This window comes from Peromyscus leucopus, chromosome 15 (genome assembly GCF_004664715.2).
Source record: "Peromyscus leucopus breed LL Stock chromosome 15, UCI_PerLeu_2.1, whole genome shotgun sequence".
In the NCBI taxonomy this organism is placed as follows: Eukaryota; Metazoa; Chordata; class Mammalia; order Rodentia; family Cricetidae; genus Peromyscus; species Peromyscus leucopus.
In genome coordinates, this window is record NC_051076.1 from 8,172,793 (window position 1) to 8,461,150 (window position 288,358).

General features: G+C 46.4%; 1 protein-coding gene and 1 long non-coding RNA gene across 6 annotated transcripts; one reads left to right on the forward strand and one right to left on the reverse strand.

Moving 5' to 3' along the window:
- Positions 1–85,514: 85,514 nt before the first annotated feature.
- On the reverse strand, positions 85,515–126,871 carry LOC114698224. Its single transcript, XR_003735322.2, has 3 exons — positions 126,794–126,871; positions 92,054–92,169; positions 85,515–85,743 (listed from the first exon to the last, which is right to left on the reverse strand). It is a non-coding gene; the product is annotated as an uncharacterized LOC114698224 (long non-coding RNA).
- Positions 126,872–126,887: 16 nt separating this feature from the next.
- Prox1 (prospero homeobox 1) lies at positions 126,888–179,346 on the forward strand. Of its 5 annotated transcripts, none has more exons than XM_028876769.2 (5): positions 126,888–126,970; positions 134,826–136,617; positions 143,514–143,621; positions 149,880–150,074; positions 173,958–179,346. In XM_028876769.2, exons 2-5 carry the CDS (start codon positions 134,893–134,895, stop codon positions 174,144–174,146), a joined length of 2,217 nt encoding a protein of 738 aa, XP_028732602.1. In that variant the 5' UTR covers positions 126,888–126,970; positions 134,826–134,892; the 3' UTR covers positions 174,147–179,346. The 5 variants fall into 5 exon arrangements, with proteins under 5 accessions (XP_028732602.1, XP_028732601.1, XP_028732607.1 ...); XM_028876768.2 differs by lacking the exon at positions 126,888–126,970 and adding an exon at positions 127,123–127,209; XM_028876774.2 differs by lacking the exon at positions 126,888–126,970 and adding an exon at positions 127,123–127,209 and having other exon boundaries at positions 173,961–179,346.
- The last annotated feature ends 109,012 nt before the right edge of the window (positions 179,347–288,358 follow it).

The window sequence follows — 288,358 nt, forward strand, 5'->3', positions numbered from 1 at the left end:
TCTATAATAAATCCACTCCTACGGGAGAGCTGGGAGGGACTAAATTCTGCAACAATCTTGAAAAAGTCCAGTCCTACAGGTGGATCAAGGACTTGGGCAAAAATCAGCTGAAGGATTGGGGTTGAGGCTTCTTAGAGGATGGAGAGATGGTCCAGGCAGTAAAGCACTTGCCTCACAAGCATGAGGACCCGAGTCTGGATCCCCAGAACCCACATCGTAATCTCAGCAGTGGTGAGATGGGAGGTGGAGACAGGTGGAAAGCTACAGAGTGCTGGCCATCTGGACTAGGCCACTGGGTGAAGTTTCAGGCCAGTTAAGGACCTTGACTCAAACAAAGATGGTAAAAGGCACCTGATGAACTACCCTCAAGGTTGTCTTCTGACCTCACATGCATACACATATTTGTTTGTGTGTGTACCTATACACAAACGTGAACACACATATTTGCACACACAGAGAGGGAGGAGAGAGAGAGGGAGGAGAGAGAGGGAGAGAGGGAGGGAGAGAAATCAGTGGCATAACACAGGGATCTTTACTAAAATCTCCGTTGAATTCAGTACCAGAGAGCCAGGGTCATCCAGCAATAAGGTACAGACCCTTGAAAAGACTGATATCGGAATCCTGGCTGTGATCATGAGACAGGGAGTGAGATATGACCACTCTCAGGTCCAGGGCACATCTCAGAAGTGAGGATTGTCAACCACCCTGCTTTCCTGCCCTTGGCCTGAGGAAGTCCAAGTTCCAGAGAATGGTACTATAGCTCTTTAGACTGCCCATGGTAAGCTGGAGGTTTGTCCTGGTTTTGTCCGGACAGGGGTGCATTTACGAGGTAGTCAAGGACTTTTGGAATGAGGCCTTGAGGCTGGGATCTGAGCTCAATAAAGAAATTTCACAATGAGGTACACTTCACTTAGAATGCCTAGCAAAGAGTGGAGTGGCATTTTCTACAGTGGAACTCCTTCTAAGTAGCAACTAATAATTCATGATCTTGCACAAACACTGACAAGTTTCTCAAAGCAGAGAGCATTTCTGATCAGTGACTAGAGTGCTGAGCATGAGTTTCAGCATATCTTGACCTCCTTGCATACACCAGGGTAATGCTGCTACTCCAGATTATTCTGGCCAGGGAAGTACCACTGTCAACTATCCTCATCAGCCAGTGTCCAGTGGGAACTCACTGGGTGTTCAGCATGAATACAAGGACTGGGATTTTTCTTAAGGAGTCATTATTTTTAGTGCAAAAGGTGAATACAAGCCATGTCAAAGCCTTATTAATCAGTGGGTACTTTTGTGTCCAGGTGTCTCCAGAGGCCACAGAGCTGCAGAGGAGAGAGGTGGATATCAGGAGAAAGTCAGAAAAGCAGCCAATACATGCACACAAACTCACACACATGCCTATGTATGCGCAGGCACACAGACAATCAATTTTATGTAAGATTAGTTAGAGCTACTGAAAGGTATATATATATATATGGTACCCTGAGCAACATCCTCAAAATAAAGTGTGCTAGGCAAGAAGGCTCAGCAGGGTGAGAGAAGACACAGGTCAGAGCAGGTGGGCCATGTAGAATGTAGCAAACCTTCCAGGTGGAGTGTCCCAAACTTGATATGGGTAGACAATGTAAAGTCACATGACAATTTACATGGCTGCCAGTATGATATAAACAGAAAGGAAGCAGCTGTGACCAGCACCTGAGACCTGCGTCTAAGTCGGGCTGTCGATCTTGAGAAAGTTAGCGACTGCTCCAAGCATACACCAAGGAGACTCTGGTGTTTGGCATTAACCCTCCAGGACGCTGTAATACGGATCTGCAACATCTTCCAAAGGCACACAAGTTAAAATTTTGGCTCCCAGCTTGGCATTACAGGAGGTATTAGAGGCTGAGACAGGGTCTAACAGGAGGTTACCTAGTCACTGGGGTGTGTAAAGGCAAAAAACTCAGTAGAGCTATGGAGAGAGAGGAGCCTGCTCTGTAGAGCTGGGACAGTGAGGGAATGCTGGGGGGGGGGATGCCCAGTTTTCCTCATGACGCCATCCTGCTGCCAGGAGTGTAGATCACTAGGCAGTTCCTTGACGCTTTCCCTCGTCCCCATGTTTGGTGTGTATCCAATGACTATTCCGTACCTCTGCACCCTGTCTCAGGTTGGAATAACTATTAAGGTACATCCTATTCCGGGGCATCTCATGCATGGCCTGCAACCACTGCAGCAAAAGGCATCACCCTTGTTCCCCATTGCCTTCCCTCCTTCACAGGCGTTGACTCTAGAAGCAGTATCCCAAGAAGACACTCCAATCTATCTCCATCTCTGAAAGGATTTTCTTGGGAACTTGACTCCAGGAGATTGATGCTGGGGGCAGTCTAAGAAATGACATTCCAAGAGAGCTTGGAAGTTGGGCACCTGCTGGTCTGCTGGCAACAACGAACCCGGTAAGGTGATAAATGCCATCAGACAAGCTCCAGGGTGCTCTAGTGTCCAACTGCTAAGATGTTCGCTGGTGGTGAGTAGGGGTGTGGTGCCAGGCACGTGAGATGAACTGGAGGTAGAAAATCTCCAGTGTCTGAGAGCCCTGGGGAGCGTAGAAACTGTAAGAATGATGGAGCTGGGTGGTTGCTCCTCAGTGCTTCGGCTGCATTAAAGAGAGTCGTTGGGAGCCTGAGGTGGCTAACCACCAGTTAGGTAGAGTGCCCAGTGACCTGCCTGGAATTTTTTTTAAAAGTTTCATTCCTTGCATCAAAGACCAGAAAAATCTAAGGATCAGGCCCTGTTGTTGAGTCTAAAGATTGAAGATTTCAGAGAAGATTGGTCCATCCTAGCAAGTCGTCTGTGCCAGAAGCAGAGGTCTGGTTTAGAAGGACTTGGGTGCTGAGCCTTGAGGTGATCACGTTACATTTGCTTGGTAACAGCACAGACCCTGATTTGGGTACCCTCCCCTTTCTCTACATAGCTACCAAACCAAAATCTAGTCAGGTACCAATCTAGCCCAGCTGTGTCCGCAGAGGGACTGGTGACCAGGATAGAGTAAAGGAGCTTCAGGATATAGTCCATGGTACTAGCAGGAACCACTGGGAATTATATAGAATTTGATTCCAGGGGCACAGGAGAGCTGGGGTATCATTACACACTGTTCGATGATGAAGGATCTGGTGCCCTAGCTGGACTGGGAGACAGAGAGAACCCCCTGCTGGAAGGCTCTTGGAGGCTTAGAGATGACCCACACTAAGTGAAGGGATGATACTCAAACACTGTCGAATTGACAGATGATTAAATTAAACAGCTCTGAGGTGTGTGTGTGTGTGTGTGTGTGTGTGTGTGTGTGTGTGTGTGTGTGTGTTACAGAGGCTGTGCCAGGTATAGTGAGTCCTGGGACACACCACCATTGCCCACTTCAAGAACGCATTCACTTCCCCAGCTGTCTGGCATACTGCCAGCTGACAAAGCTCAGCCAGCTGTTCTCTGTGGAAATTGTCCTTGGTCAGACAGAGGTGCCCTCCCCTTAGCCCTATTCTCTTTCCTAGGTATACAACCAAGTAGGAAAATGAAGGTTGTAGGAAATCAGGTGACTCCTTTAAAGATCGTATTTGGGGGGCAAAGAGATGGCTCCGTGATCAAAGGTATGTAATGTTTCTTTAGAAGACCTAAGACCTGTTCTTAACATCCCAAACACGCAGTTCATAACTACCTGTGACTCCAGCTCCAGGAGATCCAACACCTTCTTCTGGCTTCTTTGAGCACCTACACTCACATGCAAATACCCCTACACACACACACACACACACACACACACACACACACACACACACACACACCTTCAAAAGATCTTATTTCAATGTCTGTTAAATTACACATATCCTACTATATGGTATTGAATCATGAATGCTCTAGATTTCTGTCCTTTTTCTTAAATAATTCTCTACAGAGCTTTGCTATTTATCTATCCTGTGGCCTCAGGGGTCAATTAAATTGGCCATCACATCTTATTATATATAAAAAAAAATGTTCCCTGAAAAAGAGTTGCTAGGATAAGCATTTACCCTTGAACAGGAAGTGCTAAGTGGATTCAGAGCTGGAGTTCTAAGCTCAGGCAGGCATTCACTCTTCCCAGGGTGAAGGCTGTTTACATACTGTCCAAGATGCAAGAAAACATCTCTTTGCTGCTTGTCCTTGAAGACGCCGCCAGTGTGCTTCTGCGTCTCTCTCCCCAGCCTGCTCAAAGGTACCATATGAAATGAGTGTTGTCTTCTCTGTTCCCTTTATTCACCACAGGGCAGTGTCAGCCAGTGCTGTCTATCCTGGTAGAGATTCAAGGAAACATGGAGGGCAGCCATTCTCTGCAGCAGGAAGCCATGCTTACCAGGTTCTCTGTGAACACTGGCCCTCCATCATTAGGCCAGGATACTTGAACTGGATGCTGAGGGATTCAGCTTGGAAATGTATAAGTACTGGTTACTTAGGGTGAGTCCTTGGGACACTCTAAGATAAAAGAAGCCCTGTTTCATTTCCAGATGTTATAATACACCCTGTCAAAAGTCACACATAGTCCCAGATAGAGTCCATCATTGTAGGGAAATCAAGGAAGGAACTTGAAGCAGCTAATCTCATTCCATCTACAGTCAAGAGCAGAAAGCAATGAATATATGCATGTTTCTTAGTCAAGAGCAGAAAGCAATGAACATATGCATGTTTCTCAGTGCTTAGCTGGCGTTCTCCATTCTTATACAATCCATATTCCCCTGCCTAGGGGATGGTGACACCCACAGTGGGCAGTCTGCCCACTGATCAAGACACTCTTCCATAGACATGCCTGCCGCCAACATAATCTAAATAAATCTTTGCTAAGACTCACTTTGCAGATGATTCTAGGATGCAGTTGGCAATTAACACCAACTATCACATCCTGAAATTACCAGGGTAGTCATGCAACACTCACACCAAGCAACCACAGCTTGCTTTTGGCAGGACGTCTCTCAGTTCTTTTGAGGGAGTGTTCCTCTGTAGAAAGCAAACTCAAGCTCAAGTGCATTCTCACATTGGCTCTTCCAGGCTCAGCTCAGAAGCAGCAGCCACGCCAGGTGCAGAGCAGTGAACACTCTAGATTTTCACCTCAACAGCCGCGCCCACCGGGTGTCTTCCCACGGCAGGGTGGGGATTGACACCAAGCAGGCTGCTGAAGGGCTCTTCTTGTGAAAGCAGTGCACATTGTCTCCCAGTTACTGAACTCATGCAGATCAGGCTAGGGGCTCTTCACTTCTGTCTTTCCTTCCTCTGCCGCAGCAAACAGATTCTCCTGAGACTGGGAACATTTGTTTTCTCAGCCCACTAACTCCAACTACAGCACATTTCCTTCTTATCATCGTTATTTAGTCTGTAATTATTCCAGTCTACTAACTCCAGCAGAGGTTGGGGAGAACCGTGTCTACAGTGCATAAATCACTGACTTTGGGTCCTTCGTTGTCATTAATAAGCTCAGGACATGGAAGTCTCCAAAGGATCAGCTCCCTCAAATTCCATGTACATTGATTTTATAACCCAGAGAGAAAAGGGAGGCTAGGCTGCGGGCAAGGACTTTGCCATGAAGATCAGAAGTTTCATTTAAACCCATGGTGATTGCAGCTTCAATTTATTTGCTTGTCCTAACAGGGCTCAGAGCAGGCTAATCTGGCTAAGTAACATAAGACAGGCATCTTCAACGCTGAAGAAATGAAACTCTAATTGGGCACAAACCGAGTACTCTTTATACTGATACTTACCTCTGTCGGAAATTACAGGGACTCCACCTTCAAGGCAGACTCTGGAAACATCCCATCCCCAAACACTTTCTTTTCTCTTCACATTCTAGGACTGTCTTCCATTGACCACTGTACAGCAATGGTCAGTGGCACATACAGGGGAGGGGTGAAGGGATGCAGCGGTTAGCAGAGCACATTGATTGACACTGCCAGCTACACTCTGTCCAGTTTTATGTGTATGTGCCCTAAAGAGTCACTGGACTACAGAACACTGGTCCCTACTATCAGGGAGTCAAGACATAAAGTTTCAACAATGCCCCGGCCGACCACCCAGAAAACAGGACAAGAGCTGTGTAATCATAACATTCAAAATATTTGCTCTGCAGAAAACTCTGCATTTCTCCTTGGTGTCATAGGAAACCCTGTGCCATGGAAATCAGGCTGTTGTGGGTGTGAGGACTCTGGCATGGAGACCCTCTGAAGGCTGGGCTGTGACTTAGCTTTGAGTTGGCAGCTCACATTAGGGGAAGGCAGGATGCAGTGGCCCCGCCGGGCTCCATGAAAGTCATTTACATGCGCTCTTTAGAAGTGTCCCTCTTCACCAGCCCTTGGGGATGTCACAGATGGCAAACAGGGAAGGTCCCTGAACCCCAACATCTGGTCAAATGGTTCCACATAAGGAAGGAGAATTAAATCTCTTACTGGGGTCTGTTAAATACCCGTCCTAGATCTTCCATTCCCTTTTCTTTAGGAACAATTATCTTGACATTTTAGACAGATCTGGAAAATATTCAATATCTAAGAATAGCTGGCTCAGGGTCACATGCTAACACAGATAGCTACATATGTGAAGCTACTGAGCAAGAAGAGAGATGCTGGGAGGAGACGAACGGATTCAACAGGGAGAGGAGGGGGGCGACAAAACAGCCGAGTCACTGTTTTATTTTATTCCCCATTTTATATCCTTCTTAAATGAAGATTTTTTAATTCATTGGGTCTATTGGTAAGAACAGTTAAAAAAAGAGAAAGACTCCCAGCATAGCCTCAAATAAGCGGCGCAGCTAACCGAGGCCCAGGGACAGCCTTCTCAGAATCGCACAGCTTGCTGCTCCACATATAGTATCTTGAAAAATCTTTACTGCCTTCAAAGATACAGCCCTTGGCACTCAGCACCATGCCTCCAAGTTTAGAATGTGGACCTCCATATTTATGTTCCCCAGATGGTGGGATTTATAAACGCACCGTGGGGTGCTATTGAAATTAATAATTTAATTCATTTCAGTGATGGCACCGTGATTGCTAGTCGCTATGGTGGTAGCAGTTAGTGGAGCCTCTTGGTCCTGCGATGTAGCTGAAGGGTAGTATCAGCTGGAGTAATTCTCTGTCATCTGATTTCAAATGCTGTCGATCCCTCCTGAATGGGGAATCGCCAAAAGTTTTTGGAAGGAAAATGAAGCCGGCATCCACATTAGTTAGATGAAGGTGGCTTCGATTTATGTGATTTCAAAAGTTTAAAATCCGCTCTCTGAGGAACAGTGGAGCGATATAGGGTTGTTTTGCTTGGAGAGGGAAAAGATAAGAAAAGCGCTCCAGCGCCAGCATCAGCAAGAGCACATCTCTCACTCTCTGTCTCTGAAGATCCCATGTCCAAATAATGGAGAATTAACCACGCTGTTATCTTATATCCCCACTTGTCTGCTCACCAAGGGAATATCCTGGCAGTTGGGCTAAATGACTTCTAAGGCCCTTCCAAGAGATGCTCAGAGATTCCTGGAGTCTGGTTGTGAGTGGGAGAGGGAGGGGAGTGACGAAATTTCCTCCAGGGAAGTGCATGTTTCCCTCAGCCTAATGACCTGAAGCCTAACCGTGCAGGAGGGAAAATGACTGGGCAACTGGCACACACAAGCATGGCCAACGCAAAGGAGCCCCTGGAAGCCCTCCCCCAGGAGGCCATAACTGCCTTAGATTTATACAGCTCCATTTCTTCCCTGGGAAGTCTGGACCCTTTTCCATAGTTCCATCATAATCCTCTAACTTTTCCTTAATCACAGAAGGCAGGCAGGCCTGGTGCACAGACTCCCGCCCAATAGCTGAAGAAGCCTTGGTGAGTAAGTGAGTCCAAAGGGGCTGGAAGTGGATTCGGTCCTGCCCAGCTTTTGTTCCGAGTGTCAGGGTCCCCCAAGGGGCTGTACCACATCTGTCCAACCCCTAAAGTCCGAATGAGAACACAAGGAATCAGAATGATTTACTGAAATGTTAGGGACATTGTTTGTGTGTGTTTCCTGTACACACCCCCCCCCCAGATATGTTGATATCACCTCATGGTAGAGGACGGTGATGGAAACATGAAGCTGACATCACCTCATGGTAGAGGATGGCGATGGAAACAAGAAGCTGACAAGTGACAATGTAGCACAGGAGGCCAAAGGGACCGTGTGAAGCCAGCCTCAGGGTCTCACGGCAGGCAACCATCTCTGAAGACCACTCTAGGCTCTGTGAGATGGCAGCTAGAAAGTAGGAGCATTTAACCAGCCAGGACTAAAGGTTAGAGAGTGGAAAAAAAAAAAAAACTTAACTGGAATGCAAGAAGAGTGCTCCACCTGAGATCATGTGCAAGATGCACCGTTGCTTGGGGCTGAAAGCATTCATCATTCAAGAAGAGGGAAGTTTACCAATGGGAATTTAGAAGCTGGGGAGCCTACCTCTGCCCACAGGGGCTCAGTGGGGTAGCTTTTCCTTAGGGAGGCTAGGATGCCAATGTCTTGGGGTCAAGGTTAAGGTCCAGTGCTGTGGGAACGGTGTACCAGTATGGAACAGGAGAAGGGCCACCCCATGGCTGCATCAAGTGCTGCTGTCACAGGGAGTGGGAAGAGCCTCAAACCAAGGACCAGGGTGGGACCAGACAAAGAATGCTGTCTATCTGTTTGTTCCACCCTAGTTCCAAAGAGAACGCTTTCAAGAGCCATGGATCTGAGGAAATGATAAGGAGAATGCACCCAGTTGTGCTTTAGGGACAACAGTAAATACCCTGGATGGACTCGGTGCAGATGGCTGAGTGGGTGTGCTGTGGCCGTTGTTATCAGTGACTGAGGTGAACATTACATACAAGAAGCCAGGGCTCTCCTTTCATCCCTCAGGTCAGGGGTCAGTTACCTCATTTCCGGCCCTCCAGACATCTGGTACCCATTCAGTGATGCTTCTCAGTGAATTCAAGCCCCTAGGCTACGTGCCCAGCTCAGCCCCGGTACCCACAGGAAATGCTTATACGAAAGTGTAACTAAATTGTCTCATCTGATGTAGAGCAGTATAGAAGTAGTGTCAAAAGAGCTGGCACTCTGGAGGCTGAGACAGGAGGATTGCACCTTCCAGGCCAGACTTTCCTAGGCTATATTGAGAAACTCTGTCTCAGAAAACAAAAGAAAGGTGTTGGGGAGATAACCTAGCTGCTGTGCAAACATGAAGGCCCATCTTTGGATCCTCAGCACACACTTCCAAACAAAACAAACAGAAAACAGCTTCTGAATGGCAGCGTGCACCTGCAGTCCCAGTGCTAGGGATGCAGAGGCAGGATGGTCCCTGGGGCTTGATGACCAGCTAGTCCAGGGGAATCGGTGAGCTTCAGGATCAGTGAGAGACCCTACCTTGAAAAAAATAAGATGGAGAGCTCTGGGCTCAATACACATATGTGTGTGTATACACCCATGAACACACACACACACACACACACACACACAACACACACAAACACGAGATGTGTGTCTCTGGGGGTGGGTAGGGCCCTTGGAGCCACTAACTGCCCCTTCTTTCCACTGCTCACATCAGCCATTGCTGTCAGGGACACTTTTCAGACCAGGGCCGACCCTTGACGGTACTGAGTGGCCACCACTCAGTGGAAGAGGGAGCCTGGGACTGCAGTCCAGGAGGCAGGCCCTAACACCCATACTTGACAGTCTCAGAACAGAATGCCTACCTGCCTCTGGTCTCAGATGCCTCCTTAAGAAGGCTCAGAGGAAGGAACATGGATTTTTATGGTAGAACGGCAGAGGTTTTAACACCAGATCCAACTTTTATAAAGTAAAGGCCCTGGGCAAGCTGTTTACTCTCTAATTTTTCAGCTCTAATATGAGGATAATACATCCCACCGTAGAGACTTGAGGCAAGCTCTCAATTGGTTCAAGTGCCTCACCTCACAGAATACCTGGTTCAGAGTAGGGAGCCAGATACTGTTACTTTCCTCTAGAAGAACCCTGAGCAACTCCTCTGTACTGGCTGTTTGAAGGAGCAAAGGAGAGTGCCGCCCACAAAGATCACTGGCTGCTCAAGCATGAGGACCCAAGTTCAGATCCCCACAACCCACGTAAAATGCCAGGTGGGAACGGCAGCCGCCTGTAATTCCAGCCTCAGAAGGTAGAGGCAAGGGATCCCCATGGAGAACTGACTAGTAGACAAACCACATGGGTAAGCTCTGGGTTCGATTGACAGACCCTGCCTCAATGAATAAAGTGGGAGAATAGAAGGATGGTTTCCAGCATCAATCTCTGGCCTTCACCTGCATGTGCATACACGTGTGCACACACATACATAAATATGAATATATACATGAGCACACACACGCACACACACACACACACACACACACACACACACACACACAAAATGAGAGAGAAAAGCTCTCTTTGAAAACTGCAAAGTGCTATAGATTAGTAAAGTGGCCTGATGGGAACAAGAAGGGTGGAGCCTCCAGGGTGACAGGAAGGTGACAAAGTGGCTCTGATCTATTATTCTGTCCTGGTTCAGTAGAAGACTTGAATTTTAGAACCCAAATGAGAGGGAAATGAGGAGACTGGTCCGGTTACTAGGGCGGTCTGGCTCTGGTGGCAGATGCTCACTGGTGACTGTGAAGATGGATGCTGGCTGGTCCTTTCTTGTGGCCTCCTGCTGAGCATGCCAGGCACAGGAAAGAACGCTGATGTGCGTTCCTTCCCAGCTGTGCCTCGTGGGCTGCCTTTCCACACAGGCTGCATGGGGCTCTGGAGACAAGCGTGTTCATGGCAGTCTCTGCTTCCTCCTCAGTCTCTGGCCACAGTTATGGGGAAAAGGACTCAGAATTCATCCAGACTGAAGAATATTTGTACAACCCAGAATTTCTAAACTGAATTAAACAGTAAGACCTTCCCAGTTCTCTCATTCTGTGAGCTCACAGTTAACAGGTAGAACAATGTCTGGAGAGAGGAGTCGAGGAAAAGATTGGTCCACCTACCCTTGTCCCTGACATGTTGTTCTGGGACGACAGCTGATCCACAGCAGAACACGGTTGGTGGGAACCAGGGACATCATGGCCTCTTCTGGATCATTTTGTTTATCCCTCTATCAGTGTGGTGGCACCAGGATGCCACTCTGGGGAGGCAGAGATCATTTGTGTCCTTTTGATATACCACCACATATCCCTGAAGAGGGTCCAGCCTAAAGATGTCTACACTGCCCCACGTGTGGGCTGTGAGCAGGGAGAAAACAGGGGCACTGCCTTTGTTCAGGATGGTACAGTGAGTGCCCTAAAAGTCAGCCCACACCACTTGCTCCCTCCCTCCTTCTCAGGCCATTCCAGATCAATCCAGTTGGTGAGCATGCCATTGAGAGAGCTGGCATCTGCAAGGTGGGTAGAGTTTTCTAAATTCACTCTCTGAGCGTGAATCTGGCTCTCAGAGTAAAGCATAAACGGTGCCGTAGAAACCACACCGGCTGACAGGGCACAAGGCTCACATCCTTTCCAGCCCCCCGCACACCCGCACATGCGCGCACACATGCTTATTCTTCTATTTATTTCCCTCCACTATTCATATTCATTGGCATCATCCTTTCCTCCCAGTGATCATCCACCCCATTGTCTTCTCGCCACACCATTCAATTCAAGACAATCGCGTCTTATCCACTGTGTGCCAGGCACTGAGCTTAGAGTCATCTGTTCTCGGAGTCATCTTGGAGCCGAGTCATCTTGGATTCTGCCCTCTCGTGTGCAGCATCTAACTGAACACAAAGCCCTCTCCACTCTGCCTCTGAAATAGCACCTAAATATCACCCCATCTCTTTCCTGATTGCCTTTCTTGTTGTTTCTCATCCAGAGAACTGTGGCAGCCTTAAGTCTGCCAGCCTCCAGCATTGATTCAGATCCAAACCAGGTCACACACAGGTTTGGTCAAAAACCAGTAATGCAAAATCCTTCATCATTCAGTACCATCTACAGGTCAGAGCCCTAACATTACACACCAGAAGGAAGGGTCCCATGTACCCCAGCCTCTGACTTCCTTTGTAATTCTTAGTTTCTAGGACCCTTGCCTTCTCCTTCCTCAACAACAAAGCCAGCTCAAGCTTACTATGGTAACATAGATCTGTCACAGAACAACAGTCCACCATGGACATCAGACATGTACACAGATACATGGATGAGTAGATGGAAGAGTGGATGCATTAGAATGGTTACCCCAATGGGCACTTTTGCCTTCCATGGGGTCAGTCACATGGTCAACCACAACCTCAGAAAAGAAAAGGAGAAAATTCCAGAAGTAAATAATCTGAAGTTGTAATTGTATCCTATCCCGAGTAGCATGGTAGAATTTTAGACTGTCAATCATCCTTTGTCCTGTGTATCCACTCTATGTATGCTACCCTCTCCCTAGTCACTCAGTAGCTGGCTCAACCCTCAGATCAACTGCTGCTGTATCACAATCCTTTTAGCCTGGTAACTCTTGTTTTACTTAATCATGGTCCCAAAGTACAAAAGCAATGACACTGGGCATTCAGACATCACGAGGGGAAGCCATAAAGGAAAAATTCTTACAATTGGGTTGCTAAGACCATGGAGTTATCACTGTCTATCTCTTAATATGCCTAGTTTGTAAGTTGAATGTTATATATTTATACCAATGTAGGAGAGTAGTGTATCTGTAGGGTTTGGCTTTACATGTACTTGACACATCCAATGTGGGTCTCAGAATATGTGTAAGATCCAGCTTGGGAGGGACAGCGAAGTCATTGTGCTATATCCCTGCAAGTTTGAAACCCATCAGCAGAGCTGAGCTGCTTCCAGGAACTCGGTGGAGGGAATCTGCTTCTCTCTTTTCTGCTTCTCAGGGATGCCTGATTTCTATTCCTCTCCATCTCCAGGTGCTCCATGCTAACCTCAGCCTCCATCATCGCATATGTCTCATGTTGATCCTCCTGACTCTCTCTCCTAAGGACACTTGCAATGACTTCTTTGGGCCCCTCGGTGTCATCCAAGTGGTCCTTTCCACCTCATAATCTTCAATCACATCTATAAAGTCCCTATTGCCATGGAAGATACATGTGCCCAGAGGTGGAAACTGTGATGTGGCATCTTTGGGCAGCCATTATTCAACTTTCTACTGTGAATGAATACATTGCTTTACACGAGCAAATGACAAGTGTCCTAAAAGCAAAAAATGCTGGATGAGATCTTAAACAAGTGAGCTCAGACTCTGGCTAGAAAAGCCAAGAGAAGGTTCACAATGGAGCGATACTGGGTAAAGCAAGACACTCTACAGGAATTCTAAGGGAATAGAAGGATGAGGGAGGGGACACCACCTTTGTGAGTGGAGGGCAGAGCATCACTGAATTCAAAGAGATGGGATGGCAAGGTCATGGATGTGATGTGGTCATGCTCTGAACAACACTGCCCACAAATGTCCTGTGATGATGAAAATGTCTTTTCTCTGCAGTGTTCAGGAGAGACTACTAGTCACGCAGGCAATTAGTTATAATGTGGCTGGGGAGTATGTGATTGTGTGTGTGTGTGTGTGTGTGTGTGTGTGATGTGTGTGTGTGTGTGTGTGTGTGTGATGTGTGTGCCTGCATGTGTGCATACATGTGATATGCACGAGTGTGGGTTCACACTTGCTATGGCACACCAGTGTCGACCCTCACCTTCCCCCTTGGTTAAACCCAGGCCCCCCCTCTGGTTATTCACTACTGCACACACCACAGCAGCTAGCCCCTGTGTTTGTGGATTTCCCTGTTTCTGCCTCCCACCTCCCTGTAGGAACATATGGGTTACACACATGCAATATCCAGCCTGGCTCTGCATGTGGGTTCTGGGGATTTGAACACAAATCCTCACGCTTGCACAGCAGACACTCGATCCACTGAAACACTGCCTCAGCTTCTAAGAAACTCTCTGTCAGTGTAGCTAGAGTTTTCCTGCCTTGCCCACTGTCAGGACAAATCTGTCACCTGCCAGTCCCACAGCCGCTCAGACCCAACCAAGTAACACAGAGACTTCTATTGCTTACAAACTGTATGGCTGTGGCAGTCTTCTTGCTAACTGTTCTTATAGCTTAAATTAATCCATTTCTATGAATCTATACCTTGCCACATGGCTCGTGGCTTACCAGTGTCTTCACATGCTGCTTGTCATGGCGGTGGCTGGCAGTGACTCCTTCCACCTTCCTGTTCTTTCTTTTCTCCTCTGTTAGTCCCGTCTATACTTCCTGCCTAGCCACTGGCCAATCAGTGTTTTATTTATCGACCAATCAAAGTAATTTGACATACAGACCATCCACAGCACTTCCCCTTTTCTTTCTTCTTCTTCTTCTTTTGTTTTTTTTTTTTTTTAAGAGGAAGGTTTTAACTTTTATGCATCTCCAAAGCCAGCTTGGTATATTTGGGAATTTGGGCATAGCTTCTCTTACTACTTCCTGCTCGAGGGGATGCTGTATCTTATGGGGATACAAAGAAAATTTTAGGATTATGGAGTAGTCCATGAGGGTGTATCGTCTGAGCCAGTTGCCTTGAAACCATTCTGGATGTTGGATCATCTGGACCATGGTGTCATCAGAGACCTTTCAGGGGGTCTTGGCTGATCAAACCTGATATATCTTAATCTGGAACAAATCCACAGCCTTTGGCTTTCTGTGGAAACAAAAGCAGAGCCTCCTTTCCAAAGCAACATATCCTTACATCCAAATTTTGAAGTCAAGGTACCTTTAAAATATACATTTTGGCATAACTCAACAGCTTTTGCAATCAAATGTTTTTCTTCAGTTATGAATATCAAAGAGAACATAATCCAGATTCTCTGTGTGGTAGCCATCTTTACATGGCTTATTTTTTATATTACCTTGAGCCTATTGCTTTAAACTGCAGCATTCTAAGCCTGAAACAGCGCTGTGGCTGCTGGCTCCACCCACTTCAGCTTCCCAACATGGAGGTGGTACGTTTTCTACCAGCTGTGGGAGCCATCAACTCTCAGAAATAGTGGGTCTATGCTTCTATCAAAGCAGCGTGTAGCCCAGAAACCTCTCTTTTTTTGTTTGTTTTGTACTAGCAAAGACTAGATCCACCATACAGCTTAATGTGCCACTTGCAGAGGCCTCATTTCTGCCATACTGAAGGTCGAGCACGTATACCAGGAACCCGCCATAGTAGCTCAAACATGCAGGCTGTCGCTAACTTGAGAGAGACAACTAGGAACTGTTTTTAGCTCCATTTTAGAATCTTTTTTTCTCAGGTTTTAGGTGGAAACTCTTGCCAACATGTTGGGCGCCATTTGTAGCTAGAGTTTTCTTGCCTTGCCCACAGTCAGGACAAATCTCTGTCACCCGGCAGTCCCACAGCCGCTCAGACCCAACCAAGTAAACACAGAGACTTATATTGCTTACAAACTGTATGGCCATGGCAGGCTTCTTGCTAACTGTTCTTATTGCTTAATTTAATCCATTTCCATAAATCTATACCTTGCCACGTGGCTCGCGGCTTACCGGCATCTTCACATGCTGCGTGTCCTGGCGGTGGCTGGCAGTGTCTCCTTCTGCCTTCCTATTCTTTCTTTTCTCCTCTCTGTTAGTCCCGCCTATACTTCCTGCCTAGCCACTGGCCAATCAGTGTTTTATTTATTGACCAATGAGAGTAATTTGACATACAGGCCATCCCACAGCAGTCAGTGAATTTAATTCCAAATTTCTCTGTGCAGTTTGAGTGGTAGAAGGTCCAAAAGAAATCGTGAGCTTGGCAGTCTCACTCTGGAAAGACCGTCTGTCTGGCAGTCCCACTCTGGAAAGACCGTCTGTCTGGCAGTCCCACTCTGGAAAGACCGTCTGTCTGGACAGTGGACCTAAGGTGACACAGAAGTGTTGGAGATGAAGCAAGGACCCCGAGGGCATCAGCCCGGATGACCCATTGTCATGAATCTGAACAAACACATGGACAGATGTAGTCATGGATGGGCTAGCAGGAAAAGTTAGAGTTGGTGTCAGGGATAACAGCTTGGCTGAGTTAGTCAGTCTTGATGAACTCTAGGGTAAGTGTCAGCTTCTCACTTGGATGGTAGAATGATGCTGTCCACCAAATAGAAGGTCCAGAGTTTAACAACAGCATTTTGACTTAACATCTTATTTTGAGGTACCTGTAAAATGGACCCATTCCAAAGTACAAGTGGACCCCAGTAGAAAAGTAGCAGACACTGGTGACGTGGGTTTGGAAACCCCTCAAATCCAGGTGGGTTCATGGCAGGCATGATTTTGCCCAAGACTTCCTGAGCAAGTAGCACAGAGAAGCAGAGTCACAGAAGACAGCAGTGTGGGTGACTGGGAAGGACAAAGTACAAGACACCAAAAAAAGTAGGAGAGATGAAGGTGTGCAGTCCCAGGGAGAAACCACCCCCAGGAGACAAGCCACTCTCCCTGAGGGGTGTCAAATGTGTCAACAATCAGTGACAGTTGAGTGGCCATGAACCTGAGATGGCATCTCAGCAAAACATGTTTTGTGGCATGGGGTTAGTGAAAGGTAAACAGAACAGAGGCCATGGGGTCCTCAGTAAGTGTGAGGAAGAACGTGGATGATGCTGGGCCCTGAGGGTTAACTCTTGTCTCCATGTGCCTGATGGCTGAGGGCAAAAGAGAAGATGAGCATACGCTAAGGGAGCACACAGCTAAGACAGGCAGGAGGCACATTCACTTGCACACTGAGGGACAGGAGCCTGGACCACAGGGACAGGAGCCTGGACCACAGCACAGAGTAGAAAGATGTGGAGAAGGTACTTTGGGATCCCATAATATAAGAGCAACAAAACATATAAAGGTTCAATGTTTTAATTGCATTTGAAAAATTATTATACATGCACAGCAGTTGAGTCTAATGCAAGATATAAGCTACTGCAAAGATTGTTATCAATACATTCTCCATACAGGCCATTTGGGGTGTGCAGGTTTAATTAAAGCATGTCTGAGACTTCTATCAGAACCTCTGATGTACCAGGGCCTGACTTAGAGAGCACCCACCAGCGGCCACCTCTGGGTTACTGAGAACCAGCCTTTTTGCTGAACTGACTCTGAGATCAGAACTGATTCCTGTCCACGGCTTTGTAGGGGTCACACATGAAGGAGGTTACCAGAGATTAAGGCAAAGTCCACTTTGCCACAGCAGCCTCCCACCCCATTTCTCCAACCCTGCTCCCAACACACACCACACACACACACACACACACACACACACACACACACATGCATACACACACATACATACACACAGACATGCATACTCATGCCTCTCCCATACATGCACCCCTACAAAGCATTCCAGGCACACAGGTACACACATACCTGTGTATTCTGTCTCTCTGTGTGTCTCTGTCTCTCTCTCTTTCTGTCACACATGCACACACACACACACACACACACACACACACACACACACACACGGCATCTTCACTATCACATAAGACCTCAAAGCATGGATCCCATCTCCCCCCCACCCCCGACCTGAACTCTCACAGTCACCAGCTAGGCAGCCAGCTTAGAGTTCTTCCAAGAAGAGACCTCAGGCAGGGACAGGGGGGTCCACTTGGAGAGGAGGCAGCAGGAAGGCACAAGAGAAGACTGTAGGGAAAGAGAGCATGGGCTTTGCAGAGATGCCCATGGGAGAGCGAGTAAAAAGCAGTACCAGGGAGCCTGGGTTGCTACTCCTCTTGCGGCCAGAGCACTGGGTCTAGCGCATACCGAGCACACACAGTTAAGATGATCCACGGGAAGAGCCACTCCAGACCATCCCTTTGTAGGCCATCACAAGGGGAGAAGAGGAGGTAAAAGGGGGGAGTAAAGGGTGGAGGAGGGGAGGAGAGACAGAAAGCCAGCATTTCACTGTTCTTCACATACCCTCAGAGCACCAGCCTGTGTTCCCAGTCAAATGCTGGGACCGACAATCTGTTAGCTGTTACTGTCCCGGAAGCTTTATTTTCTTTATTGGCACCCTGAATGGTGGCAGACTGGCCCTGATTGTTAAGTCAGCACCCAAGCGGGAAGACAGAGGACCAGCAAGTGGCAAAGGCAACATCTAGTCCTGTGTCCCAAGGAAGGGATAAATTCAGAGACAGCCTGGATTCTATCTCTCTCTCTCTCTCTCTCTCTCTCTCTCTCTCTCTCTCTTCTCTCTCTGTCTGTCTCTCTCTTTCTCTCTCTCTCTGTCTCTCTCTCTCTCTCCACATATATATGGGGAAAAATTAATCCCCACTCAGAAAAGTGCACTAATCACTTCATATTTCCATTGGGGAATCTAACACAGCCCAAAGATGCTCCAAGTTCTCAGAGGCTGGAGGCCAAGTCCAGCTGTCCCTCTAGACCCCTTCCCATGGCAGCAGAGGGCACCCAGCTCCTCCTTGGAGGTGTCCTGGAAAGGGGTTGAGTGGAAGGAAGCCGAGTAGAATGGGGTCTTTCCCACCCATTCAGCCACATTGGACACACACACACACACACACACACACACACACACACACACACACACTACTGACTAATATTTCATTTAAAGAAAGTTTCTATTATAGAAACTCAATTTTTAGCACCATTTATTTCTGCTGTTCTTAGATTTCGTGCACAGCAGGCTGTAGCCTACAGACACATTGTTGAGTACAGAGGGCTTTTTTCAATATGAAAATTATTTGGGAATGATAAGAGGCCTGCATGAGTAATCAGCACAGGTAGAGAAGAGACTCCATAGCAGGTGGACTTCCCTGAAATGTGAATGATGCTGTTCTTCGCCCGAGGACCTTGTTAAATCAAAGATTGCTAGATCCTACATCAAAGTCTCTCATTCAGAAAGAGTGGATGAAGCCCAAGAATTCACATTTTTTCTTTTCTTTTACGTGTGTGTGTGTGTGTGTGTGTGTGTGTGTGTGTGTGTGTGTACTGTGTGGAGGTCACAGAGCAGCTTGTGGGAGTTGGCCGTCTCCTACCATGAGGGACGTGGGGACTTAGCTCAGGTCATCAAACTTTGCTGATCGCAGGCATCTTTACCTGCTGTGCGCTCTCTCTGGACCAGGAATTTGCATTTCTAATGATCTCCCTGGTAATATCATTGCTACCGGTCCAGGGTCCACACTTCAAAAACTGCAGCGTGGAGTCTAGACTGCCGAACAGGGTTTAAGCTCTGTATGAGGCCCCCAGGATCCTTCACGCTAGATTGCTGCTGTCAACCAAGAAAGGCTCCTCTGAAGCAACATTATCTAGCCAGAGAACAGAACATCCAAACTTTTTTAGGACATGGAAAAGCACCTAGAATGCTGAACAATAAGCCTGACCTCAGTGGGAGAAAATGATAGCAGAAAAGTGCAATGTCCTTATGGCTGTCTTTGCTGTATAAAACGTGCTGCCTGAAGTCTCAATGTCATGCAGATGTGATGGCCGGTGATGGGGAGGGACTGAGTTTACAGAGGTTTCACAGCCACTCATCCATTTCAAAGTAGTTTATAAACATCGGGATTTGAGGGAGAACAAACTCTGTGTTCTCTTTCATTGTACAAGTATTTATAAATGCCCACCATATGCCAGGCACCATGCCAGGCACTAGGGGAAAGGCACATGTTTGTCACCTTCAGCCAGAAAGGAAACAGCAAGTGAGATAAGAGCTAATGGAAATATATGGAAAATTCTATGGAGGAGGAATGCTTTGTATGGACAGATAGGAGCTCTGTTGTGGATGATGGGATTTGGGTCTGTTGGTAGGACATCCAGGGAGAGAAATCGGGATGTTACAAGTGTGCAGAAACCTGGCTTGGGTCTGTAGCCTGGGCCTCCTTAGCTATCATGGCTGTGAACAAGTTCTCCAGGAATACGGGTGAAATGGGAGACAGGGAGCCCGGATGGTTGGGGGATATAAAGAGGAAGGGGCAAGAAGGAAGATCAAGGCCAACTTTGGACCAATAGAAATGCAGATAAGATATTGAATGAGATTAAAGACACTTGGATATTTCTGTCCTAAATAATACTTTATTTACGTGAACCAAGATCTATTGTGTGATTTAGTCAGTATGCCCTGTGGGAAAGAGACAATATGCTGGATGACTCGCCACAGACCCGCGCATGCTTCCCGGTTAGAATCCAGCCTCCCCCTGGGATTTTCACGTATCAAAGCATCTTACAGCAAAGAGAAGGTTGTTCTTCACGAACAGCCCCAAACTCTGATTCATAATGTCCCTAAGCGTTTTCTCTCGAGACTGTTAGTTCTCAGTCACTTAGCGGGATACTGCATGTGAAGCAGGAAGCCAGTTCCCATCATTCAGCTGGTGGCTAAAAGAACTGGTAGAGACTCACCCACACCCATGTGTACACACCCATGTACATATTCATGCACACATGTCTACACGCTCATTCACATGTGTACCCTGGTGTACATACATGTACAGTCACAAGCATATGCACACACTCACATGCACACACTTGTGTTCTCAAGAACTCATGTATACCTGGACATACTCACATACCCATGACATTCACACTCACGTGTACACACTTGCACACACACAGATATCCTCACACACGCATGCACACACACTCATGTGTACACACACATTCACTCTCCACTTCATATTTTTTCCCCTCTCTTTCTGTAGGTTACAGTCTCAAATATGGCTATCATGAGCTTTTACAGTCTTGAGTCAAAACCACTGCTTAGCTCCTCAGTTAATGCCTTTCCTCACACCAATACCTCAGAGTGTGGTCCCTACACTCTGTGACCTCACTCTATAGTGAGATCCTGTCTCAAAACAAACTCAGTAATTCCCATGGGGGTACAGGTAGTGGTCAAAGCATCCATCTGTACATTTAAGAAGGATACATTTATTTTACATAAAATATATATCCAAGTTGGGGAACAAATGTCTCTTGAAGCACCCCTGAGAATCACGAAGATAAATGACCACAGTGGAGCTGAGTAAACTTGAGGCGCTGTGCCCTGGACTGATATCAAATGTGCTTGCTAAATGAGAAAAGCCTGGGAGAATCAGGCACATGCCCTGAGATTCCATTCCACGACATTCTGGAAAAGGCAAAACATAAAAGGACAAAGGGCAGGTCAGTCTTTCTCAGGGCTCAGGTGGAAGGTTTGACCCAGGAAGCACACCAAGGGATTGTGGGGTTTAATGAAATTATACCTCCTGACTGACTGGCCCCAACGAAGTGCCTTTTACTATATGCAAATTTAAAACTAAACTAAATATTTAATGTTGATCTCTACTAGGTATTATTTAGAAGGATACCATTGGAAAAAAAACAATTCAACTTGTACTTTATGGCTGCATACACATACACACTATACACTTCTTTTGAAATTACTTCCATGTGGCTATTTATTTGCCTGTAATCTTACTCCAGGGGAGCTTGGCTGGTTTTCCCAAGGCACAGTAGACAGTGGCTGACATACACTTTTTTCTGAGGTGCCTCAAATTTCTACTTGTTCATTGAGAGAATCCTCCTGAGACCGATGCATCACGGTGCTCTCAGAACCATATTCACACCCACTGCAGAAGAGCAAAGAGATAATGCACACTCCACTCAGTGGAGCTATTCAGTGGCTAATGTGTGACTTAGGAAATCAATCCAGGCAGGTGCTTGGACAAATGCAATACAAAAATGAGAGAGAGAGAGAGAGAGAGAGAGAGAGAGAGAGAGAGAGAGAATGGCAAATGCCTCCTAGAATCCATGGGATTGAGACGTTTGCTGGAGTCTTCCATCCCTGTTTCAATGTCCATGATCAACTTCAAGGATGCACACTCCATTGCCTCACAACCATTGCTCCTGGGCAGTGAACGCCCCTGCTCACAGAACAGCGTGCTGATGTATTTTTCTCTTCCATTGTACGTCACATATTTGCTAATTCTTTCCCTCTATTCAGCATCCGACCCCAGCGATGGGGGATTATGGTATTAACTCTCTCCCCAGCACACACTCTTTACAGCCTCCCACTAAATACTGTAAGCCTGCTACAGAGAGGAATAAAAGTGAAAGCACGCCGTCTGGCCTTAAGCTCAACACACAGAGGGTCATGATCCAATTGGAAGAGAAGCAGAATTTTTAAAAAGAAAGAGGTTTGACCAAATTTTAATCCATGTCATTTTCATTTCTCGTTCCCTGTGGATTTGGGTGATTTTATTTACACTGTCAGCTTGAGCCTAGGGATTGGAAATCAGGCTTTTATGGAGATTATTAAAAGTACCTACAGTACACTAAAGGTTGGGCTAACTGAGAGATGCTTCTAAAAATACGAAGCATGAGTGCTCTGGTATCAGACAGCCCCGGCAAACATCTCATCCCACTAACATCTCATCCTCTTCAGAAGGTTGCTCTTGAAAGCTGGGCGTGTGGAAGCCCGTCACAGGCTGTTCGGGTATTTCTAATAGGTAGCAAATGACTGGGGATGGAGGTAAATTAGCATTACTCTGATGAGAAGGCAGCTCTTTATAGCATTAATGCCAATGCAGAGTAATCCCACGGCCCTTCTTCCCAAAGTGAGGGTCCTGTGAAAGGGATGGGCAGAGCGAGAGCTCCTAGGATTTACTCGTGGGTGGGATGGCTGTGGCATCCCAACAGCCTCCGGCCCATGTTTCATTTGGTCTAAGCTTCTCAAGAGCACTATGGGACACTCAGTTGCACACTGTCCTCTAGGGACTTGGGAAGATAAAACGCTCTGCCTCTGTCACATCCTTAAAGAGCTCAGTAGATAAAACTGAAGTGGTTTGCCACATCTCAAACACCAGGTTCACACATGCTCTGATGAGGTGGCCCATTCAGAAACTTAGATTCCCAGAAGTCCAATCTTACAGAGCGTCTGATGATGAGGGACTTGCAACCTTGCAAACATACACACTGTGACTTCACAGGCTGGCCCCATGGCTCAGTGGTTGCACACTTTCTTAGCACACATAGGACCTGGGCACAAGACAGTAATTGGGTAACCCTGTGTGTTCCCTGGGAGTTTAGAGGGAATTGATTATAGTTACATCATGAAGACTTTTTATGGGACCCAAAGACACCCTTGTATCCAGATTCAGGGCCTCCATAAGGGCTACTTGTCGGTAGAGGGACTGATATGTGGAGACTCTGAGATGAATCCCGCATCTGAAAATGAAAAGGAAGGAGGATGACATGGAAACACCCAACCAAAGGTTCATTTCACTCACCATCCTCAGGTCTGGAGGTTTGGACAAGAATACCTGGTTGACAGTTGAGGTCCCCATCTCTCTGTCACAGCCTGGACCTCTCGCTGTAGAAGTGCCATATCTTGCTGTGTGCCAGGGCCTGAAGGATGGCTCACACTGGCTGGTACACACTGGCTGCCTTTACTGTGTGAACCTCAGAGCTGAGCCTCTTGTTCTCACACACCCCACATTCTCACTTGGTTCTCGTCTCCTTTTCTTTAGGTCTCATGATTTATTTTCCCTGACGGCTTTCCCCACTCACCTGCAGAACCAGCCACTCTGGAGAAGTCATCCAGTGTCCTCGAGCTCCAATCCCGCCTCCTGCTCTAGGTGTCCATCCTGGAAGCACACTGGTGTACTCTGTGCCTCCCAGCCTTCTGCATGTCGGCATGCCCTCACCTCTAAGACCGGCTGTCACTGGGTGTGCCAGCTCAGGCACATCTGCCTAAGGACACAAGTCCACTGCCACCAGAAGTGAAATGTGTCCTTCAGGGTGATGACGTGCACACTGCTGTAACGCCGGGTCACAACGCTGTTAGCTCTCTGAAAAGCACAGAGTCGTGTGTCATTCTGTATCAGGTTTCATGTGTTTTTCTTACTGGATTTGCCCAACAATTCCATGAATCTGATACAATAAGTATGAGTTCCCTCCGTAGCACAATGGTACTAATGAAATAAAGATGAGTGGTGTGGCCCATATGGCAGGAGAAACTCAGTTTAACTCACCTGGACAGTGCACAGTCCACAGCCTGTCCCCACAGACCAGGCTAACCTCCTCTAATATAGAAATGGGTACGGGAAGTAGGACCTGCACATAATCAAATCCTATCACATCACTTGACTGTTAACTTATCCTAAATATGTAAATCGATTTTTTAGTCCAGATACAAATGAAACTCTTTCCAGAGAATGAAAAGATGGAAATCGATGTTTTACAGTGTTCAATGTTGTTTACGAACATTCCTGCTAGTTTGGAGTTACTTCATATACCTGGTATGTAGCCTTAGGGAGAAAGGTGAGACAGCAAATTTTAGCAATATTATTACATATTAGGGACTTCAGTCCCTACCTCAACTTTCTCACCATGGTAACCACTGCATTAGAGTAAAAAATACCAACTGTTATGGAAACAATCTCGTGACTTCATTCAAGGCTTTGTTTCTTCTTTGTGTCACTGATTAATGCAACCATGGAAGATCTCTTTTGGAGACTTTCATTGGAGGCCCTTTTACAGGCTCTTCTTGGAGGCTCAAGTCTTACTTCAGTAAGCTGAACTCTGCCCGTCTTCTGAGTCTGGAATGAACTCAGCAGAGAAGGAGAAGGCAGGCAGTGGATGCGGAAGGTGTGAGTGGATGAGATCAGGGTTTCAGTGAAAGGGCCTTCGAGTCATCCATCAACTGTGAATCCTTGAGCAATTAGTTTGAGCTTCCCTGAAACGCAGTTTGTTTATCCTCCTAACTATTATCCACCCACATGGAACGTAACAAACATGTAAAGAATGGCAATATGGATGGGTAGGTGAAGACTCCATCAGCAGTCAGCATCCATGCTTGCTGGCAATGTTTGCAGGAAGTTCATATGAATTCACAGGAAAGGAACTGAAAGATGATCAGATGATGAAATAAGAACCGGAAACCCAGACAGTCCATTGGAACACCTGAAGTTTCACTGTAGGCATTGTCCATGTACTGCCAGACTCAACACAAGGGTCTGCTGTCCCTACACTTTATACAAGCAGGTGAGTGACAGCAGGCAATCAGTCTGGCACAGTCTCCAACCCATACCTAACAGATGTGGGTGTGCTTATACCATTGTACGCTGCTGCATACATCATATTAAAGTGATATGTGTTCCTCCTTTCTCCTAAACATATGACTCTTTGTGGGCTTTATTCATGGGATCAACGTTTCTCCATCTGTGGGTAGTGGATAATATCAGTCAGAAAAGGAGACATTATTTAATATTTACCATCAAAATAAGACTTTTTAAAATGCCGAAGTAAATGGTATTCTTGAAAGCTAAGTTCTGAAGGAAAGTAAGCCTCTATTTTGAAAGCCTCCTTTACTCAGGGCCTGAGCAAAGCAGCACATTGGGTGATGTGGGTGCTATCCAGGCGAGAGGACTCGGCCATCATAAAAAGCACCTTCCCTGTTGGGAAGAAAAAAAGAAGATTTGCTGTAGAGCTGAGGAAAGAAGAGAAAGCCAAGGCAAGAAGAGTAGAACTGAGTTGATGGCCCATGGTCCTGTCCCTCCTGCATACTCTGACTCTCCCAGAGAAGCAGGCTTTCCTTTCTCCCTAATGGACACACAGATAGAATTCTATAGACTACCCAACTTCTATAGTAGCCCATGTTTACATTGACATGTTAGCAATGCGGCACTTTTGCAGGTAAGGTTTTTAGTCAAAGGTCCATTGGAGGTGGATGCAGCGGAGAATGCACTGGCTTCCCAACACCTATGTGTGATCCACATGGAATACAGCAGTCCAGAATGCTCCTACAGCAGGAGGCATGGTAGAGAAAAGAGGCCGTGGGAGCGGGAGGCAGAAGAAAATGCCTACAGAACACAAGGCTTCCACAGAGGCAAAGGGCCAGAACCATGCACAGGAGTATGCACAAATCTCAAAAGCCAACATGAAGAAGCCACTCTGTAACTAGTGGTGCAGAGAAAGACCTATTGAGTAGCCAAGGCCAAAAAGGATTCAGAGAGGACAAAAAATCCAATGTTCCCTTCAGAACCACAGTGAGGGTCCACAGCCCACCTGACTGACAGCTGGGAAGAGAGAAGAGCAGTTGTGGAAGAATGAACATTCATCTCTCAAAGCCTGCTGTCAAGAAGGGCAGGATCTGGCTTGGGCATTGTGTGTGAGTCCTGACTGACACCCCTGTGAGAGACGGTGTGGAGGAAGACACCCCCTGTGAGAGACGGGTATGAAGGAAGACACCCCTGTGAGAGACAGGTGTGGAGGAAGACACCCCCTGCAAGAGGCGGGTGTGGAGGAAGACACCCCTGCAAGAGACAGGTGTGGAGGAAGACACCCCTGCAAGAGACGGGTGTGGAGGAAGACACCCCCTGTGAGAGACGGGTATGAAGGAAGACACGTGAGGCAGTGTGGAGGAAGACACCCCTGCAGGAGACAGGTGTGGAGGAAGACACCCCTGCAGGAGACGGGTGTGGAGATACAGCAAGAGGAGAAGTAACATCGACAAATAAAATGGCAGCACACAGAAGGCTGAGGTGGGCAGATGGCTGAGAGTTCCAAGCCACCTGGGCTACAGAACATGACTCTGGTAACTCTGCCTCAGATAATCAGATGGGTGGGAGGATGGATGGATGGATGGATGGATGGATGGATGGATGGATGGATGGATGGATGGATGGGTGGGTGGGTGGGTGGACGGGTGGACGGATGGATGGATGGGTGGGTGGGTGGGTGGACGATAGATGGACGGATGGATGGACAGACAGGTGGGTGGATGGATGGGTGGGTGGGTGGGTGGGTGGGTGGGTGGATCGATGGATGGATGGATGGATGGATGGATGGATGGATGGATGGATGGATGGACGGACAGGTGGATGGATGGATGGATGGATGGGTGGGTGGATGGATGGATGGATGAATAGATAGACAAACAGATAGACAGAAATAGAGATAAGAAAATAAAATGTTCTGCAGTTCTTGTGCATCTCAATACAGCGCATCATTTTTAACTCCAGGATGTATTTATGATGCAAAGTCACTAGTCAAACCCCCAGAGGCCCTGCCATTGCTTTAGACTCTGGGCATCGGTTGGGAAGGAATACATGTAATGTGTTCTACCCATGTAGAATGTCATGTAAATGCTATAGGTTTATCTTTTCCCCTCTTATTAAATTACACGATGATTTTTCTTCTCAAGTCATAGACCCAATTGAGGGGAAGCAATAAAGCCATGCATGTCTCTAAATGGTATTTTTCTCACCATCAGCAGAGGAAAAATAGAAAGTGTAAAGCCTTGTGCATAGTTTCCCTAGGGAATGTATATGTGGCATTTATCAAGGTATTCATGGGAAAAGAACCACTTGCTAGGGCTGGTCACTTTGTTCACACTACTTGACAACCCAGAATGCCATGGCATTATTTCTGCTTTACAGATACAGGCAGTAAAACTCTGGTGTGTAGCTAGAATTTTCCTGCCTTGCCCACAGTCAGGACAAATCTTCGTCACCCGCCAGTCCCACAGCCACTCAGACCCAAACAAGTAAACACAGACACTTATATTGCTTACAAACTGTATGGCAGTGGCAGGTTTCTTGCTAACTGTTCTTATAGCTTAAATTAATCCATTTCCATAAATCTATACCTTGCCACGTGGCTGGTGGCTTACCGGTGTCTTCACATGCTGCTGGTCATGGCGGCGGCTGCAGTGTCTCTCTCTGCCTCAGCCTTCCGCTTCCCAGAATTCTCCTCTTTCCTTGCCCCACCTACTTCCTGCCTGGCCACTGGCCAATCAGTGTTTTATTTATTGACCAATCATAGCAATACAGACATACAGACCATCCCACAGCACTGGTGAATGTCAAAGTCGGCTCATCCAAGATCGCTAAGGGCTTGAGGGTGTGTAGCTGGAGGTACACACAGCTGTGTGGCCCGAGTCTGGCCTTTGCTTCTTCCCCTCTGCCTCAGCACATCCTGTATACTCTATAATGGCTGCATGCTCCAAGGACACACCAGGTAGCTATCAACTGTCCCTGGAAGTGGACCTCGAAACACTTCTTCAGAACATCAACCTCTGGTTGACCCCAGGGAGAATCACCAGTCCATGCATCTCCTCTCCAAGACAAGAGCCTCGATCTTTCTCATGATAGTTCACAGCTTCAGTGCTTTGCCATTCTAGGGACACCGATTCTTTCCAATCAGCAGCTCCATCACTGAAGACAAGCCCCCGGTTCCTCTTGGGTGGTTCAGCCTCTTGGATTCTTGGTCTGAAGGGGCCATGTCTTGACAAATCAAGATCTTTCCAGATCTTCCTATTAGCTGAGTGGCAGAGTAGCATTCAGGCATCACTCTGTCCCCTTGGATACAGAATGCTTGACAAGATTTACACGCTGGCCAGAAGGCAGGATTCCCTGACCACTTGGAATATGACAGCCAGCCACAGCATCCTGGGAGAAAGTGCTGGTCTTTGCAAGACACTCTTTAAGATGCTTTCATGGTCTCACTTCTTCGCAGAGTCTTAAAGAAACTGCTTTCACAGAAGTGAAAGGAGAAGAGAACTACGCTGGCCAGAGGCTGGGATTGCTTGGGGTGGGGCAGGGGTGGGGTGAAGGGGGTCACCTGGCAACAATGTTTACAGTTAAATGGGAGAAGTAGAGGGCTGGGGAGGTGGCTCTGTGGATGATGGCACATGCTCTTCAGTGAGACCTTGTTTCAAGGCTCTAAGGCTGAAAGCAATAGAGAAAGACACTTGACATTAGATATGGTAAGACTATATCAAAGTAGTAAAAGAGAGAATTTTAACATGCAAGTGTGTTACATGGCCCATTTGATCATTTAAAAAGGAATCCCTATACCAAAATATCACACTGTAACCTTATAAATATACAAACTTACTGTGTGTCATTAAAAACAAAATTGCTTTCTGATATTCAGGCATCACATCCCATAGAGCATGAAACATGTGGTGGCCAATAATGATGGGTTTTCTGGAGTCATAGAAAAGGCTAAAAATGGACCAATTTTTTGGACATAAGGAAAAGCAGGCATGGGGCCAATGGAAACCGAGAAGTAAGCCAGAAAGAAACGGAAGCTCTCCGTTCTTCCTTACTGCCTCCTTCCTACACACAGAGCCAACACTGCCAGCATTTTGTCAGCCAGCATCCTTTGTAATCCTCCAAATTCTCAGGCCAGAGAAAATGGAGACTCATAAAGACGCAGCAAGGACAACACCCTGGAATGGCCTTGTGAGTCATTATCGTGAATTAAATGGCATCGGCCTATTTTTCTCACTGTTGAGTAATGACACTTGGTTGACAAAAACCAGTACTTCATCTTTAGAACGCTCAGAATATCTCCTTACCCAGCCTGTTTGTCTTGTGGGTGGATTTAGCCCCCGAATAACCTAAGAATTCACCAGCTGCTCGCATGAGCATCCTGCCCTTCAGAATCAGGAGTGGATTCAGCCAGTCTGCTTTCCTGTTAGACGTGCATTCGCCACCAGGTCCTTTAAATGCTCTGTGCTCTGCTCCCTTTTTCCTTTTTTCCTTTTTTCCCCCTCTCATTTATAAATGAGGATAATAGCACCTATCAAGCTGGGCTACTAAGCTTAAATGAGGTTGGTGTGCACATTCAAACAGCCCATGTCAGCACCCAGGAGATATTCCCAGTGCAGCTGTGACTGAAGTGGTGACAAGATCGTTCTCCTACAGTGGCCACTCCTGGCATAGGCTTACTCAGGGAAGTGCTGCCCACCCTCACCCCTGGCCTTGAAGACCTCCCATGGAGGACAAAGTTTTTCCAAGTTCCGCCACCAGTCCCTCTTCTCCTCATGTAAGAACACGGAGAGCAGTCGGGAGCAACTGCAGCCTGCCTGGGAGTTTCCCCTTGGTGGAGACTCTGCCTCTGCCTTCCACTCAGTTCTTCCCCCAGTTTCCTTTATTTCTGGGCCAGACCTGGATAAACTGGCCGCTTCCTTCCTTCAGGCTCTCGGGAGAGCTGAGTGCTCCACACTTGAAAGCTTGAAACCTTGTCATTTCCACCTTGAACCTGTGGCTGACCTCGCCAGACAGCCTGAGAAATGAATTAGTGTCCGAGAGCAGAGGCAGAATGTGAGCGCTGACCTGGTTCTCCTGAGCAACGTTGCAAACTGTCAAACGGTACTTAAAGTTCCCTTTGCTCAACCCCTTTAATTATGTTGAAAACTATGTCATATTGTTTTTGAAAAAAGTTAATGAAGCAGTAGGTAAAGGTGAGTGGAGGAACATCATTCACTTGGATTCTTTTGCAAGCTTTTGATAAGGTCCCTCATAAAAGGCTATTAAGGAAAACAGATGACCACAGGGCTCTGGCAGAAGTCTTTCAGCTTTATTAAAAACTGGTTACATTGTTCTAAAAGGAAGAATCATTTGTGCTGGCCGCTTCTTGGAGGGGAGAGAGGTTAATCACAAGCTGTCTCCACTGTTGGTATTTAGACTGGAGATGCTCAGATGATTTACAAAGCAAGGTTGGTCAGAAACACAAAATCATTCTCATAGTTCAAGCCTTGTAGAGTGCTCCAAGGGTGATCATCTATCAGTAGGGAGTCAATTCCCTGGAGGATGAGCTGGGCCTACACAAAGGGTCAGTCTCCAAAGATGGGAAGAAAGCTCCGAGGAGATTCCTGAGTAAGAATTGTTTCTTGTGGCCCCGGGTGGCAGGCCTGAGGCCAGAGGCTACACGGGAGCTTGCAATGCCCTTCCCAGCCCTGCACCAGATGGTGGCCTTAAGGCCATGGAAAATCAGAAATGAGTGGCATGGTAGAAAGCATCTCAGCAATACAAAGACACATTCCAAAACACCACAGCAATCTTGTTCATAGGGACAGCCTGAGAAATGCCATGGGCACTCGATGCTAAGTACATGCTCTGGTAATTTGTGTGTTTGACCTCACGACAGGAAATGAGTGAGCCGGGCTGTGCTGAGAGAGTGGCTGGTTCAGACAGATGTGAGCTGCATCTTAGCCCACAGAAGAAGACAGAGCTTTCTATCAAGGAACTCTGCTCAGGAGATGGTGAGGTTCTCGCCTTGTAAGCAGCAGCATCTAAGTCTGATCCCCAGAACTCACATGGAAATGCTGGGGGTGATGGCACATATGGGTGACCCCGAAACTGGGAGGACGAGTGGGAGGATCTACTTGGCCTGCTTGAAGATGGATAATACCTGAGGGAGGAAAGCGGAGACTGTCCTCTGGCCTCCACATCCATGTTATTTACACATGCACATGCATTCCCACATGCATGTGCACACACACACACACACACACACACACACACACACACCACAAAATTCATTGTCTACTAACATGCTTATTCTCCTAACCACCTCCACTCGCCTGGCCCGTATTCACTGTGAAGTAAAAGAGAAGGTACTGTATGAATACCGAGGTGCTGATGAGGCCAACCCCCAGCCCTCCCCCAGACAGGGCCCTCATTAATCTTTGTGGCACTGCGCAGAGACCCCCACCTGCATTTCTTCAAGATCAAGATTTCCTAGACACGGAAGTTGCCCTACAACCAACAGCAATGCTAGTCCCCATCTTGGTTGGATAAAACTGCTTTTCTTTTGCCCAGTCAGGCGGGGAGCAGCTCTGTCCAGACATGGGTGTCCCCCCCACACCCTGTAGAAAGACGCACTATGAAAGACAGCATGTGAGAGAAATGGTAGGTTAGAAGCAGCCCTCTCAAAGAGCCCCAGGCTAGACCACGCAAGGTGATCTACTCACTTGATCCAAGTGTGGAACCTTCCATAGAGAAGGGTTGCCTTGTCACAAACGGTGCCCACACAATGGAATGTTTATACGGAGGGAGGGGGAGGAAAGGGAAAGGCTGAGGCTGGAGGTCAGAGTTGGGGCACTTTGCCCGTATGAACCGTTTCTCAGTGACGAGGGGGCGTGGTAGAAGAGGCAGAGGACCCGGTATATACTACAACCAAAGATAGATTCAAAAGGGTCATAGACCTGAATGTAAATAAAAATTATTAAGTTATGAGCTTAATTCTTCTGGAAAGTAGTGCAGAAGCAAAGCTTTGCATCATTGATCCAGGCAAAAGGTTTGAATGGACAATGTCCACGGGGGAGAAGGCCAGTATCTGTGATCCTTCAGAAAACACAAAGCTAAAAAGACCTCCATGGCACCTTTGGAATTGTTAAAAATATTTCTCAAAATTTGGCCACAATGAATACAAGTGTGTGGGAGAGATGAAATTCTCACAAATTTCCAGTTGGAAGGCAGCTTTCTGGTAATGTCAAGAGAACATGGAACCCAGGACTCAACAATCCCATGTCTAGATATTTACCTAAAGTAGATAAAAAAAAAAAAAAACCATTCCACATGAATGTTGCACACAAATGTTTACTATGGTTTTCCTGACCAAAAGTAACCACATGCCTACCAACAAGTGAACAGTGGAGTATCGCTCAGCAATGAAAACAGCAAGCTCCACACATTCAACAGCAAGGATGGGTCCCAATACATACTGCTGGGTGAAAGAAATCAGATCTGACAGGCTCTGTGATCTATGATTCTATCTATAGGACATTCTGAAAAAGACCTGAAAAACAGATCCAGAGTTGCCAGGCTTTGGGAGAAGAAGAAGAATTTGTATACAAAGGGTCACATAGGAAATGGGCTGGAGTGTGATCAGGGCTCCGCATCATGACTGCTAGTGCACACATGACTGCATTCCTGAAAACCCTCAGATCCCCACATCCAGGGACTGAATTTCATTATATTATTTTTAATTAAGTCAATAAAACAAAGAAACCAAAAACACACTAGCAACCAAACAGAAATGAGGCTACCGTGACGAAAGCTTGAGTAAATGTGTGTGTGTTCCTGTGAGCAAGCCTCTCCTATGAGTCACACAATAGTGGCAAGTTCCTTTTCAAGAAACTCGGCTCTGCTCAGGGTGCAGTCTACAGTTGGTCTCCTTCTCTAATTTATCTCAAGTGACACTGGACCCCTGACCTTCTCATTAGCTCCAACACACAGAGTGGTTAGGCTGTCCCCTTCTGAGCGGAGTCTCCTGCTGGCCTCCAGCTGTGAGGATCAGCTGGTGTTCTTAAAGACATCCCTTCACCTTGAACTGTTCATGCTAATCACATTACCACGGGTGACACTAATGACCAAGATGTGTCTTCAGCCCTTCCTAAGTTCCCAGATGAGACACCTATGTTTCAAGACACAAGATGCCTTGTGGAGCCGAACACCTCAGCGGTGGGGGTGGCCCCTGGGGCAGGCAGCATGGAGACTGTGTCTGGACCCACAGACGCTTTCAGCTTCAAAGGGAAATTTTTGAACCACACCAAAAACTGCTGGGGAGAATTCCATGGTTAGGTATTGATTTCTCTGGCTGGGGAGGGGACATGGACATGGAGGAAATGTCTCCAGGGAATGGCACTGAAAGGAGGGAGCCCACTGCACCAAGAGCACGATCGTCCCCTGAGTAAAAGCGCCCTTGCAGAAGGCATTTGAGCAGACACACTGCCTGCAATGTTCCCGAAGGTATCCAGCCTGGGCCATGACAAGGAGATGGCAGAATCGAAAGACGTGTGACCTGGAGGAAGAAAGTGGAGCCTATGAAATGTGTCCTTCTCCTTGCTCTCTGGGCTTCCTGCTGCCATGAGCTGAGAAGTCGGCCCCACCACAGGACCCTCACCAGCATGCCTTGCTTCTCCACAGGCCCAGGGGCAATGGGTTTAACTGACTGGACCAAAACAAACCATTATCTTTATATGTAAATTAGCTTAGGTATTTTATCACAGTGACAGAGAGCTAACTAACATACCAAGCTCTCCTTTCTCTCTCCCTCTCCCTCCTTCCCTCTCTCCTTCCCTCCTTCCCTCCTCTTCACAGATATGCACTATAGCACCTGAGTCTGAAACTACCTGCAGAGTCAGAGTAGGTCCTTAGCTCGGGGCTAAGGAACCTTGTGATTCGAGTCAGAAACAAACACTGACTCCAAAAGCCAGCTTCCCATTTTCCAGCAGACCTACACATTAAATCTTTCCCCGGGTGCATAAATGCACAATAAAATGTATTTAAACACACACACACACACACACACACACACACACACACACACACACACACACACACACACACACACACACATACTGTGGGCCTAGGTCCAGTTCTAGTGAGGGGTGTGTGCATGTGGGTCTGGGTGTCTGGGTGTCTGGGTGTCTGGGTGTCTGTGTCTGTGTAGCTCACACACCATAACCATCAATGGCCACAAAACAATCCCAGTGCAAGGCACCCTTGCTGAACATGGAGCTGAACTGGGTGAGGAATACAGAAGAGAAGAGAGGCAGGGAAGCAGGGGAAAGGCATCATGGGAGGAGAGGAAGGAGAAGTGAGAGAGAAAGAAGGCGGAGAGAAGGGAAGCGGGGAGAGAAGATGGAAGGAGGCGAGAGGGAGGGGAGAGAGGAGGAGGAGAAGGACAGGGAGAAGAGGGTGAGAGAAGAGAAGAAAATGAATTACGAGAAGAAGAAAAAGGAGGGAGACAGATAGACAGACAGACAGGACAAAGCACCGAGGGTGGGAACAGTGAGGTCGCATAGGCTCACTAAAGGCAGAGGTCTCCGAGTGGGACGGGGCAGCTACAGGCTGGCCTGATCCTCTGGAGGCTCACGGTTTCAAGGCCAGGCTGCTCTCTGGAATCACCACTACCCTTTGTCCCTCCTGCCATAGCCCCAGCTACATGAGACACCATGGTGCCAAGCCAGCAGCTGAGGCAGGAAGAGGGAGGCCAGGGCTGCTGGCTGGGTGGCCGGGCCTGCTCTCCCTGCTCCCCCCTGGGTGCCAGAGCCAGAGCAGCCAGGTCAGGGTGGTGGGGAGCGGCTGGCAGGGGGGCCTCTCACGTGCTCTCTTTCCTATGGCCAGGCCTGCTTTGCTGGGGCTGGGAGGGGCCAGGCAGCCAGCAGTAGAGAGTGAGAACTTCCCATTGCCAGAGCCAGCTGCTGGCTGCCATCTGGGCAGGGGCAGTGCCAGTTTTCCAAATCTGCCTTCCCTTTGGAGAGCCGGGGAACTCTGTGCTGGGGAGATATCTTCCCCTCATCCCGAGGCTCTCTGTTGAAAACTCAACCCAACCAGCCTCAGAAAGAGGGAGGGCTGAGAAATGCCACGGGCTGGGCTCTTTCCAGGGGGATTTACTTTGGGCCTTTCCATCCAAGCAAAATCTTTATTCTCACTCTGCATCCTTTGGTTCTTTCATTCTACTTGGTGATGACTTCTTATTATTTTTTAAACACATGTACACATAAAATGATGAAATGCCAACAGCTTGTGTGTCCATCCTACATGCCATCTAGAGATGGATCCTCCACTGTGAACTGGAAATTCCCCAAGAACAACAAAGCAGCCTTTATAATTTGCCATCCACCGTGGACAACCTGAACCTCACTAATGAAGGGGCTGTCCCTCACTCCTTCATTAGATGCTCAGCCTTCCTCTTCTATACTGTATGTGCTTGTGTGTATATGTGTGTGTACTCACATGCACACGTGTGTGTAGTGTATGTGTTTGTGTGTGATCATGGATGGGTGTTTGGGTATGTATATGCATGTGTGTGTGCACGCATATGTGTGTGATCACGTATGTCTGTTTATGTATGTACATGTATGTGTGCATAAATGTGTATGCTGGAGGTCAACACTGGGTGTCTTCATCATTCTCTACCTTATGCTTTGAGACAGGGTCTCTCACAGAACCTGGAGTTTGCTACTTGGTTAGACTGATTGGCCAGGAAACCCCAAGGACCCTCCTGCCTCCTCCATCTCCTTAGCAACAGGATTATAAACCCACACACTGTGCCCAGCAATTTCTGTGGGTGCTCAGGATTCAAACTCAGATCCTCACGTGTGTGGCAAGCACGTTACCAGCTGATCATCTCCCCAGCCCCACACTAAGCACATTCTAAGCCTGAGCATAAGGTTTGGAAAGGGTGAAGAACTGAAGAGTTGGAACTGTCTTCAGAGTTCAGCTGCAGGGTGAACGGATGCCTGTCCATGTGGGAGCCATGCCTGTCCATGTGGGAGCCGTAAGCAAGTACCTCTGCTGTCTGCCATCAGCCATGTGTGTGCCCTTAGCTAAGCTGGCCTGAGATAACATGATCTCTACTCTGCTCCCACTATGGTCCCAGGAGGCAGTGCCAAGAAGAGTTGGCTCATGGAATTAAGGAGACCCTGGACCAACCCAAAACTCAGGAAGCCATATCTATGGTGAGTGATATGCGCCACAAGTGGGTCCCGCTGGTGTACATTAAAACACCTGGATTTGAGTTCTTTCTCTATCCAAAGTGCCTGCTGAATGGCATGCCAAGCCAACCCAGAGTCTCACAATTATAAAGTCTTTCTAAAACCTTCCCTGGGTGTGTAGGCAGGGACCCCAACATCACAGAGATGTTTGGTGGGTGGGTGAGGCTTCATCATGGCCTTCTCACCTTAGCTGGCATTTCCATCCTGAATCAACCCCACACATGGCTGAAACCTAGGTGACAGTTGGAAGAGGTCAGAGCTGGGAGCTAGGCAGGACATTGAGGCTGAGGTCTTCTCTCTGAAATACACACTTTGGTGTCTGAGCTCTGGAAGTCTAATGGTTGCTCTGCTTTGGGACAAGCAAGCCCTAAAAAAGTCTGGTTCATATTGGCCAAGCTCACAGGAACAACTCCTTGCTGTTTAACCGTGTCTCTTGCATTATTCTATAAAGAAAACTGCAGAGCACCCATAGCTGATGAAGGCCAGTGTAATGGCCTTATTAGACCCTCCCTGTTTGCCTGGAGCTGGGTAGGGAAAACACACTCAGCTCTATTTTAATATCCTAGCCATGGTCAAGAGCTTGTTCAAGCCGGCCCAGTATGTGGTACAGATTGACCAGGATTCTGGATATCAAGACACCTCAGTCAGGGCTGAGTCCATACATCAAGTTCCTAAGTGACAATAGGAACTCACAGGAGAAGGGACAAAAGGGAAAGACCAGAAGATGCCTCAGTGGTCACACCCATGACACAGAGGATCTGCTGGGAGAACACGGGCTTCGCGTCCTGGCCCCATCACATGGTTTCATCCCATTACAAGTCTCTCCAAGCCTCTAGTTCCTCAACTGTAGAAACCACCGAGAATCCTTCACACCGCGTTCCTGTCGGGACAGACCCAGACAATACAAGTCTTCTCAGAGTCCAGCCTGCTTAGGTGTCCAGCATGGCATGGTCATCTGTGAACCTCACTTGTTTCTAAAGTGGTCACGTCTGCCCTCAAGTCACAAGTGCCTCCTGGAGCTGCTGTTGGCTGGGTCCTGCCCCCAGGAGCCTCTGCTCTGTGCTCAAGGTCATCTGAGGGGGACAGAAGGAAGTCATGACTCAGGCACTGGCACTCTTCAGTGTCTATGTTGTCATGCCCTTTCTAGGGACATTTGTTTCCAACACTTGTTCATTTCATTCCCACAGTAACCCTGCAAGATACAAACATCATTAGCCCCATTTTTTACATAGGAAAGATAAGGCACACACTGATATCAAGGATATGGCAGAACCAAGGTTCATATTACACAGTGGGCACCAGAGCCCAGGCATTCACCTGCTAAACCAGGTGCTCTCTACATGTTAATGATGCCCCGTGAAAGGCTTTGCAGGAACACAGCAGAGGGTCCTGTTCTTTCTATTCCTCTAACAAACTCTCGAGCCTTGAGATTGGATGACCTCAGCCGCTATTGTTGCTGACTTTCCTAAAAGTTCTCAGTCACAGATCCATCGCCCAAACCCACATCCTCCATGCTCACTAAGGCATGGCTCCAGGCAGACCTGGGCTGACATGAAGGTGCTTCCTGGCCCTAGAACTAGCATGTATGAGATGAGGTGTACCATATGTAATACAGAGGGACGAGACCATTGCCCGTGACTTGCTGAAATGTCAGAGTCCGGATGATTCTGACAGAGCCTCAGATGACCACGGGAATGGAAACATCTTTTGTGTCACAGCCTGGAGGGTGGACACTCACACCTGCTGCAAAGCCAAATCCCAAGTGACAACAGAGGAACCTGGGCAGCTGTGACACTGACAGGCGGAGTGGAAACGGGTCTACTCGGAGAGCCTGGAGCTCATACCCTACAGACTCTGCACCACAGAGACACTTGCTCAGCCGTGTTTATTGCTGCTCTATTCATAATAGCTAGCCAGGAAATGGAACCAGCCTAGATGTCCATCAACAGGAGAATGGATAAGGAAAATGTGACTCAGTGGAATTTTACTTGGCTGTCAAGAAAAATGAAGTTATGAAAATTTCAGGAAAATAGAATTTACTATACATAATACTAGAAAGTATTATACTGTGAGGTGACCTCCTCTCAGAAAGACAATTGCCAAGTGTCCTCTCCTGCACATGTGTGTGTGTGTGTGTGTGTGTGTGTGTGTGTGTGTGTGTGTAGAGTGTTCTAAGAGTGGGACTAGATTATGAAACTGGATAGGATACCACAAGAGAGCAACAAGAGGTGGGAGGGGGTGCGGTGTGACACGAGGGTGGGGAGGGGACTTGTAGGAGTGGCAGGACACAAGGGAGGGACAGGGAAGACAAGGGGGAGAGAAGCAGCAAGAACAAACCTTCACTGGGAAAATGCCATCATGAAACCTCATTCTTAATAAAAAGTAAAATGAAATAATGAGGAAAAGAGGAGACCTTAGGCCTGAGGCAGCTCCCTGTTGGAAGCGGAGAAATTGTAGACAAAGAAAAATTCAAGATATGAGCGGCCTCAAGAGGCAGCATGGGTCAGAGTCGATGACCTCAGGACGGGTCTTCACGAGGGCACACAGCACTTCTCTTCTGGTCACTGTGACCAAAGACCTGGCAAGGAGCAGCCAATAGGGGAAGGGCGATCTTTGGTCCAAGGTTCTGAAGACACAGTCCATCAAGCAGGGAAGGTACAATCGTGGGGTGTCCTCTGACCCTGTCCGGGCAGGCCAAAGAAAGGGGGATGGCCATGCTTATTCTCCATCCCCCTTTTCACTTCCTGTTTGTCTCAGACCCAACGCCCGTGGGGTGGTGCCTCTTGCCGTCAGGGCACCTCCTTCCCGTTAGTCCCCCCTGGAAATGCCCCACAGACATACCCCAGGCTTCTCGTAACCCACACAAGCTGATCATGGAAATAAGTCTTCATGGGTGGGGATGCTGCAGGCACTTACACCCCAAGGGGAGCAGGGTACCCCAGTAGCACTGAAACCAAGGCCCCCTAGCACCTTAACTTTTCTGGGCTTTGGTCTCAGAACCTCTGCGTTAGAACTGAAGGGGCAAATACACAAATGTGACACTGAAAGGCAAAAGAAGGAAGATGGGCAGAGCTCAAAGAGACAGTGAGCACCCAGAGGGGACACAGGAGCAGAAATGAAGAGAGCCGGAAGCCAGGGACCCGTGCTGGTACCAGCTGGTGGTCTACTTGCCACTGTCCAGATTTGGTCTCTCCATGGATCTTGAATTTCCATTGCCATCTACTCCCAAGACAAACCCCCAAGACTGGTCACTCTGCAGACCTCGCTGGCGCTCTGACAACTGTGCCGTAAGCCGTCTCTCCTGCTGCAGCTAAGGGATTAGAAAAAGAAACCACGGAGCACAATGCTTTGCCCGTGACTAGAGCTGGAAGCTTCTCCTATGGCCTTCCCAAAGGGTCATCAGCGCCTGGGAGAACAGCACGGTAGGTATCAGTTGCGTGGCTTTAGGAGGCTGGGGACTGACACTCTAAGAACATGCCTGACCCATCACTGCAGCCCCGGGGCCTCCTCAGCTGCACACTGAGGCCGCCCTCATATCTTGGGCCAGAGAAGATACTCACGGAGAGCACAGTCTACACCACCACATCCCATCAGTGAAGACATCCAGGGAAAGCGCAGGTGTCCACCCTCAAAATTTTCCATTTTCATATGAACTCCCAGGATTCCAGACAGTTCCAAACTGGAGCTTTTTTAGAACAGACCAGAACCAGTCACTGTAGGTCACAAACCTCTCCACTCACAAGCCCGCCGGCCTCCTCCCATCAGGCTCTGTGAATAACAGGCTCGTATGAGGACCCCTCCCCACCAGAAGACTACACTGTTGACTTTTTCAGAAAATAAAACAACCTATGAGATTTATCTCTTTATCTCCTCAGCCCAGAGTGGGGAAAAAGGACACAATCTGTCCTCCCAGTGGGATGTCCCCCTGATTAGATGTCATGAAACAGAGTCGTCCTTTAGTTAAGAATTGCTGGAATACCTCCGACCCATAGTTACTGGAAAGAAGAAAAAAAAGAAACCCTAACTACAGATAAACTCCCCAGGGTTTCAGATCCGTTTAGCAATCAGCTGTGTTGTGAAGGAAACCTGGCCCCAAAAGATAGTTTGAATGCAAAATAAAGATAGTTCCCAGGCTTTGAAGCAAGTGCCGGACTCCTGGGGAAGCACCAGAACCAGAGTTTTGGAGGGTCATTATATTTCCTGCTTCAGACATCATCTGGGTCTCACCGTTCTTTTATACAATACCTATTTTTAGTCATTACAGGTGCCATGTCCTGCCAGGCAGGGGCCCCAACAGGGCAGGACTGGACAGGAGGGGTGAGGGTTGACTGCCTAGAGAGGCAGGAAGCTGGACAGGCTGAAGGAAGGCAAGCTGGATGCCAGAGGCGGAGGTGGGGCTATCTCTGGGCTGGATGTGGGAGCATACCTGTTTAGGGAACAAGACTCTGGGGACTAGGAGGCCGGGGCATTGTTGGGAGAGGGCTGGAACACAAACAGCATAAGTGAGTAAAGACTCTGAGCTCTTCCATCTAACCTGCCACATGGGAATGGACTTCAGTGTAGGCAGAGTTAAAGGATGTGTGATCAAGGCGCAGACTGAGACTAAGATGGAGGTGGAGATGGGGATGGATATGGAGATAGAGGTGGAGATGGAGGTGGAGGTGGAGGTGGAGATGGAGGTGGAGGTGGAGGTGGAGGTGGAGGTGGAAGTGGAGATGGAGGTGGAGGTGGAGGTGGAAGTCTCCCCACAAAATCAACTAATTCTGTCAGTCACTAGCACCTTGTAGCTTGGGCCTTTTTTGAGGGCATTCGATAGAGTACAGATTCCAGCTTTGAGAAGGTCAGAGGCCGAGGCAGAGGGTTCTCGTATGAGGAAAACGTCTGAGTCACATGGAAGACACAGTTTAGCAACGCTTCAGCCCATTTAGAAATCCATCTTCTAAGAAGGGGATGAGGGATGACAGGGTGACGGGGGGCTGTTCTCAACCCAGCTCTCTCTGCCTAGCTCAGGCTGGCCTTGAACTCCCAAACTTTCTGTTTCAGCCTTTCAGGTGCTAAGATAGTGGGCGTGAACTGCCATGACCAGTTTAAGAAGCAAATGTTGAACTAAGTGCCCCTCAAGAGGTATGTATGTTTGGGGTACTGAAATATATCAGTATTTGTTTCATTTCACAAAATTACACAAAATCCACACTCTGCTTTCTGAGCTCCACTGATAAGGCATGCGTATGTGCAGACACACATGGACACAGCCACACCAGGGCCTCCCACGGAGGCAAACACAGACATGCACCCAACTTCGATCCATACACTGGGCAACACACTTCAGTCCGTGAGAATGCGGCCACTGCTGTCACTGAGAGGCTGTGCGGACTGTTCATTAGTATTAAAATCATGTCACTGCTGAAGCACAGAAAAGTCAAATTTATAACATGCCAGACACTTTGAGTAGAAAATGCAAATACACGGCCAAGAAAGTTGGGCCTTTGGAACCATCATCTCACAAAATGTCCATGTCTTTCTCAGAGAAATTCTGTGTGAACCAAAGCAATATCTAAGATCATCTTAGCAAAGTCAAAACAGAAGTGACAAGGGACAGACACTCCAACTCACACAATGAGGGACACCAATGGCCAGTGAAACACACATATGAGAAATTCACCACGGCAGGCAGGGTGGCCCCCATTACACAACCCGGGACTTCACCCCAAGGTAACTGAGGCTCTTCCTTGGGACGGACACGATTGGCCAGGAGTGGATGCCCTCTGGCAGGGCCACCATTTGGATAGCTATTTGGTGCCATTGAGGGCAGCTGTCTTTTGAGCTCCCACTCTGGGCTGCGCCTTTGTTAGCACCAGGAATTCAATCTTGAACAAGAGACAGTCCTTGTCCTCAAGAAACCCAAGGCTGCTGGGAAGACAATCTGAAGACACAGTTAAAAATTGCAGTTTTCAGGACACTGGGGGGGTGGCAGGTGTGGGAGGGGCCTCATGCCCCTGCCTCACCACAAAGCTCATTTCATTCTCTACAAACTGGGGCTTTCTTGTGTCTCTGGCTGACCACCCAACCCTTTAGGGACCAGACCTGCGCCATGCCCAGCCCGTTATGGAGTAGGCTGTTTAGTCAGCACCTTTCGCCAAATGCTCACTGAGAAGACTCTGGAAGCAGCTTCAACATTGGGAATATTGAGGATAAGGACAAGGCCGGAGACATCAGCCTAGAGCCCTGTCTGGCTTGGACGGTGCAAACCTGGAGGAAGTCAGGACAAAGAAGCAGACTCTGGGCTAAAGATCTGCTTTGGGAGACTGAATTCAAGGCATAGCTGGCAGGGCTAGGAGATGGCTCCATGCGTCACATGCTTGCTGTACAAATGAGACAACTCAGTTTGGATCCCCAGAACCTAGATGCCAGGGGTGTGCGGAGACCTACCTGTAGCCTCAGTGCTCAGGAGGTGGGGATATGGAATCTAAGCTATGTTAGCTGGCTGAACTAGCTGAATTGGGGAACTCTGGATTCAAACGAGACTCTGCCTTAATATACAGATAGAGTGGTCAAGGAGACACCTGACGTCAACCTCTAGCCCTCACACAAGCGTGCACACACCTGCACCTGCACATACATGTGTCTATATGTACATACATGTACACACAGACATGCATCACATGCACTCACAGGAAAGAAAAAAAAACCATCAAAGACAGGCTCAGAGCAGCTGGATTTCATCACTCACAATGGGAGAGGTTGAAGCAGAGGTGGAAAGGTAAGTCCTGTCCAATCACGGGGACGTTTCCTTTCAGGATTGTCCTCACCAGCAACAAGGATTACAAGAAGAGCAGGAACACTGCCAGGCTTGGTTATGAGAAAATCACCAGGATAGGGCTGTGGAAAGGAGAAGAGGCAAGTTGGAGGCAAAGAGGCCAGTTAAATTAGGAGACAGCTGCAAGGAAGAGCCCCGCCAAGATGGCCCCGGACGGAGGCAAGCTGCCCAAGACGGGAAGGGATGACACAGTAGGACACTGCCTGCCGCAGGTCAGCCTGAAAGACTTCCAGGCACACAAAATAGTTAAAAAACCGACCCTAAATGGAAAAAAAAAAAAAAAAAAAAAAAAACCCAAGGCAAAGAGGATCGTAGGCACGCAGCCATCCTGCCTGCTCAGCAGTGCCTGTCCCCAGAGGCTTCACACCACGCTCACACCTCGGAGTGCGCCCCTCCCCTCAGCAGGGACGAAGACATCTAGGCAGCCAGAGACACACTCAGAAGCATCAGGCCAGGGAGGGAAGTACATTACACAGCCCCGCATCTGTGACAAGCAGCTGCCAAGCACTCTCCATGTGTTCCCGCAGCTGTCGGCAGGAGAGCGAGGGAAGATGGGACAGAAGGGAGAACGGATCTGAACTGCAAAGCACGGCGGCGGGTGCCAGGCAGGTAGGTGGGCTCTGCAGTGAGCGGCGCGGACCCTCTGGGGCACGGAGAGCCGCACGTTTCCTTAGAGGAAAAAAGCGGCCTCACGGAGCCCTTGGTTAGCTGGGCCAGTCCTCCTGCCGTGAAGAGCGGAACATAATGCCCATCGCCTCACCAGAGCCAGTAGTCCAGGGAAGCCGTCTGGCTGCTTCACCAGCACCCCTTAGCCAGACTGTGAGACCCGAGTCTCCATGTCTCTCGAGGTGCGGTATGAAACCTCATCTTGGCCTCCAAGGACATAAGCCCTACCTGCACAGTGCGCAGGAGTGGGGGTGACCCCGTCACCCCTGTGCCTTGGGGGGGGGGCTCCTGTTGGAGGATCTGCAGTTCCAGCCCTGCTTGGGCTATACCTCTCACAAAACAAAAGCTGGTGCAAAGTGGGAGAATGACCTGAGAACTTTGTGAGTCCTTTACTGACAAACAGAGACATGACCCAGGGTGAGGTCATTCAACCAAAATACAGAATTATTGTTTCTGATGTTCACCGGCCGAAAGCTGTGAGACAAGACCCGGTCGTTGTTCTCCGGTAGCTGAGAAGCTCACCGAGTGTCTACACAGCACACAGGAGGAAGATAGGCTGTCTGAAGTTTTACTTACTCATTTTCATTTTGTGTGTATGTCACACACCAGAAGAGGGCGCTACAGACAGGTGTGTGTGGCCCGGTGGGTGCTGAGAACCAAACCCAGGTGCTCTGCAAGAGTAAAAAGTCCATTTGACTGCTGAGCCGTCTCTCCGGCACCAACACTGGTTTTGGAGCAGCTGAAAGTGACGCAGAGAGCAAACATGAACGCGTGCCACGCCATCTAGCCCAGGGGGCATTTTGGCAGCCGTCACTGGGTACAAGCATCTGCACGGGACAGGCATTTCAGACAGGCACAGCTCGCGACTCTTCCAATTGGCCGGTTCTCTTGGAACCAGGTGCTTAAACTGAACACTTTGGAGATCACACCTGTCCACACCAAACCGGCAAGGTCAGTGTCTGGCCCCTGGGTGTGGCCTCATGAGGATGGACCCAGGATTAGAACTCCCGAGTGCTGACACTGTATGTGAAGAGGAAGAAGCTCCCAGGGACCTGAGTTCAAATTCCCAGAACTAACATACAGCACAGTACAGTAGCACGTATCTGCAATCCCAGCACAGACATGACAGACAGAGGGGAGAGTCTCTGGAAATCTTGGGCACCAGTACACAGGTGAACAAGAAAAATATATACCCTACCTCAAACAAGACAACAGCAAAGACTGACACCCGACATTTTTCTCTGACCTCCATGCATGCACTGTGGCATACATGTGCTCTGACACACAGAAACACACACACACACACACACACAGAGAGAGAGAGAGAGAGAGAGAGACAGAGACAGAGACAGAGAGACAGAGAGACAGAGAGACAGAGAGACAGACAGAGAGAGAGACACAGAGAGACAGACAGAGAGAGAAAAACACACACACAATTTAAGTAAATAAGGGTGAGAGCAAGGTAAAGGATGGTTCGTTTCTTGGTGGTGTGAGGCTTTTAATCTCAAAGCCCTCCCAATGATGTACTTTCTCCAGCAAGGATGCACCTCCTAAACCTCTCCAAACAGTGCCTCCAACTGGGGACCAAATGTTCAAATGCCCGAGACTATGGGGGACATTCTTATTCAAACCATCACACAGCCTTAAAGGAAGTCTGGTTCTGACTGGTTTTCATGCTTGGTTGTGGTAGGAACAGATTCTGGAGACAGATCTCTGTGTTCAAAGTGAGAAGACCAACCCTGGCCTCCACTCTATGGTTATCCAGGAATGATGATCCAGGTAGAGCACCTGAGCTAGAATGCACTCAGTGTGCAGCCAGTGACAGACACCTTCCCTGGGGCCACCTTGCCTACCACATGGAATATCTGCTTTCTCAGTTGTAAGTAACAGAACTTGCCCTAGCTGGATATGACCTGGGTAGCTAAGTATGCAGAATTACCAGAATGACCGAGCTACTGGGTAGGAAAAGTAATGGGAACCCAGGGACTCTGTTCCATCCATGGGCATTGCACTAGCTGCTGAAAGGAATGTAAGCCAGCCATGCTTGCCTGGAGGAGGCTGCTGCCCCTTTAAATGGCTGTCAGTAATCCTTCAAGGTTTTGTTTGTTTCACTTGAGGCTCTCTAGAGAAACACTCAAGGAACCAGCCAAAATCACAGTCATTCTTCTAGGTGACCTTTGCTCATTACAATCTCATTATAATGCTAAATTTTCAACCCTGGAGATGTTCCTGTCCACCATTTTTGAACATGTGGCATATGAAGCCTGTTCTCAAACTGAGCATGCTCAATAAATGTGTCTGCCTCTACATATGATGGTGGAACTTTCCAAAATGAATATGCATGAGTTTCCACGATAAAAAGCCCCTGGCTTTCTTTGCTTTGGGAGTTATCCCCAATGACCTCCTTATTTGTACAGCAACACAACCCTCACTGTCTGCTGGTTCTACATATTGACTTTGTACTCACCAAGAGGCAAAGCCATGTGTCACGCGGCAAGGTCGTGATGAAGAGGTACCCTGGCTTGAAGAAACAGCCCAGTCACTGTATGTTACTGGAGATTTGTCTTCCTTGGGACAAAACTCATCCTAACACCATCAGCATCACTTGCCTCTTTTTCCCATCACCAGCTTGCATTCCTCCCTCAACCCCATCCCAGGAAGCTGGGAGAATATCTCCAGGTGGTATTAGTTCTTCAGCACATTTTAAGAGAACTGTCTCACCTTACTCAGCCCCCCACTGCCAACTGCCCCGTAAGTCTTAAAAGACTCTGTCCCTATTAAAGTGTGAGCTGTACTGGCTACATTTTTTTTTTTCATTTTTACACAGCTAGCCATTACCAAAATATCCACATGAACAACCCAGAAGAGGAAAGGTTACAGCTTCAGAGGTTTGTGTTCACTGTTAGCTGCACTGGGTCTCTCTCCTCCCATGGTGAGGTGGGATATTGTGGTGGGGGGAAGAGACTATTCACCTCATGACAGACAGGAAAGAGACCAGGGCAAGATAAACTCAAGGCCTCATTCCCCAGATCCACTCACTCTGTCTAGGTCCTACTGCCCAAAGTTTCCTAAGTCTCCCCACTGTATGACTTTTCCTAGAGAGATGTGGACAAATGTCTATTCACCAAAGACAGACACTAATGGCGACAAAAAGGGGGGGGGAGGAAGGAAGGAAGAAAGGAAGGAAGGAAGGAAGGAAGGAAGGAAGGAAGGAAGGAAGGAAGGAAGGAAGAAAGGAAGGAAGGAAAATCCTACCCAAGCTTAACTCAATGAACCAGTGAGCTTCTTGCTGTTGCTTCTAGAATATGACTGGTGGGAAAGGGCTGCCTATAAGAACAGGGATGACTCAAAAGCAGGTGTGTCACCAAAAATCCCCCCCCCAGAATGGTAACAACTCACCTCGCTGCACCCTTGGAGCTCCCTACAGGACTTGTAGACAGCCCTGCTGAGAGGAGAGCCTTCAGTCCGCAATCATTGTGCCTGCTTGTTTAACTTTGAGTCAGACCTTTGTGAATCCTGTATGTTTCAAGAGCTTCCTCAGACTTGTCAGGTGTGTTTACATTCCAAGTCTGAACAAGCCTCCCTGCTGGGGGAAAAAGTTTCAATTTAGAGAAGACACAAAATAGGACCAGCTAGGGACCAAGTCCCCAACACACAAGGGAAGGCTTGTCTCATCTGTTCTTGTCTTTTCTTTTCTGACACTTCTTGTCTAAAACTTAAGTACTTAAGCTGGTGTAGTGGTTCACATCCAAGCACTCAGGAAACAGAGGCAGGAGGATCTCTATGAGTTCAAGGCCAGCCTGGTCTATGTAGTGAATTCCAGGACAGCCAGAGTTACATAGTGAGACCCCTGTCCTGAAAAACAACAACAGCAACAAAAATAAACCTTATGAACTCCAAGGAGGAACAGCATTTTATGTCCTGAACAGTTTTTGAACCTGTGATAGAACAGATAATGTTCTTTTCAGAACACAAATAAGGCTTAGCATCAAAGATGAATAAGCCTCATCAATCGTTTAAAATTGACCTAAATGAGGCTGGACCATGAGTAATTACTGCTAGTGCCCTCCTTCAGTGAGTGGCTTCCTAAATCCTTACAAAAATAGCTTTACTACTTTTTTGAGAATTTCATACAATGTATTTTGATAAAATGCATCCTCACTCCCTCAACTCCTCCCACATACAGTCCCACTTCCCCACCTACCTTCCCGCTCTTTCTACAGTTTTTAAACCTATGTAGTCCAATCAGTGTTACCTAAATACTCTTGGGAGTGGGGGCTGCGCTGGAATGTGGCGGACCTACTGGTGACCACACCTTCAAACAAAACTAACTCTCCTTTTCCAGAAGCTCTGGGCGGCAATGAACACAGAGACCCACAACTGTCCAAAGTGCAGAGAATAAGAGATTCCAGAGTACTCAGTTTATCACACTTATCACACCCCAACCCGCAAGGTTCAGGGAATCTTCCAGAAAGGCTGTAAGTACCAGAGGTTACAGTGTTCTCCAGACACAGCAGGACAGCTGCATGTATGAACTCAGCTGTGAACAGGAGCTGCATAAGCTCCAGCCAGACAAAATCCCAGCATGGAGGAGGGGACGCAGACAGACATGAAGTCCCTCCCTGTCTTACTAAATCTTAATGCACTTACTAGTCACATCCAGGGAGGTCTGGCCACCTTTGATCCCAGATAGAGCCCTGCTCTCTAAGAGGAAAGTGTCGTCATATAAACATCATGAGGTTCCTGGGTACCATTCATCCAAAGAGTTCAGAAGACACGTATCCTTGCACAAGGTAGGTCATCTTCTTCCTCCTTATCAACACAGGTCCCTGGCTTGGACAGACACTACAGAGCCTTTTGCCCTGTCCTTGACTCTAATCGGTTTTGTGGTCCTTTCTCTTTTATCTTTAAGATCTAGATGGCTTTACAACGTGCCTTGGCATCCTCTAAAGTAAAGTAGCTACATTCTGTCAATATCCATGGTGCTTGGGAAAAGCTTTAAGTGGCATTTGGTGACAGAAAGCAAGAGCCCACAACCCTATGTCAAAGAACGAGGTGGTAACACCTCTTCCATCTTTATTTTACTGCTGAGTTACACACTCCACTTTTTATGTCGCGGAAATGAGACATAAGTCAAATGACAAGCCACTGTCCATCAATGACTTGTTTTAAACGCCATGTTTCTGTTTTTTAAATTAAGAACAGCTGAGGACAGGAAAGGAGGAGCCTTTGTTGACTCTCCATGGAGTCTCTCCAGCTTGTGTTTCTCTCTGTGCTGCTTTGGAGAGCCTGGAGGGTCACGGGTGCTTTCCAGACATTCCCACCATCTGTAGGTCTGTGGAGGTGATTTCCAAACATGTTTTTGTTCTGTCTTTTCATCTGGAGTCCCATTGTCAAGGTACCTTGAATTATGGGTCTGGCAGGGCTGGAGAGGACACAAGAAGGTGGCCAGGACACCACAGCTCTAGGAACAGGGCTATATCAGTCCATTCTGCAGCAAGCCCCACCAGAGGGAGTCTGGCTGGCCTCTGTACCACAGCCAAGCATCCACGGGGGCCTTCAGCACTTGTCTGCTCCAAATGTTTGTTAGTTTCACACCTACTTAGAAACATCACCTACTTCTCAACACCAGCTCAACATAAGCTAAAAACTGAAGGAAGCTGAGCAGCAGCCATGTAGGAACAAGATCTGGGGGGCCTTTGCATGAGGCCTCGGGGTATCACAAAAAGGCAGCTAAGATCAGTGGTGGTACAGGAGCGGCATACATGGGCAGCTGTCATGAATAGGGTCACCCTGAAGGATCGAGTTGTCCAGGAGAATTGTCCATGAAGAGCACTCAGAATCCAGATGGCTTTTCTTATTAAGATACTCATTGCTTAGGATCAGTTTAGTAAGCATAAATTCTGTTTTAAATCATGCCCATAAATGGTGTTTCCATCTTTAAAAAAGATCAATGTGTTTTTTAATTACGTGTGTACATGGTTTGTGTGAAGCCAATCAGCATTCGAGCTAGAAACCAAACTCTTCTAGAAGAGCAGGAGGTGCTCTTAGTCACTGAACTGTCTCTCCTACCTGATTCTCTTTCTGACTTCATCGCTAGACAATAGCAAAATTTGAAATTCAGTGTCAGTGAAACAGTACAGTGTATGTGGGAGCGTGGCGAAAGCCAGAGAACAGGAAAAGAGACCACAGAAGGGGAAATAGGTATTGGATGACGGGGTGGGGGGTGGGTTTGGGGTGGGGGGTGGGGGTTGGCGGGGGAGACTAGGAAGAAGAAAGGAGGTTGGGGACTGGTGAGGAACAAGGAATGTATGGGGAAATTCTCCCCTTCTGCAATACTCTTGGCTCATCCCACACTAACACACGGCCTTGTCTTCTGTCTATTTTGTCAAGACTGTAATATATCTAACACATGGTACACTGTATACTCCTGCAAAAAAATCACAAAATTCCATGGAAAAACAAATAATATGCATCTTTCCATTTTCTGTGTCAGCCTCGGAGGTCTTTATAAGCAATTAAATAAATTCATAATTCCTGGACTTCAAACTTGACAGCCAAAGCACCAAGCTTCAGTTCAAATGAATTTACAAACATTTAACATCTCAAATCAAATGTACATAACTGGACTTTCTTCATTAAAATGTTGGCTCAAATTATTATATTCCATTTTCAAAAAGCACATTGTTAATTTCTTCTTCTTTTCTTTTATCACTAGGTTAAGAATTCTTAGAACAAAGCTGTCTTTTGACCTAGGTTAATTCTGTTTTGTTTCTATAAATACATTCTGGATACAAAATTATTAATTTTCTCAATTTATATCAAGATTAGTTAGGCAGTGAGTAAATTTTGACAAAAAATTCCCGATGAACACATCTTCCAAGGGTAGGTTTCTTGGCATCTCCAGCTTAATTTAATGTATTCTCTATCCTGTTGCCTCTTGAACTTGGAAGGGACTGGGGGGCGGGTGTTGTTTAGTTGGTGTTTTCCCCAGAAGTCGCAACTGTTGCTGTCATTCTTGAGCAGAGAAGGGGGTTATCTCGAGGCTGCTTCCCATAAGCCATGGCTGTTTCTTACATAACAGTTTAATGGCCCAGTGCCTAGCCACAGGGGCAGCTGTCATCACTGTGGCCCTTCCTATGAGAAGAAAAGGATGGAAAACAAGATCACTCATTGAACTGTCCGGGCATCTTCATCTGTACCTCCTCTTTGGTTTGCAGAGTGACGAGAACCCAGTGAAGGCTTCTCTTGTCTCTTCAATAACCCCATGTAGCACTTAACCTTATAAAGAGAGACACCTAATTTTCATATTCACACCAAAGCCACATGTGTGGTATTCACTAATTCATTCTCTTTTAAATCTCTGTATGTGTGATGTGTGTTTGTGTGTTCATGTGTGTCATTTCAGATGGGCATGTGCCATCACAGGGCACTGTGGAGGTCAGAGGACAATGTTGGGTCCCTTTGCCCACCTTCCACCTTGTCTGAGACAAGGTCTCTTGTTGATCTCACTGGGTGCCATAGGTAATTTGGGCCGAGAACTTCTGGGAATTTTACTGTCTTGGCCTCTCTGTGTGTGTAAGAGCACTGGAATTACAGAGGGTCACTCTTGTGCATGGCTTTTCACATGGGTTCTGGCAAGCCAAAGGCAGGATCTCATACAGGCCCAGCAAGTCTTTTACCTAGCAGGTCTTCTCCTTATTAATTAATGTCTTCATTCCTTCAACAAATATTCAGGCCCACCAAACATCACCCTCTGTGAATCAGGAAAGAGAAGACATACTGAGGGAAAGACACACACACACAGAGAGATGAAAAACCCTCTAGAGACCTGCAGGAAGGTCGGCACACCCCAGGCCCAGCGTACAGCAAGTGTGACACAGATGTGAGCTGCACTGAACTGGACCCAAAACAACTTCAGGTCTTTGATCCGACAGGGTGTCCACATGGCCACACAAGCTCAGCCCAGCCTGAGATGTGTGTCTCAATCAGCAAGCAAGCCCTCAGAGTCCCCCTTAAATGTGTCTATGGAAGGTCATTTCCACCAGATAGTCACCTCCTGTCTTTCTCCCCCAAAGCTGGAGAGTATGCTAAGAACAAAAGCTCTGAAGCTAGATGACCCAGGGTTTTTGGTTTCGTTTTTTAAATTGGCAGACAATGTATGCACAGTAAAGGGCATAGAGATTGAACATCCAGTGCCATGGGGCTTGGCAATTATAACAGCTGTGAGACAACCACTTTAACAAGGTGGAGACCATTCCCACCGCTCCGAAAGCTTCCTCTGCCTCTTTCTAGACTCTGGTTTCTGAGTTCATTCTGTCCCTTCTTAGAGCCTCACACAAGAGGATTTCAGTGGGGTATTCTGACTCTGTCATTCAGATGGTGTCACTTAGATGTTCCCTTGTCTGTCAGTGGTCTCTTCTCTTGATGAGTATCACTTCCTGGTAGGGAGACAATCATCTGCTTAGCCATTCCCCCATCAGTGAAAACTAGGACTGTCTCCATTCTGGCTACTATGACTGAGACATCTATAATCATTTTCATGGAAGTCACTTTGTAAACATACATTTCACTTTCTTGAGCAATTACTTAGTAATTTCATAATGCTAGACCACACAGTAGACAAAGGTTCAATGCTTTAAGAATTTACTAAATTGTTCTCCAAAAGGGATTGTGAAGCTGTACAATCTTATTAAACTACTTCATAACTCTGGTTACCCCACACATTCACGTTTAGTGTGGATGAACTTTTATCTTGGTCATTTTCTTGTAGAACACGGCTTATTAGGATTGATTCAAAACAAAACGGTCACATTTTCTCTATTGCTCTCTGCCAGTATTACGCAAGTCTCATGAGGTTAGGCTTCTCATCTTTCTTGGCCTCTAGCATATCTCTGAGGTCCAGCAAATTGCATGGCATATCACTGGCACTTATTGAGAGTCTGAGAAGGAAGAGATGTGCCCTCACCAATGAGCTCTGAAATCACACCTTTTTCATTTTGTGTTCCTCCCAATCCTTCTATAATGCCAACACCACCTTAAGTGAACGCGTTGATTTCTGCCAATGCTGTGTGCAGGGCCTGCTTCTCCCACACTGCATGACTGGCCTGACTTCAGAGAGACTCCAACCATTTCTTTCTATCACCTACCTATACCCTAGACCAAGCCCTAAGTTGCTGTTGTTCCTCTTACAAACTTATTTATATACTTACTTTATTGTTTAATTTTTTGGGAATAGAGGCTCATATGGTCCAGTTTGCCCTTGAGCTCACTGTGTAGACTAGGGTGACCTTGAGCCTCTGATCATTCTGCTTCTCACTCCCCAAGTGCTGAGATCATAGGCAGAACTACCACATCTGGTTTGTGCAGTGCTAAGGACCAAATCCAGGACTTGTAGTGTTCTACTCACCGAGTCAGGTCCCCGGCCCTCCTTGTACAAATTCACACTGTGTTCATGAAGCTTCAGCTTTATCAAATAATAGACAGACTCATTATCAATACATCTAGCTGTTTGGGTGGTTTTTTTAAAGGCCAGTTGCTTACCAACGCCAGCTAACAAACGGCAGCTCAGGTAGACCGTGCTGGACACAAATGCTCCCACTTCCTGTGCCTTGCTCTGCCGAGTGTCACTCTCCCTCTCAGGAGAGCGTTTGAGTCTGATCCTCTCAGCCAAGTGGCAGATGGAGAAATTGTTTGCAATAGAGATGAGAATATTTTATCAGACTTCCTACAAATGGGGCCCGCTGAATTTTCATCTGCCAGCTAAGCACTGATCAAAAAAAAAAAAAAGTGTGGGGGGGTCTCAACAGGATATCCTGCAAGGGCTCCTCAGGAACGTGTGTGTTTTTGGTCAACAGTCAGTGGAGAGATGATAAACCTCTAAGGGCAAAGGAGCGCACCCTGGAACAAACACTTCCCTGGTCCTTCCAGCCTTCCGAAGGCCGCACAGCAGAAGGGAACCTGGGTCAGGATCCAGGAAGTCTGTGTTCCAGACCTGGTTCTGGCCCTGACTCCTTAGGTCATTGCCTGTTGGTGATGTCACTTTTCAGTGCCTCAGTCGCCCATCTGGACAACAGAAAGAATGAATCCCCTTCCCGCCAACTGGGTTGGGAATGCACATGCCAGTAGGAGAGAGGACCACAAATTGTTCGTCAGATCTTTTGTTCTTGTCCCTCACACATGGCTTCATCTAATAATTGCTACCAACGTTTATTAGACAATTACTATATGCCAGGTATGGGTCAAGTAGCTATGTGTGCACAAAGCATGAATTACCTATGTCAACACTAATCAAGCCCTGGGAGGGGATGCTGGGGAGGTCACCAAGAATATATATAAGAGTAGATCATTGTGGCAGAGGGGCCAAAGACTCACATTTCACTAGTGCCTGGCGTCCGACCAGCAGATGCTTCCAGAAACCAAGGCTCACAACAGTCTGCGAGGGCAGAAAACGTCCTCCCTCACAGGCAAATTAAAACAGAAAATCAGGGAGATTTCCCAAGAGCTACACTGCCTCTCTCTCTCCCTCACAAACACACACAAATGAGACACCACATACAAGGGCTGCTGTATACGTGCATCAGCACAGAGAAAGCCTTGCATGTGTGTTGACTCTGTCCATTGCTTTGGCCCTTGGGGTAGGTATCACTTTAAGCTCCAAGATGGCAAAGTTGAGACACAGAAAGGAACTTGTCTGAGAGGGAAAGAGGGAGACAGGGGCGCTTTTTTGAAATCCAGAAGCTGTTTTCCTATGTACTACTTGATACAGCTTCTTAATGAGTTTCTCATTTTAAAATGTCTTTCAGTTGAGGAAACACTGAGTCTTTCCTAAGGATGTGTCCGCTGTCTCATAAGTTATACTATACTAAGTAGTTAGTCCTGAAATCGTGTATATATAGCAGGTTGTGTTTATATAGCTCTGTGTATGTGTGTGTGTGCATGTGTGTGTGCACACGTGCGCGCGCGCGTACGTGTGTGTGTGTGTGTGTGTGTGTGTGTGTGTGTGTGACAACAATAATCATAGAAAAAGAGGCCATGAATCTGAGAGATTAGGGGAGACAGTCAGAAGCGACGCTAAAGCAGGAGGGCATGGGAGGGTGTTGGAGGGAGGGGAAGGAAGGGGTAAATGATATAATTATATTTTAATTCCAAAAATATATCTTAATCACCATAATTAACATATTGTTATATGTAACACCTCACGAAAGAGCTGTTGGTATCAAAAAAACACAAAAAAACAAACAAAAAAAAAACAAAAAAAAACAGCCCTGGGGCTAGAGAGATGGCTCAGTGGTTAAGAGCACTGGCTGCTCTTCCAGAGGACCTGGGTTCAATTCCCAACACTCACATGGGAGCTCACAACCATCTGTAACTCCAGTTCCAGGGAGTTCCATATCCTCACACAGACACACATTCGGGCAAAACACCAATGCACATAAAACAAAAATAAATCATAAAAAATATAATAGCCCTAAGAACAGAGGTGACAGTTTGGTGGATAGATGCAGCGAGACCTGATTCCCATTTCTGCTCTGTCACATCAAGCCATAGGACCTGCACAAGCCACTTGGCCCCTCCGAGCCTCCATCCTCTGACTTAGAAACAAAGTGAGGACCGGGTTATGTCACTGGGCGTCTCAGGAGCACCCGAGCTCCTGTCTGGACACTGAGGGGGAGCTTGTGCGGAGCCGTCCTCAGATGCCCACATGGCGTGTGCTCTGTCATGCTGGGATTCAGGCTCCAGGCCAGCACAGGAGTGGGGGGCTGCAGGCGGCACTGTGGGGAGGGGACGTCTGTGTCCCCTCTGGGCTGCAAAGCTCTTCTAAGCCCCAGGCCCTCTCTGAGGCTCTCAGAAAACACAAGCGGGATCCAAGGCGCCTGTTCCAGGCCGGCTCGTGTTTACCCCACCATCAGGAGGGTGCCATTTAGCCAGAACCATCATTCACAGTCACACCAAATGGCCCATGGAAGAAAAGTTGGTTACGCTCAAAGAACAGATGACAAGTGACAGGCCCCGCTCCTGATTCCCACAATAACAGAAGACACCAGCAACTGCCATGTGGTCCAACACCAGAACACACTTCTACTTTCAGGCCCTCGCGGTCTGCTGTCTCTGCCCCTTCCCAGTCCCCAGTGCAGCTGGGCACCCGCCTCTAAAGCCACACATGGGCAGCACCACCACCTCAAGTCTGAGTCCTGATGCTCAATTTCTTTTTCTTTGGCAAGTAAACAACTCACTTGAACCCTTAAGAGTATGTTTTTACCCGTTTGCAGTACACACACCTGACACAGGAACGGGTCTATTATATTAACTGGACTTACTTGGCCATTTCCCAACGTGCACAGATATCAAAACACTACATTGCACATCATTAATACATTCAGGGTTTTTTCTTTTTTCTTGTGTTATTTTTAAACAAAATTATTTTTTAAAATAAAATCACTTATCTTTCTGCACCTGGCATCACACAGTGAGCAGGACAAACAGGGAAAGAAATAATTTAAAACCAAGAAAGAGGGGAGGAGAAAAGATGGCAGATACTGACATTCTTGGCCCCAAACATCAATGGACACAGTTGAATCCACCTTGCTAGGCAGGCCACATCTCTAACCCTCTATTTTGGCTAAGGAAAGGGACCCTAAGCCTTCTCCAATAAACAACTGACTATTGACCTGAGGCCTAGGGATCAGCTCAAATATCAGTCAGAAAGATGAGGAATTGTGGGACTTCTCCAAGCCTGCTCTGGGGTAATCATTTAGCTCCAGCTCTACTCCTAGAGAATCAGAGTACTCATTTCTGAGTTGTTATTTCCCTTTTACAAAATGGAACCCTGACAAATGGCTGAGAGGCGCCCATTTTTGAAAATGCACGCTTCAGCTTGCTACTTTATGCAAGCCACTGTCCCGGGGACTGAAGACGTAAGGACAGCCCAGAGGATCTTCCAGGAGAAAGAACTGTAAAGAATTAGTTGCAAATCGGTTGTGCTTTGTGCTGTGAGAAAGCCATTCGAAGGACAGAGGGGTGTGAAGGCAGAAGTGCCATGTCCTCAGAGGGAGACTGCTTCCTTTTCCAGAACTTCTGGTCCTTTGGGAAGAGCAAATCCCTCTTCCTGACCCTCGTCCTCTGTGGAGCACACCCAGCAAGCCTGAGAGCAGGCAAGTCTGGACCTGCCAACCTCAACTGAGTCTCTGAAGCATTTGTTATTTTTATGGGTCCCTGAATGCTTCCCTTGAATATTAATTTTCCTCAATTCTTTAAGTATATATTAGTTATTACATATTTTTGATTAATATTTGATGGCCGCTTAGGCTGCCAAGAGTGCCCATAAATTTTCCCAATGGAATCTGATGCTAGGTGAGTGTGGGAGACCCCTTATGTGGAGCAAAGACATTAATCATTTTAAGTCTCTGACTCCACACCTTAATACGCAAAGATATATTGCTAAGAAGCCCATAACACGTCATTAAAAATGAATGTCTTGTGGCAGTTTTCATGCCTGCAGAATTCAGGGCAGGGGGTGGGGTGGGAATCCTGAAACCACAGAGCCCAGGGAGTCCACGAATTCCTCTTTGCATATCTTTTTTAATGGATTCCCTGTTCTTCCAGAATCAGCTACATGATTTTAGATCCTGGAGCAAAAGAATAAAAAGTCTTCAAAAAATTACAACGTGTTTTGACTTAGCAACAGCAAAGTTTTCAACTGAGCTTGCTGCCTTCCAAAGCAAGGGGCCCCATGTGGCAGCACAAAATCCATCTTGCCTCTCCCTGCCCTCCCCAGTACCCTTACCTCCTTCTGTTTTAACCGGGGACTCTATCTGTGCTTTACAAAAACCCCAACAATTTATTGAGATGCTATGAAGGGTTCTTTAAATTTAGTAACTCATGAGGTCAACACTGGGTTCTGTTTGTCAACCTCATCTCCTCTAGTCTGAATATATATGGAGAGAAAGAGAGGCATAAAAATAGATAGATATTAGAAGATACATAGATGATAAATAGGTAGACTATAAATGAGAGATCATAGACAAATAATAGATGACAGAGATCATCAGGAGAGAAATGGATGATAGATAGATAGATTATAGATACATAGTTAGAAGATAGATCATGGACAGAAATACAGAGAGATAGATAATAGATGATTGTTAGAGAGATAGATGAAAGATAAACATATAGATACATACTATAAATTGAAAAATAGACAGTAGGTCTGTAGTATCGGGGACTATGGGGGTCCAGCCCCTCGATAGTCCCCTCCCAGGGTCCAGAAAGAATCTACAACCAGCTGATAATTAATCTTTGATGAAAAGAAATGAATCTATGTACACGAAACTCCTTAGTCCATACACTTTATTATTCTGTCAGTTCTCTCTCTACACAGCTTCTATTCTGCTCTCATATCTAGCTCCTTTCTTGACTGTTTTCTCTCTACACTTATCTAAGTTCTATCTTAATTATCTCATCTTAATTCTGCCTCCTCTAGGTCCTTTTCAGCTTGTTCTTTCCCAGCTAGTACTTCCCCATCTGGATTTTCCTCATCTTCCATCTCGTTCCTCTAGTACTCTCTTCTAGCCCTTCAATCTAGTTCTTCCCCATCTCAGTTTGTTCCTCGCAAGTTCTTACCCGTCTAGTTCTTCCATACTCTTTTCCCTTCTCTGTCCTCTACGTGCCCTGGAAGTCCCCGTATAAAAAGGGAGGGTCCAAGCTAAATTGTGTAAAGCTATTTACTTAATGTCCACCTCACCTAGGCGGTGTCTCCTTGTGGAATTTACCATAAGCCAGGAGACTTGCATGTGGGCTGCTATCAAAGTTAGTCCTCGGAAGTTGGGCGCCCACCTGGGCAGTGTCTCCTGTTAGTCCTTGAAAGTGGCTAAGAGAGATAATCTGATTCCAGAGAAAGATTTTCCTGAGGCTGTTTTCCAAATTCCTGGAATGTGTGTGTCCAGAGAGTGATCAGTCCACACTGTTAGCCCTTCTAAGGGAAAAGTCAATTGGGAAAACTATGAAGGCACACATGATTTTCATAACAGAAGACAGCTGATATATAACAAGCCAAATAACACCAAAAACTCCTTGGAATTTGGCTTCCTCTGGAGGAATTCCCTGATCTCCCCAGGTAATGACTTTGCCATAACCAGCTGAGTTCTTATGATATATTCTTGCGGACTGCAGCAAGGTAGATAGAAATATGATAGATAGATAGATAGATGATTGATTGATTGATAGATAGACAGACAGGCAGGCAGAAGGACAGATGCAGATGTAGACATGATGTCCATGATGCTTCATTTCTATGCAGAACATCAGTGAATGCAGAGTTCACATGGATGATAGTCAGTGTATGCAGGAGACCACTGTAGTAGTGTTGGATAAATATGTTAACTGGGCATGGTTTAGAAGAAAGTCTAAAGCCATAATGCATAGCAGAAGCCCAGGAACAACCTTTCTGTATTCAAGGCAGACAAGCACTGGGAAGCTATATATAAGAAAGATGAGATCCTGTACACACCAGATGCCTACTCAAACAACAAAAACAGACAGAAGAGACTCTGTCTCCAACCTCAACGCCTAGGGAGATAGATGGACTGGTAAAGTCCTGGCCTTGTGAGGACCCAAATTTGATCCCTGTGGTGGGATAATCCTTTTGTAAACTATAAAGATATATCTCTGCCTAAGGCATCTTCTAATTGGTTTAATAAAGAGCAGAAAGGCAAGAGAGAACAGGTGTGACTTCAGGAGAAAGAGAGGACTCAGGGAAGAAGAGAGGTGGAGAGATGCCAGAGAGACACAAATCAAGTCAGACATACAGAATGGAAGAGAGGTAAATAGCCACGTGGCAGAACATAGATTAATAGAAACAAGGTAATTTATGTTGTAAGAGCGAGTTAGGAACAAGCCTAAGCTAAAGGTCAAGCATTCATAATTAATAATAAGTCTATGTGCCATTTTGTGTGTGTGAGCTCACGGCCCAAAGGAAAGACTTACTACAGATCTCAGCCCCATGTGTTAGCACAGGTTTATAATCTTAGGGTGGAGGCAAAAGTGACAGAAGTTAGTGGTGGGGGGAGGAAGGAACCTCTAGAACCTGGCTAGCCTAGCCTACTTGATAAGTTCCAAGCCAATGTAAAGCCTTCCTTTAAGTAAATAAATAAACAAATAAATAAAGTGGTCAGCCATTGTGGGACATGGAGTTTCACAGAAACAGTGCTGGGGCAAGCCAGAGCCGGACAGGCACTGGGCGGCTTTGTGCCTCACAGAGGAAAACTACCTAAAGATGGGCAAAGGAGAGCTATGAAGCTGAGAGGCAGAACGCCAGCGCGAGCTTGCCCGTAGGAACTCAAGAGGAAGCTAGGATGCTTCTGTCAACTTCCCGGGATTCTCTAACAAGTCTCGGAGAGGCAGGGACTATGTCTGCAAAAGAAACGGAGAAATGTGAAGACGTGGCAAAGGCTGGCAAGGCTCTTCTGAGAGAGAAACTAAAATCAACATCCCCAAAGGGGAGACTGAAGAGAAGTTCAAGGACCCAGTGCACTCAAGAGGCCTCCTTCGGCCTTCTTGTTCTGTTCGGAGCATCGCCTGCAAATCAAAGGAGGCTATCTAGGCTTATCGACCAGTGATGTCGCCAAGAAAATGGAAGCCATGTGGACCAACGCTGCTGCAGATGACTGGTGGCCCGGGAAAAGATGGCTGCCAAGCTGAAGGAAAAATATGAAAAGCATACCATTGCCCAGGGGACTAAAGGAGAACCCGATGCCGCAGAAGAGGGGTGAGGAAAAGGAGGAAGAGGAAGAAGAAGAAGATGATGATGATGATGAATAAGTTGTTTCTAGTGCAGTTTTTTTCTTGTCTATAAAGCATTTAACCCCCCTAAACACAGCTCTTTTTAAAGAAAATAATTGAAGTGTAAGATTTGTTTTTAAACAGTAGAGTGTCTCTTTTTGTATAGTTAACACAATACCAAATGTGTCTTTAGACTGCCCTGTCCTGGTGGCATTTTCAGTAGCTACTAACCTTGCCTGGTATGGTCTGGGACTTGTAAATTGGCATGGAAATTGGTAAGGAAATTTAAAGCAGGTTCCTCCTGGTGCACAGCACAAACTAGTTACATATGGGGACGGTAGTTTCTTGTTTTTGTTTTTGTTTATTCATCTTCAGTTGTCTCTGATGCAGCGTATACAAAGATAATTGTTGTTCTGTTAACTGAATACCACTCTGTAATTGCAGTTGATAATAACAATAATAATAATAATAATAATAATAATTGCAGCTGTCTTGTTGACATTCTGAATGCTTCTAAGTAAATACAATTTATTATTTTAAAAAAAGTGAATCGCACCCAAAGAATGATACTCAAGATGGACCTCTGACCTCCTCATGCACATTCAAACACACATACACATACACACTTGCACACACACATACACACTTGCACACACACACACACACACACACACACCATGCACGCATAAGTATACCCCCACACACCAGGAAAACATACACATGCACATAATTTTTTTTGAAAGAAACCAAAAGGCTCTCTCTATTCCTACTTCCTAAATTGAGTGGAGAAGGGAAATGATGGCAGGATTCAGGGGAAGACCCCAGGGGGAAGAAATGATACCACTGAAGTCCCTGACTTGTTTCACCGTTTCTCCTGACCCTCACTCTGAGGCAGGACACTGCCCTCCTGACATGCTCGCACATATTTCAGATATTTCAGAGGTATGGCTGGATGTGTTCATTGTCTCTCAGTCTCTGGGCTAGAAGCAGAGCTCAGAATAAACAGAGTGCTTCACTTTCTCCTGGAATGACCTGTGCTACAAGGTCAGCGCCCATGTATGGAACCAGGGCCTGCGATTGATTGGCACACTCTGAATGTGTCCTGAAGCCACTGGTTTGTTTCATCAAATAGGCTAGTAGCTGCTTGCTGCTTATCAAATTCCGACTGGATCAAAAAAGATGTTGACTGCATTATACCCTCCACTGTCCTGACAGTTTATAATGAATATCCCGGATCATCTCCTAGAATCCCAGGATCTCATACCATAAAAGACTAAGGAGATGTTTCCAGTGGATAAAATTATTGCCATGCATGCCTGGGAGCCAGAGTTTGCATCCCCCAAGCCCACCAAAAAAAAAACAAAAAACAGGCAGATGTGATGACCCCCTGCAATCCACACGCTCAGAAGTCACAGACAAGTGATCCCCAAGGCAAGCTAGCTGGATAGACCAGCTGGGATCTGTGAGCTCTGATTTCAGCAAGAAACCCTCCCTCGATGCATAAAGTGGCAAGTAACTGAGGAACACACAATATCAACTTTGGCCCTCCGTAGTCATGTATAACCTCACACGCCCACGCGCGCGCACACACACACACAGAGGAGTATGTATGCATATATGCATTCACATATAACACACACATAGGAGCATGTACGCATATATGCATACACACACACACACACACAGGATTTCAAGAGCCACAAAGGGAACTTTCCTCCTGCCTCTGTCTCTGGGCTACTCCACCTGCTCCACTCCTGAGCTGCCTTAAGCAGCATCCTTACCCTGTTTGTTGCGATCTCCTGCACTAATGGTGTTACCCAGAGTTCCACCTTACAGTTAAAGCTCTCTAATGTCACTTTAGTGCCTCTTACATGACCTATGGCTCTGTTCCCCAGGATCTTCATCTGATGACAAATGTGAACTTAGGAGCATGGCAATGTAGTCTGGCAGGCTACAGCAGTGACAGAGCCAAGGCTCCTCCTCACACGACATCCCCATCCGCAAAGCCCTTTGTCCTTCTCATGTACTGCCCTATATTTAGTTCTATGGGAGTTATTTAAAACATTGGTTTTAAAGCAGGAACTATTTCCCCCCTAGGAGACAGTTGGAGTGTCTAGAAGCAGTTTGGTTTGTCACCAGGGCAGGGGTGCTCCTGGCATGTGCTGGGGAGAGGTCAGGGTCTGGCTGTATGTCCGTCACACAAACCCTGCAGCAAAGACTTAGGCAGCTGCAATGTCCATCGGGCCACAGTCAAGAAGCCCCAGTACAGACCAGGATGAGCTCATTTCTGCCACTCTCCCTGTGTCCTCTGCTGTCACATCTAGTTGACCAGGACATTTGTCCCCTCAAAGCGCTGTTCTGAACCCAGAGCCCTCTCTGCACAGGGCTTCCAGCAGCCTCTTCTGAGTGGCAGATGCTGATATGCAAGATGAACTTGACTGGCTGTCCTCACACTAGATGATTTTGGTGTAGGTTGTGTTTACCTGTAGAATACTGCAGATGTTCAGAAGAAGAGATCGAATCACCTGTATACAATATGATCTCCAGTCGCTCTGAGATGAAGAAAGGGAATGAGAGAGGAAGGAATAGAGGGAGGGAAGCAAATGAACTAGAGGAGGACAGGTGGGGCCAAGTATTTGTAGAAGGAAAAGAAGAACAGGAACTAGAAAGATAAAGTTCAAAGTAAGGTACCACTGGCTGGGGAGACGGCTCAGTCAATAAAGTGGATATATCCATGCAAGCATGCATATCCATTCCCAATACACAAGTTTTTAAAAACTCAGGCACAAAAGTGCACTACCTGTAATCCCAGCCCGGAAGAAACAGAGAGAGGTGTATCCCTCAAGCTAACTGGCCAGTTAGTCTAGGTGAATCGGTGAGCTCCAGGCTCAGAGAGAGATCTTGTCTCAAAAAATAAAATAGTGGTTAAAGAAGACATTCGGTGTTGACTCATAACCTCACTTGTACATGCACACTCACATGCTCACACGAACACCCCCACCACAGATTATAAATGCACCATTAAAATAGACTCCCACAGAGTAAGCAGAGCCACCCCTCCTAAGCTATCATGCGTGCTCTGAAGGAGCTCTTCAAAGTCGAGGGAACCACCCTCAGTTCCCCTGAAGTCAGAAGTGGACTCTTTGCCATGATGCCTAGTCATTTTGTCTGCGAACATCGCAGTTGACCCAGCCTCGCTGTGAGAATTCCCCAGTTTCTCCCAGTTGCTGCCCAGTCTAAATGCAGAGCTTCCTGCCAATGGGAAAGAAGAGCTAGCCTTCACTGCCGTCTTCCTCAACGGCCACACAGAACACCTTAGGGAGTTCCTTCCCTGTAGTTTGCTGGCCTCATCTTGATGGGGACTGCAGACTCAGACAAGCATTGACGCTAGCCACCACTGCAACAAATGGCCGGCAATGGAGCATTTAGTTAAAGCAAAACCGCAAATAATGCCCCCTGTTGACAGAGTCTTGAAAGATAAATTCTGAGTGTTTTTATAGCTTAGATCTCGGAAGAGATTTTGGCAGGCCCTTAGGGTCTGTGCTGTTGGAATGACACAACCACATGTCTGTTTTTAATTTTTCCCTAAGAAATGTAAAAGTGTTAGCAAAAATTCTCGCGGATGCAAAAGACATGCCTTGGAAAACAGTAAGCCTTCTTATTGAGGTATCAAAATGAACAATTTGTTGGAGAAAACCCTCTTTGAAGGCACATATCATTCTGGCACTGTGCAAATTGGGAGGTTTTATTTTTTTCCTCCAACAGCACTGCCAACCAGAAGCCCAAGTACAGCCTGTGTCTCAGATACGGGCATGCGTCTCTCTCTCTACCAGCTGAATGCATGCTGTCTAAGGTACAGAGTGTTTGCTTAGTGTGGCTTCCTGAGCTCAGCTCCCACGGTGGCCAGACTTGCAGCCCTGTTCCACTGAAATTATTTTTTTTCCTTTAACATATTCCTATTCTCAGAGTCCATCTGTTAAATCTTTTCATCGGTGGCATATTTGTGACCCCATGCAAATTTCCACAAAAAGCCTTCTTTGTCTATTATAGAATGCAATGGTGTCTGTCTCTTCCATGCAAGAGAGCTGTCTGGATGTGGTTCCAGGCCCAGGGGAGAGAAGATGGAGGAGAGAACAGGAAGAGGCTGTACTCCCATTTAGCTTCCTTCTTGGTTCCTACTACTTTCTCTACAGGGTATACACAAAGGAGCCACTAAGCAACATCGCATGGTCACTTTCTGGACATTGAAATGGGTTTAGCCAAAGCTGGGGCAGGGGAACATGTGAACCAGTGTTTGCATAACCACAACACGTTCTGAGAAAGTTCCCACAAAGACGTCATAGAGCCACCATCACATTCTTCACCCCTGACCTGGTGAGCTTGACACGGCTTGTCTTATGCCCCCCTTAAGCTCCAGGCACGCAGATCTGTTGGGGCTATGAAGACGCTGTGTGCCCTATAACACAAAGCCAAGGCATCTTCCGTCACCTTTGCTCCTGCACGGAGAGACAGTTCTCACATTTTCACTCCACTCAACAGCTCAGGGCTTGCTGACTCCTCGAGTTTTCAGATGATATATCAATGAGGCATTTAAACAGAGCAGCTCATACACAAAAATTCTGTCTGCTTTGTAAAAGATTATCCTTTTATAAACATTCTGCAGAAAACATAAAAGCAAACAAGGAACAGCACACAGGACAGGAAAGATGTTAGCGGAGAGATTAATACTGAATGGGCTGAAATGAATGGCCCCACTAAAACCAGGTCCAGATACTTTGGCTGCAGTGAAACATAAATAATGGGAATGACACATCATTTATTCGGGATAATGAGTTGATCCAAAGTGAAGGCCTCGGACGAGAGATTAAAGATTAAATATCCATCTCCTGATGAATATCAGTAGCCAACTTTAACCTTTTCCTTCCAAAAGTACAATTTTACTTGAATAATTTTATGTGCTACATTAAAATACAATCCTTAAAATCAACAGTGAACTCCACTTGAATCACTCTCTTAGCTGGTAGAAAATACTGCTTTCCATTCAAAGCAGGAGGTAAAATCTTATTTGTAGCCTAAAGCCTCTAAAAACTGAAGCTTAATAAAATAGATTTGCCCTCATTATATTGCATTTGAAAAATCAAGTGTTGCAATTTCTTCAGAATTCAAACAGTCCCTACTAGAAGAAGGCTCATTAAGATTCAGGAAGTAAACAGAAATTATAAGATTTAGGAAGTAATCCACAAGTGTCAGGAAGTTCCTAAAACTAACACAATTCACCATGCCCCACCACCCCCACCAAAGGTTATAACAACAGTAGTCACTGCTGGTGAGTCGAGGCTCTTCTGATGAACTGCCTTAAGTTGTGCAGGGAGCTCCAGTGAGTCAGCTTTTGTGAGTTATCTCGAATGACCACTGCCTTTGAGTCTCCTATGATCCTGTAAATCACCTCAATCATCTCACTGTTTTGCTGAGCTAGATTTGGTCCAGTTGTTTCTTTGAACTCTCCTAGATTCCCTATCTGGGGTGAATAGATACTTGTGCATATCTCCCCAAGAAAAGTCCCATAACATCAACCTCAGGGATTTTTCTGCACATCTCCTTCCTCATTTATTAAACAATAGAGTTTCTCAAAAGAAACAGAGAAGCAAGGCTGGTGCTTCCTAACATGACAAACCCACAGAGAACCAGTGAATTCCACGGAGGTGAGATGGGATGGAAATGGGAATCCTGTGCAATCTTTACCCCACTGGTGAGGACACTGAGGCCCTAACTAAGGGCTTGTCCCCAGTAGCATGCCATCAGTAGTTGGAACAGAGCTGGGAAGAACCCCTGCGGTCTCTTGGTATAACCCTGACTTTTTCCATCGCACATGCTATCTCCTGACCCATCAAGTTGTAAATGGTGACCAAGGCAGGTCCTGGAAGAGCCAGTACCCACACCCAAAATTAGAAGCCTGGATTCATGGAAAGACTGGGACAACTAACTGAACGCTTTGTGTAAAGAAGTTGGGAGACAAGAAGAAAGTGAGAAAAGGTGGAGCCCTAGGAAGAATGTAAAAAAAAGATATAAAAGGAAATACGCCTTCCAAATGCACACAGGGCCGGGCGCTGACCTCCACTATCTGAGTATCACTGCAGCTTTCCCTCTGCTCTCAGTGGGTGGCAGGATTCAGGGGAAAAAGGAATTGCATGGGTTGCTCATTTCTTGGAATCAAGTGGCTGCTCACTGCTCCTAAGTCCAGACCAGGACAGTGATTCTGTGGCTATAGAGACCAATGGAGCAGGAGTGTAACAATGTCCAAATGAGGCATTAAAAACATAGTAACAAATGCAGGTATCCAGGCCGCCAACCCAGCCTGACATCACCGTAGGTGAATACCACAGCCCCTCACCTACAGGGGGCATGGTCAGGATTTGGCAGGCATTCCACATGATACTGGCTTAGCGGTTTTAGCTCCAAGGAGCATGCAGCTCCGGTCAAGTCAACGTGACTGCATGAACCAACTGTGTCATCCTGTCCCCTGTCCTGATTCCCCACCCACTCTGCCCCCCACCCAGGGTGAGGAGCTGGGGAAGTGTATCCTTTTCCACTTTGCAAGTATTTGCATGCTAAAGCCCCCGGCCTTTGTGCTTTTTAGAGAGAGAGAAGAATTTGTGCTTGAGAGGGAGATGTTCCAGACTTCTCAGCCACACTGTGGTGGTAGAGTGAGGATGTCCTCTTAGTAAGCCAACTAAAGTCCATCATCTTCTCAGAGGCAAACATAATTGAGTCACTTCCTAGATAAGAAAGGGGTTACTGGAAACAGCCACTGTCTTAGCAGATTTTTTTAATGTGATTAGTGTGTAACTTGAGTCTGCGTTCAGATGGAAGAAGAGAGCCAAGATAATTGCAAGATAGGCAACTGCCATTTGGGAAAGGAAGAGACTGGTCAACAGAACGCTTCAAAGGAAGCTGTGGAAAGAAAGGCTAACACTCGCTCAAACCTTTGTGATCATTTGAGTATTAAGGACCCAAGAAAAGAATAAAACTGTTCAACTCCTTAATTATAAAAGTACACCCCAAAGGGATCCATAAATGTGTTTTCATGTTTTTTATCAAGAGATATCAAATGACCAGGTATAAGTAACTCTGAAAACAAACAAACAAACAAAAACCAGAACCTATGGAGGTAGCAGAAGACAGTGGTAGATCTCTACAGAAAAGTCACCCTATTCCATCACACCTTTCCTGATGTTAGCAATAAAAAGTCTCAAATACTGTTGTGGTGAGGCAAGACAGTCTGAGGTTCCCTCATCTTGTATTCTTGCTGAGGCCACTTGAGGTTTAACCAGATGACTGGCATGTATAAGGGCCACAGCTGCCATAGATGTGCTGGTTAAAGAGGCTGAAAAATTAGCCTTAGAGCATTAGTGGTTCCTGACAGCCCCACACTCTGTGGAGGCCCTCACCCCAGATATAGATATGACACCTAGGTTACCCAATATCAACCTTTGCTTCTGGATCAACCCTGCATTTGGCACCACAGACATCAGCCCTCAACCCTGCCTGTCCCCTACAGATGACTGACCTCATCCAGTCTATCATGCCTTATCTGACTGATGTCCCAATGGTGACACCAGACAAAGTATTGTTCACAGATGGGAGCAGTTTTGTCCAAGATGGGATCAGGTATGCAGGGGCAGCAGTGGTGACCTAAGATAAGACTATTACAAAAGTACATCCCAAAGGGGTTCATAAATGTGCTTTCATATTTTTTGTCAAGAGATGTCAAACGATCTGGTGTAAATAATTCTGAAAACAAAAAAGCAGAACCTATGAGGGTAGGAGAAGAAGACAGTGGTAGATATCTACAGAAAATGCATCCTATTTCGTCACACCTTTCCTGATATTAGCAATAAGGAGTCTCAATCCTTGAGCAGGGTAACCTCAGCTCAACCAGCTGAGCATTTAGCTTTCAGCCAAGCACATCACTTAGGAAAAGACAAGACTATCACCATATACACTGATAGCCCATATGCTCTTGCCATAGGCCATGTCTGTGGGACTTTCTACAGGGAAAGAGGATTGCTAACCTCAGCAGGAAGAGGAGCCACAGAGAAAGAAGAAATCTTAACCCTAATGGAAACTATCTGGTTACCCAAGAATGTAGCCATGGTCCATTGCAAAGGACACCAAAAAGGGGATCCCCAGAGGGCAGAGGTAACAGAGTGGCTGACTTGGCCACCATGGAAGTGATTCTCAAACCAGTGAGGCTTCCTCAAGTCTTGACGGTCGTATTGGAGCCCAGCTTACCAGGCCACACAGAATATATACCAGAGTAAAACTGACTGGGCAAGACAAAAACTAGCCACACAGGATAGACAAGGATGGTGAATGCTGCCAGTGGCAGATCTTTCCTTCCCACAGGTCTGGAAGGAAGCTGGTTACTGATCTCTACCAATAGGGCCCACAAAAATTGCTGAACTCCTCAGACCCAGGTATTATGTTTGAAATTTGGAAAGCCTGATTAAAGACACCACTTTTAGACGTGCCATGTGTGCTTAGGTAAACCCCAAAGAGGGGAGAAAGATCCCACAAGGGATCCAGGCTCAAGGAAATAGGTTTGGGGAACATTGGGAATGGGCTTTACTGAAATCAGACCTGCTTTTTTCTATAAACATTTGTTGGTGTTTGAAGACACCTTCTCAGGGTGGGTAGAGGCCTACCCCACCCCAACAGAGACTGCTCTAATAGTTACTAAGAAACTTCTTCAGGAAATAATTCTTCGGTTTGGATTGCCCCTAGCTTTGGAGTCAGACAATAGACTGTCCTTCACAGACAAGGTGTCTCAAACTCTAACAAAGGTATTAAATATTAGTTACAAATTACATTATGTGTATAGCCATAGAACTCAGATCAGATAGAAAGAATGAATAAGATTCTTAAGGAGACTCTGACCAAATTAGTCCTGGAAACTGGTTAAAAAAAAACTGGGCCAAACTTCTCCCCTTTGCCCTTCCCAGGGCCTGATGTATTCCTTACCAGAAGAGGCTCACTCCCTTTGAAATTGTATTTGGAGACCACCTCTGAGAGATTCCCCAGGCAGAAATGTCTAATCACCCCCTTCTCTAGTCCTTGTAGACTTTGTAGGAAGTTCACCAGATCACTGACCAGATTATGAATGGAATCCTGCCATCTCCCACCTCTGAACCTACCCATGAGTTCCAGCCAAGAGACTTAATTTGGATAAAAAGGATCCCTGCCTGGATCCTGGAAGCTATCTGAAAGGGACCCTACCCAGTGATCCTTACCACCCCAATTGTTGTCAAATTAGCTGGTGTTTTTTCCCTTGGAAAAAATAAAAATAAAACACGCCACTTAAGATGATGATAGATGAACTGTTGTCACGTGGACCTTGAACCCTTTAAAGGCAAGAATGACCAGAGTTTAGAGCTTACTAACATAGGATACACAGTCTCCATCAGCCCCAAACCTGGACACAGGAGTTCAGAAAAACTGGAGAAGGGAAACTCTATCTATCAGGTGGAACTCTGCTCTCTTATGTCCCTTCCAGAGGTGGAACAATATGGATGTAGGGAGGGACAGGGGTCAGTAAATTGGGTCATGGAGGAGACTGGTTAGAAAAAGACCCTTAGGAATTACAATTTTATACAAGCTCTACTGGCCCTCAAATGACCTGGTCTGCTTGTACTAATGGTTTGACTAAATGTGCCTCCTCTGACTCACTGGAAAGTCACACCTCCACTCTATATACACTGGTCTATGTTATCCTCCAGGGATATGCCTATAATGGAGAAAAGGGGAGAGTTCATACTGACCTTGATTCAATATTAACAAAGTCAAATGGGCCCCAATTCTGGCTCCAATCCTGGTTTGGACAGGAATAGCCAGTGTGCTGCCATAGGCACCTCAGCCTTGATTGTTGGGGACGAAAACTTTAAAAAGCTTAGACATAGGCCATTTGGAGAATTCTCTTTCTAGGCTGGAGAGCCACGTTGACTTCCTTGAAGAGAGAGTTGACTTTTACAAAGGAGACCAAACCTCTGTTTCTTGAAACAGGAAGGACTTTGCATGCCCTTAGGATAAACTTTCTGTTTCTATTCCATACAATCGGGATAATTAGAGGAAATCTTGCCATGGTCAGAGAAAATCTCTAAGAAAGGGAGAAAAAGAGACATAGATCAGATAACTGGTATCAGTCTCTGTTTACCTGGTCCCCATGGCTGACCACCTTACTGTCAGCATGAGCCTGTCATTAATTCTTATTATGATCAGGCTAATGATAGGACCCTGCATCATCAACTGCATGGCCAACTACATCAAACAGAATAAACTCAGTTAAGTTACTGGTCCTTAGGACCAACTATGTACTCCCTTAAACAAGAAAATATGCAAATCAATGATTTGACTCATTTCCATAGAACTGAGAAAAATGTGGCAGGGCATGACAGTGCAGAGGTTCCTCCATCTTGTATTCTTGCTGAGGGCATTTCAGGTTTAACTAGAATTTGATTTCCTTGATGGAGAATTCCATGGAAAATTATCCAACTCTATTCTAGGGACCCGAGGTCAAGATGTCCCAGTTAACTTATCTTAGCTTCTGTTAAACTACCTGCTTATGCAAACCTCCCTCTCCATCTAACTGCTTATTTTAGCTTCTGTTAAACTGCTTGCTTGCACAAAACTTCTCTCTGAAGCTGCTGAGTGAGATACCAGGATGTGATTTTCACCTTAAAAAAAACAAGAACAAAACACTTACCCTAAACACTTGAGGCTGCACTTGGGTCCCAAATACCTGAGTATAGTTCCAGCCAGCTGGAATAAAGACTTTCAATTGGCTATAGACTGTGTCTGTGCGACCATCTCTGGTGGGCTCCCCAAGACAATGTGATTTGGGCAGGGATGACACCAGAGTGAGAAAGATGCTATGACACAGCCTTGGGGTCTGTCTACAAAAAGTTTCCAGTTAATCTCTCCCACTCAATTCTTTCCTGATATTTCTCTTTTCCCCTTGTGTCCAATCCATTACCAAGCCTGACCAAGAAGAGTCTGCAGTCTACAAACTGAGATAACTGTGTCTTCATCTCCCCAGAGACTGGATTGGTAGTCATGGGTGCTATACGAAAGCAGGCTGAGCAAGTCAAGATGAGCAAGCCAGTAAGCAGCAACCCACCATGACTTCTGCATCAGCTCGTGCCTTGAGTTCCTGCTCTGAATTCTCTCAGTCATGGAGTACAACCTACAAGTCATAAGCTGAAATAAACTCTCCAAGCTGCTTTTGGTCCTAGTGTTCTATCACAGTAATAGAAACCTCAACTAAACTGGAAGATGTACAGTGGGGAAAATGATATGAAGTGGGTAAGCTGGGGTGTGAAGATATGTCTCCATGCTTTTCCTCCCCTTGGAGATAACCCCAATCTTCATGGTTTCTTGCAGAGCTCCAGAAGGCATCCCCTGGCCTATTAGGCCAACCTGAATCAGATTCTGCTTGCTATATCTTCTTATAATTTTCTTTTCATCTTTCAGAGATATTACCACAGTTTGGAATTGCTTATGTATTTGTCTGATTAATTGATTCCTCTCTCCTGACTAGAGCACAAACTCTCTGAGAACAGGTTCTCACCATTTTGTTCAATATTCTCTTTTCAGCATGCAAATGGTGCCAGATACATAGTTAACAACTGTTAAATATACATGAAGGGACTAGGGAATGACTCAGTAAGTAACAGCACCTGCTGCCAGGCATGACCAGTTGAGTCCCATCACCAAGACCCTCATAGTGAAGGAAAGAACTATAATGCCTGTGAATGGTCCTCTGAACTCCACATGCACACACAAATAAGCAAGTCCTAAATTAATAAATAAAAATGTTTTGAAGATTAAAATAATCATTAAGGAAAGTCATGAATGAATGAATAAATGAGTGAATTTTAATGTACATAAGTCAAAGTCCAGAAAATAGCCAGAGATACCAGACCAGGATCTATCTCTAGCAGAGGAAATGACCAAGGCCAGCAAGGAACTTTGGAGCCCTGAATGGAAAGGCCACAGTTCAGATATCTCCAGCCCCTGTGGGAGAATGGAACTAATGAAGGAGGCCATGCTAAAGGAGTTTGTAGATGCACATTTGGTTCCAGGTTTCAGTAGCCAATCTCAGACCCATAGATTTGAGAGGTCGTAGAAGTCCCGACACAGTACCAGGATTGACTAGTACTGACTGGGGAGCTGGACAGAAAACAGAAAGAAGGCAAACAGCCTCAGGAGCCACAGCACAGCACAGATAGGTACTGACCAATATGTGAAGCAGAAAAAGAAAGGTATCTTCAGCAAGAAAAAGAAGACCGCATTTGAAATCCAAAGACACTCCAGGTGTTCTAGCATGCCCCACTAGCCACTTGTCTCTACACTGGGGACATCCTCTTGTGTAATATTCACATCGGCATTTATTTTCTGTATCATTTGAGTAAATCTAGAAAAGAAAGCATAGGAAGTCAAGAGATGGCTCAGCAGTTAAAAATGCCTGCTGCTCCTACAGTGGACCTGACTTTGGTTCTCAGCACCCGAGAGGGGCAACTCAAAACCACCTGTAGCTACGGGGGGATCTGATGTTCTTGTCTGGCCTTGGTAGGCATCTCACTCAGATGTGTGTGTGTGTGCGCGCGCACACACACACACACACACACACACAAATAAAAAAAATAAACAAAAGCAAGTATTTGCTTTGCACTGCTTCCTCCAATCTGCCTGCATCTGTTTTGATAGCAGACCCTAACGACTGGTGCTAAATGGTGTTTTTCAGGGCCAGGAAACAAGCTGATTATCTCATCACAGCCTCACAGCTATACATTCTCGCCATGAAAAGTAATGGTCAATGAAAGGCAGCTTTGCAAATTTACAGATTCCAAGATCCTAGATAACACTTAAAAAGAGTGAACCAGAGACCCTGACCTTCAGTCGAAAGCTGGACCATGAGGGGCGGTCGTGGTTCTAAGGCAGGGATTTCTGTGCTGGGAATTTCAATCATGTTCCTTGGTTGCATGGAACAAAGTCAGACACTTTTGCCAAGAAAAGGATGGGGCTTCGGCCACACCTCCTGCCTGGTTAGTTTTATGCCTCCAAATTGACCTTGTACTTTGTAAAGTACACATTTCAGTCAGTGACATTTTTCTGAGGTGATTTTCCAGGGCACATGTGCAGCAGTTTTACTGTGACAAGCCTGAGTGTGATTTTTGTGATGATATTTTATTTGTGCTGAACTGTGATTTTATTTGTATGTTAATAAATAAAGTTTGCCTGGAGATCAGAGGTCACATAGCGAGCCATAGACAGAAGTCAGGCAGTGGTAGCACATGTTCTTAATCTGATCACATGGTAGGCAGAGTCTCTGTGTGGTCAAGGACATAGCCAAATGTGGTGACATGCACCTTTAATCCCAGTACCAACCATAGAGAACTGGAGGTCTGTATGACAGGCAGTGACGAGGAAGTGATGTGGCTGGGCTTAAAGCCAATGAGAAGACAGAATAGGAAGGCAATAAAAGCACAGTTTAGACAGGAAGAAGCTCTCTCTGGGGGAAGCAACGGCGAGGTGGTAAGCTGAGGCTAGTCATGGCTATTCGCTAATTCTCTGATCTCTTCAGCTATTACCCCTGTATTTGGCTCTGTGTTTCTTATTTAGTGAGACTGTTTAGAAATTCATCTACAGATTTTCTTACTACTTAGCCTTTGAGTTTGCTGAATTTCTTCAATCTGTAACTTGACCTCTTTATCAGTTTTTAGAAAGTATTCAACAATCATCTTTTCAAATATTTCACTTTTGCTGTCTCTCCCTGTGGTGGCTTGAATAAAAATGTCCCCTATAGGCCCATAGGGAGAGGGACTATTAGTAGGTATGGCTTTGTTGGAGGAAGTATATCACTAAGGGGTGGACTTTGTGGTCTCAGATGCTCAAACCAGGCCCAATGTCTCTCTCTTCCTGCTATGTGTCGGTCCAGATGTAGAACTCTTAGCTACCTCTCCAGAACCATGTCTGCCTGAGTTTAACCATGCTTCCCACCATAATGATAATGAACTAAACCTCTGAAACTGTAATCTAGGCCCAATTAAATGCTTTCCTTTATAAAAGTTGCTGTGGTCATGTTGTCTCTTCACAGCAATAGAACACTAATGACTCCCCTATCCTCTGAACTTCTACCCATACATATATTGACTTATGTACCATATGGTCCTTTTTCTCCATTCAATTCATTCGATTTTCCTTTCCTTAAGTTTATTTTTACTTATGTGGATGTCTGTTTGTCTGTATGTATACTGCAAGCATGCAATACCTGTAAGGGCAGAAGACAGAGTCAGATTCTCTGGAACTGGAGTTAACATGTAGTTGTGAGCCCTTTATGTGGGTGCTGGGAACTGAACTCAGGTCCTCTGCAATAATAGCAAGTGCTCTTAATTGCTGAGCCATCCCTCCAGCCCCTCTTTAAAATATTTATTTATTTATTTATTTATTATGTGTGTGGAGGAGTGATGACATGGCATATGTAGAGATCTGAAGACAACCTGTGAGAATCAGTTCTCTTTCTACCACATGGGTCCCAGGTATCAAACACAGGCCATCAGCCTTGATGGTAGACATCTTCGTCCACTGTGCTATTTTTCTAGTCCTTACGTTTCTTTCTGCGACTCAGTTGGGCAATTTTCTTTGAGGCAATCTTTGAGTATATTCACACTGCCTTTCCACTTCACATTAAGTAGAAAGAGTGATTATTGATCATCTCAACCTAGTCCAAAATCAAGCAAACTTGTTGACACTAACAAAGTGCATTTTGGTTAGATTCCACTTATCTCCCTTTTGAATTCTGGATGATAGTTACATGTTTGTTGTGGTAATTTTAATCTAGAAGATTTCTCAGGCACTTTGAGGCAGTGAGATATTTTGATCCGTTTTTTTTTTTTTCCAGCCTGCCTTCTCAGTCTCAGCCTCCATCACACCTCATTCCTCTGCAAAAGTCCTTTGAGGTAACTGGCAAAGGCTTCTAGGACACATCTGGCCAGCTTCTTCTGCAGGATTGTCTTTCCCCAGTGAAGTCCCACAGACCAGGCCAAGTCTGACTGATCCATGTTTACAATTGTATCCAGGAAAGATAATGACAAGTGGTCTAGGCTTATCCATGAAAAGGTTTCCCTCTGGAATTTTAATTTATCTAACAATTTTCTTTTAAAGGAGAAATAAAATGTTTGACCAGTGTAGCAAAGCATGTCTGTGGTGTAACAGTGGCTCAAATGTTATGGGGGTAACCAACCACTCTCTGCTTGGAGTTAAGGCCCACTTCACAAAACCTAGTCTCTTAAATCCGGCCAAGAGCCCATGACTTGGGAGTTCATAGGCCTCAGGAGTGAAATGACTACTATAATTTTTGATAAAGAGACATAGAGTCAGACTGTTCTCTTAATTTTTATCTCCATACTCATAAATTAGTACAACTCTCAGTCCTCATTGGGAAAGTTTCTTTGTGCACTGGAGGGCAGTTAATGCTGAAACACACAACTGGTCAAAGCACAGAGAATAAAAGTCTGTGGCATGCTCAGCCACAAGCATGACACTGGCATCTCAATCACACCCCCTCAATAAGGCTCAAGGACCATCAAGAAAGATGGGGATGGAAAGACTGTAAGAGCCAGAGACTGGGGAAGGGTGGAGCAAGCTTGAAGCAGTGTCTTCTGGGCAGGCCAGGACCACTGCACTCATGAGCTCAGAGTAGCTGTGGTCGCCTGCACTGGGCCAACCCAGTCAACAATGCAGCATAGAGTGGGGAGGGGCTCATGAGCTGCCCCCCCCATAGCTTAGGAGCCTTTGATCATGGATGGCTGCCAGTGGGGGGAAAGTCTGTTTTCTTTAAAGATACTGCCATGGTAGGCTGGCCACGCCAGGGGATGGTTGTAGAATATTATTTTAAGGTGTGCTGCTTTTGTTTATGTTGCATTTGTTTAAGTCTATGAAGCTGTGTTACCGTGCTTGTGTAAAACACCTGATGGTCTAAGAAAGAGCTGAACGGCCAGTAGTGAGGCAGGAGAGAGAAACAGGCAAGGCAGGCAGGCAGAGAGGATAAATAGAAAGGGAAATCTGGGAGGAGAAAGAAGAAGTAGCCAGAGAAGGAGGACTCCAGAGGCCAGCCACCCAGCTACATAGCAAGCCACAGAGTAAAAGTAAGATTTACAGAAGCAAGAGAACGGGAAAAGCCCAGAGGCAGAAAGTAGATGGGATAATTTAAAGTTAAGAAAAGCTGGCAAGAAACCAGCGAAGCTAAGGCTAGAAATTTATCAGTAAGAATAAGCCTCTGTGTGTGATTTATTTGGGAGCTAGGTAGTGGGCCCCCAAAGACAAACAAACAAACAACAGTGGATGGTGACATGCTCGTGAATATATAGGAAGCACAAACTGCATTCAGTAACCTGTTAAAAAGAAAGAAGGAAATGAAATGGGGAGGGGCTAGAGGCACAAGGAATTGATCCAGGAAGAGTCAGGAGAAGTGGGTGTGAATAGGATCATTGTATGCACACATGAAATTCTCAAAGAATTGATAACAATGACTTTACAAGTTAAAAACTTTAAATGAAAACGTTTCTGCTTTATCCATTTAATTTTGTAGTTACCCAAGCAGAAACAAAAAGCTTGCTGCAACCTACCACTCAGAAGCGAGACTTGACTCAGGCTAATTCCAAACGTGCTTTCTGTGTGGAGTAAGTCAAGGCTGTCCCAGTTGCTTCCATCTGGATTCACTGGCCCCATTTTCATGCAATTGACTTTTTTCATAGGATTTACAGAGAGATGTTATGTTTTGGTCTGCAGAACACAGGAAGTTCATCTTTCATAGCATCATTTATCTATCAAAATTTGTATATCTAACCTTATCGAAATTATATTTTGCAGTCAAGTTTTAATGGTATTTTATTTCACTAAGTACAATTTTAGACACTGTAATTTTGGTTTTGCCTTCATACATTTTTAGCAATAATAGTCATTCTAAGCTCAATGAAAGACTCATGGAATGTTTGTCGTGTTTAATCTCCAAGAAAATCATATGCCACTGTCCCCAGATATTCCAGGATTTTTTTTTTAATGTCTATTGACCTATTCAGTAAGAATAAGGAACTGGCCTGTGATGGCTAAACTTGGTTGTCAACTTGATAGACCCAGGAATTTGGAATCTCTATTAAGGAACTGCCTCCATCAGATTGCCCTGTGGGGATGTCTGTGATGGCTAGTTGATGTGGGAGGGTCCAGTCTACTGTGGGCGGAGCCATTCCTGGTAGGGTGGGCCTGGGCTGATTTAGAGAGGTAGTTAGATGTGAACCTGGAAGCAAGCCAGGCAGCAGAATTCTTCTATGGCCTCTGCTTCACTTCCTTCCTCCAGGTTCCCTCCTTGGCTTCCCTTGATGATTGACCATAGACTGTAAGTCAATAAACCCTTTCTTCCCTGAGTTGGTCATGGTGTTTATCACAGCAACAGAAAGCAAATTAACGCCACTGAGAATCATCCTGGAGCATCTCTAACAAACTTCCCCACAAGGCTCGGACTGTGTGGTGATGATGCTGAGTGTAAAGTGCAAAGTGATGAGACCCAAGAGGTAGCTTTGGGCAAGGTTAGCACATACACCATCAGGACCAGAATGCAAAGATCTTGAGAGGCCGACTGACTGTAGGAACTGGAAGTTGGTGGTTTCTCCAATTCGTGGCTCTGTATGCCTCCATATTACCTCTCCTGTTAGAAAAAGCCTCCTCTTGCTGGTCACAGCTCTTCTACGTATAGCCCCAACGTTCCCGGCAACCCAAGGCTGTCCTGGATTCTCTCTGCACTGTCATCTTTCAGTCTCCATTTCTGCCATTAATACCCTCACCTTCTTTTCAATATTAGGTCTGGATTCAAATTTCTGAGGGAAGTACAGCCAGTCCACTATAATCAGAAGCCCAAAGAGTCCTAGTTGAGGAAGTCTTTTACAGGAATCTATCTGACCTGGAATTGCTCCATGTTTGGTCTACAAATCCTATATGAGGATCATTTTCCAAATTCTGTGGCTCTGGATATTTCTCCAGATTGTCCTTACCTGTCCACAAAACCATGCAAGGGCTACCAGGATGCCCTGTGGCCTTTCCCCACCCTGCATTGTGGGTGCCACTGATAAGGCTGAATTATCACAAAATAATGGGCTTGCATCCCCGCTCTGTGGCCTGTAAATGGATCCTGTGTGAACCCTAAATCCTCTGAGTTTGGGTTTCCTCGTCTGTAAAACAAGACCCCTTGCAGGGAATAAAGGAGTTAGAAAGAGTCTAGCTTAAAAAAAAATACTCCTCTCCTAGGAGGTCCCTTTTCTCTGGGACAAGGCTATGGAATCACCTTCACCCACAGAGAACACATTAGAATAATAGTGTATGGATGGAACCAGGCAAAACCCAGGAAATAAATGGCTGGAGCTGCCAGCAAGAATTGTTGTTTTTTTCCCCCTGCCAAGCCTGATTTTCCCAGAGATACATCGTGTCTTTGGATAACTCGGCAACTGCTCGATCCAGATAAAGTCTCTCAGGCAGGCAGCATGTTTATAGTCAAATGCTCACTTCTACTTCAAGTTTCCAGTCCCCTGCTGGTCCTTTCTGCAAACTTAATTAATTAGCTGTGGTGAACATTTGTTCAACCTCATGCAGCAATGGGAAACCGAAGAAGACAGGCTCTCATAAATTAAAACATTTCAAAATATTGTCTTCTCCCAAGAAAACAGTTCTTTTTTTTTTTAAATTAACACTCCATTTGGATAACTTTAAGGTTTCAAAAGAAAACAAACAAGGAAGCTCCGATGATGCTGTTTGCCTTTAACTGTTCCCCCTTGTCCTATGCCATGGTTCCTCCCGTCCTCCGCACTGTCAGCCCCTTAGTAGATATACCACCCACTCCCAAGGATGCTCAGGCAAGCATTCCATGAAGTCTCGGTGTCAAAATGCTTGCCATGCCTCAGCATCAGGCAGGAACAGGAGGTGGGTGGCTACAGGAGCTGAGCTGTCTGGGGTCCGTTGCACCCAGGAACCAACAGTGCTGTGACTGAATGCATGAGATTTAAGCAAGATCAAGGCAGACAACATCCCAGCATGGACAGAGGAAGAAGTTTGAATTCTCACCCTGCCTGAGTAGCTATTGGCAACTGATCACTCCTGTGCGCCTACACACATGCACACAAACACAATAAATAAGTGTTAAACAATTACAAGTAACTGGCTATAACAGTAGAAAAGGCCTGTCTCAATTATATGCAAATAGTAGCAATAGACACTTATGGGAAAGAATCTCCACTTGCATTTAACCATAATTGTCAGAGTAATTAATATAATAGCTGATATATTAGGTTAGTTCTTCAATTGTTGACTTGGATGAGTCGTAACAATGTGCTAGTGTGAGTATCCATATGTCCATACCTTTATTCAAGTACAGAGACACAGGGTTTCTCTGTAGCTAACAACAGATAGGGACACAGATACAGTTGAATCTGTCTTTCTGGTTCCACCTCTCTGTCTCTGCATATATGGCATAATATATATGTGATATCTGTGTCAAAATATGAGCAGAAATTTAAATGTAGAGTCAGCTTTCTACACCCACCAATTGTAGATCCATGAATTTAGCCAAATATGAATTGAGATTATCACAGGAAAAAAAGCTGTGTGCAGGCAGCTTTCTGATTGAAATTGTGTAGTGGGGTATGTGTAGTGAAATGCAATTAAATACATCATTTTATTAATGGGACTCATACTCAGAGTTTGGCATGGTGTGGGGTTCTAGAACCAATTCCCACCGAAGTTGTATATACATACACATAGAAGCATATGTACACATATATGTGTATTTACATGTGTATCTGTATATAGAGGCATGCATTATAAATATATATCATATCAATGAAGCAAATAAGTGAGCAGGAAGAAGACTAGTTGCCAATAGCTCTTTGCTAAAACGGCGCATATTTTGTTGGGGATATCTATACATTGGACCAAACCAATATTTTCAACATCACTTACAAATAGGAGGGGCCATCCACAGCATGGCTGACACACGGGGTAAGCAGAAGTGATGGGGTGGGGCATGTCCCCGCAAGCCTGAGCCTTCCGTTGCTTGTCTTGATGCTCCTCCTGTCTGGAGCACAGATGCTGTATCTGAAGAGGATCAGTCAGGCTGTGACACTGACAGGACAAAGCTGTGCTAAAGCTAAGCAAAGGTGTGAAGAGAAGCCCGTTCTCTCATCTTATGGAAGCACGCCGCTGAGCTCTGGATACCTCACTCCATGCTTCTCATAACATGAGAAAAATAAAACCCCTCTTTTGAAATCCACTGTTTAGCGACCTTTGTTTTGAGCCATCAAATGTTGGTCTTAATTGGTGCAAGAGGAACATTGATCCTTACCCTCCAGGCATGTGTCTCCACTGACAGACAAGGAAGGCGCTTGACCTGGTTAAACAGCACGGACTTGTGTATGATTTGCTTATACAGATGATCGATCTGCAGTGCTGGAGAGCTTGAGAAAGAGAGATGGGTGTGTGATGAAAGTCTTTGCAAAACATTTCCAGGGCGTGAGGAACTGATCTGGTCCTAAAGCAGAGAGGTGTTCCTAACTAGAAATCAACGAAGCAGGTTTGAAAAAGGACAAACAGCGAGAATTCAGGCACAAAATCAGGCCACTGTGCACTAACTGGCTGAGCCAGGAAGAGGGGCACAAACCATAGCGAGGAGGAAGGGGGGCTAGGATAAACAGAGACTAGGTGAGAGTCGGGCTTTGGATCTGCAGAAGGTCAGGCCCTGTCCATCATCAGTTACTCAGATCTTCTCTAGGCTCCTTGGCTGCTACTCCATAGTTTCATGTTTCCAATTAGCTTTAACCATTAGACAATGGTTAAATCAACACAGCCAATCCCAGATTGTGGTGGTTGATTGTGACCGCCAACTTGGTTGGATGAAGAAGCGCCTATCTGGAAGAAGACGGAGATTAGCAAAGCATACTTCAGGGTATGTCTGTGGCTCACTGAGTGGGAAGGTCCTGCCCTGAGTTTGAGAAGCACCATCCCATACACTGAGGACCACAGTAGGAAGAAAAGAGGGGAGAGAGAGCCGTAAGGACAGACGTTTCCCGCTGCCTCTTTGCAGCTGAGGTGAGGGGCCTCCGTGCGGCATGTCCAGTCAGATGTTGTCTAGTCTCTAATAGAGCAAATCCAATCATATTCGATGTAACAAATATTCAACAAATATCTTTTCAATTAAAACTGCATTAAATTTATCTGATGCTGTGGGTTGGGTCATCAAAATGTCAACAAATACTGATCATTTGGTTAAAAGGCTAACTGAGGTTTACAGGTAATGAGTCCTTAAACACTTACCTCAGGGAGAGTGATCACCCATCTTCCATGTCTGTAATACTGATCACGCTATGAGGATTTTAGAGGCACTAAGCCAAGACAGTTTCTATAAATCACAGAAACTAAGGAAATTTTATTGTTGTGTAGACTTATTATAGTTTAATGAGCACTGAGTGTAGTTCAGTTAAATCACACACATAGATAATTTACCTTGGATTGCCAGACATTTACCTGTATCATTGCTCAGAAGTCATCAAGTATTTCTTTTTTTTATTTTATTTTATTATTTTATGTGTATGGGTGCTTTGCCTGCATGCATGTCTGTGCAACATGTTTGTGAAGTGCCATGCAGACCACAGAGAGCATTGGTTTTCCTGGAACTAAGATTACAGATGGTTGTGAGCTGACACATGGGTGCTGGGAATCGAACCCTGGTCTTCTGGAAGAACAACCAGTGTTCTTAAGCTCCGAACCCTCTCTCCAACCACAGCTATCAGATCTTGTTGAAAATAGAAATGTAGAGGATGGACCCAGCTGTGCCCGTCCAGAATTCCTAATGAATTCTGAAAACTCCTATTGTCCCTTCCATTTGTCACACCCACTCAGCACTGCTGGAGCTGCCCGCTTTGAGTCAAAGGATACAGTTCCATTAGTCAATGCAAACAGAGTCCCTACTTAAAGATGAGTTAGAGCAGGAATTATACCCACAGAGAACTCATCTATTGTCCCCATATGAAGACTGGTACCTCTGCTAGTCTCACCCAAACATGGCAATCAGTACACACATATCCTTAAGGATATGTTCTCGCTAAACCAACTACACTCCATGGCTTTGTTTTAACAGGTCAGAGTATACCTAAGAGAAAACTCTGGATAATGTGTTTTTAAAATTTTCCTTTCATCTTGACATCACTAAATGATTGGGAGTGCTCTCCATCAAGTTCCTTAATGACAATATCCTTTTCTCTTACAAATGCCTTTGAAGTCTCCTACTGCCTATTGCAAGTGTTTGGATACTCCCCAGCAAGAGTGGGCAGAGGGCCAACACAAGCCACCAGGTGCCAATGTGACACCTGACAAATGAGCCACACGACTGGAAAAGGGTGGGCCCATCCTCCAGCCATGGCTCCATTTCCTCTCGTTTTCCCACGAACAGGAAGTCGTTGTTGGAATGGGGGGAAGAGCTTTCCTTAAAGACCCAGATGACCAAAGATATGAACTAGTTAACTCCTTGCTACCAAACAGCCAGGAGGTGGCTTCAGAGGAAGCCAAAGCTTGGTTTGCAGCCACTGGTTTTGTCCAGCTGACTCCTGGCTTCAAGGATGCTGTGATTAATTTAGCACCCAGAGCTCAGGGGTGGGGGTGGGGCAGATGGGTTACCTTGGATGCCTCAGGACAGTCGATGGGGGAAGCTTATCTGCTGTAGCTCTTGTACAAATAGAGAGAATCTGAAGTTTGAAAGGCCCTGACAAGCAAGGCTGGAACCAATGTCAGAGCAGAACCTACTGACTGAGAGAATCTCATCAGAATTAACTGAGATTCTAAAACAAACAAGCAACCAGACCACATCCACAAGGGCTTGCTGCAGCTAAATGCCCTAAAATACCTCCTAAAGAAGTCACTTGGCTTGATTAGGGTTTAATTGAGCACAATAAAGGGAAGATTTTCCAGCAGAAAAGGATATGTATTACTCCTGTCTCAATGCTACCTTAAGAGATAGCTGCTGTGCCATACATCTGCAACATACATAAATTATTAAAATTCATTTTATAGGCACATACCCTTCAAAAACTATTACCCCAAAGAGGATATGAAGTTGGGAGGAGGTGGGTTGAGGGGGGAGGGTGAACCCAGGAGGAGTTGAGGAGGAAGAGGAGGTGGATATGATCAAAATGCATTGTATGCATGTATGGAATTCTCAGATAATTGTTTAAAATACTGTAATTTTTTTTAAATTTAAACTATTATGAAAATTATATAATGTGGAATGTTCTAGAACTTTCCTTTTTTTCTAGCAACACAACTGATGCCTGTCCTTGGTAGTCTAGATACAGTATCTTCATTAACTGATATATCCAACCAACTCCTGGAGGTAGAAATGGCAGCCCTTTCCTTTACCATTAACATGGTTAAACCAACAATTCAGATGTCCCCTAGTCACATACATTTCTTCTGAGAATTGCTCATTTTATATGTTTTGCTCATTTGTCTACATACTTTGTATGCACTCTTTCAATAACAGTTCTGAACCCTTTTCTGAAGTGTATAATTCAAACCTTTTTTCCCAACTTGTCAATTCTTTTAATTTTGTGTTGATCATTTCTATGTCTATGACATCATGTCTGTCCTTGTTGACCTCTGGCTTGGCCATATTGCTTACAAAGAACTTCTAACTCAAGATTACATTTTTAGAGGTTTATGCAGTTTCTTATTGTACTTACATAGATCTGAGTTTTATGTTTAGAGTTTTGTTCCATCTGGAATTTACTTCTGTGTATAGTTTGAGTCCAGATGGAGAAACAGTTGTCCCGGCACCACGCGCAGAACAGTCTACTATGGAGCTTCCGATCAGAAATGCCTCCACACTTACCATGATATTCTCCTGCAGTCCTGGGTCTGCTCTGGACTCTAATCTTGGTTAACTGATTTCTCCACCATTTGCTGTAGGCATTGTATTGTTTAAAATGTGCAGTCTGCTTTGACAGTGATTAGGATGTGTCTGGGCTTGTGCAAAAGAAACCAGTTTTTATTGCTCTTTCCTGGGTCTCTCTTTCATATGAACTTTATAATGGACTGATCCAGTTCACCAAATGTCTTGTTGGAAATGGGATGGCATTTCAGTTTATGGGAAAGCCAAATGAGATTTTTATATCTTATAGGCATCTGATTAAAGCACAATTCACATTTCATAAAATAAAGTAGCATATGTAAATACAGTTATAGTTATAGTTATGCTTTATTAATTCACTTGAGTGACCATGGAGTTCTTATCACCAAACGGAAATCTCTAGCAGAACTCCTACACGCAGGGCTCAGGAAACATCGCAGAAGAGAGGGAGAAAGACTGTAGCAGCCAGAGACTAAAAGAACTTCTCAAAATTGGTCTCCTGAGCACGACCAGGATACTGCACCTAGGAGCTCCCAACAATATGGCTGCTAATATAAGCCCACACTAGTACACAGACCAACATGGATAAGGCAACCATTTTAGAACGATATGAAATTCTTAGTTCCACCCTTAGTTGAAGAGCTACTGAGAGAGAGAGAGTTGGTTTTCTTCAGGGACAAAGCCCCTGCTAGGTCACCCAAGACTAATTATATATTGGCAATATTAATTGGACTCAATAGGCTCTCTCTCTCTCTCTCTCTCTCTCTCTCTCTCTCTCTCTCTCTCTCTCTCTCTCTGTGTGTGTGTGTGTGTGTGTGTGTGTGTGTGATCATAGAAGGTGATGACATGAGTTTAGAGGGGGATATGGAGGAGAAGGGACATTGGAAGAGTTGGAGTGTGGAGCAGGAGGTATAGAGATGATGCAAACACAGTACACTCACATATAAAATCTCAAAAAATAATAAATAATAATAATTGAACCAGGCATGATAGTTCATGCCTTTAATCTCAGAACTCAAGAGGGAGAGGCAGGCAGCTCTCTCTGAGTTTAAGGCTAGCCAGGTCAACATAGTAAGACCCTCCCTCAAAAACAAATAAATATTTTAAAAGTAGTGATAATCACAGAGTATCCGCCATTACTCTTGGTATATCATGTAGTGTCTCTTAGGGAGCAAATGGAAAGTGTTCCCTTTGCTGCGCTCCTCACTCAGCCAAACAGCCTATTCTGTGGCGTGCATGTCGCAGGGTTATGGATGGACACAGCCTGGGCCTGGCTCTCAGAGGCTTCAAACCTAGTGAAGAATATAAAGCACACATGTAAGCAAACAAAGCACATTGATAGACAAGTGTTGGGATCATGTAGCTAATATTAAGAGTCAAATGAGTTGCTGCTGTAAGCAACAAAAGCCCTAAGCATTCAAGGCCAGGAGATTCAAGGGAGAGCCACAGGCATTCTTTCTCACTTTACAGAAAGGACACAGAGGCCCAGAAAGGCTAAGTCTGGGACTGAGCAGCCACAGAAGGCATGGGTGAACATTCTGTTTACAGCACCCAGCTGCTTCTCCTTCACACAATCCACTTGTCAACCATTTTACAGTGATCTAAAAGTCTTAATTAATCTGAGCAGCGAGAGGCCTTTAGAGGACTCACATTTATAATTTTCAGTACTCACTAATGTGTCCCCCAAATCAGTTAAAACTGAAAAAGCCACAATCGAATGACTCCACTACATACATCTGTTTTGATCTCTGTGACACCAAATGCCAGGTGCTAAAGACGCAACACTCTTCAGTCAATGGTTTTGACAGGAAAACACATTGTGCCTGACTCGGTGGTCACACGGAAGAGACCTTTTTGTCCCTTCAGGTGATTCATTCCCTTGTCACATTTTTGAGCCCCCAAGTTAAAATAAAACACCCTAAGACCCCCCCAGGAGCCTACACCCCTGTGGAGAAGAGATTTCTGAGGCCCAGCATCAAATCGCCTTTGATTTTTCCCTTGAGTTTATTTCTGTCACTGTGGAGCAGGTAACACATTTCAGCTTTTAAGCCATGAAGTGATCTTTCTTTTTTAGAAAAAAAAATAGCTCTCAAAGCTTTAATCTTATATTTCCATTCGTATTGAGTTAAATGTTGTAAAACTATCAACTCTGTCAAAACCTGGCAAAGAGAGAACAAGACACCATACAATCTTAATGTCCAAACTGACTGGTGATTATCAGAGATTAAATGTGCAGGAATTCCAAATCTTTTTTGATTTGAGATGTCTAGATAACTTTTGTTTTTCCATAATTGTATGAGGTTTCTACATAGTATTTAAGAATCAATTATATTGCAATTGATGTAATTAACTCTAATAATCCATTAAAAGTCGGTAGGAGGGCTATTCAAGTCAACAGAAAAGAAGGAGTGGATTATGAAGGTGTTATTAACCTATACAGAATTTTACCAGACATTTTCTTTTCTTACATAATAAATACACAGTGTTAGGAAGGCTGTCATTATAATTTGGTATGAACAATAGTCCATCATTTCTTTTCCTATGCAACCCTTAACTAATTCCATGCACCATGCACAAGTAAAATGAAGCCCTTCCTAATCAGGGTGCAGTCGTATCAATCATCTATTACTCCACGATGAACGATGGGGCCCCTGCTCAGCTAAGTGGAAGAGAAGTGTGGCCCAGCAGAAATGTCAGGCTCACCTTCTCTTTGAATTGACAACTCTCTGTTTCTGATGCCTGTCTGCATTTAGCGAGCAATCAAAGAGTAAGTTTGAGAAAAGAGAAAGCCCCGCTTACACTTATGAGCACTAACTTGCTGGGAAGGCGAGGCCGAGCGTCCTCTCGAACCCCGAGCCAGCTGTGCAGCCCAAGCAAGTCCCCACGACCCACTCCTGGGGCCTCCAACTCTTGCACCCTCCCAGATCAAGGGGTTCATTTTGTTCTAGCTATAAACCAGACATTCACCACAAACAGCCAACCTCAGCAGATCTTGGCATCACTGGGTCTCCAGAGCACAGGGTGTGTTTTAAGGCCACAGCATGAGTCCCTCCAGTTCCCATTATTCCTGGTAAAACTTGATGGAAAGAAGTCAGGAGTTCAGGCTTTTAAAATATAGGTCACAGCTGAGCCTGGCGGTGTAGCAATCTCAGAGACTCAGGAGGCTGAGGCAGGAGGGTAGCCAGTTCTTCCATGATACAGAACAAGTCTAAGGCCAGCTTGGGTTTGTAACTTAGCAAGATCCTATCTCAAAATTTAAAAAGATAAAATATGGAGCTTAAGATATAGCTAATTGCTAGAACAACTGCCTAACAAGTGCGAGACCTTAGGTTCAATCCCCAGGACCTCAAAAACAATTAACTTATTAATTAATCACAGGCCGACAAGCAGACTGTCCTCCTCTGAATGGATTCTTACCATCAGCCATTTCCCACAGGGACGTTTTTCAGCTTGAAAATGAACAAAAACGTTTCTAAATTTCCTATATCTGCATGAAAGAACAAGTTGTTTGTGATCTCAGCCACGTTACCGACCATCAACTTTCCTAGGAACACAGATTGCTATGGCTTCAGCTAGCTTTGTGTAGGCGTCACAAAGGGCAGTTGTGCCTGGCAAAGATGCAGAGCCATGGGGCATATGGTAGAGAGGATACTGCACCTGGACAGGAGCGTGGTGGGGATGCAGTGTAGGAGCCAAGGACCTCTGTAAGCTGGATGGGGAAAGACCCCGAATCAGAGCCCTGCCTTCAGTGAAATGCATTCACTTAGAATTAAATCAAAGAGAGATGTGGAATAAGATTTGTAAAGCACAAAACCCTTCACAGGGCCAAGAGTTTGTTTGCATGTGTAGGACTGACCAAAGTCACAAAGTTTTCAAAGTCAGGAAAAGGGCATAAAACACAGTTCCTCAAACCTTGCTGTGCGTGGAGCCATCTGGGGAGTTATTTCAAACTACCCTATCCATTTCCCGGATGACTCTGATTGGAGCTCCAGGCTGGGAGACAGTTGGATAAGGGTTTGCCTGGAAACAGATTCCCATCCATTCATCAGATATTTGAAACACTCAGAAGCCTCAGAGGATAGAAACAATTACAAGATATGGCTCAGACGTTGAGCAACTTGCGTGCTATGTGTAGAGGGAAGATAAAATGAAAGCCGTGTGCTGAGGTAGGACCCACAGCCCACAGTCACAGTCTTTCTGGTGTCCCTTTGGAGCTAGAAGCCAGACAAGACTTCACTCTCCACAGAGAGAAACTCTGGTTCCTATTACTTTGAATTAAAGTGCCTGCATGAGTGTCTCTGTTCCCAAAGGGTGAACCTCATGCCTAGGCCCTGAGGACCAATGTGGGTCATCGGAGTCTGGGTCAGGCATCGGGGGAGAGGGTAGACTCTGTTCCCATCTGAGAAAAACAAGCATCTTAGAGAGTTTAGCTCAGATATGGAAGTAACGAAGACCCCTTTCCATTCCAGAGAGCATCTGGTTTGTGCGGCACCCATGAAGCATGAAGGAGACAACTCCAGATGTGGGCAGCTGTGTGAGAAGAACAGGAGACTTAGCCTCTGAAGGTTTCACTTTGAGTCTCCTCCCCAAGAGCCCATCTGGAGTCACAGTAGTGTCTGGGAGCAGATGAAGAATGCCACTTCCCCCTTTTTTTTTCTGAAAGTCCACTGTCTTTTTGTACAGGTCCCAAGAACACCGACCAAAGAGGCCTGGTCCAAGAGTCAGGAGGCCTGGCTTGTCACTCTGCCCCTGCCAGCAATGAGCTAGCTACAAAACCATGTCTCTTTCTGTGTCACATCCGTTTCCAAAGAGGAACACTCAGGAGACTCTGTCATCCTACCTAGCTACTTCACAGGGTTGACATGAGGGCTGCAGAAAAACCTTTGAAAAGGTAGAAAAGTATCTCTGAAATCAAGAAATGAATGTGGCACCTCTGAGTAAAATGTTGACCTCCGGATGATGCGATCTGACCATGAGCCTTGTCCCCCAGTTCACCAGAGAACGTTCATTCTATCTGCTGTTTTGCTTTGAAAACGCGGGCCGGTCTCCTGATAAGTTACCACCACTGTGTCCTTTGCAGATAAAGACTTGTAGAGGAGGTTGCTGTGCCTGCTGCATCCCCTCTGGCTTTGGCAGGTGTGAACTCTCTCTCTCCAGGCCTACAGAAGCTAAAAATGCTGGTGCTTTGCCCAGCGATCTCTTGCCCCCCAAGCCTCAGCCTGCTCGCACAGATCTGGAGGTACCCAAGTCATCTGACCCCAACCCCATTCATGTGACATCTTTGTTCGCTGCTAAATTCACTTGTGAGGGGAAAAAAATACCTCAACCAGGAAATGTATCTCGTACAGCTATTTCATCCTCCCCTCACGTGGTGCTGGAATATCGCTTTAAAGAACATTCTTGCGGCGTTTCCAGGTCTTTCCCTTTAGTCCTGCCACGGGAGGAGCTGATCCGAGGGGAAACTGCTCCCCAGCAAAGCCGATCTTCAAAGGGACTTCTTCGGGCAGGAAGAGGGAATGTCTGATATCGTGGCTGAATAAACAGACTCATCAAGCTCAGAGCCAATTTGGAAAGCCAGGCCCCCTGAGTTCTCAGTCGGCCAGCCCTGCACCGCACATTGCTTCAGCTCTCTCTGTAATGTCCTCCTCCTCCTCTCTCTCTCTCTCTCTCTCTCTCTCTCTCTCTCTCTCTCTCTCTCTCTCTCTCTCCTTCTCTCCCTCTCTCCTCTCCCTCTCTGTGGTCTTCTTCACCAAATGCCTTAACATAGCTGAGTGTGGAATTATTGATTTTTCACTATTCATATGCTAACCTGAAATAACAGGTTCTGCAGATCTCAAAGCCCATGATGTCACCTGATGCAGATCACAATGACTTGCAATGTCTACCACAGCACACAATATTTCAATCTTCTCCCATGATTGTAAAGGGAGAATAGCCTGGTACGGTGATGTACACCCAAGATTCATGTTCTAAGGACACTGAAGCAGAAGGATCACCAAGAGGTCAAAGCCATCCTATGCTATGTAGTGACTTCTAAGTCAGCTTGACTATATAGGCAGACTCTTAAAACTAAGCAGGTTTTATAGGTGGCTCATAACACACAGTATGCCAGCCCTGGGAAGGTCATTGATAGAATCCTAAGCTTTACAGGATTCCAAAGAATTCTTTTTCAGACACAAACAAACGACAAAATCTACAAATCCACACACTCAGAAAGATAAATGTCTCCTCTGTCCCTTGAAATGGTTCAACATCTTGCAATCTATCGTAGAATTACTCAAATGTAACTAACCTAAACCTTTTATAATCAGTTTTTCCATTGATAAGCTGCTCAGGAGCAAAATTCCAAGCCCCAGGTCACAGCAGGGCTTAGGCTTAAAGACCGGAATTTGTCCTTTCCGTACTGGAAAATTTGGGATTTTCTTTTAATGTTAAATAAGCACCAAAAGATGTTGTGGCTGTTCAGAAAGCCAGGATATTAACCCATTACTTTTGCCATGTGTACATCCACAAATACTCTTCTGGACACAAATGTTCCATGGATTTCCCATCTCAAAATTTCACTCCCATCAGAATTTGTTTCTATAATTCCAAAATTTATGCTTGCTCTAAATATCCCAATATTTATTTGCTATGTTCCCTTTGTGGGAAATATGTGGGACATATTCTTGGGAGGGTTTAGAAAACTCTCCAGAACCTAAGTTTCAAATCAGAGTTCATTTCTTCAAGTTAATTCATTCCTTCCACAACTGGCTATTGGTAGCTGTGTTTTCCTACTTGCTGCTTGGCCCCTTGCCCTATTCTAGCAGAAGTAACAGCCAAGGAGAAAGTCATATCCACAGCTGGATAATAGGGGTGTCTGGGATCCAAAGCAGTTTAAATTTTCTCCCCATAGTAGGCATTTAAATAATCATTCAGTCATCCTCCAGCCCCACCATCAACATTACTGCCATCTTCCTAAGTACCAACTAGGACAATGAATGCTGGCTCCTGGCTGTAGTCTCCTCAGAAAGGGGCATTGAAAAAGAAGCTTTGCTGTGAGTTCAAGACCAGCCTGGGCTAGAGTAAGACTGTCTCAAGTGAAATAAAATTAAAAATAGAAAAATGAAAGTCTACTTGGGCTTCCTAGGATGATCAACGTTTTCAGAGTGTTTATTAGTAGTATTTGGAAGTAAGTATTACAGAGAAATCACGAGGATCATTCTGCCGTGTGTCCTCTCACTAACCCAGACTAACAGACAAGCATGCACAAATTAATACACGTACTTTACCATTTTATAAAGCTATGTCTTGTCTATTCTTGGAGAAAGAATTTTTTAAAAATATCCTAACTCAGACACTCAAGTACTGACTGACAAATTCCCAGATATTTAGAAGATATCAACAAGCAGATTTCTCATTTTTTAACTGATTTCTGTATAGCTGGCATCATCAATTGCCTGTCAAACTAAGAATAAAGGTCAGAGACTATTTTTATCAGTCACTCTCTGATGCACTTCTCTCTACCCAGCACGGAGCGGGCTCTCCTTGTGCAACCATGGACACAAACATCTCTTAGGCATGGAGAGAGGGACAAGGTGGGAGGCATTGGTTTTCACTCACCTTTGGCCAGGCTTTATTTGTTCTACAGATAAAAAAATAACTTTGGACTTCTTTATCCAACCAGTCACCTTGCATCAGCAGTAAACTCCCTCAAAACTTTCTGTTCCCGTCAGACCCTTGAGAAAACAAAACAAAAAAAATAAAAGCACGATTAACATCTACTTTCTTTGGTCAACATCCTAGCATTGAGCAATTTCTTGACATCTAAAAGGGACTGTCCTGGAGTCTGACTGAGAGTGAACTCTTTATTGATCCCATGGCTGGGGCCAGGAACAACCAGAGAAAGAAAGTTGAGCTTGCAGAGCCTTGATCCAGGTCGCTTTCCACCCCTGCCCTCCGCACCACCAGGGCCTCATCCACAGTTTCCTTTTGAAAGTAGGAATCTCTAGACATTTAAACCGTACACCTCTACCAACAACAACATGTTAAATGTATTTTAATTTACATATTACATATTTATTAACTTATTCTGAACACAGAGAACATAGGACTACCCTCATTTGAACATTATACCTGTGTCCAGATGTTCAATATCACATGGAAAGCATAAATATGGAGCATTATTGCATGCCAATTAAAAAGAACATAGATACCAAAATTTAAGGTGAAATTAAAATGAACACAAATGGGCTTAATGCCATCTTTCTCATACCAATAAATCACTTTGGACTTTCCATGAGGTAGAGACCTTATGTCTGGATCCATCACTTTTAAAATATGGATATCTATCACTCTCTCCTGTCAATCACCACTTTGTCCCCTGGAAAACCTGTCATTATGGGTGTCTGTGAACAAGAACTTATTGTAACATTCACATTTTAAGTGCAAGTATAATTATGAGAAGAAAGCTTTACTTTATGCTAACATTAGAAGTGCCAAAAAATTCAGGGTATTGGACCAACAATGGGTTGCCTACTGTCCCTGATCTCAAGCCTCCTCACCAGATGTGGCATGGCAGCCCCACACTCTGCAAATAGAAACATTTTAGGGACCACCCAATGACTAGAAGAGAAAAGGGAGGGTGACTTATGAGCTAAGCAGCGTCTATGAGGTTAATATCAGATATCTACTCAAAGTTCACGTTCCTTTAAGAAATCAGAAGGGAGACAAGGCACTGACAGACACTGCAGAGACATAAGCAGAAGTCTTCACGGCTCCTCCATGACAAATAAAGGCCTAGATGAACTTTCCCAGGTCTGCACGGCGCTTCCAGGATTCGGCAGCTCTACATTGAGGGATTAAATAAAGACGCCACAGTACAAAAGGAAAAAAGGATCTTTTTATTTATTTTTTTCTCAAATAATGACAAGTGCTTGCATCCTCAGTAATTTATGTCTGTCATGAATATAGGCAAAAACTTTCCCAGAGCATAAGATGAGCAATTATCTGATTTTCATCTTTGTGACACTAGTTGGAGATCTTTTATAACAATACTGTTTCTTAGGCATACATGTAAATTCAATTCACCAAATCATTTCAAAACCATCTACTTGACATTGACCCATAAAACAAAGGGAAGTAGAAAGAATGGATCAGGAATTGAGAGGCTTCTTCAGAAATATGTATGCACAGTTCTGTATGTATACACATCAATCACATACATGTACTTATGTATACATTTGCATGTGAAAAGAAGTCCCTGCTGCTGCCATTCATCTGGGCAAACCATTTACCTTTGAAACACTATGAAGTGATGTGCCACAGGCACTGAATGATACAACAGGACACACATAAGAAATGGAGAGATAGCCCAGCAGTTCTGAGCATGTACTGCTCTTACAGAGGATCAGGTCCCAGAGCTCACTAAAGGGGAATCACAACTGCCTTGAACTCCAGCTCCAGGGGATCCCTCCATTCATGTGCACATACCCATACACAGATACATACATGTCCATAATTGAAATAAAAATAAATAGGGACTGAAGAGACAGCTCAGTGGTTAAGAGAATTTATTTTTCTTTCAGAGGACCCAGGTTTGATTTCTAGCACCCACATGGTAGCTCACAACCCTCTGTAACTCCAGTTCCAAGGGGCCTGACGCCCTCTCTGGTCTCTTCAAGTTTTAGCTATGCATGTGGTACACATACATACATTCTTGCTTACAAAATACTCATACACATGAAATAAAATGAATGATGTTTTTAAAAAATTAAATATTTTTAAACAGCAAATGAGTGTGTGCTAGCAGAGTGAAGAATTGTATATAATAAAAGTCAGATAATTGCAAATTTCCAGTAAGAAAAACAATTTTTCGGATAAACAAAGTTATATTCAAAATGGAAGGACCTCCCATTGGCAAACCATATCCAGGTGTACAGCATTCATGGATATAAGGAAGGAACTGGTCCTAAAGCACCAGCCATAAAGTTAAAGTTAGTGGATTCACGGAAGACAATTGATGCGATGGATCAGAATTCAGTCTTGCTTGAAACACCCTGGCAAACAAGGCAAATTACGTCGTTGTTGTCCACTTAGAACACCCCATGTTGTACTTTCATGCTACAGGAGACAACATGTGAGAAGGCACAGGATTGACATGGGTCCCAGGAATCCCCCTCTCCTGCACCTTTTCAGGCACTGACCTTTGTTTCCGCAATGTCAAGGCATCTCTTATGTCATCACGGGCCTGCGCTCCCAGCCCCTCAGAGTGCACCGTCGAATGGACATGAACAGTGCCAAGAGTGATAAGACCTGGGAACTGCTGAGTGCCACCAACCCTTCTGTCAACACAGCTGACCTGAAATCTCCTTTGACATGAAAGACCTTGATCACCTTTCTTTAATGGTGCAGAGGAGAAGCACGCTGAGACAAACTGTTCATCAGCTGCTCTCCCAAGCAGGATTCTCAGGTAGAAATAGATGCTGATTCTACTTCTCTTGACTGTCTGAAGTCAACATCTTGGTCCATGATTGTCCCAAGTTGTTCCAAACAGCACAAGGACAGAAGTGCTAGGGAGATTAGAAACTCAGTGGGGGCAAGCTCTGACTTTTCAGCTTCTTCAGTATTCCCTATTATGAGCCAAAGAAGCTTGTTTGAACTCCCATGTGTAGCACGGATTTCACAGTCTGTCAAGCCACAGTGAATACCCCAGTGTTGTCCAAACTTAAAGGCTTTGTTATGGCTTGTGAATGAATCAGCGTAGCAAGGTGATCATGGGGTGATGGGTCAGATACATTCAGATGTCTCCTACTTGTTATTGAGAAAGAAATGATCAGACGAGTTGTTTTGCCTGTTTTATGAGCAAAAAGACTTAGTGTTGATAGTTACTGCTCAGCAGTTATGAAGACTGTCTGGTCAAACTCAAGCTGTTTTCATCTTCATGAGTGCCTATCTTGTGGGTAAAGCACTGAACATGGCACCTGCCACACAAGGGACACCTGTGGTTGCTTCTCATTTAGATGATCGTGTCAAGTATTTCTTTCTTTCAACGCACAAACCATTCCTCTGTGCTTAGGTAGAATCTATTTCTCTAAGCCTTTGAATATGGGTTCACCAGTATAATCCTTCACACATGGAAGATGGAAGAAATGATTGCATGGCTTTCAAGGAGATACTTTAAATCTTTGCAGCATCCACTCAAATGTCTTAGGACATTGGCTCTAGAGGAAGCTGGTCACAATGTAAGAAATCTGATGACCCAAAGACCACCAAATTACAAGGAAACTTAATCTAACCATGTGGACAGAGTCCTGATTAGCCCAAGGACAAAAATACAGATGAAGAAATACTCAGGTTGCTCATCTAGCCTCAGCCACCATCTAACTATGAACACTTGAGACTCCAAGTAAAAGTTGCCCAACTGAACACTGAGTAAGGCAACACACTATCTTACTGTTGCTACACTTAGAATACTTTATCAACAGCAATGCTGGGTAGCTGAAAGTGATTTCTATATTTATTAAATAAGTACACAGGATGGTAAAAAACAGGCCACTTAGAAAAAAGGATTACTGAGCATATCTAATGAAATCTATCAAATACATTATTTAGGGGACGTCAACAGTGGTAAAGACCATTTGGAAATTGGACAGCTTTGTGGATAATTGTGGCCAAGAGGAAATCTGCTATGGAGAAAGTAACTTTTTTTTTTTTTTTTTTTTTTTTTTTGGAGAGTGGAATTTTCCAAACTCACCAACCATCTCAACAGGGTTATTAGCTGATTGCTCAATGCTCTGCTCTCCTTTACACAAAGCAAACTCATGACTGTTTCAGCCATGATTCTAGGTACAAAGTAGACAAAACAGATCACACCAAGGAAAAGCATCAATAAGCAAAGGAAATAGGTTCCGTGGAGCTCAACCTGCTCGTTTACTTTGTAAAACAGACTGTGGTCCCGGTAGCACTGTAAAACAACCAAATATAGCCAGAGATAAGCGTGGGCGGGGTGGAAAATAGAGGCTAAATGCCGTGCAAAGGCAGCTGTGACATCATAACAGCCCCCATGATTGCGCTGATATGGCCACCCCTTTATTATGACAAGCTTAATTATGACAGGATCCATATCTATCGTGTCTTTGATGGTTGTAAATAAGTCTGAGTAATTCCACCATCACTCTTACCAGAGACACAATAGTTTTAGCCTTTGGGGGTAGCCAAGTGAATAGATGCTGAGAGGATGGATTGAATCCTTGTGCCTTGGGAAGTGAAACAAAACCAGAGCCTGCCCCCCTTTCCTGACTATCAGCTTTTTTATGACTGTTTGGTCTCCTTGGTACTCAGATATCACACCCCTCACTTACAGAATACTCTCCACTATGTCCTAATCTAACCCCACAAAGCCATGATGCCCAAAGAGGAATTCTATCTCTTCCTAGAGTACACACGATGGTGTTCAGAATTAGCTGAACAAAATATTGACCCATTTTGACCAACTTCATATACAGCTTAATAACAGAGTTTAAAACAAACAAAAAATATGGTTGACAGTTTCTATGGATCTGGTAAGGCAGTGTCTACAAACCCTTCATCCTTTGTCTGTGTGTGCAGACAGAACCCAGGACTCAGGGTCATCCTCACTATGAGCAGGGTAAGGAGGAAAGTGTCTTTTGCTGGGATCTGACATACACACCCAGGGACCACTTTCTTGGCTTCTTTTGACTCTGCTATGTTAATGAAACCAATTCAGAACAATGTATTGGGTGACACAGGGAAAACAGGTTCATTAAGATTGTTCTTGAAAAGTTTTCAAGAAAATGTGAGTTATGGGGAGGGGGGCTAACCAGTTGGAGATCTCACCAGAAGGACCAAGAACAATGGTGTTGGACCCTCTTTGTTGAGAGACAATAAGTATCTTCAGCACTCTTCTCAAATCCTCCTGGGCTGGAAGATTGCTTCAGAGGTTTAGAGCACTGTTGATAATCCAGAGGACTGGAGTTTGATTCCCACATCCACAAGGCAGCCCACAATCATATATAATTCCAGTCCCAGGAGATCTAACACCCTCTTCAGGCCTCTTTGGGCACTGCATGACCATGGTACATGGACATACATTCTTACACATAGAATGGGAATAAACAAAATCTCAAATATTTTTATTAAAAGTTTTTAAAAAAATAAAATAAAATCCTCCTATGCTTCAAGGCCTGAGAGTCTAGGAACTACATTTCCCAGATTCCCTTGCAAGTAAGATTCTTGGAGTGATTTGCCACTGAAATCATAGGAAGGTGAAAAGACAGGAAAAAGAGACATTTTTCTCAGTTAGTAGCCACAGGTAGGTGTTCATGTGCATAGTCAGAGGACAGATGGTGGGTTGTATGTCACCTCTATGCAGACAGTTGAGATCATCAGTGTCCACATGTGTAGCTTCCTTGATTTCTTCCTCCCAACCTTCCCAATAGTCCTGTTCACCTTCTAATTCTGCATATGGTAGCCTTTCCTCAGGAGACTATTCCCGGTAGGTAAATCAGAACAGAACTGGGTAGGTATGGTTTCAATAGCAAATAACTCCTGTGATGTCTAGTCTTAACTGCCAATTTGGTACAGCCTAGAATTACCTGAAAAATCTTCATGGATTTTTTTTTTTAATTTTTTATTTATTTAAGTGGTTTGCCAGTACATGTGTATGTGTATCATATATGTGCCTGCCTTCAGAGGTCAGAAAACAGTGTCAGCTCCACAGGAACTGGAGTTACGGTGTGAGTCACCACATGTGTGTGCTGGGAAGCAAACTGAACTGAGATCCTCTGCAAGAGCAGCAAGTGCTTTTAACTGCAAAGCTAGCTTTTAACTGCTAGCTCTCCAAACTCTGGGAAAGAGGGTCTTAAGGAGAAAATACCTAGATCAGATTGGCCTGTGGGTACAGCTATGAGAGTATTGTCTTGTTGATTGATGTAGGAAGACCCAGCCCCTTGTGAGCAGCACCATTCCCTAGGCAGGGGTCATAAGCAGTGTGGAGGGAAGATAGCTAGCTGAGAGCAAGGATGCATACATTTGATTCTCTCTCTGCTGTTACCTTTGGATAAAATGTGAAGCCATGTTCTCATCTTGGCTTCTCAGTGATGGACTGTAACCTGAAATAGCAAGTGAAATATACCCCTTTCTCCCTTAAGTCGCTCGTCAGAATATTTTATCACAGTCACAGAGATGAAACCAGGACAACCCCTGAACTCCACATAGTATAACAAAACGAAGTTCCCTGTCCAGGATGCAGGCTAAGCGGCTTCTGTCTTAAAGTTAGACCATCTAGTTCTGTTGTGTCCTCATTCCTTCAAGGTCCTCAGGGAAGAGGCAGGGGGAGTATAAGAAAAGCGCTCACATGCCCACATGCTCCTAACTCCCTAGCATGGTCCTCCTACTTCAAATCCTATGACAAAGGATTGGTCTCACGGGGCCATAGTCTTCCTCTGTCTGTGTGTAGAGAGCAGAGATGGTATGGTGGCCATCATGTTGTGTCAGACTTTTTAATCTGACTGTGACCACTGTCTTTAGTGCTCAATGCTGTGTCCTGTGACAAAACTCTAAACTATGTGGTGTTGGCATTGTATTCAAGACATGAGCTGTTGGAAGCTCAGACTGCTGGAGACCTATTATCAGGCAGTAGAAAAGTACCCAACAAAACTTCATTTTATCACCTTGAAAATCTGGTCATGTGCCATGAACTTGTAAGGAGAAAAACCCCTGTGCATGCCATGTCTGAGCAATGCAAAAGAAGAACAAGAGAATCCTAGAAACTAACTAGTTTCTAAGAAAAGATTTAAAAGAAGAAAGGAAAAGAAAATAGCTGCTTCTAGATCTCCCTCCTGATACCAATGTCTGCATTAGTCAATGCATGTCATACTTGCTGCTGTAACAAGCAATCCCCAAGATCTCAGAGAACATCTAATGGAGCTCTTCCTCTGAGCAGAGATTGGGGGATGCCTATTTCTTCCACACATAGCTCTGTGTCATTTGGGGGACACCCAGGTTATCCTGACATTATCTACCCAGAAGACAAAGGAGTTGGGAAATTGACAGTTCCTGGATGAGTAATTGATCCCCAGAAGCAAGCCAACATGTGGAAAGGAAGGATCAGTCCTCACTGATCAGCTAGTCATCTTCCCTATGCTACTTGGGTTCTTTATTTCCTGTGTTCTTGCTATGACATTTCTTTTCCTGTCACAGCAAAGCTTCCTTCTGCTCTCAGTACCTCTCCTCATCTTTCCTACGTGTTTTGTCTCCTACTAGATCTCACTGTGGTGCTTGAGTGAGAATGGCCCTCACAGGCTCACACATTTGAATGCTTGGGCTACAGTTGGTGGAACTGTGTAGGAAGGATTAGAAGGCGTGGCCTTGTTGAAGGAGGTGTGACACTGGAGGCCGGCTTTGAGGTTAATGTTCTCTCTCTCTGCTTCACACACATAGGTCAGATGTAAGCTCTGAGCTACTGCTCCAGAGCTATGCCTGTCTGCCTGTCTGCCTCCATGCTCTCCACTGTGATGGCCGTAGACTCACCCTCTAGAACTACAAACCTCACATTAAATGATTTCTTCTATTAGTTGCCTAGCCCATGGTGGTTTGTCACTGCAAACCAATAAGACAAGTAAATAAGACACTCAGTTTTGCTCTTCACAATAATTAATCACAGCATTCCACTCTCTTCTCTTGGCAATTTCTAGCCTGAGGTCAAGACAAGAAGATGGGGTTGTCACTTTGTCCAGAGCCAGAGAGGGGCCCATTGTAGCCACTTTGCTCTCAACTCAAATACCATCTTATTCTCACTGTCGTGATGGACAGCAGAAGGGCAAACCTCATGAGATACAGCAAATAAATTTCTTGGAAGGCTGTAGTTGTACTTTATACTTCTGAATGTTTTATTCTCCGATTTCTTTGAATTCATTTTGGATGTTGAGTGTTTCAAGAGTGGAGTTGTTTCTTCTATATCTGATTCTTCACTGGGCAGTGTTTGCTGGATGAGAACAGTGAAACGGTTAAGACCATTTCTTAGAGTTCATTAACACAGTCGTACTGTTTAGAGCCCTGCTTTACTCATTAATAGAACGCCTATCCCTTTTTGGTATGGGGAAAAATTTAAAATTCTTTTTAAAAATTTATTTTTTATGTGTGAGTGTTTTGCCTGCATGTATGTCTGAACACCACATGTGTGCCTGGTGTCCACAGCAGTTAGAAGAGTGAGTCAGATCCCCTGGACTTGGAGTTACAGTGGTTGTGAGTTGCCCTGTGAGTGCTGAGTCCCAAACCCAGGTCCTCTGCAAGAGCATCATATTCTCTTAACCATTGAGTCATCACTCAGGTCCCTAAAAATTCATTTCTGAAAGTGTCAACTTTGTTTTCTAGCATGCCAATGCCACATTCTTCTATAAAAGGTCACCAACATAAGTGACCACCTCTTCCCATAACCTGCCTCATTCTCTGATTATAGCTTGGGATAAAGACAGAAGGAAAGGGGCTCAAGTCCAGTCCCGATGGTCCCCATCCTCTCCCGTGATGGATTTCACATCCATCTGCCACACAGCCCCACAATCCCTCCTCTGTGGATCGGCATCCAGGTAAAAAAGAGTTTCGGTGAGATGCCTGGGCTCCCAGGTTCACTGCAGAGTGACTGACAGTAGCCAGGACATGAGCATCTTAGTTGTTCATCAGTAGCTAAAGGGATGAAGAACTAATGGCTAGAGAGGTAGCTCAATGGTTAAAGGCACTGGCTGTTCCTCCAGAGAACCTAACACCCGCATGGAAGCTCACAACTGCTATAACCCAGTTCTAGGGGATCTAATGCCCCTTTCTGGCTTCCAGGGGCACTGCACACACTCACATAACACAGGCAAGACACCGATACACAAAAAAATGAAAAATAAGTCTTTTTTAATAATCATGCTGCATGTGTCACATCATACATGTGTATAGTTTGATTGGTACCACACTATTTCTATAAAAGTTGCATGGAATTAGCATAATAATGATGTGGGGGGAGTTTAGTGTAGAAAATGAAAAAATTATGAATCCTCACAGTTTTAATAGAAACAATAACAATTGCTAACATTCCTTGAGCACTCATTATATGGCAGGAGCTGTTCTAAGATTTTCATGTGTGTCTACTTAGCCACCCTCGGAGCTATCTTATCAGCACCCTTACTTATTTAGGTTATTTATTTTTGCAGATGATGAAAATAAGGACTTGAGTTGCAGTAACATGAAACTAGCAACTGGTGGGATAAGAAATTATTGAAAATAAGAACATTATAGACCCATTTGTCATCCACAGGAATCAGAATTGGAGAGGCAGCTCCCAAGCTCACAGCCTGAGATTCACCTGCACAATGAAAGGCAAGAAGACTCCGGAAGCCCTGGCCTCCTTTCTCAGTCAAAATGTCAGTGCTTTGGATGCCACCCTGCACACCCTTAGGCTGGTCCCTCAGCCATCCCCAGGCCAGGGGCGTCTGGTGCCAAGAGCTCTTCTGTTCTGTTGAAAGTGGAGGATGCTCCCTTCTGAAATAAGTACAAAGAGCTAGCACATTTAACTAGTTTATGCAAAGCACAAAGCAGGAACTGCCATCTGGAGGAACACACCAACGCCATGAGCCATCAGGCCCCTTTCAAGACTTTGGCATCTAAAATCAACATTTTTTAAGGTCTGGAGGGTCCACATGACTCCCAGATTCATTGCGTGTGATTCCCCACCCTCCCTTCTGTTGCTGGCCATCCACTCTCCTGTCAGGTATTTCCTCCAGCTTTAAAAAATAGGTGGAGGATGGATGGGTAGGTTATGGGTTGATGGATAGATGACAGATAAACCCATCAGTCAATAGACAGATGATAGATACATAGGCAATAGACAAATTTTACATTTTCTCAGTAATATAAAGATTTCTGAGAGATGACCTGAATATTAAAAGTTTCTTTGAAAGACAATAAAAAAATAAATTCTTCGGTGAGGTATGTCAACACATGCCTACAAATCTCAACATTCAGGACCCCTTCAGGAGGATTCTGAGTTCAAGGCCACTCTGATCTGAATAACAAGTTCCTGGCCAACTCTATTACATGGAAACACACACACACACACACACACACACACACACACACACACACACACACAGAGGCACACACACATGCATATAAATAATGGAATAATGGTCTGTCCATGCCATGGCACATATGTGGATATCAGAGGACAATCTTTGGGTGGAGGTTCTCACATGTCCACCTTGTTTGAGACAGGGTCTCTTCTACACCATGTACCCCAGGTTATCTTAACTGGCTGAAGTGTTTCTGGAGACTCCTGTCTCCACCTCCCATTTCCCATAGATGTGTGACTCTTACAGACACTTGTGCTACTGTGTCCCCAGCCTTTAGGTGGCTGCTAGGGATACCGCCCTGGGTTTCCAGATTTGAGTAGTAACCACTTTACCCAGAGTGTCATCTTGCCAGCCCATGACCTTCCTTTGTCTAAGGTCAAATAAACCTACCCTTATGTGGCCCAAATCCCATTGGGACTTTTCCTCTGTCATTCCAGAGGGCCACATCTGTGGCTGCTGCTGTCTCTTCGATCATCAACTCTTAGTCTTTCTTCCATTCCTAACTTCAAGGATTCTTGGCAGACAGGCACACAAAGGACAACTTGGGTACCAAGTCATTATAAAGGAGTTTCTTGTCCTGGTACCAGACTCAGGAAGTGGAGATAGAGACACACGCAGGGGTGACAGGAATGAAAACAGGCAAGATGCTGACCATGTTAACTGAAGAATTATGGGCAAATAGACAAAATGGAGCTCAGAAAAGCCGCTATGGTGACTTCTAAGGGAAGGTGGTCCAACTACATGGGCTGAGAAGGGACAGGAAACCTATCTAGAACGAAGTCATCCAAAAGCCTGTAATCAAGTTATCTGGAGCACAGGAACAGTGAGAGAAGAAGAGCAGACAGGGCACATGGGTGAAATGTGCTCATCCGTCCCCTCTCCTCTCCTCAGGTCCCTGTCACCACAGCCAAGGGAGAAAGGCAGCGGACCATGGAGCCCGGGGTGCAGGTGGCTAGGCAGCACCATCCATCCTGCCCTGTAACCCCCATGTCCTCCTGGCTGTGGACGTGTGCTGAGCCTCGGCCAGAGAGCTGTCCTCCTTAGCATTACTGATCAACTACTGGTATTATGATTTCGATCCTAAATGTCCCCCAATAGCTGGTATGTTGAATCTTCAGCCTCCAGCTGTTGGGTGGAACCTGAAGGGAATAAGTGAATCAGTAGGGGCAGGGCCTTCAAGAATGCGCTGGGCTCACAGCCCTTTCTTCTTACTAACTATTTGGCTTTCCTGGACACCCCGCCAGCACATGAGCAGCTTTGCTCTTTAGTCACAGTGCTTCCCTTCACCACATGTCCACAGCGATGAAGCTAAATGTCCACATGGTAGAACCTACAGAAACTGTGTGTGAGTAGAAATAAATGTTTCTTTATAAATTGATTTTTCTCAGGTATTTTGTCAACTAAAGATAGCATGTCTGGTTATAAACAATTAAGTGATTTGTTTTGATTTTTTTTCAATGTATGTCCAGAGTCTCATTTTATAATAAGCCTAATTTCGAGGTTCCTGAGGAAAAGAAGCTAAAATTTGCTTAAGGAAGACCACAAGCTAAAAGTTGGTCAAATGAGTGACATTTGTTTGTCCTGCGAGCAGAAAGCCCTACGAGTTCAAAAGGCAGGCTGAGGGTCTGAGCGGCAGCTTGTGTTGGCTCCTAGTGTTTCAAGTCCATTTCTGCTGCCTCTCTTCCCAAGTTCTGCTTGTCAGAAGCAGGGGAGGGGTGTGGGGAGCAGGCAGAGAAACAGAAGCATGGGAGGGGTGTGGGGAGTGGACAGAGAAACAGAAGCAGGGGAGGGGTGTGGGGAGCAGGCAGAGAAACAGAAGCAGGAGAGGGGTGTGGGGAGCGGGCAGAGCAGCAGAAGCAGGGGAGGGGTGTGGGGAGCAGGCAGAGCAGCAGAAGCAGGGGAGGGGTGTGGGGAGTGGACAGAGAAACAGAAGCAGGAGAGGGGTGTGGGGAGCAGGCAGAGCAGCAGAAGCAGGGGAGGGGAGTGGGGAGCAGGCAGAGAAACAGAAGCAGAGGAGGGGAGTGGGGAGCGGGCAGAGAAACAGAAGCAGGGGAGGGGTGTGGGGAGCAGGCAGAGAAACAGAAGCATGGGAGGGGTGTGGGGAGCAGGCAGAGCAACAGAAGCAGGGGAGGGGTGTGGGGAGCAGGCAGAGCAGCAGAAGCAGGGGAGGGGTGTGGGGAGCGGGCAGAGAAACAGAAGCAGGGGAGGGGTGTGGGGAGCAGGCAGAGCAGCAGAAGCAGGGGAGGGGAGTGGGAAGCAGGCAGAGCAGCTGGTCCCACCACCAGGCTGATCTGACGGGAGCAAACCACCCCCCTTCTTTTCTTAGCACTTCTTTCAATCCCAGCTTATTCGCTTCCTCATTATCTGCAGCTCCTCAAGACAGAACCATTTTCAGGTACATTTAACCTTCAGATTTCAGAAGAAATGCTGACACCCCCACCACACACACACACCAGAAAGCTGGTTCATGGCCCTTCCAGAGACAGACCTGAGGTTGGAGCCCATCAAACTCCAGCTTCGTCACTTACAGTGGGAGCAGAGACAAGTCTGCGGGTCCGGAGTTTCCTCACCTGCAGAACGGACGGGGCAGGAGGGGCTGTGCAGCCCGAGCATCTTCCTTGTCGCTCTTAGCAACAAGACTGGCTTCAGATGGTACCACCACCCGTTACGGTCCTATCCAAGCCCTTGTCCTACCACTCCTGGACATTTGGTAACTTGCTGCAGACATGCTGTGACAATGGACGCTGGCATGTTATTGAAGTGACATTCTCTAACTCCAGGGGCTGAGGAGCTTGTTGCTATCACAAACCCCCCTTCGGGCCAGACCTTTGGGTGTCACTTACACCAGTTTGGAAATAATCTACTTGCTCACCCTTCCAGCAGAGGATGTCATGATTGGTTAATGGAAAGTGACAGGGGGGATAGAGTGAATAAGAGGGGGAAGGTTTGGGGTGGGGGAAAAAAGAGCCTTTTTCTTTTGGGGAATGCGGAGCGCTTAAGCACACCATGTTAAATCGTGCGTGTCAAATAACGGACTAATTAAGAACCTTCATCCGTTGGTGTGTGTGTGTGTGCGTTTTCACATCTCATTTTTGTCGTCTTTTCAAAGATGTATTTTCAAAGTGCTTCAAGCGCTCTGTATAAGTGCTAACGGGGAAGAGAAAGAAACCTTGCCCATCAGAGAAGGAAGCAGCCAGCGTACAATGGAAAACACATGGAGGGCTGGGGGAGAAGTTTTATCATCATAGTAGCAACTTCTTGAATAATGGAATTTAATAGCATATAATAAACTGTGATCCGAGAGAACTCTGATTCATTCCCACTAATTGTTCTAGCCGGTGAAATGAAGGCAAAGTTTATCACGACAACATGCTGTTAAAGACCGTGGAGCACTGCAGGGAACAGACGATTGTGCCCAGCTGCCTCCCTCCTCCCTCCCAGAGGGCACTCGGTCCTTGCCCTCCAAAACCCAACTGTGCCTCCAACTTTCAATGGCAACCCCAGTTCTAAGACTTTAAAGTCACAAAAATGTAATTTTTTTTGCAATCAACAAACTATTGTATTCTGCAGAGAACAGAGGGGCAACCAGACACAAAGCCGCCAATTAGGTTATAAAGAATAATAACTAATATGCTTTCATGGCGATGCCAAAAAGTACGAAAACCTATAATAAATTTAATTGGGCACACGATCATAAGCACTGTTTTCTACCTACAAACTTCTGCTATATTAAGCTAGACTCCAAATAGAGAAACACATTTTTATCATTGTGATTGAAAAGTATGCTTTTTTTCACTGCATTCTAATTTGGATCATTTTACCAATGTCAAAAAACGGGAAGGTATAATTAGGAAAAAGAAATTACGTTCTCTGTTGTTAGTCATTGGTCATGTCTAAGCATTAAAAATGAGTGAAGAAATTAAAGCAATTATCTGAATAATTCAGGTGCACCCCTAGGTCAGAGGTCTCTGATAAAAAAATATTATCTTTACCTGAATTAGTAAGGTAATAATCTTGGTTTTCTGCTTTATTTTCTAAGTGTGGGACTATCTATAGGTGAAGAATCCTTTGTACTCACTTTCAATAGTTTTTTTTTTCAATTTTCCTGACAATTAAAGGGTATGTTATTTTTATGCAATAGAAATAGCTAAAATTCTACAGCGCATTTTGCAAAGTAGCTATCAAAATTACTGAACAAAAACCAGCGAAAGATTCCTTCCCTTTCCCTAAAAAAAAAAAAAAAAGGTCAAGAAACTTTGATGGCCCCACTGGGGAGCTGAGGTGGAGTGAACCCACACATGTGGATGGGGAATCTAACATGAGAACTAGCACTGGACACACGATGGGCAGCTAATAGTGAGAACATGGCTAAAAGAGATTAAGGTTCAAATTAAGGTCAGGGGAGAGACGACAGAGGAAAGCTGCCGTCCCATGGCAGTTTAAGTGAGACAGTCCCCCCTGAATCGGGCTTTGGGTGAAAAATGACCCTGTTGGGGTTAATAAAGAGGCCGGGCATTTGTTTGGACTGAGACTTCAATTAAAATGTTATTTGGGGCAGCCAGAGCTAATGTCGTGCTTAGAGGTAAACTGAAGTGCCTTTTGAGAAGATGAAAAAGAAAGGAAAAAAGAGAGAGAGAGAGAGAAAGAAGAATGAAAGAGAGAGAAAGAGAGAGAGAAAGAGAGACCACCTAATCTGTCACAGGCTCTGAAAAAGTGGCAGGAAGAATTGTGTGAGCTGGACCGGAGCCCAGCTCAGCGCTCAGCAGCAAGCGTTCTTAAGGGTTCTGTGACATCATCTGAGGCAGCTGAGGTCCTGTGAGTTTTTGATTGTTGTACTGGGTGAGGAGGCTACTGTTCAGCTGAGCCTTCTTTGAGACAAAGGGGGAAAAAATCTGGTTGATGTAATATGCCAAGTTTTTCTCTTTTTTTTTTTTTTAATGCCACAAAAGGGGTGGGGCCAATTATTCTGGGTCTCAGTCTCATGTCCCTACCCAGAGACAAAGTTGGTTGAATTTCTCAGCCTATATCAATTTGCACACAGACAAAAAAAGCCCAGGAGGTCGGTGCAATCCCCACCCCCAAGCCTTCCTTCCCTCAGTATGCACCCCACATCTCCCAACAATCTCTAGGCATGTTTACACTGGCCAGAAGCGGGCATTCTGGTCACAAACTTCCATGTTTCCCTGCTTTGATGCGGCTTGTAGCTTAAAGGACGGGAGGCATTGTAAGTTTTAAAACTACAGAGCTGGGGCTGGAGAGATCTCTCAGTCCACAGAGCGGCTGCAACGTCAACATGAGGACCAACATTTGATTCCCAGAACCCATGTAAGAAGTCAGGTGTGCTTACAAGCCCAGCATTGGAGAGGCAGGGACACAAGGGTCCTTGGGCTCACTGGACAGCCTTCCCACCTACTCAGTGAGTTCTAGGACTGTAGGGTATCCTGTCTCACAACCAAGGAAGGCAGCACCTGAGGGAGGACATGCAAGGCTAACCTTTGGACTCTGAAACATGTTTGTACACACACACACACACACACACACACACACACACACACGTACAAATAGGCATTGATAACATTAATAATCTGAAGAAGAGAGAGATTACAAACCATGCCAATGTTTTCTTAGCTAACTCCATCAGCAGCAATGCAAAGAGTCCATCACAAGTGCCTGCAGGCTGAGGAAGCTGAGTACATGTGATATTCTGTTGGGCAACTTGAATCCAGTCACAGAGATTTGCAAAGAGTCACACAGAGAGATGTTGGCCAACAAAAATAGTATGGCTAAGAGTGGAACTTCCCCAGCATTTCTTGTGTGATCTGAGGGACAGACTGACAGCTAAGGTAGAGGACCAGGAGAGGTCCTCAGGCAGAGGAAAAGGCCATGCTCTCACCAGGAAGGAACAAAGCAGAGGTGGGAAGGGCCCTCCATTCCTGTCCCTGGTCTCTGTGTTTAGTTATTGTTGCCAGGAATAGAGAAGGGACCCAGTTCGGCTCAATCCTCTTCTCAACTTTGCACCCCCAAAATATTTTGCTAATCAAGGATATCTAATCTTCGGGATGTTCTTTGTGTGTGGGTGGGGGGGGTACATATGCTTGTATATGTTCATGTGCATGGGTGTATGTATGTGCATACAGAGGCCAGAAGTTCACACTGTGTCTTCCTCAAAAGCTCTCTTTTTGAAACCTGTCTCTCACTGAACCGAGAGCGTATGGATTGGCTAGACTGACTGGCCAGCAAGCCCCGAGGCCCCGCCTGTCTTCATGTCTCCAGTTCAGAGACTGAAGGTGTGTACAGTCACACCCGAGTTTCACGGGACGTGGGGACCCAAATCCCAGTCCTCATGTTCACACTGCAAGCACTTTACCTGCCAGGCTTTTAGCCCTCAGTCTTCAGAACATCCTTAAGAAGATAACGTTGGCTTAAAAAGAAGAAGGGATGGGAAGACGTTAAGAACCAGACACAGTGATAAGATACAACATGGAAAAGGCTTTAAACACAGAATGCCAATAATGAGGTCATTGTAACCAGAGCAGGAAGACAGCTAGCTGAGAAGTCACACAACTTCCACGGGTGAGTACCACATCTTCACAAGTAGAGGCAAAATCTGCCAGGTCCAGATTGGCTTTGTTAGTCATTTAAAAACACGTATGTTGATCACAGTGGGGAAAAGTCCTCCTCCTCATTGCAAAATAGTTGATCATCACTATAAATAGAAGGAGAACAGGGATTCTTTCAGGCATGAACATTTCATTCACAGCCAGTCTCAATTTGGTTAAGAAGAAAGCATATGATTCCTTCACTAGACAGGCATGGATGTGACTAACTCTAAACGGAGGTCAGGGTTGACCACAGCTCATCCTGCAAACATGGTTAACACATGGCCTACATGGCCCTGGATACAGTCAGGGAAACAGGTTCCAAAAACATAGAATTGTACATTCAGCTGATCCCTAATTGCAGTCTTTTTATCCTTCAGGTCTACTTGAACTGGCAGGATTCCCATCTGGCAAATGCTTGTGGGGCATTTTCTCGGGTACCAGGCTCTGTGGTAGGTACTGAGAGCTCGGTACTGAGTAGTCCTCCTCTTGGCACCCTCCGGCCAGCTTCAGTTCTGTTTGCCCTGCCCTGGCTTCACTTGTGTCCATAGCATGTGCACTACCTGGTGTTATAAGAGAGCCATGGTCATTTCCTGCTCATGGACTGAAATATACGTTCCATGAGGCAAGGACTTTGATGTCTTATTGCATGACCTCCCAACAGCTAACCCACAGGAAGCACTCAGAGAACATGGCTGGATGATTAAACAACTTACTTTGGTTTTGATAAGCAATCGGCATGTGAGACCAGGGTTTCTAGATGAGGCAGCGGCCCTAGCCTGCTTTCAGTTGCTGTGATTAACGCCTTGAGCAGCAGCCTGGGGAGGAAGGGGTTTCCTTCATCTTACAGGTTACAATCCACTGTGAAGGGAAGACAAGGTGAGAATTTAAGGCAGCAACTGAAGCAGAGGCCAGGAGGAGCACTGTTTTCTGGATTGCTCTCCATGGCTCACACAGTTTGCTTTCTCATACAGCTAAGAACCATCTGCTCAGGGGTGGCACTGCCCACAATGGGCTGGACCCATCCACATCAACCATCCATCAAGAGAATGTCCCCACACATTTGCCTATGGGTCATTCTGATGGAGGCAATTCCTCAACTGAGGCTCTCTCTTTCCAAATGGCTCTGGATTGCATTAACTTGACAGAAACTAACCAGAAGACAACCTTTCTCACACAAATGAATTTTAAATTGGACCTTAAAAAATTAAGAATTTATGTAGAGAAGGGATCAGGGGTTTATTGGCCAGCATCTTTGTAACTAATAAAATGCCTGAGGTAGGGCACTCTATAAAGAAAGGTTCATTTAGCTCAGGATCTTGAAGGCAGCACATGCAAGCAAGCTCCAGGGCCTGGACCCTGGTGAGGAGCTTCTATAAGACTTCTCTCTCTCCTCATAAGACTGTCGTGCCCCATTCATGGGAGCTCCACTCTAAGTAACCTCCTCCACAGACATCTAATCACCAGAATGGGGTTGAGTTCTACTCTCCTAACACTGCTGAGATCTGAATTCAGAGCTTAAAACTCTTGGGTGATCTTAGGAGTGCAGGACATATTTCAACCACAACAGGATGATTTTCAAGAGAGGCCATACACATAGATACATTCCAGGTGTTAGAATAAAGGGTCAGGGGGAAGACATGGATATCCTAGGAGAAAAGAGCAAGATATCAGAAACCCAGAACAGGAAAGAGATTACATGAAAGCTTAGGACATTGGGGCTTTTAGACTTCCTTCTAAGAGCCCTGACATGAGTATTAAGCAAGAACACGACTAAACCTCCAAATCTATGGTTCTCAGAAAAAACATTAAAGGCAAGAGTGTCAAAATGAGCATGCCATTGGGTATAAAATGGCTGTAGTCATTTAGGGAGACAAGAAGGAAGAAGGAAAAAATCTTAGATTTATCAGACATCTGCCGGAAGCACCCCAACAGCAATGGACCAAATGGAGAACATGACAACAAAGCAAAGATTGGCCTCTGCCAGCTAGAGAGAACCAAGTGTACTCATGGAGATGTTAGAATTAAGAGAGAAGCCACAGCAGAATTTGTCTCACTGTCTCTTTCCTCTTGAATGCCATCCCTGGGCTGGGGGTGTGGCTCAGATAGAAAGTGCTTGCTAGATAAGCATGAGGTCTTTCTTCAATCCTCCATCACCCACATAAAAACAAAACAAAAAACCAACCAACAAACAACAACAACAACAACAAAAACATGTACTTGAAACACCAGCACTAGGAAGGTATATAGGTGGATCCCCAGGGCTTACTGGTCAACCTGCCTATTCCAATAGCCATGCTCCAGGCCAGTAGCAGAGCTCCAGTCTCAAAAGTAAGGTAGAAGGCTCCTAGAGAATGACACTGGAGGCTGACCTCTGCCCCATCACACACCCTCAAGGAAAATATATTAAGAAAACACAAAATTCAAGACAACAATCTAACAGAGAGAATGATTGTTCACAGTGAGTGACAAAATATCCTAGTTTCTTTCTGTTGCTATGACAAACACCATGACCAAAGCAACTTAGAGGAGGAAAGGGTTTGTCTGGCTACACTTCCAGGTCACAGGCCATCACTAAGAAGTCAGGCCACAGACTCAAACAGGAACTTGAACTAGAAACCATGAAGGAACACAGCTTGCTTTCTTGTTCAGACTTATCCTTCTCTGGCTTTCTTATATAGTCCAGGTTTGCCTACACAAAGATAGTGCTACCCCCAGTCTGGCCTGTGGTGGTATTGTGCTCCCCAAAATATTGTGTACTCTAATAAATTTATCTGGGGTCAGAGAACAGACAGCCACTAGATACAAAGGCTAGAAAATGGTGGCACTCACACCTTTAATCCTAGCATTCCAGAGATAGAAATCCCTCTGGATCCCTGTGAGTTCAAGGCCACATTGGAAATAGCCAAGCATGGTGACACACGCCTTTAATCCCAGAAAGCCAGCCTTTAATCCCAGGGAGTGGTGTTAGAAAACAGAAAGATATATAAGGCGTGAGGACCAGAAACTAGAAGCATTGGGCTGGTTAAGATTTTGGCTGGTTAAGCATTCAGGCTTTTGAGCAGTAATTCAGCTGAGACCCATTCCGGATGAGGACTCAGAGGCCTCCAGTCTGAGGTGACAAGACCAGCTGAGGATCCGGCGACGTGAGATAGCTGTGGCTTGTTCTGTCTCTCTGATCTACCAGCATGGACCCCAATAACTCGCCTCGGGTTTGATTTTATTATTAAGAACTTTTAAGATTCCTGCTACACTGGCCCCAGGCATCAATTAGCAATCAGGACAATCCTCCATAGATGAACCCACAAGATGATCTGACCTAGGCCATTCCTCAGTTGAGACTTTCTTCTCAGAAGACTCTAGGCTGTGTCAAATTGACAGTTCAAGCCAATCAGCTCACAAGCTTCCACATTCCATCTTTCCCTCAATCTCCACCTTTTATAAGGTTCATTTACGTAATGGGTTCTCTGACAAAGTATAATTTAGTTCCAGCAGGATATAGTAGCAGTGTATAATTCCAATACTTAGGATGGTGGGATGAGTTTGGGACTAACCTAGGCTACATGGTAAGCTTGAGGAAGCCTTGGTTTCCCAGCAATAACTTTTCTAAAAAAATTGTTTTTGGTTCATTATCAAAATTAAAAATACCAGTATTGTGATATTCTATAAAAAGAGGAAAAGGAGTCATGGAGACATTGAGGTAGATGTGACTGCATGTGAGTCATAGGCCTATGCCAGAGCCAAGAGGACACACTATGAAGATCCAGAGAAAAAGCTGAGAATCTCTGCCACCTGCTGCTCCACCACAAAGGCTGTATGCCATTAAAGAGGCAGAATAGGGAGACCATGTGTGTTAACTTGGAACACAGTCTGTAGGAGCATTTCATACAGATAGATCAAGACTGTAAAATTCTCAAACCAATGGCAATTTAGAAGTTGGGATGTCTCAGACAGGATGGCTCTGCTAAAAAGGACGTGTTTGTTAGATCATAAAAGACATGTCTACTAACAATTCCCAGGGTCTGAGGAAAATAACACACCATTGTGAAGTCAATACCCCTTGGGGAGAAAAATATAACTCATTGATAGAAATTGATTTTTCTTTTCCTTCAGAAATTCCCGAGGGGTAAACAACGATTTTTCTTCATAGCAAATACAACTAAATAAGGTGATGTGAAGGCCTACGCCCCCCAGCCTCCTGTCATGAGCACGAAACTCAAAATGATTAGTGTAACTGTGGATGCCTTCTGACCTGTGGGAAAGCGGGCTCTAATTCTATTTGTTTCAACTTCACTTTAATATCCAGGCTATGGAACCTCCAAGATAAGACAAAGCTGTGCTCCCAGCTTTACTTGACAGGGCTAGTATGAGCAAAACACTTATGGTGCTTTGAAGATCTTAGAGTTTTTAACTAATACATTTAATAACAACTATTTTTCTTTACATTTTTCATTTTTTCTCCCTTACCCTTCTACTCCTACTTGTATGCGTAAACCCTTCAAAAGTCCACAGCAACCTCAAAACTAAACACTCGTGAACTTCACACATGCAGGAAACTTTCATGAAGAAATGGACAGTAAGACTGAATTTAATATACTTTACATTCTGTTTGTTGGTTCAAACCAGTGATATTTACTTATTGATGAGGCTACAGTAAGTTACAAGTTATCTGTGCCACAAATTGTCTTCCTAGGCCAAATATGAGACTGAACAAAAGCTTGTTTCCTACCCTATTTGAAACTCAAACCTTGGATGAGAAAGGACAGATGGATGACTGGGGGTATGGGAGGAGATGTTATTCAATTCATGTTTGTTGAAATGGGTGCCACAGATCACTGGCAGAATTTCCACTGATTGACAGCTCCCCTGAGCAACGATGGATGAATCCAGCACCCAGATGACTGGGTTCTCTGAGGAGAGAGCCCAGTTGGTGCTTCGAGGCTGCGACCCAACAGAAGGAACTGGAAATCAGCACCTCTCATGTGTCTTGTGCTTTGACCCTTTGATGGGGATGGAAGCTCACCAATCACGTTCTTGCAGTCATCCCTCTCCCATCTGAAGGAATATTCTTTCCAGGTGGTTTGAACAGGCAAACTTGGGAGTAAAGTTCACCAATGTGTTACATACAGTCGTGACCCACAGGTTGGCCTCGGGAAGCATCAAAGCAAATTGATTTTATTCATCTAATGGTACATATAAACTACATGCCTGGGGTCACATTACACATCTATAGAAAAACCGTAGGGAACAAAACAAAAACCAAAAATGTAAATTAAAACAAACTTAACATTTGGTTCATCTCATAGATAAAGGGCATGCTGCCATGAAGGCATGACAACCTGTATTCCATTTCCAGACTTATATAATGAAAGAAGAGATCTAAACTGATTCCCACAAGTTGTCCTCTGAGCTACACACAAGCACATACACACACACACACACACACACACACACACACAGAGACAGACAGACAGACAGACAGACAGACAGAGACAGAGAGAGGCAGAGACAGACAGAGACAGACAGAGACAGACAGACAGAGAAGGAAAAGGCAGCAATGACTAGACCACATCTGGCATATGATTCAAAGTGACCCAGAAGTAGAAGGGAACTCCAAGCTGCTCTGTATTCCTACATGTAGCCAAGGTTTCCAAAAGTGAAATGTACAGAAGTTATCAAAGGATAGACTTCACCCCAAGGGTAGACTTCACTGGTGACCATAGGCATGATCTTATCCACCCACAGGTGCATCTATGGCTGGCTGAGTAGACAGGCCTCCTCATGAAAGGTTCTGCGAAGTGTTTTTCCAGAGCAAGGTCTGAAGATGTCAGCATAATGAAACTGACCGGACCACAGACGGATAGGCAGTGAATCTGAGGCAGAATGGCCATCTGCCTTGTGTTTCTATCATTAACATGCTCAAGATTCAACGGCAGGCAGCTCAGAGCGGGTCTACCACATACCCTTTTCTCCTTTCCCTTCAGGTTACTTTCTCTGGTCCATTCCCAGTATTCGGGTCAGAATGGTTGTGCTCGCAGGGCGTGGTAATTAATTCCTGGGCCCATAGTATCCATAGTATCCATAGTATCCTGGGCTCCCTTCAAAACTTAGCTTCTCAGTCCTTTTCTCAGTCTCTAGGGGGAGCAATGGCCTTTCTCTCTGTAGTTCTGGGGACACTCTGACTGAGAATGGCTCCTCAGTCCCAGGGCTGCCTGACTGCAGAAGACCTCTTGCCAAAGGATGGAGTGAGCACATGCAGCTCAGGCCCAGCTGCCCCAGATAAGAGGTGGCCCGTGTTAACACGCAGGCTTCCTCTGCGTCTCAGCAGGGCCTTCCTTTTCCAAACAGTCTCCCTTTAATGTTGGCCAGTGTTGTTTTTCCATTGACTCAACATCTAGCCTCTGGTGGTAAGCCAGTAGGGAAAGCTGGAGCGGGGGAGGGGACCAGGGGCCAGAGGGTGCCTAAGCCACAGAAAGATGGACAGTCAGCCACATTGCCAAACAGGCTGGACACCTGCTTCGGAAAGACAGTGACGGAGTCTCAAAGCCATGCTTCCTCTCCATCAGCCTTTCCTCCACTCCCTTATGTCAGCAGGGGGGCCCCTACCCCTGCACACCTCACCTGACCTCACTTCAGCTGGAAACCTTGAAGGGTGCATAACCTTTTGTTAGAAGTGTCACTGTGTTGTTTAAAGGAAAGGAAAAGAAAGGTGATTAAGTAACATTGAAGAAGGCAAAGAACATGTAGGAGAGCCAGGCTGAGAACAGGGCTCAGCGGCGGAATGTGTGCTTAGAGTAGGCAGAGCCCTAGATTCAGAGCCAAGCACCCCCCCTCCTGAGAAGATAATTCTAGGGAAGAAAAGATGAAAGGAAACCACTGGGGTGTGGGAGAACTAGAAAGAGGACAGTAAAAAGGAAGACAGGGAAGAAGAGATGGAATTGTGAGATGAACATTCTAGAAAAGATGAAAGCCCCAGAGATGGGGTAAACAAAGAAGGTGGAAAGAGTAAAAAAGAGAAAAGAAATCAGGGTGAGAAGGAGAGAAGGGAGGCATGGAATAAAAAGGGAGGGAGGTCAGCTTTTCTACGCCGTTCAGAATGAGCTGCTTCCCCCAGAAGCTGTTTCTGGAGCCCCAGGAGAGGGCACAGGGTTGAGGGTGGACTGCGACTTCTCAGGAGCTGCTCTGCACAGTCCAAGGTCAAAGGGCATCTTCAAAACCAAATCTTGATCAGAGCCAGCTAAATGTTTTGACTTGAGGGAGACACCTCGGATTAAAAAGCAAAATAGAGCAGTGTGGGGAAGAAAGGGACAAGAAAAGAGAGAGAATTTAAGAAGTGAAAGAACCCCGTAGGAGACACAAAGGGGATGCTAGAAAACACTTCGGAGCCAGCCACCGTCCCCTAACACGCTGTAAAGATCGCCAAAGACAAGATGTCACGTTAGCTTAGCGAGACTGACGCAGCACTTGGTCTCCTTCCTGCTCTAATCTCTCCCTGCACACTGCAGAAACACACACCACGTTTAATAGGATTAGCCTGCCCCCCTTTTCAGTTTTTACAATTCTATTTCAACAAAATGGGCATCCTCGGATCCACCAGCTTTCCGTGGTGCACGGTGAAGCCCGGCACACACAGCCTTGACCCTTCACAGGCTTGACTTACATCTGGAGGGAAAACATCAGCAGACAACTTGGTACTTTTTCTCCATTCAGTGAGTTTGCTGTGGGAATGTCCACAGTGGGGGTGGGGGTGAGGACATTTATGGTAGGATAATCAAAGAAAAGCTGAAGCCATAAGAATTGGTCTTATTGAATCTAAACAGGGGCTGGGGAGGTGGCCCAGAGGTTAAGCGCCTGGGACGCTCTTACAGAGGACCTGCTCTGGGTTCTACTCTCAGAACCACCTGTAACCCCAGGTCCAGGATAGCCAATGCCTTCTTCCGACCTTTACAGGCACTACAGACACACATGGTACATATATATACATGCAAGAAAAACACTTATACACGCAAACAAACAGATAAACTGTTCCTGCAGAGGTATCTATGGCCTAAAAGAGAAACTGTCTCAGCTGTGACTATAGGATGACCTGTGAGTTGTGTAACAATTTCCTCCAGGACTGAAACATTCAATCTCACAAACACTCCTAAAATAAGAAGATAAACAACTAAAAATAGCTTCAGGAAGTCCCTGAAACTGAATGGACTCACTAGGCCCCCTCCCTGCCAGAGTAAACAATACACACTGAGAGTCTCCCTCAGGAGGAGTGAAGCCAAGCTGCAAGGCAATGACACTCCAACCTATAGAGTGGCCCGCAGGTTGTTCAGTGAGCTCCAGGTTTCCCAGCTTTTGTGAGCTGTCACCAGTGCTGGGGTGGACCTTGGTGATTGAGTCATTTCTGCTCCTGTAAGTAACCCCTCAATAAAACTCACTGGTTCACCAAGATGGACTCCAGTGGTTTATGCTTTGGACTGTCATGGGATCCCTAACTGGGGTGAGTAGACGTGTGTTTTATCTCCCCAGGAAAAGTTTCATCACACTGTTGTGTGATGTGTTGTGTGTTGTGTAGGTTCCAATCTGGGCTCTGCCATTCACTGTCTTTTGGGCTTGACCAAGTTGTGAGACCTCCTCCTGTCTCAGCTGACTCATCCAAGCTATGTGGATAGCCCTGGCTGTTGGGAGAATTACATACAACACACTTGATGTCTTCACTAAGATTCCTATACTTGATTATGATCCTGCAATCAGGACACTCAAATCCATTGTGCATTTTAGGTCACTACATTTTCCTCTTGTCCCAAAGGCCATCCATATTTAAATGACAGTCTTTTCTCATCCTCCATGACCTTTTCTTTTCTTTTTAAAATTTATTTTTAATTGTGTGTGTGTGTGTGTGTGTGTGTGTGTGTGTGTGTGTGTGTGTGTAAGGTATGTGCATATGAGTGCAATTGCCAGCAGAGGACAAAAGAGGGTGTCAGATTCCCTGGATCTGGAGTTACAGAGAGTTGTAAATTATCCAAGATGGGTTCTGGGAAACAAACCCTAGACTTCTGGAAGAGCAGCAAGTGTTCTTAACCACTGAGCCACCTCTCCAGACCACCCACAATATTTTCAGTGTAGGGCACAAAGCCAGCGGCCCAGAGAGAGCACTCTGTCACTGTGGCAGGTGGCTTCTAGGGCTCAGCGTCATACTGTCTATTGAATCTTCACTGTCTTCATGGAAAGGTCACACTGGAACATGAGAGAGTGACATCTCCGTGCTTTTGCTTCTCATCCAGATTTTCTAGAACAGAACTCCTAACTGAGGCTTCAGAAAGTTGACCAAATCGAACACAACTAATCACTGCTTAGGTTGGATCAGCATCAGAATTGTCCATGGGCTGCACTCAACAGGGCTGCCACATGCCAGGCTATGCAGGGCTTCGCAGCAGTGATGCCCTGGAATCAAGAAAATGGTCCCTTTTTTGAGTCCACTTGGAGTTTCACTCCTATTGGATGGTTCTAGAGTCACAACCAGACACAATCCCTGAAAAGAGACACAGGGAGCTGTCCAGTGTTGGAGAAAGAAAAGGACTGGGTGTGGGGAGTCTGAGGAGTGAGGGAGCCAAGCCTGGGCCTTGGGTGGGGCAGAAAGAGACTGACTGAGGAGCACGTGGGGAAGCTGATATTCAGGTACAACAACAGAAGCTCACACAAGGTACCTAAGGGGTCATACCATCCCTCCTTACACACACACACACACACACACACACACACACACACACACACACACACACGAGGAGAGAGAGAGAGAATCCAAGATATCTGTCCTCTATGGGTGATGGCTACAAGGTGCTGGTCCAAGTCCCTTCACAGCCAGCCTGGGATTATCAAGTGAGCTGCTTCAAAAGGCTGGCCTAGGGGAAGCCAAGAAACGTTGGCCTTCACCAGACTGGAAGCAAGGCCAGATTTAGCCTCCCAGCTCACCTTCACTCTTGCCTGGCTCTTCACCTCCACTTCAACCCTGCTCACTCCTGAAGAGTCGGGATTGGTGCTGAGTTACACACCCACCAAGGTTTTCTGCATCCCTCGCTCCTTCCACACTCCCCTCTCACCTCTTTCTCTCATTCTCTCTCCAACTCTATGCAAGTCATCTTGCCCACTCACACTCCACAGGCACCCCCAGCCCGCAGCCCTGTACTCTCCCAGTTCACATTATCCCTTCTTTCTGTCACCCACAGCACGCTTTCTCTCCCTTTCTCTCCCCAGAAGTCTCCCACAGACTCCCACTGAGCTCCCACCCACAAATAATGTAGAAAAAAAATGTGTCCCTTCCACGAGGCAGGGGCTTGTGAACAGAAGCCACAAGTTGCCCTGTCCTTCCCAACAGCTTGGCCCCAGAACTATGTCCCTCTCTAGTTGTCTGTCATTGTCCTTTGTCCTGTAGGGTTCCCAGGCATTTCCCATCTGAGCACAGACTAGCTAAAGAGCACAAGACTTCCCACACTCCCCAAAGACACACATCAGTATCCAAGGGCAGGTATGGAAGGGAAGTGTCCCCCATTCCTCTCATGCAGGAAGTGCCCCCCCCCCCACGCACTCTGAGATCCATCCACCCAGACCTGGGCTGCTCCAAGCTAGTGTTTCTTTCCTGGGCCCCTGTAATCTAGGACTCCTGGCCCAAGCTCTGAGAGTCCCGATGGCCCCTGGGACTGTTTAGTCACTACTAACGCCCTGCTCTGAGCTGGCCAGCACCTTGATCCGCTGTCTGCTGAATCAGTGGGTCCATTTCCTGGGCTCTCTTCCCTAGCCCTGCTACACCATGGCAGCCAGGCAAGGCACCTCCCTGCCTGTCTCCCTTTCCTGCTCACAGCTGCCTTTGGCTGGGCTGTCACCATATTGCCTTGCAGTGGCTTGGAGTCAATGGTTTGAGTGAAATTTTATGAAGGATTTTTTTTTTTTAACTTTACAGGCACTCAGGAAAGCTATGTATTCAAACCTATCAAAACATATGGCATGTGACATACATTTGTTTTTGTTTTACCCAAATATGTTGACCTTATTTTTCCGGCTTGCAGTTCCCTCTCTAGTAGAATTTTTTTTTTTGTCCTGTTTTTGTAGGCTTGACCTATGGCTTCTATAGAAAAGGTTTGTTACCTATGAAGTAGAGAGTGTGTAAGGGGTCAAAAAGCAAATGCCAAGATGGTAAATGGCCCCTGCTTTCCTGTGGACTTGATAAAACAGTTTTGTGTGCCTGGGAGCACACAGCCAAGTCTGCAGACAAGCATGGATCTGAATTTATTTTGTATGCTTAAATGAGGTGGTGGGCGAGGCATATAAGGCACTCAGGTGCCTGGCCATAGATGAGCTAGTATCACAGTGCATTAGCTTCCCCCAAAGGGTGAGAATAGGAGGGAGACCCCTACGTGAGTGCTTTTGTAAACAATCCGGGTGTCCAGCTTGCTCTCTTGTTCTAAAATGGCCAAGTACCAATCACATCTTGAACAATTTTGTTTCCGTCAAAGCTTTTCCGTGAACTCTTTGATTTACGGTATTATTCCCATTGTACAGATAAAAAGAACTGAGGCCCAGGCAAGGTCACAGAGAGTAGGCAACTCTTGACCCATGACCTGCTGTGACCCCCAGATTCCTGGGACCTCCCATGGATCTCTTTGCCTGGGATGGGATCAGAATTTGTTTTTAAAAGCATCTTGGGTAATTCTGATGATTGGCAGGTCCTTAGATCCCCCTGCCCCATATCAAACCATTTCCCAAGCCCTGTCGCCATGCAAGCTCCCTAGCAGTCTCCTCCTCCACGTTGGATAAAACATTTAAAACATATTTAAACGGCAATTTGGGGAACTATGTAGCATATGGGCTTGCCTTTTGATCTCAAAATGATGACAAACAGATACTTAGATACTTCATAAAAGAAATATTACCAGAAAAAAATATAAAAATCTGGCTTTCAGCTTGGTCGTGCTCTAATTTAAACAAAATGCAACTTCGGTGGGTTCCCTTCTCTGGGAATAAATTCACAACCGCAGGCTCCCTTCTGGGGTGTTCTGGCCTTGGCCTGTTTGTCTCTAGCGCTGGTCCTCAGTCAAAGCTCTGAGACCGTGAGTATCTATTTGTAACTTAAGTCCTGTCACCAAAACCAGAAAATGCAGAACCACCTCTGAATTCGCAAACACCGTAGGAAAAGAGACAGTAAAACAGTTCTAGACCTGTGGACAGAGCTGGGCTAGGCCAAGCGGGAGACCACCATCCCTTGGTCCGTCCCGCCCATCTCACTGTCCCTGCAGAGGGTCCCCTGTCTGGGCACCAGTGTGTGTACCGGCTGTGGCGCGCTGCCACCACAGCAACAGGCGGGCGGCGGGGGAGGGGACGTGGCGGGGGCAGCGCGGGCCTGGCGATGGCCCACGTCTGCTGGCCGAGTGGGACGCACTCGCCCCGGAGCAGGTGGCTGCCCTGTACGGCCGGCCCGGTGTGCGTGAGCTGGGGCAAGCCGAGCCCAGTGGCCGCTTGTAGCGGCCAAGGAAGGAGACAGGGCCGCAGGACCCGGGTGGGGCCAGGCCAGGCGGCGGGCAGGTGGCCGGGACCCCCCGGAAGCTCTGTGGCGAACGTGGGGCCAGTCTCTCGAGGTCAGCGTCTTCCCGGCCCGGAGGCCGTGACGCCTAGCATGGGACCGATCGATCGATGGAGAAGGCCAGGCCAGCAGTGAGGACAGGACACCGCGAGGGAGCCCTGATCGCGCCCAATGCCTGCCGGGCACACTCCCAGCCTTCCGGCCCTGCCCGCAGGTTTCCCAGCACTCGCGGGAGTGTTCCTCGCAGGTTTTGGAAAGCCGGCGCCGAAAGGGCTCCGCAAATGCACGCACGCACGTACTCTGGCACACAGGACCTGGGACAGTAGGCGGAGGGACCGGGCCTCCCGGGAGGTGGCCTTGGGAGTGAAGACAACGGGAAGCCACACGGCCACTCTCACGGAGTGCTTATCACCCTGCTCGGGCTGGAAAGGGTGGCGGTGTCCAGAGGCTTGGCGTGATGTTTGCCACTGCGCCCCGCGTGCAAGGTGTCCGCTCACACTCGCACCCTTACCCCACCCCACTCCCGCGCCTCGGCCTTTGTATTTCGCTGACAGCAAGACTGGCTATCACACCCAGTGGTGGTGGTGGTGGTGGTGTGTTCGTGTGTGTGTGTGTGTGTGTGTGTGTGTGTGTGTGTGTGTGTGTGCGTGCGTTCTACTCTGTGACACCCCCAAGTACGAGGGAGAGCACCCCGTTTGTCCCCGCAGGCGTCCCTCAGCTTATCTCTTCCCGCTTCCCTGTTGTGGACTGAAGAAGATAAGACAACCAGTGTGTATTTAAAAAGTAGGAAAAAAAAAAAACCGAAATCACAGCCTCTCCGAACCCTCGCCCTCAAAGCCTGGGTGGGTGGGGTTGTGCACGTGCAAGCGATCTCGGGGAGCAAGAGCAGCCCCACGGAAGGCGAGCGCGGGGCCTGGCGGGCGCCCCTCGCGTCGCGGCGCGGCCGGGCTGGCGGCCGGGCGGGCGGGCGGGCGCAGTGGTTGGGTTATGTAAGTAAGAGCCCTCCCTGCGCTCCGCGCCATCTGTTAATATCTTGATATTGGAAAGTTCGGTGCCTGCGGCAAAGCCAGGGCTGGCGGCGAACAGCTCCCAGCCTACTCCTTATTCCTCCAGGGCAGGGAATGCCCGCCCCTCGCCCTTTGTTCGTTTCTGTCCACTTCTCCACATCAAGCTGTCGTGTGGAGCCCCCATTCCCATCACCAACAGCCCCCTCAGCCCCGTGGGGTTGTGGTTTTCTTTGAGATCACCTTGTTGCTAATCAGTCCTTACTATGTATGTTTATGTTTGTGGCGATCCTGTGCCCTTTTATGGTAAAGTGGATGGGGGGGGGCTCTTTTTGTTCTGGTAGGGAGAAGGCATTATTATTATTATTATTATTATTATTATTATTTTTAATTACTTTTTCTGCCCGTCCTCCTGGCTCCCAACTTCTTTGGAGTGACTCGTTGATGTTTACTTTGAAAGCTGTTGGTTAAACAAACATCACTCGGAGGCTTCTGAGCAGCGGGGTTCCCAAGAGAGAAGCGCGCAGCTGCTACTTGCTACTGATCTGGTGGCATTTCACTTTCTCCCCCACCATTCAGAACAAACCCAGGTTGGGTTCGGCGTCACGCTGGGCACAGGGGAGGAGAGCGTGAGAGGACGGCTGTCCACCCGCCTCTAGGCAACCTGCAGCTGGCAGGTCTGCCGCCGCCGCCTCTTCCCTGTTCCCCTCCTCAGGTGGGTGGTGGTGGTGGTGGTGGTGAGTGGGAGGGCTGGTGGGAGGCCACCGAGGCCCTCCAGCATCCTTTTACAAAATCCACTCCCACGTTTGCCTCTTCACTGGATCAGCTTGAAAACCCCAAAACGGCTCTTAGGCGCTGACGCCTGCTGTTTGTAAGGTTTCCAGTGACCTGCAGGCACTGTCTTCCCCCACCCCTTACCCACACCTAAGGGTTTTAAGAAAGAACAGGAGGGAGAAATACCCAGAGGGAAGGTCAAGGCGAAGTGGGTTTAGCCTAGAGCCGGATGCACGACCGCCTTTCTCCAATAACACACAAATCATTGTCCAGAGAAACCAGCTAATGCAACCTGCACGGGGACGGCTTGTCCCCACACGGACCAGAACTTGAGCTCACTTGAAATCACTAGACGGTGCTGGCCAGGGTGGACCAAAGAAAGGGTTGTAAGGAACCTAAGCTTGGCCCCTGGCTTCACAGATGAAGCGGTGCCTAGAGGACGTCTGGTCTCCCGGGGCTGACTGATCTCTTCTTCACCATCAGAAAACAAACTGGGAGTCGCCGAGAGAGGGGCCTTGGGCCTCAAGCCTTGCTCCAGAGCCGGTTGGAACCCGGGGGGAGTGCCACCACTCAGGCCTGACAGCACGCCGGGAGTCTGGCTCATGCGTGGCCTGGACAGTTAGGGGTCAAGACAGGGCTCATCCGCAGCTTTCAGAGCTCGGGGTCACCACCCTAGCTCACACGCCCAGCGTGGCCAGCGATCCGCGTTCCACGCGCAGCTCCTGCGCCCTGGTGCGGGCTGCCAACTGCTGCGGCTGAGCCTTAGCGGCGTGGGCTGCGGGTGCGGAGCTTGCTGGTCTGTCCGGAGGTTACCCCAGCTTTGACTCAGGCCTACTTTGTCGCTCTGCGAGATAGACAGAGGACTTATATTTGAGGGTGCTCAGGAAACTTTTCCCGCCGCCAGAACCCAGGCGTGGTGAGTGCAAAACACGCACCCGAACGCCAGGTACGACTGACACAGACGACTCCAGAATGGCCTCTCTCCCTCTACCCTTGCCTCCCCCTCAACCTTCAACCTAGTTCCTTCCCCGACCCCCCCCCCTTCTAAACGTCAAGCTGACGCTAACTTAACGAGGGCAAACAGATTCTTAAGAGAAAATAAGGGGACGAAAAATGAGAAAGAAAGCGGCTTTGGACTATTCTCCGAACTCCAAATTCCACCCTCCTCAGGACATCCGTTTGCCCCAAAGGTGCCCAATCAATATTCCACCCCGTGTCTAACGGGCACGCGGGTAGATCATTTCAGTCCCCAGCCCCGATTAGAACTCTTGCGACAAGAGCCATCATTGGAGGTGTGCATAGTGTCCTGAGCTCTGGGCAATGCTGTTTCCCAAGCTGAGAGAGGGGAAAGAAGGCGCGCGGGACGGGGGCGGGGGGGGGGGTGCTTAGGTGAATCTCGTCTTTTCCTTAACACCAACCTGGCTGACCTGATTCCCCACCCCCACCCTCCTTCTTTTCAATGTTTGAATTCCGTGCCTGCCAAAAGTTTCCCACGGGGCACAGACTTCAGAAACACACCCAGACACTGCTGCCCGACTCACGGGGGACTAATGCACGCTCCCATTCTGATGAATCGGAGGCTGAAATTGTGACCGTCCTAGAGACGAGTGTGTGCGTGGCAGATGATGGTGGCGGGTCTGCCAGTGTACTCACATCTCGTAAATACTCTGCCACAACACGTTTCCACCTTTGATCTGATTGAATTGGAGGGACTCTGGAAACACACTTATCCCCACACCACCTTTTCTAAAAAGTGTCCAATCTCCTAGGTATGAACGCTTCAAGTGCTTTTCAGCGCTGGCGAGGCTCGGGTTTTCTAAGGTGTCTCCGCTCACGGAGCCGCTTCAGCGGGCACTGCTGTCAACTGTGCCCAGGGAAGGGTTCAAGCTGCAGGCGGAGGCTTTCCTCAGCATGTGTCACTGAAAGCCAAGGCCCTCTTCAAGAGCCATGTTATCTGAAGAAATCTCGCTGCTATTTTTCAAGCAAGATGTCAAACCAGTGTGCCTTTTATATGGCTTTAAGCATTAGAATCCGAGATGGTGGCGTTTGAAATGTCTCGCCTAATAAACTTCAAATTGTCACTCAGACTTCGAAATTGTGTAAATTCTATATTGGACTAATTTTTTTTTAACCACCCTGGGGTGCGTGAACCGAAGAAGGGTGACTGGGAAATGATGTTTGTAGCGTATGTGGCAACTTTGCCTACAATTCAAGTGACATTTTTAAAGGTAACCAAGGATGAATAGTCTCCCTATACATTTTGGGGTCTGATTGACTGGGACTCAGTCAATCATAGGCAGAGAGAGCCTTTAACATCAGATTTAGCGGCCCCAGTGCGGAATCTCTGACACCTACTTTTTAAACCCTAGACCTGTGTTTGCCCACCCTCTTTAAAAGGAAGCCAGACTGACAGGTCTTACTGATTCTATCCATGATCGGTTCCAAAGCGGAACAATTTGCACCCCCCCCGAACTCCCTCCTTTATGCCCCCCCCAAAAAACCTCCACTTTTTCTTTGCTATAGTTTCCCGTGCCTTCCTTCACTCCAGTCTGGGGAGCGCTCCCTTAACTCCGCCGCTGGGAGAACTCCATCATCCGTATCAGTGAAATGGAAAAAAAAAAAAAAACACCACCACCTTGGTCCTGGAAGAGCCAGAGTGAGCCCGGCGCCGCGGTGCTCAGCGCCCGCAGATGGCTCGCGGCGGCCGGAGCGCGGCGATCCAGGCGCCCCAAGCAGTGGCAGGGCGGGGTGGGGGCCGGGGCTGGAGGCCGGGGCGGGGGAGCGCGGGGCCCCTCTCCCCTCCTCTCTCCCCAGCCCCTCACCCCCACCCCTTTTATATATATATATATATGTATTTTTTTTTTCCTCCCAAGTTCTCTTGCCTCGCTATCCCCCCTTGAATCCGAAGGCGCCTCGCGATTGGGTGCTGGGGCCGGGTACGTCAGTGGGACTGTGACGTGCAGTCTTCCTGTTTCCTTCAGCTGTGTCTTAAAGTAAATCTTGTTGTGGAGCGGAGCCCTCAGCTGAGAGAGCGCTGGGAAAGCGTCCGCCACTGCAGCCTGGGAAGCCGCGCGGCGCACACGAGCCTCACCGCCGCGCCCGCTGCGCCTCGGGCCACTGCGCGGCGCGCCGCGCTCCAGCCCTCGCCTCCTCCTCCTCCGCTCCTCGGCTTTCTCTCTTCTTTCCCCGGCTCCGGGCTCTGCCCTGCGCGCCTCTCCCCTCCCCTCCTCCTTTCTCCCCTCTCCTCTCAACACTCGCCCGGCTCACTCGCTCTCGCACAGACTCACCGACCCCTGGGCCAATTATCACCCGTAAGACATCACCGCGTGCGCGCGTGGGTTTCTTCTCTCTGCCCGAAAGAGAGAGAGAGAGAGAGAGGGGGAGAGAGAGAGAGAGAGGGAGAGAGAGAGAGAGGAGAGGGAGAGAGAGTGTGTGTGGCTGCGCCCTGCTGCTGCCCGCACCGCGTAAGTATCTTCACCCGGTCGCTGTCCCCTCCCCTTTTCCAGAACCGCTTGCACTGGCTTCTTCTTGAATGGGAAGGAGAGAGAAGAGCCTCCCGTTACTCACACCCGTGTAAACATTCTTTTTCCAGGGGGAAAAATGGTGTTATTTACATGAATCGTAATCAAATAGCCTCTAAAAACAGTTTTCTAAGCAGGAGCCTCAGTGGAACTCCGCGCTCCGCTCCTCCCAGTTACGAAGAGTAAGTGATCCGCTTGGCTTTTATTTCTTTCTCGTGCTGGCTGGTGGCTGGGGTGGCGGTGGCGATGGGGGGAGGCTGGCGTTGCCGGACTTGTCGCTGATCTTGTCACCTTTTGTGTACTGTGCCTGGGGTGCGCTGAGGCTCTGGCTTCCTTTTATTTTATTATTTTTATTTTTATTTTCCTTTCACTCTTCTCGGGAGAGGGGCCGCGAGGGGGACCGAGTCCTTTTTTGTTGTTCTTCTTCTAGATTTCTTGCGGTCTCCCCAGCCTCTGCCTTCCCTTCTCCCGGGGTTGAAACTCCAGGGCCTGTCCGCGGTCCCTTCCCTTTGTCTTGTTTATTCTAGCTGCCTTTCTTCCCGGCTTTTCCTATTTGCCTGGTGTTTGCATACCTTTCACTTCTCCTTTTTAACCCCGGGCCGAGGGCCGGCCGTGGGGAGGAGGGGAGGGGGGGCGCGCCCGGTGACTTTCCTCTCCCTGCGCGTTCAGGGCTGGGAGCTTGCACCCGGCTCTTCAGCCGGGGAGGGACGAGTGGAGGGACGGTCCCGAGCAGCGAGCGCCGCCGTGCCCCTCCACCCAGTCTGCGCGCCTCGCTGGCAAGCACAGAGTAGGGCGAGTTGGCCCGGGAGCCTCAGGAGTCGCCCGTAGGGCCATCGGGACGCGGCGCTGCCGAGGGCCGGCCCCGGGTCGGGGTGTGCTTGGGCCGCCCATAGGCGAGAAGAAGCCCCCAGCCATTACCAGCACGCCCGGGTGGTGGGCAGCTGCGCTCCGGCCTCGGCGGGGTAGTGCCACTGTGTTGCCCCAGTTCCTAGGACTGGGGAGGGAGGAGAAGAGCCCAGCGGAGTGGAGAGGTGAGAGTGATTGTTGCTGAGAAGAACGGCGTGGAGGGCGGGAGGAAGGGGGAGAGCTGCTATCTTGCCTGAACAGACAAGGAGAAGGGACGGGGGAGGGGGGCGGTAGACATCACCCAAAGTCCAGCTGAGCAAGTTGTCGTCGCTTCCACAGTGCCAGCCAGTTAGTCCTGCTAAAACTGAGCGCCTAAGGGGGCCTGGAGAGAGCCTCGAGCCGCCCTCAGACTCTCCTGCCCCTGGCCAGCTTCTTGGGAAGTTGAGTCCTCTGGGCCAACTCAGGCAGAAGCAGAAGGAGGACAGTCTTAAGCAGCCCAAGGAGGCCGGTTAAGTGTGAAACTGCTGTTCTTGGCAGCCCTTCGCCCTTCGCCTCGGGGAAGGCTGGAAACTCACCTGCTTACTTACATTTTTCCGAGAACATCTGTGTTGTCTCCTTAAGCTTATGAAAATAGAGCAGGCCCAGGGTGGCCTCCTCTCAAAGTCAAGGCTAGAAGAGTCTCCACGTCTTGTTCTCTCTCCTCCCTAGCCCTCCCTCCTTTTACCACCCCGCTCGTACCCCTCTGTTAAAAAAAAAAAAATCATTTCCTCTCCTAAACCAGGCAGACAAAAGTCTGTTAGCAGAATGCGCATGGGCAGGGCTGGACAGGTGTGTTGTGTCAAGAAAGACAGGTGCAAGTTTCCTGGGTGTCTGTGTTTCTGTACCGCTCCAGACCACAAGGCTTCAGGGCTGAAGAGGTTCATGAATTTATGGTGGTTCTGGGTAATGGGATTGCCAGGCTAATGGGAATCGGGCTGTTGTGTTCTCAGCCCTTGCCATGAATTTTTTTTTTTAATGGAGGTGGGGGTTGTGTGTATTTGTTTATTTGTCTTAAGGATGTTGGCAGGTGACTGCTAAGGCCCTGCCGTCTCAGGCTTCTGTCTGCCAAAAGCACACCCCACTTCAGGGTAGCAGGTGGAGAGAGTTGACTTTCTCTTTGCCTCCCTCCAGTTCATGCTTGTCTGGCAGGTCAGTGCTTAGCAGAGAGGGGGGCAGGGAGATCCTTTGTGTGAGTGTGTGTGTGTGTGTGTGTGTGTGTGTGTGTGTGTGTGTGTGTGTTTTGGACAGCAATGGGTAGCTTGTAACTGCCCCAAATACCAAAGTCAGTTCACAAGTGTGACTTGCTGTTAAAGCTTGTATTTGTAGTTCTTTCCCTGTCTGCCCAGAAAGAATAGGGTTGTGCCTAAACTCTTTCAAGCCCTGTGTTAAATACTCTCATAAAGTGAACTGTGCCTGTCACTGTATCAGACATGTGCCAGGTGTCCTAGAAAGGACTTTGATGGAGAGGGAGAATCTGAGTCTGTGCTAAGGAGCTGGGCTCTGGCGATGTGATGGAAGACCCAGGCAGCCAGTTCTATGAAGAGTTTTTTTGCAAGAACTTCTGAGTGTTTTCAGAATGAAACAGGCTGCTGCGTGCAGTGAGAAGGAAGAAAGCCTGCGTGTGTGCCAGGGAAGATGTTGGGAGTTCTGTGTAAGTGCTATATCTGGGTGTCTGGGTTCTTAAAACTTGACCTTCTAGGCTGTTGCTTAAACAGTTTACTTCCTTAAGTTGAGCTGTGTGGGGATAGGTCAGATGGCAGACAGTTTTTGTTGGTTAGTTTTGTTGTTTGGAGGTTATCTCTGTTTCCATAAAAATGACAGGTGTGTGTCACTTAGTCTTTTAACTTAAGCATTAGTCATCTCCTGCCCCCTCTCCGATTCCTAGCACTTTCTTTGTATGCTTTTGAAGATTTTTGATAATTAAAATGTCATCCATAGCTATGTTCATATACCTTATTTTTAATAGGCGTTAGTCATGCTTGGCGCTTATTGATATTTTATGTGCCTGTTATGCAGAATTCTATTTAGTTTAATCACCACCTTGTGAGGGAAAAGTCATGCATACACAACATGCATCTTTGTTCTCCGTGTGTTCATTTGCTAGCTCGGCTCCTCTGCAGGCACGCTGTGCAACCTTCAAACCTCCGCTAACTCACTCTGTAAGTTGCTAGGCTCCTTCTCATGTGTTCAAAACTCATCGAGTCCCTTCTTACAAATCTCCTCTACTATTTTAAGCATGATCTCAACTATATACTATCAATATTAAAATTTGTACTATTTAGTATTCTTAAAGAAATTATAACATGTTAGTGATGTTATAGTGTGAAAACAGATTATTCATGATTGTTGTTATAGGTTTCAAATGTAGTATTCATATAAAGTGGAAGGTAACATAGAAGAAATTTCTCCAATCTCATTGCCTAGTGCATTCCAAAGCTTCAAAGGATATTTTGAGTATTTTGGTTTTTCTGCAAAAAGAAAAAAAAGTGTAAGTGCATTTTTTTAAGGTTATTTCTCACATTCTTGTATTTGCCCAATTTGATATTTTGAGTATTTTGGGTTTTCTGCAAAAAGAAAAAAGTGTGAGTGCATTTTTTAAGATTATTTCTCACACTCTTGTATTTGCCCAATTTGATGAATTGCAACTTTTAAATAAGTGGAAATCAATATCTTGGGCAGGTCTCAGAAAATGTTCTGTGTTCATTTTTCAAGTGAAAAATGAATGGAATTTTAGATAGGACGGAGAAATAGCAAATGAAATGGTTACAATTTGAAACCTTTTATTGTAAAAGGAAATTTAAAAGTTGTATCAATAAGATCTCAATCTTTGAAGTATCAACTTATGCCCAGTAGGTTTTCTTAGCCTTATAGCATGTAGAAATATCTCTAAATTAAAAGTTGTTAATTAGCAGAAATGCAGGAGGGAACAGCGAATGATTAGTGTGTGTGTGTAAATAAAAGTACCTGATTTTCCCCTGTTGAATTCAGGCTGATTTTCAGAATGACTTAAAATATTGATGACGATATTCCTCTTGAAACCATATGACCAGCTTAACTCATAAGAGGCCCCTTAAAGATGACTTTGTAAAAACAATGAAATCCAAGCCATTTCTTTAAATAATTTTATCAACCTGGACAGATATCTGATTAACTGAGGCAGGAAGCCATGCCAGCCTTACACTTCCCATGCCTCATAAAAGATCTGTCTGAACTATCTGGATAATTACCATAATGAAACACTTCTTTGTCTAGAATCTGGGCTCCAGATAGATGTAGTAAAAGTTGCACACCCCCTCCCCAAAATAACTTCTTTATTAAAGTTGAGCCCTGAGCCTCTTCTGTTCATATTGCTGTGTTCCTTTGGAATTCTTTACTGAAAATTATTCTTTACAACATGAAGTCAGCAATGTGCTCTGGCTCGGTCCTCCTTGTGGAACAGAAGGCAGACACTGGGTTCCAGGAGGCACCTTTAGGAGCAGTTAGATCTGATTGATCATGTCTTGAAGTTGTTTTCCCACTTTTTTTTTAAGGAGGCATCTGCTGTGTGGTGCTGTCTCTTGTACAGGTGTTAGAGCATGAGGTTAGGCTGTGTACCAACCAACGCAACACGTGTTTAATAATTTAACACTTTGACATAGGTTTCCACATGAATTCAAGAGAGCTTTATATAACGTGTATTTGGGAAGTAATCATTTGGTCCAGATTCTATTATCACTATTTTTCCATCTTCTTTATACCATTTCTCAGCAGGACTGGCCCAAAGGCTTTATATTGCCTACTTAAGCCCCAAGTCAATGTTCAAGAGAAAACATTATAAGAATCCATAGTAATTGGAGTTGAAAACCCACAGCTTAGTTCACATGCTAAGAGATGTGAAATTGGTGGATACCTCCGTGGGTTGACACTGTGGATGACTGAGTCCTTATGGAGCATCAGGTTGACACTGTGGGTGACTAAGTCCTGATGTATCATCCTAGAAACGACGGATTAATGGAAACCCTTGGAAAATGTTCTTAGCTGTTTTAATTTTACCACGGTCTCTTGATAGTGTGTTTTGATGTGAAAATATATTTTTGTACATCCGGTTAATGAAATATGATGCTAGATATGTACTAGGTCAGCCACCTATTATTTTTTTAATCTTGCCTATAATGTCCCTGGATTATGGCCCGGATGTGTATGGTCACTCTCCTTTTATTTCTTTTTAAATATTAAGCTGTATGGAGAAATAAAATAATGTGTAGCTGTTAACATAATGCCCTGTCTTGTTGGATAAAATGATTTTTCCCCACTTATTTTGACCTGTTGTTTACATCTCAGCTGGACATTTTACAGGGAGACCTAAAGTATTTGTATTCTCCTTGCCAAAAATAGAAACAAATCATTATTTAATTTTAAAATGATACCTGATTCAGATTTTTTAAAAATTCAATTCAGCTTGGTGAATTTGGAGGGAGCTATAGGATATTGGGTCTCGGTGGGCCTAGTGTGTATGTTTAATTAATATTTACTCTCCACTGAAGATAAAAGAGTGGTGTTGTCCTACCTTAGAAGAGCCCAGCCTCCTCTTGGCTCTGGCTTGAGGCAGGGATGCAGCTGTTGATACCTAGGCTACATGAGAGGAAGCGCAGTTGACGCAGAGGTGAATGGCAGCTGTGGGAGGAAGGATGCCTGGGATGACCTTGTGCTCATCCACACACTGGCATGTCCTCTGGGAGCCTCTGCTCCAGAGGTGTTCTGCAGAGTCCAAGATGGGCAGGAGGGAAGGCCAGTCTGGGTAACATGGTGTGTGTGTGTGGGGGGGGGGGCACAGCCAAGAGCTTCAGTCTTCATTGGAGGTCTCTGTGCTTTGCAGGTATTGAAGAGAGAAAAAAGATTTGCACACACATACAAATGATGTAAAAAACTTAAAATGATGGCAAGGAGCCCTGGTTTTGAAGAGCTAATACATGCACAAAAGAATCTTCCTCAATACCACCCATATCCAAGTATTTCTGTGACTCAGAAATCACCCGTTTCCTGTTCTTGCTCTCGCCTGACAGTGGCACCTGCTTTACCTGGCAGGCTCAATGTGCTGTCAGCAAAATACGTGTGGCTGGGTCTTGTCGTCGCCAGACCAATTGTATTATTAGTGAATGAGGAGTCTCAGTTGTTCTGAACTTAATTTTGAACCCAGTATTAAAGTCATTGAGATCCCAAACTCCAACTCAAATTCAGGAAATTTTGCCTTGAAGTGTTTCACTCAGACACACAGAGATCTCTAGAAAGAACCACCACCTTGCCTCAGGACACCCTGAAGCAGGCTCTTCTAAAAATATTTTGTCTTCAGAGAAAAACACGAAGAGCAAACAGCATGGTGAAATAGTTGTCATGAAAAAAAAAAAAAGCCAACATATTGTTGCCATGTAAGCATGGAGCATTTTCTTGATTTTTACAGATTATTTCATGCTGAAATTATGCCTATTTGCATGGGTAGTCATTCTTTAAAACTAGCCACAGATGTACTCCTAGGGAGCACGTAGATGTTTTTACAGGTGAACCGAAAGAGATGGGAGAGATTCCAAGCACTCCACACGCTGCCTTTGGCAATGGACCCTGTTATTGTGAAGATGTGGTCTGTTAAGCAAATTCGAAGTTCAATATCAGATAAACCCGGCATGAAGGCAGTATTTTCATTTTCTTCATAAAACGTTAATTGTAAACAAAAAGATGTGCTGGGGTTTTTTTTGTGTTTTTTTTTTTTTTTTTTTTTGCATATAAAATCTGGAGCTAGTTACTAAGTGACACAATGTATCAAAGGCCTTTGATAAAATGTAGGCAAGGATGTTTCCTTTTTATATCTTGCCCCCTAAAACAATGCTAGTTCACGTACAAAGAAGCCATCTCCCTTTCTCATATATTTGATTGATATTTTATTTTTTATATCTTTCTCCAGTTGCTTCTTCTGTTTAGCTTCCCTACCCTCTTCCTCCACTTTCCTTGGCATAGGCAGCAATATCTCAAATGGTATATATGTAAGAGTTTCTTAGCTGTTTGAAGTACTGTTTTGGCAGATTTTACCAGAACAAAACTGGTACTAAAGATGTGTGTAGTCTTGCCTGGCCCAGTAATGCCCTGTTACACATACCGGCTCCCAATATGTAGCAACAGCCAGTCTAACTTTCTAACAATTGGAGCCACCAAAAGGATACTGTGACCATTTCTAAACATGTCCTTGTTATATGTGGACACAGCAACAGATACCATACCTGTGAACTCACTGATCAAAACCCATAACTGTGCTAAATAAGCAATACTGAACAATGAGTATCTGCCTTTATCTCGGTGCTTAACAGACCAGTAATATTGTTCCCATTTCACATATGACAGGATTCATTTTTAAATTCAGTAGTAAGTGTGTGCTAAATATCTGCATCTAGTTGAGCCTTCCCTTCCTTCAGTAACATGAATGCCCCAGTGCTTTCCAGATCAGATCTTCATCCAAATTTCATGCGGCCTCAAAATTTAACCCTGTTTCTTAAGTGTGACCAGCTCCCCTCTTCTTTTATAATAAGAATCTCAATGCCCCCAGATTTAATCAATTGCTCGTCAGAGGCTGTGTTCTTCTAATCTGCCATTTCTTCCGAAGATAAACAGTATCATTTTAGGCATTTGTGAAAGAGAATCATATTACTGGTGCTTAAGCAGTTTTTGCTTTTTTTTTTTTTTTTTAATCTTAATCCATCTTAAACCAGTGGAGCAGAAATATTTAAAAATGTTTCATTTCAAGCGGAGTTCATGATAAATTGCAATAATTGTGATGTGCCATAAATCCCAGAGCCTATGCATTTTGCATTTGATTCAGGATTGAGGTCAGGAAATTTGGAGAAATTTAAAGAAAATGATTCATCAGTCCTTTTGTTCTGTTGGCCAGGGTCCCGGGATTCTTGAGCTGTGCCCAGCTGACGAGCTTTTGAAGATGGCACAATAACTGTCCAGTGATGCCTGACCATGACAGCACAGCCCTCTTAAGCCGGCAAACCAAGAGGAGAAGGGTTGACATTGGAGTGAAAAGGACAGTAGGGACAGCATCTGCATTTTTTGCTAAGGCAAGGGCAACATTTTTCAGTGCCATGAATCCCCAAGGCTCAGAGCAGGATGTTGAATATTCTGTGGTGCAACACGCAGATGGGGAAAAGTCGAACGTACTCCGCAAGCTGCTGAAGAGGGCGAACTCGTATGAAGATGCCATGATGCCTTTTCCAGGAGCAACTATAATTTCCCAGCTGTTGAAAAATAACATGAACAAAAACGGTGGCACCGAGCCCAGTTTCCAAGCCAGCGGCCTCTCCAGCACAGGCTCCGAAGTACATCAGGAGGATATATGCAGCAACTCTTCAAGAGACAGCCCCCCAGAGTGTCTTTCCCCTTTTGGCAGGCCTACTATGAGCCAGTTTGATGTGGATCGCTTATGCGATGAGCACCTGAGAGCAAAGCGCGCCCGGGTTGAGAATATCATCCGGGGTATGAGCCATTCCCCCAGTGTGGCATTAAGGGGCAATGAGAATGAAAGAGAGATGGCCCCGCAGTCTGTTAGTCCCCGAGAAAGTTACAGAGAAAACAAACGCAAGCAGAAGCTGCCCCAGCAGCAGCAACAGAGTTTCCAGCAGCTGGTTTCAGCCCGAAAAGAACAGAAGCGAGAGGAGCGCCGACAGCTGAAACAGCAGCTGGAAGACATGCAGAAGCAGCTGCGCCAGCTGCAGGAGAAGTTCTACCAGGTCTATGACAGCACGGACTCTGAAAATGATGAAGATGGCGACCTGTCTGAAGACAGCATGCGATCGGAGATCCTGGATGCACGGGCCCAGGACTCGGTGGGGCGCTCTGACAGTGAGATGTGTGAGCTGGACCCGGGGCAGTTCATCGACAGGGCTCGAGCCCTGATCAGGGAGCAGGAGATGGCCGAGAACAAGCCGAAGCGAGAAGGCAGCAACAAAGAGAGAGACCACGGGCCAAACTCCTTGCAGCCAGAAGGCAAGCATCTGGCAGAGACCTTAAAACAGGAGCTGAACACGGCCATGTCACAGGTCGTGGACACGGTGGTCAAAGTCTTCTCAGCCAAACCCTCTCGCCAGGTTCCTCAGGTCTTCCCACCTCTCCAGATCCCCCAGGCCAGATTCGCGGTCAATGGGGAAAACCACAATTTTCATACGGCCAACCAGCGCCTGCAATGCTTTGGTGACGTCATCATTCCGAACCCCCTGGACACCTTTGGCAATGTGCAGATGCCCAGTTCCACAGACCAGACCGAAGCCCTTCCCCTGGTGGTCCGCAAAAACTCATCCGAGCAATCTGCCTCTGGCCCAGCCGCTGGTGGCCACCACCAGACCCTCCACCAGTCGCCTCTTTCCGCCACCGCTGGCTTCACCACCCCGAGCTTCCGCCATCCCTTTCCCCTGCCCTTGATGGCCTACCCATTTCAGAGTCCACTAGGTGCTCCCTCCGGCTCCTTCTCGGGAAAAGACAGAGCCTCTCCTGAGTCCTTAGACTTGACGAGGGACACAACGAGTCTGAGGACCAAGATGTCATCCCATCATCTGAGCCACCACCCCTGTTCACCAGCACACCCACCCAGCACCGCAGAAGGACTCTCTTTGTCACTCATAAAGTCTGAGTGTGGAGATCTTCAAGATATGTCCGACATCTCACCTTACTCGGGAAGCGCAATATCCTTTTATCTTTCCCCTCAAGAACAAACATAAACAAAGCCCCCCCCCCCAGCCCACAAAGCTTAGACGCTCACACTATCTATATAGGATGACCTATGTCAATATGGTTTTGGCTGTTCTGTGGGGTTTAGTTTTGTTTGGGCTTGTGGACTTTGAGACGGTTTCACTCTGTAGCCCAGACTGGCCTGGCTCCCGGGAGGTGCTCAGAGGACAGGCATGCACCACAGTGCACAGCCAGTACCTTCTTAAGAATGTAGTCTTTCCTATTATTTAATGTATTAGTCCCGTAGGAGCCATGCACTGGGTGTTTCTGATTGCAGAGAAACTTAAAAACTAACTCCAGCATCTCTGCAACTTGGACAAGTATGTAACTGCCTCTGGGAACTTCTGTAAGACAAATTCCCAACAGTGCTTTTTCCTGTCTTTCTTCCTATGTGACTTTCTTGACTCCTTTCTTGAGAGCAGATGGAGTGGGGGGAACGATACCTTGTAAATACTGAATTTTATAACGATGGTAAGTTTTAGGACAGAATTAAGGAGAAAAGCCAGTTTTCAGACCTGTGATTCCACCAAGAATTCTCACTGCCAACTGCCTTTGAGGCCACTGTGGCTTCAGAGGTCTGACTAGATCTCATGAAGACAAGGAGGCTGTGGGCTAACCCTGGGTGTAGGGAGGGTTTGCATTCTGTCTTTAATCTTAAGTGAGATTTTTTTTTAAAGGAAATGGGCAGGTACTGATTTATTCAGACGGCGTCAGCCTCTCTGTATCACCAAGGTCTGTTCTGTGGGTCTGGGGCAGCTGCCTGTACGCATGAGTGACCTCTGCTCAGCCAAACACAGAAATCTTTTGTCCTAACATACACAAAGCAAATTATTTTGGAAAACGAGAGAACACAGTTAAATCCAAAACTCAGCTGTATAAAAATGGCCTCTTTAATGACTCTTTTCCATCCTGAACCTGATTCTTAGGTAGAGATGTCAATTATATTTTTAGCATATCTGTCCTGTACTCCAGTGATTTTTAATTCATAACTTTTTTCCTTCTACAAGTCAGTCCTTTCAATATATATATATATATATTATATATATATATATATATATATATATATATATAGTGGTTGTTTGTCTTTTGTGTGTAGAGGGAATAGTAGCATTTGGGGGCAGGTGGAGACATGCCTCTTGTATAATAAATTACCAGATGGATATAAAATTTAGCAGTTAAGTTGGCTGTTACTAAACTGAGGATTTTGAGCAATAGTCCTGCTGACAGAGATTGACATTTTGGTAGCAGAGCCCACTCCATAGGCTGCACAGAGATCCAAGTCCCCAGGATGACAGAAATATGCTCTCATTCCTCCAGGGCAGCCATGGTGGATTGGTAAAGTGAGCTAAAGCCACAAGTAAGAGACCTCTTGGGCCACTAAGCCCAGAATCACTTCCCAGCCCTATAAAGACAAGAACATCTCAGGCAAAGAAAGACACTGAGGTCTTAGATCTGAGTCTGAGCTTGTTTGCTGGTTCAACCTCCGTTTTTCAAAACCTAAAATTCAGTGCACCGAAAGTTAAGCCTGTCGGTTGGCTTCTATATCACCAGCTGGCAATGCATCTTGCTCAAAGCCACTCAGAGCTGCTGGGCAGCAGGAAGGGAAAGGAAGGAGGTAGGATGGCTTGAGCAGTCGTCAACCTAGCCGAGAACACCATCACATTAGGCTGATTTATGTCTAAGGCTAGACTCCTTGCACCTCAGAGAACTACAATTTAAAACAAATAGGAAAGTAGCAGTGGTTGTTGCCCCCACCACACACACACACACACAGTAACGTGCTCCTCTTAGTGACCAGTTAAGCTAAGTTTCAGAATCCTGAAAGTACACAGAAACGTCTCGCTGATAACACCAGCTTTCTAAGTTTGGACTTGGTATCCTGATCAGACAATTGTAATCATGCCCCTTTTTCTTTCGCTTGGTCTTCTAGGGAAAGAAAAGTCTTTGGTTTGCTTTAAGTATTTGCTAAGCTCACTGTGCTGTCCTCTCTAAATCCCCTGAGGAATTTTGAGGATTTGAAGGGAAGAGTCCCTTCTCCAGGGTGACTTTTCCTGTGTCCTGCTATAGACAGCCTTTTCTGAGCAGTGGTGGCAGGAGAAACCCATGTGGGCCTGAAGTACAGGGTTTTATGTCTGGGGTTGCTTCCTTCCTCAGGCTCCATGGCCTTGGGCCTCTTGTAATTAGCCATTTTGTTTCTTACATTTTGGCCTCCTAACCTCTGGATTTCTGCTCTCCTCTACTCCATGTCCCTGTGACTGGCCAGCTTGTTACTAGCTCAGGTCTTAGGGAAAGGACAGGCAAACCACAGCACTTGATCCCCTGGGTGTGGCTCGCCTGAAACACACTCCTACTGCTCTACAGAACCGTTCTGTTCTGTTTTAGACAAAACAAACAGACAGACAAACAAACAAACAAACAAATAAAGCTCAAGCTTTGATTGATAAAATCTTGAGGAATTGCAGCAAGTAATGTTGTACTTCAGTTTTTAGACTACAAGGCCTTAGAGGGGAAATATTGATGGAGTGAGTAGAAATGTACTGGGATGGTACATGAGGACCACCAAACCATTACTGTGCTTTTAAAGTTCTTTAAATTGCCATGAATAACTTCTGTTTTCAGACCCTCAGCATGCTAGGGATTGAACCCAGGATCTTGTACATGTTAGGTGATCAGCCTGCCCACTGAACAATCACTCCAGGGCTGCCCAATCTCTCCCTTCAAGAACACTTCTTTCTTACTCCAAAGGGCATTCCTGTTTCTCAGTGAAGTAGCCATGATAAAGAACAGTAGTGAATGCCGGCTTCTCAAGTGGCTCCAGGCTCTGGTGAACATATTTGTCATATATGTTTGAAAGACTAGGCTCACGGCCTTGTAGTCCCTCCAGAAGGAAGGAAGTGAGGGTCGTGTTTGTGGTAAATGGAACCTCAGTGCACCTGGTCAAAAAGCTTGTGTCTTGGGCATAAAACAGTGTGTTCAATATCTTTGCAAATGAATCCGTTTAATCAAATACTAAGTTTTATTCAAATTCCCAAAGAATCACTAGCCAATTGTCTTTCTTTGTGATGTTCCTTGTCTCACATCTTCTTTGCATCTCAAGAAAAATAGCCTTGTGTGCGCCTTTCACATTTGCATCCACCCAGCTCAAGCCCAAGGTTGTCAGATGAACCATTAAGAGATGTGCAGCTGGAGGTCCTCAGCCTCTTCTCTGGGATTGACATTTGCGAAGGATGTCTCACGAATATTCAGGGTTGAGAAGGGAAGACTGTTTCAGGGCACGAATTGAAGTCCAGCCATGAAACACCGGTTTAAAATGATTGTTTTTGTCGTTGTTCTTTTTGGTTTGTTGAGAGAAAGTCTCACTATGTAGCCTAGTCTGGCCTTGAGGTCACAACAATCCTCCTGCCTCAGCATCCCTCATGCTGGGAATATAGGTGTGAAGTGTGATCTTTGACATTTTTCGATGCCTTGGAGGGCCTTGGAATTTAACACATAGATGAAATCTTGAATAGCTATAGGCACCTAACCATCTGGGGGTGGGGGGTGGGGGGGAGTCATTAAAACAGATAAACAAACAAACAAACAAAAAGCCTCCACAGCTCTCTGCTGGTGTCAGACTCCTGGTAGAGTGACAGCCTGCTCCATTGCTGTCACTAAATGAGAGTTTAGCTCTTTTCCTTCCATCCTTTGAATTTTCTTAGGAAAGCCGCAGAGCAAATCAGAGAAGGAAAATTCTTTCCGTTTCCAAGTGTTTAGAACATGGATAACCCTCTTCCCCGTGTGGAAATGCTGCTCGAAACTCAGAGTTCAACTAGGGGAATTCTTTTTTCCTTCCTGTAGCCTTCAGGGCCTATTCTTCCTGCATTTGCCTTTCTGCTGCCTGAGCTGTTCCTGCTGCGGCTGCTGTTGAGGTAAGGTTATATTGTGCTTGGTAAACAAACCACATTGAGACTCTCAGGTTGTTTGGGCTCTCAGGTCCAGCTGTACCCCTCTCCTCTCCTGATCCTTTATATGCCAAGCAGATGTCTTTCATTAATTTATGGATTTATCATCTTTTCTTTTTTCCTTTTCTTTCTTTTCTTTTTTTTCACACCTGGCAGCCGTCTCAGGTTTCTCCAGTTATTGTCTATTTTGCATTACACATAGAATTGAATGTCATCTGTCTTCACAAAGCTGGGGCTCAGAGAACTGAGGCGAGCTGTGCGAGCTGCCGGGACAGCGCTTGTTTGCACCCCCTCCCCTCCCCCAGCCCTTCACCTCCTTAATATTTATTTGTGCTCATTTTCTTCCCTGGCCTTGAATGGAGCTTAGCTCGTGTTCAGTACAGCTGTATGTTTACTGAATCTATTCCATCGTGAGTCATTGTGCGTGTGTAAGTATCCAGGAAACAGCTAGTGCTTTCTTGGAAGAGCGGTCGCTTTCAGCACAAGCACTTAAAAGGGAAATTAACCAATTGGTCAGTTCAGATTGATTTTGAGGAGGGGAAAAAAAAAAAGGATTATCTAACTGCTGGCTTTTAAATGTTTCATTAGCTATTTTTAATAGTTTATTAGAAACATATATTTTATGAGATTTTTATCTTAATTACACAAGGATCCAGAGGGACAGAGACAGGTTCTGTGTCCTCTTTGGGCAGATGGTGCCAGGTATTACCAACCAGAAACATCTTTAAGCAAAAACTTGAGCAATCCAAATCAGAATAATGATTTTTTTTCATTAAATAAAAAGCTTCTAAATTCTGATTTTAAAAAAAAAGAATGGATTTTTTTTTTAATACAGAAAGCTAAAATATCTTAACAAAATTTAGATGCATGGAAAGCCCCAGGGTATTTGGGCATCTTTGTGCCTCTCACACACACAACCCAACAGATTGTCTTTTGTACGACACCAAATCTACAAGATTCGGGACTTAGAATCACAGGCAGGGCCCTCTGAAAGAAAAGATTAGAACCCAGATCGAAGATATTCATCCAAGTTTGGGCTCGCTTAAAACTCTTGTCATGAGGCCGGGAGACAGCTTGCAACTATGATTTCACTTATCCATTTGGGCAGATGGTCCTGAAGTGCCCGGCTCCTTTCGTCGTCTCCATCAGTCTAATGGAGGTTACTGGAGGGCCTTTCAGCTTTTCCTTGGCACAACAAGTATGTCAGTCATAAATTATCGTCTTTGTAATCATTAAGGACCTTAAACAAAAACACAAGTCCAGTTAAGCTGCTTTGGCTTGCACACTGAAAAATCAAAATTTCTTTCTTCAGTGTTTAGTCTCAGTTAAACACACACACACACACACACACACACACACACACACACACACACACACACAAAGCCACAACAGTTAACTTTTCTATTTAAAAACAACGGCGATCTTCTTTTTTTCCTTTAGCAGCATAGGCTGTACGGGAGGATGTCCTCAGAACACATTCACGGCAGAGGGTTTGGTCAGGAGTAGTCAAGAGCTTATCGATATTAATTTGATTATGAATCTTCAGATCCTTCCTGGTTCCCCACTATTCTTCCAGTTCACAGTGCCGTTCCTAATGGAGGTCACTGGGAGCCTGTTCTCTTTCCCAAATGTCTATGTTTATCTGACCTTTCTTCCTAAGGTGTGAAATTTTCCCAGGTAGCTAACTCTGTGTGGGGACACACACACACACACACACACACACACACACACACACACACACACACCACTTTCTTTTCTGTTTTCTACCTTTATTTTTTCCCACTCTCCTTTAAGAGAGAGTCCTCAGAGGAGCCTCTAGGAAGGACCCTTAATTGACCTTGTGGGGGACCACATTGATTTTCTCCACGTGCATCTTCATCTCTGATAAATTATAAAGCCATTAATTTGCTGAGGAAATGGCAGGGCCAGGCTGCGGCACAGATGTGACCAGAGCCATCCCAGCTCGGAGCCTGCTGAGGAGTGCCAAGAATCTGAGAGAGAATCAGGCAGCCTGGATTGTTATGGTTAGCCTCCCATTCTCCTGGGAACTGTTTTCGTTGCCACTGTTTACAGATCTAAAAGGTGATGATGTTTCCAGATAAATAGGCCTTCTTATTTGGGGTAAGTGGCTACTTATTGATCTGCTAACCCACATGTATTGATTTGTTAGCCCCCAACTACTGGGCCATTCTCAAAGGAGTTAACTATAAATCCAGGACGGGCAAATTGTATTTAGTGGTGAGCCGTCGCCTTAACAAAGGCACCACCCGCTTCTTGTTCTCTCGTGCCGGACTACCCCTCCCAAGTGTGAATTGTTATTTTAAAAGAAACAGTTCAAAGACAATCGAAATAAGATAGAATGAAATTGAGTCCTGAAGCCTCGCTGTGATAGCGCTGCAAGTGAGAACATGGAGCTTGCATAACCATGTTCAAAATAACGAGCTGTGTAGCTTTACCTAGGTCAGTGTGGTGATCTGCGGTAAACTGCAGCGTGTACAGAAAAGAGCAAACAGAATGGTAACTGCAGAGAAAGAACGCAGCTCCTAGGTAAGACTCCTGCCATGGTGTTAGGCTGGTCTGTCTCCTTAGCAACAAGTGAACACTATGGATAGCATACTGGACTTCAAATGGGGGAGGAGGGCTTGGCCATCCTCATCAGGAAGTAGCCAAGAATCTGCAATTGAATTGTGCATCCTAACCATTCCCTTTGGCAATCCAAGACAGGTGGTGAGCATTCTAAGCCCAAGGTGGCCAGTTCGTGATGGATTCCACAGTCTCTATGGATGACCACCCAGCTTTCCCAGGGCTGCTTGTGGGACTCTAGACCTCTGAGTGTGTGTGGGGATGGGGACAGGAAGGACAGCCCCTTTCATTTAACCTTGTTTGTGCCTTAACTGGTTGCATCCTACATGCAGGAAGGGTTGTCGCCCAATCACTTGAAAAAGGCAAAGCTCATGTTCTTTTACACCCGTTACCCCAGTTCCAACATGCTGAAGACCTACTTCTCTGATGTAAAGGTAGGGACTGCTTTTATTGCCCATCTTTCATTGTCTGTGGGTGCAGCAGTGATCTGAACTCTCAGGAGTTCGTGGAGATGCGTGTGGGGTCAACTTGTGGCTACACCTGTGATGTGAATGATTGGCTGTACTTGTCCTGTCTTCTAAAGGTGCGAAGCAAAGATACCACTTGTCTCTTAAGACCTAATGGTGTTTCCCAAGTCACATGTGTAACCAGTGCAGTCCAGGAGACTTTGCATGTTTTAGTAGCTTCCTGGATGAAATCTCCACTGGTAATGCCTGGATGTTCCAGGGGAAAAAAACAAACAAACAAACAAACAAAAAAAAAAAAAATCAGCCCCCTCTGCAACAGTAAACTGTTTCTGTTCTCGTTGGTTTCTCCGATTTGTGCCTCTGAAAGCTAACTCTTAGCACCTCCTCTGCCCCTGTTGAAAGGAGTGAACACTGAAATTCTCTATGCAGTAGCTGCTTAAAAACAAAAGTGATGATTGTCTCTTACTTACAACTTAATTTGTTGTTGATGTAGAGTACACTGAGCATAAGGGGGATGAATAAAGTGACAGATTCAGGACACATTATTCAAATGAGGATATGAAAGCTGTCGGCCTACAGCTGCAGCCCCCCTCGTTCTACAGAATACTGGGACCTCCTGGTTCTCTCTGTGTGCACGCACGTGCATGCGTGTGTGTGTGTGTGTGTGTGTGTGTGTGTGTGTGTGTACACGCATGCGTGCATGGGTGTTGTATGTGGGTTTGAAGTAGTTATTTGCATCAACTTGAAGTCGTGTTAATCATCTGTAACTTTTTTAAAAACATAGACTGGGTTTTGGTGATTATAATGACACAGTATCATTATCCAAGGAATTTGATAAACATTACATTAGCTAGATTAGTTTGGGGGGGTTAGGAGGTTCCCCCCTCCTCAAGCCCTTCCCCTGCCTACCTCAGTGTATACAAGTTCTGATTTCTTCAACCAAGCTCTCACAAGCCACCAATGTGCCTGTTCTTCTCCCTCTCCCTCACTCACAGCTTGTCTGCATCTCATGCCCAGGTCTAGCCTACGGCTGTGTTTTGCAGGCCAGTTGGTTAGTTTCTGCCACTAATGCTTCATTTGGCCTTCTGGGAGACATTTTGTTTTCCTTCCTGTTTGCTTCTGACCTGTGCATTGACTTCAGTGTTTTCTCTCTTGCTGTGTCGCTCATGTGGGAGGTGTGTTCTTTCCCTCACCCAGCACCAACCAACTGGACAGGGTGGGGCTGGTAGCCCGAGGCTGAAGAAGGAACCATAGGCACACAAAAAGCTGGGGCCACAGGGGTCAGGAAAAGGACTTGAATTTGCTGGATGTCACTCTACAATAGATGTATTGGTCAGAGCAAGTGGTTGAGGACTAGCCAGTTTTAGTCTCACTCACAGGCCTGCCCAACCTTTAGACATTGGGGCAGGACATTGCCATTCTCAAAGTTCATCATACTCAGGAACTGAGTTTTAGTTTAGCAGTAGTGATAAACACACACACACATACACACACACACACACACATCACAAAAATAATTTCCATAATGTTTTAAATTAAGTTAGGGCACATCCATAGATATCCTTGATTGTCAGTTGGATATGCCCGAAAGCCTTCTAGGACCTGGCCAACCTCTCTTTGGTTCTAAGAAGGAGACAAGGAGGATTATAATTGTGTGCACCGTGTGCACACGTGTGTGAGTCTTGTTACCTCCCGATTCACCTCTCTTACTGAAACGATCTATTGCATTTTTATAACATTATGACATTGCCTCATATATTTTTATATAGCACCTTCCATCCAGAGGTAGACTGAAGAACTTTTTGAACACGGGGTCACTCAGCAGCGAAATGAGCCTCCTCCAGGGGGTGGAGGAGCGGGTGGGATAGGCTGGTGGAAGAACCCAGGCTATTTTGAGCCGAACAGCACTCCTCAAGAGTAGATACAGACATTAAAAATGTTCCAGGTTCTGTTTATTTGCATGAATGCTGAGGGACTAAGATCTGAAAAAAAGAAATGTCTCATCCCTGCAGGACGCACCTAGTAAACCAGCTGCACAGGTAACTACTTACCTTGTCCAAGCCACAATAAAATACCTAGGTAAATGTTTGACTTTTAAAAGCACTAATATTCAGTTATAGATCTGCCCATCTTTAGTCACACTAGGAGAGATGACGGCTAAGGTATGTGCGAGTTTAGTTGAATAATAATTGTCCTCTGTAATGAAAGGGAACAGTAGTATGTGTGACCCACAGCAGAAAGCCACAGAAGGTCATTTCTCATTCATTTTTTGGAATGAATTATACATTTTTAACTTTCCTAATTACATCTTTCAATTTGGCTAGTAATAAATGAATTTGTATTCTTTGAGCTTATGAAAGTGATGCTTGGATGTTGTGCACAGGAGGCAATTTAAATGAGGTGCTTCAGAACTTTCAGAGGACAGCGACAAGTAGCCTGAGACTTCCCTAAAGTTAGGGTGACCCCAAGTCTGTTGATTCTCTGCTATGTGCAAACATAGGCTCATTATGCTGTATCACATCTACTTACAGTCATATCTGTTTCTTTTTAAGGCTAAAAGAACTAGATACTGTGCTATGTGTGGATACACAGTGCAAATTTTTATTGCAGTTAAGATTCAAGAAACCACTTCAGAATTGAGAGGTCGCTAGAAATTGGGGAAGGGACCCTAGAATTTCATCAGAAATGCCACTATCTTGAAAAAGACAGGCAGCACTTGGCTTGGCACATTCATTAAAACAAAAAAAAAGTTCCAACCCTAATAAAATATACTTTTTCAAATTGTTGAGTCATTTCCACTTCAAATAGTTACTATGCATTACATTAGTTCTGCAATAAAAAACAACCAGGAGAAACAGTTAATGCAGAAACTATTTAATTTCCCGAGGTAGGTGTTACCTAGATGTCTGTCATAGCCATAGCTGGAGGCCAGGTGTTGGATGGAGTCCATCCTTCCTGGAGCTCCTGAAGGTGAGCTGACTGAGTGAGGCACATGACTTCACGTCCCCCTCCAGGCCTGGAGCACTGTTGACCAGCCCCACCCTCCAGGCCTGGAGCACGCCGGACCAGCCCCACATGGCTTCCACTGTGGAAGGCGAAAGATAGTCTCCGTCACCCCGGAGAAGGAGAGTTAGAAGGGAGTCGCAGGCACTCAGTGATGTGTAGGGACGGTGGAAACAAGAGGCAAATCCCGGGATGCCTTGGTTTACCTGCTCCAGTGAGAATCTGAAGTTCTGTGTTCCCTCAGAGAATCCAGCTCCACCCTTCCAAGGACACTTAGACAAGGGCTTCTGCTCATCCTGTTTTCAGGCCCATTGAGAACAGGTTCATGAATGTGCAAGAGATGCCAGGATGGAAGGGCCTCCCTGGCTTCCTGTTCACTACTGGGTGATTTTAACGTACACACCAATAACTCCTAGACCACTAAATACAACAGATTCGGTGTCATCTCAGCTTTGAGGAGCAGGCATTCACAGCCTTTCAAGTCTGCAGTGTTAAATGATGTATCTCGTTCCCTCCACCCCTTGAGTCAACTGCTGCCTAGCCGGATTAAGGTGTCAGGTTGATTTGTTTTATACATCTTTTGACCATGCTCATTGAATATTTAGGAAGTTTCTCCAGCCCATATTGAGGCTGAGATGTCCCGTGGGAAGTATTAATCAAAGTCACAGGGACTCGCACACTCTGGAAACACAGCCTCTTTATTGAAGCGATTAGTTTTTGCAGTAACACATTAGCACACTACAGAGCTTGCCTTCATAGAACAATTGATCCTTTGCTCGTAAAGCGCTACGCGGAGCGCGCGGAATTAACTCTTTTAAAGTTGAATACTTCTCCTCCTTCCGCGTGAAGATCTGGAGATCGGGCCGCTTGCATTTTGCTCTTAGCCCGGAACGAAAAACAGAGCACATTTCATTTCCCTTTGGTGGAGGGGAAAGCCTGGCTCTTGGGGCTTTGGGCAACTGCTCATTTTGCCTGTCTCGTGTTTGGAGTCTGTTGTTTCTGCCCATTCTCTCTCTCTGGTATTTCCAGCCTCCAACAATATGCTTTAAATCTCCCTTTCTGTCCCATTCGCACATAATGGCAAGCGCACTTACTTTTTTGTCCACCTCCATTAGGTCATTCATGACCATTCTAGAAAAAAAAAATGCCCCTCTATTTTTCCCCCTGCAGTACTCTTGTCCATATGAGACAATGTCTTGTAACAATGCAGAGGCCTAATCTCCATGTCAAAGCAATTTTCATCCCCACTGCACAGCCTGCTATCATTTTGTAATGTTTTGTTTCTTGTTCTAAAAGAATTAAAAAGGAACAGTTAGCCGTCACGGGGGCCTGTAGGCCTTATCTCAGTGTCTGGAAATTTGGACAGTGTGTTTTACTGCTCAGATAAAAAGGAAAGAAGTCCAAGTTCAGCAAATCGTAATGGGTTTAAGTTCTATTGAAATCGGCCACCAGAAGATCAGATAACGGGGGTCCTTCAGTTGTCTTTCTAATCGGGTTCCCCGCGAGGCTGGATGGAGACAGAGCAGACGCACAGAGTGAAAATATAATTCTTGGACAGGTTAAGTACATGTTTGAACTCTTGCAAGCAGAAGCGGTTTGCTGATGACTTAATCATTTTCTGGTCAATTATCTGTAAGGGCCCTTGCAACTCCACGGCAATTAGGATGCAAGATGGCCTTCTGGGAGGAACACCAGCCCCCCGCTTCTGTTTCCTTGTGACTTCCATTCTCTATCATAAATTTTCATTCACTTATTATCTTTGCTGGTAGAGAAACAACTTTCTGTAGTAACTACAGCCCATACACACTTTAGCTGTCATCCTGTTGCAGCCTGGATATTCTCAGGGCCAGGATTTGATAAGTGTTCCTTGTTGATTTTTGATGGATGCATACCCTTTTCTGGGGGCCCAGGGAAGGGAATGGCCCTGATGACAAAAGGCAGGGGTGTCTGTCAGGCTGCCCGACAGAAAGCGATGGATTTATTGGTTTTGACTTGGCAAGTTAGGACACACCTGTCCTTTTCGTAAGGAAAGCAGTCAATAAGGATGGGACCATTTGCCCATCCAGGAAGACATCTTCATTTCAAAGGTTGTTGGGAAACCTGGGTAAACAGACTTTTAAAGCCCAATCATGCTATAGTAACGTGGCATTAAAAAAAAAAAAGTAATAAAGGTCCTGTCTCTGCCATCTGTGAACTGTATCTTAACCACGCCTCCCAGACAGCATGGCCATCCAGGGAAGAGGCCACTGGCCTTCCAGTGCTGGTTGCAGAGAGCATGGAACAGGTACCGGGGTCTCCCCAGACCACACTGGAAGTAAATACTGTAGGCAAACTCTAAAATGGATGGATTACAGAAAGATGGCTACGGGGTCACATAGCAGCAAAACCTATGCAAAACCCAGTCTTACTGTTTTACAGAAAAGCAGGCTTCCCTCATTGAATAAGATTATCATGTAGTGATAGAAATTCTTATTTAAAATATATACACAGGGATGGGGATTTAGAGCATTTGCCTAGCAATTTCCTACACACAAATACACTCCCACTCTCACACACATACTCACATACATTCACATACACTCATACACACATCCATACTTTCTCTCCCTCCTTCCCTCCCTCTCTCCCTCTCTCCCTCTCTCTCTCTCTGTCTGTCTCTCTCTCTGTGTCTCTCTGTCTCTCTCTCTCTCTCTCTGTCTCTCTCTCTCTGTCTCTCTCTCTCTGTCTCTCTCTCTCTGTCTCTCTCTCTCTCTCTCTCTCTCTCTCTCTCTCTCACACACACACACACACACACAATGTCCTGCCAATGATGAAGGCATGGTCTTGGTGCTGATCACCACTGGAGCTTGGAAGCAACAACTCTGCCTAGGACTCTGGCTCCAGTGTGTTTCCATGCAGTAGACAGACGCATGCGCTCTACTGAAGGTAGAACAGTGGGGTTTTCTTTACATAAAAGACAATCCCTCTCAGGAAAATCTGACTTAGAATATGGGTTCTCCACTTGAAGTGTCGAGGGCAGTGGTGTGGTTTCTGTCATTGGTACGCTTCCTGATACTCTGTGAGAATGTTCATTCCTCTTGCCGCCATTTTGCTGGAACTTAACACCTACCTTTCCAGGTAAATCGGAGAGTGAAACTTTAAAAATGCTTCTGATATTTAAGCAAACTCAACTAACAAAAGAGCAGCAGCATGCTCACCTTTTTCAACATTTGAATTTAACAGTTCAACAGATGCATTACCTCCCAGCTCATCAAGTGGTTCAGCAATTTCCGTGAGTTTTACTATATTCAGATGGAGAAGTATGCGCGTCAAGCCATCAATGATGGGGTCGCCAGCACAGAAGAGCTGTCCATCACCAGAGACTGTGAGCTGTACCGAGCCCTCAACATGCACTACAACAAAGCAAATGATTTTGAGGTAGGAGCCAGTCTTCAGGCTTTGGTCATCTCCTTTTTCATTATTTATTTTCGTGCTCTTTGGGACAGATTCTAAATCTGCTTTTGCGATGGTATCTTACTTAAATGTACACAGTAGCGTGCCAGTCAATCGGGAGGATCACATGGCTCATCCACAGCCATTCTATTCCCATCCCCCATCTCAGCTTACAAGGAAGACCCAGTTGGCCATGGGAAAGGGAACTAAAAAGTCTAAAGTAAAGGGCAAATATAGGATGGTTTCATTTATGTTCTGGGGTACCATTTGAGCTGAAGTGTACATACTGTGTGCAATGGTAACTGCGAAAGTTGCTACTTAAGAAGTCTAGAAATGGTGGGTGAGTGACTCTGATTTCCACCTTACCTATTTCCTTTAGGGGAAGAAGTTGCATGAGAATTTACTAAGTATATTTCAAAAGAGATCCATTCATGTCTTTTTTGCTTAAAAATTTTTAGTTGCATTTTTATGTATTTGTTTAGTATGTGCACACAAATATGCAGCCTTGGATGTGTGTGTATGTGTGTGTGGGGGTGGTGGTGGTGGTATTCTTGAGCTGTAGAGTGGACATCAAGTTCAGAGGACATCTTGCGGGAGTTGGCTTTCTCTCTCTACCATGTGGATCCCAGGAATCGAACTGGAGTCTTCAGGCATTGTAGCAAGAGGACTGACCCAATGAGCTATCTCACCAGCCCTGCTGTGGTGTTTATTTGTGTTTGCTTTTGGAAGGGATGAGTAGCTTGTGTGTTCCTCTTCCATATGAGTGCATTCTAGCCGTGTGCAAAGTGATACAGACAATTCCCAGGAAACTATATCCATGCAACAATGAAAGATGTGTCTCTGTGAGTCAGGTGTTTCTTTATGAGCTGATGTGGAGCCTCGGCAGACAGTTTTCATTGACAGGATGACTGCATGGGTCCACAAGAGCAAGTTCCCAATGCTCACAAAGGCATTTGCTGAGGCCTGCTGGCCTGGGCAACAGTAGCTGGAGGTGGGGGTGTGGTGAGACTTCTCTAGACAACCTTTGGGAAGAGGGTAGACCAGACCAGCTGTGACTTGACAAAGTTGGTCATTCCTTACATCTTCTTGGCTAGATGCTGTGCCTCTGTGAGGGTGGGAATTTAGGGACCTTATGCTAGTATTCTTGTTTTCTTCCTATAGATAAGTACCCAGGGATGCCCAGAAACATCTTTATGTCAAGGGAAAGAGGAACTCCTATGGCCTGGCTTTGTCTGTGAGGAGACCTGAGCCCCTCATAGTATTCTCACTGCTTGTTCATTCCTTCCCAGATGTGCTCCCCGTTGTTTTGGGCAATGCAGATGAGTTATGGGCTTGTAAAGAACAGAGCATGTGAACTTCACAAAGGAGAGGTCCAAGTTTTTCCTTGAAAGTTTGAATGGTTATCTTGCAAGTTGCCAACTGCGTCTCTGTTGTCCCAGACCAGTACGTTGCTTGCCACACATGTTGTAAATGAAGTTTTTCTTCTGCTGAATACATTAAAATAGGGATTCTTGGGATTCAGATTCACTATCTTTTTATTTGCTTATTTATTGTGTGAGAGAGATGTGGAGAATATGGAGAGGTGAGAGAGTAACTCGTGGGAGTCTTGTCTTCTCCTTTCAGCATGTGAATCCCAGAGACAGAACTCAGGTCATCCAGCTGGGCAGCAAGTGACCTTATCCACTGAGTCATCTGACCCCCCCCCTCAATCTTAAAACCTATGTTTTCAAACTCTCAGTTGTCATTGCACTGGTTGATTGTGTGGACAGAATACAAGCAAATGTTGCCTTCCAGGCTGGGCGGTGGTGGCTCATGCCTGAATCCCAGCACTCAGGAGGCAGAGACAGGTGAATCTCTGTGAGTTCGAGGCCTGCCTGGCCTAAAGCAAGTGCCAGGACAGTCAGGGCTGTTACACAGAGAAACCCTGTCTTGAAAAAATAAAAATAAAAAAGTTGTCTTCCAAAGGTGGAGTCATGACAGTGGCTAGATATTTGAAGAAATCTTGTGTAAGAACTTATCTTCTTGTTCCTTCTCTTCCAAGACCGCACCAGGAGCTACTGCTGTGCACTAGTGATTAATCACATTATATTATAACAAATACTCATTGGACAGGTGCCTCAGTCTTCATAAAAAGACTACCCAGTGTTCATGAGACAATTTCTGAACTTGTGCCAGAGGAGACAGGTCCTTCAAATGCACACTGGGATCTTCAGAGCACTTAAACCTACCTGCTGAAATGTAGCCCCCCATTCCCAGCACAAGGAGCAGAGTGACACAAGCCGGGGACACTGACATCAAGAGGTACCCAGCAAGCTGCTCCATTTAGCATCACCCAAAGCCTCCTTCCTATGATTACCATCTGATAGCTCTTTCTCTGTGAATCATATCCACCTCCAGCCAGGCCACCTCGCCGTTATCTGCACAGTCTATTTTAAGAACGCTTCACTGCAAGGAGAGAGGGGCCTAGGCAGGACTCCTGTCACGTCTCATGTGACTTTGGGCAAGTTATTGGACTACTCTGACACTGGTTCCTCCTTCACTTATAAACAAAACCAAAAAACAGGAAACAAAACATGGGTTCTTTCCAGAAATGTGGAGAAGCAAGACTCGGCAACATGGACTCTGCCCTGTCTACTCTATACACAAACTCATGTACACACACACACACACACACACACACACACACACACACACACCCCACTAAATAGTTTTCACACAGCCTCTAAGTCTGGCACACTGACTTACAACGCTTCAGATAAGGGGTCCCTCCTTTTCTGTGCCTTTGAGCATGGAGGTCACTGCTTAAGTGAGATGCTTAAAAAGCCACTGTTCTTATCTCTGTCGCTTTGCCAATGTGGGATATGGCTGCAAGCCAAAAGTAGCCCCGGCACCTCTTGCCGAATGCCTGGGATGATAGTGTGCACAGCTTCACTCTTACATTGAAGCTTCTCTTCTTAACATCAACTAAAATAACCCAGTGGCTTCAGTATAAGCTAGAGGGGAGGATGGAAACATAGACCCTTTGTCTCTTTCCAGAATTTTAAACAGAGATGCAGCATAGTAGAGAGAGGTGTGTTATGACTCTATGATGCTGAGAGATCCAGTCAGTACAAAGGAGTAGGCTACCCCTCTATTAGTTGCTCAAAACAATGTCTTATGGGTTACATTTTGAAATTTCTCCTAAGCATGGGAAGATGGCTCAGTTGTTAAAATGTTTGCCAGACAAGCACAAGGACCTGAGTTCTAATCCCCAGCTCCCATGTCAAAGCTGGGGCAGGGGGAAGGGGGAGTAGGAGACAGACAGCTCTCTGGAGCTTAGTGGCCATGAGCTCCAGGTGCAGTGAGAGACCTTGTCTTAAAAATAAGAGGGAGACTGATAGAACAAGGCATCAAATGCCAACCTCTGACTGCCACATGCACAAATGCACATGTCCCCACACAAGCATGGGCATAAACGTGCACACACACACACACACACACACACACACACACACACACACACACATAACACACCCCTTTCTTACCAGTTGTATATAGCGATAGTAAAATAGCTAGCACCTGTCGGCTGTTTACTGATGTTCCTTTGCGGGGATTCATGGCCTTAACTTCCTACTGGGGGCACCAGCAGTGACAAGTTACACACAGAACAATGAGATCAAGGCTTGAATGGTTTCTAGATTATTCCAAGTGGGTGGAGCCCATACAATGGACAGTGAGCAGGGAGCGGGGATTCTCCCTGACTTTCCCCTCCGGTACTAGAACATTTTCTTCCTTCTTTTCTCTCTCCTGCTGCTGGTTTTTGGGAGGCTCTTAGTGTCCCCCTCCAGCCTGTGTCCTACGGTTATGGTACTCTGTCATTGCTTAGCACCAACCTCCTTCAGGCCCTGACTCTGGCTCTGCAGGTCAGAGAGGTTGCCCATTCCTGGCCCCATGGGAAGTAAGGCAGATGAGGAGGGTCTGTCACGGGGCAGGAGGGAGTGGCGTGCAGGGATCTGCCCTTCCTGGCCTTCAGAATCAGGACCTTCTAAGTGACAGGAGAGCTTACTCTGCCTTTTGTATCAGCTTTCACACTAGCCAGGACTCTTGGCACAGCATCCAAACTCGGGGTGTTGAGAGTTTGAGATGACCCAGGGGAATGTGGAAGAAGACTCGGAAGGGGGAAAGAAACCACGCCACTTTGGGTTTGTACTAACGGGAGGGGAGTCAGCTCCACAGCCCAGCATGTGTCATTTCTAGACGTGAGTTTATAAAGGTGTGTGGAAGAAGGTGTGCAATTTCGGCAGCATCTTTCACTCCCGCGTCTCTCGTTTAATGAGATTGGCAACAAGAAATCCATCTTTCCAGGTGTGATGGTGTATATCTCTACGCTTTGTTCTCCCTTCACTTTGAAGGGCTTCCAAAAGAAATTTTTTTATGGGCAGGGAAAGGAGGTTTGGCATTGCTTTCCAGTTTTTAAATCATACCCATCTTCTGACTTTCGGGACCAATGAAGTCAGATCTTATTGCTTTTCTGTTTCCCCCTCAACTGTGGGGGAAGGAAGGTAATGATCTCTGTCAGTTTCCAAAGCTACTTTACCAGTCTGTGAAGAATTCAAGCTTGGTCCCTAACCCATATAACTCAGAGGTTAATCTCACTATTTCTAGAGCCCAGAGAGTCAAGGTGTGGCTGTGTTGCCTTGGTCAGCCACCTCTTGAGTGTAACTCTGAGGACAGGATGAGGCAGAGGCTGGGGACGTGGGGTGACATGGGTATAAATTGAGAAGAAAATGTGGTAACTGGTACCGGCACATGGGGACCACTGTCTCAGTGGGTACCATGAAGTAATTCCATTGTGGAAAGCTGGGCCCCCTCACAGACCCCTCAGTGGCTAGTCAACCTGCAGGCAGAGTCCAAGTTCCCAATAAGACTGACTAATCTCTCTTTCCCCTTGCTAAGGGCTCAGGTTGGGGGCTGGAAGACTTAGAAATAAATAGGACCAGGAACTTGATTCATTCACTAGTGGGCTGGTAAATGCCACTTCGTACGGTAGGAACAGGCACAGCATGTCACTGGGTGTATCCATCACAGAGCCTGTGGGCTTGACATTTCTCTAACGATACGTGGCAGGCAAGAGGGTACTTCCATGGAATTCTTTATGTAATTTCTCACTTTCTTCTCGGACACTGAGAATGAAAGCGTGCCTTCCCCCAGAGACCCTACGACCACCATACCCTTGGGCACATACTGCAGTTGTCCTTACCCAACTTGTTCCTGCTTCCAGCCAGACCCTGCAGAATGAGTAAGTTTGGAAGCCTTTCTGTAGAGGAGCAGGAAGACAGGTGGAGTTCGGAGGCACTTCCCTCTGCTCCAAATAGACACTTAAAGATGAGCGATGGCTTGGCTAGCTGGCGCATGACTGAAAACCCTTTGCCGCGATTGCTGTCTTTTGGCCTCAAAGCCACCAAGCCATTTAAACAAGCTCCACACAACGCACTCTTAGTGGGTGGCAAGGAGGAGGAGAGACACTTTCCATTCCTTCCTGTGCCAGTCTCACTGGTGACAAGCCAAATGGATCTTTTAAGAGACTGAATAAATGATCCCTAAATACACGTACACACATGGCTGACTGGGAAGGTGGTCCCACGGAATGATCACTTGAAATAGGAGAGGGGAGAGAGGAGGAGAGGAGAGGAGGAGACGGTGGACAGCAGGTTGGAAGTGGGGCTGAAGGGCACACCCTCACCCAGTACAAGGCTCCGTCCCTTTGCTGTTTCTGAGACTCAAAGTGTTCATCAGTATAATGAAGCAAGAGGCCCATTGATTTATGGTCTGTTTGGCAATATTGCATTTTTTAGCTCCCCATGCCTCTCTTTGTCGTTGGGCTACATTCACGCTCAGTGAGAGCGACTTTAAACCCCTTACTCAACAGCTTTATTAGTGACAGCATCCCGTGACCTTTCTCAACATTCTTAAAGAAAAAGATAGCGCGTAATGTCGCTCCACTTTGCTCATTGTCCTTTGTTGGGGTGAACAAAGCATTTTCTACAGTGGCTATAGCACGTAATTATACAGCTCTCAATGGCGGTGTCTTGGCACATATCAAAGTTCAGAGGAGCCTTTGGAAAAAAAAAAGATGTTTTGTGGCGGCCTAGGGAGGGTCTCATCTTTCCTTCAGAAAATAGTTCAAGGCTCTTCTGTCTAGCTTCCCTACTTAGAGCTTTTTCCCCTCCTGCTTCATAAAGTTTAAAGGGGGTTCACTGGAGTTCTGTGATCTGTTTCCTTTGAAAGATTGTGCCTCGGCGCACAGAGGCCCTTTGACTTCAAGAGTTCGTGGATCCGTGTCTTTAGGTATCATGTGTCTGACCTTATCAGTTACTCCATTTAATGTAGGAGAAAAACTCTCAACTCTTTGTGTTTGTCTGTTTTGCCTCTGTGAAATGATTTGGTGAAAAGACCATCCTTTTTAACACACCACCCAGCGCCCATTTCTAACTGTAACCTACCCTGTGGCTCTTTCTCTCTTAAAAAAAAATTGTCCTTGTGTTTTGTGTATGGATGAGTTCACAGTGAGAATAGAATTATACAAGGGCGGACGCACACACAAAAAAATCTTTTGCTTTTCTCCTGCTCACCCCTCCCCATGATCTGTTGGCTCCCTAGAGGCTGTACCCCAACAGGCAAAGCGTTTAGCCAGCACAGAGGTGGTGGCTGGGGTGCCGGGGCGGTGGTGGGCTTTCTCTTGCTCTGGCCTACCCTTAAGGCCTTCCTAATTAATTGTCCTTGGACGATGCGCGGAGTCTGAGGACAGTGTGGAGGGGTGGCTATTGTCTGATGTGCAGTTCTCTTGGCCTCTCTTCTTTCTTCGTCCCACAAAGGGTTATCAATAGGACGGGGAGCGCAAGTTCCCTTCTGAGAGCCGCTGGTGGTAGCTGCAGCTTTTGGTGGGATGGAGCTATTGTGTGCCGTCCATCCTGGATTGAATGTCTGGAGAAGTTCTAACACCACATTGAAAGCCAGCCTGAGTGTGCGGCCTGGAATAAACAGACTCACATAGCAAGCCCAGAGCTCGCTGGACTCGCCCTCCCCTTTCACCTGGATGACAACTTAAAATCCAATTTTCTCACTGTCCCCCACAGTGTAGTATTTAGTTTTAACAACTCGCTTCCTCGTCGGTCTCCGGGCAGAATGTCTAACCGTCATCTGCTGGTGTCTCTTCCATCCACCCATAGGAGTTGGCAACACTCTTTCCCAAACAGCCTTTTTGGGTGAAGCAGCGGAGTTTAACTCTTGAAAGTAGATTATTCTAGTTTTAAAATACGGTTTCACCCTCCAAGATTGCCTTAAGCCAATCTCCAGGGCTGTTTGGTAACATGACATAAAACAAATACAATCTGTTCCCCAGCCCCCTCCCACTTTTGGCTGAAACACAAAGTAAAGATGGAAGGTGGAAGCGCTGTTGGAAGACAGGAGAACTGACTCCACGCTGATCATTAGGCTGGTGGTTTGTTCTTTCCTATTAACTAGGGGGAAGCCAAGAAAAACAAATATAACCGTTCTTCCGAAGAGTTGAACTAGCAAATTAGTAAGGTTTAAAATAACGGACACTGCAGAGCGCGGGGCAGCTTCAGGGCTGATGGGAGCCATATTGAAAAGAAATCTGTGTCCCCGAGAGTGATTCTGTTTGGATGGACAGGCCTGCAGGATGGCCACCGTCGGCTCTGTCTCTGTGGCTCTTTGGGAACACTTTCGCAGCAGACTTTTTGGTATTTAAGGAGAACCTGAATGTGGGCGTTGACACAAGTAATATAGTCAAACCAAAAAGGGGTCATAAAAAATTAAAGTTCCTCTTATGAATATTTCATGAGAAGCTATGAAAAGGGACACTGGTGTAGGAGTCCTTTGTGCTCGGAGTTCTTCTTCCGGGCTCCGAGCTATTGTTCTTTCAACCTCTCAAACAGACTTTCACTTTCAAACTGACAAAAGTCACTTAAAAGCCAGACAGCTGTACTAACACACCCACCTTACTGAGAGCAAGAGCGGCCGGGGCAGGTGACAGGGCCTGCTGGGAGATCTTGTTTAAAACATGAACGGGCCGGCCCGCCTGCCATCCCGCGCTTGCCCATTGCTTTTACCCTCAGTTTCAGGGTATCTCTTTTTTGTTGTGGTGGTCAATTTGTGTTCTGCCCCCCTCAGGTTCCCCCCCCCAAATATTTCTTGCATGTTTTTCTTCCCTCGTGCCTTACGTTGTGACCAGAGCGACACACAACACAAGTTGCAGATATTAGGGGTTCACCCCCTCACCTCTCTGGTGTTCCGTCTCCCTCTGCCTGTCTATATTCAGCCTCTGCCGTTTACTCCGAGTCTCCCTGAAGCCATTCAGATTTCCCTTGCCTCATTAGTGGGAGCTGGAATTGGGTGAGAACCCAGGCAAAGATGGACACCCACCCCACCTGGGAACTCGAGACAGGGACATGAAGCCCTGTGTCCCAGCCCTCAGGGCCACAGTCATTGCAGCCATGGAAAGTCCTCTGTGTGTGTGTGTGTGTGTGTGTGTGTATTCCAGGCCTCCCTCCCCTGTCACCTTGTGTACAGTCTGGTCTGTGACACTGATGGTGATTATGTCATTATTTTGCTCTGGGGGCCCTGGCACATCTGCAGAGCCCCAGCACATCTTTGTTGCTCTGGCACACGTCCCACACCGCAAACGCTTCATTAGCCCTGCTGCCGGCCTCCTTGCCAGACGCGAGTGCCCAAATCCAGGCTTCTTTCTGCTCCGTTCTTTTGTGTGGCTGATGAACGTGTGTTCATCTTCCTGCTTCTTCCCCATTTTCCTCGACTTCTGAACTCCAGATGGCCCAGTTTTCTTGCCCAGATCACTCCAAAGTCCACAAGGAGAAGCGAGGTGACACTTTACCCCTGAACCCACCCCAGCCCTCCCCCTCTGCTGCATCCCTGCTCCCCCCATGAAGAGTGACTTTGAATGACTCCCCCCCACCAGGACTAACATTTTCTGTTTGTTTATTTTTTGTTTTTTCCAAAACTTGCAATTTGAAAAGAAATGAAGGGATCCCTTCCAGTTTGCGATGGCAGGCAAGGTTCGCATGAGTTGTTAGATATCTCTTGTTACGGGAAGGCTTTCTCTTCTCAGCCTCCACACATCCCCTTTCCATGTCTCCTGCTCTCCATCCTGCTTATTGCCACATTAACCAATTATCTGAAAGCTGGCTATATTGTTAAAGGTTCCCTTTCTATAAATGGACTCAGACTCTTTGCATGCCCCCCCCCCAGAATCCATTGCCCCTCCTTCTGCAACCAGCTCCCCAGCCCCCAAACAAGCACCTATTATTAGATGCTTGGAGTGATTAACCCTTGGCTGTTTGGGGAAGGAGCTGACTCTCTTCCCTCTAGAAAGTTAGACCCTGTGTGCTTAGTGGAGCTGAGTCTGCGAAGGTGTGTTGGCTCCTCCTCCAGGAACCACAGTCCATTTCAGAGCTTAATATCTTGGGCTGTGATGACGACTGTATAATTGGTGTGTTTAATTTTCCCTTAAATTTGAATGAATTGATCTGTGTTCTGGTGTGACAAGCGGCTTTTCCATTGAGAGCTAACCATTTTTTAGCCCCTAAACAGAGCAGCATGTTATAAATGTCTCTATGTGAACCACAGCATCATACAGTTTTAGTTTAAGGTATAGTTAAAGGAATCAGATTTTTACAGTGTTCACAGTCAAACTATTACCCTTAGGACAAAGACTTTGGTAAGGATTAAGGAGAACTCCCTCCAAAGAATGAACTGGTTTCCTGAGACATCCCAATACATTCCAAAATTGGGCACAAGAATATGCATGAGCCCTGTTCCGAATATTCATGAACAATCCGGCTGACAAGGTGAAGAGAGAGGAGGTTGGAGGGATCCCTGGACCACCCAGCTCCATGTCAGCCTTAGGCAGAAGCACGTCAGGAGGGGCTGGTACCCATCATTGATTGACTTTTCAAATGTACCTTCCAGGATTGGATCGTTTTGGTTTTATCACTCGAGGGCTTGTTAAAACCTTTTAAAAACTTAACCTTGTTCTCAGGCTATACCACTTCTCAGAATAATTTTCTAAATTTATTACCTGCTGTGAACATAGTCTACTGTTTTGATGGCTCTGGAAGGGACTCCCTTGAAGCTGTAGAGGGATAGATCTTGGGGACCTGTGGACAGGGTAATAGCCATTTTCTCTATTTCCTTCCTGATTCCATAGACTGTGAGCATTGTTCCCTTGTAGTCTTTACCTCCACAGATTAAGGAGTGATAATCCTTTTTAAAAGCCTAATCACATACAGTCAGTGGGCTGCCCCGATCATTTCAGCTGCCCTGCACAATGTGTTTCTGCCTGGTAGTGTTATTCCCAGGGGTGGCTTTGTGGACTAAGGCACAAGGCAGAATTCCAGGTGTGGGTGGCCATGCTGCGGTTCAAACTGTCCCTTGTACACACCCAACGGTACTCTGTTGAAAGCTTCGCCAGCTTATCCTCAGAAGGTGGATTTCTTAAGCGATGTATCTCGGTATCTCTTTTTATTTATTTTCTCATGTTTGGTAGCAAACCCAGGGCCTCGCACTTGATAGGCATGCACTCCACATTCCTAACCCCTCAGTAGTGTATTGGTTAAAACGATCCCACTGACGGTATGATTAGGCTTTAGAAACGGATTATCAGATTCTTGGCACGTTCTGGTAGATGGAGTTGTGTGCACAGGACATATCCAATAGTAGAAAGAGTGGCCAGGTCCACCCGGCTGCCACGTGTCCTCCGAGTGCCTGTGAATGAAAACTGTGGTATTTGACTCTGTGGGAAATAGTCTGTAACCCTGACAGAGGTGGTGAGAAGGTGCCGGCTTTTCTGTATTTGGTAATCTGTACCAAGTTTATTCATAAGCAGTCATTATCTTATATGCAGGTATCACCTTGAAATCTTAGGAAAACTCTCAGGAGGAAGTCCTCCATAGTGGTGCTGGATCAGTGTTAGAGAAGAAGTTCAAGACATACACTCTGGGACCAGTCCAGGCAGGGCTCCCTCCCAGCTCTGCAAGGGTCTTGTCCTCTCTGTGCCCACGTTTCTCATCTCGGCGCTGTGAGAATTCAGTGCACCCGTGTGGGATTATTAGCACAAAGAGAACCCTGCGGAAGCCCTGTCATTTCCTGGTTTGTGAAGCCAAGGGCCCTAGGGAGAAGCAAAAGTGGAGACAGTGAACAGTTGGGGAGGCAGATAAGACTGAAGGGTAGTGATGTAGTCTAGAACTGGGGAGGTAGAGCAGGCAGAGGCTCTTCCAGTCCAGCTGAACTGAGCTCCAGGTTCAGCTAAAGATCCTGTCTTGTGGGAGGTGCAGTGGGAGAAGGAGGGGATGAGAAGGAATAAAATTCATTATGTAAGTGAAAGAAGCTGCCAGACCTATCTAAGACATGGTAGAGAACAATTAAAGAAGATACCCAACATTGACCTCTGGCCTCTACACACACTTGCACACAGATACACATAGACACATATGGAACCTCATCATTCCTACATCATCAGTAGCCCAATTATTGCATCACTTTCTTCTGTCCCTTAACAGCCAACAAACAGCTCTCATCAGAATTGAGTCAACTAATCAATGCAAAACTAGTTTTCAAAAGACACAGTGGTTCTTCCTGTCTTGCCCCAGTCATGACTGTGAAGGTTCTGCCTGCCACCCTGGGACTGCCTGAGAACTCTGAGAGCTTCTGCTCCAGGAGAAGGGCAGAAAAGCGATGCAGGGGGGCTGCAGGAAGGAGCGATCAGGCGCTGGCCATGCTCGCCCACCCTGGGCTCTGCTAGGCTCACCTGGAAAGGGACGTGAATAGACATAGCTTTGTTCTGACAAGCATCGCCGTGACTCCGGAGTAGAGGACATCCTGCATTCTCTCACAGAAGCCCCTGGAGCCCTCCTTGTCATGCTTCAGAGCCATGAGCTATGCGTGCCGAGGCCCTGGGAATCCAGATGGCATCCGCGTGGGGACACTTCTACCCTCGTGACTCTGCCCAGCTTAATTATCTCAGTGAGTGTCTCCAGGGTGCTCATTTTCCTTTGCTCCCAAGGCTGCCTTCGCAGATCCAAATCTCAACAGCACCCTTGGAGATGAGGAAATTCCCTTATTGGGATGATAAAGACTAATTTTTCAAATTGATAAGCAATTGATAAACTGAATTGGCACAGCCGCCCTTTCTGCTCACTTTGTTGACCTGGCTAGCCATACGATGAGATAGCAGTGGGAGCTTCATCTGGGTTTCTACCATGTGGTTGGATCTATGTGTACTAGGAAGGGCTGCAGACCTCAATCCCTGACCCCACTATTCCATACCTCCCCTCCTTCAAGGAAGATTTAGCACTATTGAGATGTTCTGCCTCTACTGTAAGACATGATGGGTAATTTCTCTAAAAGCATCTCCACCTTTTCTTTGAAAGACCATTGGTCATCAAGACCAGCAGTAGGATTATTTCCATATGTGCGGGTGTGTTGTGGGCAAGCAACAAATCCTCATGGATTTGTGTGTTTCCCATTTCTTAGGGTTAGTATACCCAACTTCTGTTTTACTAGGACTACCCTACCATTTTCAACTCAAATCTACTACTGAAGGTGACTGTGAGCAGAAGGTGATATATTCACTGAGAACAGGCAAAGGCCAAGAAATGGCCAGATGCTGAAGTGAGTGGAGGAAGATACAAGGCTCTGGTCTTAGGGACACTACATCTCCTTTAACACAGAGCCCAGAGATCTGTCATTTCAGCGTCATCTATGAGATGACCTCTGAGTAGACATCTGGATGTGCCTTGCAGCAAGGCACCCAGCATTATCTCAAGTCCTCTTAGGTGTTGGGAAGAGTCTCCCCAGCCTCCACATGATCCCTGTTTTATCCTAGAAACCCTGCTCTGATTCCCCCAAGCCGTGTTTCTTGAGAGATTTCAGAGTCATCAGAATTTCACAATGGCTTTTGAGGTGCAGGTGGCCCTTCTGTATCTACCTGGGGCTGGTTGTCTGTGAAGCTCAGCTCTTCCACAGGTATTTAAGGTCCCTGATACAAAATGGCATAGTATTTATGTGCAACCTGTACATACCTTCCTTGTATACTTTAAGTCATCTCTGCATGATGTGGAATTCCTATTACAATCTCAAGGCTGTGTGGTGGTTCCTAAATTGCACTGTTAGTAATAATGTTAAGGAAAAAAAAAGTGTGCAGTATTCAGGGGAGATGCATTTTGTTTTTCCAGATAGCTTTGATCTGAGTTTGGTCAGCTCTGTGGAGATGGAAGGTCAACTCCCCAAGACCACCTTCATTTCTGCAGAGGGTAGTTGTGAAGTAAAGACCAATGGAATTCCCCAGATGTAAAAACAAAACATGAACACTGGCGGAACAGAGATCTTGTAGTCAAAATCAAGTGATGGAACGGAGGCTGCTAACCTATCCTTCCCCACAAACGACCCAAATACGATTTGAGGTATCTTAAGTCATTGTCAGCAGAGCCCACCATGTGTGGTCTCTTGGCCTCTGCCGATTTATATCACGTCAGTGCTTTCTTTGGTATTTACCACGAGCCATCAGCTGTCCTCATTGCCCTTCTGATCCTAGCACCTTCCTTGGAACTTCGCTCATATTGTTCCAGCCACAGGAACACAGGGCAAGCAGACCAGGTTTAATATTGGCCTAAGCAGGGCTTACTTATGAAGGGAAAGTTGCTGCTGAAAACAATCACGTAATGCATTGTCCAGCAGAACAGGAGGCACTGTGGATTATCTGTGCCCCAGCCTCCCTTCACACAATATCGGAGCATTTAGGCCATGTTGATTTTGGATAATCTTCTATCCAGGAATGGCACCCAGCTTGGCTCTGTTTGCTCTAACCACCTCAGCTGGTAATTGTCATGAAAGCTAACCTCAAGAACTCTTAGCTTGTCTTGACACCAGGGGCACCTATCACAGGCTGCCTTGATGTGACGTTTGTTAGCACTGCAGAGCAACTGGTCCGTAGGCTTCAGTGCCGAATTTCCCATCTGGATGTGGAAGCAAGAGGTGAGGTGTATCGAGACGCACGCAGGTGGGTCTGCTTAGCACAATGAAACCTGATTCACAGGAAATTCTTAATTTCCTAATCAAAGCCGGCAGGGCCGGTGTACTACCATCCACCCCAGCCTCTGTGTATGGCTTATTACCTCTATCCCCATCAGCTTGGGCAGCCTTAACTACATCTGAGGAATGGTGAGATGTTGCAGGGTGAACCCGGGTAAGTCAAGCCCAGCTCCACCCCCCAAGAACAACCAGTGCACCCACGGGATTAGCACACAAGGAAAGAACGAACATTTGGCATCTAGAAATCTGGTAGCCCTCAAGTCTGGCTTTGAACAGGAGTTGTCTATGACCCGCATGCTAGGTCTGACAGTCTCTTTTGACAGCCCCTGGGCTAAGAATGGCTTTTGTATTTTCAAACAATTATAAGAAGGAAGCTTATGTATCCGAGAGCCACTCTTGGGGGCCACTTTCCTTACTAAAATCATGAAGTAGGCTGAGATCCCTCCCATTTCTGAAGCTACACAATCATATGGCAGTTTGGTGGAATCATCTTGGTCTAGCCTTTAGCAGCACAGCCTAACAGGTGGGCGGTCTCAGCAGAGTGTTTCCGGTGGTGTCTAAGATCTCAGATTCTATGCCGTATCTCTGGAAGATGGATGGAGGTACCTGCTTTTAGTTTCAGACGCCTTTTCTTGCAGTTTGTTTTATCTTGTCAGTTCTAACTCGAACTCGCTCATTTGAGATATATGAAGAATTTGAGCAGGAAGAGAAATTTTCACACACACCCCGCCCTGCATCCAGCATATCACAAGTATGGTTTTCTATTGTATCACTTCAAGACTCCCATGCAGGAGCAAATGAAGTGATTATGTCTAGTATATTCCAGGACTGAATTTCAGCCCCACAAAATCAGTGTGGAAAAACCTTTAAAGACATTTTCATTCTGCTCTCCGGCTGCTAGCACCAACTTTTCCAGGAGTACAAAAAGATGAATTTATTATTTTCTTATCTGTCCACAGAGTTGACAGCAGGATGTGTACATAGTTTAAAATGTATGCATGGATTATTAACAGGAAGAAATGACAGTAAGATGTGTCTTTTATTACCCAGAAGTCACAGTTTCTTAAGATGCTATCCTCTAGGTTCCTGTTTCTGTGATGTTATTAACATCTTTAAGGTGTCCAAATTTTATACTGGAGCTCTGAATTTTCTAAGTATTTAAATTTTACAAGGCAACTACACTTCAGATAAACAAAGAAAGTGCCAAGGTGTTTCTTAGCTGTTGTGTGGAGATGTGCAGATGGAGGTGTGTGTCAGTCACAGCCCTGCCCTCACAGCAGGGTCCAGTTCCTCTGGTCCTTTTCCACAGATCTTGGCCTCCCTCCTTGGTCTCCCTGTGACTGCTGCTTTCCCCAGTGGCCTCTGGTAGACTCTACAGGCTTTGCCATTGACAAAGGCCGGGGTGCTGTTGGAGCAGGTCACAGGTCTTACCAGAAGCCCAGGGCAGATCATTGCTGTGGGAACACACTAAGGGACACGCTTCCCTTTGGCCAGCTTTTCTAATCACCTTTGCAACTCTTTGCTTGTAGCAGAGAGAAGCCTTGAGGCTCTGGGGTAAATCATCCCTCCTGTTCCTTCCTGGGGCCAGGGTCCCTTCTCTCAACGTCCACAGCCCTCCCCCATTAACATGTTGTTGCCTGATGAGTGCAGACTAGGAGCAGCTTCCACCAGCTGAACCCGCTGATCCGCAGCTCACTGGAGACACTGGCTTTGGGATTTTGGCAAGAAGGCCTATTGCCCATGGGGTCAGCATGAATAAAGATTTCTTTCTTCCTTTCCTTTTTAAAAGTCAAACATCAACTGAAACTCTTCCCAAGGCACCCTATGCCCCCTATTCTCCCTCCCTCCCTCCCTCCCTCCCTCCCTCCCTCCCTCCCTCCCTCCCCCCCCTCTCTCTCTCACACACACATACACACACACACACACACACACACACACACACACACACTTCTCTTAACATTTCCTCACCTGAGAAAATTGACTCTGTGTAAAATTTGAACACCAAATATCCATCTTATCTTTTTGAAAGTGTGTTTATCCAGCTTTGTAGTAGGGACAGACAGGCTGTTTGAAGGCCACATACTTTTCAAACCTTGGTTGCAACACGTTTGCCCCATTTTGAAACAGTCTTTATTCAGCCGAGGAAAAGGAAAATCTATTTGACAAAGTGACACTCTGGCTAGTTTATCTTGTAATATGGCTTTAACTCACTGAGTCTATTGATTTTCTTAAATTAATGTTTACAGAATGCTACTGAATTTTGCTCAACAGAACATTGTTCTTTTGTAGCTTTGTTTTAAAATAAAGGGGGGGGGGACAAGGCACAGACCTTTTACATCACCTGTTCTCTTGCTTAAACCAGGGAAACACAGGTTTTTCTCTGCGTGTGTTTTTAAAACACTTCCTGAGAGTATTTATTCTTCAGATGTTTAAGTAGCTAAATGTGCAGTTAGGAAATGGGTTCACTCTTGGGGCCCCACGTTACATGAGAATTAAATTAATTGAACCCTACAAGGTGCCTGAAAGTTGAATGGCCCGCCAGCACCGGAGGGAGTTTTCAGCCCACTCGTACTGGTTATGACAATCTCCCTCTAGTCTGCAGTGACTCGGAGGCCACCCTCCTGCTGCACATGGGGAGAGGAGCCTCAGCACATTCACATGCTGTTTGGCCCTTCGGTGAGAGCGCTAAACTGAGTGCCTTACTCTTAGACCATGGTTAATATAGACTCGGACTCCTAAACTGGCCTTCCCAGAACAGAGCATGCTTCCATTCAGCCACTAACACCACAGAAGGTGAGATTTTGAGTCCCAGTTATGAAGTGAGCAAAATAAAGCACACAGCATCTTTCTCCATTTTGTTGACCCAGCCAATAACATCACCCAAGCAGACCTCCTAAAAGTGTCCCTCAGAATCACATTTTGCATGGGTTCCTTAACCAGAGTGAGACACTTCACAGGAGTCAGGACTCTGTTTTAAAGTGTCTGTCCACCATCTTACTTGGGCATGCTCTCTTGTACCTTCCCACACACGAGTGTTCCCTGGACAGAGATGCTATTGGGAGAGAATCCCAGGATGCACGGCAAGCATCCTGTACCTCCCAGTCTTCTGAAAGGCCAGGGTGTCTGGGCTGTCCACACGGCATATATATGTGTATGCATGGCTGGCATCTTGTGACCATATTTCATGGTCCTGTGATTTATCGTTTCCGCACCTGGCAGGAGGTAGGATGAGCAAGACAGAGGCAAGGAGCTGCAGTAATGTGTCTGTTCTGCTTCTGCACCTGACCATCTCTGTGAAGAGTCACTAACATCCGAGTTTGTCCATCTATGTCCACTCCGTCTATGCAGTACAAGCCCCCAGCCTGCGTCACGTCACTGCTGTCAGGAGACAGGTTTCTCCTTGATCAATATTTACTTAACAAACAGCAGGGATGGGCCAGTTTGTTTAGAGGAATCATGTGCCCACCAGGGTGAATGGCTTGGAAAGAACTCCAGTGTTTGTCTCTTTCCTGGGACCTTTGTGTGCCAGGCATGCGCATGCGTGGGCTAGATAAACTGCCCTTTCTCTCCTGAACTCTTCCAGAGACATTCAGCAGTCATCTGGGAAATCCCTGCCATCTATGCTGGTGATAGTGTTCGTACTTGCGGAGTGTTCGTGATGTGTATTTAGTTTTGAAAAACATTCTGGTTTTCTCTCCACACCTCTATGTGGGGTTACACGTTTGGAAAAGGGCCCTGGGATTAATTAAGAGTACATGCATCTTGCCCTAAACCCTTCACAGAAGTAGAAGGGAAGAAACTGCACACAGAAACAGTAAAAGTAGTTTAACAAGGTTCTATGTATATGGAATAAATGTATGGAAACCTGTATATATTAAGCCCCCACCCCCAAGAGGCTCTGCAGATTTTCAGAGCTGCTTAGCCAGCCTGAGCCTCAGATATGTTTAGCTCTCCTCGTAAATCCGAACTCAGCAGTGCTGAAGTGGAGACCGCTTTTCTTTCAACTTCACCGATACAATTGTTTGCGGGCTCGGGCCCCTGCCTTCAATGCAGGGTGACTTGGAGGCATCTGGGGCTAGTTTGAGGCGTTTTGTTTCAGTAAATGGGGAGGGGCTAGGGATGCTGGGGGTGGGGGAGTTATTTATTTATTTGATTTGGTGAGTCCCAGAGTTGTAAAAAGCTGTCTGAAATATTCATGCAGAGCGGTCTGAGAAGCCGGTTTCTGTTTTATTTACTGCACAGTGGAGCAGCCACAGAGGATTAGTTCTACAATACCCGTAACAAAAGCCCAACAGCTGATGCATGTGATGTTAGGAGGTGACAAAACAGTTAAAGTATGCTGCTGGCTACAGCAAGCCGTCAGCAGATGCAGACAAAAGGGCTGTGACAAGAATAACTCTCTCCAAGGCGAGCAGTGAAGAGTATCCAAAATGCCAGCACCCTTTTCTCCTTGACATAGTCTTCTCGCAGTCAGCGTTTTATTGCCCTTTTATAGTATTCAAAAAAAAAAGTGGAGAAGGAAGAAAAAAGAAAACCCACACACAAACTAATTCACCAAAACACACGGCAGGGCGCTCTTTTCCACCCCGCGGCAGCCACTCCGGTCCACCCTTACACGTCTTCCATTGTTGAGTTGAAGTTTGACTGGGGAAATAGCTCAGAAGGTCTTCCTTACTAAGATCAGCATCTATGGACGGCTGCATCGGCCACCGGGCTGTGGTTCTTGGGAGGGGCTGGGGAGAGAGGCACTGCCTGGCTTGTTTTCTCGCCCTTTCAGTAAAGACGATCCCACTGGTGAGCTGAGGCCAGTGGACCAGTGTTTGAAGGGGATCAAGGGTGGAGACGTGTCCGCGGGGACCGGAGCAAAGGGCAGGGTTACAGTCCCCTGCAAGAGGCCGATGAATGAGCTGGTGGATGCTTCCGAGGTGTAAAAATTCTGCTTCTCTGTCTCCAGAAAATAGGGGAGGCTGTCTTCTTTTCAACCTTTGTCATTCCCCTTCTATTCTCTGTGACTTTCATTCAGCTGCCAAGAGCGTTTGGCAAGGTTTGGGCCAGCGAGCACACTTCCAGTGACCGCTAACCTTGGTATGTCCTGACACTTATGATGAGTGTCTGCAGGACACAGAAGGCAGGCGGCCTGCTATGTCAGGCTCTCATTATGGACTGCAGAGACTAGGGACAGCCAGTTTAATAAAACAAATCATCCTTGAAGGTAAAGCAACTGGGAAGGGAAGGAGGAGGAAGACGGGAGGGGGATGTCTTTGCCACTCAATCCGATGAGAGAGAGAGAGAGAGAGAGAGAGAGAGAGAGAGAGAGAGAGAGGAGAGAACAGCAGCAACAGCAAAACATCCACCCACCCACCTACTGCACATGTGTGCTGCCCAGCTGTGGAACCAGCAGATGCGAACTCCTCCTCCTCCTCCTCCTCCTCCTCCTCCTCCTCCTCCTCCTCCCATCCTCCCGAAGTCCACAAGCCACAGGCTCACACTGATCAATAAGCAAGAGCAAATCATTGGGTTGGGATTGATAGACACTCATTGGCCAACTCCCTTTGGAGTGACCAGTGTATTCAAGTACCTCATCACCAATGTATTCTTTAAATGTCAAGGCAAGACCATTTGGGGTGAGGCTCCTAGGCCAGGATGCCTTTTTATCAAAGCAAAGTTTCCACTCTCCCCTCCTGAAGAACTCCTGGCCAAGCAGCTCCCACAATAGCCTCCTAGTTCTGCCAAAGACTTTGGAAGCCTTTTGTTTTTCCCCTGTGGCATGTCCAAAGGCCTGGCCTCCCCTCCCCCGCCCCCAGCAGCCTGCATTGTCTTACATTCCAGTGACTTGATTGACTGTTGCACCTGATGCTGAGGAGAGAGACTCGAGGGTTCATTGTAGAGATTGTTGGGTTCTATTAAAAGAAACCTAGATAAGGGATTACTTGTCACTAAGGACTTTTCTGCAGATGTTTATTAGTGATTGTAAAGCCATTAGATGTGAGGAGGTGCACAAAATATGAGCAATATTGTTTTTAATCCTGAACCCTGATGTCCCCCCACCCCAAAACATCAGGAAGATGTAACCTTATTCTAGCAAATAAAGGTGAAGAAAGGTTCTGGTCAGAGAGCTGAGGCTCCCTGTTTTCGTGGGTGAGGTTTCTACCTGTGGGTGGAATCCCTGGGCACTCTCTCAGAATAGCAGTTGTTAACCCCCCACACTGCCTCTGGAGCCACCAACAAAAGATGAGCTGCTCCATTATCAGAGGATCTCCAAGAAGCCTTTCACCCAGCACAGGCCTGTGTACATACTGCCCAGAGCAGGCAATAAATTAGCAAGCTACTTCATTTGTGCACAGAGAAGATACCCAGTCTCAATAACCAGCCAGTAACTCACTCTCTTAACCTATTTCTATTTACATTAAGGGCACAGGGTCCTTGGAGATGCTTTTCTGCAGTTATAGACACATAGCTTGTCAGGAGTTTGTTGCCTCATGTGAGTCAACCAGTCTTTATGAAAGCAGTAGAGCCTGGTTGGGGTACAGGTTTGTCATCACAGTGCCCAGGAAGGAGGAGGCAGGAGGATCAGAAAGTCAAGGCCATTTTCTTGGACTACTTGCTGAGTTTAAGGCCAGCCAGAGCTACATGAGACCCTGCCTGAAAAAAAAAAAAAAAAAAAGAGGAAGGAAGGAAGGAAGGAGAAAGAAAGGAAGGAAGGAAGGAAGAGAAAAGAAAAAAGAAAAGAAAAACCAATAGCAGAAAAGCATCCAGAGGAGGTTTTAGTATCCAACACATTTCAGTAGAAAGATGTCTTGGTTCACAATGCTCACAAGCATCTTTATCCCATGGTTATTCCATCTCAATCTCCTGGGTTTTTTTGTTTTTGTTTTTGTTTTTTCATCTGTAAAATGATGGTTTCTGAGACCATGTTGCTCAAAATTACATTTCTTCATGAATTCGCTTCTTTTTGGTTTTGGTAGTGGTACTGAGGATCAAGGGCAGGACTTCTCACAGGCCGAACAAATACTGTAAAACCAAGCTGTACTCAGCCTTGGGCTTTCCTTTCCTCAAAGCGCTGAGGGAGAATATCAGAAGATGACAGAGCATTATGGGATAAAGCAGAGAGGGGAGGTCTTCTTGGTAATGACAACAGTGTTTGTGGAATAATTATAAAAGGCCTGCCATGGAGCATGTAGGTGTAGGAAGAGAGATCCGGAAGACACTCAGCTCAGCTGCTCCTCAGCTGGAGACACTGATGAGGACACCGAGGAACAAGGCAGTGAGAAACCAGACAGAATACACAAGCTGTCTCAGGGCAGCTGGCAGGATGACCTCACGAAATTAATGTTTAAAACAGGAGAAGACCCACTAATCCAGCGGTTCTCAACCTGTGGGTCGTGAGTCCAAGAAGAGCATGGGAAAAGACAGATATTTACATTATGATTAAGAACGGTAGTAAAATCACAGTTATGAAGTAGCGGTGGGAATAATTTTACGGTGGGGGTGGGGTCAGCACACCATGAGGAACTGTGCTGAAGGGTCACAGCACTGGGAAGGTTGAGAACACTGCTCTAAGCTAAGTCTCCTGGCCACTGAGACAGTGAGTACTGACGGGCATGGTCCCCGAAGTCCCAGTGTCCTCCGGAAGTCCGTAAACCATCCTTCCTCCTCCAGGGCTTGTGCCACGGTAGAGTCATCGAGACAGTTCTGCTCCTGACAGTTTCCACAAGGCCCTTCTCCTTGTCCCTGGCTGTGTGTGCATTGGGGGCGGGGGGGGGGGTCCTTGAAGTGGGTGGGACTTCTGGCTTACCCACTTTTTCTAGAGCTTATACCTGTGTGTCTGCAGCTTCTCTCTCCTGCAGTTCTGGGTTTGTTGATTGAGAAACAGTTTTCCACGGAGGTTCTGTTGCCAACATCCAGTGAGAGCACACTGCTTTGCACCACCGATCTTTGTTCATGTAGCATTTGGCTGCAGACCTATGCCCCGGCCATGTGTCCTCTCTCAGTCAGGCCCACTTGCTGTGACTTGTCATTGGGTGGGAACGCGATGCTCCCTGCAGGAAATCCGCATTTGCAGGTGCTTCCGTGGGAATCTATGGGAGAGCTGTGTGGGTTTTAACAGACTGCCCAGCCAGGGAGAAGGGGCACTGCAGTGTTCTTCCAGTCAGCTCTGTCATGACAGGCCAGAGAAAACACCTTTGGGAGAGATCCATCAATACCCTCCTCTTTATTTCTGAGACAAAGTCTCAGTGTAACCTGGCTGGCCTGGAACTCACAGAGATCCAAGTACTGGGTGGGACTAAAGATGCGGGACACCATAGCTGGCTCCTTTTCTTCTCTAGACTCCATGGTGGAACTTTTTTTTTTCCCCCCTGGGAAGTTACTAGATTTCCCCAAAGAACAATTGACTTGCTATTGGAAGCAATGAGCTACTCTATCCAATTTGAAATTTGAGATCCAGGGACATCCAGTGATTGTTCTAGTTTTCTGTGTCATCTATCATCCATCTATATGTGTATATACATACATGATCCATGTACATGCCCATTGTGCTTGTTGGGAAAAGGCAAAGAGGAAGGTGTTGGACTTGTTCATAGGACAATAATCTCCCTGTTGTTTCAGTAACTGACACTTCTGAACTGTGGTGAAGGTTTTTCCTCTTATGTCTGTGAGGACACGTGTGTCTACACATACACTACCTTGCATTTATGTCCTCATACATCTGAGCTTAATGTAAAAATAAAATCTCACTAATGTGTACTGGGAAAATTACGATGTCATGTAATTGTTCTGTGAATCCATCATGCTGATGCCAGCGAGGATAGGCCATGCTTTACTGTGAGTTACTTCTAAAAAATACTAAGTGTTCTTTTCACAGTCAAGAGGTCAGACTATTCAATCAACAAGTAAGAGAAGACAGCCAGCTAGCTCACATACATTAATTGCTATGGAAACAAAGACTTGACAAAATAGAAATTCGGAAAAGATTATTTGGGGAATGATAATCTTGGAATGACCTTGAGTGACTCCTTTTGATCTCTCCTTGCCTCAGTTTTCTTGTTGTATAATTTAGATAGCATCTTACACAGGGGTTGGAAGAATGGAATGGCATTCAGTGTGTAATATAACATGGCCCCTGACACAGTTAACACTCAGTAAGTGTTTGTTTTTCTAACAGTGATCAGTTACACAAATCACTGTCTAAGGAACAGTTCTAATGTCCAAAAAAATGTAGTAATTTGGAGTTTGGCTTAAATTCCACATCTTATGACTTTGTGTTGTGGTCTTACCCCTTTATAGTACTGACTATAGAGTTTCTTCTTTGAAGGTAGGAATTTAGTTTACATAGATGCCCAGCATTTGTTATTCAATTCTGAGAACACATTTTTTTTTTTCATTCATAATGGAAGTCAAAAGAAGAGAGGGGTCAAATTTTGGAAAAGGAGTTGGCAAGCTTCTTCTAGAATGATCTGCTTGTCCACATGAGGATGTGGGTCTCCTTTCTCTACAGTGGTGGTCACAGTGAAACCCTGGTGCTGGCGGCCTGCGTGTATCCTCTACATGAGTCTCTCCTGAGATCCGTGAAGCAGCCACCGTCCATCACAAAGCTGCTATATATAACAGCTCTACAGAAGAGAATAGAGACTGGCCATTTTTAGAAAATGCAGGTGCCGTCTAAAGCCCCCCTCCAAGAGCATGGAGTTAGCTCAGTTTCCTTTGAAGAACTGCAGACTTGAAACTGAAAACTTTATTAATACCATTGTCTCCTTGTATCAGCAGGTTCCAGAGAGATTCCTGGAAGTTGCACAGATCACATTACGGGAGTTTTTCAATGCCATTATCGCAGGCAAAGATGTTGACCCTTCCTGGAAGAAGGCCATCTACAAGGTCATCTGCAAGCTGGATAGTGAAGTTCCTGAGATTTTCAAATCCCCGAACTGCCTACAAGAACTCCTTCATGAGTAGAGATTGCAACACTCTTGAATGTATGAATAGAAGTCCCCCTTGGATGTCCAACTTCTGTGTGTCTAGATTTTTATTTCATACATATGTGTGGGGGAGGCATGGGTGTGTTATGATATCAGCTGGTGGTTTCTGCTCATCCCCTCTGGGTTCTTTTTATTTTCCCCACTACAGGGGGATGGGTATTTTCCTTCTTCGCCTTTAGTTACTTTTGCCCAAGGCCCTTAATATTTGGAGACTTGCGGTAGGGTTGATTTTCAGGAAAAGGGAATGTCAGCCTGTGTAAAGTCTGCAAGAGCCAAGGACGCTCTGCTTGTCTGGAAGCCTGTTGTCAATGGTGGCTAGCAGAGTGAGCCCTGACTGAGACACAGCACACACCTGGACCCCGTGCTGTGTTTGTTTCTAGGGTTAAGAAGTTCTGAAAGAACCCAAGGAAAGCACTTCACACACTGGAATACCTTGTTTGATTTGAGCCCCATAAGTAACTTTTTCTTACATGTTTAAACCAATGCCAGCGGCAGCTGGGTAGCTCACATCTCAAAAGTACCCTCAAAGGACAGTTTTGGTTTTTTTTTTTTTTTTAGAACATTCATCACCAAACCTTTTCTAAGAGAAAAGGCATACACCCCCAGACTAAATTTGGTACAAAACCAATTTTCTCATGATGAGACTGGGAAATCCGTGCAGGTTGACCAGCTGTCCCTGTAAACTTTATAACAGGCTCTTGGTGAGATGTGTGCTCAGAGGTGTCGACTTAGGGAAAACCCTGTGTTTTGTCTTCATTTCCTATTTATTTTGCTTCAGATATTAAAAGGCATGTACCTTTCAAATGTATCCTTTGCTCGACTTTACATGCTTAGCATTGCTGTTGCTGTTTAACCCTTTGTGTTCCCCTAAAACACTAATTTCTGGATACCTTTCTACAGTAAGGAATTAAGAAATCCCACTGGTCATGAAATCCTTGCCCACTCTTGGAGCATGTTGACAACTGCTAGCGTACCTGACCTTCATGTCCTGTGAGGACACCACCCAGAAATGGCTCATTTACATATGGGTATGCAAGGGTGGCAGTCTCTCTCTTCACTTTGGGTATAATATCTTAAAGCCACTAATGATGTCTCTTCTACTTCAGAAGCTAATATTGACCAGTGTGTGAGAAGAGTACAATAGGTTAGTTTGGGGTTACCCAAGAAGACACAATTCCAGCAGACTGAGAAAGCTAGCTGCTATTTTACCCATTCTCAAATGGCTCTTCCCCTCATCCTGTATTTTGATGATGTACCATGTCCTATGCTTGCATTTAAAATGCTGTATATCATTCACATTTGTTTTCTTGGCTGGATTTTTGTGTACAGATGCAGTAAACAGCACTGTCCACTCTAATAGTGTGGTCCAGTCCCCTTCTTCCCCTTAGATAATTTGATAAACACACTCTAAAAACAACACAGTAACAGATCTGGTATTTAAAACATAAGGAACAGAAATGCCATTTTTTTTCATTAATTTTTTAAAAATAAAAATCAGCATTTGACTTTGGAGGATGCAGGTCAGCCCTTGTGCCTGTCTAGCTGGCTGGATCACTGTAATTCAACATCATTTATAAATTCTGCTGATGGACAGGAATGTATGAACACAATTATTGTCAGCACAAAGCCTTAAAACCTGCTGACTTTAAGCTGCACAGTGCAGCCCTGCGAGGCCCGGCATCTTCCGGGAGGCCAGAGGCCCTAGTGAGGAGAACAGAGCATGGACAAGCATGGTCAACACCATTCATTCACTACAATGGCGTCTCCTAGTGTCCACACACTCTGACATGCATATAGAATTGTTAGAGTATATTCGTTATCTTTCTGGGTGTCTCTAAAACAAAAAAGCCCAGGTAACCATACCGCTGAAATAAATGCTAAAAATCAAACAGCACAATCAGGAGCCTAGCCAGTACAAAGTATGGAAGTCTTTGACATGCTTTATCTGGAAGGTTCCTGCAAGGGTCCAACAGGGTTCTGGCCATTCTGAGTCATATGCCAATCAGATCCCCACCATGTCACCTTTGGCAAGGTCAAAGGCAAAGCTGCAGTGTTGGCACCTGGGTAGACAGACTGCTAGATATCTTCACAACCTGAGGCAAATGAATACTGATTCTAGACTCCCTGGGATTTTTAAAATACTATTTTCCTCCACCTTTCTAATTGAAATAGACAAATTTAGAAAAAAAAAAAAAAAGGTGTGTTTTCTACTCCATGTCAGTGCCCTTATGTACCTAGAATCTCCCCTCAGTGTTCACTAAGGCTGGAGATGATTTCACACTGTCAGCCCTGAGGATGGATTCAGCTCTATGGTGGAAGCAGGTCTCCATGGCTTTTCATTCAGGTGGTTGTCCCGTGGATACAGCCATTGGACCATGTGTCTCCCAGTACCGTGGGAAAATGACACAAGCCTGTCTCTCAATGCTCCGATCAAGCAGTTGGTTTTTAAATAAAACAACAACAACAACAAAAACAGCTACTACCTTTCAAATCTTGGCTCAGCTCTCACCAAGTGTAAACTGCTTTGTGCACAGGAGAAAGTTACCTTTTCCCAGTGGGAGAGCGGGCACCAGCTCCTCTAACGTCTGTTGCAATGCCATATCGCCACTTCTTTTATGCTAACCCTCTATTAGTTTTGCGTGTACACTCAAGGTGATAGTCTGTGCCTAGATCTAAAATGCACCAGCGTGGGGGTTTTTAAAAATCCTTCAAAATACCACTTCTCTCCCCACAAGTACAGCTGTTCTTGTGCCTTCTGTGGCTCTCGGTTTCATCTATTTTCACTTTCTTTCCAATGAGTACAGCTGCAATAAACACTAGATTTTTCTTTTTCTTCCGGCTGTTTGACATAATGTTGATAGCTATGCATATTTTGTGTCTTTTTAAAAACAAAGCGGGAGAATAATGTTTTTGAAGAAGAGAAATTTTTAGAACAGTTTGATACACCGCAAATTATTTTTCCCTCGATTGTTTGAGCAGCATTCGAGTTTTGGAGATTCTTGTAGAAGCCGATTTTTTTGTAACTGTGGTGTAACTCTTGTGTTTTCTTAGCCTAATGAGAAGCACTATAGAAGCAATATTTCATACCATGTGCAATGTGTGTGCAGAGGTGTGGGTGTGGACACACAGGCACACACATGTAAAAATATACATATGTATGCGTGTGAAGTGGAAAGCTTGCCTTTTCTTATCTAGACTTAAGAACTTATTTTAGGCATTTGTTATGTTTTGTGAGAAGAATGTTCTATTTGCAACAACTTGACATTTACTTCTGACTGTTTCTCTGGCTGTTCCATGGAGATGTTTTGCATTAAATGGTAAAGATAATGTGGAAGATGTTAGGATGTAGTAATTATTTCAGTAAATGTTCACCCCATATTCCTGAAGTTTGCTTTGTGCCTCCGAGTATTACTTAACTGAAGTGTTTTATGTTTGAAGAATCCTTGTTACAGTGCTAGGAATATGGGTGAATATCATTTAAAAAAAAATTAAAAACATCAAAACAGAAACACTAAAGCAAAGGGGAACTTTTATAAGGAAATGTAAATATTTCACCTCATGGCCGTTGTTACGTAAGACATGAGATTTTAATATATCTACAGTGTCACAGCATCTGTTGAATTTATTAGGAACACTACAATGACTGTACAGGCAGTTGAAAGCATTCTCAAAAATCCTGTTCTCTACTTGCAAAAGATAACAGTCTCTATCAGATGTCAAGGGCAAGGGTAATGTCGTCTCTGTAAATCTATGACATTTCTTTTCTGTGTACATGAAGACATTTAGTAAGTAATCCCCTACATCCCCACACACATGCAGGTTAGTAGTGACTACTTAGTTAAAAAGTTTTGGGGGGAGTTAAACATAGACTGCTCCCCAAAAGCGACCATAAATTAAGTAAAGAGTGGTTTACAGATGTCCCCCAGAGCAGCAGTGTGTGTAAGGACGTGAACAATCTTTGCTGTGTATATTCTAGAATATTCATTGGTGTGAACAGCACAACCATTTCCTCCTGGTGTGAGCTCTGTGTCTGTTTCAAAGGCTCCCCTGGGAACACGTGATGGTGGGTGGGTGTCACCGCATCGCACGTCCGTGTTAGACATGAGGAAGCGAAGCTTGGCCTCTGTAGATCGCTGGTTCTAAACCATCTAAAAAAACGAAAACTACAAAGCTCATCCTCAGAGCTGGGATCCAAACTGGTGTTTTATCTTTGCATCCTTTTGAATGGTCCTTCTAAGACTATATGGAAGCATGTGGACTTTGAGTCTTCTCGGCTGAGCTCTCTCAAATCAGATACCCCCCCAACGTGCACACACGTGAACAGGCAGGCAAACGGCTGTTCTGTCTTTGTGAAAATGGATTCACTAATATTTTTTTAATAACAAATTCCTCTGCATATGAGGGAATAAACCATTTTAAAGTTGTATATTGCCACTTCAAATTTAGACTTAGGAAAAATGATGTATTTGGAGTTGGTCTCAGCTCCCTAGAAGAGTCAAAGGTCACAGCTTCCCCCAACATTGTCCCAGCCATTCCTCATATGTATATAGTATAAACCGTGACAAACACTGCCTTTATATGATTTAGCAATATGTTGTAAATAGCATTATGAAGCTCTTTTTTTGTAATAAAGACCCTTTGATTTGAATATAGTACAATAACTGAACTGATAAAGTCAATTTTGATTTTTTTTTAGCTAGAGGCAATTTCAATTGTGCATTTTGTTATTGTCTATTGTTCTGAAGACTGCATAATTTATTGGTTTAATTTATCCTAATTTATTTGATGAAGGTGTACAATTTTGTATTACCAAGGATGTACTGTAATATTAATTGATAGGATAAAAACAGTGAGACTCCCTGTCCATATTCAAAAGAAAACAAAAAGGTGCCGTAGACAATTGATTTTAAAGTAAAAAGTAAAACAGTTGAGTTTGGCAGCTACAAAATTTTAAAACAAGGAAACAATAAAGGACAATGTTGTCGTGGGGAGGGCGGGGAGGGTTTCCGTTGTGTGTTCTAAGCTTTTCTATCTTCTCCGAACTTGGACCGTTTGCTTTGTACCACTGAAGGGTGCAGTAGTCGCCTGCCTTGTGTGCCTTCCATCCTCTCCTAAACTGAATGTATGTGCAGTATATATGCAAGCTTGTGCAAAATAAAATACACATTACAAGCTCAGGTCATTGGATTTCTTTTCTGAAAACGCATGACATTTTGTCTTTGGACCTATGAGACTTCCAGCTAGTCTAACTAACATCAGGCAGTAGCTCTCCCTCCGTTACTTCTCTTACTCATGCAACCCACCCTGCCTCCAGAACAGGCCTGGGACTCTCCTTTCCATGTCAGGAGACTTGCTGTAATGGCCTGCTTTCTTTGTAGAACCTCTCGCTCAGATTTAACTTTCGTACCCCTCAACTTGAGGGAAGAGAACAAGTAGTTCAGCCCAGGGAAAGGAGTCCTGGGTAAAACGCTTGCTGTATGAGTGACAGGATCTGAGCTTGGATGCCTAGAACCCACCTAAAGCCACGTGTAGGAGCAGGAGTCTCTGATCACAGCACTCTTGGACTGAAATATGGAAGGGTGAAGGCAGGAGACCCTGGGAAGCCAGTTATCCAGCTCTCCTGAGGATGAAGCTCACCTAGTCTTGGGGTACACCAATCAGATAGACTGAGGATGAAGACCAGCTAGTCTTGGGGTACACAGACCATATAACCTAGGGCACACAGACCATCTAGTCTTGGGATACACAGACCAGATAGCCTGAGACACATAGACCAGCTAGTCTTGGGGTACACTGAGGCAAATAAGACCCGGTCTCAAACAAAATGAAAAATAAGGACCTACAGCCAAGGTTGTCCTTTGACCTCTCTATGTGTATGCATACTCACACACATGAACACATACACACACACATGAACACATGAACACATACTCACACACATGAACACATACACACACACAGATTTCTGAAAGTTGTAGTGCATGGAAACCCTTTAAGTTGGCAATTGCTACTGTTAAACCTGAGAATCACCAGGTCAAAGACCAGTTCCACAATTATGTAATTAAAGCAAACTTTATTTAGTACTAGCCAGGAAGATAAATACTGGCCAGATCTACACCTCCTGGGATTCCCAGAGAAATGGCCCCAATTTTAGGTCAGTTGGGTGCTTGCAATAGCAAACCCCCACAAGGCTATGGTACTTCCTGCCTTTGTCCAATCAGGGTAAACATACATCCTGACATATTTCCTGCCTACGTATCTTCTGCCTACATGTAATCAAGCACATCGGGGCAACCAACCTTTTTACTGAAGTAAAAACACGTGACTTGTTATCTCACAAGACCCACAGCCCCCAGCATTCCAAGAAGTTATCTGTCCTTGGGCAAGTGGACCTTACAAGTTAATTTTAGCCCGTGCACTACTGCCCGTCAGAAAGAGAAAAGATGGTCCTCAGATTCACAGAGTAACAACTTACTCAAGCATGGGGCTCATGTGCTTATGTGGTTCCCATTGTTAGACCCAAAAGTAGGAGAAACTTCAACATCTCTCTAAAATGTTCCTTCAGATATTATTGGCGGTGTGTTTCCAACTGCAGTGTATGGTGTAGGGCTTTAGAAAACAGCATTTGTTTCTTTTGCTTTTTTTTTTTTTAATAGCATTATACACTTGTTTGGCTTGGATACAGTTTGAGGATACTCCTCAAAGTTTCAATTGCCGGAAGGCTGGTCCCCAGTTATGTCAGTAAGAAGAGGGAGACTAATCTTTAATAAATGGGATGTAATATAAAGCAAGCAGGTCATGGGGCTTGGAGTGGAGAACCTTCGTCATCGGAAGGGCTCAGTGCAGCTCGTTCAGGGCCCTGGTAAGTTCCCCCCAAGAACAAGTTAGCTTCAAAGGGGCAAGCTCAGGCGCTGACTCTGACTTCCTGTCCTACTTTATAAGGAAGTGCTCTTCCTCCCCATCCTGTTCTCCATTTACAATGAAGGCTTTGCTGAGATGGACCAGTGGATGGAACTACCCAATTTGGTCAAAAGTATGAATTGAATAAACCACTTTTTACCTTAACAAAATGTCTGGCCTCTGGTATTTTGCTATAACAACTAAAAGTGGCCCAGATCTTTTATTTACTTTTTATTTATTATCAAGACTAGGAAGAATTAGCCTGAGGCGGACTAGTGTCTTCCACTCCTCACACTTGCTCTGCCATGTCTCTGGTCACTACTGCAGACTGCTTCCACCCTGCGGTCTCCTTTACTTTCACTTCAGTAAGAGGGCTTCATACACTGGTGCAATTATACAGTGTTGCCTTGAGTCAGTGTGATGCTGAAACTTTATCAAATAACGATAGTGGCTTTCTCCTTTGGGTTCTTTCTTGACAGCACAAACTTAAATTATAGTTTCCCTAGCTAAAGTATACAAAGGAGCAAGCCTTTGTCTCTCTATGCCAAAATTCCAATTATTCCCAGAGTAGAGCCAATAGAAACCCCCCATTTCCCACCCACTCTTCTTAGAAAGGAGAAAGCTCACAGCCATATAGCAAGCTTTCATTTCCATGCATGGAGCTATCCAGATAATCCACAGTTGCCCAAGTAAATGAGAACAGGCAGAAATGTTTATTGGCAAGAGAGTTAATTAAAACAATGTTTCTGGGGCTAGAGATGGTTCAGCAGTTGAGAGCACTTACTGCTCTCACAGAGGACCTTCATTCCGTTCCAAGCACCCATGTTAGATGATGCACAACCTCCTGTAATTCCAACTCCAAGATATCTGATGCTCCCCCTTCTGGCTTCTGAAGGTTTTGCAAGTACATGGTACGCATACACATAGGCACACACACATAATTAAAAACAATAAAAATAAATCTAAAAACCTGGTTTCAAATTTTCCTTTGGTGACTAAATTATCTGTTGGCACTGTTCTAGAATCAAGTAGACCACCGTTCCCAATCCTGATATAACCCTCTAGACCCAAACTTCACTGCACATGTTTCTTGAGGGATACTCATATCTGATTCCTACTGGAAACACACGCTTCACAAGCTAGTAAAAAGTACAGTTTATTCATTTTTACCTTTTAATCAACAACTTACAAGTTTCCCATGCAAGTGTGTCCAACTCACACATGGCCAAGGATGTCTATAGCTGATGCCCAACACAAACCCTCAATTCAGCTGAAATATTATGAGATTTTTTTTGATGATTTTTTTTTTGTAACTTGTTCTCAAGTGTGAACTGTACAGTTGACAATGATGCATGGTGATGTCAAAAGGTTGGACATGCCTTCAAGCTAGCAATGAAGAGTCCACATATATTTATAGAGAATTTACCAACACGCATTTGAGCAGGAAACAGATACCCTGAATCAGAGTCGCAGGGACATCTCTAACCACACATGCGTGTGCTCATGTGTGGAAACCAATTTTACACAGATACATACGAACACATTCAGGTATTTGAATGACAGTGGGGGAAGACAAAGGGACAAGGGGACAAAAAAAAAAACAGAGGGTGAAGAAGGCAAGAGATGCAGCCAAGGTCCATCTCATCCTAGAAGTAAGTTTTCTCGTGACGCCCAGCACTGTGCCTGATGAATATAGACCAGTTTTTTTGTTTGTTTGTTTGTTTGTTTGTTTTTAAGGTGCTGGAAGTCTTTGATAATCCAAAGAAAATATTTGCCATGCATTAGGGTCTACAGACATTCTGTTTCTTGGAGGAAGAGTCTCCCTAGGGAAGTAGCCCAGGTTGTCCTTGAACTGTCCTGGCTCAAGCCTTCCCAGTGTCTGGGATTCCGGGTGTGCTGTGAGCAGTCACACTCGGAGTCATAAAATGCAAGGGAAGCATGCATAAAAGAAAAAAAAAGCAGATAGTCTTAGAAAAAAAAGCTGGTAACTATGAGAATTGTGAAAGATACAAAAGAAATAAATGCCACCCTGTCATCTCCAGGAGGGAGGAGGGCCCTGGGCTGAAAACCTGGTGGTTACTTTTGAAATGAAAATTCAGTGTGAGGGAAGTCCTGCCTACATTCGCTCACTTCCAACCCTCCAGTGTCCCAGGAGAGCTAAGTGAACCTTCAGGGCTAGAGAGGTGGTTCGAGTCCTCGGCAGTCAGTGTGCTGGCTTCCGCCAAAGCACTCCTAAGCCCAGAAAGAAAACAAACAACAAACAAACAAACAAAAAACCGAAACGGTTTTCTTTTACAATGTTTTTGTTTCCCGTGAGAGATTGAGGTCAAACAGTAAGCAGGGCAAGAACGAACGTCTGAAGGTGGAAGTGTGACTAGACCCATCCTCGTGTGTGACTAGACCCGTCCTCGTGTGTGACTAGACCCGTCCTCGTGTGTGACTAGACCCGTCCTCATGTGTGACTAGACCCGTCCTCATGTGTGGCCCTCTTCTCCTCACTAAGCACCTTGACCCATTGCCAAGCAGGGGGCTAGTGTTTCCTGACCCTCCCCCCTCCACAGGGACGGGCTGTTTAGGGAAGCAAGAGTCAAGATTTCAAGGACTCTGCTTCTCTGGCCCTCAGTCGACTGCTGGAGTAGTGAGATGCGCGCACCTAAAGGCTCGCTATCTCCACGTTAGGTCTGAAGCCTCCTGACTGAGTGGCAAGGAACTAGGTAGGCTTTCCCCACCCACTTAAGGCCTGGTCTCTGTGTGGTGCTGCCATGGGCTGCCCCTTGCACCTTGCCCAGCCTGGGTCTCCAGCTTTCCTTCCTAACCCCTCTGGGAACTGATTTCCTGTCTCCAGTCATGGACTCCTAACTCACGTATAAGACCTCTCAGGAGAAGACCCCCTTCTCCACCAGTCAGAAACAACCATTAGCATCAAAGAAGTGTGTGTGTGTGTGTGTGTGTGTGTGTGTGTGTGTGTTAGATTCATACATGTGTGCAGAGGTCAGAGGAAGAAGGACATCAGCTGTCCTCCTCGCTCACCCTCTACCTTTATTCCCTTGAGTCAGGGTCTCTCCCTGAACCTGGAGCAAGGATGGGGCCAGCATTTACAGATGCATAGTGTACATCACCACAGCAGGCTCTTCACCAGGCTGCCGGAATGGGAACTCAAGCCATCACGCTTGTGCAGCGACAACTCTTACTCACCCAGCCATCTCTCCAGCCCCAACATTAGAGACAATCCAAGTCTGAGGGGATTGTTCCAGAACTCGGGAGCAATGTGGTACTGCTTCCGGGACCCCCAGGTCAAAGCTTTGTAACAGGAACATTTTCATTATCGCGTCGTAGGAACTTAAAAAGTTCTCTGGTAAAGCACTTATCTGCTCAAAATAATGACCTCCTGGATAGAACAAAAGAGCTCTGTGTAAAGACGCGCACATGAGGGCTGACAGGACGGCTCAGAGGGGAAGGGCTTGCTGCCAAGCATGGTGACCTATAGAATATAGAAAGTTCTATTGCTAAAACCCACACGGCAGAAGGAAAGACACCCCCCCTCCAAACACACACACACAGGCTGTCCGCTACATCATGGCACACATAAGCACACACACAATAAATAATAAATGTAATAAATTTTAGTATGCACATGAAATTCAATAAGAAGGTCATATGGACCTAACTTTTAAAGCGGGACTTGTCTACTAAGCAATGACGGTCCAGCACTCACTGGGTCGCATGAGAGATCTGTCGTGATGAGTGTGAAAATTAAACCACGCAGTAGCATGTGGATTCCATCAAACCTTCCAAAGAGAGATTATGTCATAGACCAGCGCGGGCCTGGCAGAGAACTCATGCAAACCACAGTCAGTTAACGCTCCTTCCCTCACAGTAGCTTTTGTCACCTTGCCAATGCATGTTAAGTTGTGACTAAGAACGACACCCTAACCCACCCCAACTTCCAGGACACTCGGACTTGGACTTTGAGGAATACGGAGGACGCAGGGATCCACAGCCTTGGTCCCCCTGGAGCTACTTCCTGAGCTCAGAACTGTAGCTGCCTGGCCACCCCCGCAGCGTGGGTCAGCCCTGGAGTGGGACAGCTTAGAGAGATCCAGGCACCATCGCACACTGAAACAGAATGCGTGGGAGCCTTACCCTGGCAGAGGGAAGGGTGCTGTTTGCAAAGCCCCCTGCGGGGCTGCCCAGGTGCAGTGACAGGACTCAGGAGACCTTTGGCAGCTACCCTGGAAAAAATGCCTGCATCTCTGCAAATAAATCCCATGAGTGTAGAAAGCCTGGGTTTGCCTGGTGTTTGTAGAAACACCACCAAGTGCTTTACTGGTGCTGGAAACACTTAATGAGAGAGAGGAGCCCGAGGTCCTAGCATCGACAGGACAGATGTCTTGTCCTTGTTGTGACTTTTGACCTGTTGGGAAACTAGTCCCCAAAACCAATGTTCTTATTTCCAGTTATTTACAACTGGAAAGTCTTTGGTAACCATTTAAAAGAAAATGTTCCCTCCATCTCCCTCCATGACTCAGCAAGTGACATGTAATTGGACCAAAGCCTCAAAGCCTGGTGTCCTGTGTATGAGAAGAGGTGTCCAAACCTTCCCAGAAAACCCACGAAGAATGCACAGGCTACCAATTTTGTATTATCTTCCCTCCAATCAGTATCCAGCAATCCATACCGTACATATCATAGCTGCATATATGAGGTATCCTAGTGAGGTAGGCGAATTCCAAAGCAAAGGAGAGAGAAATTATAATCTACCTAAAAGTAAGAAATGTTAGCTCTGTGTTACAGTGCTTGGCTAGTATACAAGAGGCCCCAGGTTTGATCCCTGGGAACACACACACACACACACACACACACACACACACACACACACACACAAAGTAAGAAACTTTAATAGAACCAAGAGCCATAGAAGAAATGATCAAAGTTATCCAAGAAACAAACAAAAAACAACAGTACCTACTCATGTTCTCCCAAAGCACTTGGCCTCTATAGAGATATGGTTGAATGTGGCCAAGTATTCAAAATAATTCGTGTTACATCTTGTTCATTTGTTACATGCACAGATGGTCAATTCTCTTATAAAGCTCATGTTCATGAACATAAATGGAGAAAGCAAGCAGAGCCACTCCAGCAAGTGCAAAACAAACAGCATGCCACAGACACGTGGAGGCCAAGGAAGGCCTGGGCTTGTTCCCAGGTGAGAACCCAGGAAGAAACGACAGGAGAGGTCAGTGTGTCTTGTGGGAACTGCGGGCTCCTCAAGTGCCGCCTGCTACCCCTTCCGTCTCCCAAAGCAGACTTGGCCCTTTGACACATCAGTCTGCTGCATTGCCTAACTCCGAAGCCAGCTCTCACTTTTGTCTTCTTGGAACTTGAAGGCTTTGGACAAAGCCAGGTTCAACTGGAACAAATTCCAGCCTTTCCTTCAATTATTAAACAGAGAAGAGGAGGAGGAGGAGGAAGAAGAAGAAAGAGGAGGAGAAGGATAAATAAATAAATACATAAATAAATAAATCTGGGGCTGGGGGTCAGTTGGACTGGCAGAGTGCTTGCTCAAAGCTCTGGGTTCCAGGCTCAGAACCACATGAAACTGGACGTGGTATTGCATATGTATTTGCACCAGCACTTGGGATGTGCAGGTGGGCAAACCAGGAGTACAAAGCCAGCTGGGGCTATTTGAGAGTCTGTATCAAACAAAACAGTAAGTCCAGAATAAATAATACATCAATTAAAGACACATTACCCACTCTGTACCAACATTTTCATTTTCTGGAATGTTGACTTCTAGAGACAGCCTATCTCTACCTCAAGCTTCTTTTGGGATTTGTACGTACGTACAGCGTGTGTGTGTGTGTGTGTGTGTGTGTGTGTGTGTGTGTGTGTGTGTGTGTGAGAGAGAGAGAGAGAGAGAGAGAGAGAGAGAGAGAGAGAGAGAGAGAGAGAGAGAGAGAGAGGTGCCCGTGAACTTGCATATAGAAGTTAGAGGACAACTACAGATGTCACCCTCAGAGGAACCACCCACTTCCTTTGGGACCGTCTCTCATTGGCCCAGAGCTCATCAGTTAAGCTCGTAGACAGCTGCCCAGTGAGCACGGGGATCCTCCTGCCTCTGCTTTCCTAATGGCATTCTAAGTAACTGCTACCACATCTGACATATTTACCAGGGTTCTGGGGATCAAACTCGGGCCCTCTTTACCAACTAAGTTTCTCCCTAGCTTCTGCCCTGAGACTCTCGTGTCCTGCTTGGGTCCTTGCTCTCTCCCTGTGATGAAGAATGTCATATTCCCTGGTAATGTGAACGCAGGACTCTTTCCTCCAGCCACAGAGTGGCAGAGCCCCGCGCCCACTTGTTTTGTGTAGCCATCAGGGGACTTTATAACGTCTGTGATGTTTAGGGTTTTACCAGCAAGCAAGCAAGCCGCTTCCATACAGGGAGTGTATAAAGAGTGTATAAAAAGTGTAAGATCACAGAGACACACGGAGACACGAGCCATTTGCTGTCTGAGGAACCGAGCTCCTCCCTGGGATGGAGCCACCTGTCAGTGTGTGCGGTGTGTTGTCTGCCCTGAGAAGCTCACGTCAGTGGTCTGCCGGTCCGTTCCCCGGAGGGAGGCGCCCTCGTGGTTCTGTGCTGTGGGCTGCAAGCTCAGACTGCGTCAGCAGCCTAGCAGGGCTTCTAAGTCAGGATTTGCTCCTCATAAATGCCATGTACTCCTAGAGCTGAGGAGTGAGTAAAATGTGTGGTGGGGTGCGCCAGGGGTAGCCTGTGCTCAACAGAGAGGAGAGGAAGCCAGAGAGGGAGAGTCACCGCTCACAGTGAGGAGTGTCACAGTCATGTGCTTCGGGCCACCATCGGTGCCTTTTTTCTTTTTCCCTCAATGTAACAGACCAAAGGAGCCTCTGTGTAGCTCCTGATCAGGGACACAGAATGAATGAGTATGTACCTTGTCTCCCATAGTGTGTGTGCAGGTATGTCAGAAATGGAAGGGACCAGCATGTACACATACATACATATATACACACACCCACGCATACATACACGTATTACACATCCATACACATATATACAGAGACATATACATATACATTCATATACATACAGACACATTAACACACATCTATACACATACATATACATACATACACATTCTTACACACATACATATATACACACTTACACACAAATATGCATATGTATATTAACATATGTACACACATGAATACATATACACATATACTTATGTATACACATGCATAGGCTCAGACATGCATATATATATGCATACATACATTCAAATACACACACATACATACACATACTTACACATACACAAACACACACACACACACACATACACACACTGCTGCTTTTAGGTTTTTGTTTTGGCCCATAGAATAATGGGTTTCAAGCACAGATAAGGGAGACGTGTTATACTGTGAGGGAAGTTTACTTTGAACAGACCAGAGTTCAAGGGTAAGTGATCAGAAAAGACACAAAGTAACAAAATAGATGGCACAGGACCTGGGGCATAGCTCATGGTTGAGCACTTAACACATACGAGACACTGGGTTCCACCCAGAACAGGAATATATATGCATATAGGTATATATTATAACACATACATACATATATATGTATATGAGACACACACATTTTCCTGTGCATTTGGGTAGATGGCCAAACATGAGCATGGGTGATGAGGAGGAAGACGGTGTGCTGGTAGAACGTGCTGTGAGCTTAATGAGGCCGAATGCTTCCCCATCTGAGACTCTATGCCCCAGAGAAAGTGTGTAAAGGAACATAACTGGAAGACAGGAAATCTGATCACCCCTGCCCCCACCTCCCCTGACCTCTCACCCTGAGCTTCAGGAAAGGAAAATCAATGTGCCCCAAAGAGCAGGAGCCAGGTCTGGGGCTGGAATTTGACCCACGCGGAGTGTTTGCTGATCCAGAGATGGGATCCGTTCAGTGAGCTCATCCTTATCTTGAGGGGAGCCTGCAGAGCTTGGACTAAGGCAAAGCCACGTTTTAGTCAATGAAAATTTACCAGTCACTCTTGTCCCTCGTCTCCCCGCCCCCATGCACCCTGTCTCAGAGAGAACATCGTCCCGCATGGTCCAAAGACTGTTCTGAAACGTCAACAGCTTGGCAGTTAGAAGCTTAGAGAAAACCAAACTTTACCCCCAGTGTCTTCCACTTCCCCCTCTGTGGCCCCATAGCCTCTACCCCCCTCCACCTTCTGCAAATATTGACCGAGTTCAAGGTCAGTGTCTGAGGTCTAACTTCAGAGTCAGTGTGAGCTGAAACACTTAAGATGGAGCAATCCCCGCTAATGAAGAACACAGTGAACCCCAAGGTCAGTTCCAGGCAAATCCTGTCCCCTGACCAGTTGATATTTGCTTTATCAAGTCAGGGCTATTCTTGTCATCATTGTTAATCTTCCTCTCAGCAGCTCTGTGTTGGCCGAGGGCATGCACTTGAGGTATGTTAGAAGAATGGAGGGTTCTGCTGTGGGAAAGAATTTTTGCTAATTCTGTCTGCCTACAGCTTCCTCGGCTCTGTTCATCTGATCTTAACTCACTAAACAAAACTGAAAAAGTCCAGAAAGTGTGGTGAGCTGGTTCCAGGATGTAGATTTGGGGCCAGGAGCACAAGACAACAGCATTGTCCACAGGTTCTCTTTCTCTTGGGAACAACTTGATTTGTTCATGGGTAAGGTCTCCATGGAATATTTTTGCCTGGAAGAAGTCCATGGCCATGTGACTCCTTTAGCTCATGGAGGCTCATTTCTGGCCTCCATGTGGCACAGTTCTCATCTGAAGGATTCTTGGGAGACCTAAGGTCCCTGATGGCTTGAACTGGGAGTAAGAATGAGATGGCACTGTTGACCCATGCATGGACTTTGTAGTAAACAGCCCTGGATCAAACTCCCACCTCTCTCAGCCTTGCCATCTTTGTGTGTGGAAATAATCATAGCAATGTTCTCCTTGCAAGACTGTTAGGGGGATTAAACATGGCATTGTATCTGAAAGCATTCGGCACACTGCCTGCTGCTTCAAATGGGATTAATACCTTTTAACCTCCTTCCTTCCGCTCAGCCACTCCAGCTGCTGGCATATCCCCTTTCCCCGCTGCATACATTTGACACAGTGGAACCAAGCCAGTCACACTGGAGGGGATGCCGTCCTCATAAGAATGAATCAAGGAAAGACGAGGCTCAGTTTGCCCAGAACAGCAGTGCTGAACCTGAGCCCTGTGAGCCCCACACTCCCTGGAAAGATTGTAAATCTACACATCAACTTGAGATTGTGTAGTGCTTCCCAGAGAGAAAGACAAGAAGCTAAAACAGGAGGAAGATAAGAGAGAGGGGCCAAATCTCCATGTAGGAACCTTGTTTGGTGAGGATTTGTAAAAATCTGATAATCATAGCAACCATCATATACTTCTTTTGAATGTAAATTTATAACCAAGTTATCCAACAGACCAGCAGATCTGGATAGGCTGCTCAAAGGAGGGGGTTACTCCTTTAGACTCACAGCCACACTGACATGGTCTACTGAGAGTTCTACCCCCCCCCCAACATTTCTTGGTGAACTGTGATGGATCTCAGGCATTTTCTCCCTTGAGCATCATGACAAGGCTGGAACCCACCAGGCTGGAAGCCACCAAGCTCCATCCTCTTCTTGAACATGCTCAGCTCTCAAAGGTGCCTCCAAATGACTTGCTCCCTGACCCTGAATCTGGCTTCCATTCCTCTACCCTTGGTTCTCTCCACTATCACCAGAGGGAGAACATGGGAAGACATGAGAAAGGACCCTACCAGATATTTAATAAATATTCAAAGATTTAATATATATTTTTCTATGTGCCAGCAATGAACAACTAGAATATATAGTGGAAATAAAATAGCAATCAGACATACAAATGTTAGGACCTAAGACCTAAGACCCTGTTGTGAAGATACAAGGAAGCATTTCCCAGTAGAGGGGAGATCGCTAAGAACAGTAACCACCTTGTGCTATGTTCTTCCAGTGAGCCAGGAGTCCTCTAAGATGTTAATGGAAACGATTTCTTTGGTTGCCTCAGAAGTCACAGGTGGTTAAATTTATGCTCTCATTTTCTTTTTAAAAAGGGAAAATAGGGCACATCAAGGCAAGGTAACTTCTTGAATGGGAAGACCCAAAATGATAAGTATATTTATTTTCCCTAATTTATTCAATTGCATTACCTTGAAAATTAATGCAATAAATTTGCTGTATAAATTAATGCAACCTCAATCAGATTTCATAGAACGGTTCATGGAACTCTACAAACCACTTTAAAGTTTACCAAGAAGAGAGAAAGGCCTTCACGGAAAGCCACAGCAAAGCCAGAGGGGTGCATCAGCTAATGAACTATTGAAATTAAACCACTACAATGTATTGAATTGATTGCCATTAAAGTTCAGTACAGTTGTCAGATGCGTAAAGCCTTATGACAGAGACTGGGACACAGAGGACATTTGATAAATGCACATTTTGATCTCTTTTCCCTATGCTTTCCTTCTAAAGATCTACAAACAAAATATGAAGCCATGGTCATTACTAATATAAAGGCTGAGAAAGAATATTTTAGAAGCAGATTTGAAAACACAGGAAAGGCACAGACAAACACAGGAGCTTAACCCATGCTAAAGACTGCTTCCAGGTCAGGGGAAGAAGATGGACCACTTAGCAAGGAACGCAAGGTGAATCCGCAAATGAGATAAAGATTTCTAGGCTTAGTGGCACATGCCTGGACTCTCAGTGCTCTGTAGCCTCAGACAGAAGGAGTCTGTAGTTAGCCCAGGCTACACAATGGAGTCCTCAAAGGACAAAAACAGTAACAACAGTAAGAAAAATCAGTTAAGGACACAAAGTTAGGTCCCCACTGCATGACATATGGAAAAATGAGTTCTTAAAAGAAGGTTGAAAATGGCCCACGTGCACACACACACACACACACACACACACACACACACACACACACACACACGCACCTGGAAACCCTATTTAATGTATAGTCAGGAAAACACTCTAAACATGGCAAGATCCAGAAGCCATAAGCAGTAGTAAAGTCAGAGACAGTCACTGCCTCAGTTACTTTCTTCATGGATGTGGCAAAAAGCAGCTGCAGGAAGAGGGAATTTGCTTTGCCTCCTGGTGTGAGGATTCCACCCATCACAATGGGGAAGGGGTGACCAGAGGGTGACCCCAGCTGTGACAGTAGGAGCGTGAGGCAGCTGGTCACACTGCAGCCACAGTCCAGAAGCAGACAGGTGAATAGCAGTACACCACTGACTTTCCCAGTTTCCTTCAGTTCAGGAACTGCATCCCAGGGATTGAGCCGTGGATCCTCCCTCCTCAGCTCAACCTCCCCAGAAAAGTCCTCCTAGAGATGCCCAAAAGTGTGTCTCCCAGGTGTTTCCACCTCCAGTCAAGTTGAGGATGAAGATGAGCCATTGCAGTTACATAAAGCTGCATCTCAGAAACAATAGCAATGAGAGTGTGGGGCATCAGGGCGCATTCACAGGAAGAGAGCATACTTCCCATGAATATAGACTAGTAGTCTTGTACAAAGCCGTCTGTAAATCAACCAAAGTAGGACCACCTGATGGTTCAATGAGGAAGGGAATGAATGGTCAAAGCACCAGAGAAGACAGAATAATGACCGAAGCACACTGGAAAGTATGCTTACCTTCACTGGTAAGCAGAGAAGCCCTAACTACAACACAATGTCATTTTTGGCCAATGAGATTAGAGAAGTGGAAAATAGTGTTATCCAGATTTGTTGAGGCACGGGGCCATGGCTACTGTAGCTAGGTTGTAGACAGTTCTCTCTCTCTCTCTCTTTTTTTTTTAACGGGGACAAATCAGCAGTGTCAAATTTTTATATGGTATTACAATTCTGTGTCTGCTACATGTAAACATTCAGAAAATGCACAAATACCCAAGAAGCATCATTCAACCATTGTTTTCAAATGCAGAAATAAGACAAACAATCAGATACATTAGGTTACTTCCCTGTGGTGGTATTGTGCTCCCCAAAATATTGTGAATCCTAATAAACTTATCTGGGGTCAGAGACAGAACAGCCACAAGATACAAAGGCTAGAAAATGGTGGCACTCACACCTTTAATCCTAGCATTCCAGAGATAGAAATCCCTCTGGATCTCTGTGAGTTCAAGGCCACATTGAAAACAGCCAGGCATGGTGACACACGCCTTTAATCCCAGGGAGTGGTGGTAGAAAGCAGAAAGGTATATAAGGCATGAGAACCAGAAACTTGCAGCATTTGGCTGGTTAAGCTTTTAGGTTTTGAGCAGCACAGTTCAGCTGAGAGACATTCGGATATGAGGACACAGAGGCTTCCAGTCTGAGGAGACAAGACCAGCTGAGAAGTTGGCCAGGTGAGTTTAGCTGTGGCTTGTTCTGTCTCTCTGATCTTCCAGTGTTCACCCCAATAACTGGCCTCAGGTTTGATTTAATTAATAAGACCTTTTAAGATTCATGCTACACTTCCCTGTTTGGGTTATCAGTGTATGATATTTACAGTGAACCAAGTCCATATAACAACAATGAAAAAGACAGCTAAAGCACATTTCTAACTGGAAAAGCTATCTGGGAGCAGAACAATGTAGCAACACGTTCTGTTGATCCCTGAATCCATTCGTGCCCACGTCAACAGTTCTCACACTCGCGTCCCGAACAGTGTTTCGTGTGTCTGAGCAGAACTTTCGTCCCAGCAGAACCGGGGCTAATGGCAGCTTGCAGTCAATGCAGCCGGGTGGTGAGACACAGTCATCCTATGACCCCATTCTATTCATTCATATGCCAGACAGACTAAATCACCGGGTGCTTACCTGAGACCTTGCTGTGTACTGGTGTAGGTGATGGCTAAGGAGAGGTGGAAGGCCAAAGAGAAGAACTCCCTCACAGGAGCCGCCTGGTCTGTCCATTCTGGGATTTGGCTCCCTCACCCATTTCAAGGATTATCCATCAGATCCGTGCCGGTCACCAGCACAATCCCTGAGAAGAACAGAATGAAGAGCCTACAGATGAGCAGCGCAATTTAGATCAACTCCACATCCCAGCTAAGACAGGATGGAGATGGCAAGATGAAGAAACTTGCCATCTGGGTCCTCGGGTGATGCAGTGCCCAGTGTTGTGGGCTGAGGCACCAAGCTCTGGGGCGAAAGGTGTGCCTCAGCAGAGCCGCCTGCCTTCAGATCCTCCCACATCGTTAACAGGAATCACCATGAAGAGAAACCCAATTGACTAGAGACCCAAAGCTTATCCTATCCTCCTAAATCCTATAAGCCCCAGGGTTCCCAAGCAGTCTTGAGGAGGAGAGAGTCCCTTCTGTCGCCATCTATAAGAGGGACTACCTATCCGGTTGCATAGCAACCAGAACGTATTGGAACATCTGTACAAGAGATGGGTGGATCAGAAAGACAGGTGGTAGAGGGCAGTAGATTAGTGGCAAATCAGTGGAACCATCACAATACATGCGTTTGCTTACTTTGCATATATGTACCTAGCTCATCTCAGGTCCAGTGTTCAACTGAGTCCAGGAGGAATCAGGACCTGAACCCAGTCTGCATGCATCGTTTACAAGAGTGCAATGCTCCTCGAGGGGCTTTGTCCATGCTGTGTGCTTATCTGTCTCCCAAGCACAACTGTAACCTCCCTGTGGGCTGCTACCCTGGAGTGACCAGGCAAGTGTAACTTTCTTCACCCAGAATGAGAAGTGGCGCATCTCAGGAGCCTAGAAGGCACTGTTTCACAGGAACTGTGTACAGCGGCCTCAGCAGGATCCTGAATATGTTTCTGTCTGGGAATCAGTAACACAACTTCTCAAACAGCATCTGAAGACTGCCCAAGGAGGGCACCGGAGTCTCTGTGGCCCCAGCCACAGTGAGGATGCAGTTGGCTTCCCTTCCTTCAGCCAGCATTTGTTCTAACCTTGGAAATAGCCATGCTTCTTACCCTCATGAAGGCTCAACTCTTGTGGAAAATGTTTATTCATAAAAATTAATGAACTGCACAGTCCAAAACATCTGCCATTGGGAATGGAGCTGAGACTTGGGAAGGAAAGAACAGGGGGAAGCAAGAGACCCTGAACAGGCAGGACCAAAGTATTCCTGGGAAAATGACCAACACTGAGTTCTGAAGAATGAATCTGTGTCCTGTGGCCAGAAAGAGGGAAACAGACCTACACCAATGCGCAATGGCCCTGGGTCTGATGGAAGTACAGAGGCTTGAGGGACTGAAGAAAATTCTGCAGATGTGGAGCCGAAGGTGGGGGGTGGTTTCCAGGAGAGGTTGGGGTGATTAGGAGGAGAAAACAGCAGGCTGTTTGTTTCAACTGACAGATAAAAGTGAGTTACATTCAAGGAGAAAAGGAGAGAAATCTACAAACCCCACATCTGCAAAGCGCTTCATCCCAGGTGACGACATCTTTTCCCCAAAATGACTTGCGTCCTCATCCATACACCCGCTGGCCCCAGATGAGAGCCCACAAGGCTCTCTGTCTTTCTTCTCTGGACCCCGTGACTCATCAGCACTCTCGGGCCTTTGACTGACCTTCCCTCCTCACACCTACCCACCCCGTTCTCCACATCAGCTGTTGTCACCATCATTCTTTTCTCACACCTACAGTGGCGGCCAAGGCGCTGCACCTGCTCTCCTACCTCTTCTTATCCCACCGCAGTGTGGCTTCACGGTCCTGAACAGTGTCCAGGCAGTTCTTCTAAGGCATTAATACAAAACATCAGTCTACTTATTTACAGTCTGGTCCTTTGTCATTGCTCCAGGGCGAAGTCCGCAGGCTTTAGGATGGTTCTGGAAGCCCTTCGGATCCGTTGCTGGCTGCTCTCCTCCTGCTCTAGGGGCTGTTCCTTCCGGCCTCTGAAACACCCTCCATGTGCTGACTGAGCTTTCTGGACCACATCTCTGGACATGGTATTGCCCAGATTAAGGCTATTCTGAGGTTTCCTGTCACTGAGGTATTGCCACTACGTCTCTCAGATAACGGACTGAACCCCATTTTCCCTCCAGCCTCGGTCCCTGTGCTTCTGCCCTCTGCTCTCCTCCTTGCCTCGGTGTAGTATTTATACAGCACTGAGTTGTTTGGGATTCCCAGTGTGTCCTGTGGTTTGACGCCTTGGGACACTTGCATACATAACCCCTGCTCTTGGGTGTCTTTCCCTGTTCCTTGCCATGCCTCTTGGTGACTCTTTAGAACACTGGGCATGTGTGGACTGTGAGGCCCTAGAACTCACCAACCCCACCTATCTATCCAACCCCAGGGCAAAGTCTGCAATAGGTGACAGACTCTCTGTGCTTATTCTGAAAAAAAAAAAATGACCCATGATGTAATCCAACAGAATGAAGATGAAAACCAAAACCAGTGGAGGTGTGGAATAAAGAAGTGGAAACTGCAAGTTGTAAAGAAGGTAAATCGGAAGCTGTGTAGCTGGCTTAGAATGGAATTGGGTCAAGTTAGGATAGGAACTTTGAGGGTTCCAGTAAGGCATCTTCAGAAAGGAAGACAAAAGAGACTCATGCAGGACTCTGCAGAGTGAGTAAGAAGCTGGAAGAGATTGTTGAAATGGCAATTCAACGATGTCATCTTCCTCATTATAAAAAAAAATAAATCAAATAGAAACTCCAAGAGAATAAGAAAGTAAACCAAACAAACAAGACACTGAGAGGGAAATGACAGGCACTAAACTGCAACAAGGCCTTGTAGAATTGATGAAAAATAAGAGAGCGCGCGCGCATGTGTATTTTAGAAAAACATTTGCCATGCAAACACGTTACCAAAAGAAAGCTGGGGTCATGATTCTCATGTTTAGCAAGGAGACTGATGCTGAGATTGTCTAAAGCTGTGGTTCTTAACCTGTGACCCCTCTGGGGGGTGGAATGACCCTTTCAGAAGGGTCACATATCAGATATCCTGCATATCAGATATTTACATTATGATTCATAACAGTAGCAAAATTACAGTTACGAAGTTGCAACAAAAATAATTTTATGGTTGGGGATCTTCACAACATGAGGAACTGTATTAAAGAGTGGCAGTGTTAGGGAGGTTGAGAGCTACTGGTTTAAAGAATTGTGCTAGCCAGGTAGGGTAGTGCACACTTATAATCCGAGAACTCAGGAGGCTGAGGCAGAAAGGTTGTAAATTTGAGGGCACTCAGCCACATAGAGTTCTGAGCCATCCTGGGCTACGTAGTGAGAGTCTGTGCCAAAAAATAAAAAAGCTCTTTCAATATTAACCATTAAGTCATTATCCTGGAAGTGGGACAGAGCCATGCAAGAAACTACCTATGATAAGGGAAGACAACTTGTTTTGTACGGTGCTGTGTGGGAAGGGAAACAGCGCCTGAGGCATGACAGGCAGTCAACTGCTGTTTAATGAATGCCTTTGACCCAGCAGAGAAGAAACCTCCCACCTGCTGGTTTAGAAGCACTCAGAAGTCAGAATTATAACAACGTAAGTTCTTTCTGGTTACCTCACCACTAAGAATCAACATATGGACCTAACCGAGAGGACACAAAGATGGGTCCAGGGAAGAGAATGAAAATCACCAACATTCGCGATGATGAAGCAAAGGTATGGTGAGCCGACATCAGGAGATGGCTGCTGGCCTCCCCTGAGCAGTCGAGTCTCAGGCTGGAAGAGACAGAACAAAAGCGGAGATTTCATGGGGATCTCTGGCCATGTCAGCAGTGGCAAAGGAGACCAGTGGAAAGAGTCTGGGCACCCAGAGCTGCCAGCAAATCCCCTGCCCTGCACACAACCCCCTGGCGAGCTTATTCCAGACTACAGCTTGAAATCCTATCTATATGCTGACAGTTCCCCAGCACACAGCTCCAGCTGGATGAACCCCCAGACTCTTCCATCCAGCTGTCTAGTCAACATTTCCATGTGGACGCCGACAACACATTTCGGCTTTCACAATCCCCAGCCTGAACTTCCAGTTTTTCTGTATCCAAGCCCACAGAACACTCTCTCTCACTCAGTAAACTCAATTCTAGCCTTTAGCTCTCGATGCCCAAACCTTTAAACAAGGTCTTTGGTTTTTTTCTTTTTCACTTACATTCAGTAACTGACTGATTTGCTAATCTTCTATGCACTAGCATTCAAGAATTGAGAAACCAGAACTTTCTACATCGCCACAAACCCTCAGCCATGTTTTTTTCCACCCAAGCTTCCTGCATCTCATCTTGTTCTTGCCCTCCAAGTATGCTCAATATAGCAGCTAGACTGACCCTGTTATGGATAGGTATGCAATGTCCCCTAAAACTGATGTGTTCGAGAATTGGCCTGCAGCTGATGGTGGTGCTGGGAAGGGGAGTCTTGGAGGAGGGGTCTAGTGTCAGGAGGTCAGTCATTGGGGTATAGCCCTCAACAAGATATTGGTGTAGCAACCCCTTCCTGACTCTCCTTTTCCTCCCAGTTGTCATAACTGAGCAGCTCACTTCACTGTGCTCGCCTTCCCAGGATCCTCTTCATTGCTGTAGGCCCAAAGCAGCAGGCTCATGTGACCAGGGACTAAAACCTTCGAATTGTGGGTAAAAATGAACCTTTCCTCCTGATAAATTACTTACCTCAAGTGTTTTGTTATAGCAGCAGCAAGTTAACTAACACAGATTCATATAAAATGCAAAATGATGGCTCAGCAGGTAAAGGTGCTTGCTGCCAAGCCTGACAACCTGAGTTCAATCCCAGGGACCCACACAGTGGAAGAAATGACTTCTATAAGTTGTCAGCTGACTTCCACATGAACACCGGGGTACATGATGAAGCCACACACACCCAAGTAAATAAAGGAATAGATAATAAACAGTGTTAAAGAAACATGAAACCATGTTGTCTTCTCTGCTTGGGACCCTTCTTTCCCTCCACCATGGGAGCCCTTGGGATGGAGCTCCGTCACCAGGATGGGCAGCGAACACCTTCACCCACTGAGTCTCCATCTCACTGCTCTGTTTGCTTTCTTGGCCCAGCATCAGCCAGAGCATCAGTCTATTTGCTCATCAGTTATCCATCTTCTAGAAGATAAAAGTTTCATGGTAGCAGGAGCATCATCCTTTTGATTACTGGTGCATGCCCAAGAACTCAGAAGCACGTCTCACCTCGTGAGGGAGCCCAGGAAACGTCTCTGAATCCTCTACCAAGCACAACAGTCGACATCAAAAATAAGGGGCTGGGGAGATGGCTGTGGGTGAAGGGCGTGCTGTACAGTCACAGGGATGTGTTCAGATCCCCAGCAACCACAAGCATGGGATATTTTGTTTGTGTTCTGACAAATAAAGCTTGCCTGGGGGTCAGAGGGCAGAGCTAGCTGCTAGTTAACCATAGAGGCCAGGCAGTGGGGGCACACACCTTTAATCCCAGCACTTGGGAGGCTCATACCTTTAATCCCAGCATTTGGGAGGCGGAGACAGGAATACAAGGCAGGTGGAGACAGGATCTTGGCCCCTTTTGGTCGGAGGATTCATAGAGGTAAGAAGTTTCCAGTGGCTGCTGCTCTGCTTCTCTGATCTTTCAGCTTTCACCCCAATATCTGACTCTGCTTTTTATTGATAAAAATAATTAGGTTCACGCATGCTTCATAGGGTCATCTAGGAAGAAGAAACTTCTGTTGAGGAAATGCCCTCATACGATTGGCTGGCATAAAAGTCAGACACAGGAACTTACACCTACAATCCCAGTGCTGGGAAGAGGAGGCAGGAGGATTCTTCATCCTCACTGCCCAGCAGTCTAGCCAAATTGGTCAGCTCTGGGTTCACCAAGACACCCTATCTCAAATCACGGTAGAGAATGGTTGATGAAAAAAGCCAATGTCCATCTCCCACTCCATATGTACAGGCATGCCAGCCTCTCACAGGATGAATGGTAATAATAATAATAATAATAATAATAATAATAATAATAATAACAGAAAGCATAGAATTGAGGCAGGTCAGTTACTATCCTAGCATCTCAGTACTTGTCAACCCACTACATCTTTACGGACATGTAGGATGAAGGCTTTAATGGATCCATTCACAAGGACACAAGAACGGAAAGAGTTACCCACCTGAGGTCATACTTAGCAAGTGACGAAATGGCCACAGCTCAGGCTGGCTCCAGAACTCATGTTCCTAAGGGCTACCCTGCCTGCTCTGAAGCCCTCTGGTTTCTGTTCTGTTCTCTAACATGCACCCATGGCCTAGATTTTCCACATCCAAAGAGAGCCCAAGGATCACATCTGGATGCAAAAACCACCCCGTGTTAGAACCCGGGGGAAGTAGGAGAAGTGTGAACGCCTGTAGTAACCATTGTCCTGGAAAAGCAGTCATAATGGATGCCCCGGTGTGGATAACAGGCACATCAGGAGGGCAACAATGTTTCCACAGGCAGGAGGGTTCCCCTAGCACTTGCATACGTTCTGCCTGGGAGACCACTCTACACAGCTGTCATCATCCACATGGTAAGTCCGTGAGGGACTTTTGAGAACGACACTAAGGGTCTGGAAGGTGGCACATTTGGTGAAGTGTCATGCAAGCTTGAGGACCTGGGGTCAATCCCCCAAACATGAAAAAGCTGAGCACGGAGGCACACACTTGTATAATCTCAGCACCAGGGACGCAGAGATGGGCTGGTCCCTGGGATTCACTGGCCGGCCAGCCTCGCCTATGATGTGGCAAACCCCTGGCCCCAATAAGAGCTACTGTCTCAAAAGACAAGATGGACAGTTCCTGAGGAGTGACACCCAATGTTGACCTCTGACCTCCATGTGTACCCACTCACATGAACACACACCACACATGCATATACACACACCACATATACACACCACCCAGCATACACACACCACAATCATACACACACACACACACACACACAAACACACACCATGCAGACATACACACACCATGCATGCACACCACACAGGCATACACACACACATACACACACACACACACACACACACACACACAGAATAACACCAGGCACCTGCTAACGTTTTGGGGACCTCTATGTTCAGAGACAGCTCCCCCTGTGCAGTCAGCTGAACTCAAGCAGGTTCAGTGTTCCCGTTTACTGGTTCACATGTTTTGTACGGTTTTCCTACTTGGTTAAAGATAACTCCTGTGGCTATATCACATTATACAGTAAAAGTGAAGGTATTTGCAGGCACAAAATCAAGGACCTTAAGCCGCTATAAGTTAACGGAATAGACACTCTCTTGAGCGACCCTTGCCTGATTGCATAAACAGGTCTTGAGAAGGCAACACTGTTGGAAACTGTAAGGATATGGCAACAACCAGGAAGCGGCTTCTAAGCACTGAAACTGGTCCCCTAGTCACCAGCCAACCAGAAAACAGCTATGTTAGTCCTGCTATGGGGAACCGGGGGTCTGCCGACAGCTGGGTAACTTGGATGAGAATCTGAGCCTTAGGTGAGACTACAGCCCTGGCTGGCATCTTTCCCTTCATCCCCATGAAAACCCAGGAACCCAGACTCCTGCTCCCATGAGAACTCCGCTGCTGTTTGAAGCCATTACACCCGTGCTGATTTGTTACAAAGACACAGAAAAGTAACAGGAGCTATGGTGTCCACTGAGGCATTGTGGGTGCTGAGCAGTTGCCCTGGTAAAGAATCTCTGAGCTAAGAGGGTTTCAGCTCAAAGAACCTCATCCCGGGAGACAGAAAAGTGACTAATGAGCAAAATTCCATCCAAAGGATGAGGAGATATTATGATTTGGATATAAAATGTCCCCAAGACTCTTGGATTGAAGGTGTAGACCCCAGCTGGTGGCATTAGGCAGGGTGATCAGATTATGAGGAAGTTGGTTTTATCAATGGATCAACCCACTGATGAGTGCACAGCTGAATGGATTATTAGGAGGTAGGAGCTGGTTAGAGGAAGCAGGTCATACCATTGTCCTTTCCTCCCTCTCCTGCTGCTTCCTGGATGCCTTGGGTGAGCAGCTTCCTTTGGCCATGCTCTTCCACCTTAATGCTGCTGCTTTGCCACGGGCCTAAACACACTGGAGCCCAAAGGTCTGAAACTGTGGACCAAAATAACTCTTTCCTTCTCGAAGTGTCTTGAGACTTCTGTCACCTGGAGGGAAGACTAGTGAGCCCTGGGGCCATGGCCTGGAGGCCGGTAGCAACCAAGGATATGCCTTGAGCTAGAGTTACCCAAACCTTTGGGGGAAAGGGAATGAAGAAAGGAAAATTCAAGCATTCAAAATGAAGACTCTTGAGGCATCAGCAGCATGGTGAGCTGCATGGAAGCCACACAGGACCAGAGCAGGAGAGGCTGCCCTCATGTGGAGCTGCTGTGGACTCTGGAAGATGCCAGGTCTGGGTTCAAATCCATCCTCCCATTTCTTTCTCTGAGGTCCAGAACATGATACCTGTAGCTCAGGTGTAGTGATCTGTAAGTAAAGCCGTTGTGTCTGGCTTTGAAAGAAATGTTCCAGCAGAGCCCTTGCTATGTTTGGGTTAATCAGAAAAGGCTGAGAAATTGTTTTGAGACTGTTTAAACCTTGAAGAAATGTTGTTTCTCTGGAGAGTCTGCACTTGTTACTATGTGAGAGCTTGCAGCTGCACTGACCTTGGTCCTAAGACACTCCTGGCAAACCTGGAGTTCTTAGGCAAGCCATAATCAAAAGGGACTGAGATGTGTGTGGGTTGTCTGCTCTCATGGGCGGCAAGAGCAAGATGACTTTGGTAGTTGGACCCTTTCCCAGCCCCAATTAACCTTGTGTGTGTTTGAATAAGTAACACGAGTGAGCTAGTGGGGTGTCAGTTTCTTCCAAGAAGGCAGAACCCCTCCGCTCCTTTGGAAAATGAAGGCTTCCCATCTTAGTGAGCTTCTCTCTCTACTGTGGCACCTACGACCCAACACCAATCCATACTCAGGCTCATTACAGCTAAAATAGGTTTCAAAATATCTCCATCAACAAGATTGCTAGAGAGATACACTGCTGGTTAAAATGCAGAGAACAGGTGATTGTGGCGTCCAATCTCAGCTGATACACCTGCAACATAACCCTCTACCTAAGGTTCAGGGAAAATCATTGGAGACAAGAGTGGAAAGATGGAAAGAAGCAGAGGCCCAGGATGCTTTCTGATAGATGTGCTCCCTAGACATGACAGGGACACGCACCCATAAACTCTCAACAATATGGGTGCCTGAGCAAGGCCAGCATAAAAACACCAGCTGACATGCCAATGCAGACGGGAATTCCACACAGCCTCGCCCCTGGATAAACAACTACAGGGGGGCAATGGCTGCCCGGAGAGGGAGGATGAGGCTCCTCCATGGAGGAGTTCCCACATAGGCTGACACCTGTACAGGTAAGCAACACTACATGGACTGAGCGAGCTGCATATAAATGTGTGTGCATCTATGCATGTATATATAAACACTTAACAATGATAATAAAAGAGGAGATCACGAGATTGGTGGGGGGACATGGGAGGAGCTGGAAAGGTAAGAGATGTAGGGCTCATGCATGAAGTTCTTAAAAAAATAAAATAATTTTTGAAGAAAATACAAATGCTTCATCACCAGGTTGCTAAGGCAATATATCTTAGTATAAAACGAGGTGTTTGACAGATACACAGTAAGTGGTAGTTATTACTATATGAGAGTACAGTAATATATTGCTACTAAAGTTATGATATATTGTTATTACTATATAAAACAATATAGATTGATTTTCTATGTATATGTAACAATTTTCCAAACATGCAATGGTTTAAAGAGTGGACCTCTTGGGGCTGGAGAGATGGCTCAGCATTAAGAGCACTGGCTGCTCTTCCAGAGGATCGAGGTTCAATCCCAGCACCCACATGGTGGCTGGCAAACCTCTCTAACTCCTGTTCCAGGGGATCTGACTCCATCTTTCAGCCTCCACAGGCACCACATGCACATGGAGCACAGACATGTGTGCAAGCAAAACATCCATACACTTTTAAAAAGAAAACAAAATTCCAAGAGTAGGTTGTCTGGGGAAGCAGGAGTTGGGGAGGAAGGGAGCGAAAGCCTGGGTGGTCCTCATTAAGTGTGTGTCAGAGAAAGGACCAGGTACGGAGCCCGAGTCACAGCCAAAGCCCTGCCCACCTTGCCCCTCTTCACATGAACCTGTGTCTTGCTGTTTAGTACAGATCTAAATCTAATGGCCCCAACTCCACAGTAGACAGACAGTGTTTCCGTCGACCACCAAGGGACAGCTAGTTGTCATGCATACGGGTTAACACAGACTCTTCCAGAGCTGTCTTCCCCACCCAAGGGGACATCCGGGTGGTCTGTGTACCTCCTCAGGTCTTGGATACGTTCACTTAAATGTTCTCTCTCCAGGATTGTTGGAAAACACGTCAACCTGGCCCTTCCATCTCCCACACTGCAGTGCTGCGCGCATGCTCCATTGAGGCCTGAGCAGTTGGAGGGTTCATCAGCTGAAACCTGCCCCCCACCAGCCTTGTGCATCACCTACCAAGAGTTCTAAGTGGTCCGAGTGTCACCTCACAGCCTAACATCCATCAAGTCAAACCTGAGGTGCACATCACCCATCACCGCCTCCAAGGCATACCACCCCCCCACCCCACCCCCGTACTCCTCATTAGTGACAGGATTTAGGAGTGCTCCTGGGATGTGTGGTTCCTTGTCCAGCCTGTTGTCCACTCCAGCATCTTCTGTTTCGAGCTTGTGGCCACCATCAGCTTCAACCCTGCCATGGGAGTCTGCCTGGGCCTTGAAGTTCACTAAACTGCTTCTCAAACCACAGCAGATCCCTAAGGGCAGAAGACGTTCAGGTGGGAGCTGATCAGAGACATCTGTGCCCCACACCCACACCCCGCAGGGGGTCAGCTGCAGGGAAGTGCAGCTTGTCATTAAGAGTCCGGCTCACCTGTGCTGCCGCCGCCGCCGCCACCACCCTCTCGAAACCCTTACTAACTCCAGGGGACTGGAGGTGCAGCTCAGCTGGTACAGTGCTTGTCTAACACGCACAGTCTCCTGAGTTCAGTCCCCAGCACCATATAAACAGGTGGAGTGGTGCATGCCTGTAATCCCAGCACTTGAGAGGTAGAAACAGGAGGTTCAAAAGTTCAAGGCCAGCCTGGGCCACATAAGACTCTGTCAAGGGCAGAGGGGGAGGAAAAAAAAAAAAAGAAGGGAAGGTCGGAAAGCAGGAAAAGAAAAACAAAACAGCATTCACAATTTTTGAAGATGGAGGCAGGTCTGTGCCCAGCCAGGGTCAGAGGAGGTGAAGATGGCGGGTGTTACGTTCCTGTTTTGGGTAAGGTCAAGCAAACGCTGTTACCAGTGCTCTCTGAGAGACAAAGAACCTTATCCTCCATCTGAGATGTGGAGGGAGGGTCACAATCCACCTAAGCAAACTCCAGGGATGCGCTGGCACTCAGTGTCGTCCTCAGCAGGGCTGGGTTGATCTGTTAGCACACAGTCCACTGAAATGAACAAGAATGAAGGAGGTATTTTCAGGAGCTGGCCTGTCACCCCAGAGAGGAACCTAAACCGTCCTCTGTTCCCCAAGTTTACCTCCAGACTGAACTCTCCTCTCCACAGACTTCTTCCCCAGTAGGGCTGTGTCAAGGCCAGCCTTCCCTGGGATTTTCCTCCAATGCATCTTGGCATGGCAGCTCCTTCCTCTCTCCTACTGCTCATCTGTGTGTGTTAAATATTGCTTGGCACACTGTAAGCTCTTCAAAACAAGAGACTTGGATTGTGGGAGGCAGGGGGTGGGCTTGTGAGTCGTTCAGGAATTCGCTGTGCTGGCACTGCTGTTCCCACTCTCCAGATCCCTGCCCACAGTACCACCATGACACACTCAGCGACACAAATATGCTGAAAAAGGAAGGTGATAACATCCCCCCCCCCCCCCCCCCCGCCGCCCCAAGGGCTTTGGAAACAAAGCCTGATGGGTGGGCTGAAGAGAGGGCTCAGAAGCAAAGAACACTTGCTTGGCTTGCAGAGGACCTGAGTTCAGTTCCTGGCCCCCATGTCGGGTGGTTCTCAACTGCCTGTAACTCCAGCTCCAGGGGATCCGACGCCCTCTTCTGGCCTTCATGGGCAGTTGCAGTCATGTGTACATAATCACACAGAGCCCCCCTACACACGTGACTAAAACCAACAAATCTGTTTTAAAGGTTAAAAAGAACGAAACAAAGCTTGGTAACTTACCTAGTCTTCAGTGTGGGTTCTGAAGGAAGCTGGAGTGCTGGATGAATTTCCTTTCTTAGTTTCGAGTCTTGTCTCCTTCCTTCAACACACTGCCATCAGCCAAGATCCGGGAGCACTCTGACCTTTAAATGCCCAAGCCTCCAAAACCCTGTGTGAAGAAATGAGATGACTGATTTGAGGGTACAGCTAGAGCCACTTTCTTCTGACCCTTCAGTGAGCATACATCCTGAGACCACAGCATTTCCCGGGGGCTCTGGGGATGAAGGAAGACGGATATCCAACTAAGAACTGCCAAGGTACAGGGCAACTACCTTGACAGTGATGGCAACATGCCTGGGAATAGCACCTCAGATCTCTCAAGACATTTGCTAATCCGGATCTTATGGGGTCTTAGTGACATGCTTGGATATGAGCAAGGATATTGTCACTCCATTTTACAGAAGAGGAGGCTCAGTCTAGCCCATCCTCATGTAGATGCACCTTCCCATGTGAAAGCATGTTTGGAGGCGAGTCATAACCCTGGTCTCTATTTCAAATTCTGATAGCTCATGGGTGTAGCTCAGTGGTAGGACACTGACTTGGGATGCTCAAGGTCCTGGGTTCAGCTCCAGCACCAGAAGAAAAAGGAAACTAAAGCTTGAGTCCTCATGGCAGAGCATAGCTGTAGGTCCTTCCTGCAGAGACTATGAGGACACCGCCATCTTCACCTCCTCTGACCCTGGCTGGGCACAGACCTGCCTCCTACCTGAATGGAAGGTTGCAAAGGAAGTGGTGGCTGGGTACGACTATGTGCTGAGCAAAGAGAAGAGCCTTTGAGCTGGAGAAAAAGAGGCTGGCTAGGGAGGTGGCATGGGGAAGAGCAGGGAGAGGCTCTGATTGAGAAGGGAGTGGGGGATTATCCCAATTCTAGCCCTGCCGCAAAATGGGAGAGTTACTGCCGCACAAAGGCCCCCTTGAACCGCCTGCCTTCCAAAAGCTCTACTGCACTCTCCGCAGTTACTTGTGTATGGCAGAAGCGGCATCCTTGTATTATATGAACAGTCTGCTTCATAATCAAATACCATCTGTCGCTACATCTGAACTTGTTTTCAACATCTGTGCGTTCTGGTCTTAACAAAGCTTTAAAAACTAATTCAAAAACTTTCACAGATCACTGACTAAATATGTACATTGACCATCTTTCCAGGTTGGTATGCCATGCTCTCCTATAGGTGCTTCCCTCTGCCCCAGGAAGAGTGAGGATGTATGCACTCGAAGGCTTTATTAAGCTTATTTCTTAATGGCCTCGGGTAGCCAAGTGCAAGAGAGGGACACTTGCTCACGCACCGGGAGGACCCATCATATTCTTTCTTGGTGCCAATACAGTCCCCTTCTGCCAATGAGAAACCTGTAAGTTGATCAGTTACCATACCCCAATTACTCAAAATGACACTACAGACCGAACGAGAACCAAGGGGAGAATCAACTGTATGGCTCGTACGCAGCTAAAGTGCGTCTGAGCAAATGGCGAAGCAGAGCCCTGAGAGCTCTCTGGGGGATAAGGGCGCTATTACTTTGCACGTGCTTCGGAAATGCGAAGTGCGTCTTTACAGAACTTTTAGCCAACCCCCTGGCAGATGTTGACCGCTTTTGCTTATGTATACATCAGTTGCAGAACACTAAAACAGAGATTGGAAATTTTAATTTAGTCGAGGCAGTTGGGCTAAAATGATGGCTTTTGTTGAAACCATTAAATAGAGCTGCCTAATGAAGTACAGTACAGGGCTGGCAGACAGAACCCTGGTGGGAGGCTGCGGCTTCCAAGCCGAGGAGAGGGAAGGCAGGGCCGTGGGCCCCAGAGTGTAGGCAGCATGGCATTCTGGACAGGGATGGTGGGGCAGGGTAGGGGGAGAGGGGAGAGGGGCAACTGTGCCCCACACCGGTGAAGTGTGAGTATGTGTGTGCGCGTGCACGCGAACACGCACATGTGAGCAAGAAGGGCATGTTTTGAAGCAGGCAAAGATTTTATTTTAGAAGCATCTCTTAGGTTTCAGATTTTAGAAGCATCTTTTAAGTTTCAGCTGCACATTGGTAAGAACTGGCAGACCAGCAGGGAAGTGTGGTGCACTGGGCAGAGGCACAGCCCTTGAAGGAGATGGGAGTTGAGAACACGTATCAGGGAAGGGGGTAGCCAGAAGTGGGAAGCTGCCATGCTAATGAGCCTGGTGACCTATTCCACGATTCCATTCGCTGAGGAAAGACACTTGAAAGCAAGCCATCATTCGGTGTACCCAGGCTTCTCCTACTCCCCCAGGGAAGCAGGGTCAGCAGAGGTAAAACCAAGATAACCTCAATATTGATGGACACTCATTTTAGCATGGTGGAACTGACTGATAATAGTTTGGGGGACTGGCCATCGATTTCCTGGCACAGTGTAGGATGTATTAAAAGCCACTGGGCTTTGTGTTTTCCTGTTTTAGTGGTAATTTTTACCATGCGATGATTTAATACTGTAGTAGTCATGCATGTTCATAAAGATACAAATGAGGCTGCATTTCAGCAAACACGGCTGTTATTAAGCATCCACCATTTCCAGTATGTGAACAGGTGAAATTGTATTTGGTAAACAGCTGTTCCTGGCTAGTACTACAGAACGCAGCACAAGGTCCGGCCTCCATCACATTGGAAGGAGGGAGATGAAAGAGAAAGTGATTTGCATCAAATGACTGCCTATTGAAACCTACTAGGTCCTTCTCAAGTCTCCAAAGCTCATAGGTTCATTCCCCAAGAGCAGACCTTCTAACCCTTCATGACTTCAGGAACCCCAGTCACTTACTGGTAGCTACAGGTCTGCCTGAGATTAGTTGAGCAGGATAAAAGAGAATGTAGAGTGTGGAGCTGAAGAAGCCCAGTGAAGGAGGTGTGTGTGTGTGTGTGTGTGTGTGTGTGTGTGTGTGTGTGTGTGTGCTGGTGTGCTTGTGCGCGTGCATGTGTAAGTATGAGTGTATAAGTGTACATGTACGCCTGTATGTAAGTGTGCATGTGTAGGTGTGTGTAGGTATATGTGTGTGTGTATGTGTAGGTAGGTGTGTGAGTGTGTGTGAGTGTGTGAGAGTGCAGGTGTGGAAACCAGAGAGAGGGCAACAGAGGCTGTCATTCCTCAGATGCTGTCCACCTTGTTCTTGGGCCTCTCTCTGGCCTGGAATTCACCAAGTCAGCTAGGCTAGCTGGCCAGTGTTTCTTAGTTAGTGTTTCTATGGCTGTGTAATAAAGCACTGTGACCAAAAGCAAGGATTCATTTCATCTTACAGCTTATAAGTCCATCACTAGAGAAAGCCATGACAGGAACTCAAGGCAGGAACCTGGAAGCGGGAACTGAGGAAGGCTGGGAGTGCTGCTTACTGGCTTGCTCTCACGGCTTGCTCAGGCTGCTTTCTTTCTCAGCACCCAGGACCACCAGTCCAAGGGTGGCACTCATAAAGAAGAGGGCCCTCCCATATCAATCACCAATCAAGAAAATGCACCAGAGGCCAATCTGGTGGGGGCATTTTTATACTTGTGGTTCTCTCTTCCCGACGACGACGACTCTAGCTTGTGTCAAGTTGACATAAAACCAGCAAGCACAGCCGGTGAGCCCAGGGGAATCTGCCTGTCTCCATCTCCCAGAGCTGGAACTGCGAATTGCACCACCACTCCCTGCTTTTTTCCGTAGGTTCTTCCCGGGATCAATCTTGAGTCTCCATGCTAGTGAGGTCAGCACAAGGGCAGCCATCCAGGAGCTTTTACCTAACTGAAGTACCTCCGAATCGTCACCACCCTGTGGGGATGACAGACGGTGCTGTTCTGGGTCCATAACTCACCTTCCCTGATGTCTATCTCCATTTCTTCCTTCCTGACAACATCAAGAATAACCTTGACCAGAAACCACTGACTTTCCCAGAAAGCTGAGCTTATGGTGGGTGGCGGTGCTCATCAAGGTGTCCCCAGCCATGCTGCCATTGACAAAAACGATTTCACTTTGGGATTCTGAGTTGGAATGCTGTCTACTCATGGGGCTTGTGAAAATTTTGTGATAAAATGGCAGTTCCCACAGGGAAGCAAAAAGAGTTCATCCAGATCATTCCATTGCGCTGGCTCCATCAGTGTGCCAAACTTGCTCAAGAAACCTGGCTTGACTAGAAGGAACTGTCCTTTGGTTCTGGGCCACCAGAGCCCTATTCCTACATTTCCATCTACATCCCAAGTTCCCGGTCTACTGGGCCACTCCATGCATCTTCAGTTATTGAGGATTTAGGAGCAGGTTCCCTGTCCCAAACACTCCTGCATTCCTGTTCAGACACTAGGCTGTTAGTAAGAATGGTGACTGGTCTGACTGAGTAAAATGTTGCTGCCATCATGGTGAGGATTGTGGAAGAGGAGGAGTGGATGGAGGTGCTGGGAGAAAACTGTCTTTGTTTGAAGTGTTTTTTTAAAGGGGGGTTATAGAGGTAGCATTCTAAGAGAGAAAGGGAAGGAGGGAGCGAAGAGAAGGAGAAGGGATACCAGGAAGGAAGGAAGGAAGGAAGGAAGGAAGGAAGGAAGGAAGGAAGGAAGGAAGGAAGGAAGGAAAACAGGAAGGAGGGAGTGAGTTAAAGAAACTAGTTTTCTGAAATTACTGTGAGAGGAAACAGACCTTGGTGTTTCTTACACTGTCTGGATTTGCACTATAGGCATGCCCTTATTATCAAGCTCATCCCAAACACAGGATTTCTCCTTAGTGACGGAGTGTTCTGCTCCTGCCAGGGACAGGCTCAGATTCCTAACTCTTTCTCTGCACCTGACAGAAGCCCAGAGCTAAACCCTGAAAGCTGAGCATTCTAGGAGAGATCCCACCTCTTCAAGGTGAGGATCTCTGTGACCCTGACACTCTGCGACATCCGTTCTGTACACAGATGTTTCCTGAACACAGGGAATCACTAACCCCTTAAAATCCTCCTCTAAACTTGAAATTTCCTTCACCTCAAGCTAGTAACCATGGCTCAGGAGGGCAAAAATTCTACGAGTCACTTCTAACTTTGATTAACCATAAATCTTTCATAATCACAGAGATGTATTCCTCTTTCACAATGAAGTAAGCAAAAGTCACTTCAGTTTGGATAGAAAAATTTGTGTACTGCTCTGGTAAATGTTGAAACACATAGAGTTTTATTAGAATATATTCAATGACAGCCTTGGTAGAGATAGCCAGGAAAGTTCTAGATGGGCAAGAGGGAGCATCCTCTGATCAGATACTGACTAAAAAATTCTACTCTGGTACTCTGGTATGGAATCTGTCCTCTGCCCATGTTACTGAGCTGTCTATGTTTTCCTAGCCAGTCAGTCCTGTAAATATTCCTTTATATTGTGTGAATATGTGTCACTGTGATAGGCTTAATAAAGAAGTTGACTGGCCTATAGCTGGACAGGATAAGGTTAGGTGGGAGAACCAGACTAGGAGGATGCAGGGAAGAAGAAGAGCAGAGTTGAGGAGTTGCCAAAAGATGCAGAGGAACCAGGAGATAAACTTGCCATATTGAGAAAAGGTACTGAGCTACGTGGCAGAGTGTAGATAAAAGTACGGGTTAATTTAAGTTATAAGAGCTTGTTAGTGACAAGCTTAAACTATGGCTGAGCATTTATAATTAATAAGTCTCTGTGTGGTTATTTGGGAACTGACTGGTGGGACAAAAAAGTCCACCTACAAGGTCCTGTTAAATATTCACATTTGCCATAGCCAGGCGTTGGTGGTGCACGCCTTTAATCCCAGCACTCAGGAGGCAGAGGCAGGCAGATCTCTGTGAGTTCAAAGCCAGCCTGGGCTACAGAGTGAGTTCCAGGAAAGGCGCAAAGCTACACAGAGAAACCCTGTCTCGAAAAAAAAAAAAAAAAAAAAAAAAAAAATAAGAAAAAAAAAATCACATTTGCCTCAAAGGAGAGAGGGAGGAATGAAGGGTAAGATCACATCTAGAACATTAGTGTAAAGAGAAGGAAGGAACATTCCAGTTAGATACAGTGTGGCATTTGTGTCTCCAAAAGAGAAAACATTAGGCTCAACTTCAGAAGCCAAACCGCTTGGAGGGTGGGGAGGAAACTGGGTGTCTGGAGGACACCAGCGGTCACCCTGCTGGGATGAGCACATTACTAGTCCCGCTGCAGTCCTCGGGTACAGTTTCCAAATGATGTCGGAAGAGCATTTGGAATGCTGGTTCACAGGGAGCCCAGGGGAACATGGGGAATATTTCCCTTTATCTTTCCCCGACCATTTTTACTCCTTTTATCTATACGTCCTGTTAACTTTAGAAAAGCCAAGTTGAAATGCCTGCCAAACATCAGGTGGATTTTCGCTTTGGAAAGCATTGCTGGGGTGACGCAGATGGAACGTAAATATGACTTTTACAGATACATTTTTATTGGTAAGTGCTGACAGCAGACAGTGTGTACCATTTCCAGACATAAGATTTTTTTTTTCTTTTTTCTGATTCATTCTTATTCCTGTGCTGCTTTGCTGTGGGGTCTCTGAGTATCCTACATTTTATCTTACATGGAGTAACTGGAGGACAGAGCCACGTCTGTGCAAACCATTCTACCCGATGCCCCACAGTGTTACCTGCTCTGAGCATTACACCGCACGATCACAGCTCCCAGGGATTGCCGGGTTTCCTTCGCTGCCACTCAGACAGATTTCCCAACTGAACTAAACAGACCAACCGAAGACCCTCAATGTCCTGTTGAATCAAGTGTGAGGAATGTTCTAGGGTCACCACTAGATAATAAATAATGCCTTTGAATAGGTCACGGCACAGGAATGGAACACTTCTTCCGCAAAGATCAAACTATGGTCTCATGAATAAATTGTGGTTTTGTCCCAAAAGTAGGGATGAAAAATGCCAGGAAAAGTGCGTACAGAGTAGGCACTTACTATGTGCATACAGTAGGCACTGACTTCTTGAACAAAGAGCCCTGAAGACTGGACTCTGAAATGAAACAGAACTCACTAATGAGGTGGCTTGTCTACTTCAAGCCTGCCACTTCCTCAGCGGGATAGTTTGCCTTGGTCCTAATATTTATTGTTTTTAAATTCACTGGTGTGTTTATGTGCAGGGGTGGGAGTAGGTGCACATATGTGCGCAGATGTTCATGCATGTGTGTGCACACACATGTGGATGTCATGGGTCAACCTCAGCCACCATCCCACCTGAGCTACCCACCCTGTGGGTTGGTTGGTTGGTTTGAGATGGAGCTCACTATGCATCTCTGGCTGTTCTCATATTCATGGAGATCTGCCCGTCTCTACCTCTGAAATTCTGGGAGTAAAGGCACATGCCACCATGCCTGGCTGTATTCACCTGTGTTTTCGGACTCGGAGCTTGCCATTGATGCTAAGCTGGCCAACCACTGAGCCACAGGCCCCTTTCTCCCCCATCTTCTCAGAGCTGGGATTATAGCTGCACGTCACCGCCCTGGCTGTTTACATGTGAGTTCTGGGTATCATACTTGGTTCTTTGTGTTTGTACAGCAAGCACTTGACCCAGTCAGTTCTCATCCATCTCCCATGTTCAGACACTCCCAAGAAGGGATGGGGCCCTGCTGGAGATCCTGGGAAATGATTTGTCTGGCTTCATAGCGAGATCCTTCAGGAACTTACCCACCTGCTATTGTTATCCCAAATGCTGCTTTAGTCCTTCAGCAGTGGATGGAAGAAAGGAAGAAAAAGAAAGAAGAGAGGGAGGGACAGAGGAGTGAGGGAGATGGAGAAAAACTAGAAACTCATCTACATTCAGGGCTGTCCACTTTTTTTCCAGTTTCAAAGATAGCCCTCCAATCACCTTGCTTTCCGCTATGCTGAGCTGAAAGCCATTTGAAGAGAAGCAGAAAGAGGACGTTGGCCTTGCTGACAAGACACACTGCAGCATCTGGGGCGCTCCTGGGAGACCTGCGGGCAGGCTAACCTGGCCTCACTCTGCTGAGCTTGCAAAGCCTAGAAGATGAGGTCACATTTGGCCATGACTATAAATAGACACTGGGTGGCAAGGAGAACCAAGAGGGAGCTCTGTCTGCGACTCACAGAATGACATCTGTGTACAGAGCAGGCGTGTGCAGCATCACCCAGTCTCGAGGAAAGCATGGCGGAGTGGGAGGCAATGTGGGAGTCCTTCTTTCCTCTCTTGAACACATTTGATGTCAGCAAGACTTTCCTTGGCTCTCATCAGGGTGAGAAAGGTCACCACAGGATCCCCCATGGCCTAGGAAGCTCTAAGAAAAATTGCCCATTACCCATTACAGAGAGAGGACCCTGGTATTCCTCCAACCTCACCATGATTTTATGAGGGGGCAGCTTTGTATCAAACATAGTTAGGCACAGAGCTCCAATGAGGTGATTGACCCCTGCCCTCCTCAGAGCTGCTGATGGGACATTGTATGCAAGTCTGAGAGCCTGCCCTCAGCTAACAGTGTAGCAGGAATGAACAGCTGTGGCGCAGTCTCCTCACTCCCAGCACAGCCTGGAAGAACCAGGGTCCCACCATCAGTAGCCAGCACCTGCTGTCACCGAGTCACCGGGAAAGTCCACATAAGGTGGGGAGTCAGGTTCTTCCAACGCACAGCGCGGGGGGCCTCACCAGGGTGCTTCCCTTCCATTGCCCCAGAAGCCCAGCCTGTGTATCCTCGAGTCTCTGAAAGTGCCCCAACCCAAACTGCAGAGTTAACCCACACTGGCATGGAAACAGGAGCCCAAGGCCCGAGTGCTAACGTTCGAATCAGGCTCTGAGCAAATCCTGTCCAATCAGAAAATTCCAGAACAATTCTCAAAAGCTGCCATCTGGACCGGAGAGGGGTGTCATCGCTCAGATTCTGCACAGTGGCCATGTTTTTCTTTGTGCAGATTTCACACTCTGCCCCCTCCCCCTGCCACTTCACCCCTTCTCTCCGTCTGCCTCCTCTCCATCTTCCCCACAGCTCTGTCATCCGAGAAGCCTCATCTTTCCTCCTCTTCATGTTTAATTTTTCATATCACTTGGGGACAGATCACATATTTGTTGTGACTTAACCTCCTCTGACTTGGAAGGCGCCGTCACCTTCCCCTCCTGCTCTGGCAGAATCTGCCAAGCCCGGAGTGTGTGTGTGTGTGGGGGGGGAGTTGTCATAATTCCTGAGCTCAGCCAGAAGAGACTGCCTCAGGCTGCCACAGGTTCCCCAACTGCTTCCGCCTCCTTTCACCTGCCCACTGGGACCAGTTCATAGGAGGAGTCAGAGCGAGGACGGCCTGGCGCGCCTCATAAACAATGGGGACTCCTCTACTTCTTGCTCACTCCCTGGGATTTGGAGTGTTTGAGTTTGACAAAATCTGTATGCCTGTGTTTGAGTTTCTCCAACGTGCTAGGGGTGTGCAGGTGTTAGAAAAGGGACCTCTCTGCTGTCACCCAAGCATGGTAGGAGTCACACTTCTGACAGTGCTTACCATGGCCCCTTGTGGCTCATTTAGGAGAAGGAATGGGCTCCATCTTTAAAATAGCAAAGAAGAGAGAGAGAGAGAGAGAGAGAGAGAGAGAGAGAGAGAGAGAGAGAGACACCAAATTATTAATGAAGGCGAATTTTCTGCTGAGACCTGTTTCAGCCTGAGGTATCAAGGTACCCAAAGTAGGAAGTGAAACCATCACTTGCCTCTCAGCAGGTGTTGATGAACATAGCCATGGGCAGAGATCTTCTGGGAAACCCAAAAGTATAAGCCTCTCTCTACCTGATCCTTAGAAAGACTCATATGACACCCGTAACAAGCCAGCCCCATAATCAAGGAGCCAGGACAAGCCATGTTATAGATATGACTGTGCTCCTGAAGTGCTCAAAAGTAAATACAGGCACTGACCAGTGAATGATCACCAGGAGTGGCTGGTCTCATCAGGCAAGTCAGAGCATATGTCTCTCTCTCTCTCTCTCTCTCTCTCTCTCTCTCTCTCTCTCTCTCTCTCTCTCTGTCTCTCTCTCTCTCTCTCTCTCCCCATGAAGGTGAGGCCATAGGAATAGCAACCAGGAATTCTCTACACCATTTTTCTTTCAGGATATCCTTAACTCTGATTGGTAAATGATGGGCATGCTACCACAGTCCCCTTGGGGTGGTCGTATACACAGAATATTGTCTTTGGGGCATGGTTGCTCCATTGTATGGGGACACCAGGCAGCTGGTGCTCCTCCACATTTTCATTTGCCATTTGTTTATGTCTCTGACATAGATAAATTCCCATTCCTCTTGATACCATTCTCCAGTTTGGATCTGTACAGCTGGCATGGTTCAGCCATGTTCCTTTTTGGCTCATTCAAGGCCAAAGCTCATTACTTTGAAGTCTCTTCCTATCCTTACTGATTAGAGTTTACCCACTTCCTTTATCCACAAATACCATTAATAAAAGTCAACCTCATGCTGACTATGGATTTGAGCAAGTGGCTTACCCCTCCTGGCTCCACTCTTCCCTTCTCTAAAATGGGAGAAAAATTAACCACGTTTCCTCTATACCCTATGAGTTTTGTGAAACTCAAGAATATTAGTCAATTTTCTCATTTCTGTGATCAAATGCTTGAGAAGAAGCAACTTGACTTCAAGGGTCTGCACAGTCCACAGGCATGGTCACGGAGGAGGAGGAAACGGCTGCTCACCTTGCACCTGCAGTCAGGAAGCAGAGAGAGAGGCAGGCAGGCATCAGCTTAGTGGAGTCCTGGATGCCGGCCCATGGGATGGTGTTACCCACATTCAGGCGGGTCTTCCTTGCTCAGCTAAGCCTTAAAAACACCCTCATGGACATAGCCAGTAGTGCATTTCCATGGTGATTCTAAATCCAGTCAAGTTGATAATCATGATTAACCACCATATCAAGTAATAAAAAAATTACGTGAACATGTAGTGTAAGTGTAGAGTAAATGTTTTATAAATATGTTTAATAAAAGTTTTATGAATGCAAGCTTGGCCCTCATTAGAGCTTCCCAAGGGTATGTTTTTTTTCCTGTGATAGTGAGAAGATCCTTTCACATTTCTGAGCCTTTGTGTAGTTCACCTATCAAGGCAGAAATTTGCTTTGAGATCTTGAGCAAAAGATATTGTCATACTACAAATTACCATGATCTAATTAGGCCTGCCTCCATAAATCTGTCACTTGAAAGCCATTCAAGTCTGCTCAGCCCAGCCCTTGATTTAAACTGCTCCAGGAGTCTAGCCGAAGATATGTCCAGGATACAATCCAACACAATATTCTCATCTCCTCCCACTGCTCCCTGGAGGATGGGCTGCTCACCAATTTTGGCCACAGTAACAGTAATGTAGAAGAGAGATTCATTATAGTTTGGGCATAGATCTTAACCAGTGCCCACGCAACCTCATGACAACATTATTTAGCATTCAGACTGGATGTGAGCTCTTATTGGGGAGAGACCATGGCTGGAGAGTAGCATGGATAGGCTCTTAAAGACAGGGAAGATGCATATTTTCTGCACTGAATGGACAGGTGTAGCCTGCATCCCTAAGTATGATGAATATGCTGCACTAGCATAGAACACAGAACTCTGGTATTTAAAAAATGTTGGTGCATGCCAAATCAATAATGCCCATTCCTGAATGTTACGGCTGAAGATGAAGGAGTTTTACACAAGCAGATGCCGTAGGTAAAAACAGATTGCTCTCCTAGTTGGCTTGAGAATGGGGTGGTGTTGTTATTGGGGTGTGTGTGTGTGTGTGTGTGTGTGTGTGTGTGTGTGTGTGTGTGTGAAGACCGGAGGTCAACCTTTGGTATCTGTTGTTCTTCTGGTACCATTGACCTTGTCCTTGAGACAGTCGCTCACTAGCCTGAAGCTCGCAAACGAGGCTAAGCTGGCTAGGCAGAAAGCTGGAGGCATTGTCTCCCTTCCGTCTCCCCAATGCTGGAATTACAAGCATACTCCACCATGCCAAAATCCCTTAGGGAGAACCTGAAGCCAGAACTCAGGTCCTCAGGCTTACACAGCAAGGATGTTATCAACTGAGCTCTCTCCTCAGTCAGAGGCCATGTCTTTCAACTTCTCTCCATGGCATATGGCTCTGAGGTTCTTGGAACCTGTGACTGACAATGTCCCAACCCATGGTATCTTCCCCCAGGACTGAAGGAAGCAGAACCCTTTCCCATCTCCTGTCATTCCTTTTTGGGGGGCAGGGACAGGTTTTAAGACAGGGTTTCTCTGTGTAACAATCCCGACTGTCCAGGGATTCGCTCCGTAGACCAGGCTGTCCTCATATTCACAGAGATCCCCCTGCCTCTGCTTCCTGAGTGCTGGGATTAAAGGGGGCAGCAGCAGCGTTCCTTTTTTAACACCCTCCCCCATTTCTGTTATTTCTTGTTCCCCACTCTTGCCCCACGATCCCCAAACACACATCCGCACCTCTGCCTTCCTATCTTTCTGTACCTTGTCCCAGGCTGTTCGGGTTTCAAAGACATGCCGTGTGTGTCAAGCAAACAGAAAGATGGAATATCAACAAAGCTTATTAAACAGGGGACAGGCTCACATCCTCATGAGCTGATTCTGGGCTGGGAGAATTCAACTCACTGCCCCAAAGTTGACAAGCTATGCCTCTTGTGGCTTTCATCTATAAGCCAGAGCTGGGAAGAAGGTAGAACTGTCATGTAACTGAAGAGGGCATTCACTCTCGAGGATGAGGAGGCAGCTGAGATGTGAAAACCCCAGGAGACCATCAGGCCACTTTGCCGGGGTTTGAGAGTGACGCCAGCCCTCCCTGCAGCTGGAAATAGACAGGAGAGAAGAAAGTGCGGTCAGAGCCTCTGGAAACTCCGAGGGGGTCCCCTGGGACTTGTCCCCACCATGTGTGAAGGTTTTGCCGGCTTAGTTCTTGCTTCTAAGCAGCTGACAATAGGAAGATTCGGCACCGTTCTCGAGCTAAGGGGCAGAGGCGATTAGTGACGGGGAGGGCAGGGAGAAACAAGATCAGAGGAAAGGAGAGGAGAATTCACCCAGAAAGGGCCACTTAGCTTCCCCTTCCACAAGGTTCAGATTAATGGGGAGGCGAGCGCCCACCCACATCAAGGAGGCCCAAGCTTTGCAAGCGCCTGGCAGGAAAGAAGGGCCTAAGGAAACCCTGGTGGAGACTGGAAGCCTGGCGGAGGAAAAGGGTCAAGTGAACATTTTCAAACTAAAAAGGGCCTAAGAGGAGAACAGTGGAGGTGCTGGCCTGCAAGGTTGATCGACACTCTCATGGACCACGTCACAAAGATGCTGGGAGAGGAAGAGGAGGAGGGGAAAGGCCTTTCATGTTTTAAGGGTGTTTTTTTTTTTCTTTCTAAAAAAAAAAAAAAAGGAAGTAAGCATTTGAGAGACAGAGCTGAGGATTATTTTCGTCTATTTTGGGAGACGATGCTGGTGTTACTGGATTCTAACCAGTGTGGCTGTGAAGAGATGGCAGCCCAGGGACAGCCTGACTCTCTGTGGCTGAGAGTGGGGCCTTCTGCACTGAGCCCAGGAGTTGGGCACAACTGGACAAGGATGTGTGCACAAAGGATTCTGCTGCTCCTGCACCACTTGGCTACATGTCCAAGGTGTAGTTGGCGCTGTCATTTGGGACTGTTCCTTGGTGATCTCTCCAATCTCAGGAGGAAAAAGAAAAGGAAAAAAAAAGAAAAAAACACTAGCCTTCCGAGGAACGCTGTGGACTCAATGCCAACCGGAGACAGCTGCTGATGTTGAACAACAATGTCAAGGACCTACTGTGCCTTCCTGCCCCTCCCCCTCCACCACAGAAAAGACCGTGAAAAGGCCAAGAGTTGGTGGGCAGCCAGCAAGAACTAAAGAACTTCCAGCTGGCAAAACCACCTGTGCCTTGTCAAATTCCAGCCAAAACAATCCTTTCCCCAGAGTCCCTGGCTGAGGAGCAGGGGAGAGAATCTGATCATAGGATAAGAAGCATGGGGGAGGAGAGGGAGAGTGGCATCCACTGACCGACCATACGTAGACAGTGGAGGGAGAGGGTTTAGCAAGTTGCACCAGGAGAGGTCCAAAGATCCAATGCTATAGTCACTAGAAGGAAAGACCAGCAGCCCAGGTCCAAATTCCTCCCGGAAACCCGGACCAGTGCAGTACTGATGTCTGAGCAGGGAAATCAGTGGCACAAGGAAGGAGGCATAGGTTCACATTTGGGGTATCTGTGGGAATGCTTCAATAGCCAAACCCAAGGCCAGCCAGTAGTTAAGCACACCCCCACTTGCAGTATTCTCTGTAAAGGCATGGTCACCTTGGGGACAGTTGTTCAGAAGGCAAGGTCCCATGACTAGACTTCATTAAAGGTGTGTAGACCACCGTGATAAGGAAGACACCAGATGGCCAGGGAGAAATAATGTCCTAACTGAGATGTAAGCTGGAGTCCTGTCTCCACTGGGGTACACTCTTCTTCAGCCTTTGTGTCTCGTCTTTCTTCTCCACACTGGAAACGAACCTGCCCTAAGTTTAGCTGCTATGTCCCAGCTTCAGTATTTAAGATTTAATAAATGCTGCCTCTAAAATTAGAATGTCCCCCCCCCATGTCCTTTATAGAGTGTCTAACACTGTTAGCATTGGCCAGGTGATGTCGGCATGAACCAGAGTTGAATGTTCACTGATATTCCCTGCTGAAAGCCATACCAGAGTTGATTGCCTCTAGAGATCAGGAAGTTATTCCCATGCTCAGACTTCATTTTCAAAATATTTATTTATTTAGCCGATGACTAAATCAACAGAGAGAGTATGTTTGACTCCCAGGACGATGAGAATAATCAGGACCCACTGTGAGTGCCAGCAATAGCCTGTCATTCATCAGGGGAAACAGTTAGTAGTTGCCGGTAACAATGGAGAGACGGATGATTTTGATGAGTATTAACAATTTAATTATAGATACACTCATTATAACAAATATGATTTGTTTATTAAAAGCACTGCTCTTCTACATTTTTTATAGGTAATATAAAAAATGGTGAGGATAATTCACCAAAATGAATAATTTAATGTAACTATGAGAAGGCACTAAGCCAACTCTGACTGGTGGATGCTCTGTAACATGGCTGGCCTATATGCATCAAAATATGTCAGTAGAGGGGCCCATGAGATGGCTCAGCAGGTAAAGGCACTCACCTCAAAATCTGACCATCTGAGTTTGACCCCTGGGGTCCACAGGCCAGGAAGAGAGAACAGACTCCTGCAAACTGTCCTCTGACCTCCATACTCATGCACATACAGACACATACATGTGCATGCAAGGTAAATAAAGTCATTAAAGATGGGAAGATGAAGAAAGACACAGAAAGTCTGGGGAACCACTCCAGATTAAATGAGACTAAGGAGCCATGGCAGCTAAATGACCCCGAGGCTGCTCCTGGGCCAAGAGAAGGAATCCCTGGGAAAATGATGTCATTTGGATGTGCATTCTATAATAAGTGGGCAATCGTGTTTGATGTCCTGATTTTAATACTTCCTGTGGTTATGAGACGGGCTGCTTAGGTTCTTAGGAAGCAGCAAGCTTCTGGAGTGTTTAGTGTGTCTTTCCTGAAAGCAGCAAGTTTTTCTATAGAAATTTGGATCCACTGTACACGAGGAAGAGAAACAAAGTCAGCTCCAGAGAAATCATGTTTTCATTTTCATAGGTTTAATTTTTTTGGTCTAAATTCTAATAAAGTTGTGTAGTTAAAAAAGAGAAAAGAAAAGAAATTATTGGGGTTTATATTATTTTTGTTTGTTGTGTGGTGTGTGTGTGGAGGCGGGGGTTGTCCACTATGTTTTGGGTGTTGAAGAGATGGCTCAGCAATAAGAGCACTTGGTATACAATCATGGGGACCTGAGATCAAATCACCAGCACCTGTGTAAAAAGCTGAGCATGGCTGTGTGCACGCCTGTACCCTGAGTACGGTGGGTGGAGGGGACAGGGGGTCACTGTAGCTTACTGGTCACCAGCGTAGCTCTAGGTTCAGTGATAGAGTTTGTCTTACGGGAACAAGCCAGAGTGACAGAGCAGGACATTCAACATCCTCCTGCCTCCAGGAGCACATTTGCATACACATATACACAGATACCACACACATACACAATATGCGTCACACAGACACCACATACATACCATGCACACCACACATGTACACCACTTACATACATCACATGTATATATCACATGCATTATACATGTACACTACATACATCACACATGTATACCACATACACCACTCAGGTACAATATACACACATACCACACAGGTACAATATACAATACACACATATACCACATACATACAGCAACTATAAAACACATAGGTCCAACACACACACACACACACACACACACACTGATCAGTGAGATATTCTCCACTTTCTTCTTTTCTATGTCTTTTCTTGGGCGGGAGGCATCAGTGCCCTGGACCACCTTCCATGTCACCATGTATAACGCTATCTCATTATTTCTAACTCCTGGGGCTGCTGAACAGCGCTCACAATGCTCATTTTGATGGAGCCCTGGCAAGCCAGCAACGGGAGTTAACATCCAGCCTACATGCCATTCAGCAAAGCACACTGCTCTCCACGAACTCTGCTAGCCAAGAGGAAAGGGTGCTGCTTTCTCCTTATACAAGGCGGTCTTGTGGCAGCCCTATTAAGAGCTCCCCAACACTCCAGGGTATAATGCAGCATAACTTACTCATATAATCTCATCCTGACATGGGAACAGCCTGTGTTGCTATCACAAGGAACCTATAGCTTGCGTGGTCCTTCTGTGTGGATCTCTGTATTCCCCACAAACTCTTCCGTCAGGAAGATTCCCACACTGTCAGTTTCCTCAGAGCTGACAAATTAACCTCGCTACAGGTTTGTACCTGTTTAGGCTCCTAGCATGTGTAGGAAGTGGTTTGTTTCCGTACCCTCTAACCGACACCATAGGAGATCAATCTTCTAAATATTTGCCAATCTGATAAGTGAAAAATTTTATCTCACAGTTTGATAGATCATTTGTAGCAAACCAAATATTTTTAACTTTCTGTTCTCCAAATCAAGACAATTTCAAAGGAGTATTGAGTCTGTGTTCTTCCCAAATCCACTAGCAACACTGACTCAATCCATGAGTGCCCAGGGATCAGTAGAATCTACCCAACCACTGCCCATCGGTTCAATCTTATCTCCTGTGTGAAATGTGAAGCAGAGGGAAATACGATGCCTAGCAAGTGTCTGGGGCCTAAGCTTTCAGCACAGGTTGGCTGGCATCTGATTTTCTGATCACAAGTCACAATCGAAATCTTACTGACTGTGCCAGATCGGCTTGGTCAGCCACCTCGACCCCCTTTGTAAATAAGACCGCTTTCATTCAATTATTTTGATGGTCACATGAGCAGGACTACGTGCCAGAGAGAATACCAAGCCTCAGGGCCCATGGCACTCAGGCTCTCCTCTTTTGCTAGGTGTCTGTGTAAGTCCAAACCCTCCAAGAAGCAGAGCCCAGGTGAGATTGCAGCCTCAGGAATTTTATTAACACAAAAGCTTGTGGAAGGAACCGTGAAGCCATGAAGGAACCAGGAAGACCAGCCAGTAGTGTGAAGCTCACCTCTAAGGGTGGAGAGTCAGGGAAGCCAGATCTTTGAAACTTCCATGAAGCCCAAGTTCAATATGACTTGGAGGAAGTCTCAAAGCCAGGCCAGCCATCAGCAGAGTCTGGTGCCTCCTGGAGCCCATAGGTCTTTCCACACTCAGCCATTGGCTGGGAGAAGCCCGTGGAAAGAACAACCTTGGTGAATGTGACAATAGGCGTCAGGGCACAGCAGCCAGGGTCCTTGGCTTCCACCCCTTGGGGTTAGAGACCTGCTGGACTCATTGTCAAGATCACTACCACACAGCGTCAGGAAGATAATCTGAAGACAGAAGTTGAGCAAATTATCAATTCAGAAATCACAGGATCAGTGGGCTGGTTTGAGCTTCTTGCTTCTGTAACCTCTGTGCGATGATTTACTTTAATATCAGACCATGAAAGACGGCTGGTAACTGTGTAACTTCTACATCTAAAGAGTAAGTGACAGAGACGCTAACATAGAAACTTACCTGGCTTCCTGTGTGTAGGAACCGGAACTTGTGGGGTCGGGGAGACGCCATAGCCAAAGTGCTCCCTACACAGGCACAAGAGCCTGAGTGTGGGTCCTCAGAACCCGTGTGAAAGTCGGGTGTGATGACAAGGCCTTTACCCTCCTGCTGGGGAGGGTCAGAGGGACGGGCAGATCCCAGGAGCTCAGTGGCAAGTGAGCCAGTGGAAGAGGCGGGCTTCGGGTTTCATGAGAGACTCAACGGCAGACAAGACACAGAGTGACAGAAGACACCTGACATCAACCTCGGCCCTCCACATGTGCATGGACAGGGTCATACCACACGTGTACCACACACACATCCACACACATGCCCCCACACACAAAGTATATACTGACATACAAAAAAATGTTTTTTAAAGAAACCAGAATAAGCAAGATTAGGTCATAAAAATACACATGCCTTGGGTCATAATGAAAAACAATGGAAAGGGAAGAAGGAAACAGAAAAGAAAGAGAGGTATGGAAACCTGAAAATGACCAGAAGTCATCAGCCAGGTGCCTAAGGAGACATTCCCAGTGGGAATGCCTGGTCATCAGGACCCCCGATCACCAGGACCCTCAGTCATCAGGACCCCCGGTTATCAGGACCCCTGATCATCAGGACCCCGGTTATCAGGACCCCTGATCATCAGGAGCCCCAGTCATCAGGAGCCCCAATCATCAGGAGCCCCAGTCATCAGGAGCCCCAATCATCAGGACCCCTGGTCATCAGGACCATGTTATTTTTCTGAAAAGCGCCACAGTCATACTCCACATAATATATACAAGTTGTCAGTTTCCTGTTGGATGTGTAAGTGTTAGTCTGGGTGTGCTGGAGAAGGGACGTCATATATTAGGGCAGTGGCTCTCAACCTTCCCAAAGCTGTGACCCTTTAACAAGGTGACCCCCCTACCATAAAATTGTTTAGTTGCTACTTCATAACTACAGTTTTGCTACTGTTATCAGTCATAATGTAAATATCTGATGTGCAGGATGTCTGATAGGTGACCCTTGCAAAACAGTCATTCCACCCCACAAAGGGGTCGTGACCCACAGGTTGAGAACTACTGCACTGGAGCATCTCTGAGTGTATGAAGCCTATGACTGAGTTCTTCTACTTGGTCTCCAGGAACACCAAGTTATATTGAACTATAAGGAAAAAACATCCAGATGATCTTGTTGGATTCATATTTTCATTTAAAAACTCACAGACGAGAACTCGGAATCTCCTCATGCTTGGCAAACATCATCGTTGTCCTTCTGTGCATTTGTATCTGGCCAGACTTTGTCTTACTGTTCAGACTGTAAATTTCTTAGGACAGTCCTCCAGAGTATCAATATTTTCTACTGCCCTATGTTCCTCATGGCACAATTACTATTTGGTTGTGTTCACGCAGTCTATAAATATGCATACAAGAGTAAAATATTTGGGGACTAGAGGGCTGGCTCTGTGGTTACGAGTGCCTACTGCTCTTCCAGGGAACCTGAGTTTGGTTCCCGGCACCAACTCCTGAAGGTTCACAAGTGCCTGTAACTCTAACTTCAGAGGGTCAGACAACCTCTGGCCTGCCAGGCACCTACATTTACATGCACATATCTACATACAGACACGGAATATTACACATAAATAAAAACAAGCGTGAAGTTTAAAACAATGTAAACTATTTGACACACAAATCTATTTCCTTTGGCTTCACAAATCTCTTCGCCCTTTGATGTGTTGGCCCTGATGGATTCCTGCCAACAGTCCTCCCTTTCGCCGTGGTCTTCTGCATCAACTTCTTGGCTCTCCTCCTAGCTCTCTGTCTCTTCATTCTCCTTAATTGTCCTTGTTTCCTATCATCCTTTAGTTTGCAATCTTGAACACTGATCTTTCTAGAAGCTTCCATTCCATGACTTCTGCTATCACTGCTAACCTAATGATCCTATTTATATCCTCAAGCTGCACTTAGCTTCTGGCCCTCCAACTTCCTCTAGGATATCTCCCCTGAAACCCTCTGCCATCTCTGCTAATTCTGTCTGGTCCGGCACATTCTTTCAGCATCACTTATCACCTCCCAACCCATCAACAGCCGGCGCTGTCTTCCCTTCACCCAAAGGAAGCTTTAGCATCTGAATTCTTGTTCATCCATCTTCCCGTATCTAACTCCTCAGTGGAGAGAGCTTGCTGTGGAAGCCTGAGAACCTCAGTTTTAGACCCAGCATTCCTGTAAAGCAAGGCATGGTCACCTGGAACCCCACTCTCTATGGTAGCTGCTGTTCATGTTGCCACGACCACACACACGACAAGAAGTAACTTAAAGACAGGATGGGTTGGGGTTACAGTTCAAGGGGAGACAGTCCATGATGGTGGGGGAAAGTACAGCAGCCAGACTCCGAGGGTGAGGTAGCTGGTTACACATCGTCAGTGACTGGGAAGCAGGACAGGAGTGGACCAGGATATAAAACCTGAATGACCCACTTTCACCAGCAAGGCTCCAACTCCTAAAGGTTCCACAGCCCTTACCACGGGCCTTGCCACTGGCTGGGGACCACATGCTCACAGTGTGAATGACAAGCTTCATCCAACTTTTACAGGCAGGTTCTGTATTTGTGAGCTCAGCATCTTCACACTGAGTCTCTTCTTTCTTTCCCAGTCAAGAATGTCCTGCACCTTCCACAGCACCTCAGCAAACTTGGGTTTATGTCCTTTTCTAGTCTATCTGCCCTCTTTTCAGCATCCTGTTCTATGTTCACTTCTCTCTTAAAATACAGCATCCGAGGCCAGCAGGATGGCTCCATGCGTAAAGACCTCTGCTGCCTGACAGTCTAAGTTGGATACCCAAAGTCCACATGAGAGTGTAAGGAGAGAATTGACTCCACAGAATTGTCTCCTGACTTCCACACATGTGTATTGCACCCACACATAACACACACACACACACACACACACACACACACACACACACACACACTAAGAATAATAAATAACATCTTAGACATATCGCCTGGTCAATACAATCAGACTGAGCACTATGGAATAAGACAGAACTATCCTCTTAAGTTAAAATGTCAGATACTATTGATACTTCCTAAAAGAACATTACTTTTTGTGGTTCTAAAAAAACATTACTTTCGTGGTTTTTGCATTTTTTGATGTTGAGTGTCATGGGCATCAGACCTCTGGCTTATTTTCACCTGTGCTATGACTAAGCCATGTACACTTGCCATATAGTGAGTGCAGGATAACGTCCGCTGCTGTTCTTAGACGTAAACCATAAGCTGGAGAAGTGTGGCTCTTCCCCCTCACCCAAGAGACGTCTTTCTGCAGCAGTAAGAGGCCACCACGGAAAGTCACTACTAGTACAGTGTGCTAGGAGTGAGAGATGGGGCTTTCAGAGGGGATCCGGCCGCCTCTCCCTAGGAGTAATATTCAGCCCTTATGTTCGCCTTTTCACTCAGCACCTGCTGTTTTGCCCTTTTACCCTCCATCATCCAAGAGCAGCACAGTGTTGGTACCTGGAAGGTGGGGCAAGGCACCATCTTGGAAGCAGAGAACAGCTCTTACTAGACAGAGGGATCTGTTCTAACTTTACTCTTGGACTTCCAACCTGAAGAGCCACAGAGACTCTGCTCTTTACAAATCATTCAATGCTGTATACTTTCTTATAGTCACACAAATGGACCAACATGCTAATATTTCCCCCCATTTTTTCCAAGTTACACATATAATATCTCTCCTGGTCTCAGACATGTGCTTCTAGGCTGGATCAAGAAAGCAATAGCAGATTGTAGCCTGAACTGGCCATTTCCTACGACCAGACTGGTGCTTAGTCCAACGGTCATCAGAGAGGCATCATCCAGCAACCGATGGAAACAGATGCAGATCCACAGTCAAACATTAGACAGAGTTTGGGAATCCTGCAGAAGAGGAGAAGAAAGGATTGTAGGAGCCAGAGGGGGTCAAGAACACCACAAGAAAATTCACAGAATCTGCTAACCTGGGCTCACAGGGACTCACAGAGTCTGAACCGACAACCAGGGAGCTGCATGGAACTGACGTTGGCCCTCTGCATGTATGTGACAGTTGTGTAGCTTGGTCTTCTTGTAGGACTTCTAACAGTGGGAACAGGGACTGTCTCAGACTCTTTTACTAGCTCTTGGGACCCTACTCTTCAAACTGGGTCTCCTTGCCCAGCCTTAAACCATGGGGAGGTATTTATTCTTACTGCAACTTAATATGCCATGTTTTGTTAATATCCATGGGAGATCTGCCTTTTCCTAACAGAAATGGATGAGTGGACTGAGGGTGGGAATGGGGTGGGGGGAGCTACTGGGTGGAGAGGAGGGAGGAGAAACTGTGACTGAGATATAAAATGAATAAATAAATAATAAATAAATAAATTTTTATTATTAAGACATTTTCTGTTCATTTTACATAACAACCACAGACCCCCCCTCCTACCTTCTCCCACCCCCCAACCTTCTACCCCCAACCCACCCCCCACTCCCACCTCCTCCAAGGCAAGGTCTCCCATGGGGAGTCAGCAGAGCCTGGTGCATTCAATTGAGGCAGGTCCAAGCTCCTCCTGGCTGTGTAAGGTGTCCCACCATAGGCACTGGGCTCCAAAAAGCCTGCTCATGCACCAGGGATGGATCCTGATCCCAATGCCAGGGAGCCCCTTAAGTAAATCAAGCTAAAAAAAAACCTGTCTCATGTGTACAGAGGACCTAGTCCAGTCCCATGGGGGTTCCACAGCTATTGGTCCACAGTTCATGGGTTCCCACTAGTTTGGTTTGGTTGTCTCTGTAGGTTTTCGCCATCGCGATCTTGATGCCCCTTGCTCATAGAATCCCTCTTCCTTTGCTTTGACTGACTCCTGGAGCTCAGCCTGGTGCCCAGCTGTGGATCTCTGCATCTGCTTCCATCAGTCACTGGATGAAGGCTCTATGATGACAGTTAGGGTGTTCACCTAACTGTCAATCTGATTACTGGGGTAAGCCAGTTCAGGCACCCTCTCCACTATTGCTAGTAGTCTAAAGTGGGGTCATCCTTATGGATTCCTGGGAACTTCCCTGGCATCCTGTTTCTCCTTGTTCCCTTGATGTTTCCTTCTATCATGTTATCTCTTTCCTTGCTCTCCCACTCTGTCCCTGTTCCAGTTTGACCATCACATTCCCTTATGTTCTTACCCCCCATTCCCTACCCTCCGTTGCCCCCCACCCCCAGTTTACCATGGAGATCTCATCTATTTCCCCTTCCCAGAGTGATCCACACATCCCTCTTAGGGGTCTCCTTGTTACCTAGCTTCTCTGGAGCTGTGGGTTGTAGTCTGGTTATCCTTTGCTTTACATCTAGTATCCACTTATGAGTGAGTACACACCATGTTTGTCCTTCTGAGTCTGGGTTACCTCACTCAGGATGGTATTTTCTAGTTCCATCCATTTGCCTGCAAATTTCATTATGTCATTGTTTTTCACTGCTGAGTAATATTCCATTGTGTATAAGTACCACATATTCTTTAGGCATTCTTCGGTTGAGGGGGAACCAAAGAATGGATAAAGAGAAAAAGAATTGGGTCGTTTGTTCTTTCTCTGCAAACATGAGGCTCTACTTTCGTGTGAAGAATATAACTCCTCTTGCTTCTCTTTTAGATAAGTTCCCTCCAGAACAGCCTTTGCCTGCTGCTACATCAATTGAACAAGAAAGGGATAAATTAAACTTACCTTCAACCTGTGGCATGCATGTAAGTATATGCATACTCACACACTCAGACACATGCACATATTCTCTCACACTCACACACTCACACATATACACACACAAACTCAGACATGCTCACTCACACACACCTAGATCACTCACTCACACATACACATGTATGTACATACATTCATGTACACACATTCATGCACAAACACTTTCACACATACACACACACTCTCACAGACACACACTCACAGACACTCAAACACATGTACACTTATATACTCTCCCACATGTGTGCACATACTCCTGTACACACACATACACACATTCATACTCACATACACATGCACCTACCCACACTTATATACTCACATATATGCACACACTTATACACACACACATACATCCACATACTCAAACACTCACTCACACACACTCCTATGACAAACCCACCTATTTTATCTGATCCCCATCCTTACAATATCCTTATTTAGAGGCAACTATTAAATCTGTTTATGAATGAGGACATGAAATCCTAAAGCTCATATAACTTCACAGTTACATCACAGGCCTCTGGTGACCTGTGATTCCATCTCTGCATCTCCTACTGAGTCATTGTCCTTCCCACTTTCCAAGCTTTGCATTTTTAAGCCCCAGTTAATGAGGCTTCTTATCCAGAATGTCAGCTGCCACACCCATTTCAAAGATAGACCTGAGACTGTTTCCACGGCCTTCCACTTTGTGAACACACCTGGCTCTTTCTCAGGAACTTCTTAAGGACAGTAGAGTATTGTCAAGCCTACGGATCTACAGTTTCCCTAACCTAAACTTTTGTTGCTTTTCATGTTGGGAGAACACTTGCTCAGATGCAGTCTGCTGGCACCTCTCATCTCTCCAGTTCCTCAAAGGCCTCAGAGTACACGTGCTACAGACATCAAACCCACGAGACCTTTGGAAGCTGGAATTGAGGTTTGCTTAGCAGTTAGTTCTTTCTGTATTTACTCCTTAAAAGAATCTGTTATTTCCACTTTCAAGTCACAGAAATCAAATGCTTGCTAGCCACCTCCACTCAGTGTAATGCTGGGTGAGAAGACAGGAGGCAGATGCCACAGTCCTGGTCGTAAGGACGCCAGAGACTAGTGTAAGGGCAGACTCTTTCAACTGGGCAGTGATCAGTGTGCTAGAGACGGAAACAAACCAGTGGCCAGAGAAGTTTCTAAGGAGCTATGAAGGTTATCTCCTAGGACTCGGGTGGCTGAACATAGCTAAAGTCTGTGTGCTGGGTCTAGAAAGATGACTAGACATTCTCCATGTAAAATCTTAAATGGATAAAAGCCAGGAAGATAGGAGCTATTAGCATTTTGATTCAAGCCGTTTTCCCAGCCCTACCCACAGCTTTATCTGATACATTATTCCCACTGTCCTACGTAATGCCAACCCCTCAGTCTAGCCTTCAAGACTTCCACCAGCCTGGCTCTCTGACTTGCTCACCCGGTGGGTGACTGACCTTATCTGTCTAGTGTGCGTTTTTCTCAGGCACTATGACAAATGCAGGAAACAGAACCAGTATGCGTTCACTTACATCTCTACGAAGCTAATCCAGGAGAAGAGACCAGATAACAACAGCAAAGAATTATAAGAGAGAAAATTAAATATATGAAAAAGGTAAACAAGAGAAAACAGGTCACAAATGCCAGGCAAAAGTGGAAGGATGGGGGAAGAGACCCTTGGGAAGATGCCATTAAACAGAGGCGGTGAGGGGGGGAGCATCAAGGTGACTGTGGGGAGGAGCCTGTCAGGCCTAGGAAGTCAGAGTCCAGAGGTTCTGAGCCAGGGACACCAGGATCTGCATAAGAACATCAGGGGTTGGATTGGGCTGCAGCCAAATGTTGAGCTAGAATAGTATGGCCCACGATGTTGGGGGTGAGGCACAGCCAGGAGGGGGTCAGGTTTGCTCTGCATGAGACAGGAATGGGGAGAGATGGGTGAGCAGAGGAGTGCTGTCACCCCAACTGTATCCCCAGAACCATTTGTCTGCAAGTTATTCACAGACTAAGAAGGCAGTGAGCCACAATAAAGAGCACATAGGAGGCCACGAGCTCTTCCAGCCCACCAAACATGGGGTTTGGGCTAAGCTGGGGTGCCCTGGTAGTATAAAATGCTGTATTTTGGATGCAATGTTAAGGTAAAAGTGGAAATATTTGCTTATAAATTCAATATGGAACAAAAAAGGGAGGGTCAACATCCAAGGTAACTCCAAAGGTTTGGACCTGGGCAAGCAAGAAGTTTGCATTGTCGTTTACTAAGATACAGCAGACTGCTTGAGAAGTGGGCTTCTGGGAAAGATCACTTCAGCTTGGCATGGTGTCTTCAATAGCCAAGCACTGATGTCAGGAGTTTGGGGAGAGTCCTGGGCTAAAGATGAAAACCTGAAAGTTGTTTCTTTGCTGGAACGTAATAATACAATGCTACAGCCTATGCTGCTCACACAGAAACACATTGCCTATAGTGCAGGAGACAAGAAATCCAGGCTCTGATGTCAGCAGCTTTGGTTTCTCCTGGTGCTTGCAAGTGGCCACCTCTCCTCTGTGTCCTCAGCATGGCCGTTTGTCTGTGCACATGTGTCCCTGGTGTCTCTTCATACAGGCCACCTCTCAGACTCCATTGTCCTCCACCAACTGCCTCAGTTTACTTCCTCTACAGGATGCACCTTCAGAAACAGTCTTCATAAAGGTTCTGATTTCCACGTGAATTTTGGGGGGAACACAGTCCCACACAAGACAGGCAGCCATTGACTTGAAGCAGTGAGTGGAGAGAAGAGGCTGAAAATGGAGCCACGATGCTCTTTGGTGTCTACAGATGTTGTGTGACTTTTCTTGTGTGGGATGAGAACATCGATTCATCCCAGATGGGGCTGCAACAGCATGCCTGGGGTTCCTTAGTTGGAGCTCGGCTGTCTTAAAGGCAGGTCTGTCACTGGAGAGCCCAGCCCAGCGTGAGCAGCTCACAAAGCTGCATCCCTGGAGCTCCTTGCTCAACTTTCAGGAGACTTCTTGAATGTCTCCTGTTCTCTGGCAATCGCTCGTTGATTGCTCACCTCATCTCAGGTAGTGGCCTCCAGAGTCACCTGGCTTTCTACGTCTTCCCAGACTTGGAAGTTCGTGAGCTTCCTGGGTGTGACAAGTCTCCCTCCTCCCTCCAGAAGGGAATATTTCCATCTGGAGCAAACAGCCACGGAACAATGGAGCATGCAGAGAAACAGACACCAGCAACGGAGAGTAAGGAAGACGATGAAAACCACGGTCTCCTAAGAGCCCACAAAGGCAAGGCTTCAAAGAGGAGGCATTGCCTACATGGCTGAATGAGTCTGAGAGACAAGGAGACCACGGCCTTAGGGACACACGTGTCCCTAGCAACTGGGTATATACATTTCCCCAGGTTGTTGGATCAGGGAGCTGAGGGTTGAAGAGGAATTTTGATGCTGAGTTACTTCCAGCTCTTGAGTTCTGCAATAAAGAGGAGAAATCAAGAAGCCAAAGGGCGCCTAGGGAGTCACAGCAAGCATTGTTTTAAGATGGGCGATGCTGTATGTTAATAGGAATGACCCATGAGTAAGGAAAAACTGGATTCGGCTGGGGCTGGCTGGAGTGGCGTCCTTGAGCAGCCGACTCAAGGCTGCTTGTAGTATCGAGTAGCAAAAGTGAAGAGGATTTTCTTACCTAGAAACCTGTCCATCAAAGGCAGAGCTCACAGTACAAGAAAGAGAGGAGAGAGATGGATTGCAAAGGTTATGGAGTGCCCTCCTGGTGTGGATAGGAGGATGGGTGATGCTGACTGTCTGGGGGGGAGACGCACCATCACTGTGAAGACTGTACCGGAGGTAGGTGGTCTAGGAACTCGGGGATGAGCAGCTGATGCTGAGCAGACACTCGAGGCTCACTATTTGAACCAAATGGAGGCCTCTCACCACAGCTGCATCGATGTCTCCAGCCATCCTCGGTTAGGAAGGTGTGAGTGACATGATGGCCGGATTCAGTCAAATTTACCCAGTCTTGGGGGTTTTCCAGACAAGTCTGTGAGGAGACTCTTACACAAGACTGTTGCTTTGAGGATGGACCTTGAAACCTTAAGTAGAAATGAAGAGAAAGAAGAACATACATCAAGTGACAGAAACTGGCCCCAGGATCACAGAGCACAAAGCTGAACTGAACGACTGGAGTCAGGGCTGAGAAGGCAGAAAAGGCTAGTCTGTGGGTGTCTCTCTCCTAAGTGGCCATTATCGCCACAGCAAGGCTGTGGATTTTACCTGTTCACCTATTCCTGGAAGTCCGCCCCCCTTTGGGGGAGGTTCAGGACAGGGTTTTTCTGTGTAGCTTTGCGCCTTTCCTGGATCTTGCTCTGTAGACCAGATTGGCCTTGAACTCACAAAGATCCGCCTGCCTCTGCCTCCCGAGTGCTGGGATTAAAGGCGAGTGCCACCACTGCCCGCTTGGAAGTCCCTTTTATAAAAGTTCACATTAACAGGCATTTCTTGGTGAGTGAGCCACTGTGTTTTCAATTTTGCCATGGCTTTCAGGAGACAGTGAAAGAATAGTGAAAATGTGCTATCAGAGAAACAGTATCTGGGTTCAAGTTCAGACTCCCCCTTTCCTCTTGGTTTGTGGGCTCAATTCTTACCCACAGTGAGGCCCATTTGGCTCATCTGTAAAATGAAGAAAATATTAATTGTCTTGTGGTTATTGGGACAATCAAATGCAGTGAGGTATGTGAACGTGCTTTGCAAACTAAAAGGCCAATTAACAATAACCTGAAATGGCCCCAAGATCATGAATCACCCGGCCAACGGAGAAACACCAGTCACCAAGGACTCTGGAGGAAGACCTTCAGTCTCTCCCAGCCTGTGACTAAGCCCCGAGTCACGCTCTCGGACTCCAGGCTCTGTTTGCCGCTCTCTCATCTATCTCCTGACTTTATTTTATGCTCAAAAGTCCTTCCTGGGGGTAGGAAGGGGGGAGGAGGGGGGAGGGAAACAGAAAGGGGTCGGGGAGGGGCTCTCCCTCACTGGGAGAGGCTCCTTCAAAATATCTACTGTGCACCAAGCATTTTGCAGAATGTTCTGCACTGTCCTCACTCAGACTCAGTACCACCCTCCAAGCTTATAGACGAGGAAGCCATTCCAGAGAGCTCAGGTCTGCTTAACTTAGCAGTGCAGCAGGAAGAGGGAGCTGAGCCTTCTTCTTCCCCTGAATCCAAAGCCTAGGGCTTTCCCACAGTGCACTAGTCCACATTAGTGTCAAGAGAAAAGCAAAACAAAATGCTTTCAGGGTGATTTCCTAAACTTAAATCTTCATTTTCTTTCATTCTTAATGTCTTAGAATGAGAGGAATATGCAAGGAGAGGAATAGAGTGTTTTAGAATATCAAAATCATTAAATTTCTTAGAGCAAGAAGTTATTGGTCTGAAGTGGGAGCCATCTCCATCACGAAGAAGAGCTGTCTTTAGTTCCCCTTAGCATCTTATTGGCCTGGAACACCTCCACGAAGAGGTGTATGTCATTCAGAGCAAAGGAGAGAGAGCATGGACGCTCATCCAGCACTGCCTTATCAGGTGCCTCGTTGTTCATGGTGACAAGGTCCGTTTCGGAATGAGCCTCTACCCCAAATTGCCACGGCTTAGACAGTCATTTGCTGTTCTTCCTCCTGGTTCTGGGAGCTGACTGGACTCAGTCCTTTCTCCCAGAGCTCACGGTCTGGGGTTGTCACTCGGTGCCGGCTGGGCTGCAGCTGTCCGAAGGCTGTTTCCAGCCGGGCTCCCTCCTGACCAGCGTTTGATGCTGAATGAGGCCTGGGGTTTGGCTCACGGTGTCTATGGCAATGCCCATGGGGCTAGGGCCCCTGACAGCCTGGTGCCTGACAGATTCCCAGCTGTGAGTTTTCCAAGAAATGAAAGAGAGTAATGGTGAGGTTAGTCACCGGCCATACCCAGAGCTGGCATCATGTCACGTCCCCTGTAGTCTATCAGTCAAGGCAGGCAGATTCCACTTTGACGTACAAGGCCAGAGGAGTAAATGCCACTCCCTTCATGAAGAGAGGCGAGCGACTTTCAGAAGAAAATGGGAAATAGGAGAAATGCTTGCTTTCCTCATTAGAAAATGAAAACCCCATGGTCACTAGCCCAGGACATGCCCAGAGTCACACTGGCCGTACGGCAGTGCAGCCGTCACCAGCCTTCCTGCCCAGGCCTCGGGCCCTCACGTGTGCTGCACAGCCCCGCCTCCTTCCTGCTCACCCCACCTCTGCACTCCCACACCTCTGCAGCAGGCCCCTCCCCTCACTCTTCCCACGGGCTTTCTCTCTTACCACTCGGGTCCCAGTTCAAGTATCACTTTCCCTGGGACTTCCTGAGCATGGCTCCCTTCCATCCTTTACAGCCTTTGTATGCTGGATTTCTATCTCCCTCCTCTGCGCCACCACTAAAACACAAATTCTGAGAGAACTGCAGCCTATCTCGTCCACCACTGCTGGGCATCTGTAACTCCTCTACACATGCCTGTTGCATCCTGTTAGTCAACTTTTCTTGAATAAAAATAAGTGAAAAGGTTACTATCGGGCCAACTAGCAGCTGCTGACTGCTTTACCTGCTCTTAGGGCAGTGGGTTCTGTATGCTTCTCTGGAAAGCTATTTTATCTTTAGATACTTCATAGACAACTGTTAGGCTACAGTAAAAAGCTGCTTAACTAGGGACTGGGAAGATGGTCCAGTGGGTAAAGGCCTTGTCAAGAAACCATGAGGACCCAGCACCTGAGTAAATGTCAGGAGGACCTGACAGGCATTTCAAAGGCAGAGACAGGATTCTCAAGGCAAGCTGTCTAGATGAACCCAGGATCCAGCCAGGTTCAGTGAAATAAGAGTGATTGTGGAAGACACCCAACATGAACCTGTGGGCCTCCACATGCATGTACACACATGTACATGAGCATCTGCACACACACATAATAACACAAGCGTGAACATGCATACACATATTCACACCATACACTTTTGTACACACACACAGAACTTCTATCATATATTTACTAATAATGAGCTTTCAAACTGTACCTCGAAGGACTTTAGTTCTGTGAGTCTAACCTGGAGGGAAAGGGAAAGGAGAAAAGGAAGCCAGGAGGCCAGCCACCGTCTACATCACAGCGTCGGTACTTTCGTGTGTTTCATCTATTGGGGCTTATTTGGAAAACTGTCCCCTGCTAGAAGTAACTAATTCAGGCATGTCCAACCATTTGTCATTGTGACAGACATAGTAGTCTACAAAGTTCACCTTGAGAACTACGTCATCAAGTGATCAAGATTGTAAAAATAAAATTCCATAATGTTTGCAACATTTGTGTTGGACACACTCCACAGCTTCCCGTGATGTGTGACCCATGGTGTGACCCATGGTGTGACCTGTGGTGGCCGGTGGACATACATAGTGACTCTAGTTGGTCTCTTCAGCCCTGGTCTACTCCCTCATTAAGCTAGTTCTCAGAGTGGCCTTCCATCGGGCAACACCCCGACACAGGTGGGGAACTCAGACGAGCCAAGCTCCCGGCCACAGGGCCAATGAGCCTGTGTTCTGAGCGCCCCTCGGTATTGTCGGGTGACCCTCAGATTTGAGAGTCATGGCTTTACAGCAGGAAGACAGTCTGATGAAACATGGCCACTGTCATGCAAATGGAAGACTTTCCCTTGGGAAGACCCCTTGCCGCAGAAGCTTGCTGCTGGCCTCAGCGTATCTGAATGTGTGCTCCCTTTGCTCAGGGGCCTGAGACCCTCCACCAAATTCTCTCCTTAACCGAGGAGCTGAGCATGTTGTGTATATATGTACACAGACACACATAGACAAACACACACACATATACACAGAAACACACAGACACAGAGACACACACACAGACAGACAGGTACACACACACAGACACACACAAACAGACAAACACACACAAACACACACACAGACACACAGAGAAACACACCCAGGTACACACAGACAAACACATGCAGACACTCACACACAGACACACATTCATACACACACAGACACATATATCACAGACACACACACACAGACAAACACATGCAGACAAACACACACACATACACACACAGAGACACAGACACACACAGAGACACACTCACATACACACACATACACACCTCCTCACCCAGCTGAGTCCTGCCAATTAAGCTCTTCTCAAGTGGGAAGAGAGCAGAGTCCTTAGAATTCCAAGCGTCAAACAGCTAATAAGAGTGTCTTGTTCAACAAAGTAATAAAAAATAAAACCAGGGCAGAAAAAGCTGCGAAGTTTTCTTTGTGATCATTGTTTAACACTGTATGTAATTAAATATTAATGAAAGTATGCTACTTTCATTTGGTGAGCAATTTAATTCAATTAAAAATAAATGGGTCTCCTTGGCTCAGTGGGCATACTGATATACAGAACAGCACTGCCCTTAACGTAGTTTCCACTGTGTTTAAACCCAGCACAGAGCAGCAAGGCTGAATACTACCCCAGGCCAATGCACTTAAATCATTAGGAACAGAGACAGACCTCAACCCGACGAGGAGCATCACCTCACAGCACAGTCTAATGCAAAGAGGCGCGATCTGGCTTTGCCCGGTGGGATGGGAGTACAGGAGAAATGTCATCCACGTAAAAATGGAGGCAGCTTCAAGGAGTCTACCTGGAGGTTGGTGGGCGACTTTGTACATGTGTGCCATTGTACACGCAAGTACTTGCTGGGTGTCCATACATGCATGTAAGTATATACACAAGCCAAGAAGTATACACACATATACATAAGTATACAGACATAAAATACATACATATATAAGTGTACATAGAAGTATATAAGTATATATACATAGGAATATATATATAGATTCATATAAGTACACAAATATGCAAGTACACACAGAAGCATTATATATAGACACATATATATGAGTACACACGGAAGTTTATAATTATGTATGTGTAAGCTGCACACTTCAGATTAGTGTACACTATGCCCTTGACTGCAGACATTTTATACTAGTGAGGGAGAACAGATACTTTTCTGTCCCAAAGGCCTCTGGCATTATTCTGCACCTCGAGAGGCAATTTGGGCATGCAGACTCCCCGCTTACCATCTGGCTGGCTAAGATTCATTTAAAAATAATACTAAGGACATTTACTTGGTGTAAACACACTCACACATCTTAAAGTGCATCGTGTAAACACACACACACACACACATACACACACACACACACACACACACACACACACACACACACACACGCATCTTTAATTGCCTTGGGAAGACAGAACAAGCCTGAGGGTGGTGTCTGCAGTCAGAGAGCTCTAGGGCCAGATTCCCTGGACTGTTAAATTCTGACAGCTTTGAAGACTGGGCAGAACTAAGGTGTGAGGGAAGCCTGGGGTCCTGTCCCACCCCCAGCTGATGGCATGTCCCCAGCAGTGAGAGGTGCTCGGCTTGGGCACAGGTTCCAAGCCTACTTTCAAGATGATTCTCAGAGGCCTTGGAGGTCACGGACCCATGGCCTCTGTGATACATGGGCTGTTCCTCATGTCACCAGCAGAGCTGAGACTGGAGAATGAGCTCTGGCATTCCACAGGCCATGTCTAATAATAACAATGTTATCAACTCTGGGAGGCTGAGCCGGCCTGGAGTGTATGGCTGGGTACCCAGAGGCCAGTGCCCAACCCTGAAAGGAAAGCCAGACCCAGTGAATGGAGAAGAAAACACCAGCCTGCGGACAAAAGCTTGCTGCTACCATCAGAAAGCACTGCCAACATTTTACAACCTGGATGCATTAATGGGCTGGTTATCTGGCAGGAATAGGAAGCTGGGTTTGAAAACAATGAATCCTTTTTAGGTACAAGGTCAGTGCCTGAGGGACCTTGAGGCTGAGCCACCCCGCCCTCATCCTCATGGGAGAACAGACCCCCCTGAGCTGGGATACCAGCTTTCTACATGAGGGAAGGCCACTCTGTCACCCACAACACAGGAGGCCTGTGTTGAGGGCACCACACCCAGGCCCCAGTAAGCTTTCTGAGGGACTTTCCAGAGCTGGGGCAGGATGGGATCTAAAGAACCCAGCTGCCCCTACTTCTCAGTGAGGAAGAAAGAAAATGGTGCCCGCATTGTGGTGGAATACAAAACCTTGTGTGAGTAGCTGGATGTGTGACTGAGAAATGGAACCTTCTACCCTCCAGTCTCCTCGGGAAGGGGAGTGTGTCCAGCACAAGGGCCTCTGCGGGATCAGCTGAGGTCACACAGGGACACACTTAGCACCATGTGAGAGGGTGGCCAGCGTTAGGGCCTTTGCACAGCATTGCCTCTAGCTAGAACTTTCCTGACAAAAGTCCTGGCCTTACTTCGTTTTGTCCATCATGTCTACCGCCACCTAATGCTCTATGGCTTTACCTTTCCTAAAATTATACTTGTGAACACAGGGAGAAGAGAGACTGGTTCATCTTCAGCTCAGTCCCTGAAATCTAGGCTCATATCTTGTCTAGTGGTGGCCCTAGAGACATTGAGACATTAAATAAAGGATAACATGGTTATCTTAGCCCTCTTTCTGCTGATAGAGCACCCAAGGCTGGGTAATCTATAAATAATAGAGATTTACTTGGCTCAAGTAAGTAGTTCAGGAGTCAATCAAACCCAAGAGCATGGGCAGGTATCGGGTGGCTCAGCAGTGATGCTGCTGCTCAAGCTTGAGACCTCGTTGGGTCCCTAGGACTCTGTGTGGAAAACCAAGTGTGGTGGCTTGTGTCTATCATCTCAGCACCAGGGAATGGAGAGAGGAGGACCCATGGGCTTGCTGGCCAGTTAGTTTAGCTGACTCAGCAAGGTCTGGGTTCACTGAGAGACCCTGCCTTCATCCCTTCATTCCATTGTAGAAGTCAAGAAGGGCAAGAGAGGGTGAGAGCTCTGAGCAGAACAAATTACCAAATCCACCCTCACAATAGCCACACTCATGGTGCTAGGAATGTATTCCAGGAAGCAGAGCCACCAGGGCCTATTACCTCCCAGCACATGCGTGGCGGCTCACACATGGGCTCAAACCACAGCCGCGATAACGATGATGGTGAGGGTCATGTGTGGAAAGTCCCAGTGAACCTTCTGGTTTTAATGCCTTCAAATCAACCATTGTGTAGTTAACTCTGGGTTGAAACATTCTCTGATGGAGAGGAGGAGGAGGCTGAGAAAGCCACGAGAGAGTGAGGAGACTCCTCACCGGGCCCCAGAGGAGACAACATAAGCAAGAGCTGGGGCCAAGGAGGCTCTTCTGGTTCAGCTGTGCAGGACTCCAGCTGTGATGCTTGGGTGAGTTGTCACTCATGCTGAAGTGAGATTCCCAGAGACACACCTGCCCCCGCCAGCCATGCTTTCGTAAGTAACTCCCAATAAACTCATCACTCACCCAACTGAGCTTGAATGGAATCATTTCTTTGGTCTTTCAGTGCCTGCTCTATCTTTGATGAACAGAAACAAACTCCCTTGGAAGATCAGGCAACATTAGATCAGACAACATCTCTCTATTGTACCATAAGCATCTCATGGGCAGAAGCTGCATCTTCAAAGACTATATAGACAATATTTCACATAGCTATGGTTGAGATCTAACAAATAAAAATGCAGGATGCTCTAGTAAGATCAATTTCAGATGAAGAAGAAAACTTTTTCACTAAAACACACACACATTTTGCAGAGCATATTGTATGTGTGTATGCATGCATATTTGTACACGTTAATGTGTGTGCATGTCTGTATGCATACATATGCACACATGTATGCATGCATATGGAGGCAAGAGATTGATGACAAGTGTCTTCCTCAATCACTCTCCACATTATTTTTTGAGGCAGGATCTCTCGGTGAACCCGGGCCTTGCTGAGTTTGCTAAACTAACTGGCCAGCAAGCCCATGGGTTCTCCTCTCTCCATTCCCTGGTGCTGAGATGATAGACACAAGCCACCACACTTGGTTTTCCACACAGAGTCCTAGGGACCCCAACTCAGGTCCTCAAGCTTGAGCAGCAGCATTACTGCTGAGCCACCTCTGTGGTCCACAGATGATGTACTTGATAGTCTGACATTAGCCATTATTTGTCCGACGTTAAATTTTTCTTAACATCCTGTATTTTATCTGGTTGTGTGATAGCCCGTATGCAGAAGAGTTCCTACATGAACAAATAACATGCTAATGGGAAGACCAGGTCCAGCACAGCATTGGTGATGTCTCATAATTCATATTTTGGATGAAGTAGACTTGATTTACTAATTCTTAGAGGGTAAATACATCTGTGGTGATAAGCTGGCGTCTACATGCTCTGACCCAAGAGGCATGGAATTAAAGAAATAGACAACAGACAAATAAGAACAACGGAACAGCCAAGGCTACATAGAGAAATCCTGTCTCCAAAACCAAGAGAAAGAAAATAGAAACCTTCACACTGCATCATGGGAAGGTCTTGGTGGCTGCTTCCTCATGTGGACTACCTCAGCTTTAAACGTCTTGAGAAGGAAGTATTGTTTCCACTGTGTGTCTTGGTGTGTTCCCATCCATGGGGAAAGAAGGAAGAAAGAGTTCAAAAGTCCAGTGGCTCGGCAAATAAGTCAGCCAAAGCTCTTCTCCATGCCATCCTGCCTCTGCAATTCAGTAATTGGAGGTAACCTGGATGTCCACGGGGCCCCAGAGGGAAGCACAACTTGTCCCATGATAAGCTGTGCATATCTGTAATCCCAGCATCGAGGAGGTAGAGGCAGGTGGATCCCTGGGGATCACTGGCAGCCAGCCAAGCCTACTTAGTGAACTCCAGACCAATGAGAGTCAGTCTCAAAAAGAAAATGGTGGATGGTGTCTGAGGAGCAATACCTGGCATTGTTCTTTACCTTCAGCACACGCACACACACATGCATGCACATCCATACACATGGGACACGGACACACACACACACACACACACACACACACACACACAAACAATCTGCATCCCTTTGTTTCCTTCTGGTTACCTAGCCCCTTCCTCCCCACCCGCACCCCACCTTCTACTGCACCAGAGTCTCTCTCTCTCTCTCTCTCTCTCTCTCTCTCTCTCTCTCTCTCTCTCTCTCTCCCTCCCTCCCTCCCTCCCTCCCTCCCTCCCTCCCTTCCTCCTTCTCTCTATTCTTGACTATCCTACCCCTCATGCCAAGAGTACTGGAGTAACAGCAATACTTAATCAGAAAGAAACTCCCCCAATAAAAGAGAGAAAGCAAGCGGGAAGGCTGGGAGCGGTAGGGGCAGCTTCCAAGCCGCTCCTCTATTCATCTGGGTTGACCATGTCCTTCTTTCCTGCCTAGAGAGCACTTTCTCAGCTCTACAAACAAAAGATTATGCAAATCATTATAAGCATAATGAAAAATATCATTGTAACTAAATATCCCCAAATGTAAGCATCCCCAGATGGAAGATGAATGGAAGAACTTGGGCATCCCAAGGTCACGTGCACCCTGAAAATGAGACTGGAGCTGGCCTTTGCCATCACCCCCTCACAGTGAGTATCACAGACCCCCGAGAGGCAAGCATGCCTTGAAGAGATGCCCCCATTTTCTGCAAACTCTGAAAGCAAACAAGAGCCCTCAAGGCTCATTAGACCTCTTTAGACAGTTCTTCTTTGGGAACAATTCAATCTTCCAAACAGATAAACACAGCCCTGTGATAAATGGAGTCACTGGTTGCTTTCAGCCAAGTTCCATTGCTGACAAATGTACTAGTTGAGGCTCCCGGGGCAAGGTAAGCATGTTTGCTCTCTTGAACTCCCCTTGGCTGAGAGAAGTGGAACACAGGGCCCCTGTGAGGGGGAAGAGGGGGAGGGCTTAGGGAGAGAATTGGGAAGGACAAAGCTGTAAGGCAGGACACTCCAACTCTTGAAGGTCATCCTCTTAGGAGCCGAGTCACAACCCCTTCCCCGCCCATCAGACCCAGTCCTCCACTGACCCTGAGAGTGTCTCAGGCCAGCCCTGAGCACTGGCTATCCTGACCTCCACACAGGTTCCTGGAGGGTGACACCAGAGTGCCCTCCAAATGGCTCACTGCCTGCCCCTCTGCATTTCTCAACAGGTTCGGTCTTTTCTGGAAACCACTCCTTTTCTGGGAAGGGTTGGCAGCATCAGGGACTGACCGTGGCAGGAAATGACCAAGCCAAAGTGAGGCCCTCAGAGGGACGGTGATAAGACAGGAGAAAAGAGAGGTAGCCTAGGCTGCCCCCGTCAGAATCTTCCTGCCTGGAGGGGTCACTTGCTCCACCTATAACTGTTCCCTGGCATGCAGTGGCCACCAGCCACAGGTTACCACTGGGCTTAGGAGAGGTAGCCAGCCCACACGGAGATGTCTTATATCATGAAGTACCCTTGGTGATGAAAGATAAATACAAGAAGCAGAAGAAAAATAATATAAATCATCACTTTATTAACATTTGTGTATTTACTCTATGATGACACTACCATTGAATATTATGAAGAAAAATTTCAAATACCCAAAGTTATAGGTATGACCAGTGATCAATAAATACTACAAATGAATATCTTAACATGGAAGAAATGTCAACATTATGGGGAATTATAAAATCTGTTAAAAAAAAATTAGTTGCGCCTGTTTTTCCACTCCTTAGGTGTGCCAATTAAAACAGTTCATTATGTTTTTCTCATTTTAACTCTTTTTTTTTTAATTTTTGGAGACAAGGTCTTATGTAGCCCAGGCTGGCCTCAAACTCTCTATGTAGCTGAACTGCTGATCTTCTTGACCCCCAACTCCTGAGTGCAGGGATTACAGGAGTAACGGGCATAGCATCATGCCCAGCTTACACTGTTGATCAAACCCAGGGCTTGCATATGCCAAGCAAACACCCTTCCAACTGAGCCCCAGCCGCAGCCTCCGGCTAGAAAACCATAAATCACACGGGCTTGTTCTCTTCCTGCTCCACAGCACAGACCCTTCAGGGAGCATACAACAGAACCCAGGTCCCTCAAGAACCCACGTCTAGACTCTGCCTCTTCTCGATGCCCTGTAATGCTAGATCCAAGGCAGAGCTGCCTGGTGGTTCCTTTTTCTGGGCATAGGAGGGAGTCTGGGGTGAGACTCCGTCCTAGCTGTACAGTGGAAACCCGGCCCCAGAAGCAGCTCCCTTTGACATCTTCGCCTTTTCATCTTAAAGGAAAAGCATCCTGGACTCTGGTCTTCTCCACACACATCCTCAGAGCACTGCCTCTTACCTTTGGTTTAGAAAGAGCCAAACAAACAGGCTAAAAGGAACCAGTTGGTGGGATCATCAGACCTACTGACGGTTTCTCTTGACCAACCCAAGCGGAGCACAGCCAGGTTGTTTAATGAACTAACTTCCACTTGTTTTTGTGGGGTAATGCTTGTTCGTTGTCAAACCCAAATCATCTACAATCCCCAACTCAGGCCAGCCACTGTTGGGATTTGTGGACAGAGCCAGCAATGTGTTATTTTTGTACTACAAAAAATGGCAATTATTACATTCACTAAATACTTGTTATGTCCAGGTACAACGCTGAACACTTCTAAACATATTTTCTTCATAAAAATTGCAAAGTAGGATTATGGGCTCTACCTTGTGGTAAAAAACAAAAACAAACAAGCAACAACAACAAAACCTTAAGACTTTGCACTATTAACTATTGTGCCCAGTGACACACAGCCAGTGGGGCACGGCTCCAAACTGGTCATGAACACGGGACATTTAGCCTCTTTGGTCCAAGTCATGTGAGGAGTGATACTCTTACTGCCTCTGTCCATAAAATACTTCTTTCTCTCACTCTTTTCAAAAAGTCTTTGGATGTTAGCTAGGCATAGTGGCACACGCCTTTAATTCCAGCACTGGGGAGGCAGAGGCAGGTGGATCTCCGGGAGTTCAAGGACAGCCTGGTCTACACAGCAAGTTCCAGGATATTCAGGGCTGTATTGTGAGACCCTGTCTCAAAAAAAAAGACAACAGAACAAGAGAAAGGAAAAACACTCTCTCTTTCTTTCTCTCTCTCTCTCTCTCTCTCTCTCTCTCTCTCTCTCTCTCTCTCGTGTGAGTACAAGCCTTTGTAAACCACTCACTGAATGAAGAATGGAGAGGACAGCCTTGAGTATTAGTCCTTGACTGAGACAAGATCTCTTGTTCACTGCTTCGTTCACCAAGGTATGTGACCTTTGACCTCCCAGGGAACCACCTATCTCTGCCACTCTCCCGTGTGGAGTTCTGGGGTTAGAGGTGCACACTACTGTCCCTGACTTTATGTGGGCTCTGGGGATTCAAACTCGGCTCCTCACAGTTGGCTGGGAGGCATTTTATCCAGTGAGCCCTCTCCGCACGCCTTGGGCTGGTCCTCTTATAAGGCCCATCTCGCCCTTGGAATTCACAGTTTTCTTTTTGCACAGCCTGGCTTCCATTGGCTGCTGTCTGGTTAGACCATCACTTACTCAGTCACACGCACCTGGCCAGCCGCTCTAGGTGACGGGAACACAGTAGTGACCGAAACTGATAAAGATCTTTCGCTCTTGTAGTTTTTTCATGTAAACCCCTCAAGACCAAACACACCTTCCAAAGCTTTGGTGAGGTGACAATGATTGTTGGTGGCTTTATGAACTTACAAGACTTGAAATCACAATATTTGTCTCTATAGCAAAGCATCCTGTGTGTGGTTGATACAGTGTAAGTCTTCGGAGTAAACAGGGTCCTCATACTAGCATTGAACTGCCCAGACATCCTAACAGACCCAGCAAACTCAGACACTACATCAACTCTAATCGTCTTCAATCACAAGTGGTGATTTTTCCGTTGACTTTTTTGGGGGGTGGAGGTGAAGGGTTGTTGCGAATCGAATCGGGGACCATGCCAGGCAAGCACTCTGTCACTCAGCATCTTCCTCTATTGACTTGTTCCATGAAAACAGAGCCAAAGCCTTGTTCTAGACTGTTGGCTCTCCAGCTTCACACACAGACCCCATTTGTCACACTTTTTGTTCCTTCCAGTTGATTCTGCAGAAACCAGCTCAGATCTCAGGATGACTCCCTCTGCTCTCTTGGCCCATTCCTTAAATAATTCACTGAGAAATCTTCAGTGTCCTTGGTTAAAGGAGGTCCAAATCATGTGCAATAGAGATGTGACTCACTCAGCAAGGCCACACGGAATTCCCTCAGTCCTCAGGGTTAACAGACGGCAGGAGGCTTTGACCCTAACAGTGATAGGACAGGTTCCAGGTCCTGAAGGAAATGCCAATCATAGACAGGTTTCCTTCCTTTACGAACAGAGAAAGTTGACTCTGGGAAGAACACAGACAGACAGAGTGGTTTCACTTTCATCTGGAGTTTTTGTCTTCTGGGGGTCCCCAGAGGCTTCCAGAACAAAAACCATGGACAAGAACTCAGACTCTGTAAAGTATTATCTTGAGTGGTGGCGCTTTTCTCTCTCCAAAGTGCTATGTGTTGTTTCAGTGGAGTAGGCTGCTCTTCCACACTTACAAATGGATACTAGAGTATCCTCAGGAACCCTTGCCCCCACTTTTCTAGAAGGTTCTATTTTCACAAAGTTCATGCCTTCTCAAAGACCATTCTAGTATGTACATATGAGACTTCAAAGAGTCTGAGAACTGTCTTGGCCATGGCTGTTCCCAATCCACAAACTCCATAGAGATTTCTCAGAATGCAGAGTATGTTCATTCATCCAATGCTCATTGAGCAACCATGTCCTAGGCATCATTCAAGGTCTCAGCAAGAACAGCCATAAATATGAGAGATGAAAGGTCCTTTTCTCGTGGGGCTTATGTTCTAGTGGGGCAGACTAAAACAAATGAACAAAGTAAGTGTGTGGAATATTCTATAAGCAGGTGGTGGTAAGCTGTGTGGAGAGAAATCAGTCCTGAAGGTAGAGTGCCCAGTGTTCAGAGGGAATGGAAAGGAGACTGTAATTTTAAGCTAAGGGGTAAAGCAAGGACTCACAGGGAAGGTATTGTCTGAACCAAGATCAGGAAGCAGGGAGGGTGTAGGCTGGCCATGATCTAGAGGGGTCCATAGCAGGAAGAGACTGTAAGAGCTTACTTACTTCCTGGGTCTGGCTATTCCCAGCCTGCTTGAAAACAGTGTCACCCAGGCAAAGGATGAGGGCAGCTAGCAGGAAATAGGCAGTAGGAAACCAAATCATACAGGCCCCTGAAAAGTTGTGAGCTTTTCTCCAGAGAGATGGGTCCCTTGGGCATCTTGAGCAACCATGTTCTAACTTGTATTCTAGTACTATCCCTTAGTTGCTACTTGGGTTTGGATACCAAAGGTTTTGGGTTTGTACCCAAAGGTCCACATGCTGGAGGTGGGATCCTTGAGGTGTGGTCAAGCCTCTAAGCAGTGAGATCCAGTATAGGTACTGCCCACAGGAAGGATCAGTGCTGGTCTCTTGGGGTGAGTTGGCTCTCATGAAACTGGGTTATTCTATAGCAAGACCATTTCTCAGGCAGGAGACCCTCCTGTGTCTACTCAGTTCCACTTATGTCTCCTTACCATGTTGTAACACAGCAAGGGACAGAGAAGGAACTACTCAACCTGGGACTTCCAGCTTCCAAAGTGATGAGAAAGGTAAACATATGTTCTTTGTAAGCTCTTAGTCTCTCTGTGTGTTGTTAAACGGATGAGAAAAACATACTAATGCAACTGCAGTGTGCAAAACAAGTGAAATAGGAACAAGATGGGGGTGGGGGCTAACAATTAGGAGACTATTGAAATAATCCAAGCAGACCACCCATCAAAACTACCTGGGGTGCCTCTTAAAACCACTGAACCGGAATGTGGGGTGTAGGGGATTCCCCGGGACTAGCACCCTCAGGTCTGATTCATACATAGTAAATTATAGTTGACATTCTTCTATGGTGTACTAGCTTTGGACTAATGGCCGCTCAGCTCCAAGTTCACCCTTCATAACCTGCTCTTCAAATAGTGGATCTGGGGCCAGTTGGTGCCATGTAAGTAGACAGTCCCAGAGACACAATGGAGCAGGAAGGAAGTGTCCAGCTGGGTTCTGGTTCTGGTTCTGCAGGCCTGACCCACAGAATATCTTTAACACAATCAATACCTTCCATGTATGCGCTTGATCCTGAGCAGGAAGGATCCCGCAGCATCCAGATTCAGAAGAACCGGTGGTTTCTCTAATACAGGCTCCAGCAGTGCCCATGACCAGCAGCACCCTGGGTCTGCAGCTCTTCTAACACCTCAGGCATTTTCACAGTTAGGGGTCTAGAGAGACACTTCCTCCTCAACAACTTCCCAGCATCCCACAGGGGTGATCCCCTGCCAGTTCCAGAGGACAGGTTTCTAATGAACTCCTCTCCCGCCCTGTGGGCTGCATCCATTCTCTCAACAGCATGCTCAGGGCCACGGGAGGGTTAATACCCCCTCATACCTCCACCTCAGCATCGAGTGGGACGGCTGCTGCCGACCAGTGTTCTCCGAGTTCTTTTTTTACTTGTTTTTAGCTCATTCCCACTACTCTGCAGTAAATACTCCTTTTGCTTTCTTCCACTCTTCCCTTCAGTAGGGAGTAAACCAGGGCCTCAATAAAGCGCATGTTTTACCATTAAGCTACACCTCCAGCCCCAATAACTCTTTACACTGAAATCAACGTGTGACTTCCTTTTCCTGCTTATGGTATCAATTCCTAGCAGGGAGCTTTAAAAGTCCAGTCTTTAAGTTGTCAAATCTGAATATTTGAACAGTTAGCCGATGGACACCAGCTTTCTGGTTCCCACCCTGTTGCTTGGTTTAGTTTCTTTGTACCTGCCATAATTATCTCTATCTGCATCACTGCTGCCTTCCACTGAAGAACTCTCATGGTGTGGTGTTCTTCCTGTGGAGACCTGAGCAGGTGTCTATTCATTTCACATAGGGCACCAAAGACAGACCAAAGAAATGTTCCACACAACTCTAGCTTAGTGAACCACTGAGTGTATCAGAGTTACTTATAGGAGTGTGAGTGACTCATGCAGGAGAGACTCACAGGGTGGCTGCATCACTGAACAACCCGCCCCGAACAACAACGCTGAGGGCTCACCAAAGCTGCATCCCCGGAGCTGCCTGCACAGCCTGCAGACAGCTGGGATGATGGGAGAACGCTCTCTTGCCCAGCAAAATGTTACTGAGTATGTGTAGATGTAACCAACCGTCTTATTAAATAAGAAACACAGAACCAATGTAAAAGAGAAAGCTAAGAGGTCAGAGCTCAGAGCTAAAATCTCACCCTTCCTCCTGCGGTGGTCCTAGCTTCCCGAAAGAGAGCTATTTCCTGTCTGTCGGTCTTTTCATAGTCTTTTGTTCTGCCTTCTCATTGGTTGTAAATCCAAACATGTGACTGCCTCGTCACTGTCTGTATGTACAGCCCCCTACGTCTTAAAGGCATATGTCTCCAATGCTGGATGTATCCCTGAACACACAGAGAGCTATGGGATTAAAGGTGTGCGCCGCCGCCACCGCCGCCGCCACCGCCGCCGCCACCTCCGCCGCCGCCGCCACCACCACCACACTCTGTCTATGGCTCTAATAGCTCTGACCTCCAGGCAACTTTATTTATTAACATACAATTAAAATCACATTTCAGTACAATTAGAATACCACTACAAGATTGTAATACTGGGGCAGCACCTTGTGAGTCTTGTAAGTTTCAGGAGCTTGCTAAACCTTGTGAGTTTTGTTCCCAAGCCTTAAAAGAATGTTTCCATTAGGAGAAAACAGCAGGACAACACCTCTATCCTTCAGGGATTCAGAACCCATGCATGCGTGTGAAGGTCAGAGGTCATCAGGTGTCTATCAATCTTTTTTTTTAAATCACTTTACTGTAATGAACTCACAAATAAAAACAACACATAGCTAGATTAAGTAAGCTACTCAAACATACACCCAGTCCCAAACTCCATCCATCCCAGAGACCACTTAAAGCAGCCCTTCACCATCTGTTCAGTCGCTTCATTTTAAGAAAAAGACACAGACTGACAAAGAATTTGTGAACACCCTTTTTGAGACACTGCCTTAGTTACCTTCGTGTTGCTGTGATTAAAAACTCTAACAAGAGGGATGCAGACCATCACGCCGGGCAAGGCACAGCAGCAGGAGCGGGAGGCTGGCCGGTCACTTCGAATCCAGTCAGAAGCCAAGAGTGAACACATTGGAGCCAAACTAGAAAGCATCAGAGCCTGCTACCCGTGACTCACTTCCTCCATCTCCTAAAGGTCCCACAACCTCCCCAGGCTGCGCCCCAGCTGGGAACCACAAGTTCAAATGTGTGAGCCTTCAGAGGACATTCCACATTCAAACAACCACAGACACAGGCCCAGACCAGGATCCAGGCCAGCTGACATCTTGCCTGATTCAAAACCCATCTCTATCCACCAGGAGCTGTACGGCACAGGGCATGGTCCCATACTTCCTTGAGCTCGACTTCCTTTTCTCTAGGAAGGAAATAATAGGCTTGGAAGAACCATGGTGAGGACCGAAGATGGTGGTGACATGGAGCACTTAGGTGGGATCGAGCAGAAGCTACATGTCGTCATGAGTCTTTATAACTAGCTCTTCCTCTGCTTTTACACTAACCTCAGCCTATCCAGGCAGGATGGAGAGGAGGGACAAGCTGGCACTGCACACTGGTGCCTGCTTGTGGCTTCAGTCCTACCAGCCGAAACAAAGCTGGGACACCACAGCACTTCTGCACAGCCCTTCCTCTATTTACAAGAAACAACACAGAGAAATGCCTCGCCTTTCAAGGTTCAACCATAAGATCAAAGTTACACGAAGACTTTCAGCAGCTGCCCCACCCACCCCACCCCAGGTCCCCAGTGGTTCTAAGGTCCCCACTCACCTGGCTTCCCTATTGACCCTCCTTGTGCAGCCAGAGATTGCTCAAAGGGAGATAATGTCATTTGTTGACATTTCCCAGTGACAACAAAGCCAGACCTTCTTTTAGGGAGCAAGTCTTTGCATATAATTAGCAGGTCACATTTCCCTCGGGGACTGAGGCCTGGCATTCCTCCTTGCCAAAAGGAGTCACAGCCTTCAGGAACAGCTGCACCTGGGGAAGGACTTTGCTCAAGGACCTCAAAAGAGCAGTAAATGAGGAAGAAGCTGAGGACATTTTTATCTCAGACTTTCACTCCTGGAGATGTCTGCAATGGATGTTAGGTGAAATTAATTGACAGAATATTTCTGCTCTGTGTGTATGTATGTTCCAGAATGTGCACAGGAGGAGGAGGTATGTGCATGTGTCTACATGTGCTAGTGTGGAAGCTGAAGAACAACCTCGGGTACTATCTACCTTGTTTTTTTGAAGCAAGGTCTCTCCTTAGTACCTTAGCTCACCAATTAGGCAAAGTCAGGCTAGCTGGCCAGTGAGCCCCACCAACTTCAATTGCGTCCACCTCCACAGAGCCCGAATTACAGGCTTGGCTACCACACACTTCTTACATGAACCCTAAGGTCCAAGTCAACCCATGTTGCTGAGGCAAGCGCTTTACTGAAGGAGCCGTCTCCCCAGCCCTATTTCTGCGTTGACTTAACAAGTGCCTGTCATCAGGCATCACACCATTGGTAGAACAAATCTACAAATGACCTCGGATGTCAAGAGGTTTACCCTTCGATTTTAGAAGAAAACGTGGAAGAAACAGACTTACATCCTAGAGATAGCAATACAATATAATGTGTGTAACATATATGAGTTATTGCTGTATGATTATATCTAGGTAATTATTCATGTAAAATAAGATGATTAATTAGAGGAAAGAAAGGTGCGGTACACTGGGCACTTGAGGAATTAAGAGGCGTGAAATAGCACTGAGCTGGAGTAACAGGTTAAGGCGGGAGACAAGGGCTGGGGTTTGGAGCACGGGTGGAGTTTCAATGAGGTGGAAGACAGTTCCAAGGGACGGTGAGAAACCCAGTTGGGAAGACAGACCTGGGAAGAAAAATCAAGAGCTTTGGAAGTGATCACAAGAAAGGCAGGAGGGTGATGCCAGGAGTTCATGAGAGATGGAGGGACCAGTGGGAGAGGCAGGCTGTACCCCGATTTTTCAGCAGGCAGTTCATCACCCACTGGGCCATGTCCCATGCTAAGACTTGAGGATGGAGCTGTTGTCAAAGCCCCTGGACCTGGAAGATGACTCCCAATCAAACCTCCAATGCCAGCCTTCAGGGACTGGGTCCTACATTTAACTCTAACTAGATTTCCACTGACAGACTTGCAGCATCATACACTTGACCTTCATCTGTAGGTCCAGCCCCACAGAGACTTGCCCCACAGTGGCATGAACCATGCAGATTTGACCTTGGAGCACAGACTCCATAGCATCAAAGTCAGGAAGAATACACATGAAAAGTAGAAGAAACACTAGAGGCTGGCTGAGAAAAGAATGAGCGAGGGTTGGAGAAATGGCCTGGCCACTAAGTCCAGCGAGCACAAGGACCTGAGTTCAATTCCCAGAACCCACCTGGAACGCCAGACATGGCAATGTGTGCCTATTTGTCTCAATGCAGGGGAGACAAAGACAGCAGGATCCTGGGGCTTACCAAATGACTAGGCTGGCTGAATTGGTGAATAAATTCAGTGAAAGTACCTGTCTAAAAAGGGTGAAGAACAATTGAAAAAGACACTGGACATCACATACACACACAGACACACACACACACACACACAAACACACATACATACACACACATACATATACACGCACATACACACACACATAAACACACATACATACACACACACACACACAAACACACATACATACACACACATACATATATACACACACATACAAACACACATAAACACACATACATACACACACACACACACACACACACACACTATGAATGGAGCACCTCTGTTTGGGGAACATTTAATAAATGTGACCTTATAGTCTTTGCACCTGACCCTGGGCTCCTGAGGAACATGTTCATAGGTCTGTGAGCCGTGAGTACACATGATCAAGGAGACCTCCTCCATAAACCAAAGGCATTCTAGCCCATTGATGTTTAATTCACCAGTGCTCCTTGTTGGTCTCACATTTATTGGATCGAGGGATTACTCTGGATTTGTAAAATAAATAATCAATCACACAGACTGGTCTTAATTGCCTTCTGCCCTTTACACATCTTTTTTGGGCCTCCTGTTTGAAATTTTGTTTGTAATTTTCAGATGGCTCTTTTCTTCCTAAGAATTCTTTCTCAAGAGTCTAGTGAGATTCTTTTAAAAACAGATTTTTTTAAGGGAAGAAGATCACACTTTAAAACAAATTTAGTTACCATTAGCTTTTGAAATTTTCCCGACAAAGCTTATCTAATTTCCTGACCAAGTCTGGTGTCTGTAACTGGGACTGACCAACAAGAGAGTCCTGTTCGAGTGTGAAGAGCAAGAATCCATTCCGCAAATGCATCTGTGTGTCTAGTCTGGAGAGCACCATCCTGAGCCTTCTATGCTTGGCCTAAGAGTGGACCAATTCTTTGACCCTTGCTTGAGACTTTAAAACAGCTGGTGTCTGCCCCAAGCTAATCCTTCTTGGTGGGCTCTGTCCCTCTGTTGGGGACTAAAAGTAGATGAGCTGCTGACATCTGCTGGTGGCTCAGTGCAACGTCAGCTCTTAGAAGGACATTCTGTGGATTCCAGCGAGCTCTGAGCTCTGCTTGGTTCCTGGAGGATTCCCCCAGCTAATCCAGAGGGAATGTAAGAATGCAAACCAAGAAACCATGGGACACCATCCCACAGCTCTGAGAAGTCGAGTGTGGACCAACAGAAGGCTCACAACACTCCCAGGACTCGGATGGATTAGATTTGATCTCCACCATGGTGGTGAATCCTGAAGCATGAGGCCTCCGGCTTGAAGGTGATGCTCTCTTTGCAGTTGCAAACACTCCACTCTGTTCGCTTGTCCTTTACCTCACAAGTATTTTTCACAAGCTCTCCATTTATTGGGGATCGTGAAGTGGAAAGTGCTTTGTTGAGTCCTCTAGAGACATTTTTTTTTCTCTTGTCACATGGTGTCCAACCAGGAGTTGGTGTGAACCGATGAGATTCTTAGCCTTTGCTCATGGGAAGTCTACCTTTAGAGGAAGACATAGGCTCCCTGCTGCAGATGGGACAAAGACATTCCCAAGGAGCCTCTCAGCCTGAAGGCAGGCAGCGGATGCTGGAGTATTAGAGACATTAAAGTTTGCAAACCCAGTGGAAATTGGTCATTATTGTTAAAATGCTATCTATTTCTTTATAGCGCTTACCACCCCAAAATGCCATTGGTTGTTTATTTGTTCTCTGGGGTTTTGCCAATTTGCTCCTCCTTGTGATGTATGTCTTCTCTCCTGGACAGAGAGCAAAGGCTTTGCCAGCCTGTGTGCCAGGCTGTTTCCAGCAGCTTAAAGCTCTGCTACGTAGGAAAGGGCTGCAGAATTTGTGTGACAGCGTGCCCACATCTTCCTCCTAGAGTGCACAGGACCATCTTCACAGATGCTTTTCCAGGAAACCTCTGGAAAGCACACAGAGGTGTCCTGTCCCCGAACCCATGGAAGCTCTGTGATGGCTTTACTTGGATAGCCCAAAGGGGTGACATGCAGAGGCTATCATCTACCTCCAGTAGTTCCTGGAGGTCAGCTGGTGTGAACAGGGATGAAAGCCTTCCACCTGTCCCCATATGTTCCTGGTCCTTGAACGCCGCCTGGGTATATGTCAGTCTGTGGGGACTGCTGAACTGTGCTGGGGAATTTTCCCTCTGTCTCTAGCTAAATGGTTTCCTGAGGAAATGAGAAATGGGGGTGGGGTGGGTGGGAAGGAATGAAAAAATTCCAGTAAGGAACTAAAACAAAAAACAAAAACTTTTGTCTTTGGAACAGGGGTAATTGTCATCAGATCTGGAACACCAGGATCACCGAGGATTAGAAATACTCGAGATTTTTTTTTTTTAATCAAAAAAGAAATAAAAGAAAAAGAGAAATCTATGGGCTCTGATATTGCAAGATGAATGCTTAAAAGGTGATGTTTAAAATGCTTAAACGCTTAAGATGGTTAAGCCGCTTAACAGTTCTACAGGGGAGGTCTGGGGCCACCTGGTACAGAGGGTTCGGAACCCGAGGTGCCTCTGGCTGGGCTCAGACCAGGAGGGAGTTCCTTTCTGGCATCCATTCATGTAGTTTATGGTTAAATTGCTGGACCCCATGTGGACTGACTGAGTCTCTTTACCTTTGAACAAACAGAGGAGGAAGGAGGATCTTCCCCCACTTCTGGCCCTGTCTGTATTTGTAGACCGCACCATGGGTTTTTCCATTCCAGCTGTCAATCTTCCCTTGTTGTGGTCTGGGGGAAAAAAGAAAAGTTTAGGAGCAGAAGGAGTGAGCGCAGAGTCAGCTCCACTCTCCTGCCACAGACCTTCAGAGAAGTACAGTGGTCAGACTTGCCTTGCAGAATAAGGCAATCAGGGGCCTCGGGGTCCATCCCCACCCTTACCCACCATAACATGTGCCCCAACTGGCTTCCCTTAGCAGCGCACAGGCTTATGTTTACACGCAGTGTCCCTCGCCCAAAGCCCTATGGGACACAACTGAGTTCCCAACCTCAAATGCCATCAGCAGTGACAGGCACAGCTGGAGCAGAAAGCCTTCCTGAAATGTCTTCTGCACACAGCAGCGCAGCCAATCAATGACATTGATTGGTTTGATTTTGAAGGTGCCTCTGTGCCCTTAAAGGAGGACTCGATCTTTAAACACTAACGCAAAACAAAACAGACCACGCAAGCTACACAAAGGCTTACATTTTATGGAAAATAAACTTTTTACAATCTAGTTAGAGTTACAAAAGAATCCTTTAAAGAAATTGCCTGAAAATGTCACAGTCAAAACTGTTGTGTTGACTGTTAGAAGAGCTCCTGAACAGCCCTCTCGAGAAGGCCTGGATCATGCCTAGGACCAGGGTATTTCTTGTTTTGGTTTTTGGTTTTGCTCGGGGTATCTTGTGATGAAAAGCCAAGCTTTTGTGCCAGACAGCACTGAGTTAGAATACCACGTCCATTATCTCTTAATGTGTGACCTCGAGCAGATAGTGAACTTTCTCCATGCCTCACTTTTCTCATCTATGACCTGGGGACAAAAAATAGGTAGCACATAGAGTTTCTATGAAGACAAAATTAAGCCTAACAGAGTGTCCACCACACAGCCATTTCTCTTGAGTGGCTGCAGGGACTCAAGGACAGAAAAACAGAAGCATCTCCTGGGGCAGCTCTAGGCAGCACAGGGCTCTCAGCTCTTTGCTTCCCTTGCTCACTCTGCTGCCGGGGAATCCCACGTGGTGGGCCTGAGAGCTGGAGCAGCAGGTGATGTGCTCATCGCGCAAGCATCAGGACCTGAGTGCAGATCCCAACACCTAGATGAAAGGCTGGGGCAGTAGCATGCACCTGCAATGCCAGCCCGGGCAAGTGGAGACAGGGGTCCCTGAAGCTTACAGGCCAGCCAACTCAGCTGAAGCAGTGGCCTCCAGCGTCAGTGAGAGACCCTGTCTCAAGATGGAGCCTGATAGAGGAAGACCCAGCCTCTGCCTCTAGTCTCTACACATGCACACACATGTACATAGACGCAAACAGGGACATTTATACACAAATATACCATACACACAGAATTTAAAAAGAATCCTATGTGGTGAGGACTGCTTTTATCTCAATTTAGACTTAAGGAAACTGAGGCACATTGGCCTGTCACGTAGTCAACAGTGAACCTGGACCACCTGGTTCAGAGATCTCCTTGAGTGACAAAGTCCAGTTATTTCTCTACCTACCTCAGCTTGCATTTTGCCTAGAAAACCTGAGGGAAAGATTTCACCACTGGCCCCTTGTCCATCGACACTAGAGGTCAACATCCAACGTCAACTGGACTCTGTCTCCTTGGAAAAGCTCCAGGCCCAGTCCGGATGGTGGACCTCTATGGAAGTTTACCTTTGACCTCACCTCCCAACTGAAAACAAAACAGGGATGGTTACATAAACCAGTGCTGGCTGATTCTTGACACCCTAAGGTGATTCTGGAGCCACAGGGCAAACATCAACATTGACTAAAAGAGAGGACAGATGAGCACCCAGCTACTCTTGGCCCTCAAGGCACTGTCATCAATGGGCCAGTTTGGCTCAGCATCCAGGATATCGATTGGTATGGGTATACCCCCTCTCAAGGGCAGACCAGAGACTTGAACATTAACCCAGAGTGAAATAAAACAAACTGTGTATGGCAGAATTCACGGTTAGAATTGTAGAAGAACCCTTTAGAGAAAGGACTTAATTTTCAAACACTAGCTATCACTAATTAAGAGGGCAACTGCCCCCCCCCCCCGTTTTCACGGGGACATACTCCAAGCCCTCCAGGGGTGCCCTCTGCATTATCTATGCACTTGTCACTCACTCTAGTCCTAACTTTTCAGTTACAGGTGTGTCAGAAAAACTTGCATTCATTTGTTTTTCCTTTTTAATGATTTCCCATCAGGAAGATTCACCCATACTGCAGCTTTCAGTGACCTCCACACACTGGGATTTTTTTTTTTTTTCCTTCTTAAAAGTCAGAAGTTCTCAGCTTTGGAAGCATACTCCAGCTGCACTTCAGCATGTGTGAACTGCCAGAAGCCCTCTTCCTATCCTCAGGGGAACTTGAAAGGGCCACAATAGTACTGTGACAGCCAAGCTAAGTACTACAGAGCTACCTAGCAATTAACAGGAGGGTAGAATATACAGTGAGGAAACTCTGGGCAGAGGCTGAGTTATGTCTTAGCCAACAGAGAACAAGAGACTTCATCTTGTGACTCAGAGCAATGCTGAATTTAAAACATGAATTGTCTGCATCTGGAATTTTCCATTTAGTGGTTTTGGATTGCTTTTGACCACATGTATCGGAAATTGTAGAAAACAAAACCACAGATAAGGGGAGACTGTTCTCTTGCCAAGTGAGGTTCCTGACATGGTGGGCTTATTAGCAAGTGGCCACAGTCTACAGCTGCTCTGGTTATTATTTACATAGTTTATTGCTTTAATGAATACTTCTTCGCATGAACAGGCTTTGCTAACTACCTTAGACAACACTCTTTCGAAATAAAACACAGAACTCTGATTTTTAAAACACCTAAATTATCCAAATCAGTAGATAGAAATTTTGTAGTTATGTTTAGTATGGTTTTTGGTGAGTGTGTGTGTGTGTGTGTGTGTGTGTGTGTGTGTGTGTGTGTGTTTAAAGAAGGCCGCTAGCTGACTCTTCTCTAGAATCATTAATATCTGACAAACAGAAGTAAAGACTAGGATGCAGTTCTTGGTGCTGAATTAAGCCCTTAGAGTTTATGGCCCAGCACTGGGGACATAGATTAGTTGGTATAGAGCTTGTCCAACATGCATAAAGCTCTGGGCTCCATGCTCACTGACACATGAACTGTGCATATGCTTATTCAAGGTCATCCTTAGCTACTTTGAAAGTTCAAGGCCAGCTTAGGCTACACGAGACTTTGTTTTTTTTAATTAAGGCCCATATTTTACAATGTCATTAAATTGCTAATTCATAGTTGACTAATACAAACCACAAACTCAAGTCTAAATACAGACCTACCAGTAGACTGTTGGCAGCTTCACTGAAGCATATGTGAACTTTCAACCAGGATCAACTCATCTTTACAGGTTCCTCAGAGATGATAAAGGTGGGGATAGGGTGGTGATGGTGGTAATGATGATGATGGTGATGATGGTGATGGTGGTGGTGGTAGTGATGATGGTGATAGTGGTAATGGTGGTGATGATGATGATGGTGGTGATGGTGGTGGTTGTGGTAGTGATGGTGGTAATGGTGATGATGATGATGGTGGTGGTTGTGGTAGTGATGGTGGTGATGGTGGTAATGGAAACAGAAGCTGCTCTTTATTGAGTTTTCCCACATACCAACCACTAGAATCTTTGACTGAGTTAAGACACGATGTCCTATGGAAACCCTGGACATGAGATATCTTCCCACATCTCTGTCTACTGTGCTCTCTTGAACAAAGAGCACCATGACAGGATACATTTGCAGGAAGTAGCCACAACGTCTTACATGCTATAGGGCCTTCATGTCACATGTTTTTTACATGAAGAGGAGGCTATATTTTTGTCTCCACTTGAATTTGGGCTTCACCACAATGGCAGAGGTGGTGCTATGACTTCCAAGGCTAGGTAATAACATGCATAGCAGCTCCTACTCAGTTCTCCTTGCTCAGACACAGGGCTCAGAAGAAACCCAGGCTTCAAGGAGAGTTGTGTAGGGCTGCAGCCCACACTACAGCACAACGAACCTCATCTCACACAAGGAAGTGAGAGCATCTTCCAGGGATGCCAGACCAGTCCTGGAGTCACTGCCAGCCTCCTAGTCTTGCTCTGGAGGCCCATGTTGTGAGGCATGCTCTACTGGCCACCTGCCCTACCTTCTTGAACCACAAAAGCTGTCAGGCTAACAAAAGAGTTCATTATCTCAGATGCCTACATTTGTGGTGGTTGGGATAGAATCCAGACAATGCTCCCCTTTCATGCAGAGCTTAGGCCAGGGCTACACCTAGGACTCATGTTCTAACAATTTTTGGGCCTCCAGTCAGAATGCAGACAGGGACCAGTGAACCAGATATCTGAACATTTGAAAGCTATAAACCATGCTAACAATGCAGTGTTCAGTCCCCTCACACTGATGATTCTCCTTAACAACAACTTTGAGAGGGTCTAACTTAGAATTCTCATACTCCTGAGTTCCGTACAAGGTAGAAGATGGGAATTAGGAGAGCTGGGCCTCAGCCTGGTTTCCCCTTCCTTTTCCTTCTCTACCTCTCCTCTCAACATTGCAACTCAACGGTCGTACATCGAGCTCTCTCTGAAACCCAATATACCCACCCCTTGGCTATCTCTGTCCTGAAGACCTACACACCAGTATCAAGATTCAATGTCAAGGCAACGGGCACATTTCCCCATCTACCTAACTCTGCACAGGCTCAGGACATTCAGATGAGCAGTTGCTCACTATGGTCCCCACAAGGAAGGCCATGGCCAGAGCACAAGGTCTGGGGGAGGGTCCTTCTTATCTCTGTATAAATGCATTATTGCCCTTGGGTTTGCCTGCTCATATCTCAGATATGAAGGTGTTGTATAAGACATAGCCAACCCAATACCTTCCTAGACACGAGAATAGGAAAGAGAGCACAGGGGTTTCTTGCATCCTTCCCCACCCCCACCCACCCCAGGCTCAGGAAGTCGGGTGAGGGACATTGCTGTGTCGTCTCCACTGTCTCTTGGCTCTCCCTGGACCCTTCCTGTTTTTAACAGAGCATGTACTTCCTGCTGCCTTCTCCAGTCCACCTCTACCATCAATCAAGCTAGAAAGGCTTTCCTGGACCTCTTTCGTCTCCTTGTCTATGTTGCCAATTATTGGAAGTCAAGAAAGGGGAGAGCCCGGGGACTGACTTGCACCTGAACCTCTGATACCGAGCCTCTTCCGGAGGTCCATGGACTTAAAGCTTCCATTCTTAGCTCTTCTGAACTGTGCATTGCAGAGTCCCAGAGAGACAGCAAACTGGCGAATCCATTCCAGGAATCACCACACGGGGAGTGGGAAAGAATTAAAATCAGGGTTGGGACTGTGTCTAACTGTTTGACTGTACACCGCTGCATACACATTCTCTAAAATGCAGATGTTAAGGTGATGAAAAGACTAGAAATGTGCAAAACAGAAAATAATAACAACAAAAAAATGATCAGGAGAGAAATGGAAATAGATTTGTGGGTGAGGGCAAGACCGGAGGCAGAAGACCAGCGTGTCTCCGACCAGACTGTCACTCAACAGTCCAGAGAATGCAGGGAAATGATAGCCCTGGTCTATTCTACTGCTGAAGGAACACAACAAAACCTAAGTCTGAAACTTGGCCCCGTGTCCCCCTTCCTATCACTGCTCCCGTCACTACCAGACTGCCTCCTAAGGCAGATGACAGATGAACTTGTATGTGCATAACAAGTTACCTGTAGGGCAGCAGCAGCGAGCGTGTACATTACCCCAAGTGAGCAATGAGGCAAGAAGCTCAGCTGAATTACGTTATTCGGCTGTCTGTGACACTGCACAACTTAGGGTTCAAAAACAAGAAAAAGGCTGCATTAATGAAATGAAATTGACAAAGGTTGTGTTTCCGGTTAGCAAAGGGATGTCTGTGTTCTGTACACATGCATGTCCCAGCACCTCAGGAGCGACTGGTTCCTGTATTATAAAACGTACCCAAGTAAGAACTGTGGATGAGAAACTGCTAAGATGGTAGCTTTTTCACTCTTGAGACTTAGGCACTGTGAAGGCGCCAGGTGTGGGAAAATAGGAACTAGAGCAACCTACCTCCTGGAAATGAGCCCTCAAAGGTTCTAGAACAATGGCTGGTGGCCCTCCATTCAGAGTGCAGGCTATTATAACTACATTTTAAACTCGGCTTCCCCGGCAAACTGCATTTTATTTCTTGTGATACTGAGGTTTGAACTTAAGGCCTTGCACATAATAAGTAAGTGTGTTACCTCTAACCTCTTTATCCCCCCTTCTTTTACTTTTTACTTTGACACAGGGTGTCCCGAGGTTGCCTTGAACTTATTCTGTAGCCCGATCAACCCCGAGCTTTTGATCATCCTCCTGCCTCAGCCTACACCGTACTTTTCATCTCCCCCTTTTTTCCTTTGGCACTACAGATGACCTTTGGGTTGTAAAACTGTGCCTCTCATTCTCTAACATGGTGTCACTTCAGCTACGGTCCTCCAACCAGCCCGCAGCTGCCAGCCATCCAAACATCGCACTCACCACCATTCGCCCCGCCAAAAGATCCCAGTGGGGTCTGTCTGCTCTTTCAGATTTAGGCATCGGAACTTTCAGATGCAGCTCTGTGTGCACATGCTCACAGGAAAAGCTTTCTGCTAACTCCACGATCAAACTTCATGACTGGGGGCTGATCATCAGTTTATCCCATGACTCACGACACATGATTTTTCTCTTTCTTGGCCTGACTGTCCTGTGTTGACTTTGCTTCTCAAGTACCTCCAAACAAATTGTGGGCATGGGACATTAAGTAGAAGTCATTTCGAGACTATACTTTCTAGCAAGTTGTGTCAAAAGCTCCATGAGGAAGGAGATACGAAACAGATGCTAAAAAGAATCTTTTGATTGTCTGCGGATGGCCCAGATGTCAGCTGCACTTTGAACTGTCACGTGAGATTTTGATTCAGCTAGCTCAAGCTGACTCTGCAATGTCCAGTGGGAAACAGGATGTGTCCCTCAAGATGGCTGCGAATCCCCAGGGGTGGTGTGTGCGCCCCGCCCCATGGGCAGTGCTGCTCAGGTCTCGGCTCTTCTGCCTCCCCGCTCTTCACCTGGCTTCCCGCTGTGAACTCTTCACAAGCTAAGTCTCAGACCTTGGCTTCCCTTTGATTTCTGCCTCCCCCACAGCACTCAGAGGCCATCCCTGGAGGCTAGCCAGGACAGAGCGGCTGTGTCTCCAATGCTATCAAAGGCTCTCAGGCAGTTGAGCGCATACTGTTCTTCCTGGTGCTCCTGCCCTTTCCCCATCTTCCCTTCTTAACCCAAGCTTCTGCTCCACCTCTCTAAAGGACCTGTTGTTCAGGGCGTCTCAACCCCTAACTCTCAAGCCTCGGTTATTTTCCCCCGAACAAAGGTCCTTTCCCACAGTGGTTTCCATTACGATCCCACTGACCCACTGAGGAGGGGCACGTGCAGGGCCCTTGGGGTGTTGTAGTAAATTTGGACTTTGCCCTTGTGATCTGAGTGTTTTAGGGTGTGTTTATCATCATTGTCAACTTGACTGGCTTAAAAATCACCTAAAAGAAAATCTTCTGGGCCTTTTCAGGAGAGGTTAAGGAGGAAACCTTCCCGCCTGTGTGTGAGTGGCACCATCCCATGGGCTGGGGTCAGGACGGAATAAAAAGGACAAAGTGAGCTGTCACCAGCGTTCATCTCTACTTCCTGACTTGCTTAGGTGGTATAACAGTGTCTTAGTTAGGATTTCTACTGCTGTGAAGAGACGCCATGACCACAGCAACTTTTGTTTGTTTGTTTGTTTGTTTGTTTGTTTGTGGTTTGTTTTTGGGTTTTCGAGACAGGGTTTCTCTGTGTAGTTTTGGTGATGTTCTGGATCTCACTCTGTAGACCAGGCTGGCCTCGAACTCACAGAGATCTGCCTGGCTCTACCTCCCGAGTGCTGGGATTAAAGGCATACGCCACTCGCACCGGCTAATTTTTACTTTTATTGAATCTTTGTGAGTTTCACATCATGCATTCCTATTCCACTTATCTCCATCTCCCCTTCTCCTTGCTTCTGCCCTCTGCCCTTGCAACCTCCCCCTCCATATCAAAACCAAATGAAAAAGAAAAAGCAAAAAGCAAACCAACAGAAGGAGGGGGGAGGAGGAGGAAGAGGAGAGGAGGGGGGAAATCATCTTGTGCAAGTTGTAGTGTGGCCCCATTGAGACACACAGTTTGCCCTTTAGTCCATTCATCTTTACTTACAAGTGTTCATTACCAGGGATCATTGGTCTGGCTCAAGGCCTCTGGTTTCTGCTATACCACTGATAATGGACTCTCACTGGGGCTCCTCTTGGCTATCCTGTTGTTTTCCTGTGTCTTGGAGATCCTGCTGATTTGGATCTGTAGGTTCGTCCCCTTCTCAGGCTCCAACAGTTCACAGATGAGGTGGATGTTGGGGTGAGCCAACTCATAGGCCTGGTTCTGGGCCTGGGTGGAAGCTGGGTTGGTCAGCTTGCTAGCTTTTCCTCATCCTCACTACCTGGACTAGCTCTCCAGCACTGCCTTGGCTAGCTCACCCAATGCAGCCTGCAGCAAGGAGTGGGGCCAGGCCTCCTGCTCTTGGGCCCTCAGATCCGGGTCCTCCTCACTCATATTGCCAGGGCTGGCTCCACTGTTTAGCCCAGGCAAGGTGCAGGGCTCTCTCTCCTGATTGCTGTATGGGGCAGACAAGGTGGGGCAGGGTCAGCTGTCCTGCTCTCAAGCCTTCTGGGATGGCTCACCTACACTCCTGACACCATGGTCAGCTCTAGTGAACCACAGCAACTCTTACAAAGGAAAACCTTTCATTGGGGTGGCTTACAGTTCAGGGGTTTAATCCATTCTCATCATAACAGGGCAGGTGGCATTAAGGCAGGCATGGTGCTGGAAAAGGAGAGGAGAGTTTCACATCTTGATCCACAGACAATAGGAAGTGAACTTCATCTACACTGAGTGTAGCTTAGGCATAGGAGACCTCAAAGCCTACCCCCACAATGACACACTTCCTCTAACAAGGCCACACCTACTTCAACAAGACCATACCTCCCAATAGTGTTACTCTCTATGAGCTTATGGGGCCATTGTATTCAAATTAGCACATTCCACTCTCTGGCCCATAAGTTTATAACAATATCATAATGCTAAATGAATTTAGTAAAACCTCAAATGTCCCCATAGTCTATCACAGTCTCAAAGTCCAAAGTTCAAAGTTTCTTCTAAGATTCATGCAATCTTTTAACTGTAATCCCTATAAAATAAAAAGAAAAAATACTTCTAACATATAATGGCACAGAATATAGGGAAGGGAGAATAGTAAGGAAATACCGGACCAAAGTGACACCAAAAGCCAGTTGGGAAAATCCCAAACTATCCATCTCCGTATCTGATGTCAAAATGCTCTTCAGATCTCCAACTCCTTTTGGCTTTTTTTTTTTTTTCTTTTTTCGAGACAGGGTTTCTCTGTGTAGCTTTGCACCTTTCCTAGAACCCACTCTGTAGCCCAGGCTAGCCTTGAACTCACCGAGATCTGCCTGCCTCTGCCTCCTGAGTGCTGGGATTAAAGGGAAATAAGTGAATTGGCCCGTACGGGGAACTCTCTCTCTTTCTCTCTCTCTCTCTCTCTCTCTCTCTCTCTCTCTCTCTCTCTCTCTCTCTCTCTCTCTCTCTCTGGCTGTTTCCACTCCCTGTTAGCAGCATGACTCTAGCATCTCCAAGGTTCACCTTCACAGCTTCACGAAATGGCCTCTCTATGCCTCCATTCACGAACACCTCTGACACATGCCTGCTCTAATCGCTTTCCTTAGTTGCAGAGGAAGATTCCATAATCCTTTTCTTCTGTCCTTGACTCTAAAGCCAGAACCAAATGGCTGAAGTTGCCACGTTCTGCTGCTTGCTGGGGCTGGAACATGGACGTCTTGTTCAATTGCATCTTCACTAACTTTCTGTTTTTGATGGTTTCCTTAGCTGCCTAAGCTTGGCTGCTCTGCAACTTGCTCTGTAGACCAGACTGACCTCAAACTCAAAGATTTCACAGCCTCTTCCTTCTGAGTACTGGAATTAAAGGTGTATACCACTATACCCAGCTTTAAGCTTTTCTTTAATTCCTTTTCACAAATTATAAACTTGCCCTGAGGTCACCACTCCCTTTATTCCATTTCTTAATCAGTTTATCTTCTTGAACACAGGATTTAGCTCCATTCTACTTCCTGGTGCTCCTTTTCTCATCAAATTGTACATTTTATATTTTTACTTTTTCAGCTTTTTTCTTTTCATTATAAATCTTTATTAGTTACCACTAATAACCACAGGACAGAGTCTATACTAGGTTGTTTTGGGATTTCCTCTGCCAATGGAATTAATCCAAATCTCTTCACGTTAGCCTTAGGCAGACTTTTTGGAGAAGCGCAAAATATCACAAGAGTGATCTTTAGTCAACATACTAACATTCTTCTCCTCTGAAACCTCTTGAACCAGACCTCCACAGTTGAAATCACTCTCAGCACCTCTGTCTTCCATATTCCTACTATGATGGCCCATTGAGCATTTTCCTAACCTGAACTCCCAAAGTCCAAATTCCTCCAAACAGAAACACGATCAGGCCTAACACAGCAATACCTGCCTCCTGGTACCAACTTCTGTCTTGGTTTGGGTTTCTATTGCTGTGAAGAGACACCATGACCAAGCCAACTCTTAAAAAGGAAAACATTTAATTGGGCTAGCTTACAGTTTCAGAGGCTTAGTCCATTATCATCATGGTGGGGCAGGAGGCATGCAGGCAGACGCGGTGCTGGAGAAAGAGATGAGAGTTCTACACCTTGATCCACAGGCAACAGGAAGTGAACTGAACTATGTCCACACTGAGCATAGCTTAGACACAGGAGACATCAAAGCCCACCCCTATAGTGACACACTTCCTCCCACAAGGCCACACCTACTCCAACAAAGCCACATATCCTAATAGTGCCACTCCCTATGAGCTCATGGGGGCCAATGACATTCACACGACCACAGCCAGCCATGACACGCTCCTCTGCCATGCTTCCCCGCCATGGCGAACTGTATCCCATCAGACTGTGAGCCAGAATGAACCGCCCCCCTTACACTGCTGATGTCGGGTGCTCTGCTACACAACCAGCACACTGGGTTAACTGGTTAAGGGGTGCTGGGAAGGCAGCCAAGGCTGGGAGCACTAAAGGAAGGACTCAAAGAAAGAAAGACAGAGAGAACCTATTACTAAGTTAAGACCCCCTCCCCCAACTAGCACCTCACTGAACCCGAGTCTCTCTGTCTCTTCTATTAAGACAATGAGTAGCTAAAGCTCAATCTATTTCTTCTCTTCATGATGACCACCCTATCTTATGCATCACAACTGTGTAAGCCAACACCGTTGAATAGTCATGGGGAGGTGGCATTGTATTTTATTCTTGTTACTATCTGGCCAACTCCAGTTTGTCAAAAGACAACTACAATAATTGACTGCTTGGAAGTATTCTTGCTTCATGTTTTTCTGGGTAGATTTCATGCAGTGTATATGAGGAACATTTAATGCCATACCTGGTACTCTGCAAGCCCTATTTGATAGTTGGTCACTGATAATAAGCATACGACTATGTCCATAAACCAGGCCCCTCTTCCTCTTCTAATGAGTGTGCAAAGAGGCTGGCACTTCATTCTTTCAACATACTTCTCATTTACACTTAGAAGTTTAGAAACTGCTGCCTAGGCATGGTAGTTCTTACCTGTAGTCCCAGGACTTAGGAGTCTGAGGCAGGTAGACAACTTCAATTTTGGACCAGCCCAATGAAGCTATAGTGTAAGACACACACACACACACTTTAAAAAGAAAAGATAAAATTCCCTTTAATGAAAAAACTCTTGCTTAGCAGGCCATTATGTTTGCCTTCAGGAAAGGAGGGAGTATCCAAAGACAGGTATAGACTCCAGGGAAGAAGGAGGGAGCAGGGAGCAGGGGGAAGTGGGAGTAGGGGGAACAGGAGGATGGGGAGCAGGGGTCTGGGGAGCAGGAGGAAGTAGAGGGGAACAGGGATTGGGGGCATGGGGCAGGCATTTCCTCATGACCTTCACAGCTGTCAGCCTGCTTTGGGTCCAGGTGAGGAGAAGCTGAGCCCTCAGACAGGAGCTTGTTCCCAGCATCTGGAAGCAGGGCAGAGATGGGGGTGGGGGTCATCCATGTCAAGTTAGGCCCAGACCAAAGGGAGGAAATGGAGGAGACATGTATACCTTCACCTTTCCTCAGGTCTTTGCAACTGGGGCTTGTGTGATCTGGACTGGGAATTTCTGAAGCCTGGGCAATCCCACATGTGTTTACTGTCACAGCTAAGGGCAGACCTAGGACACCCCACAGATCGACACATTCATACCGGTCTCCAGAGCTGGGGTGTGAGGGCTGCAGCAACCGAGTGGAGAAAAGGAGCACTGGGTGTCCATCAGTGAGAAGACATGTCCACAGAGGTGCTGAGTGGAATGTGGGTAGCGTGGTAGGTGGGGTCAGGAGCCTGTCTCTTCCTAAATGATCTTCAAATGTCACTTCCTGGGTGATCTTCAAGTCTGGTAATGGCAAACAGTCTTCATCATGCCCTTCAGAGGATGCTGACTGCAGACCACTTTTCCCCTCACTTAACAATAGGAGAGATGGAAAAGAAAAGGCAAGCTTGTGGCCTCGGGGGTTTTTGTTTTTTTTTTTTTTTTTTTTAACCTCAGCTCTTTCCGCTCCAACCTACATCTAAGGGGAAGGGAAGCTGTCCTTTGTTGTCACTCAATCTCCCTTAAATTTAAGAACAGCTGGGGATATTTTTCATGATTCATTAAATTCACATCATTCCAAAGAAATCTTCCTGCCGATTTATCTTTGCCTCAGCAGTTGGGGCTCCCAGACTGAGTGCTGCCAGCCTGGGTCCGCTGTTCGGGGCTGAGTCTGTGATCTTTCCTGCTGAAATATCTTTTTGAGGGCGAAAGAGAAGGGGAAAAGAATTGGGGTATTGAAATGAATCCCTCCAGTCCATGTTTCCCTTTCTGGAGATAAAGAGAAAGTTGTGTGGCTGTCACAGCTCAAGACTAAACCCCAGCTAATGTCCTCAGTAGGGAAGAATAATTAGTAAATTCTCTAATTAGAGTCCGGTTTACATTTCTCTTTTCGTAGAGGCTAATCCTTGTGTTTAAAGAAGATAGTCTGCCTTGATTAAAACCACTGGCTTTAATCAGAGCCACAGAGGAATCCACTTGGTGGGTGACAGTGGGTTCCTCAATCATTCATTCATGCAGTCATTCATTCATTGAAAAATAACAACATGCTGGGTATGGCCCTAGCCCTAAGACCAACATGATGTCCACCCTATGGACTCATCCATCCTCCACATCACCTGTCATCTCTCAAAGGTAGGAGCAGCCTAAGGCCACTTCCTAGTTCAAGAGCCCAGAGTTTGCCTGGGTTACTTGTACCTGTTGTGGAGGGAGGGAGGGCCATGGTGGTTAGTTTTAAATGTCTTGGGATCACCTGGGAAGACAATTTCAATGAGGAGTTATCTATCACCTTGGCCTTTATTTTTACACGAATGTTCATGATAGAATCCCCTTCTGATGACCAGTGAATGCCACACTCGCTGTACTGGAGACTGTAGAACTCCTTCAAAGTTTCTTGAGTTGGCTTCTGCCCCCAAGGAGCCAGGCGATGGAAGCTGTTAGCACGCCCATCAGAAAGAAGAGCAAGCCGTTGGCACAGACAGGCATTACCACGGGGTCTCCGTGTGCTGAAAAGACAGATGATGAGAAGGGGTATGGGAGCTCATGGCAGAGACATTATATAGATAAGCCACAGGGGGCCAAGGGCTCAGCCACCTTACAGGAAACCAAGGTACCCCTTTCCTCCCGCCATTTTGCTTTCCGCTGCGTTAGTTAGGGGAGATCTGTCAGGGTTTGAATGTGTGGCACCTCCTCCTGCTCGTGCACTTATGCACCCGGTCCTCAACTGATAGTGCCGCTTGGAGAGATGGTGGAACCTTCAGGAGGAACTGAGTCACCGAGGACACGCTACTTCCTCTCTGCTCTCTACTTCCTGTTCCACTGAGGTAGGAGGTGAGGAGTCCCCTCCAGAGGCTCCTGCTGCCATGGAGCTGCCTATTGCCCTGATTTCCCATCATGATGGACTGTGTTCCCCTAGACTGTGAGCCAAAATAAAACTTTATTTTGTCTCAACAAGTGTAAAGTGACTAATACATCATCTCTGGCCCAAAACTATGAAGTGGAAATTTCTAGAAATAAACAATCATAGTTTTAAGTTGTGTGTCATTCTGAATAGTATAGTGAGGTCTCATAATGCCCCACCCCCTCCTACCCGAGAGAGGTACTGCTCACGTGTCTACTGTGTCCACGCTGTATGTGCCATCTGCCCATTAACCACTTAGCAGATGTCTTGGTGACTGGACAAACAGAGCCTTTGCTCAAGTAAGGCTGTGATGTGATGTGCACAGCATTCACCTCACTCCAGCTCCTTGTGTGGACACTGCATCATCTCATCCCACCACACGACGACTGAGAGCAATGGGGAAATTACCATGAAGAATTTCAAGAGATCGCATGCATGCAATGATAGGCTGTGTAATGAGTGTGCGGAAAGTTTCAGTACCAAAGAGAGAAAAAGGTAGAAGGGGAGGGGAGGGGAGGGGAGGGGAGGAAGTAACTGGGGTATTAGACCACAGTTAATTAAAGGACAGTTAATTAGCATATAATGATTTAGGAACTATTATGGCATTCTCTAACAAAGTGCAGACAATTTTAAGCATGGGGCCCTGGACTACTGCGCAGGTTTCATGTCCACAAAGCCAGCCTACCCAAGGCTTGCTCTACAATCCTGTGTCCAGAAGGGTCTGTCCCTGTCCCATGACACCTTGTCTCCTCAAGAATCGAGTTATTTTTTAATATAATCACCTGGATTGAAATGAATGGCTCACAGTGGCATGTTTAGCCTCTAGGGTGGAGTCCACTATGATGGGGCTTAAAGAACTACGCCAACATTTCTCTACACACCATTTCTACTTTAGTACGGGGGGGGGGGGGGTGTACTACACATTTCATGGACTGAGCTTTTTCCTAAACCCATTCTCTCTGTCAGTAAGGTAGACAAGTATCAGTAGAGTAACTTGAGATGTCCTGAGGTGTCACATTAGTAGAGATTGGAAATCCACCAAAATGGTTAAGTGTGTAACCGACACCTGGGCTGTTGACCTGCAGACACTACCTCTCCGGAACAGGACTCCATAGGATGGACAGCTCCAAGAGAGCTCAGAGCCTGCCTGAGCCCGCAGTTCTCAGCCCTGCTGAGCCCTTTAGGGTTGCTATGGGAAGCTTCTAGATATTGTGGGGCCTGGGAGTCCCCATCGGCGGATCCTGTATTTGCAGGCACGTGGCTGAGACCAAGTGTTTGTGTGGCCGGGAGCACAGCTCTCGGTGGCTGTCACATCAGACACCAGCTCCAAGACCCTGAAGCACAGAGGAACATTCTCCATGAGTGGAGTCGACAGTCACGTCCCGCTCAAGAGCATATTAATTTAAATCCACACTGGAGAAGAGCTTGCTCACATCAGCCTCATTATAATATCTGAAATATTTGAAAGCAATAAAATCTCTTTACAAAAGACAGGGATACAGAGGAAGAGAGGAGAGTCTGCCTTAATCCTTGAAGTCATCAATAAAATACAATATTGGTTCTACTCGTTCTCCAATCCCAGTCTCCGCCGACAACTGCCTGACCCCAAATCACGTCCAATCACAGGCCACGCTTTCTCCCCTCCCTGCAGCTCAGCTGGTGAGTAACTGTTTTTTTACTCTGGCTGAAAAATTAATTCCTTTTCAGAAATATTCTCATCTTTGGGGGATTATGAAGTGACCCCAGGGTCAGAAGAGACTTCTCTCTTTCCCATGAAGGAAATCACTGCCTAAGTCAGGGTCTCTTAAAATAATACATTCTGTGGCACACATGCAGGTTTTTGATCTGCTATGAAAAGAATAAGAAGTAAAGAGGATCAGAGGTGGTGATGGAATGCTATAATCTGCCACACTCACACATCAGCCTGCACTAAGTAATTCCAGATAAACTGAGGATTTACATATTTAAGATTAACTGGAGACAAGGTAGAGGCAGATACTTAAGGAAACACAGTCTCACTCCTACAACTTCCCGCCACTTGATGCCAATAGTTTGGTTCAACTTCCCAGCTTAATACTTATTAGTGAGCAACCAAGACACCACGTTCCAGATCGATTGCACTCCCAACCCACCCTAAAGATTTTTTTCTTTTTTACTCTGTCCTCAGAAAATCCCAGCTGCCCCAACCAGCGACAGTTAACTGCACATGAGGACATGTAAAGGCAGCAGATGGAAAACGGGGGGAAGCAGCTGGGAGTGTCTCCCTCAGAACTGTTTTTAACAGCCTGCACACAAATAATGCCTCTCTACCATGGAGATAAAAGTAAAACGTAAATATTGAGAAGGTTACTGGTCACAGCAGCAAGATGGCCCAAGACGCTGCACCATGCCTGCTTCTCTGCCGCACTCCCCACTTTAGATGCTATCCCACTGGGGAGTTTTCAAGAAATCCTAAAAATCAGATTCAGTTTCAGGAGTCTGACTTTGCTGGAAGATCACTTGGCAGCACCCCAAGCTTCGTCCCTAGGCTGCTCTCAAGGGGCCTGGGCCGGAGTGGATTAAGTCAACGGTCACTATTCCTCTAACACAGCCTGTCCTGACTTGGATTCAATCCCTGATGCACTGGGGTTCGTTGCCCTTCAGATGCTTCATGAATCCTGTGACATCCCCTCTGGGAGAAGAAGGGACAGGGTCAGGGGCAAGAGAAGACAATGGGGATGATAATAAGGAACTTCATGATAGAAATGTTTTTAAATGTCATCATGAAAGCGCATCATTTTGTACAAGGAATATGCACGAATTAAAATTTTAAAGCATCTTGTATAAGTGTGTGTGGTGTATGTGGTGTGTGTGTGTGTATGTGTATGTGTGGTGTATGTGCATGTGACATGTGTGTCTGATATATGTGGCATATTTGTGTGTATGTGGTGTGTGTATAGTGTGTGTGCATGTGATATATGTGCATGTTGCATGTGTGTGGCATATGTGCACGTGGCATGTGTGTATATAAGTATATGTGGGGTGCCTGCATGGAGAACAGAAGACAATTCAAATATTCTCCTCTATCTATGTGGCATGTGTATATATATATATACACACACATATATGGGGGTGCCTGCATGGAGAACAGAAGACAGTTCAAATATTCTCCTCTATCATTTTCTGCCTTTCCCTTTGAGCCAGGGTCTCTCCTTGAGCCTGGAGCTCATGTTTTTCAACTAGGCTGGGAGCCGGCCAACCCCAGAGATTCTCCTGTCTCTGCAACACACAGTGCTAGCTGGGGTAGAGGCCCTCCTGAGACCATACTTAACTTGTGATGTGAATGTTGGGGTACAGGCTCAGGTCCCTGTGGCTGCACAGAGAGCACCCCTACCCACTGAGCAGTCTCTCGAGTCTCTTAACTTAAAAATAAATAACACACTGTCGTATCTATGAAGGGACTTCTGATGAACTCTTAGTCAGGGAGCAAGTCTGAACCCTTTGTCCTGTGATGATTATGACGCTAGTTCTTATTCACACCGACTGACCTCATCTTCTGGGCATTTACCCTTGAAGTAACTGACCACTCACTGAGCTCAAACCCCTGAAGCAGGCATTGAGAGAAGGGGTCTAATATGATAAGCAGCATAAACAGCAGCAACTTATACAAAATTACCCATATTTTACTTACTGACATGGATGTCATCTCCCTGTTGTTCTCTTTATAATCACTTATTAAACAGAAGCACTTTTACAACCATGTGCTACTTGGAAAAAAATTTTTTAAAAATGTAAATAAATAAAAACGCAAACAGAAACTCACTCGGCGAGAGATTGATACCAGGGGTACAAAAGTGGTTTTCTCAAGGTGCTCCAGATATGCTGACCCCTGCCATCTCCCCAAGTGCAGGAAACACAAGTGTGTGGCTTGTGGTATTGGGGGCTGTGTGTGCACTATACCCTAAAGAGAATGAAGAAAATTAAGTGGAAAAATGAGAAAAAGAAAATCAAGTCTGGCAAATCAATCTCCAATTCTCTGTGAAGATAATACAGAAGGGGGGTCACATAGATGATCACATAGAGAGGGATGGGGGAGCCAGGCCATAAGATAAATCATTAGAGAAATTGAAAGATCCACTGGGACCATCAGAAACAGCTTCAAAAGAAGGAAGTCATTGAACTGGGTCTTGAAGGACAGTTGAGAATTAACAGCAGAAATGCAGCTAATGGGCAGTGGCCATTGACTGGGCATCAAGAGACCCCCTCAGACAAGCAGCAGGTGCTTTACAGTGTCCAGCAGGCCACACAAGGCCAGGGTGGAGGATGAGAATCAAAAATGAGGAGTTGAGAGCTTGGAAATTTAAATAAAAGAGTCTGTGTTTGACTCCACAGACAAGGACAAGAGCTGAGGTTATGAAAGCACTGGATGGACTTGGAGGGTATGGTTTAGTGGGTGACGTGCTGGCCCTGAAAGCATGAGGACCTGAGTTCAGATCCCCAGCATTCATGTAAGTGCCAAGCAGCCATAACAGCCTGCCTGGGAGGTAGAGACAAGAGCTTCCCAGAGGCAAGCTGGCTAGCTAAACTATTCAAATCATTGAGCTGTGCGTGCTAATGAGAGGTCCCAGCTCAATACAAAGGGTGGAGAATGATCAAGGAACACATCCAGTGTTGACCCCTGACTTCACACACACACACACACACACACACACACACACACACACACACACACACACACACACCATGCACACATACACATGAAAAAAAAAAAAGAATGCATCTAGACTAGGAGTGCATTTAGAATGAATTCTGCAGCAACTTAGTGAGTGGGTTAAAACAGACAGAGGGTAGAGACACGAACACCACCAGGTTATCACAGATTAACCTTGGCTTTTAGAGTATCAAAGTCGGGGAGGAAGGGGTAGCTCTCTGGAGGCTTGTAGGAACTTAAGACCATGTTGCCTTGGGTCCCTCCTTCACCGCAAAGCCTCTCTGCCTTTATGGAAACAAATTCCTCATCAAGGCAGCCATTTAACTTTACTCCTGCAGTCTTCCCATATCCATTCTTTGCGGTGTGGGAGATAAGCACGTTCCATTTAAATACGGTCAGTCACCCCGAATGCGACACCACCACAATCCTAAGTGTCCCTCCTGCTGTTGTTGAGTCTGACCTTCCCTTGCCCTCTGTGCATGGGCATGGTGTGGGCATGTAGCTTGAGTAGGCATGCTGTTGGTCTTGAGGGAGTGTAACACACCCATCTCTGTCTCCCTCCAAGCTCTATATGCTTCTGCATAGAAGTTCTGCCTAGCCCTGGCAGTTTCCATTCATTCAAGCTGTGTGCTCTACCTTTCAGTAAAAAAGCCACAGTGTCACAAGTGGAGGTTTTTCCTCTCAGGCCCCATCAGTGGTGTTAAAAAAAACGTGAGCACCTCAAGTATGTTTGATATGTTTACTCTTTTAAACTACAAATGCATTGAACATTCAAAAATGGATCAAAGGAGACCGAGACACCATCCCTACTGCTTGATACCTAAATAAGTGTTTTCCACGGACCTAAGTTATTGCATGTTAAATCACACGTATCCTTTGTTGCTTCTCTAGTGGTTCAGGCCTCCCTATCTGACTCCAGGTTTGATGCGTTGCATGACTGACATACGGCTTTTCATTACCACTTCCTCGTTGGTACCTTTCCTTTTTCAACAAGGAGGGTCTGGGGATAGCCAAGATTCAAACAGACTCTGTACGTACAGGAAACAACCATTTTCCCCATGCTAGCTCAAGCACTCCACAGATGTATCGTGCCGATGGCCAAGGGAAGCTTAGCAGTGCTGGCTGGCTGGGAAAGAGTGGTAGATCTGCCTACGCGGCTCTTAGGGGTCCTGATGTATTTCCCACGCTACTTGCTTCAGGTGCCATAGCAACAGGCCAGAGATATAGACACGATGAACTCCAGTTCCTCTCCTTGCTGGGCTCAAAGTGCTTCCTGCCCTTCAACAAATGAGATGAAAAGTCCTCTTTAAATGTCTGCAGCTGGGGCTGGAGAGACGGCTCGGTGGTTAAGAGAACTGGTGGCTCTTCCAGAGGACATCGGTTCAATTCCCAGCACCCAAGTGGAGCTCACAGTCATCTGAAACTCCAGTTCCAGGGCATCGATGCCCTCTTCTCGACTGCATAGACTCATATGTGGTGTACAGAAACACACGCAGGCAAAACGCCCATACAAATACAATTTTAAAATTTAGTTTTTTAAAGTAAACACCTACAGATGTCGCTGAGATGGCTCCAGGACTTGATAAGATGCTGGAGGCTCTCTCCAGAGGACTCAGTGTGTTGGGTGGGAAAATGTTCCCTGTGACTGAGGAGCCTGGATCACAGCTTCTGCTCTACCTCAATGAGCTAAGCCACAAACACCGTGACCTGAACCAAGCTTTGCTCAGATTCCTGGTGTAGGCTACAGTTATGTTTTGGTGGAGAAGTGAGAAAAATGAGAATATATTGAATTTTTCACTTGATTTAATGAGTTCATCAAATGTGCTAGCCCCTAATATGCCTACTTCTCTGATAATAATAAAAAAATCTTAGTATCCTCAGTCAAGGATTAGCTCAGCTGTTGGCTTCTCTCAGAAGGTGTGCTGATGCCATTAGCCCATCCCAAGGTGCTTTTGAAAACATCAAAAATAAATAAATAAACTTTGGAGACATGGCTCGGTGGGTACAAGCACTTGCTGCTCTTTCAGAGGACTCAAGTTTGGTTCCAAGCACCCATGTCTCACTACTATTGTAACTGTAGATCCAGGTCTGGCACCCTCTTCTGTCCTCCAAAGGTACTGCACTCATGTGCAAGTACACACACATAGGTAAATGATACACATAAATAAAATTTTAAAATAAATAAATAAATAGCACAAATCACGAAAAGTTATTTATGTGTACATGCAAGTGTGGGGAAGCACATTGAGGTCAAAGGACAACTTTTGGGAGTCAGTGCTCACCTTCTGCTTGTTGAGTCAGGGACTCTCTTGTCTTTGCTACTGTGTTGCTAGCTGAAATGCTAGTATTTGGGGCTAGCTGACCCACCAGCTGAGTTTAAGGTAATCCTCCTGCCCTGCCTCCCATCTCCACACCTGAGTTCTGTAATTACAGATGTGAGCTATCGCACCCAGTTTTTCACAAGGGTTCCAGGAATTGAACTTGGGTCTTTTGGCTTGTGAGGCTAGTCCTTTTACCTGCTAAGGCAACTCCCCGGTTCTCAAAGGTTCTATGAATCCCCACTGGACTTGCTAGTTACCTTCCCTGGCATCAAATGAAAGGCATAGCCTGTCTGACCCCCTAAGCTTCTTTTTGCTCTGCACCCTGGGACTTCAGAGGGAGACCAGTTAATCTTACAAGAGTTATGTAATCTCAGATAAGCTGTCTAGGGACAGAGTGACCTTGGAAAAATCAATCTAAAGATACCTATCTGAGGTGCATGCATATAGGTGCACACCTAGACACTTAATACGTAATAGAAGAGGTATTTCAAGAGCCTTGACTTTGTGAACAGCATCAGGAGAGAACAGGACCATTTAGGTGGAAAAGGAAACTGGTCTGCTCCTCAGGTTGCTAAGGAAGTCTCCTTAGGAAGTCTTCTAGGATTAGGAATGGGGGGGGGGACAGTATGTTTTAAAAATATAAATATTGCATCCACAAAAAAGAGGGGTGCATAAAAATGAAATCAATTCCACTCTGTCGGAATCAGATGTGTGCCAGCAACAGTGGGAAAGAGTAGAAAGTAAACACTGCAGACATCACTCGGGTCCTTGTGTACCTTCTGGCCAAACTGTCTGCGGCCCTCTTGTGCTATGTGAAGTTTACCACCACTTTAAAAATTAAAAGGATGGAAAGATGTCTCCGTGTTTAAGAGCACTTGTTGCTCTTGCAAAAGACACAGGCTCAGTTTCTAGTATCCACATGATGGTTCCTTAACTATCCACAACTCCAGATGGAGGGAATCTGACACCCTCTTCTGACTTCTGCAGGCATGCACATGGTATACACATACACACACACACACACACACACACACACACACACACACACACATACACACAGAGAGAGGGGGAGGGAGAGGAGAGAGAGAGAGAGAGAGAGAGAGAGAGAGAGAGAGAGAGAGAGAGAGAGAGAGAGATTGGACAAAGTTGCTAAAATTTCATTAACCTAAAAGTTTAGCAGGGAATCAAAAACCACATCTTGAGGTCTGTGCCTTCCACAGAGTATTTACAAAACTGCCCAAGAACAGATGGCGTGTATTTTCCTAGATGCTTCTTTAGCTATGTTCTAGGCATTTCTATTTTCATTGTCATTAAAAAATATTTAATTCTAACAACAACCTCTAACCTTTTTCTACTTACAAACACCTTCACAGCCATTCCATTGCTTCTCGGAGTAACACCAGGGTGGGGGGGTGGGGGGGTGGACACAGAAGGAGAACATTGTGGCCCCTCCACATATTGATCCTGTGTCAACATCCACAGCAACCTTTGCAGTGTGCAAGCAAAGAACACACACTGACCACCCAGATTCCCAGCTGTTTCCATAAGACCTGCTAAATTCATCCTCTGTGCCGCAGTTTCCCCAGTTGTAAAAGGGCTACTTGGGTGGCTGTGAGTTAATACATGTAGCACCCTTCGAGGGGTGCGGGGCATCTGTGACTCTCACTGGTACTAGCTGGGCACCAACAGGCTGCACAAGGGAGGGAACCCCGAGAGATGTCCTACTGAAAAGGACACAGGAAGTGAGGATAGCAACACAGGAAACGGCTGCGGGCTTGTGCTCATGAGAGCCACACCCCAGACACCTGTGGGTAGATTTCCAAGTGTTGCTACTGTGTTGTGAGAACGCGGGCCCATGAGGCAGGCAGGACTGAGACCACGCTGACCTTACTTCTTCCTGAGAACCTGTGTCTTGGGGTCAACAGTTGTTTAAGACTTAAATGTTCAGTGGCTTAGACAGAAGGGGAGGGGCGGCACAGAACACCCACCCCCCCCCACCACCGCCGCCGCCGCCGCCGAAGACCTTCACTGGGCTTCGAACCCCCAAGTCAGTCATTGGCTCAGCTAGTCACCAAAGTATGTTAGACCAAGTACATAAATAAAGCCTCAAGCGGTTAAAAGATGAAAAAGGCAAGATGAAGGGGTGGAATGGAGGGAGGGAGATAGAAAGAAAGAAAGAAAGAAAGAAAGAAAGAAAGAAAGAAAGAAAGAAAGAAAGAAAGAAAGAAAGAAAGAAAGAAAGAAAGAAAGAAAGGAAAAGAGAAGGGAGGGAGGGAAGGAGGGAGGGGAGGGGAGGGAGGAAGAAGAAGAAGGGAGAGGGAGGGAAGGGGAGAGGGAGGGAAGGGGAGAGTGAGGGAGCCTCAGGTAAGATGGGCAGTCTGCACTGAATTAGGAACACTGTGACAGCTGAGTGTTGATAAAATCCCTTCCCTGGGGGAGACATTATCCATGTCTACTCCTCCTCCAAAGGTACCAATGACTAACCAGGGTGTGGTTCCACCCAAGTTCACCCTGGGAACCAAGGAGTCCACTGTGCTTGCTTACAGAGCATTGGCAGTTACAGACAGGAGAGTGGGTGGCCTTCAAGCAGTTACCCTGGAAGGTCTACACCCAGCATGGATGATGACTTCCCCAGGGCCACATAGATCGAGCCCCCCTCCCTAGTCCTTCCCAGCCACCTACTCCTAGCCCCTCCCTGAGACACATGCAGTTGGGACAGAACTGCACACAGCTGCCTGGCAGTAGCCCGGGGGGTGAGGATCTGACCCTCCTCCCCCCTCTAATGAGGGAAGATTAACAGTCAGCAAATCCAGCTGTGGCGGTGGTCTGCAAGCAGACACAGCTGAATAGCTAGGATGGCCCAGAGCCTAGTCCTGTCTTAACACGGAGATGTGAATCATCCTGGTGGCCCCACTGAGCTCTGAAATCCATTCCTCACCCCTTCCTGGGTCACCACACAGGAAGCTTCCTCCTCCACTCGTCAGGTGCGGAGGCTCAATGGGTAACACCCCACCTTGAGTCTTCTGGTGTAGCACGGCCCCACGATCCCATTTTGATTCCTTGTCTCCTCTTTGACAGAGAAGAGCACCTCATCCTCCATACCCTTACTTAGGGCAATGCATGATGGGTTTTCTTCCCATGAGCAGGAAGATTGCCTTCAAGAGCTCATACCGCAGAGGCAAAAGACCTCATGCTTGGCCCACTAGACTCGGCGTATGTGGATTGTTCCGTCTTGAAGGTTTGGGGATTCTGTTTGCAGCGCTGGGGTTGAACCCAAAGCCTCACACAAACCCAGCAAACGGAAGGCCTCCTTGGTCCCAAGGCAGGAGGTTCATTTGGCGCTCTTCAATATCTGAAGCAACCAGTGCATGGGTGGACTCTTAAGTTCTACAGAACATGGGCCCTCAAATCCAGACGGCATTGCCAAAATATTCTGAAAACCTTCCTGTGAGTCAGGGGCGCATGCTCACTTCAATGGGGGCTTCACAGAGGCCCCTGTCGGCTCCTTGGCCCTATTCATGTTCTGGGGTCCAGCTGGGTGCTTTCTTTACATCTACCCGTTGCATCTGGAAACAAGATGTAGTCAAGTTTGGAAGTCCCTCCCTGTTCACCGGGTACAGGTGGCAGTTACAGAAGGGTGGAGAACAAGTCCCAGCCCTCCTCAGAGCCGGTCTGTATAGAGCAAGCCAAAGGCGGTTCCCTGAATCACCCCCCAGCTCCACCTCCCAGACTTTCAACCTCAATAAAACCAACTTCCTGGCGGCTCACAAAGGCTGCCCAGCATTTAGAGGCGAGTTGGGCTTTTCTTCAGCGTGCCTGCTTTCATTTCTGGCCGTCTTTGATTTGAGCTGAATAAGCCATGGCAGATGGGCCAGGGCTGGGGTTTGAAAAGACTTTGGTAGGGTGCGGGATACCACGTCTGCCCACGCGGAGTCGCCTAACCAGCAGCCACGTTTCAAGGCTTTCCTGTGCAGTCCAGTTTCTTAGAACTGTCCCACAGCAGCGCAGACTACAGAGGACTTCTGTCCTCCCCTGACCCTGCTGGCCTTCGCAGCTGGGGGACGCTGGGAATCACTTCCGGCACTGAAAAGGTTAATTGTCTCCCGCTGCGAAGTGGAAGCTGAGAAAGGGGTCCTGGGCAGGGGAGGAATTGCGGTAAATGAGATTTTCTTTATAGTGCGGGTTCATTCTCTCCGAGATGAAAGGGCACTTTCGCTGGAAATTCCAAATCTGCTCAGGAAGCCTTCATTAGGATATTAAACAAGACTTAATAAGTGAAAGTGATTTGCATGGCTGATAATCACGGCCATTAATCAAGACAGCTTCTGTCTCTCTCTCCGCAATATGTTTCATGTTCCATTGAAAAGCCCCTTTAATTCTGGAGGGCTTCTTAAAAGGGAAATATTGCATTTAGCCATTTTTTAAATGATTTACTTAGCAAAGATCACTATAAATAATGGTGTCCCCCCCTCACAGCTGTAACGATCAGAATAATTAATACTGGGAGGTTTGTGTCATAGATGGGGCCAGATGTGTCCCATTTATCAGACACCGGCTGCACTTACTCTAATAGGCTCCCTGGCTTTTAAAGAGAACATTAAGTATGACCCAAAAAAACCAAACCTTCTGTATTCTGCTTTAACCTGCTGCTCAGCCCGGTCCTGGGTCACGTGGGGGCTGACGCCTTCCACATCAACTTCTCTGCCACTCAAATCCTCCAGCATCCAGCAATAAAACAAGACAGCCTGTTCCTGGCCGTCAATAAAATTAGAAACAAATAATAAGAAAGCTGTTTAGGAGAGCCTCCTTCCTCCTTCAGAGGGCGGCTGTTTTCTTTACACCAGCAGCTCTGGCATTGAGAGACTTTCAGTTAGAAAGAAGAGAAATAGGAGTTAATACTTCAGCGTAGGCAAGTAAATCACCAAGGGTTTTTGTTTGGATTTGTTTTTTGGGTTTTTTTTTTGTTTTGTTTTGTTTTTCTCTCTCTCTCTCTCTCTCTCTCTCTCTCTCTTCTTTTTCCTTTTCTTGTCTTTTTCCCCTCAAATTTCTGGTTTTCAAGCCTTACAAATGGATTATTTTCCAAGGTCTTAGGAACAAAAAATGAAGGCCATCATGACTTCTCACGGTTGGAAACAGTGTGGGGACACCAGTTTTTAGATGTCAGTGGAAGAAGCCAAGAGTGGCTGGGGGAGGTAAGGGCAAGATTCTCCAACCAGGACTTCAGGTGACCTCAGTGACCGTCTCTGTGGGTGGATATGTACATCTGTAGTCAGCATGCTGGAGTTTGTATGTAGACACGCGCTCAAACTCCATCAGGAAGGTTCTGTCTTTTGGTGTAATTCAATTGCTGCTTCTGCCCTACTTGGGTGATAAAATCTACTGCCCCCGCCCCCTGCTGCTCCCGTGGCCTCACTTGTTATGTCTCTGCTAAAATTAACTCACTCGGATACCTGGAGGCTTGGGAGTTTGGGGGGGAGCTGCTGGTGGTAACTAGGGACAGGATGGTTTCCACACACTCAGGCTCGGCACACCATTCAATTCTGTGCAACAGAGAAGAGCAGATGGGTCCTGATGGGCAGCATCCTGAATGATGTCCTGCTCTCTGCTTCCCACCTCAGCAACCTGAGGCATTTCTTCTAGAACTGGGCATCCAACAGACACGACCAAATTCCCAGCCCTGGGCTCGATCATTCTTTCTTTCTTTCTTTATTTTAATTAATTTATTTATTTTAATTTAGTTCCCTTTTTTCTTCTTAGATCCCTCAGCCCCACACTATTCTGTATTATTTCTCTTGATTGCCATGTTTTACCTACTTCCTGAGATAGTTCATCTTCACTGTCAATTTGAATGGATTTATAATAACCATGGAAACACACTTGTGGGTATGGATCTCTATTACGGTGCCTCCAGAAAGGTTTAACTGAAAAAGGAAGGCCCGTGGTGAATGGGTCTCCATTCTGTGGGCTGGCTACTACATACAAAGGAGAAAGCTGGTTGCCAGTATGGCTTCCCCTCCATGGGAATGGACTGTGACCCCTCAAATTGTGAGCCAGAACAAACCCTCCCCCCTGGAGTTCCCTCTTGTCAGGCGTTTGATCACAGTGATGAGAAAGGTCATCAATAAGTTGCCATAGTGATGCAGTGATCACCTGTGAGGTACCAAGGCCATGCTCAGAGAGGCCCCAGTCCTTCCGAGAAAACAGTAGCACCCTAACTTCCAAGGAAGGAGCAGGGTCCAAATGTACACAGCCCTGCGATGAAGCCAGATGGAAGTTGACCATGTTTTCCAGATGCCAAACCTCAAACATCTTTTCAAAATCACCTTGTCCCTTACTACCATGCCAGGCCAGAAAGCATGGCCATGCAGGTGTCAGGAGGTGATATCATTTCCCTGGACACACTCAGTAAGTGTGCAAAGGTCCTCACTATCTGAAGTAAAGAGGAAAGCCGCACAGCCATGGCCATGCTCTCTGTCACAGCCCCAGAATACACTGCAAACTCCAATACATCCAAGCCTAAAACCAAGGTTGGGTGACCTAAAACCCAAGACTGAGGAAATGGGTCAGTCAGTAAAGTGCTTGCTGTATAAACGAGAGGGCCATTCCCCAGCACCCAGATAAGCAAGCCAAACCCAGCAATGCGGGCCTAGGATCCCAGCACTGGGGGGCAGGGAAAGCCATAGCTGGCCAGCTAGTCTAGTAACCTTCAGGTTCAGTGAGAGACCTTGTCTCAAAATTAAGGGAGATAGATGACATCATAACATTGTCCTCTGGCCTCCACATATCCTAAAAAGCCCCCCAGACACTCCCACAGTCCAGTGTGATGGAGTCAGTTCCTCCACTGACATTTCCTTTCAGCAGGTAGGTCAAACTGGCATCCAACGTTAGTCATCTCGGACTGTGTACACGTACTGAACCTCAGTTTCCTTCACATTCTCTGCTAATAGAACAGACATTGACTTTTAAAGAAATAAACCCATGAGAACAAAAGTTGGGAGAAAAAAACCAAAACCTTATTTTGGAATTTTGACAGTGCATAAGCAATAAATGTCCACAGGTTTGGGAAAACAACATTGTCAGCACTCCTGTAAAGTTCAGAATCCATAAAGAGACTTCCAGCTTGGCAGCACCTGTGCCATAGAAGCAGAGGTATGGGGGCTAACAGCTGGAGCAGTGTAGGTTAACCCCTGCACACTCCACCAAAGCCCAACAACTACCCTTCCCACCTGGCCAGCAGAGCCCCTGACCTCTCCAGAGGCCTGGAGGCTGGGACGGGAGTTGGGGCGGGAGTTGGGGGAGGAGCTAGGGCGGGGCTGGGGAGGAACTGGGAGGCAAGCTGGAGCCAAGAGCTGGGGGGGACAGGAGCCTCTGGGGCAGAGCTTGGAGCGGGAGCTTGGGAGCTGGGACAAGAGCCTGGGGAGCTGAGCTAGGGCCTGGGGAGGAAGCCAAGAGCTGGGGAGGAGCTCTAGGGCTGAAGAGCAGCTGGGGCGGAGCTGGGGCAGAGCTGGGGCAGGAGCTGGAGCTGGGGAGGAGCTGGGGAGCTGGGGAGGAGCTGGGGAGGAGCTGCTGAGGAGCTGAGGAGCTGGGAGCTGGGGGAGCTGGGGAGGAGGGGCAGGAGCTGGAGCTGGGGGGAGCTGCTGGGCTGGGGAGGAGCTGGGGCAGGAGCTGGGGAGGAGCTGGGGAGGAGCTGGGGCAGAGCTGGGGGGGAGGGGGGGTGGCGCTGGAGCGGGTCTGAGGGAGAATCTGGGGCAGGAGCTGGGGGAGGAGCTGGGGGTGGGGGAGCTGGGACTGGAGCTGGGGAGGGAACTGGGGCAGATCTTGGGATGCAGGTGCGGGACTGGAAACTGAGCAAGCAGAGAAAGTTCCTGTTGGGAATGTTCAGAACCATCCTCATCCTCACCACCATTATTCCCAAAAAACTGACTAACAGCAAGAAGGCTGGAGTCTTTGGAGTCTCAAACAAGGGGTCTGTCTGATCAGCCCGAAGAAAAGACTAGAGATACTATCACGGTTCCCCAAAGCAAAGTCTCAAGTCGGCCACCCTGAACAGAACAAAAGCCCTCTAGGCACACACTTCCCACCCACAGGTGCGTTTTTGTTTGTTTGTTCTCTTTTATTTTTCAGCTTTTTGAGACAGAGTTTGCTACATAGCCCAGGCTAGCCTAAAATCAAGATCCTCCACCTGGATGTCCCAAGGGCTAGGATTATAAGTGTGTGCCACCACATCCAGCTGTCCCACTAGAATCTAATAGCTATTTTCTAGAAAACATGAGCAGGCAGCTGTTCTGGCATTTGGGGAATTCATCTAGAATGGAATTGGAGAGTGAAAACAGCACCATGAAGGCAGTAGAGACCATGCCAGAAGAAACAGTGAGATTAGCAAACAACATCCCCTATCTCACAATCATGACCATTTCTACAAAGATGAGAAACCAGAACAGGACGCTCTGAAAGAGGAGCAGTCAGAGAAGAAAGGGGAAGGAGGATGGGCTAAGGAAATGGCCCCTTGTGTAAAGTGCTTGCCACTCAAGCAGTGAGCCCAAATCCCCAGCCACTCAAGCAGTGAGTTCAAATCCCCAGCCACTCAAGCAGTGAGCTCAAATCCCCAGTGCCCATGTAAGGTTGGATAATGTGGTGCAGGTCTGAAATCACAACACTCCTGTGCCAAGACAGAAAGCAGAAACAGAGGAATCCTGGGAAGCTCGAGGCCAGCTACCTGGCAAGAGGCCCTGTCCCAAATCAGGTGGAAGGTGAGGACCAACACCTGAGCTTGTCCTCTCTCTATACACACACACCATGGCATGTCCTCTCTCTCTCTCTCTCTCTCTCTCTCTCTCTCTCTCTCACACACACACACACACACACACACACACACACACACACACACACGGTGAGGGGAGACAGAGATGTCAGGGGCATGACATCTGTTGGGGGAGGAACCTGAGACAACAATTCAGAAAAAAACACAAAGATAGAAAGATGAAAAACAGATTAATATAAAATTAGAAGAACATTATATGAGGCCAAATATCACTGTAATTGGGGTCCAAAGATAGAATAAAGAGAAAAGAGAAGGCGATTAATGAAATAAATGAAACCTCCCAGAGATAATGACAGCAATTTCCCAGACTTACAGGACCCACTGGGCAACTCCAGTAAAGAGTAAGAGACACAGAGGGGGTGAGGGTGGGCAGGGAGATAGCCTGAGAAACACCAGCACCATGACAAGAAAAGAGAATGTCTACCACCTTCTAGAGAGAACACCCAGGTTCCTAGAAGGTGCCAAGCCTGTGTGTAAGACCAGACTTCAACCCTGCAACCCTGGAGGCTGGGAGACGCTGGATAAATTATCTCCAAGTGTTTAAAGGAAAATGATTTCCAACCTAGATTCAGATGTCCAAATGAAGCTGTAAGTTAAGACATCAAAGTGAAGCAGACTCCTTCAGATAGACACGGTGTCGGGGAATTTATTCCACCTACACCCCACCCAGGCAATTACTGAAGAATGTTCTAGAATGGCAGAGGAAGGAAAAGAAAAGGGAGACTGGGCTCACGGGGCTAGAGAGACAGCTGGGGTCTGAGAGCACACACTGCTCTGCGAAGAACCTGAGTGTGATTCTCAGCATCCGTCTCAAGCGAAGAGCCACATCCCTCTGTCCATGTGAGCTGGGGCTAGGAGCTGCTCCCAGTAGACAGAGATGATAAACACAGCTACAGAACTCAAATGCAATGAAGGAACACAAGGACCTTCAGCCATCTATAAACCGACATCCAGTGCCCTTGGCAAGTAATCGGCTACATTTTGGAAAGCAGCCTGTGCTGTCCATTGTGGTCATTGTGTCTACGGCAGAGGGATGTAGCATCTGTGTGCTAGGGATTGAGGAGGCCACTTTCTACTGAGTCCTCAGGGTATTTATGCTTTCTCTTGTAACCTTGACTTTGTCTCCCACCCCATGGTTTTTCCCTCCTAAGCAGCTTTTCATTTCTAGACGAGGACTTAAACTAAAATACCCCCTAGAGTCCTTAGCCATAAACGGTAACTTCTCTCCTCCCCTGAAAAGTGGTGTTTCGGGTAAGGAAGTTGCATGGGATTCTGGAGACTGGCTCTATGTGGCAACCCGTCCTACCACTGAGGAGAAATTCAAGCATCCCAGCCCTTATACATGATGGGTAGTTGACAGGACGAGGAGCTCGTTTACACTCCTCGTGGCTGCCCCTGTACTAGCTCTCCGACTGCTTAGACAAATTCTGTGAGAATCTGACACAGCCTCCTCAGTCTGGAGGCTCCATTTTCCATAAAGGCGATCCCTGTTACAACTCACCGCCTCTGCCACATCTGTCCCTAGCAGGGAATCAAAGGAAGATGGGATGCAGGTCCAGAAGAATGAACCTGGACAGATTGCTAACACTCGGAAATTGAAAAACTTTAAATTCATGTTAATAAGATGTAATGCCTCCTCTGAAGTACAGCAAATCGTGTAGAATGTCTCACACAAAAAAATTCCAAACCCTTGTCAGAATACAATGGACTATGAATAAATAAATAAAGATTTTTAAAAGCACTAATGGCTGCTGAACACACACACACACACACACACACACACAAATACCATGTTATTTGCAAGTAGAGAATTGCTTTAATGACGTCATAGTGTATGACAATTATCCACACATAATTGAGG

Bases quoted from the DNA above. Each gene is read 5' to 3' on its own strand.
- Prox1 (XM_028876769.2), top strand. From the start codon at position 134,893: ATGCCTGACCATGACAGCACAGCCCTCTTAAGCCGGCAAACCAAGAGG. The intron at 143,622-149,879 runs GTAGGGACTGCT...TGAATTTAACAG, and splicing joins CCTACTTCTCTGATGTAAAG to TTCAACAGATGCATTACCTC. The intron at 150,075-173,957 runs GTAGGAGCCAGT...TCCTTGTATCAG, and splicing joins ACAAAGCAAATGATTTTGAG to CAGGTTCCAGAGAGATTCCT.